Genomic DNA, 288,358 nt, shown 5'->3' on the forward strand with positions numbered 1-288,358 from the left:
TAAAAAGTAACTATGAAAGAATATTACTTGTAAAGACACTAATGATTTTAATGGTTTTATTCATCGAGAGACACGGCAAAATTAAGCAAAAAGAAAAATTAATGATAGCATATCTTAGAAAATTCTCGAGCACAGTCTTTCAAGAGTCCAATTAATTCTCCCTTTAATATAGTAATATAGTACCTTGAGATAGGAACTCAATTCTTGGGTTATACTGCATCATAAACTCAAATAAAGGAAATTTCTTTGAATCGGCTGCGTGGCGTATGCATGGAAATGGTGTTCAAACTAATTCGGTGGAAATTGGATCTGATGACGATTAACTACATTTTACACAAAGGTACGATGATAAACCAAAAGGAAGGCTCAATTTTCCAATTATCTACATTGATTGAAGGTGGGAGAGTACCTCTATATGGGCAGAGTGTGTTGGTAGGTCCCCAATCGATTGCTGTCACATTGGCAGCGAGAAAAATATATGGATATGAGAAGAGGAATACCAACGTGTACCGGGAAAGCAATGATGCAAATACATTCAGCTTTACGAAGAATAGTTCAACATTCCCAGCAAGTTTCACTGCTTTTTGTTTGCTTTAGCACGTTTTTTTTTTAATGGAGCTCCCATCAGAGGCGGCAAAATTCCCGAAGCGCATCGTAATTTTGGGCCAATAAAATCCCAAGTTCGCAGGAAATGGGATGGGACCGTGTTACAAAATAGATGGCATACGAAGTGGGCCTCTGGATTAAAGCAAAGTGATCACAGGAGAATAATACGAAAAAGAACAAAAATTTAATGATTCCCATGCCATAACATTCAAGTAATTTTTTGTATTGATCCCAGACCAACTCAAATCCTATCACTCTAACTGAGTGGTACTCCACCGGATCGTTTAAAAGCGGAAAAAGGGATATGGATTCCTTTGAGATAGCCAAATAAATTGGAAATTCATATTCATACTAGTAAAAAAATGCTTCCATCAATAAATCCCCAGAAAATACTTTGATAATTCTGTACCTTATTATGAATTCTTTAGTGACTAATAAAATAATGCTAAATATTGTTAATTTTTAACTTCAATATCACTCAATTTTTTCGTCCAAATATTGAGCAAGGAAGCTGCACTTTTATATTTTCAAAATGGTAACACGCTTGGCAACTGATTAAGTTACATGAGGCTTGCGATAACACCTCTCCAGTATCGCCTGAAAAATTAGCGCTTGAGGCAAGTTACCAATCACTCGTGGATAAAAAATAATTTTAGGTGCTTGCAAAAGCAAACGTCTAAAAACTACCTAATTATTCTAAGGCAGTGCCTGAAATAAGGGCCTTTTGCAATAAATGTAACCATTCTTCGTATCTGCATTCTTGCGCCTTTCTTCTTGACATCTTAAAAGTCTACTCTTACCTTTGCATTCCCAAAATTTTTCATTACAAAATTCAGCATCCCGTTCCCTCTCAGTAAAGTATATCTCTTCCACCAACTTTACTTGTCTTCTTCAAATTTTGGCCAACAACTTCCTCCCTTCCTCCCATCACGCCAAAACATTGAAGCGGAAGAGAGGAATTTTGTATGTATTCACCAACTTCTTCCTTTGTTTGTCTTCCTTCCTCTCTGTCCATCCTATTTCCTCCGCCTTTCTCCTCACCCCCGGCTCTAAAGCTTCTGCTAGCCATAATCCCTTGAAAAAATGGCTTTGGAAGCCTCACACAAAGCTACGTTTCATATCAATGTCTCCGCTTATTTTTTTCTTCAACTCTTAAAGAGTTACCGTCATCAATTCACCCCCTCTTTGTTCATTCTCCTTTCGTTAACCCAAATTTTCCTCTTAATGCCCTTCCTACTATGCCTATTCCAAAACTTCCCGAAGTGATTACCTTCTCTAATTTATTTCTTCCCCTATCGTTGTTAACTTAACCTTCCTCTTTCTTGAGAATTTTGTTACTTTCGTTTTATCAACATTTATCTTCATCTCAAACCTCTTACACTAATTCTACGATGCCCTCAACAGTTCATGCAATCAATTTAAAGGCCAACTAACTAAATCTTGATCATCCTCAAATCTTAATTAATCAAATCTTAGCCTGCTTTCAAGACTTACCTTAGCTTTACCACTTCCAGTATTTCAATTCCTCAGCATATACCTGATAAATCATTGGCAATGATGGAAAATTTGACATACAGTAATCCTCCTTTAAGGATTAACACAGAAGAAGGTAAATTTTAAGTTCAATTGATAGAAAAGTAATAAATCATCAGTAAATCCACGATAACTATATTAACGAAGTCACACAAATATTTATTAATTATCTGAGTGGATTAATACGAAAAATACTGTGAAAATGCTAAGTTATAGGTTCGGGATATTTTACAGGATATAGAGTTCATCTGGTATACTTCCATACCGCATAAAATGAGCTACAGTTTGAATTATATTAAATAAAGATATTTGATGAAACAATCTTAAACTGGAACAATAAAATAATAGTGTGGCTGAATGATTCAGAATAAAGCTCAAGGCATTAAAAGATCCTGTTATTTAATCATAAGGGTACTTATTTTCCATGATTTTACGAGTACTATTAAGCACATTTAACGCCTTAATAAATAAAAAAGAGATTTACTAAGAAAATTTCTTCACCTAACTATATTGATAACTATTCATCCGGCTAGAGTGACTCAACTTTATTTACCGATGAAACTAACTCATTTTAGTAAAGTCTGCATATTTTGAAATTTTATTCCTGCTCATATCAACGGGAGTTTTTACCTTAAATATAATTAATACAATATATAAATTATTCTTCGTGCATGTCTTGTCTTTTCTATTACAATTATACAGTGCATGTATATTCCCCTACTTTTGTCCAACGGATTAAATTTTAACATGTCAGATTCTGCGTTGTTTTTACTGATATAACAAAAACGTTAATTATTAAAGTTGCCGAAATAAAAATGAAAGGTTGCATTAAGAGACACTACAAGTTTATTTAACACAATAATTTAAAACGCACTAATACACAACACTGATCATAACAATACGAGAACAATTATTTAGACGGATTTCCACACGCAATACCGGAAATAATAGATAATAGAAAGATAATTGATGGCAAACTCACCGTTAGCAGCATTCTGATTTTGATACAAGACGAAGTATTACACTCCTTCCTTCGATGACAAGGAAATCCTGGGAAAATAAAAAAGTATCGTTGTTATGGGCGGATATCATTTGAGAGAAGGCGCGTGCGGTTGAGTGCACGCGAAAATTTATCACCGCTTCCGAATGTCGTTAAATAAAACTGGCCCATCTACGCGTTAACAAATACAATCAATCCCCTTTCTCTTATCAAAAGCAATTTTAGAGGCAAATTAATGCCTTCTCGTCGTTACGACTAATGCATTACGTGATCAAGCATCATCGAGGCACGAATTAATGGACGCTGGCTGATAGCTTTTGTCGCCGGAAACATGTTTACCTCGAACTTTGGGGTTATTCTCTAGAGTTTCCAGGCGAAGTAAAAAAAATTGTAATAGGTTGTAGTAAATTGTAATAGATTTGGAATAAATTGTAATAGTAATTGTTCAAAATTGTAATAGATTGTAGTAAATTGTAATACACTGTTTCGAAAGTCTGCAGTCATTTGTATCAAACGATCGAAATCACGGCGCCATTCATATTTAGCACGTTCCGTTGTGCCACCTGTGTTCATTCTAGGTGTACATACTATATATAGGAAGTCATCCGTTTTATCTTCAGAAAAGAGACAAACATTATTCTCCCGTAATGCTCTCAACGAGCCCGTCAAGGGGGGGGGGGAGGGGTTCTGTAGGGGAGCGAAAGAGGTGTGGTGGGTGTGCCGGAAACGGGAATGAGTGGTGATTATTCGATTTTAAGCGTCGTCCAATAAGCAAAGGCTCTTGAGCACACCCGGGCGTCATTCAAAAGTGGCGAGGGTCCAACAGCTCAACAGGTGCTGCCAACGTAAATATTTGAAAATAAATTAAGGGAAATCGAGATGTGAGCCGCAAACATCTTTTAAGTGTTCGCGGAACGGATATTTCCAAAGGTTCCGCGGCCACCCACGGATGTTGGGGGAGGATAACCTCGATCACGCCCACGCGGAAATAATCACCGCCGACGATGGGGTTTCCCCTTGGCTGCTAGCCAAAACCGAATAATTCTGGCTCGAGCGGTTAAAATGGTGGGGACAGCAAAACGGATGAATGCTCACTCCAAGCGTGCTGCGCCGGGTGAATTTAATTCGGGTAGCGGGACGATATCTTCGCTACTTTTGGTGTAATCGTGGGCAAAAACAGGGAAGTGAAAGGGTGTGAGTGAAACTGACCGCCTATGGAAGGAGTTATGCTGGTTCTTTTGGAGGGTCTAGCGAAAAATGAATAACCCACTTCTGTATGGTAGGGTTATTTCTTCATTCCGTTGCCGTCCGGGGAAAATTTGAATAGTCTGACTTCAGAAGCATTTTGAAGTGGTTTTTGCACGAACGAAGGAGTTAATAAAATTTTTACCAAAATAAAAACAGTTACATACAAGAGGCGTACATATAACTAAAGAGTATACAGTCTAAATTCTTTCCCAAAATTAACAGCTAATCCCACTCTATATTAAAAGGAGTTAGCTTAAATATCACTTATCACCACATATAAAGAAAAAATTCAACTTAAGCAGGTCTATTGAATACGAAGAAAGAAGGTGCCATTTTGAATATGAACTTCTCTTTTTAGCAAATATGCCTGAATAGATATGACTTAGCACTGATTACATTAGGAAATTAATGAATTTATCTCATTTTTGGTGCTCCTGGATCAAGTTCCCGTACTTTGTTAATAGAAGTATTAACATATCTACGAGTTGGACGCTTCAGGAGAAATTAATGAAGAACTACTTACGGCGCTAAGGTTTTTAACACATTTTCCTTATTCTGGTGATCATAATTTTGTGGTATTCATACCAACGTCTCCAATTTGCAAGGCATCTGGGTGAAATGGTTATCGCTTTAATAGCACAGGTACGCCGTGAAAACCCGGAATAGGATATCATCATTCTCATTAAAATGATACAATGAAAATTAATAATGAATTTATATAAATTTAACATGAAGCAACTTGTATTGAAGTAAAAAAGGATTACGACTGGGAATATAGATTGAGATAATATTTTTACCTACTTGATAACATCACCGAAATATAAAATACTACCTTGATCAAAATGTTCCCGGAATAACCACCGTGTGGCGCTCCCATCGTTCCGATTTGAGTTCTGTTTTTTTGTTAAATTGGTACATCTGTTGTTGATATTCCCTTTAAATCTTAGTGTCATAACTTGACATTTGCAAAAGTTACGGTCGGTTTTCGGTATGTCCATCAGTGCTTCCTGCGATTTTTCCATTACTTCCTCTCGGCTGCTAAAACGCGTTCCCCGTAATGGTTTTTTAACTCGATTGAACAGAAAGAAGTCACAGGGAGCCAAATCAGGTGAATTCGGTGGCTGTTGGATGGTATTTGTTGCATTTTTCGTCAACAAAATTACGAATAATGATAGCACTGTGCGACGGTGCGTTATCATGGTGCAAAATCCACGAGTTTTCTGCCCACATTTCTGGTCTCTTTCGGCGAATTGCTTCACGCAAACGTCTCATAACGCCCAAATAATACTCTTTGTTTACTGTCTGGCCTTCTGGCAAAAATTCATGATGCACTACACCGTTGTAATCCATGAAAACCGTCAGCATTGCCTTCTTTTTTGACTGAAAACGACGTGTTGTTTTTTTGGTCTCGGCTCATTTGGTGAACGCCATTCACTTGCCTGATGTCTGGATTGCGTGTCGTACTCATAAACCCACGTCTCGTCTCCAGTAATGATCCTTTTGATGAATGTGGGATCGGATTCAGCCTCGCAAATCATGTCTTTTGCGACGTCAACACGGTCTCTTTTTTGCATGAAATTGAGGTCTTTTGGCACCAACTTTGCTGCTAATCAAATCATTAACCACAATGTCTTGGGCGGATCCATAGGCAATGTTCAAGTCCTCCGCTATTTCTCTGATGGTTAATTTGCGGTTATTGACCAACATTTCTTTTACTTTATCAATTTTTTCACCGACTTTCGATGTCGATGGTCTGCCACTGCGTTCATCATCTTCGATTGACTCACGACCACTTCTGAACCGCTCGTGCCACTGGTAAACGACCGTTTTTTTTAGAGAATCGTTGCCGAAACACTTTTCCAAAATTTCCAACGTCCGTGCGCCACTAAATCCGTTTTTTACGCAAAATTTAATACAAGTTCGTTGTTGCAAATTTAAATCCATTTCTGAAATTGTAAAAAATCGCCAACACACACAGAGATAGATGTACTCTTGGCTACGTAACTTTTGCAAATGTCAAGTTATGACACTAAGATTTAAAGGGAATATCAACAACAGATGTACCAATTTAACAAAAAAACAGAACTCAAATCGGAACGATGGGAGCGCCACACGGTGGTTATTCCGGGAACTTTTTGTTCAAGGTAGTATGCTTGCACATTTCAGCTAAAAATGGTAAAGACCAATGGAATAGAAACTGAAATTCGTTATTCATCCGTCTCATAATTCATTTATTCAGGTTTTCTATCGATTTCACGAATTTAGCTTTTGGTCGGCCCTAAACGATTATTACGTGTCTCAAGAACCTCCTATTGATTGTTGTCTTACATTATTTACTTCTCCATTCCTTCCTTAGAGACATTTTAAGAGCCCCATTCTCTTCCTTTTCCTATACAGTATTCTTAATATTCTTATTTAGAAATATTTGGGACCGCGACTTTATGGAATTCCATTTATGATGATAGGAAAGTAACAAAATAGAGACTTGCGTTCCAGAGAAAATGTTTCTTATTAAATTAGCTTGATAATCTTCAGGGCTGATTCATTTTTTAACATTTAGATATTTTTCATGTAGAACATGACGTCTACGTTTATTATGTCATTCTTATATAATAATATCTTCGCAGTTATCATGAATCCTTCGACTTAATTCATAAATATTAGTTCACCATAGGACCTCATTTTAGGGAATGGCTCTGAAAAGGCATAATTAGAATACTTTATATATTTTGCGAATTTTTGTATGAAAAATTTATGAGATACACACTACTGCGAATCCCTGATTATTCAAACTGATGAGTAAATTTCACGCACGCTCTACCAAACGGTAAAGTTAGTTGTGTCTATATGTGTGCGTAAAATTTCAAACGTCCACGTTCCCTCGGTGCTTTTCCAGGGAATGATAAAATAATAGATATTAATAAAAAAAACAATAATGAGGAGAAGAAATTTCTCGACGGTTCCGAATAGCACGAACGGCTTAGTCCAAAATTTGAATAATTTATGCTCTGCCTTGCCCATTTTAAAAGTTTTAGCCCGCTAACCTTTTTGACGCGGACCGAAATGGACAGCCCCACAATCCTGAGAGCAATGATAATGGAATTAAAGAGGGATAGAGAGGAAGAGAGTGGGGAATCCGTGGGAGAAGGGACGCGAGGTTGGAGAGGGATCGAGTTGGGGGAGTAAGAAAGGGAGAAGGACGGGGGAAGTCGGCGACAGGATGGGGGAAGGGGGCGGCCCGGCGACCGGGAAATTTTATTTAACAGAGCCGGGGAAATGGATTGCGGTGGAGAGGAGAGGGTGCCTTGGGAGAACGAGGGTGGTTGTAGAGGGTTGCGAGGGGAAGGTTTGCCAAGGGGGGGGCGGGAGAGCGCATTGTACAGCAGAAGGTAACACGGAATGGGGGACGAGATTTGGATTTACCGTGCACGGGTTATTGGGTTGAGGAGGAACACGGGGTGTAGGGGGAGAGTGAGGAGGGGTCAGGAAGACCACATAGGCGGGAGGAGGGAAGACGAGGGGGACTTTGGATGTGAATAATCGGGCGAAGTGGAAGCCGTGTGACGGGGAGAAGAGTGGGGAAAGGGGGCAATTGGTGGAGAGGAAACGGAGAGGAGAGAGTGCTCCTCGGGAAGTGTGGGAGGTCTTGCCGGGGGAAATTTTTCCATGAACTGGAAAAAGAAAGAGCGACCGAGAGAGATAAAGGGGGGTGTGGGGGTAAGGGGTTGGTGAGGGTGAGGGGGGTGTCGGGAGAAAGTAAGACCACTGGGAGGTGGTTGGATAGGTTTGATGGGGCGGAGAGGGTGAAGTGAACGCCTTGTGGGAGGGGAGGAGGGGGAGATTGAGAGAGGCGTGTCAGAGGGATTGATAAAATAAAAGAGATACAATTCTCTCTCGGTCCAATAGCCGATAAAATTTTGTTACATCAACGTCACGAAGGCGCTAACCGATGCCATGAGTTTTATAAGATCAAAGTATGCTGGGCGTGTATAAAAATCCCAAAAAATGATTCTGAGGTATAATTAAGCATTATGGGAAGCTTATGGAAGAAGAAATAATTTCCAAAAACCCTCAAGCGAACATGCTCCTTTTAAATTTATTTTTAAACCAAAAATCTATCATTGGACTTCAGTTAACCGGAATTAATTTTCCCAAAAAATCGTGGAAACCCCTCAAAAGCCATTGAACATTTGCCATTTTTCAATTTATGGCTGCTTTCTGTTACAGAAATAATCAAGATAATTAAGTCACGTTATAGATTTAGCAAGTCACCTCAATAAATTTTGATAGGTTTGATTTATTGCTTAGCCTAAAGAATGCATCAAACAGTCCAAGGAAACAGTTCAATATCTTTTGAAAGGTTCCAGGATGTCGAAGGATTTTTAAAGAGATTCGACTGTGTTCCCTACGTTCCAGGGATGTAAAAGCTGTTCTCAAATAATGCAAGGTCACGCTTTATAAGAGGTGTTGCAAAAACTGCATGGGATGCGGGAACTTTATTAAATGGCTTGGAATAATTAATTGGCCAAATTTATTCATAGTCTTGAGAATTTGAATTTCAGCAGCCTTTAGTACCCAATGGAATCATAATGAGAATATTATAAACACGTAGTTCAATGCGAGGACTACGAATACCTCCCTTGATGCTTGAATGTTGCAAATCTCTAGCATTTTTTGGGATTAGCCCGGTGCTTAAAATAATCCCATCGAAACTAGCGTTCATGTTGAATTCTGTGGTGATGAGACACTTTTATCAGCTGGTTCTCTAATGGTCGATGGGGTTCTGAGCGAATCAATAGTAATTAGAAAGTAAGCATTAGTTATTTGAATAGTATCATTTTGCCTGACTAAAACTCCATCGTAACTTTTCCAAGAGTTAAAAAAAACGTCATGCTTATAAACCCTTGACTGTTTAACAGATACACACACGTTGAATGGGATAGGGAATAAGGGACAACTCTGCCTTACTTCTCTTCCAAACACCGCCCGTCCGGATCCTACGTCCTCCACTTGTCCCTGAGCAATCTGAGACATGTACAGGTTGCGGATTAATCTGCCATCCCTCCAATCTATTCGCATTTTCTTCAATGCATCCATTAATTCTTCCCCAATTCATTCTATCAAACGTCTTCGTGAAATCTATGAAACAGAAAAATACATCCTGATTGTATCCTATATTCATCACTATTTGCTACTGCTATGTCGTCACGTGTGATTCTACCCTTCTTGAGCTCAAACCCATCATCCACTAAGCAATCATTTGCCTTGCTCTCCACTCTCTTATTTATGATCCTGCGAACTACTTCAGCTGCGTGCAAAATCAAACTCTGGACTGCTTTTTAGTCCTTAGTACCCTTAATTTATTTCTTTTAATCTGAAGGTTTACTGACTATATTTCTACGTTCCTCTCTATTCAAAGGTAAGGCAAAGCTCTCCCACCCAGGGGCCCTTCTTTAACTGATTCCACCTCTTCATTTGGTGTACGATTCTACTCATGGATTCTCTCCGTTGAAACTTTCCATTATTTTCTTATACTGACAAAACCGTTGTACAGGATCAATTTAGTTTTTTTCTTTTTTATTCCACATGGCATTTTCTTCTTTTGCACATATTTATCATTCATCTCAGTCTCATTTTATTCAACGACCTGATAATCATCTGTCAGAATTATAGATGGTTTAAAAAATGAATGAATTATATATTCATATCGTTATCTCATTTACCTATCACCCGAAATGTATGGTTAAGTATAATTTAGGAGCACGAGACGAAAGTAAATATTCTCCTCTTACTTATTGTATTTAAAATCTTTGACATCCAAATTGAGGGGATGACATATATTGAGTAGGTAATCCTCGGTGTCGCGAGAGTCCTGAGAGTAGTTGGCTCAGCATTTAGTCTCTGTCAATTAGGCTCTTATTTTTAAATTGAGAATTCCCAACGCTCTATATCCACCAGTCAGGAGAGAGGATAAGGCATTTCGACAAGAAAATTCTCGTGGACCTTCCAAATTGGATTTAGAAAGCTGAACACTACATCCACGACCGGCCAAATTGGCGGGTGATTGACACACCACAGGAGGATCTAATATAAGCTGAAGGAAGAAATATTTCAATCTTTTGTGATATTTTTAAAACTAGAATGTCATGGAATGAAGTAAATACTCCAGCAATGTGCGTGGTTTCTACTTTCGTAAGTTTCGGATTGAGTGACAGAAAATCAAAGAAAAATTAATGCATTTTACGTATCGATAAAATAACTCGGTAAAATAATACAAAAAATATTTAAAGACAGGTGAGTTTGAAGTAATTTAATGGTGTGAGAACTCTACCGATTCTGAGGAAAAAGTCATTTGATTCATTCCATCCGTTAACATTCCCATTAAAATCAATTTCAAATATTCAACTCCAATAAATCTCCTAAATCTAATAGAATGAAGAAGAAAAGAGGGACAAAAGGATTTCTGAAACACTTTAAAAGAGCGATGCGTAAGAAGAACCGGGAGAAGTTACTAAAATTCTGAGGGAGGATAAGGAATCGCGCACAGTAAAAGAAAGATTAGAATATCTTAAACAACTATTGATTACCAAAGGTATGATTAGAGAGATGAATGAGAAAAGACAATGGAAAAACGCGAACACAGAATTTGAGCGAAGAACGTACAACAATTTATAAGAGAAACCGAGGGGAGTAAATAATTAGGCAAGAGAAACATGGAGGACAGAAGTGTCAAGATTGCGACCATATGGAGAGTTTGCAGAGACAAGGCGCAATGGGAAAACTACTCTAAAAGGTGAAGAAACGGATAGGATATAAAAAGAAAAAATCATCTACACTATTAAAGAAGGAACGGGTAAAATATTTATCAAAGCAGAAGAGGTTCTGAAAAAATGGAATGAATATATCAAGGGACTACTTGGTAAAGATAATAGGCTGGTGACTTTGGATATTGAAAGGGAATGCGATCCTGAGTGCGTGTGGTAATTAGTAGAAAGAAACATAGAATACAATCAGGATGTATTGATACGCTCTCTGGATATTAGGGAGACCTAACGAACCAACTGGAATGAATTAATGAACGTTTCATATAAGATGGGAGTTATTTGAACAGATGGGTAAACTAACTCAGAATCTGAACGCCCCAGACTGCCCAATTTTGGCCGGCAAATGAAGTTTCGGGTTGAGCAGTGCTAGGTAGGTTAGTAAGGTAGAGAAATCCATAGCACATGGTCTTTGCAATACTAATGTGGAGGAAATGGTAAAGGAAGTATGGGAAGAGCTGAAGGCTCGAGTGAGAGGAAGGGCTTATCAAATCAAATGTATTTGCGGAAGCGTTAGTCGAAGCGTTATCAAATGTATCTGCTCAGCTAAATGCTTACAGTCATTACTTAGAGCACTACAGAATCAATGTCATGCATGTGGGATGATTATTAGTATCACAAAAACAAAGTTAATGGTACTTTCAAAAAATTAGTTGGCTAATATTAAGATTAAAACTGGGGGTCATCGAATAAAACAGGTAGAAATATTTACCCACTTACAAGATGCTCTCGAGGTTGGGCAGAGTGTTCGGGGTATTGCATTAGGTAAAGGAGGTTTTACCAAAATGCGAGATTTGAAGTAGTGTACCTTGTGTAATCGTATAAAGAGAAGACCCGCGGCAACTCTGATGATGACCGCAGTTGTATCTGTTTCGGCAAAATTATTAGCGCAAAAAAATGGAGGCTTTTGGAATAAGTGTATAGAGAAAAGTGGGAAAAATAACAGAACGGGAAGGAAAACTAGCGACAAAGTTCTAGGCATGATAGAGGGTTGTTGGTAGAAACATGAAGAAGGCAGGTCGAGTAGCTACAGAAGATACTGAGAGACCAAATGGGACAACAAAGGCGATCATAGAAGGAAGAATGCTGGGGAAATAATAGCAGAGGTAGGAAAATAATAGTATATATATATATATATATATATATATATATATATATATATATATATATATATATATATATATATATATACTCATATATACAGAAACAGATATAAGGAAAAGGGATAGGAACACATATAAAGGACGAACACAATAGAGGTGGGGAAGGCGGAATCGAACGGATCACAAGAGTAAAAATATTTCCTCAACCGGGACTCGAACACCGGATCTTTCCACTTGCCGGGCGGATGCTCTTAACCACTTGAGCTATCGAGGATATGTAATTTACCCTGAGATCCGTGGGTCTTATATGTCGCCAAGCGCCCCGATTCTTTAGCCAAGAGATGGCGTCAGGGGGCTGTTTCACCCACCAAAGGAGAAATAGACAATACACAAGGAAAGGAAAGGACAGTGGGTTAGAATTCATACAACATCATACAGGAAAGGAACAGTGCGTTTCGTGGCACGCATAGCCAGAAGAAAGAGATGAGCCACATTGGCCAAATACACATTCAAACACGAAATCCCGCCAAACGGCGAATAAATACTCATATATACAGAAACAGATATAAGGAAAAGGGATAGGAACACATATAAAGGAAATGTGTTTATGTATATATATATATATATATACGTATATACGTTATATATATATACACGTATATATGTATATATATATATATATATGTATATATATATATATATACACACACAATTGAATTAAGGGAGGTAGAAATGGCATGGCAACGCAAGTGAATTAGAATCAATCCAAGGGTTAATTAAAACATTTATTTTACGTTCAGTACGATATAATGTGATCTCGCCTACTTGAGGTCGGAATCACCCTTTAGTACCCTTCTTAGAAGTCTTCTTAATCCATATTTTGAACGCGGATCCGTCTCTACCAGTTCCTGAGATACATGGGACACACGAAAAAACTGATTTTTTACGTACCTAAGAAACCAAAATCAATAATGCATGAAAAATAAATACTTTTAGATAGAATGCATAAAATTGCTGCCGACTGTTCTCATTAGGATAATTGTTTACTGTGTAACAATATTGTCACTTAAAATAAAAAATTCAAATGGAATCATAATTAGAATTTTATAAACGCGTAGTTCAATGCGAAGACTAGGAACACCTCCCTTGAATGTTACAAATCTCTATTAAGTTTTGAGATGAGCCCGGTGCTTAAAATAATTCCATCAAAACTAGCGTCTATGTTGAATTCTGAGGTGATCTCCTTAGGCAGATTTAACTAATGAACTTCTGCAGATATATTCCCTCCAACCTTTTGTCAGAGTTGTGAAATATTAATAACTATATTTCAGAGTGGATCCTTTATTCGTCATGTACCTTACCATACATCACCAGATCCGTGCTGTGAATTTAAACCCTAGACTGATTTCATTAGGATAATTGTCAATTTTGTAACAATATTGTTACAAAATAAACAAAAACAAGGGTTTAGTTTTTTTATTTTAGAAAATTACTTCAATTAACTATCGCTCGTGGGATGTTTTCGGATTTCTTATCCTAATATGAGTAATTGATTAATTAGTTTTTTTCGAGATGGAAGTTGACATTATTATTTAGTAAACAATCAGATTCATTCAAACTAATAAAAACAGACTTTCATAAGCACCTTTTGTAGACCGCCGCAGTCGCAGTCGGCTGGTCCACTTCTATTTTGTAAGCTTAGATCAGTAGGTTATCAATTCCGAGCCTGAGTCATTGACGCATTAAACAAGATCCATGGCCGAAGCAAAATTTCGGACCCCTTGAAATGGAGATCTAGAGAACTTGCAATGTCAGTTGATTGTGTTCGTAAGTATTATTTTCGCGTAGTTTAGAAAAGGGACTATACTACCTTGATCAAAAATTTCCCGGAATTTATTGTCCCCTTCAAAGTAATCCCCATCTACTGCAACACACTTATGCCAGCGCTTGATCCAATCCTCGAAACATTTTTTATATTCGGTTTTCGGTATGTCCATCAGTGCTTCCTGCGATTTTTCCATTACTTCCTCTCGGCTGCTAAAACGCGTTCCCCGTAATGGTTTTTTAACTCGATTGAACAGAAAGAAGTCACAGGGAGCCAAATCAGGTGAATTCGGTGGCTGTTGGATGGTATTTGTTGCATTTTTCGTCAAAAAATTACGAATAATGATAGCACTGAGCGACGGTGCGTTATCATGGTGCAAAATCCACGAGTTTTCTGCCCACATTTCTGGTCTCTTTCGGCGAATTGCTTCACGCAAACGTCTCATAACGCCCAAATAATACTCTTTGTTTACTGTCTGGCCTTCTGGCAAAAATTCATGATGCACTACACCGTTGTAATCCATGAAAACCGTCAGCATTGCCTTCTTTTTTGACTGAAAACGACGTGGTTTTTTTGGTCTCGGCTCATTTGGTGAACGCCATTCACTTGCCTAATGTCTGGATTGCGTGTCGTACTCATAAACCCACGTCTCGTCTCCAGTAATGATCCTTTTGATGAATGTGGGATCGGATTCAGCCTCGCAAATCATGCCTTTTGCGACGTCAACACGGTCTCTTTTTTGCATGAAATTGAGGTCTTTTGGCACCAACTTTGCTGCTACACGACGGGAACCCAAATCATTAACCACAATGTCTTGGGCGGATCCATAGGCAATGTTCAAGTCCTCCGCTATTTCTCTGATGGTTAATTTGCGGTTATTGACCAACATTTCTTTTACTTTATCAATTTTTTCACCGACTTTCGATGTCGATGGTCTGCCACTGCGTTCATCATCTTCGATTGACTCACGACCACTTCTGAACCGCTCGTGCCACTGGTAAACGACCGTTTTTTTTAGAGAATCGTTGCCGAAACACTTTTCCAAAATTTCCAACGTCCGTGCGCCACTAAATCCGTTTTTTACGCAAAATTTAATACAAGTTCGTTGTTGCAAATTTAAATCCATTTCTGCAATTGTAAAAAATCGCCAACACACACAGAGATAGATGTACTCTTGGCTACGTAACTTTTGCAAATGTCAAGTTATGACACTAAGATTTAAAGGGAATATCAACAACAGATGTACCAATTTAACAAAAAAAACAGAACTCAAATCGGAACGATGGGAGCGCCACACGGTGGTTATTCCGGGAACTTTTTGATCAAGGTAGTATTATTATGTTAAGAGGAATCCTCATTAAAAATCACAAAAATAAGCTTCATAAAGTAGTGAAAGTGAAATATTTGTTTTATTTGAGCGAACTTGTCCATGAAAGTTTTTTTTTTAATATTTGAGCTATTCTGTTAAAAGGTGTTTATGAAATTACGGTGTTTACACTGTAGGTTAGTGAAAATATCAAGAGTCATTAATTTCTCCGCCAAGGAATTTTACTCTTCTGAGATAAAGTGAAATGGACCGAAAATATCTTAATTCACCGGTGCTCATCATGCCCGTTTTTTTCAAGGCCCTTCTTTGTAGGAGAACTTTTTTAAGGGACCACCTGTTGTAGGCATCATCTTTGGCGATGACACAGTAATTAATTACTCGTAAAGTCCTCACAAAATATGCCATCTTGTGTATAAATATGAAAAAAAGGAGATTACAACCCCGACAGGGATATTGAAAATGATTTGTGAGTGATCCATCAAATTCCTTTATAAGGGATGAAACAAGGACGACGATGAAAAGCGTGAATACGGTAATACTCCAGCAAATAAAAATTGTGCACTGGATTACACATGTCAAAATTAATAAACAGATTAATTGTAAACTTTGAATATGCAGCGTTGTGTTTATTGATAGCACCGATCCTCACTGAAACTGAACAAAGCATTCATTGGACAATACAGAGATTAATACCGATAAAGAAAAATAAGATGAGAAATATAGCCACTACAATTCGAAAGCAAAATTTGCCACATTTATTAAAATAGTCTTACTTACATTATAAAAACTAGGGCAGGATACCACGATTATTAATATTAGTCACCATAGAAGCGAAATAATTCTTAGAATTGTGAAGTCATAGAGCACTCGAGTTTACTCCTGACGAGGGAATAAAGGTAAAAGAACAATGAAGCGAAGCTAAATAGTATTGTATACCAATTTTATGGAATCAGGCCTGATGTTGTGGATGGCGATCATGATCAATTCGCAGAAAATAATGAGCAAATACTTTGCTACAAATCAACTAAGCACTGTACTTTCATTAATGAATTTCCCTTTATTAACTTCACTAATTAACACTAAAACTTTCTTGACCATCTCAAATTTGAATGAGGGAGAGAAGGGATCGGAAAAATAGGAAAATTAATTCCACCATCAAGACTCACTTAAAAGCAGGTCGAGGAATACATACGACTAGCGAGCTGAAATCACTGGACATGCGTTTGGGACAGTGTTGCATGAAAATCGACAAGTGAAAAACTCATTAATCCCATCCCATCCCGTTCGCAGGGGTTTTGCAGTAATCAACATTATATCTTTTTAAATTGCGAAATCATTTTGCGGAAGGATGCCACTTGAGCTGCTGGATGGGTCAAAAGTAACACGAAAAATTCTCATCAAAGTAGTGGGAGCTCCGACCCTCATCCCTCCCGACTCCCCAGAGAATGCGGGCGGTTTTCCGAGGGCGAAAAAAACGTTAATGAGGTGTTTGTAAGAACGTGAAACGACGGTTATTATGCCTGCATGCCAGGGGTCGTCGAAACATTATTCAATCGGTGATAACGATTTACTAAGGGATTTACATGGGTAATTGTACCTGATCGAAAACACCCAATTAAGACAGAAGAAAATAAAGGCAAAACATTAAATACTCGAGGTCACAAACATCTGCGCTAATCGGTGATGACCAATTTGTTTAAAGAGGTCTTATATTATCAGTGTGTCCAAATGTATCCTTTAATCTGTACGTATTGTCTCGGGTATTCCAAGGCCTCTTACTCATGTTTTACAACGAGAATATATGGCTCCATCCAAGATAATTGAACGTAAATATTTTAATCTAAAATCCAAACAAGGTCGAGTGGCATGACTAGTGGGTTGAAAGATGTGTTTTTAGTTCACATTTACTACATATTGACAGATTATAAGGCCTAACTGGAAACTGCGGGAGAAACGGAACAATTTATGGCTCTCGCTCGTTTTCAGGAAGTTTATAACTATACATGATAACAACATGAGATAATTATCCCTGCTTTTTGTTTCATTGATACTATAGGAAATTCCATACATGCATTTGCGAAGCAGAAATACTATGTTCATTACATTGTACTTATTGCGCAGTACCAAGTCATCACTCTGATAATAAAACTCACCCATCCTTAAATATCATTAATTTTAATGGAGAGAATATGAAATTAACTTCATTTAGAAAGTTATCTATACTATGCGCCGAACCGTTAGGGATATATCTACGACAATGCTCACCTCGTTTACAGACCATGCATAAATGAAATAGGAATCGGGTAACAGTCATTTAGCATATTCATAAGTTCATCGAACACCTAATGAAACATGCAAGTTGTGCTCCCGGCTTCGTTCGCGATTTGAATTAAAATGTATCTAGAGACAGGTGGGGAAAATTTTATGCACAGCACCTGCTAGACTGGGTAAAAAATTGGTCGAGAAAAGTTTCGCAAAATAAGAGGCAAATGCACAATTCAGGTTTTTCTACGCACTTCAACCTTTCCACGATGCCCATCTCAATTTATGATCAAAATATTATTAAGTATTTATGTCATTATTTAAATGACCCCGATGGCGTCATCGTTCGTGATCTCTACATCAAACTCACAGTAAACATGCCACTGCTTATAATTTAACAACGCTCTTCTGAACATACCCTTTAATATGGTGAACAGCTTATTTAAGAAGAGCTTGGAGGAATATTTCATGAATTTGAACAAAATCACTACAGCAGTAAACGTAAACTTCACATCTTTTTACGTCATACCAAGATAATTGTTTTTTTTTCATATGAAAAATTTTTTATCATACGTCAAATGTTGCTCATATCGATGACCAAGAAATAATTCCATAGTTTTGATGACAATTTATCATAATAACCGCGAGAAAAGTGAGAATCCAGTGATAATAAGAATAATTTTTGTCTTCCACAGAAAATTTTCGTCCTATTACGACTAGTTTATAATTTGTTTGTTATTTCCTCCATATCGTATTTATTTTATAATCAGAACAATATGATCTTTCGATAAACATATTTTAAGATAAAAATAATGACCTATCTTTAACATAATGGGTAAGGCTCAATGAATTGTTTGATTTCCTTTATACCTATATATTTGCCTTCATGTACAGTATAATGGACTATTCAAATAGAAAAATTTTAAGTAGTAGTTTTGAGGGGAGGCGACCGACAGCTAAGGTCATTTGCGCCATAGGGGAAGGACAGGAAAGGATGAAGGGTGGAGAGAAACCCGGCGTCGGCATTAGCCTACTCTTTACGAAAGGCGCCAAGGGGTCCGCGGCTTAACGTCCCATCCGACGGACGGCGTACTCACTCAAAGTGCCCTCCACAAAGCACCTCAAGTAGGGATCGAGATACCTCTGAAAAATATTCAACACCGCCGGGATTTGAACCCGCGCCCTCGAAAAATTTTAAGTACCACGCTAAGGTATTTAAGAATTAAAATATCTCTTATTTCTACATAATTCAGTTAAATAATGTTTTCCTTGCATTCTCAGGGCATTTTTGTGAATATACAATCCAGTAAATTGATTAAATTGACTTAGGGTAATCTAACTTTCCAGATGCATTCAAATAGCTCACCGTTGTGTGATCACTGTAAGCGGGAAAGCAATACATTAATATATAAGTAAAATAATATCGTAGAAATATTAATGCATAGAATCTCTCACTCGACCTTTTATCTATTTGTAACATTGAAATCCCGAACTCTCTTCAGTGTCTACAAACCGGAATCCCATACACTGGTGCGTAATTTTCTACATTGGATTTTTACGTGTTAGATTGCAATTAAAATAAGTGAAGTTGCTGAAAAGAAATTAGGCCCTGGAAATTTAAAAAGAGGAGGAGAATTTTATTAAATACGTAAATTACTTCACCACCTACAATCCGCGAAACTTCCTTTCTGGATGGAGCATGCACTGGTTTTGTGGTAGGACCTACTACTTCTTTCGGTCTATATCACGTAGAGCAACAATTGCCAACCGGGATCCATCACTTTCAATGGTTTATTAAATCAACCTTGGATAGAGAATGAAAAAATATAGTTTGGGACTGTAGAATAGCAAATTTTCAGCATTCAACATTGTTCTTTGAAACACAAAATAATTGTTACCAATGGGTCATTCTTTTAGTCAATATTTTCGATTAAATGGAACGACATAAAAAAACAATAAGGGTAGGTATACCTCAAATAAACAAACTAACATTTCGGCTCAAAAGTAATCTAAGGAAAATTTAAAGTGTAAAGGAAGAGAGACGTTATAAGATATCCATTTGTGGAATAGGGCCGAATATTGCGTCTTTAACGTCACAACGAAGTAAAATCGTAATAATTTCAGTTATGTTGAAGGTGGTGAACAAATCTTGGAACTATCGGATAATAAACCATAGAATGAAGCACTATCAAACCGAAATTATATCAAAGTTGATACAATTGTTATATTTTGAAACTACGCCCACACCAACTAACAACCGAAGTGATCTCCAATTTAATTCCAGGGGTACGGGCAAGGGGAAATATAAACAAAAATCAAATTCAACTACTTCTCATACTGAAATGTCAAGGAGGTCTAGTATATATGAATGTCAATGAAACCTCAAATACTTTCAATACCTTCCATTAAATGTATTAGGGCTGCTCGTGATTTGACGGGTATAACATCAAATCAGCCAACATTGAGCCTCATTAAGAAAATATTAATAAATGTGTTTTATGAGTGAACTGAAATAACCGTTACGTATTTTTCAAGGAAGAGAATACTCCCGTCAAGTTAGACTTTCTATTTCCCCCTAAGCTCTCCACGACAAAATGAGAATTTACAATTCATCGATGTCTTGAAAATTCCTTTCTTGCAGCAGCAACATTTTTCATGGGAACCTGCGAGTCACAATTACTTCAACTATTTTTTCTCCATTCTATGAGCAAAAAAATAAAAATAAGCCTTCTTGCCTCAATTGAGTCTTAAACGCAAAGAATTTGGGTGTTCTTGTACTAACATTGCCATTTTTTTGTAGGCGTGAATGGAATTATCACTACCACGATCCGTCGAAAATTAGAGATAGACATTGCAAAATTACAATTTAGGCTGTCATCTAAGAAGATAATAAACTAAACGTATAGTTAAACTCAGCTGTGAAGATATTTGGAAAATAGTTGTAAGGTGTTTATTAATTTATTTCAGAGTTGGACGTCAGGTTCTGCTTTGATTGGAGAGGCAAATACATTAGTCGCTGTTGAGTCTATATCCATCCAAAACCTACTTCAGAGGTAGAACACCAATAATAAATTAATACTTAATAAAATAAAAATTTGCATCACTGAGGTAAGGAAAAAACACACCAAAAGAGGTAGCTGGGATTGCAGCTACATCCAAAACTTTCCTCCAAGATGGCAAAATACAAAAATCGTTGAACAAAAACATCCACCTCAATAAATGACCTCAAGTGCCACTCCATATTTCCCCTCGACTTGGCAACGCAGCGACGAGGAATAAAAAAGTACTCTTTCGACAGCAGAAATGGACCGCTGGCAAAGGGCTGCCAGAAATTCCGAGATAAACATTACTCGAAATGGAGACATATAGGAAATTCTTAAGTATGACAGACTCCTGAAGATAGTTTATTTCAGAAGGGATATTTTTCTGCCCTCCTGAAAACGACCGAAGGGAATAGAGGCTTCAGAAATGCTTGTGACTAATTTCTCTAACACAATCAGTGTTTATAGAATATCTCTTCTCTGCTTGATGAAAAAATATCAGCGACTCAATTCCAACGAACGAAATGTTTTAGAACTTCCACAGAAATGGTCATTTTCTACTGCCAATGAAAAATATTTAATCTCCATCTTCTCAAGTTTCTCTGCATAGCGAGATGACCTTCGTACAGCTGATAGCTGAAGGAGTTAAATGTATCTGCACAGTGCCGCGTCCTTAGAATCTGACTGAAATTTCATTCATTGTCGGCTCATTTGATTGCTCAAGATGGCAGATCTTTCGATGGACCGGCAGGGAGGGGACCGGAGGATTCATAAATCCCCGAGAGCGGTGCTTTCCTAACATCATGAAACTCTTTAAGCGGCCGTTCCCAGACAATATCGAACTTCCCGTATCCGAACTCTCGGAATGGCAATATGGGAAAGTTGGAACGCTATCGTTTAATCTCCCTCCAGTTATGGATGAGCACGGGGGCAGAATTTAATAAAATAACGTGCAGTCCAATGAGGTTTGAATATACAGGTCGAAGAGTACCCTTTAGCCCAAAATCTGAGCTAAAAAAATTGAATGTTCGAGCTCAGACGAAGGTAAAAAGAAATGCTGAGAGTTGGTTAAGTAATTTACCACGCCAGTGATTCAATGATGGTGCATGCAAAAACAGACAATTGGCTAAAGATAAAAATTAGTAAAGCTCACCAATATCCTCAGAGGTCAACCTGATCCTTTGTTTTTATACATAAGTATAGAGTCCATCCCGAACTGTGTCTTAAGGCGTGTGAGTTTCACACATTCAGAGTAAGGTGGCTAGTTCCTTTTGTATTTATCCAATTAGCTCACAATGTTTTAGGAACTATAAAATAGCCCAATTTTTTTAGCATGGGATTGTCAGAAAAGTATCACAAGGTATTTGAACCAAGGACCCTACGGAGAGAAGTGAAACCCGGTAGGCTAAGATACCATGCCCTCAGTCACGGAAAGCTTTGAATCTTTTAACAGATAAATGAAAATTTCCCAAAGAGAACTTATATTTAAATTTTAGTAATTGACAGAGATAAATGTCAAACTTAAATTAGGAATTTTACTGTTTTCCTGGTGTTTGTTTACTGCATATGATTTTTTAAATCATTAAATATTCTCTTACATTGAACTAAAAATCTCTATCCAGAAGCAACAGAGAGACATGTTGATTTATACGGTGAAGTGATATTGTTAGAAGAATTGCAAAGGTGAAATGGAAAAGGATGAAATATTGACCAGTAAGTCCCCAGCGCTTTGTTTCGACGCCATTGGCACGTCATTTACGCTTCGTCTCAAATTTAGCGAGATGATTTTGATTAGACCCTTGCAAATATATTTTTGAGTTTGAGAGAAGAAATAACCACTTCTGGAGAATTATGGATATCACGTTATAGAGCAACTTACTACAGGAATTTCTCCGACAATTTCTATCAAGACAAGGCCAAGGTACGTTGGAATTCTCTGGAAATTTATGTGAATCAATTATCCTATCCAAATGAAGATGCAGCATTATGAATTTGTGATGCATCCAAGGGTCCTAATTATCCAAACTTAGGTAATTCAGGACATGAAGGTAGAAATACTAACTTCATACACCAAAGCGTCTTTAAAAGTTAATATAGCATAGTAAAATGTGTAAAAGATGAAATAACGGCATTAGTAATGCCAAAAGCTTTGCTAAAAAACTTATCCCCTTCATCTGCTTGGTGATCTCCGTGCAATGACTTTTCAAAGAGCTGAGCAGATCTCAGAGAGGCATTGATAAACCGTTATATCCTATAAAATGCCACCAACACTGGCATTTTATTTTATATGATAACCAGGTTATTTTAAATGAATTATTTTCCTTCAGTCAATTTTTTCTAGAATGTGATGAAAACCTCGAGTGTTCATGTCGTTGAAGTTCACACATACGTTACAGTACGAACACTGAGTTATTCACTCGTTTGGTAAAGCACAGAGGATATTAAGATCAGTTCAAACGGGTTGCCATTGACATGAGATGGTATTTTTCTCTCTTTTTCCTGGAAATCAATCTTTTTAATGTTTAAAATTTAGAAACAACTGCAGGTAAGCTCCATTCGCTACGCCAATATCAAAAGTCTTTCCGCATTTTTACGTCGAGCGCGAAAGCAATGCATACCAATGGACGTCATTTAAATTTTATATCCCCAAAACACACGTACAAGAATTGAGGCCTTTATCCTTGACGTTCAAGCACAAAGGCGCTCTGCTTTTGACCAAAACAAGTTTTATTGTGGGTAACATAAGCTCTTCACATGGCCGAGTTGTTTTATAAAACTTAACGTGTAATTGAAAGGGAACGCTCGACAGAAATGCACGCCGAACGCACAAAATACGTAAACAATGCTTCGGCGATCCCCGAGAAGACATTCATAATCCCAAAATTGGAACGAAGCCCTAGAGAGTCGGGAGCCCCGAAAGGACCCTCCCTTTCCCACCTCCTTTTATGCGGAGTTACATACATAGGTTCGCAAGGGTGAGCGTACGTATATATATGCATATGGGTTATACATACATATATATATACATATACACACACACACACACACACATATATATATATATATATACACACACACACCACTTACACTTCTGCTTCTACGTCCCGCCAACGTCGAACGTAAAAGAATCAATCAAAAACCCTTCTACGCCCGACGAGTATGGGCTGACCGCGGAAACATAAATTATCATTGTGAGTGTCCTTTTTATTTTTACCATGTATTAATAGTCTTTAATGCGTACTACATATGTATGTGCGTGTATATATATGCTCGTGTTATATATGTATACACACACACATACATACATACATACATATATATATATATATATATATGTATATATATATATATATATATATATATATATATATGTATATATATATATATATATATATATATATATATATGTATATATATATATATATATATATATATATATATATATATATATATATATATATATATATATATATAATGATTTCGTCGTAGTAACACGGAATTGTTGAATAAAAAAAACTTTGACATCAACAAATAATATAAGAACATAAAAAGAACACTCACACGTTACTTCTTAATAGTTTCGGTGGATCTTAGCTCCGTCTTCAATATGTATATATACATATATAGCACGAGCAACTTATATAGTCATATTTACTGAAGACCAACCAAAACAAAAAACAGTGTGTGTATGGGCTGAAGAATAAAGACGGATATTAGGAGAGAAAATGAGGAATATTTGGCAAGAAAGAAAGAAGAAAAATCTGACACCTTGAGTTCAATGTGGCCCATTGTTGACTAACTTCAAGTTTAAAAAGTTCTATATATATATATATATATATATATATATATATATATATATATATATTTCTACATATACATGAAATATGTGTTTACACATACGCACACACAGAAGTATTCATGTATATACCATTTACACATAAATATGGGAATGTGCACCTTTGTATGGATGACTTCGAGCCAAAGTGTGAGGCCCGAACCCTCTTATAGAGTGAAACCTGAGCCAGGACAAACAAATCAAATGGAATGGTATCCTTGAGTTCCTTGGGAGGGTTGGGTGCGAGGCAATGGCGGTTAAGGGAGTGATTTACCATCTCGACGAAAATTGCCATTTCAGGTTCCACAGGGAACAACGCTGGAGTGCTGACGTTTAACCAAAGGCGTAGGCCGGATTGTAAATAAGAGCTGCTATGTGAAATACGACGGTAACACGAAAAATCCCAGGTTATCTTTTTCACTTCCAACAGCTTACATATGGACAGAAGAAAGACAAGGAGATAGTCCTGATCAGTATTCAAACGGAGAATAAGATTCAAAAGATATATCTGGAATATTTCTAGTCCTCGAAATAGGTCTTCATCGGATACATTATATTCCATAATGAGGCATGTTTTATTTAATATTTTTCATTGTTTCCGAAATTATGTTATTTACTCCAAAAAATTATTCCTCGCTCACATCATCGAACGCGGTTTTACGACCGACAAACAAAAGGTAATCATTGATCGACATAAAATATTTAAAAAAAATAATTTGCTACTTATTAGCTGCGACCATAAAAAGAAACGAAGTTGGAGAAAAGAAAAACTTGACCTTCTATATTTCAATTTGAAAAAAACATTTATAGATATAGTACTGATACCAAATTTCACTTCATCTTCTTTTTAATAGCTATATCGTGTTCTTTGACACCAGTAATAATTTGCCACTTACTTCCCTTTAACTATCACCATACCTCCTCTCAAAAACCATCAAGAGCAAAAAATCATATCTTAGAAATTTAAAAAACCTAACTCTTTAAAAAGTATTCAGAGTTCAAATTTCAAACTTGAAGAAATTCTCTCTCTTTTAATTTGCCTATTAGGGGACCAGTGTATAAGTGACTGGCATGTTAAAAAAATCTCATATTCCACTTTGAGTTTGAAATAGACTTTAACCTAGTAGCTACAAAAACTTCCGTTTTTAATGAAATCTTCAAGTCAAATCTGTAATTCAATTAGCATAACTTTAACTAGGCACTTGCAGGCGCAAAGAAACCAGAAGATTCACTTGTTAATCCATTACCTCGGGGTAAAGAAAGCGAATGTGGAAGCTCTAGCCATAAGATCCTTCAAATTGTAACATCTCGGGGTCATGCTTTATGCCTGGGAAATATTACCCACTACTGCGCAAAACTTAAGTGCTTCTTTACGTTTTCCTACACCCAATCCTTCAACATAATTCGCGAAACAAACTAGAAGCTCCAAACTCTGACTTTAAGTTTTAATATGTTACTGAGAATTACAAAATACCACGTCCTAAAATACAGTTCGGATAGCATCTAGTGTTGAAAGTTAAAAGTTGAAATTTTCAACTTTTAACCCTCGTTTCTTTTCCACCACCCACCCTCCAATGCAAACCTATGGTACAAAAAATCCCTACGCTTCACAAATCAAGAGTTGTGATAGTTGGTGCCGATAACTGCCTAGGCCAAAGTCGGCCTTTAAATTGATTTATTTTGATTTGTTTATTAGGGCAGCTAATAATGTATGAATGCTATAAAAATCCTCCTCAAAGTCCAATGGATTAGAATAAGCAAGTATTCTAAGTGTCACTATTTCATTTTTCATAATGAACGTCAGCTACGATCTCAAGATATTGTTAGCATACATGGACGTATTTCAGTGAATAGCGTAGAAATTAATATGAAGTTCACGAATGTTAATCGAATACGACCATTACGTTCATTGTTTATTGAGTAGACATAATCATAGTTGACGACAAAAACCTAAGAGGGGAAAGAAGGATCCCGTAGGAAATACACAAAAGCTATGTTTTATTGTTACCCACAAGGTTTAAGTAGGCAGTAAAGTGATGACATAATAATATCAATATAACTAACTGGATCATAAATATTAAAGTCAACCCTGCTGATTATGAATAAACTTTCTAAAAGGGAGGCATCATAAGGAATTTGATCATGATGCTAAATTACTCCCTAGTACCTTGCTCTTTGGAACATTGTCAGATAGGTTTTAAACTGGGAACCACATAAACTTGAAAAACAAGGTAAGATTAATTTTGGTTATTAGATTAAAGATGGGACACAAAATTGAGATCCTCAACAATTATTGAAATGAATTGAATAGATTAGTCAAACTTTGTGTCACTGATATTTCATGAATTTATTACCGTGAAAAATCCCATAAAAGTTAATGGTGATACGACATTTTTTCCAATTCCCTGTACATCGTTTGCATTTTATCACTTACACGAAGTGCCGCTTTGCTCGGAAATCAATGGAAGGAGGCTCACTTAATTTCGTTAAAACTTCCTTATACAAAATCCGGCTCGATGAACATAGAAAAATACCCAACCCCCGAATGGATGATTAAGACACCAAAAGAATCTTTGACAATGGTGGGGAATATGCAAAAGGAAAACAGGTAAGGAGACAAGGATTGAGAAACTTAGCATACTGATCCTCGGAGATGAACATGCACGGGTTCACGATCCAAACGAGGAGATTAATCAAAATGCAAAGCGGATGTGCGGGACCCGCATTCCCTTGTACAACGGAGGCCCACCCAAACCTCTGCGCTCCCGAAATCCACGCGTACCCCTAACCCCCGAACCTCCCCCGTTCCTCTCGATCCCTCTAACGTCGCCCAGGGGCCAAGCGGAGCAAAATCCCCTCTCCGAGCAGTGCTCGCTTACGCCCTATCATAGTGATCATACTCCTCCTCCCCCACGTCGACCTGGCCCTGAATTACCAGGGGACAGGTGTCGCCCGCCCCCGTGACACGGAATCCCTGGTGGTTCCCCTCTTCCCCCGGCAGAGGCCAACATTTTCGATCCCACCTACATCTCACACCCCCCATAGTGGTTGGGGAGAGGATAAAACGAACATATCTTTCCTTCGAAGAATGAGGATTCGCAGGGGCTTCCATATCTCTCTAAACCAACCCTACCTCGGAGTACACCACACCTCCGCTCAAATCTCCCCGAAGGGTTTCACTCCGCGCCCACCCCTAAACTCTCCCACATCGACCCATTTGCCCCCCCCCCTCCCCGTATCCTGGCCCACAACCTTTTCAACGAGGCTCCCCACACCACAACATCGTCTTAACGTTCAACCCCCTCCCACATCGGATACCCGGTTGCGTTCTGTTGGAGGTGAAACCTTATGACCTCAATATCGGCACTCCTCCCAAAAAGTTGCCCCCACCCCCACGCGTTCGTTTCTTCTCCAAACCCCTCCTTATCATCGTCCCCGTTCAAAAGTTTCGCTTTTACAAGGCGAGTGATCTGAGTGCAGGCAGGAAAGCGCGGTGCTGAAGGGGGACGCTCCTCTTTTGAGGCGGCACCGCAGCCCATCTTCTGGCGGCGTTCGCGACGGAGAACCGCAAGAGGTACAAAGTAGGAGTAGGGGAAGGGGCGAAAAGCCGTCCCCTTCAAGGCTGCGTAATCAAACTAAATAATAACCGCAGTCCGTCGATCGTCGCTTGCAACGTTTCACATGACGTCTCGTACACAGCATTAACGAAATAACTACCTTCACATTTTCCGGTGATTCGTTTTCAAACACCGTTATCCACAGCTACGTTCTAATTATTCTGGAAGCATTCGAAAGTTTAGACGTTTATATTTGCGTGCCTAGAAACGAGAATGATTCCTGTTCCACAAATATCACTACACTCACGCATACAGATGTTTTAGCATCTATCGTTGTGAATATTCATTTTTTGCCAGAGGTCCATCTACTATGGGCAAAAATATTATATTACGATGGAAATCCAAAAATGGGCCACTACATTTGCCGCTGATTATTTCAAGCCATTGCTCCTTTGAAAAATGAATGGCTAATGAAAACAATAATCTTCTGAATCGATGAGAAAACTTGTTTGGAACTGGAACATACGTGAATGTTCATTCTTCATCGTGGGGATAACTCAATAATTAAACAGAAAAATCAGTTCCATTAAAAAGCTATACTTTTCTAAAAAATTTCACCGTCAATGAAATTTACGGTATACCAATATACTCGAATGCCAATAATTATTTATTTCTTTAATAGTGCCACGAACAAAGTTCAACATCCCATGTACCGCAGCTCTCTTTTCCAAATTGAATGTATATGTATAACTCGGGCGAGATGGATGGCAATTGTTACACATACGGCAGCATCGAATACACCCAGATATCGCAACCTTATTTTTGGTGATCTGGGAGACAATTCCATTTGGTTTGGGGATTTAGAATAAAACTGCAAGACATAAAATTCATCTAACTAGGTTTATCTAGGTTAGGGGCAACCTTTCCTACATTCCAAGATGTAGTGTCTGCACACAATCCGATACTCACATATTTCTCCTATGATCTGGCGCATTGGATTACGTGGTTTAGTTACGGCGAAAACCGCAGCTAATTTGGAAATGTAAACAGTTTCACTCGGCCTGCGGGTCGGCGTTTCTACCCTCATCTCTTCACCCCTTCAAAGCACGGGCCTTCACTTGGAGAATGCTCCGAGTTTGGGCTTTTCCTTTCTTTGGGTTTACCGCACTTGTAATACTGGAATAGGGGAGGAGGAATTTAATTAGCTGATACAGAAATTTTATGGAGGCAAAGTAAATTTTTCACGTTTGACTGATGCGTGCGACATTGATTTGTTGGATAATTAAGCACTTTTTTAAAGGATAAAACCGTTAATTTTGAGATAAAAATACATTAAAGTTGACAAAATTCAGCCGACGAGGGAGGACAAAGTGAAAGACTCGCTGAATCCTGTTTAGTAAATGATGAGAGGGTTCCCGTTTCTACCTCAGCCATTGAAGTTAAAAAGGCGTACATTTTTTGGAGCAATTCGGACATCTACACGTCAGTAAGTACTTTAGCACTTTAATCTAATTAACCTCCACATCTGAGGGAATTCGGACATCAAGCCGAAGGAATGAATGCAATTAAACTGGATATTTCGGGGGTAAAAAAGTGAATCAAATAATAAGAACGCAATTAATATTATTGAGCAACCTGAAGGAGAAAACCAAAATGTCAATTTGCACAAAGAACATTTTTTAAAAAACTTTCATGACTTCATGCTATTGTGATAGTGTACAGTACTCAATGATGAAGTTTTTCTATTTTCCAATTCTGTGAAGGTTAGCGATTTCGTGAGATATGCGCGTCAACTAACATTACATATAATAATTATTTCTACTGGCAGTTTCAACCTTTTGGTGAAGCATAAGAATATTTGATTAAATGCATTAATTTATCCTTTGGCCCCTGTAGAGCTAGAATTATGAGATTTCTATTCCCAGATGTGCATTAACGTGATATTTTTTAAGACTGAGTCATGAGATTTCCCACCGCCACCTAGCACTTCTCGTTAATATTTTGAAAATCTCTTTGGAGACCCTAAAATTCCGTTTCATCTTATATTTCTATGAGTTGATTTGACTGAGACTCAGTCTTATCCATTTATCATAATCTTTCTTCCGACTTTAGGATTGCCTGTATTAATGAGTACAAAGAGAGAGCTTTTTGCATACTATCAACTGCTTTTTCAAAGGGTAAATTTTATATAAATATTTCCTTTACTCAAGAAATTATTCTGAAAAAGCCAAAAAGGCAAGTTTATGCACATTAAAATTTTATCCATCTATGTGAGAACATGCTTTTTCAGAAGTTTAGTTAAAAACAAAGACGGATTAAGGAAAGTATTCGTGTTGGGACTATGGGGAATCTATGGTGGGGAAATAGGTAATTATTGAAACGTAGGAATGAGATGCATTTATTCCTTCAAAAACTGGCGTTGTAAAAGTATAATGAAGATCAAAAAATATTTAAAATAGAAAAGGAAAAGAAGCACAGCCTTTAAGGGGAAGATATTAGATAAGGTACGTGTATTAGATGAGAACAAAACGCAATAAGGATTAGACACATCGAGACTAAAATAAAATATGAAGAACTAAGTGGAAGGGAAAGACGTACCAGTGACCCAAGGTCTATATACGTAAAAGAAATAATGAAGGATATGAAGCGAGATTATCGGACGAAAGGGTACAGATACAGGTATTGGTACAGATATACAGGGTTCGTCTGGAAAATAAGTGTACTGAGCTCAGGAAAAAAATGTATTACACTTTTACATATCTTAAGCTAATATTCCTCAAAATAGGACCCTTGTGAGTCGATACACTTGTTCCAGCGGCGTTCCCATTCCTGGAACGCTCCCGCGGAGTCATCATCGGGAACCTCTCGAAGACACGTCGTCACGGCCTCTTTGACGGCGTCCAAAGTCCCGTATCTCGTTCCTTTCAAACTCCTCTTTATCTTCAGGGACAGAAAAAAGTCCGGTGGTGCCAAGTCCGGGCTGTAGGGCGGGTGCGGCAGCGTTGCCACGTCGTGCTTGGCCAAGAAGTCCGACACGACAAGCGCGGTGTGAGACGGCGCATTGTCGTGATGCAGCCGCCAGATGTTTTTAATCGCTGGCCGGACGCGGGCGACTCGTTTTCGAAGCCTTGGCACATTACACTGCTCTGCTATCATCCGAACACTAAGACGACGATCAGAGTTCAGTACATCGCGAACTTTTCGCACATTTTCGTCGGTGAGTGTCGTTGATGGGCGTCCAGGCCGTGGTTCGTCGTCGACCTCTTCTCTGCCCTCCACGAACATCTTGTGCCACCGAAAGATCATGTTTCTGGACATGGCTGACTCCCCGTAAGCCTGGTTAATCATACCGACAGTTTCGGTAGACGATTTCCCAATCTTTACCGCAAATTTGATGGAATAACGCTGCTCCAAAAACTTCGGCATCGCGTTCCGTGACGTGGGTCGAGCGTGGAGGTTCGCGTTAACAGAGCTCCTCACTACACCACAGCTCAGAGCCGACTGCCTTTTTCAGCGTCGCTTGCCAACATACCCCCCTCCAATTGCAGCCCGTCAGAGCGGTGCTGGGCGCGCCTGGAGCGGCGGGAAAAAATCAGTACACTTATTTTCCGGACGAACCCTGTACACGAGTACTGTTTTCGAATGAGTAGAAAAGAATAAATATCTCTAACTAACTAACCTTTAAGCTATTCGACGAAAGAATTGGAATTAATCGCAATATAAGGAACTAAATAATTCAACTCTTTATTTTATTTAAAAAATAAAAAATAGAACGGTATATCTACGTAGCCTCTATCCAGATGTGGCAACATTCTGTTTTGACAAAATGCTTTTCAAAAAATCAGTTTTGGGTTTTCACGAAGACAAGAGAAAATATTCAACCGATATAAAAAATCCAAGTAACTGCTATTTAGTCATCTACTGTTCGTAATACTATTGTATTTGACCCATATTTTCCAATTATATACTCCATATATATGAATAATACATTTACTTTGTAGAGTAGGTGAGGAACTGTACATACGAGAATTAGGACTCTTTTCTACGGACAAAGGAATAACAGTTCCATTCATTCCGCAGTGGACGGACGTAGCAAAGTGAATTTTCGATCGATGACGATGCTATATTTTGACCAATCGTAAATGAGGCCCTATGGTGCTGGCACAATACATAATTCATTTCCCTCTTCCACGCCAAAGGTTCCCTCCTCAGATTGTGATGGCCGGTACACGTTATACCAACTTTTTTCACCATGGTGGATAAAACCTTCCCCTCTGATCAGCCAGCTACCAGGTGGCAGGCTTCCATCCAGCCTAGAGCCGATCGCTCCTGTTAAGTGAGCTGGAGTTCAAGCGATGGCGGATGCGCCCGGCTGCCGGTTCCCGGCTTGGCGAGAGATCGCCATGCGGCTCCCGTGTTGACACGAGTGGTCGGCCAAGCTCGTCGACCCTTAAAAACCAATAGGCTAATCATATGCTTCAGCGGTGAAGCTCGATGCTACAACTCCTGTTTGTGGGAGGAGAGGAAGGGGAGAGGGTGGTGTAATCTCCTCCCATAATTACCTGTGGGCACACGACTCACAGGTGCACTGCTGGCTGGCAAAGGAACGGCATATTGGGCTTCACACACGCAAACAAAGGGTTCTAACACATTGAACCTGGGAGAGTACGCCATGAATATTCGTGCAGGTCTACCACAGATACGAACAATGGACATATGTTCTGGTGGAGGTGGGGGGGGCATATTATAACGGAGAACAAAGTAATGATAAAGTCGCTTGGAGATTGGACTCATTCATGGAGACAAACAAGCGTTTGATGCTCTCTAGAATTTTGTTTGTGATGCTAAATCTATCGGGCGTGAAAATGCTAGCTTAATATTTAGAAATATATTCTGCTTACTTTTAACAATGCAATCGTGGCAAATTATTCGTCATCATAATCGTCAAATGTATCGAATGCTTATGAGATATCTGCGATGAAATAACGTTTGTTCATTTCCCTCTCACGGGATCAACAAGGTAACGTTATTTATTTGAAAAACATAGAAGCTTTCCTACTATGTAATTCATGCTGCAATAAATTAACCGAAAATGCAAATTGAAATGAATTAATGCACCAATTCACAAACTAGAGTCACTTTTGGTAGGTAAATAACTAGGCCGATTTTACATACGATTTAATTAATTCGTTACAAACGCTCAATTAATATTTAAAATTACAGATCATTAATTAGTTTCCCTCATATCAGCTGGTATTCAAAATGAGTTTATTTTTTATGGAAGCCGTCAAAACATTTTCATTACAAAATTGTTGGGGGAATTAAAGGGGCAATTTCTCTTCTTCATAACACAATTTATTTGTTGATTTAGAAGAGCATTGAAGTGGGACAGAATTTATGGAAGACATCACAGTTTTTTAAACCCACATACCAATAACTTGCTGTCCCAGTATGTAAAATGAATCTACTTAGTCGAAGGAATTCTGTCATATCAATTTATAAAGTTACTTTTACATGAAATTACGCCATTTGGATTCTACACGCACTAATTTCTGAACCCTTAACGATTCTTTCTTTGTAGTGCAATGTTTGAAATGTTAAAATGAGGAATAATGTGGTCGGAATGAATTTTAGTGGCTCAATGTAGTTAAGTAGTTCAAGGTCAAAATGGTTATAGGGTCTTCTTCATTTGATTTGATGCACTTTTTCTTTTCTTCAATCTTTTAAAAATAGTTAAAATTTATTTTATAATATTATTTTTCCTCAGTCCACAAAGAATATCGAGTGACTAATTAATTATTTATCTATTTCTGTCCTGAAAAAATGTGCATTGGCATTTTTATTGCTTGATTCCTTAATATTCAGGCGATCTTACCCAAAAGGCGTAAATCGATCAAGATATGATTGAAGCAGGGAGAAGTATGAATTTGAATTTTACGGCGCACCCTTATCGTACATTCCAATTCACAAATTGACTAAAGGAGAGTTCCACCGCGAAATAAATATTTTTTTCACAGTTTAAGATATTATATTTAACGATACCGTTTATTCACGTTTCGATGTTTTCGTCAGAGCACAGATCACCCATACGTTGGACGAAAGGTACATTTAGCCTAAGCAATATCATGGCATAGAATCGCTGGTTTAAATTACAATCGCAAAATTTGAGTTCGAAAAAAGGGCGAGGGGATTCAGAGCCATGGGAGAATAATGTCTACCTCAGCATGTGAAGATACGATCGGACGGGATCAGGGAAGACGAGATATACGAACGAATAATAGGATTAGGGAAATACGACGATTTTGGCTTCATTAATACGCCGACAAACCGATTAACAGGGCATTATAGCATTATGTACTACGTCAGATTGCAAGCAGTTCGCATTATTTCCCCCTTAAAACTACTAAGAGCTGAAAGTTCCAAGTGGGTCAGTAAGATCCGAAATCCATCCGTCACTAGTCTTATACACTTAGCATGAAATAGAGAGTAATATCACGAGTCAATTCAAAATTTAAGCACAGAAGGCTCGTCTCTAATTGTTTGAAAGAAAGGAAAAAAATCCACCAAATGATTAAATCCCGCAGTGAATCATTCATCACCAAAAATAATCTCATTTTTCAGCATCCTGTTTAAAACCATTTTGAACTCATTCTTTGCACATGCGAATCAAAAATTATTTATGAATATTTTTCCCTTGCAAACTTTCTTTTAATTCCACAAGGACTTCCTTTAGTTTCGCCTGATAAAAAAAAACGCAAACTAGTCCTTAATATTTTACAAAGTATTGTAAGTTGGGTCACTTGTCTCAAATCAAAAGAGACCATCTAAAGGAGTATATGCGATTTTATGAGAATATAGCCCCTTACCGCGGCATGTAAAATTCCAAAGTGTGATGGAACAAAATTAAGTTCAGTAATAGCCATTAAGTCCTCCATTTTAGTTATTCTAGCTATATCTTAAATGCCATATTCCTAGTTGAACCTAATACCATTTTATTCATCATATTTTTTTCCTGCATGGTAAAACTCTAAAGATATATTTATAGGATTAATTCATTATCGCTTCCATTCTGAAGTATCTTCTAGGAAACTATTCCTGTCTAAGTCTGACGAATATGAAAGACTATCATTCACATACTACCATTAAGCAGAAAACGTGAGTGAAAAATACTAAGAGATGATGAGATGTTGAAGATCGTTATAGAAGGAGAAAAATCGGGTAATCGGGGTAGAAGGAAGACGAAAATAGTCATTTCAGTCGGTATGAAATCAGATAGAAGGTACAAAAAATGAAGAATAAAATATATTAGGACAAACAAAGGAAGTGATCGTTACACGTGGACGATAATTGTCGTTATTGACAATCGGAGACCTACTTTTATCATGTAGATTACCTTGAACGGATATTAAACTCTAAGCATCAAAAGAAGAAATAATTTATGAAAATATACGGCAATATCTGAAACGGATAAACATTACATATATTCGTCGAAAAATAAAATTCGCCATGTTACCTCATTTTTGGCTTAACACGTCTATATTCATTTTTTAGGACATCGATTAAGTCCTCTACGGTTCAATTTTTCTTATCCAGAGCATCCAGAGACATCATTGGTTGGTGATGGCATTGGATTCGATAATACTTTTCGGCATCCACAACCTTATTTTTTTAGTGCGATAAGCGTCTTTCTATATACACAAATCAATTTCCGCGAGATAATAGATGAAATATTCTCTTCGGACTACAACAATAATATTTTCGGAGAAAAATGATAATTAAAATAATATTATTATATAAATGCGATTTCAACTATACTATTTTTTAGTCAATGATAGTACGAAATTAAAATATAGTATAGCGGAAATCGCAATAATTATGAATCATTTCTCTCCAATATGGAAAGTTTACACAAAATTAAGCCCGACTCTATACGATTTAATAATGTTTTTTACACACATGTATTTGTTAAAAATTTCCCTTCCCTTATATTTTTTCTATTTTACGTATCTAGAAACTCGTAATATGCACGTATACTACCTTGATCAAAAATTTCCCGGAATTTATTCAGAAAATTAAAAATACAAGTTTATTCATCTAAATCTATATTGTCCCCTTCAAAGTAATCCCCATCGACTGCAACACACTTATGCCAGCGCTTGATCCAATCCTCGAAACATTTTTTATATTCGGTTTTCGGTATGTCCATCAGTGCTTCCTGCGATTTTTCCATTACTTCCTCTCGGCTGCTAAAACGCGTTCCCCGTAATGGTTTTTTAACTCGATTGAACAGAAAGAAGTCACATGGAGCCAAATCAGGTGAATTCGGTGGCTGTTGGATGGTATTTGTTGCATTTTTCGTCAAAAAATTACGAATAATGATAGCACTGAGCGACGGTGCGTTATCATGGTGCAAAATCCACGAGTTTTCTGCCCACATTTCTGGTCTCTTTCGGCGAATTGCTTCACGCAAACGTCTCATAACGCCCAAATAATACTCTTTGTTTACTGTCTGGCCTTCTGGCAAAAATTCATGATGCACTACACCGTTGTAATCCATGAAAACCGTCAGCATTGCCTTCTTTTTTGACTGAAAACGACGTGGTTTTTTTGGTCTCGGCTCATTTGGTGAACGCCATTCACTTGCCTAATGTCTGGATTGCGTGTCGTACTCATAAACCCACGTCTCGTCTCCAGTAATGATCCTTTTGATGAATGTGGGATCGGATTCAGCCTCGCAAATCATGCCTTTTGCGACGTCAACACGGTCTCTTTTTTGCATGAAATTGAGGTCTTTTGGCACCAACTTTGCTGCTACACGACGGGAACCCAAATCATTAACCACAATGTCTTGGGCGGATCCATAGGCAATGTTCAAGTCCTCCGCTATTTCTCTGATGGTTAATTTGCGGTTATTGACCAACATTTCTTTTACTTTATCAATTTTTTCACCGACTTTCGATGTCGATGGTCTGCCACTGCGTTCATCATCTTCGATTGACTCACGACCACTTCTGAACCGCTCGTGCCACTGGTAAACGACCGTTTTTTTTAGAGAATCGTTGCCGAAACACTTTTCCAAAATTTCCAACGTCCGTGCGCCACTAAATCCGTTTTTTACGCAAAATTTAATACAAGTTCGTTGTTGCAAATTTAAATCCATTTCTGCAATTGTAAAAAATCGCCAACACACACAGAGATAGATGTACTCTTGGCTACGTAACTTTTGCAAATGTCAAGTTATGACACTAAGATTTAAAGGGAATATCAACAACAGATGTACCAATTTAACAAAAAAAAACAGAACTCAAATCGGAACGATGGGAGCGCCACACGGTGGTTATTCCGGGAACTTTTTGATCAAGGTAGTATTAATTGATGAATAAAGTGAGCTTATGGAAGTGAAAGGGAAATGTTTGCCCATTAAAATATTTTAATAGAAAGAAGATCCAATTTCATTCATAAAAATGTTATCAATTGCAGACTGTCGAGAAATAGAGTCGTTTGATGGCTATTAAAAAAACAAACAGCCCCTTCTGGTTATACAAAGCTGCTTAAAATATTCGTGGGTGATTATAATGATCTTTGAAAAATTCTTACATTAATAAAAAGTATCGATTCATGGTAACTACTATTGGTCGTAACTCATGGAACTCGATGAAAATTTTATGATGATGGCTTGTGAAACATAATTAGTTTTTAAAGGAGACTTGTACGTATAACATCCCAAAATTTCGCACAAAATTATTTTTCACTTCCAACCAAATATCATTTTTATACTTCAAATATTATTTTCTAAGCATGATAATGCCACAGGAAAAGCTAAAACGTGCATGCAGTATGGTGATAGCATTGCCAAAGAAAGCTCGAAAAAATTAGTTTTGATGACCTATCATAGATCTTTTAACTATTAAGAAAATAACAAAATGTATGGAACGTCGAAGAATCTCGATTCCAGTGATTTAATCTTTTTTGAAATTTTCTTTGTATCCTTTGATGCAAGGATTTTCACGAATCTATTGTTTCCATAACAATGACTATTTTCTTTGCTGGGATTACTCGGGATTTCTCTTTGAGATTACCCTTGCTCTTCTTCACTCGAATTGTTTGAGCGAGTTTACGGAAATAATGACGATGCTCGCAAAAAGAGTGCATTGGTAATGAGTCGGCAGAATAAATTTTGCAAACACTCCTTTTCCCACATTTATCTCCCTCGTTGAAAAATAAACAGGGAATCAGAGGCAAGCTGGGTTAGTCGAATATGTGACGCTCTTTCGAGTTCCGCCTCGGAAATGGGCTTTATGCCAAAAGCATGATGATTCGAGTCCTGCAAAACCTAATAACAAACCAAATCGGGGCCCAGAGGCACACGGATCATTATTGGTGTTCGGAGAGTAAAATAACTCACAACAAGAAGGTCGGTGAACAAAATCTATAAAAGAAATTTGAAAACCCTTATTCAGGCAGTTTATCGCACCAAAATATGAATTGCTATTTTCCGTTTTTTGCATCATATTTCTATGCATCTTGCTCCGTTTGAATTCATTGCATCCTCATTGTTAAAAGCCTGCAGTTGAACTTGCACATTTCACCTTTCGTATACGCATAAAGAGAAATTTTACTTTTAGCATACTTGCAACTTCTTTTCCTGACAAGAAACATGAGATTGTATTACTAACTGATAATAGCAGGTAAGCTGCCATTATCAGTTAGTGATAAAGGGTCTTAAATATATGCATAACACCACAATTCATGAAATATTTGTTTCACTGTACCTAGGTCATCACTCATTGAAAAAATCAATCAAGTCGGTCTTTCATGTAGTAACATGATTTATTCCCATATTCCCCTTTTGATTTTACTTCACACCATTAGTATACAATGGATTTTCAATCTTCATTGGTGGAGTGGCCTTCCAAAATTACAATTTCCCTGAGGGTTAGGATCAAAAACCCATTTCGGAAGCATTAACCCTTAGCCGCTAGCCACTTCACCCTTCTCCCTTCGTCCTGTTTCCGTCCCACATAATCGGTATCCCAAAGCTCCGAATCAACGACTTATCATTTTCCTTTCCGAAGCGAAAACATATGCGGAAGATCACCAACGCAAACCCCCTTCCAACACTAAAGCTAATTCAATTCCATTCACACGAATACCATGCATATTTCAAGAGGAAAATTCCAAAACGGCAGGCACCACGTCCTCAAAATTTATTCTACCCTTTCCCTTGCGTTCTCTTGTCAATATATCCGTACAACCCCCTCTCTCTTCCCCAAATTAAACTTCTCCACGAAACCACTCCGAGACATCTTTCACAGGGTGCGCTGAGGAAGTCGTCTTCCTGAGAGGAACTGAGGAAGTGGTACCGGAGTCGGCAGCGAAACGCTGCGTCGCACGACGAAGTACGAAGTGGTTTTCGCGAGTCGCACGCGACAAATGAGCTCACCCAACCTCCCCCCGCATACTCTCCCGTGAGGCCCGCGGGTGGGTGGGCACGTGGGGTGTTCGCGGGAGGCAGGTGGAAAGGCGTGGAGGTCGGCGAGAGGGAGGGTGGGTCACTCTCCCCGGATGCCATGTGTGGGAACACCGCTCTCTCCTCCTGCCGGACAGGTTGAGTGGGAATCCTTTGGAGCGATAAATCGTCCGAAATTTGTCTTCCGCTGCTGTCGTGTATTCACCGGGCATAGCGCGCGCGCTCTCTCTATTCCTTCGCCTCCGCCGCGGCCAAAGACTCCACTTCCTCTGCGCTCGTAAATAACACCCGCGCGTCCCGAGCACACCTCCGACGCCACTCAAGATCCCCTTTTATTGCCGTGACCTTCCTCGACCCAAAATCTATGCCCGCCCGCTGCAAAATTTTAGTCAGTAGCAAAATGAGGAGGCCTATTTGGAGCGTTTAAATTATACCGAGGAAGCACAAATATTTTATGCCTGGAGATTGAACCACGCCAGGGAAACATTGGCTCGTTTTTTTTCTTAAATCAAACAGAAAAAAAAATCACAAAGAGTTTAGACTGTACTTTTTAACAATAAACTTGTCCGTCTTCTCTTATAGGGTGCTTCGATTTTTTCTATTACCTCGAGGTCAAGGGTCAAAGAAAGTCGACTAGTAAAAAAGACAAGCTGTGAAACCAGTTCGAGCCCGTGACCTTAGCTTTCGCTATTGTCGAACCATCTTTCATCGTTTCCGCAATAAATTCTCTCAAGTGTCAACGCATATAATACCCACTACCTAAAATTGTGAATGATTATCTCAGGGTAATCTTTACTGACTCCAACCGGACGACTTTCCATATATTTTCTAGTTCGCACTTGGATAATCAAGAAGTTCAAGTGACTAATGTTCCCCATTTTAAATGTTTTACAATTGATTAAGTCTTCCTTCGAGTTAAAGTGAGTAATGGATATGACTATACTTTACCGTATTCTCACAGGATACCCAGACAATTCTACGGTGGCGAAGGTGGCCCAGGGAATGAGTGTTACCTTTTGCAGTGAATATTTAGTGATATCGCACTTCAAAAATTGATATTATGTTTAAATAGCTCACTGTGCTTTACTCTATTTATCTCTCGGGAAATACTGGCCTCCTCAATTGTTCATCCGCTTAATTCAGATCCAATATCCCCAAATTAAACAAATTCAGCATCCAGTTCAAACCTTTCCCTCACTCCATTCACGTGCGTGCCCAGCGTGGGGTCTTCAAGTATGGTGTTAGAGGAAAAAGAGTAAATTTTCATATTTTTAGATGATGGTGCAATGTGTATTGAACCGTTTTGTGAGCAATTCAAAGTAAACGAGAGAAAAATTACCATATGTTCATCATCGGCTAAATTCGGTCATTTACTTTGCCCTTGCGTATTTGATATGATATTGTTATGGACGTCGTTTAACATTCAATTCAACAGCATCACTCTCCCCCTTAGAAATAAAAACACATCGAATTGAATGTAATTCAAATTTCAGTGATTTAAAATTCAATGCCCAAAAATACGCAACAAGTTTACAGCAAACAGCGGAGGCTAATGATACTTATTATCACCACGAAAGGGCACTAGGCACGTCTTTTAGTCAATCCTTTCTTCCGTACCAGGACTTGGTGCACTCACGACGCGAAAAAAAACAATTTAGAAGAGTAATCATAAATTGCATTAGACCATCGTTCGCGTGAGCTATATACGAACGTCGCAATAATCTTCTCCAGCAAATAAATTGAAATGTCATTGTAATGATTGCTAAGGTGAATTAAAAAAAATTGATAATTAAAGGTTCGTTGAATCTTGTTAAGGAGGACATTAAGCTTACGCCGAAAAAAGAGAGTCATAGCTTTCGAATTATTAGTGTTTTTATCACTTTTAAGAAGGCATATAACACAAGAAATTCCGTCCATCAATATTTTGATAGATATTTTATCCAAAAAATGGCCCAACGAGAATGCTATATCGTTTAAGCGAGTATCGCAAGTGATATGAATGGTTGTATTACTGCAATTCACCATTATAATTAAATATCTTTGAATGTTTGATGCATATTTAATTGCAACATCTATTTTACCTTCTCATTTCTACCGAAATGATTGAAAATAACTTCTGAGTTTCAAAGGGAAACAGTTTAGTGGAAGACCTAAGACATTGGATGTTTATCTTCTCATTACGAACAACTCAAAACAAATTTGAGAGTTGAATTACCCCCCTCACGGCAATTCTCCCGTTGAAGTAACAATATTTATTCCCTTCCGAATGGAAGCTAAAACAGTTTTGCATCGGGGGAAAATTCAGACCCACGTCCAATTCTACGGTCTACTGCGAATATTGCTTCATAAAATTTCAGCATTACCGCGGGACCCACTCCGCTCAAAATCCTGGAGAATGGCCAATCCCAAGGTGTCAAATACTCTTTTGTAGCTGAGGCGTGGAATCACAGCGCCGCCTCTCGCGAGAGGCCATGGAACCTGAAAAAATAACATCCAGGGATATATATCCCCAGGGGTAAGTACGAAAAGCCAAAAAAAAAATAATAGCGCGAAGTGTTTCCGCGGAAGAGGGAATGGAGCCGGTAGAGTGGAAAATGAAAGGGGAACCCTACTGCTGCCAATAGGCGAGCGAACCGCGGAGAGATGTACGGGAAGGACTCAAGAGCGGGGTCAAGAGTTTTTAAGGGTCGTGAACAACGATAGGAGAAAGTAAAGGCTAAGATACAGATGGGTAAGGGAGGCAGAAGAGTGGTCTGGGGGTGGCAGGTTTTTGGTGTTGGCAGAGAGGAGACAACTGTCCAGGAACGGAGAGGTGGAGGAGATCAAGAGGCACAAAAGAGATTGGGAAAGAGGAGAAAGGGACGGAAATTGCACAGTATACTTTATTTTACTGAGATCAATTCTTGTGCGAAAAAGAGCTCGGTCCTATTACTGTTCTCCCATCGTGTTATTGAAGCTCATATAGAGGAGTGTGGGAAAACGGATGACTGAACCAGTGAACTATCAACGCTTGACGCATCAATACAGAGAGACATTACTTAAGCTCCACCATTAACCGATGGTGGCCGATGAAAATGGGATCCTTTTGGTCGGAACGAGGATAAAACAGACAGAAAACGCGAATAACAAAACAGCACTCTCTACGAATCCGTTTGAGCTAATAGAGATAGGTGGATAATTTGGAACGGGTTCATTTCAGGAATAGGAAAAAAGGTACAAGGAAACCGAGTGATGACAGTAAATTAATCTTAGAGAAGGCGACAAAGAAAATCATTTCTAACCGATTTCAAAATTTAAAACCCCAAGGTCGATTGGATGGTTGAGGCTTCAGTTCTTCTGTTTGCAAGGTCTCATAATTATTAGTGCTCTCTCAAACAAATACTAATGTTATGACGCAGTGATGGCTGTTGTTTCTTACGCCTCCTATTGCCCACGTAGTTTACCCACGGCTGTCTTTGAAGAGCCTTCCTTTTCGTCATATTTATAACAAATCCTAGTACGAAACGTACGTTCGTAATCTTAAGTTTCACCCAATAATTACGTTACGTTTCTTCACTTAGCAATAAAACAGGTGGAACGTGTAGAAAAAACCTGCAAAACCCATTCCGAATACGTATTAAAAAATATTCTAACATTAATCTATCTTATTATAACATGCAGCAATGGTCACGAAATATAACATCCCATAGGTGGTTTTACAAGGGACAATTGTACACTCAGTGAAGATGGTGAAAAAGCGAAGCCTGCGTCCTGTGTCTTCTATTGAGGATTGTATTTATCGAAAGACATTAGGAATTTCAGTACGACAACGTACTGAGTGCGCAGAGGGAGAGGGGGAAGATGAAACAATTTTTGAGAAAGAAGATGATGAATTAATTTAATTGAGTCAATAAATTATTTGGTTTTTTGAACAAACAAAAGGTACTAATCGCTTTCTTATTTCTATCAACCCGTTTTATTCTCAGCTCGATGAAAATCAATCCTCATTTTTTGGATAAATATAAGCAATCAACTTCTAAAGGCGGTAGTTACAAGAATGCATTTTGAATTACTTTATAAGTCAGATGAATTACTACTAAACCATTAGATAAGAATGCCGTTCCTAATGATTTTCGTCTTTCCATTTTCAATTATAATATAGCACGGTAGTCTTTGATGCCCAGCCATTAATACTTAACCGCATTAATGAAACCATTTGCTTTAACCTCTGGTACTATATCAAATATTCCGTATTTTATTTAAAATATAATTTCAATGAGAACAGATGCTAAAGGTTTTGAGGCAGAAAGTAAAGGTAAGGGCAAAGAAAAAGATCCCTGGTAAAATTATCCCCTTTAACACGGTTCTTTCAAAGGCTTTTCCATTCGAGAAAACAACGTTAGGGAAGGAATTTCAAATGAAGCGGTAAAATGGAGTGAAAATATATAATATGCGTGGGCTTCTTCCATTGAAAAAGATGGGGAGGGCATCCGGAAAAACGATACAAAAGGCCGTTTATTTCCGTACGAAATCTTCGACCAGAGAGAAGGGAACACATTTTATTATTCGATGGCCGGAGCGCCCCGATTTATGGATTCAACTCCGAAGACAGGACGGTTATCCAGGATCCAGGCGCGCTTATTATGTCTCTTCTCGGAAATTGTTTCAGCTTTTCCCTCTCCCTCTGCACCCTCAATGTCCCCTCGTACCGAAATTCCTCCTCCACCGCTGAGGTGGCCTGGGGGGGCGTATCTCACGACTCCCTCTTTCTCTATCTCCCCCGCCATCTTTCTCCTCCGCACTCCCTGCTAATGCAGGGGTGGAGAAGACAAAAAAAACACCCTCACGCGCTCACTAGTTCACCGCCCTTGATGTAGTTGCCGTCGCAAAAAAATCCCATTCAGGATTAGAGGGAGGCGGAACGGGAAAGGGGATATGGAGAGAGAGAGAGAGAGCGAGGGAGAGCGAAAGGCACAATGGCATAATGTGAGGATCGGGGAAACATTCGGCGATTAAAAATGAAGGGGAAGGAAAAAATAATAATCATAACAAAAGGAAGAGAATTAGTGAGGGGGGGAGAGTAAGGGTGGGACAAGGGAGAGGTGGGACCCTAGAATGGGGATAGTAGGATGTTTGAGAGGGAAAGACGGAGGAAGGGGTGACAAAACGGGGTGGGAAGAGAGACAAAGGGAATAACAAAGGCGAAGGGATGGAGGGCGGTATCGAAGAGGTGGGCGTAAGAAACGGGGAGACGACAGGCGGGCGGGCGGGTGGAGGACTCGAGACAAAGTGGCGGAAAAGCGGGCGTGAATGGGGAAGTGGGGGGGGGTCAGAGACGTGGGAGGGAGGGTCGCGGGGGGCTGCTGAAAGACCCCTCGCAGAGAGGAGGGAGAAGGAGGAGTGAAGGGATCTGGCGGGAGAAGAAATTTTCGTCCGCATGGAGTACTTTGAAGTGGTGATAAAAAAGAGAGGGGTAGAGAGGCGGGTGGTGGAGAGGGCGAGGGCTCGTAGAGAAGGGAGGGCGGTAGATGAAAGAAAGGAACGAGAATGGGGCGCGTGGGAGGCTAGGGATGGAGGGAGAGAGGAGGTGGGAGGCGAGGTGAGGTGGCACCACAAGTACGCGGCGCCCGTACGGACTCCTCTCCATAAACAAACAAACCATTCCATGTGAGAGCTTGCGGAGTCGAGTGGGGGAACGCAATATGTTTTAGCACGCTTACATATATGGTCCCTTTTAGTGCACTTTCCACATCCCTTCGCAGCTCGCAAGATATCTCAAATAAGCGACTCTCCACTTCTGCTTGTATGCTCTCAGGCGAATGATATCCAGTATGATGTCGTCGAATAAACTGGTCAGGTAAAATGAGAAACTAGGAAGTATAAAGATGAGGGAAGGCTCATGTAGAGTTGTATGCCTTACAGACAAACTGGATGGTTTGACATATCTAGAAACGCGATTTCTATGTTGGGAGCACATTAAAATAGAAGGATAGACGGAGAAAACTGAGGGACGAATACCTTTAGTAAATGAGGGAATCAAATGGTGTCATTAGTGCTAGATTTAAAGAACTATCAGAACTAGAGTTGGATGGGAAAGAACCGAGATGAAGTGAAGCCATTTTAATAATGAAACAATAACGATAGTGAGGATAATACGATAGATCAAATATTTCTTCAACAACGACTGAGTTAGATTTTGCGGATAACATGCTCGTCGGGTAACCTTCTTGTAACACAGTAATGGGTTCGGGAATAGACGTTATGTCATTGCAGATATATTCATGTCGGCTGATTTGCGTTTGAACATTACTGGTAGCAGTGGCAGTGCCTTAAAAATACTATAATATTACTACCACTGCACGATACTGAATTTCATAAATCCTGGTTGACTATCATTGGTGCTACCTTACCTAGGTGTCGACTGGTAATTTTTTCATTATTCCCTGATGTGTGTGGAGTCGTGAATCCCGGGTCACTAAAAAGTTGATACCAACGTCACCCGAGAAAGACATCTCATCTGATAATAGGAAAGAGGTAATCAAGGGAGAAACAATGAATGTATTTGGACCTAAGCTATCGGTTTGCTAGAGAAAAATCTATAGCTGAAAGAAAAGGGATAAAATAATGAACAGGCATTAAAGACTTAAAAGAATTTGGTTTTGAGGGGGCAGCAGTTGACCCCAAGGCTGAAAGAATAATGACAGCGAGCAGTTAACCGTAGATCGGCGACGGGTGCACCTCCATCTATGGGAGCATTCTCTCAGGTAGATGGCATCCGCAGTATTTCAGCAAAGATCACGCTTCGGATTGGCACTGGAGGAAAAAACAAGAAATCCAGGAGGAGAGTCGCTAGAGAGAACACTCGCAACCGAGCTCGCATCCAATTTCAGACTGGTTTGCTTATCGCGGAGAATTATTCATGCGGACACAAGGTGGCATGGGAACTCGGGATCCAAGATGGAAACTCTTATTTGGGCCCGAGATAAGGATATGAATAAGAGGATGGAGGGAATAAAGCGTAGTGGGCGGATGAGAGGATACGGGGGAAGGGGAGCGACGGTGGGCGGGGGGGAAAGGGGAGGAAAGGGTGGAGGGTGTGGAAATGGGGAAAACGAGAGGGGCGGATCGGATGGGATCGAGAGCTGGCCGAGACCGGTTGTGGTTGCGGGGATACGTTTTTATGGTGCAGTAAAATGGAGTGGGGGAGGAGGTGGGAAGGAGAGACTGGGAAAGGGTGCAGGGTCGGGGTAAAATTGGGGGAGGGAGGGATATGGGAGAGGGAGACGACGAGCGGCAAAAGGGGGAGTGCACGGAGGTGTGGCGGTGGGGGTTGGGGTGAGGGGGGTTCGAGTCCTCCTCCACAGGGGCGCCGCACTCGGAGAGCGGACGAGTTGCCTCTAAACTGTATTGAATCGGAAAGGGGGGGTGCAGCAAAAACAAACACACTCCGGGGTGGCGTCAATTATCGGCGCCGGGGACGGCACGAGAGAAATGACAGTTTCAATGCGCCTCGGAAACTAGTTTCCACCCGCCATTTCGCCCTCGCTCTTTCATTTATTTTCCTTTTCATCCCACCGGCAAAACAACAACTGGAAAAAAAGGAGAAACTCGCGATGAATCATTTAACGGGAATCGGTTGATTGGGAAAAATAGAATTGCCGTCACCGTTAATTTCCACTGGAAAATCTCGTAACGGAGAGTCCCATGACGGTTTTTCAGCCTTCATTTTACGTTTTGTTGCTCTTATTCGCCATCCTACTCCCAATACTACCCACCATGGAAATCTCCAGCGTTTCCACGTCGATCGAAAAAATTGAAAATCGGCCAAAAAGTGACTTAATTGGTGCCAAAAAGGATACTCCGGGGAACCAGAACTCGTGAACGAGAGTCAGTCGTTGAAGAAAGAATGACGTCTTGCACACTTACTGGCTTCCAAGAGATACGTGTAAAGACGAAGAAATGTTGTGTCTCCATTTAAAAACTCGCAATATGATCGTAAATTCGATGCAATTTACGAGAGGAGGCTAACTCGTACGGTGTAACAGAATTAACAAATGAGGGATCGGATCGTCGCGAACCCTGGTACATTCTCTTACTCCGAGTATTAGGGTTTGAGATATGTCGATGGCGTTTTTTTCGATGAAAATTTGACGTTTCAAAGTTCTGCATTTTTGCTTTAACATGAATTGCTGATTCCGAGGTCTGTCTCTCCGCGATGCGTTAAATGGACCGGTTGGCGGTTTTCTTTAATGTTAGTTCAGCGGTAGATATCGGGTTCCTCTCCACCCTTCTTCCTCTCAGTATCATTGGGACCCACCAATTTACCCATTAATGCCTGACTGCGCTGATAGCCTCCACATCTGAGCCTCTTTTACAGCTTAATATGCAAAAGGAACGCATCCAAGAAATATTAAAACCCATCGACGGTGTTAATACACTTTCCCTCGTGAGTAGCGCTGTGAAAAACAGAAAGTAACCAAAAAAACCAGCACTCGACTGTCTTATAGCTACACTTCCCAAGGTTCATGATGCTACAGTTGGGAAGTTGGGGTATCGCACGTGTATATTTTACGATAAAGCACATTCAAATTTAAAATGGCGTCATGCATAGGAGATGCCATTAGGAACTGAGCTCCGACTGCGGAACCTACCTTCCGGACTGAAGTGAATTTGGGCCCACAGCGTGCATGAAGCTTTCACATCTGTGCTACCAGCCGCGTGCCACTGCTCTCGCAATCCGAGCGTGGGTCCAGCCATTCGAGGTATGTGGTGAGCCCCTCCACCCCCATCGGATTAGAGGCGCCCATCTCAATGCCGTAGAAAAGACACTGCATCCCATTAAGGTCCTTCCTATCCTGTTCCCATTTGCTCGCGCGGCGCGACCAAACGTTGGCACTCGGGGCAGAGAAATCCTACCGCTTGCCTGGAATGGCCGGATGGAATAATCCCCGCGTTTCAACCCGAACGGATCGAGTGGCTGGACATTGCGAGTGCGTTTGCCCGACGGGAGGCCATCTGGCGGGGAAATGGTAGCAAAGTCGAAACTAGTAAAATGTGAATACCTTCTCTCCAGGGAGTGAAACGCAAATAGAGAAAATAGTGGGATAATATCTGACGAACTAAAATTAAGGGTGAAATCGAGAAAATAGATATTAATAAAATAAAATTACAAGAAAACTGTTATGCATGCGATATACTCGTAGGGCCATGTGACTCCTGTAAGTAAATTGTTTTTCGGGCACCACACGTCGGTTAGTAAATTAAGACAAGTGGATTTTTGTATTAAATTTACTACTACCTGTGTGTGCATTTTCTTATACGTAATAATATGTCACATTGAAAATGTTTAAAACAATCGATAAAGGAATAAAATTTCATCTATTAGCTACGGGCGAGGCAGCACGCGCGGCTTTACACCGTAATTGCTTATATAAACGGGTAAAAAATCTATTGGCTTGTTTCCCCAGCCCCATTGAATTTGAGGGTGAAGTTTAACAAATGTGATATGATTAGCGTTTCCGCTGCGGGAAGGATGCGCGTTGTCTCAAAATAATGGAGTCATTTCCGGCTTAAAGTCGTATGGAAGTCATTTCGCTTCAATTAATAACCCATGATATCTCAAAGTTTGATATAAATGGGTTAATAGGTCTCATCATGAACGAAAGCTAATTGTAGCCTATCCGCAGAATTCGAAACAATAATTAATGCATTTCATTATGTCGTTTCAAAATATGAAGAGTTTTCATAAACTAAAAATGGTCATGAACTAAAAATACTTCCCAATGTTGGGATAGTTATAACACTGCATTTAATTTTGTCAAGGGACGAAATAACACTCGGACCTAATTCAAACTAATTGATCACTTGAAGAGAAGTAGAAGTATAGAATTTCAAAAACAACACGACACATTTCCTCTATTGAGAAATAACTAGAGAAGATTCTTGATACCGAACTATCATTCGCGAGTTTCTCGAGAATTACTAACGCCGAGGGAACGTGAATGAGAACGAAAGGCAGAAGCCCGGAGAATTCACCAAAATCGGTCAAAAATTCAACGTGACATCACTCCCAACCCACCGCTCTCGGACTCTAGTCAAGCTTCCAAGAAGCACTCCAATTCGATAGCCATATCTCGTGCTCCTAGTCTCGAGAGTGATTCAACCACAACTCGAAAGGACTTACCGTCCAGCCACTTCCGCGTCGACCTGATCACTTATCCTTCACACGAAGTCTATCGAAGCCGAATTACTGACCCGAGGCACGAATCGATTCATTCAATGATTTGCAAACGTCGCTGTTCCGCAACGGAGTGTATAGGGAGGAGGCTTCCGGCAGCCCTACCTGAGCACTCCGGCGCACCCTCGGCGGTCAAAGTCACGCACCAACCGATGCGTGAATCGATGCAGTGGATGACGAAAAGGTCTCCGGCGGCGCTTCCTCCTGACCACATCCCATCCTTCAGCGGCGGCCCCAAGTGATTATCCACGAAGGGATTATCCGAAACAAATTCCGTGCCTCGGGGCGAAATGAGAGCTTACTACGGCCATCTGGCGGGGTCGTGCCGGCAGAATCCGAGAGACGTTGCCGAAACGTGGGTCTAAATCATTTGTGTTGCCTTTTCGTGCCACGGGCACCTTGCGGCTTATGACGTAACGAGCGACGAGGGATGGGTAGGGGGGATTACGGGATGAGGGATGGCTCCGGTGATGAAAGGGGCTTCTGGGAGAGAAAGAAAGAGCCGTTTTCATGGGGAAAAGGGAGCGGAGGGAGGTGAGTCGTCGGGAGAGGACCTTCTTCTCAAGGGGGAAAGGGTCCAGGGAAACGGCTTGCCTCGCTGCCCTGTACCCGCCTCTATCAAATTCCATTTCGGGCATATTTTTCCCCTTTCCCGTTCTGGTCATAAAAAATAATAATGATAATAAAAAAATCCCACGGGATATTTATGCCGAGGAAAACTTACAAAAATTACTCCCGCATAGCTTTCCCAATCATTACGAGCGGCTATTCCAACTACCCCGAAAGTTATCAATATTAGATACATATACAAATACGTTTTATACAAATAAATATATGTGTATATATGTGTGTATACATACATATATATATATATATATATATATATATATATATATATATATATATATATACATACATACATATATATATGTGTGTGTGCGTGTGTATGTATGTGTGTGTGTGTGTGTTTGTGTCTGCCTTTGTGACTAGTTTAATCCATATATATATATATATATATATATATATATATATATATATATATATATACTAGCTGAATACCCGGCTTTGCACGGGTTAGGGAGAAAAAATAATATAAATATACTACATAAATAAAAACAACAAATTATAAAGTACAATAATACACTACTTCATACAAATTTAAGAATCTTTTTTACTGAACACCTGTTTATAAACTACATTTTTTGTTTCATATCCTGGAGAAAGAATATATAAATTTTTAGGCGAACCTACTCTGGAGCAAGCAACATAAAGTTGCCCGTGGCTAAAACATGGCGATCTTAGATCAACACCACAAAACTTTACAGACTGTCCCTGTGATTTATTAATGGTAATTGAAAAAGCTAGCCGGACTGGAAACTGTAATCTTTTAAAGTTGAAGGGAAGATCAGTTGGGATTAGAGGTATCCGTGGAATTAAAATTATTTCACCTTTTCCTTTTCCAGTTAAAATGACTGCCTGGATTATATTTTTCATTAATTTTGTCACACACAATCGTGTCCCATTGCAGAGTTTTGGTGGATCTAAATTTTGCAATAAAATGATTGGAGATCCTACTTTAAGTATAAGGCGATGTTGTGGCAATCCAGCTGGATCAAGTGAATTTAGGAATTCCGTTGGATAATTGACGGCTTCGTCAGCATCCACTACGGTATCAACCGATTTATATTCAATCACGTCTCCTGGCAGCATGGCTAGTATCTCCTTGTTAATTTCATTAACATCATCGTTCTTAGGAGCAAGAATGGCTCTTTCTCGCAACCATTCTAAATTTTTATAATTTTGATTAACGTTAGGATGGACTGCTTGTATCATATCGCGGACAGTTTTCACCGATACACATAAATCTGATGACAATTTTATCATATCAGATGCTTCAATAACAAATCTATCTTCTCCAATCTCCAAAAGTTTATTTGCAAAATTTTGAGAATTCCCATCTCTTAAGAGGATTCGCATGTTTTTTTAAGGCTAATTTCTTGGACATGATTCCATAGAACAGAATGTTTTAAACAGGCATAAATTTCATCGGCTGGAGTCGATTTTGGAATGACAGGCAGAGTTTGACGGAAGTCTCCACACAGGAGTACCAGAGCTCCTCCCATTAAACTGCAGTTTCCTCTAAGATCTTGAAGTGTTGCGTTGAGGACCTCAAGACATTTTTTATGAGCCATCGTACACTCATCCCATACTATCAATTTACATTCTATAAGAACTTGTGCCTGGCCGCTTGTTTTATTTATATGACATGTGGGATTTTCTTGTCGGGAAATATTAAGTGGCAACTTAAGGGCAGAGTGGGCTGTTCTTCCTCCTTCCATTAATGTCGCTGCAATACCTGAAGATGAAACAGCTAGAGCAATTTCTCCATGAACCCTGATTTCAGCGAGAACTAAATTAATTAAAAATGTTTTTCCCGTGCCACCAGCAGCATCAAGAAAAATGATACCTCCTTCTTGTTTATCTACTTGATCCATTATTGTTTCGTACGCGAATTTCTGATCTTCGTTAAGAAGTGGCTTTTTATCCGCGATGTATGCTTCTAAGTCTAAGACATTGTAGCTAGTTTCACGTATATAATCTGGATAAAATACACCCTGTTGATCTTGTACAGGTGCAAAAAGACCGAGTTCCACTAAAGTCTGGTTAACCATGGTGATACACTTTTCCTCCAAAATAATCAAAGTTTTATTAAAAATGTCGGAGTTAAACGTAATATCCAATGTAGGATTTTCACTTCGAACTTTAGCAAGTATATCCTCACTCATTGATTCTTTATATTTTTCCCATATTGTTTTTGGGGGGGATCGAGATGGTGCGGGGGCTCACGTAATGGCTTCCCACCCTGAGGGCGCGGGTTCAAATCCCGGCGGTGTTGAATATTTTTCAGAGGTATCTCGATCCCTACTTGAGGTGCTTTGTGGAGGGCACTTTGGGTGAGTACGCCGTCCGTCGGATGGGACGTTAAGCCGCGGACCCCTTGGCGCCTTTCGTAAAGAGTAGGCTAATGCCGACGCCGGGTTTCTCTCCACCCTTCATCCTTTCCTGTCCATCCCCTATGGCGCAAATGACCTCAGCTGTCGGTCGCCTCCCCTCAAAACTACTACTACTGTTTTTGGGTTAGATGGATTACAGGAGGTTATTATGATGGCAAACAAAATTCGGATTTGTCCTGGAAGAGAAATCAAACTGGCCTCTCGCAATGAGTCATCCCAGTGTTGATCTCCTTCTGGCAACCCTAAATTCTGGCAAGCTTCTCTGAATGTCTCACATATTTCTCCGTTTACCGTTCTTAATTTGGCAAATGAGCGAGGTCCTCTAATGGTATGTAGAATCATTCTTAAAAAATAACATTCGGCGTTGTTAGGATGGACTGTGTAGACTCGGCCCAATGCGTCACATGAATAAATATTATTCTCAGGATCAAAGTTGCCCATTTTTCTTCTACAAAAGACTTTCCTTTATGTATTCCACGTATAATATCTCGGCAATTCTGAATACAATAGTGTTCTTGCAAAAGTATCCTGCTGGCATAGTTGGAAAAATGCTGTTTCTATGACAGCAAAAAAGTAAACAAATTACATACATACAAACAAACACTCTCCTTTATATATATACGACGATTTTCATTATCCTTATGGTGGTCTTACGGTTCTTCTAAAACTATTTTTCCCTGGCCTATGGATACAATGTAATGTGATAACTTCCCCTTCTGATGCGCCCAGACATACAAGAATAGATTAATACGGACATACGAGAATATAATTATCATTCCACTCCACTTTGGACGTAGTTTGACCCATAAAATCACATAAATTAACACTTAGCGTTTATGCTTACATTTTATACATGGATAGTAACTGTTTAAGTTGGATATTGTAGAAAAAGAAAGTAAAATGTACAGAAAAGCAAGAACATTAATAAATAACATCACACTCAATGTTATTAGGCAATGCCGGTCGAGGACTCTACCCTTAGTGTGCATATGTATAAATGCATACAGAAAATATTTTTTAGTGGCGACCTTCCCGTTAGCATGAACTGGGTGTCTGAAAGTAACGATGCTAGTTTCGCCGTTTACTGCACTCGTTATTTATCAGTCTTCTCTCGTCGCACCATCGCGATTGCATGTACGCAGTAGCAGCATGCATGTGCCCGCATAAACTCAGACTCGTACCCTTGAGGTATTATGGGATACGAAGTTGAGGATATGACAAGAAAGCCCTATTTTTCACGTTTTTTTTATTGACAGCTCATCCGTCGAACGATTTTGCTGGGGAGCCGCTGGCATCCAACGCGTGGCGTCGAAAGGGCGCTTGCTCTTTCAGAAATTCCCTCCACCTTCCACAGGGAGAGCGGTGCACTCTCCTGGGATTGCCTCAATTTTTAGAGTGACCCAAGGTGTCACTCCAGCGATAGCTAAAACAGAGCTAACCAATGTTGGTGCGGATTCGGGAAAAAGGCCGCTCCCTCATTGCGTTTAATTCGCTCCATGACGTTTGAACAGGTACATATTTTCTCTGACCATAATTATTTTCATAAATATTTGTCACCGATCGTTTTTTGAGTGGCGTTTTTATTGGTCTGAGAATATACATATATATATATATATATATATATATATATATATATATATATATATATATATATATATATATATTGTATACATTCAAACGCAAAAAAACCAGCCATATGGCGAAAAATTATTCATTCAAATGGATACAAACATAAAGAAAATGAATAGGAACACATATAAAGGGCAAACATAGGAGAGGTGGGGAAGGTGGAATCGAGCAGATCACAAGTGCAAAAATATTTCATTGACCGGGGCTTGAACCACGAATCTTCCGACTTGCCGACCCGATGCTCTAAAACACTCACACATGTAAATACAAAGGGGGGACCCAAAAATAATAGGAATGTTGTTATAATTCTTTACTTCTCAATATATTTACATTAAATTTTGTTCACCTTCAAAGTATTCTCCATTGACCACAATGCACTTCTCCAAACGATGCTTCCATTGTTCCAAATATTTCTGTAATTCATTCATCGGGATGTCCTTTAGGCCTTCTAGCGATGTTTGTTTGACCTCCTCCACAGTGTCAAAACGCTTTCCTTTCATGTCCCTTTTGAGTCTGGGGAACAAAAAGAAGTCACAGGGAGCTAACTCCGGTGTCTAGGGAGGGTGGAAAATCGATGTCATGCCGTTTTTTGTCAAAAACTGCATCACGGAGAGGGCGGTATGACCCGGCGCGTTGTCATCATGGAAGAACCAGTCGCCTGTGTCCCAAAGATCTGCTCTAGAATTGAACTCCATGACACTCTAGACATCTCACAGAGTTGATCAATGGTTCTGCGACGGTCTTCACGAATGAGGGCATTTATTCTGTCGACGTTTTCGTCAGTTCTTGATGTTGAAGTGCGGCTTGAACGGGGTTGGTCTTCAATTGACATTTCACCATTTTTAAAACGTGTAAACCACTCGTAGACTCTGGTTTTGCTAAGGGCAGCTTCCCCATTAGCAGTCTTGAGCATGACAATAGTTTCAGCGGCCGATTTCCCCAACAGGAAACAAAATTTCTCTGCAGCGCGTTGCTCTTGATAATAGGCATTCACGTTTTTCGCCGAAATGAAAAAAGCTGTTTCACTGAAATAGCTCTCAAGAACGGACCGATCCAGTCACAGCGATGGCGCTGCGCATACTGACGCAGGTGGCGTGAACCTGACGTACGACCGGCCGAACAAAGGCTTCCCCAACTCTCGCTCCCCACCGCAGCCCAATTTCCGTTACTTTTGGGTCCCCCCTCATACACACACACACGCATATATATATATATATATATATATATATATATATATATATATATATATATATATATATATATATATATATATATATACATATATATATATACTATACATATACATGTGAGCCCCTAGTGAGAACTCTACCCATCATTTCATTTAGACGCTCACTAACTGAAACACACAAACATATTCGTGAATCGCAGAAATTTTGGAGCAAGAAGACAGTCTCTTCATGTTCAGAGAAAGAATTTCTGAATTAATCAATGGTTTTTGCGCTACTTAAGAAGGCGCATCTTGGCCCCGAAACATCCGTGATTTTTACGAGAGTCTTTGAATATTTTATTTGGTGAGCGTAAATGATCGATCGTGATTTGAGAAGACTAATAGGTGAAGTTATCGCTAGTGTATGTGAGTGTAGCAGCACACTAATGATGCCGCAGCCATCGTATTCCCCATATCTAGCTTCCAGTGACTTTTTCTTCTTCCCGAAACTGAAGAGGCCCATGAAAGGACGACGCTACGCTACGATTGACGGGATAAAGACTGCATCGAAGGAGGAGCTGAATAAGATCACAAAAAATGATTTTTTGAAGTGCTTCGACGATTGGAAAAAACGTCGACACAAATGTACAGGTATATAATATAATGGGGATTACTTTGAAGGGGACAAAATAGAAATTCATGAATAAAGAAATAATTTTTGAAAAAACACAAAAGTCGCCATGCGTTTTGAACAGACCTTGTATACCTACGTGGTATTAACACATATTTCGTTTCTGGGTAACTTGAGGAGTCTATTGGGGCAAAATATGAGGAAAAAATGTCCACATTCCATAATACTATTCATTCGCATTTGGTCAGCATAGCAACCTATTAGATAGTAAAGGGGACAGTTTCATTACATCGCTGGGTCCTCCTCCCTAGGCGTAATCTGAAACCACTAACTGTGGGTGAGGAGTGATTCCCTCTCGCCCCACCCTCTAACAGGGCTCCCCATGCGACGGACGAGGGAGGAAAAAATCATTTTCCCAGAAATTTGAATTCAGAACATGGAGAAATCCAATTTTGTGTGTGGATGATGAAAGAAAGGAGGGATCTCTTTCCTAAGTGCCACAGTGTTCAGAGGACAGACGGTTCCCAATAAGCACTTGGCTTCTGGAAGGGAAATGTACACGGACCTGCATTTGGATGTTTTCCGCCAGGTGTTGCCTTCATCCGCAGCAGAAGAATATTAGGCTTCGCACCGTCACAAACGCTGAATCTACATGAATTTCCAGGAAGATAATTTTTTAAACAAAAATTCCTTTAAATCCACTCTGATATAAAATGCTGATATTAACAATCATATGCTGCTCTGAAAAAATTTTCAAATTGACAAATAACATGACGAACTGAGAGGGATACACTAGTTACGATAGGAACTTGTGATTTTTTTCCGGTTCAATTATCCACTAATGTTACTTGACCGGCTACACCAGGTTGATTGGCCAATAGTTGATTATACAGTCACATACAATTCAGGTAGATTTATTTTGCTGTTTTGCTTAATCGTAAGGATAACGAAATTAATTATACACCCGCAGCAACCATATTATGAAAAACACCGCCATGGGAAGCACTGTAGCCCATTAAAAAATCTTACTCGACTAAGTTCGGAGATCTCGACTACGGCTGCTCTCTCATACCTCTCCTTAGCTTGTGTGCTGAAGAAGTAATTTATTTATATCGATATAAAAGAAGATTCAAACAGAGGCATAGAATTTCCAAGCATGAAAGTATTTACCCTTCGATACGATTTAGGTTTGTTCAGGGAACGCATATATTTACGCGTGAAGCAAGTCTATTGCAAAAAGCCGCGGAGGAGGCGTCCACAGAGTTTCAAGTGAAGACAAATAAAGGAGAAGTAATTTTTCTCTTCCAAAATAGAAAATGTGAGAAAACGGATAGAAATATTGACAATAAATAACTAGGAGAATGTGAATAGAAAGTCTGGTGAGGGAATACACTATTCTCTTGTAATGTAAATCCCAAAATGAAAGCAATTTTTACTATCCTATATTGACAATATTTCCATGTCATTGAGTGATGGACCATGTAGACAAGATAGGAAAAGCGAGAGTAGCTTTCGAATTATTATTATATAAGAATAGATTGAGTACCCGATTGCGGCAAATGCCCAATGATAAGGCGTTAAGAAAACGGATATAGGTAATAAAACCGATCAATGAAAAAAAATAAAACACATTGACGAAAATGAATGAGGATATTCTGAGATACGGCTTTAAGATAAAATCTAACAGAAAAACTTAAACTCGGAAGAAAGGAACCCGCAAATACAATATATACGAGTACTCGTATCATACATAGATCCTAGGGTAACTCCTAAATACCATTGAATGTATCGCAGTTCTATAAGACATCTCGATCTAATGACCAATACAAGAATGGCGTAAAAACGTATATTAACGCAACGTAGAACGTAATGTAGAGTTACGTATCATTCACACCTCAATAAGACTAAATGACAGGAAAAATTGAATATGGAGGCTTGAATTTCAAGAAGTTTCATAAATATTTATTATGAGAATAATTATCTAATGCTTTCGCTATTGATGCATAGGAAATGACATCAGATACGTAACCCATTTATTTACCATCGAATCGTCTGCATATGAATACGAGAGAAGGTATTTCATTTTTACGAATGGAAAGTATTCGCCAAAATTATAATATGAACGCTAGTTAAATTCACTATAGTTATGACCAGGTTGTTCAGCTACGCGTATTCACGCTCTTGTTGCGTGCTCATATTGTTGAATTCATTACCAAAGCATTCTGTATGAAAATTGCATTGTCTAAACTGGCGAGGGTTAAAATACCATATAGCATGAGTAACGAACAATAATGCATGTCCGCTTAGAGTGCATTTATTTCCGAGGGCGAGATCGCTGGAATGAAACGATACTATCCGCGAATATCGTGGAAAGGCACAATATATATATATATATATTTCAATTAAGCACACTTGATATTTCAAATCGTGACGACCATTGGAGTTGCATTAATCTTATCTAATTACGCCGTAAAGTTTCTTTCTCATCATTGTGAAGATTTTGATGAAAAAAAATCCTAAAAGAATTTTTACAAAATAATTACCATTCTGGCTACTGGTGAGAGACAAGTCTATTCAAGTCCAACATGGGAATTATATCGTCCAAAATGTTGACTGAGATGAAAGAGCTTTGGAATAACGCGAAGTCTCCCAGGAAAGTCCAAAGGGATTTTAACGCTCCCCCGAAGACCACGGGATCAATCTCCTGTGAGGGTATGAGCCATTATACCTGATAAGGCTAGTAAAGAGGGATTTTCGTGATCATGACATTAGTGCACGGGAAATTGAAACTACTAATTACCAACTGGCATTGTGCTGGAATGAAGCGAAATTCACGAGTGGAAATGCGAGCACAAAGCACACAGGGATAGGGAGATATCAAGCACCGCTTCAAACCGCTTCAATGAGCCAAAGCGAGTGCAATTAAAAGTATTAGCATTCCCGTGCTGCGGAATAAGCCTGGACGGAACTTTGGCAGTCCGCTGTGTTATGATGAAAATAAAGCCAGCTAACTTGAGAGATGGAGGAGAAGGCATTTGATATCCCTAAAAAATGTCGACGTTTTTGACAAAGGTTGGCATGGCTTGAGGAGATTACAGATCGAAACTTCCAAGGATTCGAAGGTTATTGTGTCGAATATAAAAAAAAATTAGGACGAAAGTTTTACTAACACGAACATTTGAAACACATGGGAGTTGTTTACTCATGATTTACAGAAAGCATAGTCACAAAACATGCTTTAATGAGATTTCTTAAGCATCCACGAAATTTTGCAGGACATAATTGCTCCAAAGGGATCGCAATTAATGAATATTACGCGGACTTAAGCAGAAGGGAAAAACATTTAGCTTGAAAACTTGATGGCAATGACGTACGCATTCCACCAGAAATAAAAGAAAATTTCTGGAGATTAACATTAAAGTTGACTTCTCCCGTTACAATGGATTTAAAGACACGGTAATATCATATGCATTTTAGGTGACCGCATTTGATCTACAAATTTGAATATCTCTGAAAATATAGACCTTTTCTGCGATAAGTTGTATGAACAAACTTAAATATGGTCAATAGTTTGATATCTAAATTATTTTCCTCCTAAGCACCATTTGCGGTAGGAAAATAAAACAACAAATTATTTGCTTCGATATTTTTTTTTGAGTAACAAAACGAATTTAACAAATTATACGCCAACATATTGAGAAATTAATTAAACTATAAATATATGCCCGTTTCATTTAAACAAAATGCCTTAAAACCCATCCGTAGTTGGTCAAAGTGGTTTTTTTAATCTCGCAGTTTCGGATTGAAACTGACTCAATCTGGTTCCAGCAAAAAATGCCACCATCCCTCTCAACTGTCACTCCCAATTTCATCAGATAATCATTACGAAAACATTTCACAGCACCAGATTCATTTGAATCCAAAGGCAAATGTGAGGCATCAAAAGCTGACATCTACGAGCCTGATGATTGACAGTCTTTCAACGCCGAATATCAACATCGTTTAGGGGCCTGGAATAGTGCCGCTGCTTAATCAGTTCCAGTTGCTACGCGTTCGGGGGGAAATTTTGGCACTTGGCAGATCACTAAAGGACATTATACGAACTCGAGAATACCTTGATAGAATTTTTGCTAACCAACTTTGAGGGGTTGGATCTGGAAATGGACCAGATACAATTTTTACCCCTTTAGATGTCATTAATGTGAGACTTTGAAAGAATAAAAGCACTACCGAAGGTAGGAGATATCCTTGTTTTCACGGGTACTGAAAATTAATATATATATATATATATATATATATATTCTGATGAGACAAAGAGTATAACAATATCCTCATATTCAGCCGAACCATATGTATGTATCCCTTTCTTATAGCTGATTCGATGCTACCAATACAGACTTTTAAAAAATGGAGAATCAACTAGTCAAATAAAAATTTGGAAACAGTATTTGTATTTTAAAATCTTTATGGTGGTAGGTTTGCCCTCCATATGGTACGCCCTACTTTTTATCACATTCCAACTGTCTCCGAATTTGAGGCATGCGATGATTGACCAAATAAAACTAAATACAGCTTCGAATCATTCACGAAGTTTCTTTTTTTGACGAAAAATTCCCCGACCTAAGCTGATTTTATCTACTGTTTCCTCCCACACAAACTTAAATCGTCCGTGACTTTTTTATTTGCAATAAAAAATAACCGAACACTGATTTTTTACTATAATTTCAATTACTAGGCGGTGAATAGTCTCCCAGTCACCACATGGAAATATGATGGCTAATCAGAGTTAGTCCGCTTCAGACTGGATTGAGCGAAGGTGATGGTGACTGAGAAATACTTGGAATGAAAAATTAATGGGACGCCAAAAGGGGTAAGCCACCAGGGAGAGGTTTGGTCTCTATATTGCATTCCTTCGCCGGCAGTGCACATGTGGAAGCATTGAGGTTGTCTGAACTCGAGAGACAAAGCCCACCCGTATTCTATGGTATCTAGGCCCAGAGGGAATGAGGGGAGAGGAGAGATCACGAGATAACCGGGAAGCGACCTCGGGTCCGATGAAGAAGTTAAAGACGCGGCACAGAGCGAGTTTCCGCTCCGTGCTCGGCGAAACGGCTGGAATGGATTTAAGGGTTAGCACCTGCTAGGGAAGACTTCATATCGCTCCCTTAATTAGGTCGCTTGACACGGCCCCTTACACTCCGCCACCCAGCGGTGACTACCGAATTCATTTAAGTCTCGTGGATTGAACTCCCATCTGTGAAATCCATTTCTCTCCTCCACTACTCAACTGCACTGAAATACGATTTACGAATGGAAAAGAAATAGGATTAAGAGCATTTTCTTCCGAAATTCGTTTGCGCCGGGGCTTAAACGCGCGAAAGGAAAAGAGAATGTCGGGTAACTTCTTTTCTTGCTTGATTAAAATTACATTTTTACAAAATCCGAGAAAATTTGTGACCCGTGAGTGTATGACCTGCTATCGGGTTAACGGGTTTGCACCAATTGTAGAGGCCAAACTTTCTGTCGTTAAGGTGTCTAATTAAAGAAGTTGCGTCGAGATGTCATTTTGATAAAGCTTCCTCTATTCGTAGTCCTAAATGCACTATAAAAATGCTGATGATAATAGAACAGGGTCCTAACACGTCCGTTTTTATAGAAATTGACATTAATAAAAGATGTTATGTATACTGTTGTGGCAACGGTTGACTACATCAGAATAATTATGGATAAATAGCGTAAGCGTTACACATAATTCCCACAAAAACTAATGTTATGAGAATAATTTCAATAAAAATTGCACAGGTGTTAACATAACGACAGCTTTGTATTTATTTCAATGACATTAAATGATTTGTAGGACAAAACAGCCGAAATCGCATAATTTGTTAAATTGGGTTCTCAGAAAAATTCCAAAATAAATGCTAGAGCACGTTTCGCAAAATGAATAAGTCAGAGAGATTCAAAATTTTAGGCTCACTTCGTACGCATATGTTTACGGAGTACATGAGAATGGATGTTGCATTATTTTCCCCCACTCGTGTAAAACATGAACTAAGGTGACACATTGGCTCGTGCAGTCAAGATGAGAACTTCTTAACGGGCGATTCCTGGTGCCTCGCGCATTGGTCTAATGAGATCTCCTATGATGGGGTGCATCCGGACTCCCGCTGCCCTAGCCAACGTCTCCCAGAGCACTCTAATGAGATTTCCTTCTGGAAACGAGAGTGCCGTCTTGCGCAGTCATCAGCGTACTCAATTTTCACCATGAGTTGGCAGGGACACAATCAGAAACTCTCACTAAGGGGACGTTTCTTCAAGGGTTAATTACATTCCATTTATAATGAGAAATTTTCCAGCGAATACAATAATTGAATCTCCTTTGCAAAAAGCAGTACGATCATCGTCGGAATATTTAAAAGAACACCAGACTCATTTCATCTTTGGGGCATTCACTCTGAATCGCATTTTTCTTCTTGGTTCATTCACTGCACATAAAGCGATCAGCGTTCCGGAGATAGCATAGTTTTGGTTCTCTTTTAAAATAATATTACGATATCTAAAAAATAAATGATAGCTGAATTTATATACCCAAAAAGATGCGCGAGATAACGCAACAGTTACTGCAGCGGAGTCACCCGCTGTTGTGCATACAAAATGCGAGCTTTTCACAGCTCAAAAAACATTCGCCTCAATATTTAAATCACCGTGTGATAAAGCTGACAGATGCCTGAGTCGGCTCTCTAGGGATCTGGATTCAAGTATCCCGGTAGAGATAAATTATTTTTTTACACTGATATTCTCGCATTCTGGATTCGTATGGTTAAAGGTGCCTTTATTCTGTAAAAGAAATGTATATTTCTCTCAAACATTAAATTTTGCATTGCTCCACGGACTAAATTATGTATCAAATCGATATTTTTAAGCAATGAACAAGAGATTTGAAAGGAAGACGATCGGCTTGAAAGGTTTATCGCCCTGGAATCAACGAGAAATTACGCACGGGTGCACAATCGATCTTACTCGACAAGACATGGTAAGTTTCTGTCACTCCACGACCTCGAATATCGTTTGCCCCTTTGATTTTTGCGAGACTTACTCGCCTTAACCGCCAGGTGAGTTTAAGATGGGCGTTGCAGGGCGGATGAGAGCATTTGTGTACGAATGTAAGACTTGAAGGGCAAGAAGCTCTTCGCGAGAAACGACAAGATCGTAAGAGAAAAGGGAAATGACCACGGGTACCGACACCATAACCTCTCCTCTCTTTTAATATTTTCTCAAGGATACCTGATCATGACTTCTCTTACCTTACAGCAGCGTTATAAAGCCTACAAGGTTTAATGTCAGATTTTAAATACATTTTCAGGGGAACACAAATACGAGGGTCATCCGGAAAGTAGTACCCGTTCGTGCCGCATGAAGTGCTGACGACGCGAGTAGCCGCTGGACGAGGTCAGATAGCTTCAGTGGCTTGTCTGCCTTCTCTGAGCCAAGTTGCGTGACGCTAGCATTGCCTGTGTTGTTTCTGTGATTGTTTACAATGTTTAAAAAAATTGAGAACGCCGCCAGTTGTGAAGTGAGGGCAGTGATTAAATTCCTCAATGCAAGAAACGTTCGCCCATGTGATATTCATCGCCAATTAAAGGAGGTGTATGGAGACAATGTAATGGACGAGTCGTCTGTTCGGCGGTGGTGTCGCAACTTCAACATGGGGAGGGGGAACACACACGACGATGAGCGTTCGGGGAGACCGTCTGTCATTACAGACCAACTGGTGAGCTCAGTTGACGAATTCGTGAGGAACGATCGGCGCGTCACAATTGATGACATCTGTGAGCATTTTCCCAATGTTTCTCGAACAATTGTTCATGAAATTGTTAAACACCATCTGCATTATGCAAAAATTTGTGCAAGATGGGTCCCTCGCGTATCTCAATGAGCTGGCGGCGAAGGACTATGCAGCAGGAATACAGAAACTTGTCACACGTTATGACAAATGCCTTAATTTGCTTGGAGATTATGTTGAGAAGTAGTTTAAAGTATCCTCTTTCAAATAAAATTTTTTATGTTTGTTAATATTTACTTTTGTGTCTTTATTTCACGAACGGGTACTACTTTCCGGATGACCCTCGTATTAGCCAACCTTTTTGAGTTCATTCCGTTTTAACCTGAATTCATGAGAATATAAAGTTTGAGTTTGGCTTTAGAATATATCCATGGTAAGTTATGTGATTTATTCATGATTTTTTTTCATTTTATGCAAGGAATAAAGTTCAGAAATCGTCAAAACTCTATTTTCCGAATTTACCTTGGCCTTAGCCTTATGAATTACAATTTTTTCATCAATAAAGAAACGAAGTTAGAACTCGAAATTCCTCCTCTTTTATAAATTTTGGTTCCTCGAAGACAGTTATGACGAAACTGAAATAATATTTAATAACTAACTCTAATAATAGTCCCCCAATAAAGCTTTCGTCGTTTATATTCTGATATCTCGTAAAATAGTTATTGCTGGCCCTCTGCGATTCTCCTTAACCATTCCAATTGGAAATGGCATTCTAATACATAAAGTCACTCCACGTACACCTTAATAAGGAATTTAGGCGTGGAATACGAAGGATATTATTTTGTATACGTACTCAAAATATAGTGGTAGTCAAGGCATGTATTTGATTGCCATTTTTATTTACAAAATACATCCTAGAAAACTGAAACCTGTTTCAACGTTTCAGTGTTATCTTATTGTACCGTTTTGCGGATGAAGATGACACTTTTAAATGGAATCAATGCGTCAACGGTATTAATTGAATGCATTTAATTCAATTGAAAATGCTTTTTACCGCGTCTCCAGTCTTTCTCCCAATTCTATCTCTCTTTCTCTTCTGGATGCTTATAAATCCGTTTGACTCTTATTTCATGCAATAGACGTTCGAATTTTTTGTTACTAAATTTCGCGTGAATCATCTTAAACCAATATGATTATCTTTGCTAGAAACTACTTGAGAGAAATATTCATATCGTGCCATTCTTCCGTCTTCACTGGCTTTCAAAATGACTTTCTTATTTTGAATGTTTTCATTCAGTGGGATAGCGGGGAGGGAGGGAGATTGGCAAGCCGAACGGGATTTGGTCCCTGTGTGCGACGCAGGATGGTCGATGGTTTACACTGGCACTGTTGATTTGCCGAGGCTCGGGAGCGGCCAGATGGTGAATGGTGAGCGAGATTTATAATGCACGAGGATATTGTTCCCTGTGTCACTTGTTGAATCCCTACTCACTACAGGGGACCCGACTTTCCGTAGCGAAACCCGAGCCCTTGACCCCGGGAAACGGTTCGGCTCCGGACCGTGAGGTATCAACGTGGGAACATCACTGGCGGTTGAATTTATAACACGCGACGTTTCAGTTTAGTCCACATGTACGGCGGTTTAGCATTTAGAAAAGTCTCGCGGAACGATCGCGGACGTAAATATATAATTACAATTAATTATTCACCGCTTTATTGGAAGCAGATATGAATAATTCGGGGCCGACGGGTAAACTTTAATCCGGTCTACACTCTCCACTTTTCATCCGTTAAAACAGAGAAAGCCAAAATGTCTTAATTAATCATTTTCCCCTTCGTTTCCCCGTAAAACTCATAGGAACGGAAAATGGACTCATTATTCATCTCTCAGCACGAATACAAATTTCATCGCCTCGGGCGTAATAGATTAGCGTGGAAAGAACGGGTAATGCCCCGAGTTTAATATTTATCTAGCTCAACTTGTAACCGAAATATTGGAAGAGAAAGTTATTTTGCTATACAAATTTGACCTCGCTTGTCATCTTTTTTTGACCTTTTGCAAAGATAAACGTGGTCAGTATATTTTATGCTGTTGCCATTTGATCTGGCGATACTTCAAAAACCGTTTTCCAAGCCTTAATAAATGTTCCAGCAAAAATATAATAAGACTTTAAGAACTCACATTATTATATTTGAAACATTCAACACAATATTCTTCCCCTTACCTCAGCCTTCAGGTCAGAAGGTTACATTATAACTCATATGCCTGGATTTAGAAGGGACATTAGGTATATTTACACGTAATCAATATCGCTTCGAAAGACCTTGAGCCAGTCGCTATCATGCCCCAACTTAACGTCCCTACGGTCGGCCGTACATAAATGCTTTTCTCCTAGGAAAAGTTTCCTCCTAACATTTAAATATAATGTTCGAAGTGGCTACGTTCGACGTGGGTACGTCTCATACTTTGATATATACCTATGGATACAATCATTCAGAGTTATTAACATTTAAATAACTAAATGAATTTGACTCAGAAGCCACGGTGTACATCATTTACCTTCTTTGTCAAATATCCGACACCGGCAGGTATTATTCCGTCTCGAATGAGAATTGTGACGGTAATTAATACGTCTTTATTTTACCTTGCTTAAAATTCAGTGTTCACGAGAGATATTTCCAAGAAATAAATACATACCCAACAGTTGAATTTCAATTCTCTTTTAAACGAGCGAGAGGAAATTGAGTCGTTATCTCCAAATGCACCTCTCTACTCTACCTTATTCATTCATGTCATCGCGCAGAAGGAAAGCGACAAAGAGAGAGAGAGAGAGAGAGAGCGGGTAAGGAAGAGACGAATTTGAATTTATCATGGATTTTACGCGGGAAATACGACGGGCGGAGGCAGAGAGACGACTCCGGTAGGCGGTGATCAATCAATGACCCCGCCCTGACATAATTTACGCGACGTTTACGAGAATTCTTGAACAAATATGAGCGGCCGGGACGAGGGGGGAAACTGCCATCGTAAAAACCTGAGCGCTTCCGCCCTCGGGAAATTGAACGCAAGAGAAGGTAAAGGAAATGGAAGAAGAGTAGGAGAAGAGAGAGGAAAGGGAAAAGGAGGAGAGAATAAGAAGAACGGAAAAGAGGAAAACTTCGTATAAAATATGCAATTAAAAAGGAGGTTAGCGGAGCACAATTAAAGCTTAAAAGAGAAGCTAGGTAATCAAAATAATCCTCCATGAATTTACACACTGCTTCTCGCCTCGTAGAAACGCATAAGAGGGAGGGGAGATCGAGTGCAGGGCGGCGGGGAAGGGGTGGAAGCGTGGAGGAAGAATGCCTTTCGCGCGCACGGGGAACGAACGAACAATCTCGTGGGAGGACCGAGTAGGCGGGGGTAAGGGGTAGGTGCTGTGGGAGGGGGTCGCGCGGAGAAAGAAAAGGAGGGGGTTAAGTACCCCCCATTTCCCCACCTCTGTTTGTCGCCGCCACTGAAAAAGCACACGGTCGAAGAGGGTGGGTTCCCGAGGTGCCGTGTGGGGGTGTGCGCGCTTGTGTTCTTGACGTAGAGGAAAGAACGTAGAGATGGAGGAGAGAGAGATACGACGTTTCGGCAGGACCTGTTGCTTATTGCGACGACTTTTTATCGTGTCTTTCACAGCGATGACTGCAGACGGTGAACAAATGAGCGGGGAAGAGTTTTCGTATGTGTTTTTAGTCCATCCTCTGCGTAAATCAACACGTAAAGTGGGTCGCCATGCGAGATGGAGGCTTGGGGGCATGCGGGCCGTGTGTTTCACGTAGGGACGGTTAGGAAGGGATGAGGAGGTGGTGCGTTGGTAAGGGGGTGGTGGGGTAAGGGAAAATTCCGTCTTACAGCCGTGAGATGAGAGGAGGGGAGTCCGGGGGGGGGGGGTTGAGGAGGAGGTGGTCCCGAGAGTTGCTCAGGGTAAAGACGGCACGGAAACGTTGAGTGGGTGGGGGCGGACGAGGGCGAGATGGAAGCCGAGCGAAATGAACTGGGGAGGGAAATGAGTGGCGGCGAGAAAGAGAGGCGAATTGGTAGGGAGGGTATATTGACGGGAGTGGGGTTGCGGGAGGAATCCTGGGCGAAGACAGGGGCGCCTGGTTTGATGGAGTGAGGAGGAAGATAAGGAAAGGGAGGAAACGTTGAAGAGGTAAGGGAAATGAAAACCAAGAGCTTGGGTGAGATTGGGGTGGGTGCGGAGCGGGTGCAGGCGATATTCTGTACAAGGGAAACGAGAGGCGATGCGGGAAAACGGAAGACTTAAGCCGGTCGGAGATGTGAATGTAGGTGGATGGGGGGAAAGTAAGGATGGAGAGATTTGGGATGAGTGTTGAAGAGAAAAGGTTTTGAGGAGGAAGCAAGACCGAAGCGATAACCACAGGAACGCTCTCTGATCCTCTTTCTTTCTCTCTCTCCCTCTGCGAATTCAAGAACAACCCAAACTAACTGTAGTGGATGAGGGGAAAGACTACGCGCGAAGCGAGAAATGGAGAAGGCGATAGGAAGCATGGGGAGAGAGGGAGAGAAGAAAGACTATCGCGTTCGAGGATAGTAGATATTATCGGGGAGGGTAATAGGGTACGGGATGGAGAGGAGGTGGAGCGCGAAGAATGAGGGCGGCGAAATTGAAACTTGGGACGGGGGGAGGGGATGTGGGGGAAGGCAGCGGGATCGCGGGGGAGGAACAGGAGGTGAGAGGGTGGGGCAGGGAGGAGGTCTCGTTGCGGGATGCTATCGCGGCCCCACCCGCGCCTCGAAAAATCCACCCCATCTAATCCAGAGCACGGCAGCGGGAACGCCGAGCGCGCGCGACAGAGAAGGGAAATAAACGAGAGAGAGAGAGGGTGGGAGAGGAGGGAGTAGGGAGAGCATAAGAATGAGGCGGCCGTGGTTTATTATGCCCCCTCTCAGCACACGACAGGGGTGATGGCAGAAGGGGCTCGGGGAGGTCTCAAAGAATTCCGTAGGGTGGGAGGAAAAGGAGAGTTGAGGAGGCAAAGTGATACCAGAGAGTGGGGGGATTGAGCCCGGGAGTGCAAGAGAGGGGGGGGAACGAGGGGCGTAGAAACAGATAGTCCCGGTAATTGCGAGGTGTTTAATGGAGGCCGGGAGGGCAGCGGGGCGCTGGGAGCGACATTCGGAAAAGGAGGAAGAGCGGTGGGAGAAAGATTGAAAATGGGGAGTAGGGAGTGGGTGGTAAGGGGGTCGGAGGATCCCGAGGAGAATGAAATGGTGAGGAACTCTCCCCCATCCCCTAGAAAGGAAAGGGAGAGTGAAGGAAGAGCGGGAAGAGAAGAGGCGGGGACGAGGGAACGGGAAAATGCGCATCCCTGAGACAGAAGCGCCCGCCCGAGGCCCGCGGCCCCTCTCCCGCCCTCCGTTAGATGAAGGCACGCGTCATTTATTATTTCGCCCCGGGGAAAAGTGATTCGTTCCAAAAATGAAAGTGCAGGAAACGGGTTCATTTTTCAAATGAACGTTCGTCAGTGCCATCTAGGAGCTGGGGTTGGGAATGGAGAAATGAAGGGCGAGAAAGTTACGCGTTAACGTTCCTCCTAAACGAGTTCGATCATATCGGGTGTTTTTGCTCCCTATTTTTCGCACCTCAATGCTTCCGTTAAGTGGAAAACTGTCTAAGTAAACTTCACTAGAAATCCTATTAACCTTCCACTCCTTAAATTACGGAGAGAATGACAATGAATCTAATATCCCACAGCAAATATATCAACAAGAAATAAATTACATATAGCGTGAACAGGTAACGATATTTCATCTAAATTAAGTAATTAATGATACCCAGCCAGCAATTTTGCTTTAAAATGTCTAAACAGAGCTATGGGTATCTCATTCCATGTTGAAGCATATGTTAACGATACTTATCTATGATGAAATATTCGAAATGGTAGTTTTTTTATCGTCAATTTTGTACAGGGTTGAGAATAAAATACCAATTATTTTATGTTAATATGTTTTGAATTTATGAGGATATTCAAATTCGCCGATAAAAATATTGGGAATTTCTTTTAAGTCTCTGTATCCGAAAAAAGTAAGAGTGTGCTATATTTATTGGCATTTGCACTCGAAATATGCATAAGTAGCAACAATAATAGTAAATCCAAGAGTCAGATTATTTTAACTTTGAAGAAATTACATACATAAAACTTACATTCAACTATTTTGAAAATTGATACCAATGTACTGACAAAGTGATAACTAATAACTATCATGCATGAAGTAATTGCAATACCAATCAAAATGGTCAGCGTGGAAGATTTTCGCCTTCGGGCAATGCAATATCTCTAACTAATAACCAACCAGAGTAATTTAAACATAATAATGCCATAAACTCACATTTTTATCACGTGAAAACTATTGGCTTTTGAGCAACAACATATATTTATTATTCTTGTAGGCATTAACGAAAACATAAGTTTCCGATTCGCTATATAGGGCATCCAGACGACCTCAGACGATCATCAGGTAGTCCGAAATATTGGTTTAGGGATATTATGCTCCCCATAAAAACTTTACGTGCATATAGGAATAACCACTTTGGAGGTTACTAGTAAAATACAATGCGAATAAGCAGAGACTTCACTCATTTTTAATGGACGCTCTGGCCGTCAGCGGAGAAATAAAAGAAGTTTTGATGGCTCACATTTACGACACCTGTCTACTTGCGGGCGAAGTAATGGTCTCACCTCCTCGACCCGCAATTCCCATTCCTCCAAGCCTCATTTCGCGAGGAAAGGTGTGTGTGTGTGTGGAACGCCACGATCATCTGTATCGAATTTTCCACATTGGGGTGCAAAAGACCGTGGCCCCATCGGCGGCGGTCTCAGGGATGACCGAGAAGATGGTACCAATAATATTTCTAAAAAATAATAAAAGAATGAGCGAAGACAACGCTACGAATGACGCTCGTACTCGCCGAAATCCGGCGAGTACGAATGTTCCTATTGCTCACTGCATCACGCACACCCACACGAGTGCGGTGCAACTTAATGCATCCGCACTGGGTCGCCAAAGGTGAGGAGGGAAGCAACAGAGGGGTGAATAAGATTCCGTGGAGGCCGGCGGAATGGAGCGGCAGGGGGGATAGAGACGACGGATTTACTAGGAGAGGAGGAGGAGAGACGAGTGGACTCGGACGTGAAGAGGGGGAGCATGGGAGGGTGGATCAGAGGAAGGGAGAACTGGGTCTTGTATTAACGTTGGACGCTGGTTGATGGAGCCTAGGAGTGCTCAGAGCGTGAGTGCTGTTATGGTGTTATGAGTGGACGTCGGACGTCCATTTTGAAGGTCGCACTGGAATGGAAATGGACGAGGGGAGGAGGTAGGAATCGTCCATCCCCCCTCCCGGCTTTCTGGGCTGGAATTGGTACGTGAACCCAATAGACTTGGTGCGAGATGGGGAGGGGGGTGGGAAACAACGTTATGGTGGGGGAACGACGAGGGAGTCCGAGATGCCCCGGAGTACGGGGGATTCTGAGTCGTGTTATGAAATTTGTGCCGGGCCGTCATTCGCGACCGAGGTTGCGTACTTTATCGTGGGTGCGGCGATGGGGAGATTGCAATTTCCGCAGAACGAGGGAGTCGGGGTGAGATGGAAAGAGGGAGACAAGGAAAAGACTGAGGAAACGGAGGAAAGGGAAGAGAATAGAGTTTTTGAACAGCGTCTTCCGACTGAGTGGAAATTGCATGCCTAACAAAAACTCTTGTTGCACTTTAAGGGATTATCCCTCAGTTTTGAGATCATCCGTGAAGTCGGTGGGACAGGGAGTGGAGATGGCAATTTCGGTGCGGGGCTCAATATAGCAGCCTCCGCCGTATTTTCTATGTCTATGTAGTTCTTTAGCGTAGGCTCTATAAGGCAGCAATAGAGAGATACGCCACTTCTTCTTTCAGGCAAGCGTTTGTTGGCGTAATCGATTTTTCGACTTTGGACTGGAAGAGTACCTACCTGTAATTCAGTTTTGAACAACCTTCCAAAAAGGAAGCGGAGGGAATATAATTTGAACAAACTTAACGCGAAGGAAACTCTTCTCTGGTATATTTCTCCTTCCTCTTAAGAACGTCAGAAAGTTAAGATTAAATTTTAATGGTCCTTTATTTTTTTTCTACTAGCAAAACTGTTTTTTTTTCGGACGCCGCTTTCGCTAAACGTGCAGTTGTAATCTTAAACATACGACTGAAATTAGCTGTTCTTCGGTCAAAGATGAGCATACTTTTATATTTAATTTCATGAAGATGTAAAGTTTTGCAATTTTAACGCTAAGTTTTAGAATGTATTTGTTCTCTTTTCCCGTTGTTTAAAACTTATTTTTCCCAATTTTTTCTAAAGAATAAATGTAAAACGTAATAGCAAAGGTATGCGGTCCATGCAACGTCAGCCCAAAGGAAAACCATTGAAGAAAAAATAATTCACATCTACAATCCTTTTTCATTAAAAGGCTAGTCACCGACACGGGTTTAATTTCAAAATTCTATTAAGTTCGTTCTCTTTCCTCGAATTATAATTTCCTGGTTGCCTACTCCTCTATCTTTTTCCTTCGAAAAAATTTACGAAGCACTTCTTAATTATTTATAAAACCTTTGCGTAGGGGTTTTGCTGCGTAACCAACGTAATAAATATCTAACAAGGTAACAATTGATATGAAAAATCTCATGAATAAGTGAGATAAACAGAATAAGTATCCTTTCTCCTTAGTGTTTCTTTCATATTTACGTAAATCATAACATTTTGCGCTTGATAATTTACCATCAAATCATTAGGATTCCTGAATAGACTTGGTAATTATGGCAGTCTGTGAAAGCCGTGTTGGATATCTAAACTCACCCACCTTATTAAGAAGTTATATTTTAATTTAATTAAACTTATCTCTTTGTCAAAAAAAAGATATAGGTACTCTTAAAGAATCCATTAACTTCCATGAAATCATTATTCTGACACAACTTTTCTAAATTGCTAGGATAGACCGACAGTCTCTAAGTCAAGCGAGGAGAGAATGAAGAAAATTGCAGGAAAAAGTCATTGAAATAAAATGTATTGAAACTTCTCACGTCGAGCCCCAGTTCTATGAATAAATGGCAGCTTTCACCATCAAGGTGTAACCGTATTTGCTCTACTATATTATAATGGGAATCGCCAAATTTCGCAAATGTTAATCTCTCCTTCTCAAGGTTCCTCGCAAAAAGATTTTTTAATATTTGCAAGGTCCATTTCAGCCGGTGATTGAGACTTCAATGCCATCTTTTAGTTCATTGTTACTTCGTTAGGTCTGAGATTGTCTCGTATTCCGTAATTGTTTTCCTGTCTCTTAGTGTGCATTCAGTAAATGAACCAAAATATATCATTATATCATGTCTGCCGACTAAATCCTTCTTTTTGGAGCCTTAATTACAGCTCAATATTTGATTCCCAATAGGTAGTATCATTAAATACTATAATACTTCCATTATTTCTACTATACGTAGTTCGTAACGACTGTACAAACTTGGATAAATTTTTTACGGAGGTACCTGTACACACACATCTGTTTTAGATATATCACATATGTTTCACAGTCTGTTTGTATGAATGTATATGTATATATATATATATATATATATATATATATATATATATATATATATATAAACATATATATATATATATATATATATATATAAACATATATATATATATATATAAACATATATACATACATGTATATATGTTTTTATGAATACATACATATTTGTATATATTTATTTATTTTTTACATTATTTTTATTTGTTTATACTTAAAGTAAAATTTATTGCTAAGAAAATGTTGATCCTATAGGACACATTTCCATGCAAAACTTCTCCTTAGAAGTTCGTGGTTTGCATACTCCTGAGGATACAGACTTTTAAGATATGGAAAAATTGAAAAATGGAGGAATAAAGTTGCCAAAAAAAACTAAACCAAAAAGACCTAGGTATTTTCAGGAAATACTCAGGATAAATTCGAATAATTCAGAAGAAGGATATGTGGGAGACACTAAGAGATAAAAGGTTAGTGAAAACCGTGTTATATGCCATATTGCAGGAAAAGAGAGGAAAATATTAGTCTTGATTAGCCTTATTGGATGGAATTGTGAAAGGAAAACATTTTTTGATCCGATTATTGATTCAAGGCAACGTACGTGCATGGGTTTTATGCTTAATTTTGGTTTGAAATGTTAATTAAGTTCCTAAGAAGAACATGACATTCTGTACAGATTTTCGATCTTTATCTAAGTTTGAATGCGAGAGCCTATTTATGATCATTAGAGTCTTAACATTAATAATAAAAATTGAGCAAAAATTTAATCAGTTAGATATCAATGCGAATGTAGGGTTTTCTTAGCCAGTTAACCGACTTACGGCTGGGGATTGATTGCGGAAATGGCGGACTCATCGGTAAGCCATATCGGTTCCCACTTCCTACATTAAGACGACGAGTATACTATCATGAACATAGCAGGACAAATGCAATAGAACTTTTCAAAAAAAGAGCTATGAACGCGCCAGTTCCGAAGTTTGGACGAGTTCCAACTGTGGGGTCACTCTCGTCATTCCCAGTGCTCCATCTACCCCTTACTCCTATCCCTTTACTCCTATCCCCTCGTATTTCCCTAGATAGAACGCGTTGCAAATCCCTACTGAACGGGCAATATGATTCGTTATTTGGGGTATTTCAATACAAATAATTACTCAAGTGGATAATTACTTGCACTCATAGAAAAACTTTTCCAATTTCATTATAATGACAATTTTGCATGAACATGAGTTAATGAGTAGCGAAGTAGAAATTTTTAAAATAATTTTCATGACCCCAAATTTACATAACCCCAAATAAATCAAACCGTCTATCGCTGAAAAGTGAATTCGTTCGTAAATATATCTCCGCCCACGTGTCTGGCGTAATAAACCCTACGACAACTTGTGAAACGACACCTAAAATGCAGAATAAAGATAAATTCATCCGTATGGTTCGAGGAATTTCAGAAAAAGAGGATCAAAAATATTTTTACCACAAAAAACGTCGTTCTCACAGTGAAGTGGAATTTGAATTTCGTGGATGGTTATTTTCTCTTGGGGGAAGGCTCAGGAAAGGTGTATTGCGAGGCGAAATCAAAATGAGACCATTAAACAATCTTGTCCGCTCGCCGCGTAACATTAATGGTGGTAATCATTTTTTCGGTGTGGAGGAAATTTGAAAAAGGAAAACGGACGGAAAGGACAAAAAACTAAGAGGAATTAGGCATGTTTGGGAAGGAGAGAGTGTTGTTCGGGTAAAATCAATGGAGGCAAGAGAATTTAATGCGGGGCATTTTTATTGGCGATGGAATGTTGAAGACTGTCATAAAAGGGAGAACGCTAGACAAGTGAGGAAGGGGAAGGAAAATAATCGTTGGGCTGGACGAAATAAAAGAAGGCAAAAGTCTGGGGAATTGATGGTTGTAGTGTATCATTTTATATGGTGATAGGTGAGGCATAGAAATATAGCGGAAGTTAGCCTTAGTATCAATCCAAAATCTACCTTAAACGGTATATTATCATAAAAAATTATAATAATCGTTTATATTTATGAATGCCTCCAAGGTGTCTTAAGTTTCAAGCGCTGAGAGAAACATTGTTTAAAGACTGCGCTCACCTCCATCTTGGGCTAAAACGTACGGAATGGGTATCAGCAGAAGCGTGCCACTTATTCTGGGGCTGTTAACGCTAAAAGGGACGTTATCTCAACTGACGTCATCGTGCTATTTTCACCCCTTTTTACCTCTCCCCCCCCCCCCCCACCGCGACGCGAAGCCTTTCCTGAAATTCTCAATTTTGAATGCGGAGATGAAACATTATTCGGGAGATTCAATGTGCCGTGATAATCTCTAAAAAGCCGGGATTCGTCTACAAAGTTAACACCGACTTCCCTTCCAGCCGGGCTCCTTCCTCCCCCTTAGCCCCTCCACTCACGTCAGAGTGCAACCGATGGCTGTGACGCCCGTATGCCAAGAAGATGAACTTTCGGAAAGGGCGGGGGGGGGGGGTTCGCTCCTCCTTCATGTTCCTCGGAGTCGATCTCCATGGAGGGATGCCTTTGCGAGGACCGGGATTTTGCATCGACGCGCGAGGTATTGGGGTGGTACGAATGCGGGTCCTCGCGTCACGGAGTGAGAAAACGCCCAAAAACCCCCGTCCCCCGCCCATCCGAAGGGGGAGGGATTCGGATAAAGCCTAAGACCCAGACGGTCGAGGAAGAAAGACCCCCTACCCCCACTCTTGAACGCGGACTCGGGCGCTTCCCTTTTCAAAGAGGAGGCGGAAGGAGTGTCGGAGACTCGATAATTTCCTCATTCCTTCCCCACCCACATTCAGGAGACGTTGAATCCAGGGCTGTCGACGTATACCATGGCAATGTATCGACTTTTTCATAACGATTGGGTCGATATGGTCAAATAACTAGATAAAAGTACTCCGAAAGTCGATAATTATCGTCAACTTAATTTTATCCGACGACATGGAAGGCAAAGGAGTTATTTGAGTTTAATTTAAAATGACTATTTCACATGAGGCATATACTTTGTAGAAATCATTTTTATTCAATTAATACATTATTTATCCGTACTCTGGTTCCTCCCGTGATTACTTAACCGATCGTTCTAAGTTTGATTCAATTAATATAAATAGCTGATATAATATTAAAAACATAGCTATTGTAATATTAATATAAATACCTAATAGCACAAAATTGACTATTTAAACTCATTATTATTCAAAGTAATCTACCTGCCTCGGTAGAGTAAATTACTCGAAATATTAAATTCCTTAGAAGACCATGGCGTTCTGAACAATTTTCTGAGAATATACGCGTCAGGGACTAACTTTGGATGTCAGCGCCTATTTATGACAATCAGACTCTTAACACTAATAATGGAAATCGGGTAATAATTCGATAAGTGGGACTAATATATACAAGAGCAATACTCCACCTACATAAACGGTTATACTTATTGCCATTTTTATTTTGTGAGAGGGAAAATATTATTATTACATCTATGATATGCGATAAGCTCCCATCCGATTGGTAAACGCTGATTTTGTACTGTCCTTCTAAGATGATACCAGACACAAGAGCAATCTACAATAAAATATTCTTCAACTCGTATTTTCTATCTACCTTCATTCCGCACGTCATGCCCATTCCTTTCATCACTCTGCTACTCCAAACCACAGTCACTACCATCTTATTTCCATTCAATAAGCCATTCACCCACTTTTCATGCCTCCAAATTTTTTCCAATAACCATATCCCTTCTTCTTCTATGACTAAAAATTCTTTTTCCGTTATCCATTTTTTTACATTTATTGTTTCCATTCAAATTCACACCGACACCTCAAAAACCACAAATCCGCTCGGTTAATGCTCTGGATATTCACCTAGAAGAGAGTGATAGGAAAACTTTAAATATGACGAACACCGGAAAAGTTATTGATGTAGCAAACATCCATATCTTCTATGACTTACGAAATGGTCGACGTCGTCGATATTACTCGATGTATCCGATATTATCGGCGTTTATCGAAGCCATTACCTTCCAGGCCAGTATACTGTACTCACTTCGACACTTCTTTTATGTCGACGGTACGCGTTGGAAATAATATCACCAAGCCATAGGCAAAACTTGGCGGTGGTAGTCCTTACGGGGCACGTTCGAGCGAATGACCCTGGCTTAGCGCGCGGTCCCTGCCGTCATGACGGATCCAAATGAGTGGCACTATCGCAAGGCGGTGCGCGGGTGCTCGGTGAAATATATCCTCCCGTCAACGCTCACCAAAATGGAACGAATAAGATTTGGAAGACAGACGGGGATCAATCGAGGAGAGAGAGAGCTTCCTTGTGGTGATATCAGAAAGGGGCTCTGGCAGGGTTTTTTACGAGACAATAACCTGAGACTGAATTATATGACAAACATTCGAAAGTGGCAAAACCAAGTCTGCCAAGCGTATTTCTGTGCTTTAAGCAGAGGTAATAGAAACTCGTTTGCTTATTCCGTGTAAATGGCCGAAATTCTGCTTATTTGTCAATTGTATATTCCGAAAAAGTCAAATTGGAAGTTGAACATTTTCGCGCGACAGCTTATACTGACAGTCATTAAATATTCCATCACCCAACTTTCTTTGTTTAAAAAAAATGAAGGAATTTCGACGCTAAATCAGAAGGTAATGAAAATTTTAATATTTTATCAGTGCTCCCCAGATGAGGAGGGAAGCACTGATTGGCGTCACATGGAAACCACCGCTTCATTCCAATTTCAGTGATGTAGATACATGTGCCTACGTACACACAATACAACATATGAACCCAATATCCTCAATTTATCCGTATAATACAAGGCTGGATTGATTCCATGGTTGAGAAAATTTTTCATTTGTCCGAGATTATGAGCATTGGGGGCATTATTATTCAAACTCGTAATTTGCGCAGATCGTTTGATGAGAAAGTATAAATAGCAACAGTTAACCTAAATAAACGATCATACTTATGACTATTTTTATTTTGTGTGAGGGAAATCATTATTATATCTATGATACTATAAGAGCATATCGGATGCGTAATCAATCATCATTAACTACATCATGATAACATTGTAAACTGTCTTTAATTAAGGGAAAGGAGAGCAAACAATTACGGGATACTTATTTCTACATACAATTGAAGCTGTTACGAGCCATGCCCTTTCTGTGTCTGTGACTCTCTCATTATTTACAATAAGTCTTACAGGAAGGAAGTAATATTTTGTTATATTTTAACTCTCCAATATCAGATTTTAATTTTCTCCATTTTTAACAACCAAAACATTTGAGAAACTACAATTTTTACACACCTTCAGGTATATTTAAAACAACAGAATTTACAGCAAGTTTTCTTATTTTTACTTTGACGTGGTTGTGTACAAAACATATGCAATTTTATATAAATTTTCTCCAGTTCCGAGTTTTTTTTACATATTTAAATTCTCCAATCACTTAGTAAAATCTATAAACGATCTTAAAGAAAATTCAGCTCTTCATTTTTACATGAAAAGGCTTACCAATTCCATTTATGAAGTATATATATATTAGATTCCATTGTGCAGAAATATAATATAATAAGTATATATATACATATATATATATATATAATTTCCCTCCCAGTATTCCCTCTACACCTCCCCTCCCCGCCCATACCCCTTTCCCCTCTCCAGCATATTTTCAGGCTCACTTGAAGAAGGCCTCTGAGAGGTCCGAGAGCTCGAATAATTTACCGTGTGTTCTTTTAAATGTTGCTATTCTTTTCTATTTGGGTTATATTGTGTCAGCCCATTATTGTGCCACTCGTGTGAGTTTTTCCGTACAATCGTTATATATATATATATATATATATATATATATATATATATATATATATATATATATAATGAGAACACTATTACGATATACAGAATGAGCGGTAAATATCTGTACTTAAAGCTAAAGATTTCCGGCCGAGACAAAATGTGAGCCTCACATTATTATTTTCTTTCTATTTGCACTCCAAATCCCTTAGTTGGGGGAATGAAAAGTTCACGTCATTTTAGGTTTCCAAGACTTGGAGTAAGCTAAGACTTGTCGTAATGTGCTGACAACTTCGTTTTGCAAGAGGAAGTCAGTCTTAAAATAGAATATCAATTATTCGATTTTGCCATTCGTTTTAAATACTGGTATCACGCCATAACGACTTACTGCTGATATGTACGGGATGTGACTTAGTGCTAATATATTATAGGAATGATATTCAAATGGTCCAATCCAATCATATGGTCAATTTGAATCATAGTTTCAATCAGTAGCTTCTATTAGACTTAATTCTTTTTAATTTTAGTCACTAGTTTGAAAGAAATTAATCCAAATTATGGAAAGGATCTTGCACAGTATTTAAAGTCACCGACAATCAAAAATACCTTCATGATTACATACGAAATGTTAACTCCTAGGAAATTCACATAGCTGGATATTTTGTAGGAGCAGAAAACATTTTTAAAATTTTACCTTCAAATTTTGCTACATACGAGCAGAATCCATAAAGCAACTTACGTTTTGACCTAGCGTGGCGGTGGGTAGGGCTAGAGCCACCATCTTGCTGTCTTAACACCCTACACTTAGTACGCATCCTTCTGTGGAAATGTGCAGACTGTGGCTCTTCCACTTCACTCACTGAGAACTGTTTAAAATGTGCATTGCAATTGAAAATTCCGCGAGTTGTGAAGTACCACTTGTGATTAGGTTTTCACTGACAAAAAACCACAGGCTAATTGAAATTCACAGGCAACTTTGTGAAGCGTACGGAGACAGATTAATGAGTGAAGGCAGAGTGAGACAGCTGTGCATGCAGAGTAAAAATATCCGCAATAATATTCACGATGAGGTGCAGTGGTCGGACTAGACTCGTGACAGATGTACTGACGGTGAAAATGAACGAAAAAATATGTGAAAATCGCCTCATTGCCATTAATGGTCTTTCCCTTTATTTCCCCAAATTTCACAATGTCTACTACATGCAATTGTAGCGGGGAAGCTTGGCTTTCACAACTTTTGTGCCGGATGGATGCCGAAAACCTTGACGGAAGACCACAAGAACAGCGTCTTGCTCTACCGCTGACTTTCCTCGAAGCCTTTAGCAAAGATGGTAACGCACCTTTAGAACGCGTCTTTACTGGGGATGAGACATAGCCACCTTTTCCCAGCGAAGAAGACGTAGCTTGCGACATAACGCTTTGACAGTGATGCTGAATTGCATTTTGGTGTAAACAAGTGGTGAAAATGTAACGTTGCAGGTTTCTTCAGAGACGAAATTGAAAAGCTTGTGTACCGTTATGATTAGTTCCTCAATATTAATGGCGACTATGTAGAAAAATAGCATAAAAATGTGCCTTTCAAATCTATATATAATAAAACGTTTGTCTTGTGACTAGGTTCATATTTTATTTGAAAACGTAAGTCACTTTCTGGACGGGCCTCGTTTATTCGCCGCAACACTTTTGGTAAACATTTGAAACCACCTTGGCATGTGAACGTGCCAAAGAAATAACGAATAATGCTGTTGAGCACTAAAGGTAAGCCATAAGTGGCCCTTATAAACAACATAATGTGCTATCTTACTTAGCATTTTCCTTATCGAAGATGTAACAAAGAAGAATAAATTAGCATATATCCCTATTATTTAATGGATTAGTTGAACTGAACTCAATTTTCCCGCTTGCGCACACCTCAGGTCCAATTCTGGTTAATTTTCGCTCTCAAAGTCAAATTTTTTACAGGACTTTACCGACAATAATTTAATTGCTCTGGCCATGGCCACTAAACAACGATACCACCGACTCCAAAAAGCGAATGTACGTAATATTTGAAAAGGGTAGTGAGTTGTTGTCAGATGTGCATTAAGGAAGAAGCACAGAGTAGAGGATGAATAATTTTAAAGACTGATCATGTAAGCAGATAGTTAATGGAACAGAAAACAACCGTAACTTGGAAATAAATTGATTTTGTGAATATATTCATAGGACGGACGACGTGGTGCTTCCTCGGAGTAACACGCGAGTGAAATCTTATCGGGAGCTACGTGAGCTTAGGTTTTAGAGGAATCTACCTGCTTTGTAACTGCAAAATCATCCATTCAGGCCTTAGCGGCGCTTTACCTCGGAGGGCGTAACATAACTACGAGAGAACCTGGTATTCACGTTATTGTGAACTTCAATATTTTAAAGACTTGAATTCACCACTTCAGTCAGTGCCGTATGCCAGGAATCGCACAAAATTTTGCAAATGCAGATATTGGGATAAACGATAATATGGGATTCGGATGGATCCGGAAATGTAGGAATTCGAGAACTGACTTAGTCGGGATTTCTTCCTTGATCATACTCACTTGTGGAAAGATAAATTCATCGCGTAGTGAATCGCCTCACGTGGATCGGTATGGGGTCGCAAGTACGCCGACGGAATGCGAGATTTCTCTCAGACAAAGGCACTAGGGAGTAGAGGAGGGGGAAGAAATGAGCTGAATCGGAGCGAACGGGCATTTTTATTCCATGTCCCCCTCTCTTGCCATTCCTGTTGACCAGAGGTACACATATAGTATGTTTCCACGTTTGCGTGGAACGGCGCCAGTTTGAATTTTTGACTGAAGCTCAAGCGCCCAAAATTTTCCAAGAGCGAATTGCACAAGCCCTCCACCCCATCTTCTCACCCGCCCAACGATGCTCTTAGAGCCCGATGGCGTCGTCGCCGTCGACCGACCGTTTGAACGAGACGTGACATCGGCATCCAATTCTAGTAGGTGAGTTTTGGAGGGATAGAAGTTTAGGGAGGTTGAGCAAGCGAGGGTGAAGGTTAGGAGGGGGGGAAGAAAACTGCGTTCCGTAAGGGTCCTCTTTTTCTCGTTCACCTGTCCGACCACTCCTCGGTTGCAAACCCCTCCCCTACTTCTCTCATGCCTCCCATGAAACACACGAAACAGCGCCTAGTACAATTTTGCGAAAGCCTTTTTCACCCGGAGAGACTTTGGAGCGCGGCTATCGAAAAAGTGGGGACTTGCGTGGGAGGTCAGGGATGTAGGAAGGGTGTGAATGGGGTGGAGAGGGTTTCAAAACGGAAAGGAGGGAGGAGGAGGAGAGATATAGCCACGGTGTTGTGAGATGGGCGGGTGGGGTGAGAGGGACGGGCCGCGTGCTCGGATTCCCCGAATGTGGAGGGGAGAAGGGGGAGGCTGGAGTCGGGAGGAGCCTTGCGGTCGACGGGCGGGAGTCCCGCAATTGAATATGCAGAGAGGGAGACAGGGAGAGACGGAGAGAGAGAGAGGAGCACAAGGGCATTCAAAGGGAATGCCAAATCAGGAATGCGACGGACTGAGGAGTGAGGACCGGGAGAGGAAGAGCAGGGAACGAGGAGAGAGGGAGGGAGGGTTGGGCAGGGTATGGGCCGGGGGTAAGGATGGGGTTTACGCGGCTTGAAAGGCCGGGGGCAGGAGGGATGGATACTCGGAGCGTAAGCGGACGGGAGGGGGGTAGGAGTGAGAGGGAGGATAAGAGAGAAAGAGAGCAAGTGGGTTCGGGCCAGAAGCAGACATTTAAAGAAGTCTCCATTCACTCGTAGGAAATGAAAGGATTGTGCTATTGTTCCCCTAATGCATTCCACACCGCGGGTAAACAAAATACAAACGTCGAAGAGGGATAAAAGGGAGGTCAATCGGTCGAAATCCATCCCAGAACTGCATGAACGGAGGAGGAGTTGGAAGGAGCGGGCGTGGGGAGGGATGTGTCCGGCACGATTGGAGTTCAATGGTGAACTGAAAAGAGCGCTTCGATATTTCCGGCACTCGCAGTGGCCGAAGGTGGATGAAGTATGCATGTATTCCCATTGCTTTCTTTCTTCGAGTGGCACCTTCGAGGTTGGGCCCACCACGGTCCGTGCCTTGTTGAAGGAAAGGATGTGGGACCCAAACTGCGACGCGGCGAGTGAATTGAATAGTTTTCCTCGCTACGCCGAATCTAATCGCGATGGGACGACGTTTCGTAGTTGGGGAAGCGGACAACTGGCACGGGGAATTTTCTTTGGGGACGGTCAGCTGACCTGTGTCGTGCGCCCCGGTGTCCCCGATACCCCGCGTATTGCCCCTCCGTTTCATTTCCGGGATATGGATGTGTGTATTCGGGCAAAGTACGCTCCGGTGTCCAATGCCGTTCGGATTTCGCGTCCGTCTCGTTTCCGCGGGGATGGAGCCACTCCAATCGCCCTCTCCGTTTCATTTCATCGTTGCCCTCCCTCTCTCCCTACCAACTCGCCCCCTGGAAACCGGTGGCTCGCTCGCACACTGCCCTCGGGGAAGTTTATGATAGGAGAAGGCAGGAGGAACCACCCCATTTATCGACAGATTCACAAGCCATACTTCCATGAAAAGTGTGGATGTGTTTGGAGTAGTCATTCTTACTCCTCAAATCAGTCGCAACGAATTCCTTTTCGAGAATTTTGATCAATCAACGATAATTTTCTCAGGAGATTAAATATAAATTCAGCTGGATAAAGTTGCTGAGTCACTATTGACGCTGAAATATTTTCAATCACACCAGAAATTGTGATGACTAGTACGTAATTCTAATAATAGGAAGTACACGAGACACAATGTGAAGAAAAACACAAAATACCTGGGAAAATACAGAAACATATATTCTTGAACGCACATGTTAACTTTAATTCATCCACAGTGATGCACATGGCATTTCATATAAACATTTTATAGCCTAGTTTATCGACAATCATATTTCGACGCATAGACAAAACCTTCATACATGAACAACATTCCATGGAATCATCGGATAGGTCATATTTCATAAAATCAATTTTTCACATAAACAAAAGATAATTTGATAGAAATCAATACGTTTTTGAGATCGTGTGCGCACGCGTTATAAACACATTTATACGGAATTGAAATTTTGCAGAATAAAAGGGGTCGCCACTTCGCCGTGCAATGCTCATGTGCGTGCGGCAGATGATGCGATTAAAAAAATATTTTCTGAATGAAAGAAAGGGGAAAAATATAAAAAAGTGGGAAGGAGGGAGCAAAAATAATGAAAGAGAAATATGACGGTGCCATAATTATTTGGCGGCGTAGGGACGGAGGGGAGAGGGGATTTCGGTTGGAAGATGCGGGCAGACGGCTGCCAGGGATAGTGGAGGAGAGCCGAGGGGTGTCCCGTGGGGAAAGAGGAGAGGGGGGGGGCGAATGAGCAGCTTGAAAAGGGTTTGCATGCTGAGGGAGGGAGAGGATGGAGGTTAGAGAGAAATCCCCTCGAATGTGGATCGGGGGAAAGCGGGTTTCGGGGGGTGCCACGGTAGGACGTCTCGGGGCCGGACACGGGCTTTGACGCCGCTGCCCTTGAATGCGAGTAGAGCCATCCGCCGGTCGCAACCGACCAAAAGGCTAGGCGCACCATTTCGCTCGCCGAGTAATGCGAAACAACAAAGGCCCGAAATGCAGATGAGTATGAGGTAGAGGGTGTGGGAATGAGTAGGGTTGGAAAGGGTAAGATTAGGGGATGTATCCATATTTAAGCGGGATGTTCCCGCACCCACCCAGCCGGCGGCGAGGCTAGAAATTCCTTGAAATGCGCCGTCGTGGGCGTCCGAAAGGTTCTGCTTTGCTAAGACCTTTTGGACGCCCTCTCTCCGAATGGCAGGGGAAGAGTTAAGGGGGAAGGGCTTAATAATGCTCCATAATACGTGCATAACGGTGGAGGAGATAGAATGGAGGGATCCAGAAGCCTCGCATTTGGTCGTCCTCGTCGTTTGTCCGTTTCTCGGATTTTTTAAATATCCAGACGGTGGTTCGTGAGGGCAATCCGATGAGCTTGGTGAGAAATAATTGGCTGACATTAATAGCCTTGGAAGCTGTAAAAAAGGGCAAAAAAACTACTCCGCGAAGGGTCACCCAAAAGAAACGACGCAGGGTAATGGAAGAATGCTATCCAAAATTAAATGCGGACACAAAAACCCGGAACAAGATGACAACCATCAGCAAGTAACACCCGAATACAATTCTGAATATTTTAAGCCCCTGAATCATGCCACATGACCAATTTCGTTCTTAATATACCAACTCGCTAATTAAGACGGTACAGCGAAAATGGATTAGGACTGTCATATTGCCTAATTAAGAATTAAAAATGCAAGCAAAATTCAGATGTTTCAATCGCGAAAAAGACAAGAACTGTTAAACTAACGATTTTTAAGGTTTATTTTTAAAAAAATAACCGATAAAGTCTGGATTTGTATGGGGCAAAAATAATTTACAAGTATATTTCTTGAAAAAAATTGAAATTATTATTTGAGATTTTCATGAAACAAAAATAGATTTAATGCTGCTTATGCTTTGATCCAAAATACAAGGAAAGTTACGTTTATTATGGTGAAGCCTAACCTGGTTTCTCTTAAAAATGCAATTACTTGCACTAAATAAGAGCTTTCTATATGCATAAAATTTTGATAAAAGTATATAGACGAATGCTGTCGGGCAATTTTAAACTCGTAGCTGACCTCTCGAGGACTTTTTTATGTGTGAGTGTATACGATAAACATATATACATAGATTTGGTTTTCCTCTATGTTGCCTAATTTTGTAGAAATAATCGTTGATAAATGTCAATTAGAATGAACAAGTTGTTGCTTTATCCAAAGTATAATATCACCAAGTAACAAAACACAAAATTGTTTCGAAAATTTAAATAACATATATATATATATATATATATATATATATATATATATATATATATATATATATATATATATATATATATACAAAAGCGACAGGTTAAGATAAGGTCGATAAAGATACAATTTGAAGCCATTTCCTGCTCAAACAGAAGATACATGCAGATTATACGTCCACTACAAATATTATTTGCCTACGTTATATAAATGCAATTAAGGGAAAACTGAGATTAATCAAATGTTTCGATCCCTATTCTTTCACGTGAAAATATTAATATACGCAATTTTAAGAGACTCAGATGCTATTAATTCAAGTATTTAAATAAAATCAACTGTCTCGACATCTTAGTTAATAATGGCTATCAAATAAATAAACATGAGCGTCTGGAATAATATTATAATATTGGCAAATATATACCACTCAAACGCAGGAAAAATTAATGCTAAAGTCAAGTTGATGACTATTATTCAACGTGTCACCTTTTGCTGTGGGTTTGGGCTTAATAAACGAAATATTTGATTTTTTTAAGCTGTACATACATATTCAATAACCAACTCCCCTGATGACTGACTCATTAATCTTCATTATATTCAAGCATCATCGAACTCATACCACCCTCTAAATCATTTCTGTATATAGTATACTGATAGATTAATTTTTTTATCAAATTCGGACGTAATCAAATAAAAGAGGATTGGGATTATTTAATAGTTTTTGATACGATCAATCCATTGATATTAAATGACAATGTAAAAATCAAGAATTGAAACCCATAACTTCTGTACTTTATGTGTCAAAATTATTTATTTCAACGGGAAAATCCTTATGTTTAATGGAATTAGTGAGGAAAAAAATATATTTTCAATTGGATGGATGAAATCTTCAACGTAGCGCGAAAATATTTACATAAATGCAACAAAAATCTCTCCACTGGTGCAGGAGGGAGCGGAACCGTGAATGTAGACAACGGGGGAAACTGCGGAATCGTATTCCAACACAAGTACGAGGACAAAGAGCGCGAGGTAATTAAAAAGTTGGGCAAACATTTGAATGGCAAAGAGGCCAGCGGCGTGGCAGCGTGGAAGAGCTAGAATTTGGAGAACCGTAAGCTGCCGTACAAATCTCCCCCACCCATCTTTCTTTACAAAAACTTTCTTTGTCATGAATAGAGCCTTTTTTTCTGTCTAATAAACCATAAAAACTCAAGAGCTAACTTTAAAAGACCTTAGCACTAATAAAATAATTGTCAGGACTTCATTTATAAATTCATCCGATTCGAAAAATTGAAATGAACGGATGCGGTAAAGTATTTCGCCTCATCACAACGAGAGAATGGCCGGCTAACTTCAAACTACGCCAGAAGGAAACCGGGGTCCGACAAATTTTCTCTTTGGAATCCGTATCACTAAAAACTCTCCCTGAGTGTCGACGCAAATTAATTTCATTGAACGGTCCACGCTGGTACCCCGATGAAATTTTACCCGATAAAACTCATCACTGTGACCTTTAACTGTAATTTTGAAGTCGGAATCTGGAATGGTGGTCCCGTCGACTTCCGCCGAAGCATTTCACACGAACAGAGAGACAGATGGAAGAGTTGGTGAATGGGGATTGATAGTTTTTTTGGTGCATATGAATGAAAAAAATTGCGATAGCGAAATCTCACTTGCAGGATGTATGTAAAACACCACACGGTGAACCGCATTCATAATGGTCGCACACTACTACACTCACTACCAAGGCAACGCTGGAGAGGGTTAAAAAATAAATGAATGGTGAAATATGCAAAAAAAAAAGTCCTCTCACCCGCGTCGATCCAATCCATTTTCCGAATATATCACCGAGCATATTTCGACTCATCAATACTGGAAGGTATATTATCGAACGAGGAGAATAAACCTGATCGCTTTGTCTTTATCTCCCTCTCTTGCTTCCTTCTCCCCTCCTCTCACCATCCATTCCTGCAAGGATCCAATCCATCCCCCGGACCCTCGCCTCCCCTTCGTCACTTCCAAATCTCTTTTCTCCACTTCATGCACACATGAATGTTGGGAGACGGGGCCGTGGAGGGGCGGGAAGGAGGGCAGAGTAGAAGGGCGTGGGAGAGGAGAAGGATCGAGAGTCGAGGGATGAAGCGGAGGGCCAAGGAGTGGGCTTGACGGTTGGCAGTGGAGGGGGGATGCTCGGGAGGGGGCAGGGAGGAGGGGTGAGAATGCGGATGGGCGATATTGATAAAAAAATACATCGATATCTTTAGGCAATTCCGCGGGAGCAACCGCATGGTTTGAAGGAGTCATTTGATCATCATGCGGCTTGCGTTCGAAAGGAAATGAAGCACGGAAAGTGTTACTTTTCCTAGATTACGAAAGAATAAATGTTACCTGGGATCTCATCTGGATTTTTCACTGACGAAAGGGCCGCCTTCGAGCCTCGATACGGCCATGAGTTATTTTTTTAATCATTGATCTCTCCTTCTTCACGGTTTATCCTGGGACAGTCGGCCGTATTGGAATTTTTTAACTCATGAGAATATAAATAAAAACTGCATGTATTTGTGTCATAATAAATGCTCAAATTTATCTTTAGGTATATATAGGTGTAATCGAAAATTTAACAGTTTGAGAAGTAAACTCTAGGAATACAACAAAATGAATTACACACATTGCGAAATCTCTTTTGAATATGCCTCACGTCTACAGAATATATTTTTGTTAAGATTTTTATTCGCCACGGAAAAAAGAATGTAATGTCACCATTAAATTTATATGAGTAATGAGAGCAGTGATGTGGAGTAAAACGCTTAGGTGGTGGTAAATGACAAATTTTAAATGAAACAAAGCCCGATTATGGAAAGAAATACATGGTATGATAAATATTCATGAATTTCAAATTGTTGCTCTCGAGATAGCATGATGAGAATACACATTTGTTAATGTCTATTATGCCTCTTGATATGACAGCTTCACTTAATTCTATATTTATGGATTTCCAGGGCTTTTCTGGGGTTCCAATCGAGAAAAAATTGTTTTTATAGAATTGAGAATGAATCTTTCAAATGGAAACTTGTAACTCCAAATTAGAGTGCTAGATCTCAATAGCATAGTGGCAGCGAGGTATGTCTGTACCAAAATTAATCATGGGCTCTGTGAGCACATCCTCATTTCTCATACTCGTTCTCATTGTGTAATTAACAGGTATTGAACTATCAAACCAATGGCAGTTCTATAATATGTCGGAATTTCAAGATTTCTCTACGAAATTTTCTTTCCTTTCACTTTTTCAGGATTAATATTGAATTCCCCTTTATCTTCCATAATTAAAAACTAAGAATCCACCTCTTATTTTTTTAGAAATAAGAATATTTATTATGCACCATGATACTAACTCTTAAGATATAAAATAATATCAATCGCCAATACAACACCGTGGAATCCCTCGGTCTATCATCCCTCGTGCATTCGACTATTTCCCTGAAAATATATATTTTTATATGAGTTTATCTACAAAAAAACTATTTTGACAAATGCAATTAATCGATATATAGTTGAGCCTTTCAGGTATGAGAATCTTTCTTCTTCCCTTCAAGCATAAGAGCCTTTCTTCTTCCGATTTAAAAATCTCTCCACTTGGATGATGCTGATCGAATTGTTTCATTCGTTAAACCCAAAGTGTCACACTAGCGCTTTGAAAAATGACTAGTCTTGAAAACCTTGCGTTATATTCTCCAACTAATAAGCACCCTTGCCGTTAAATTGTTCCGAAATGAACAACACTTATCGCTACTAAGAATTTGCTACCTTTACTTTTGAATAGTTATTTGTTATCAGCTCTCGCATCCGAGTAATTGCCAAAGTTCTGGGATAATTATTTTTCAATAAATATAGACAGTATAAAACAAAGATCGAGGAGGCAACTATATATCGACATGACCGTAATTTTAAGATGTATACAGTGACTATAGCTACACCGGGAATATTGAGTTACTTCAATCAAAGCGAGAATATTCTATACCGCCTATAACTACGATATCTTCTTTATCAGCTATCCACCGTCACCCCGACCTCAAGTATTAACTTATTTTTATCAGCCACTATAAAGGATTCAAATGGACGTGTTAGTAGAAAAAATATCTCAATGATGTGGTAACATCTTATTATCGTCTCAAGGCCCTATTCATTAACTTGGATGAACGAAAATTACTATAGTTTCAAAGTCAACGTTTGTTTAAAGAAACGCGCAGAAGCTCGTTGCAATCGAAACTTATGAAGTATATAACCATTTGTTCCTCGGTAATGAATAAGACAACATTTATCAACGGCATATAACAGAGTAAGAAAAGAATTGAGACCCGGGCAAAAGGAAAGTTGCGTCGGGAGATGAGGGTGCGAATGGGTGTGAACGTCAGGAGGGGCGAGATGGAGGGGAGGAAGACGGCTGACTACCGAGCCCTGGGAGAAAGGATAGACAGACTCGTTTGGCCGAAAAGGGAACGAAAAAATAACAGACGCCTCCGGTGTTCAAACCGTCGAAATAAAAACTCACACGGGTAGCTTACGCCTACGCCAGCTCTGAGCACAAAGGAGGAACAAAGGATCACGCGGAAAGAAATCGACTACGTATTTCTCGTTATCTTTATTCATCAACGTATAAATGCTGTACCTATATTTCTTGCCGAGAAGAAAAATTTTTGGTCGTATCTCTCGTAATATTTCTTTCACAAATCGACTAGGTACCTAATACCAAAATGGGAATCTCATCAAATCCTGAGGGTAATATTGCGTAATAAAACCTCTACGTGGTTTCTCGTAATGAGCTCTTCAGAAAAAGATCAACAATGAAACGTTCATTTCAATCTAAAATTTAACTTACTACATTAGTAATTGATATATGGACATACACTTATAGTAACGGTAGTATTGAGAACTGGATAATTTTTAAGGAACTCACAAATGAAAGTTAACTAAGGCAAAATTGCCAATATCCTGGTAGCGTAGCGCTTTAGGTGAGGATTTATGAAGCAGAAGGCAGGATTGTTACCCAGTGGCATCAAATGTCTTCCCCCTGCTGCTGAAGTTAAAACGAATTTTTTCGATCGAATGAGTAAACATTTTTACGACGAACTTCGCTCGCTGATGAACACCATCTTGGATGAAACTTCATACGTTTCAATAATTTTTTTAGCAACAGCGAGTACTCGTATCATATTCTACACGTGTTTCAGCACTCCACTTTTTAAACATAAAATATTTATCAGCTATCATGAAACGCAAGCAGTACCTTCCACCCATAGATTCGAGCCTCGAGAAGTTAAATCCTACATACTATATAACCCGTCCCTGAGAAAAGGGAAAAAATAGATATTGCGCAACTCAAGACGCAAACGAAAATCAGAAGTATTCTTGGATCCTATCGGAAAGAAGAAAAAGGCAGAAAATAGGTGCTGTAGGAATAAAAAAAACAATGACGAAGCTGGCTGCCAGGCTACAAAAGTGGATAATTTTTTTCTTCCTTGCGAGAAAATTCTAGAGAAAGAGAGGGAGCGCAAGAGCTCGGTCAAAGTAGGCAAAGCCTCGCCAAAGAAAACATCCAAGGAGAGAATGGACGGAGTGAGATAGGACGGGAAATGGAGGACGGGGAGTGAAGATGAAGTTTTGGGAGGGAAAAAAAGTATGAACGTGCGAGAATAAGATAGAGACAGAAGGGAAAGAAGAGATAGATAGATGGATAGAAAGAGAGAGAGAGTGAGAGAGATGGGTGGAATCGAGTGAAAGAGATTGCGGAGGCGGTGAAGAAGTGGATTGCCGTATTCTGTACGGGCGGGGGGGAGAGGAGGGAAGCTGGAGGAGGACTGAGGAAAGGGATTGGGTGGAAGAGAGACCAACGTCGTGCACAAAAGCAGTGAGAGATGCCTGCAAAAAGAATACGCATTCAAAGAACGTACGGCTGAAGCACTCCGCGCACCACCACCAACACCGCTACGTCGATGGGGAAAGGGGCGAGGAGCACTCTGAGCCCTTCGCACCAACGGGGCCCCGCTAAGCTCGCAAACAGAGGCGCCGCCTCTTCCCTCGATCCAGTTTCGATTTGGAATCATCGAGGTGATTGTACGCAAGTCGATCCCTTGATAGCATTTTCCACCCGGAGGACGGGCGAGAGAACGGAGAGAAGGAAGAGGCAGTAAGAAAGGAGATAAAAAACATAACGCCTTACGGCAGAGAGGAAACGGCGTCCGTGGACTCGCGCGGGCGTGGTGTTCTTCTGTGCGTGCGTGTGGGTGGCCACGTGAAAATTCGCTCCGGTTCCCGGAATGAGAGGTGGTGCTCATTACATCCGAGGGAGGCGTGAGAGAGGGATTAGGGTGGCGGTGGTGGTGAGAGGGAAGAAGAAGGGATCGGGAGCGGAAATGCCTGCTGCCATTCGGCAAATGGCTCGGGGGCTTCCGTAGGCCCTGCACCCCAATCGCTGCAGGAAGTGACGTAAAGGCGCTGGAGCAGGCGGTGTGCGTGCGTGTGAGATGCTCGAGGAAGGCATGGATGGGACGGCTGAGTAGAAAACGGTTGGGAGGGACGGAGTGGGAGGAAGGAGAGGTCGAGGGGGGGCGGGGAAGAGGGTGCGGTGTGGGGGTGGGACAGAAAAGTAGCGGGAAAGTGAGATTAATGGGAAGGAGCAGTCCTGGACGACTTGGAGGGAAGCACCCAAACACAGACACACGAAAACACACGCACACACACAGAAACTTCACCTTGCCCCATGTGAGTGTGTTATTTTTTATTAACTTTTCTCACTTCCGAGTATCCTATCGAAACTGTTTGGATGCCTGATGTTTTCTCGAGAGGATTTGCCCTGAGCTGATGGCGGGGTGGGGGGGAGAGGAGGAGGGAGGGAATACGACGACGGGTGTAAAAATGGAAGTGAAATATACAACTGTAAGCCGAAAATAGTCGACGCTGCTTTTTTTTATACATCGCCTCCCAGACTCTTCTTCCTGCCTGCGCCCGCCTCCCCACGCGCCCCCTGGACACGTCGTCTTACACACTTAAGGAAGGTTAAAAGTGACGGAGTGAGCGGAGATTACGAAGCTACTGGATGGAGCTGGGAGGGAAGGGAACGGAGGAAGACAGGGGACGGGCAAGGGCGTGGTGACTGGAAGGACCGAAGAGGAGGATAGGTGAGCAGGAAGGAAGGAGAAGAGTGCGGGGAAGAATGGAAAAAGTAACGAGACAGGGCTCTGGGACGGAAAAGGGGGAATGGGAATGCGAGAGGGAGAGAGAGAGAGAGAGAGAGGTTGCATTCTTGGGAGAAATGAAAAGGACGGGATAGTGCGAAGGAAAAGGGGAGGATTCGGAGGAGAGAACAGGAAACGAGAGGACGGAATCGGAGGAAACGGGACCAGGAGGAGGTTTTGCGAAAAAAAAAACTCATTACTCTTGAACTTAATGGCCCTCCGGAGCACACTGAATGTATTTTTAAGGAGCGAGGGACGAGAGGGAAAGGACTAGGATATTAGGAGGGAAGAGAGCGCACAAAAGACTCTATTAAAGCAAAGGGGTTCAGACCGACTCGGGGCTCCTCGTCATGTTTACGCCACGCCAACGAGAAACACGTGCATTAATGGTAATTTAAATGCTCCGCCGAATGTACGCGCGTAAGCAAAACGGTGTCGTGGTGGGGGAGTGTCCCGAGGATGTGGTGGGGACTCGTGTAAAAAAATACACACTCACTCACACACATAAACAACCAGTGGGAATCCTGCGGATCCTACTTCTCCTGCGGCAGGAGGGGGTGTGGAAACTTAAACGACGCCGTGGCATGATTCACCCATTGAAACGCATGGGGGGATGAACCGCAGGCTGTTCGAGACAGTGAAAACGACGGGAGGCAAAAAAAAAAGACCGCCGTACAAGATTACAGCTTAAATTCGGGAGTGAAGAGCTGAATTTGTTCCTTGAAGGCAAACATATGAGCGTACACGGAACCAGGGGCGATTCAAAAAGGAGGGCAATTGAGGCCATACTCCCATCCTCCCGCCCCCCTTGGAGATTTTTTTCCGCTTTAATCCAATTGAAAATGAATATTACTAAATCTCCCGATACTAATTTGGAATTCTTGCTTTCCCCAGCATCCAGTTATCCACCACAAGGTTCGATTCAGTCACTACTCTATTTTAAAGTTTAAAATGATCTTCAACTTTCAGATTACAAAATATCCCACCACACTTGGAAGATTTCTAAACCCGAAACTTCCCGGTACGCAGCATTGCGGAGCAAACGAGAATGGTGGGCAGGAATGGGTGGCGAAGGTGGAGGGGGGTAGGGTGGAGGAGGGAAGTGAGCGGATGAGGGTGTGAGTGCCACTCACACACAGTGGTGGAAGAAGTCGGCCACTCAAAGACTCTCAGCACAACTTGGGAACCTATTTATCATTCCCCGACTGCAGTGGATGTCGTGATGCATGAGGGATGGCTGTGGAAGGGAGAGAAGAAAGGTGGAGAGGGAGATACGAAACGGTAGAGGGGAAGGAAGAGAGGGAGAAGGAGAGGAGTCCCGTGGGGGACGCGGAAAGAATATGGAGCGACTCCGGGAGAAGAGAGTTAGGAGAGACAGAGAGCGAGAGAGACAGCGCAATTCAACCAATGGCGTCCTCCCCTTCCCCTGCGCCTAAAAACAATTATATCGCCCCGCGTAAAAGACACACACGCCTCGTTAACTCGTGAGTGACACAGTCTCAAAGCCACCTTTAACGAAGCAATGAGTGCAGCGAGGGAAAACGCTTGGTTATTATTGCAAAAACTGGCAATGGGAATCCATCAGCTAAAAAATAATATCAACTGCCTTCGTGATTGTGTTTGCATTAAGAGAGATGGAACTATAAATAGAAGGAATGGGAACACGTAGGGAAAAAGTGTAAGGCCGGCGGAAGAGGAGAGTGGGAAAAACCTACTTTAGTCCGTGGCTAGGAAACGGAATATATATGCTTTGCATATTGACGACTAAAAAATAGTTCCACGGTGGATTGGTTGAGAAAGGGTGAGCGAAAAATTACAAAAAATCACGGGTCGTCCTGTCCGAACGGTCTCCACCAGTGTTTTCAGCGGAAAACGTTATTCGCTCCGAGACGGATCCTACGGTCCCCTTCACCTATAATGTACAGACTTAAAGTCAAACGACGTAATTAAAGCCCCAGGGTAAGATAACACAAACTCGTTGATATATTTATAAACACGTGACATCAACACAGTAAAAAAACACTGAAATGCTCCTTTAAAGAACGTTTTTTTACTGTTTTTAAAAATTATTTTCAGTGTTCCCAGTCATCTACATCATTGTGGGAATACGGTATCCTCACAGTGATTAAGGTGGCTGAGATCACTGAAAATTAAAAACACATTGTGTGCTGTTCTTTTGCTGCGTGTCTATGGTGTATGTGGTGCACTTTTATCACGAACACTTAGTCTTCTTCTGCCGATGAGGGAGCTTCCGCCGGGACTCAAAACGTTCGTGAGCTTCACGCTTGTCTTTTACACAGACTCCATTTTACATTAAGAGTGGTTTTGGCCTTATTTGCAAATAATTTCACAAATTAAAAATATATATTACTTGCGAGTGTATATTTATATACATACATATTTATATAATATATACGAGCGTATGTACATAATGTAGAATTTACGTATTTTTCAAAATTAGTTGACATGAAAGAGGAAATACAAAACTGAAACTCACGACTGTTCTGGGCCAGCAGACGGTACATTCTTCATCAGAAGACTAATGCGGGACTTTAATGGTGAATGTTCATATTTATTTTGTAATGTATGCGTGTGTATATGTATATGTATATGTATATATATATATATATATATATATATATATATATATATATATATATATATATATATATATATATATATATATATATTATAATTTATGTATATATATATTTTTTTTATAATTTATATATATATATATATTTATTTTTTATAATTTATGTATATATATATATATATATATATAAATTATAAATTGATAGATAGTTTTAAACATAGACACACAAAATAGATATAACACACGCTGTACAGGTATCTTACATTTTTATTGGATGCACAAACGCCTTCTGATGAACCACCACTACACAAATAAATATCAATTGATGGGACTATTTTTATATTTTTTTACGTACATATCCACTCACCGATAAGAACATAAGACCCAGGCGACTAAAAGAAAAATATTTCCTTGAAGCATAATTCCGAAGGTTTTTATTGCGCAGAAATCTTGACATTTAAGAAGCTCATGAGAAATATAAAATTGACCTTTCTCTTTCGTTTCCTTCAAGCTTCACTTCTTCGTACTAAAGTGTTGTTTACTCCCTAAACTTGCGTTCAAGCTACTACCTCGTGATCCAAACTTACACTCAATCTCTTTTCCTTTCCCCCTATATCTGCCCTCGTCCATTCGAACCCGCTATTTCACACAACAATAGCCTGACATGCAAACACTCCTGTTCCTCCCGAACGCCGGTGGAAAACACCAGAAATACTCCGATGAGGAATATAGTATGCCGGAGAAATGGCATCAATCATGTAGACATGGAGTGGATCCCAACCAACTGTATATTGCAAGGCGCTCATATTTAATATTTTATGGATTCCGTTATTCTTAATGCGAGTATTTAAGCAAAAAAAAATTCCAAGATTCATAAGATCATTGGTACCCTGCAGGAAAATTCTGTGCTAAGTCCTGAAAAAAATATAAAATTCATTATGGAATCTCCTAAAATACGTGACATTTTCACTTTAAAATACCCATGGAGTTTATTATTAAGCTGTGTAGAATCTCCTGCTCTTGCTATGAGTAAATATTTTAAGGTTTCATATTTTTTAAATTTAAAAATATACCTATGTGCGATAAATGCTCTTTTGGCTCAGCTAATCACGAAAAAAAATGTTTTCGTTATACACTTCATCATTATGGAATCCTTAGGAAGACTTTGTTGATAGGCCACTCTGTAAACTCTTTGGAGCAAGACTTTTTTAAAGAATGCTGGGGGCATTTCCGTAGGAAACTTGTGACTTCCCTGCTTTCTAAAGAATCACGGTGACTAGTTATATACACTTCACTTTTAAATTCGAGACAAAGTTGGTATGAAAACTCCTGCTGTAGCTTTTCGCAGATTTTACTTACCTACTATTGCTACCAAATTTATTTCATTCTTAAGCTGGCGTGGGTACGGAAAGCTTTCAAATTTTCGTAGAAGTTTTTAGAATTGCTTACGTTTTACGAAACAGTGAGAAGGAATTTTTAGTAGGTCGTGCTGCTACAATATCCGTTTGGAACACATTCCTGTGTCCCAAGGTGGCTATCTTCCTCGGTTTTACGAGTTTCCTTCTTTTTTTCACGGGATGTGCTGTGATTTGTTGGTTCTCATTCATTTTGCATGTTATACTCAAGATTGAAACTTTAAGACCCAGTTTAGTAAGCTGCTGTTGGCTGAAATGATTATGTTTAAGAGTTTCCATAAATGAACAATACTTACATATCAAATGAACCAAATTTTTCAGAACGGATTATGATAACTGAAGTGAGAGAATGCAATATCAAGAATGACTACCGAAACTGGTGATGATGACCAATTGTTATGCTAGGAGTGATCAATATGCTGTGAAATTGTCGTCCGCAAGAGATTTTTTGATTTATTAATTTCTCTCTCGGAATAGGTATGTTATGTGTGTATGTATGCGTGTATGTATATATGTGTGCATGTATGTATGTCTATATATATATATATATATATATATATATATATATATTTATTTATTTATTTATTTATTTATACATGTGTGTGTGTAAGTATATGCATATATATTTTTATACTTAGCCTGTCAAACTTTTTTTAACAGTTTGATCTGTGCCCACTCAAAGCTTTGGTGCTATTATCACCACTGCTACGTTAAATCAAGACTACCTGCGCATTGAATTGTACTCTTGTTAGGATAAAGCTATTTGTAGTATTAATAAGGGATTTGTAGTTGCCAAGGTCTTGTTTAAATTAAAACAAAACCGAATAATGGGCCAAGACTCTGATATATAATTTACGGCCTTCGGAGCCTTAGCCTAATATTGGATATTGTATTAATCACTAGCAATAGGCTACCAGTTTTAGGGTAGTCATAGTGGAAATAAACTTTTCGAACATGTTATACAATCGACAAAAACCTGCTTAGTAGCCAACCAGAATATACATGGTGAGGTGAAAGAAAGAGAAAAAACAACTTTGCACTTCCACACACTTTTTTAATATAACACGACCATGGTTTCGATGCTGCGCATCATCTTCAGGTCTGCGCATCATCTTCATCACCTGAAGATGATGCGCAGCATCGAAACCATGGTCGTGTTATATTAAAAAAGTGTGTGGAAGTGCAAAGTTGTTTTTTCTCTTTCTTTCACCTCACCATGAAAGAATTCCACCAAGTTAAGCCTGAAACTGTTAGATTCAGAATATACATGCCAGAGTAGTCTGATGCCGGGCTGCTCTCTATCATTCCTTCCATTCCTTAAACTTCCTATCCTTACCAGATTACTCACCTATCCAACTAGGAGCGTATATTACCACAGCTGTTTTCACCTCACCCAATAACTACCGATATAACTTTTATGATGGCGCGAAAATTAAAATGTGGCCTAGGTAAAATTGTGTCATAAGTTCTATTAATGTAGGATTCTATCACTCGCCATTAAATGAAAATATCTTTCTTCGAATAAAACCCCATTGCCGTAACGTAGTAAAAATATATTTGAAAAGATGAAGATATGACAATGTTTTTAAGAAGAGGAAATTTAAACAGAAAAGATATTATTATAAAAATGGAAATGACACTGCTGAAGTTAAGAGTTGAAGGCGTTTCCGACGCCGGGCATTTTAGTTTTTTCAATTACAAATCATCACGTTGCTATGCATGAGAAAGGCTAAGAGAGGGGTTAGCGTTTAACTGGACCCCGGGGACTCTACCACCACCACCATCACAAAAGCTGAGTCCGCACGTAGCCCTTCCAGTTCAGAGTTTGTATTCTAATACTATAACATCCTTTTTTTCCGTGGTAATGGGCGTCCACTGTTGTCGAGGTTCAAATACCTGATACTTCGCTCGATAATTACAACCAAGTTCAAAGAGCAATGTGACAAAAATAGAAGGAACTTCACGATGTTCCTGCCGACTTCTGCACCTACATTTGGCAAACGTAGTTTCAAAATTGTGTGCAATTTACCTAAAACAAAAGTTCTCAGGTATAATAAATATGAAAGCATTACAACGAACATCAACATCTATACAATATTTGATGGTACGATAGACAGCCACCAAACTGAGACAGGTCAGGCAGAGCTGGAATGCAGAGGGAGGAAAAACCATATTAAGTTACGCCCATGCAACTTACTTACGCTAGAGAAGTTCAGGGAAATAAGTCAACTGTCAATTCACTCAAAGATGATTAGGGCGAAAGAGTGACCAGCACTTTGGAAAAGGCTATTTATTAACTTTCTTCTTTCAAAGCGTCTTCACTGATGTCTCACGGAATACCCGCGATAGCTTACCAAATTGTGCCAGTCTACTGATGCCCTGTATTGAAATCTCATGTAATGGAATAGAACGTTTGCTGGAAAATATTAAGCATAATGAGTCCTACAGGTCCAATGAAATACTCGCTCATATATTTATGGATCTAGCTTCGGAAATCGCGCCGTAACTAGAACTTATATTTAAGAAGTCGCTGGTAGATCACTAGGTTCCCAGAGATTGGGAAACGGCTAACGTAACACTAATATTTAAAAACGGAGAGCAGGAGGAACCGAGTAATTACAGACCTATTTCCTTCATATCAATTTTGTGCAAGGTTATGGAACATGCACTTGCTAGTTCGATCGTGCAACACCTCGATAAGCATAAGTTCTTAATGAAAAATCATCACACTTTCCGAAATGGTATATCCTGCGAGAGTCAATTCCTGCTTTTTGTTCATGATATACTTATTTCTGCAGAGAGCAATGTTTCAAAGGACGCGATTTTTCTAAATTTTAAGAAAACCTTCGACAAAGTTCCTCATAGTAAACTACTCGCAAAGCTTAAAGCATATGGCATAGATAAAAATATCCGCGATTGGATTGAAGAATTTTGGAATGGTCGGGTGCAAAGAGTAGTGATTGATGGAGTTAGCTCAAATGCAGTAGAAGTTACTTAAGGTGTCCCCAGGGCAGTGTCATCGGACCTCTTTTATTCTAACTTTACGTTAACGAGATTGGCTCCGAAGTCACTAGTAAGATACGTTTATTTTCCGACGATGTAGTGGTTTACAGAGATATCCGTGTTCCTGAGGACACAGCAGCTTCGTCAGATGACCTTAATACTACATATACAACGCTGGTGCCACACTTGGTTAATAGAACTAAACTTAAAAAAAAGCATATTCATACATTTTTGGAAAAAGAGCAATTCCCACTCGAACGCCTACTGAATTAGGAACACCGAAATAGAATGTGTAGACTCTATTAAATACCTAGACGTTACCCTCACTCACGATCTCTCCTGGGTGAAACACATACGGCGAATATGTGGGCAAGGTAACAAAAAATGACGATTAATTTACATTATATGTACTCTTATTATGTATTCGCCAAATATGATCAAAAGATCAAAGTGAAATGCTATCTTTCTTTGGTTAGGCCTCATAGAATATGCTACAAGTACATGCGATCCTCACGAAGTTGGATTAATCGCCGTATTGGATCGCGTGCAGCGTAGAGGAACTATATTTGTAAAACGCTATTATGATAAACTTAGTAGCTTATCCAAAATAATGGAGCAGCTAGGCTGGGAATCACTCATGGAACGAAGGTTAAATTTCACATTGAAGCTCTTGCATAAATTGAAAGAAGGTCTCTTTAGCAGAGACGTTGAAAAGGTATTATTAGCCCTATCGTACTACGGTAGGAGAGATCATGTCAATAAAATTAGAGAGGTTAAGTCTAGAACAGATAGATTTAAGATGTCATTTTTTTCACGAACGATAAGGGATCAGAATAACTTCGTCCGACCGTGATAGGGTCATTTTCGGGTAATATTATTCTGGTGTGTATTAATCCTCTGCCTCACACCCTAGCAGTGGCTTGCAGGGTATATATAAATAAATAAATGAAAAGAGAATTACATCCTGGGGTGTCAATCGTTGACTTGGAAAAGTAGTATGTCTAGGAGCGGGGAGTGGACGGGATACAGAATTTATCAATTATATGCAAATTATACTTAAAACAGACGCAAAATTTCAAATTTTCAATCTGCCCCAAGGTTTACCCAATTGGGAAAACAGGATGAATATTTAAAGAAAGAATAAAAGAACACAAAATGTGTGTAAAGAATAAGAGCATAACATCCCTCTTTTCGAAACACCTCATAGAGAATGACTACAAAAGTGACATTGTGACTAAAATTCTTTATTTTGAAAATAAAGGTCAAAGGCTCGATGCTTTGGAGTAGCTGGAAATTTCGGAATGCCTCTGTATCAAGGATGAACTAGCCAACGAAATTTTGTAACCCTCTCATTCCCCACTCCTAGACATACCACTCTTCTAAGTCAACGATAGCCACCGAAATACGTAATTGTGTTTTCCTTCCAACTACACTTTAACCTTTTTACCCGTCCACCCACTGTTACCAACCTACCCTCCCCCGATCAGAAGCATACGAGGTTATCTCGTATATAGCAAGTTTGCTTCGATGAGGACCACCTGATGATGACGTTCAATGTCGGAACCTGGGTCGTGTTTTTAAATAAAAAGTTATGAAATAACAAGTCAATAACTTCATGTTATGCAAATTCCATAAAGTTTGTGCGGAGATAAAAAAAGTAATAATTACGTTCGGTTTTAACTAAGCACCGGTTTTAAAGTTAGCCATTTCTTGTTGATAGTAATTTCTAGACATGGTTGCTACTTTTCCCTACAGCAAATTATCACGCATAAAAATTTCACATCCTGTATAGTTAAATTTACAGCATGAGAATATATATATAATATATATATATATATATATATATATATATATATATATATATATATATATATATATATATATATATATATATTATGCAACCTTATGGGTATTATTTTTATTGCTGTTGGGTCTTTCATAATACCACGTTTTGATTACTGCAAGAAAATGACAATGAATTAAATTTTTCTAATGTTTATCGTCTTAGAGGAAAAACCAATGGCGTCACAGGAAATTTATAATATTGTAGCCTTAATTTATTCTTGCAAATAATTAATAAAATTAAATTACAATTGTTCTTATTTAAATTGTTGGTGTGAATATTCCCTTTGGTGTGCGTCATTAAACTGTACCAATGAGCTGAAAAGACTGGAATAATAAATATGTCGTTAATACATTTCTCTCCGATTTTTATATAGACGATGGTTCGTTCTTTTCTGTTCCACTCAATGTTTAAATTACATTTACGGATAATTCACATCCGGGAGTGATTTTGCTTAAGAAAAGCATTCCGCTATTCAAATTTCCTCAAAGGGGACCATTTCCGGGATTTCCTTCCCAACCCTCATTATGCCCGACAAATATTTGATTAATTTGTTATCACTCGTAATTGGATGTTTTCCTTAATTAGCCCGGAAAACTTTCTCTTTCCTCTGCTGGATAGCGCAGGCAGTCATTTACGCTCCGCCAGACAACTCTCCGTTCAATTTTCGATTTAACTCCGGAGAATGAACGGTGGGTACCTACCTGCCTATTTCCCAATCTGCGGTTCGCAAAATACCCGGAGGGGATTCGCGAGGGAAGTCTGGAGTTTTCTCGGGAAATAAATCCGTAGCAGCGAACATTTATTTGCGGCCGTACACTTGAGCCACTCTTAAAAGAGAATCGTTCCGTTCGGTCGTTCCGGGATTTCGTTTGTTTCGGCAAACTTTCCTGCCATGGTCATATTGTTTCGTGTATTTTGTCCGTTCTCGTCAAACAGTCATGGATTTGGAGGGAGGGGGCAGATCCGCGGAGAGTACAAGTGCTTCGATGCCGATACTCCAAATCCCGAAACACAAAGGAGATATAGGACATTGCAGCATAATCAAACCTCTTTGCAAGTCACCAAATGGCAATCTGATCCACACTTCCCATTTCCGGAATATCAACCTCATCTTTCGAAATCCCATTTCATGAGTAAAGGGGAACGCGATGTTCCTTCGAAACCTTGGACTTGGACCGAACGCGCTATTCGGTAGATCAAGATGTTATTTTTATTCGTGGCAGTAAAATATATTTCCCTCTCTAAGTATCGAGGATCGATGCTTAGGATTGGAACTAGGAGCCACGGAGTAGTTTATAAAGTCCCTCATATTCACAGAAGCGGAATCGTAGCTCAATAGACCTGAATCGATACGGACGCCAAAATCGATTCACCTTTGAATAATAAACTTTTCAAATAGTATCAAAAATTTCCTGAAGGTGACTACCTAGGCTTTTAACCTCATCTCTCGTCGATACATTTTTGTTGTGCTACAGTTCCGTCTGAACTTCTAATCCAAAAACAGACAATTTAAATAGGTTTTACTTAATAATTGTTGTGTGCCATATTAGCAGAAGGAACAGCATATTTTTAGACGGTTTTTTACCATTTTTTGCGCTGCTTTGAGCTCCTCTAATATTTTGGATACGCTATTAAGTTTATTATAACGTTTTCAAAATGTAGATCCTCTGCGCTGCACGTGATCCAATTCTGCAATCAATCCAACTTCGCGAGGATCGCATGTACTTGAAACATATTCTAAATGAGGCCTAACGAACGAAAGATAGCATTTCTCTCAATTACTCTTCTAATAAATCATAATTTTTTGCTACCTTGCCCACATATTCCCCGTATGTGATTCACCCAGGAGAGATAGTGAGTGAAGGTAACGCCTAGGTATTTAATTGAGTCTACACATTCTATTTCGGTGTTCCCAATGTAGTAGGCGTTCGGGTGGGAATTGCTCTTTTGCCAAAAATGTATGAATACGCACTATTTTAAGTTTAGTTCTAATTGCAAAGTGTCGCACCATCGTTGTATATGTAGTATTAAGGTCATCTGATAAAGCTGCTGTGTCCTCAGGATCACGGATATCTCTGTAAACCACTACATCGTCGGCAAATAAACGTATCTTACTAGTGACTACAGAGTCAATGTCGTTCACGCAAAGTTGGAATAAAAGAGGTCCGATGACACGTCCCTGGAGAACACCCGAATTGACATTTACTGCATTTGAGCTAACTCCATCTATCACTACTCTTTGTGCCCGACCATTCAAAAAGTCATTAATCCAAACCTGGATATTTTTGTGTATGCCATTTTGCTTCTAGCTTTGTAAATTATTTACTATTAGGTACTTAGTCGAAGGCTTTCTTAAAATCTAAAAAAATTGCTTCATTGTCCTCTCCCGAATAAGAATATCAGGAACAAAAAGTGCAAGTTTTGTCTCGCAGGATCTACCTTATCAGAAACCGTGCTGATTCCTCTGTTCCTCCTTGTATCCGTTTTAAAATATTGGTGTTACATTAGCCGTTTTCCAATCTCTGGGGATCTGGTGATCTACCAGTGACTTTTTAAATATTATTTCTAGGTACGGCGCAATATTTGAAGCTAGATTCCTAAATATACGAGTGGGTATTTCATCGGGCCCGGAGGCTTTATTAGGCTTAATATTTTTCAACAAACCTTCAATTCCATTACATGGATTTCAATTTTGAGCATCATTTGACCGGCACGATTTGATGAACTAACGGGGTATTCTGTGATATATTAGTGAAGACGCTTGGATAGAAGGAAGTTAATTAGTTAGCCTTTTCCAAACTGCTGGTTGCTCTTTCGCCTTTATCATTTTTGAGTGAATTGACAGTTGACTTATTTCCCTGAACTTCTCTAGCGTATGACCAAAATGGTTTTGCATTCTCTTTCAAATTTTCCTCAAATCTTTTCCTTTTGAATTCTCTTAACGCTTTCCGAAATTCATTCTTGGCATTCACCCTAGATATCTAATAATCATAAGTGATCTCTTTATTTTTGTCGCTAGAGATATAATTACTGATATTTATCATCTTGGCGTGACATAGCCTTTGACGTCGTAAAGCGTTTGTGGCATCCGCGTTGTACTATCTAGGTCCTGGTGTTATCTTTCATGAGTTTACTGGGAATGAACTTGTTGACTGCTGAGCGAGTGATCTCATGAAAGTGATTCCATGTACCCTCAGTATTTCGGTGATTACTAACTTTCCTAAAACTAGCAAATTGAGTCTGGAGCGCGCACTTTAGGCAATTGTTGTTCTCTTCTTTAAAAAAGTAACTTTTCCTTATAGGCTTCTTATTTCAGACTATGAGGCGAAAACGTAGCACTTACTGGCCTGTGGTCAGTAATTACTTTTATGGTTTCTATAGTCAAAGACTTTTTCGGGAATATTTGTTGGTAACAAATCAAGTATATTATCGCCCCTAGTTTGCTAAGTGACAAGTTGATTCAATGAGTTCAACGTAAAAGAATTCAATAGTGATTCGCAGATGTCTTTGTCTTTACCACTCGTTTTAAAACTCTATGTGCTCCAATCAATTGATGGGACAATTAAATTTACACCGATTGTAACGTCGCGATCATTGTGTTTGGATAAAAAACCTGGGATTTCCTGATTAAAGTCTTTAATTTAATTGTCTCTGTCGACTGGCGGTCTGTAGAATGCGCATACATACATAGATTGAGGACTTTTAATTGAGTACCAAACGCTTTCCAAACCATTACTCGGAATCATCTCAACCCTGCCGACACAAAAATGTTTAACTGTAATAAAAACACCGCCCCCGATTCTTTTTGTTCTGTCATTTCTGTAAACGAAAAAGGACTCTTGGAAAATTTCACTCTCGGCGATATCAGTGGACAACAAACTTTTTCTCCCAATAACTTGCACTTGGGATTTAAATAAGGTGAAGCTATTCTGCGACTTTTTATTTTTCCTTGACATTATGTTATCTAACGAGGATCGTTTTCTTATTAACATTGAATCCCTCATAAAATTTCCGGCCGATGCTATCTGACTGGTGTTAAATGAACTATTGCTAGTACTGAACCTCACTTCATTTAAAGTTATATAATTTGGCAAAGAAGATTTTAGAGATCCACTAATTGACCTACATGCTGACCTACACTTTCATCGAAAAAATCCCTGCAATGCTCGAATATCTTATCCGCTACACATCTGGCAACCTCAGACGTGTGGTGAAAGCCAGAATGGTTCCGGGGGTTCCTGCACGATTGGATCGCCGGATAAAGGTCAACGAAGGACCCGATATCCCTGCAGCAAACACGCAACCTCTACTTGATTCCTTCCAGTCGGCTCTAAACTAGTGGTCCACTCTCAATCCTCGGGACAAGGTTTTTTCTCTCAGCTACATTTTAAAATTTTTATCTCTCTCTGACCAACCCCCCTTCCCCTAATCAGAAGGTATATATATCAAGTTTGTTTTCGTGAGGAACACCTGATGACGTGCAACGTCGAAACCTGAGTCGTGTTTTTAAATTAAATGTGTGAAATTACAAAGTCAATCATTAATTTCATTTCAATATGTAATTAAAACATGTTTAAGGAGTCCCGGCGGCACCATCTACCTAAAGCGCAACAGAAAAATATGTGCCCCTTTAAAAAATATTCCTAGTTGAATCTAAAATTCCAATGAAAATATTACGACGAAAGTTCTCAGGCGCCCTAATACTCTTGAGGCGAATTTTCTGGAAGAACCATCACCTTGAGCGTGGGACCATGTATATCAAAGCTCCAACTCGCGGCCGGGAAAAATAAATACAGGAGGTTCCTGGATCCAGAAAGCCCCCTCTTCCTTAAAACTATGAATAACTCATACGCACGTCCCGGCTGGGGCGATAAAAAAATTTCGCATCACCGGTACGAAAAGGTCGGGAAGAACCAAAAGGTTTGCTGAGAAGCCGTCAACATTATCTTATCCCGGGAGAAATTTGTTTTTATTCTCCTTGACCAGCGACACTTTCATCACCCTCAAATTAGCCAAGGGAGGAAGGATTCGCGCGCATTTTATAAACTTCGGGAAGGAGGCGGTCTACCGAGAGTCCCGCACCTCCGCCCACCCTTCAGCGACGGAGACCTCAAAAACCTCATCGCGAGCGGTCTTCCCACTGCCACTCACGTTCCCGCTTTTATTCTCCCAGGTGCCCTCCTCTCCTTCCTACACCCCACCGTGACTGTGTTTCAATTCCTCGACCATCCTCCCTCTCTCTTCCTTCGAGCAGAAAGACGAGAACGAGAGAAGAAGGGGGAAGGGATATCTCGCTGAAGAGCACGCCCTGTAAATGTGTTCCTACACGAAAGAGGAGAGAGAGTCGACAGAGATCCAACTAAGAAAAAGGGTGGAAGATTAAAGTGAGGCAGAGAGGAAGGAGGAATAAATGGAGAGAGAGAGAGAATGAGAGTGTGGTGGAAGTGAAAGTGAGAGAAATTGGACGAACGCGTGAATGGAAGCGATGGGAATAGGGAGTGGATGGCGGGAGGGTACAGTCGGCATCCGAGGATGTGGAAAGACGGGAATAGGGCTGCCTAAGGTGTCGGGGGTAAGGCACCGTAAGCAGGGGTGGGGAGGAGGGGCGAGAAGAGGGAGTGGGGGAATAGAATGTGTGCGTGGAGGAGGCAAGCGGCGGAGCCGGGAATGTGAGAAGGTTTATTCTCGACGAGAGGAGTGTGCTCAGGAGTGTGAAAAGGATATAGGAATAACAAAAATGGGACTTTTGAGCTCCCTTCTCTCTGTGGCTGTTTATACGTGAGCGTAACGGTATCCTTGTTGAGTCTCACAGTTCTTTCTCTCCCTCCCTTTTCCAACCTCCTCTCCCTAGTTTATTAAAATTGGGTGTACCGCGCAGGCAGTGCCCGGGAGCGCTTCTCGGGCGCATTCAGAGAATTTTCTTCGTTTTCGCTCAAGTTACTTGGATTTGGAATTTTTAGCCACTAATTCACATGCATTACGGAAACATTTCGACAATCTCTGGCTCAAAGAAAACCTTAAAACTGATGAAAGCCGAAAGAATGTACGGCTCGGAAAACGATTTAGTAATCATTTCCTAAAATCTCTCTTTTTCCAATAAAAGCAATTTTCTCGAATAAAAGCAAGTCTGAAAAAAATTCAGCTTTGTATTAAATTTTCTAAACCTAAAAATATTTACCTAAAGTCTCTTCTAAAATCACAATCAATATTTATTACGTATTTCCCGACTTAATTCCCACATTTGCATGTATTTTTGCAATTACTCTTTCCTTAAAGTTTCCAGTGCTTTCTTCATATTTTTGGTGTACTTCTTAACAAGTAGTGTAACATCTCTCAGTTCTCCATTCAACTCTAACATAAGCCTTAAAGTTCAATATCGATAGAGTTACAGTAGATCGATGTTGAAAGTGCTCCCGAGGAGCTTTGCCTACTTTCAGCAAAGGAAACTTTCAAGTTAATATTCCGAAGAAACTGTACCAAGGCCTTCCACAATAAGTTATCTCCATGTACTTCAGAAACTAAAGTGCTTCTTCAACTCTTATCCGTTATATGCTCTGTGTCTTCCAACGTGTAGCAATCCAAAAAGTAATCCTCGAAAACTATTTATCTCAAGCGCTTTCAATTAGAATATTAAAAAGAAATATAGTTCGTTTTATTGAAGTTAACCACATCCCACTTCGGCCTCTTATACTCGCATAACCATTTTAATCACAAAAAATCTTGATAGGATCGCTAATTGCCTGATTTTTGAGGTCATCAGATTTTGTCTTTTTTCTTTGCTTGGAGATAAGTGAATAGTTTGACCTACCAGGTCAAGATCAAAGAACAAGAGCAGTTAAAAGTGTACATATGACACTAAATGAGTAAGGTACCATTCAAAATGTCTTCAATTGTTTGAAGTTAGTTCAAGACAATATATCTACCGAGTTGCAGAGGCTACTCATAATGAGCTACCAATTTTAACTGGTTTTTCTCTATTAAAATGGCAAATACAGTTATCTCCTTCCTTCCGCAGAAGTTGGTCACACCACCGAAAAAGGCAATTCTGGTATCAGTTTCTTTTTATGTTTTACATGTCAAAGATTTGTCACTTGTAAAAAAAGGCTAGGAAACATATATGGGCAAAGACAAAGGAAATTCTATACCCACGAAAAAAATATGGCACTTCTTGGATATGAACCATTGCCTTGCGATTGGTACATTAAGACAATCGTTAAAGCATTGCCCCTGCAAGGTCCTGGGATACTTGATATACTATATTTTTCCGTGGTACTTAATTTCTACTTTCTGTTCTTTCATATTTGTTTCCCAACTTGTTTTCCTATACCCTTTACCAATATGATTTTAATTTAACGAATGTGTCCTTGCATTATTTTTGGATAATAGTGGCAGTCTAATTATTATACGCCAGCCTGAACTATTAGTGATGTTATTCCAATAAACTCGTAGAGAAAATTATACCACAATAGTTAATAATTCATATAACATTTATCATCTACTAAATGCGACATGTACTACTATTGCTACCGCTCACAGTGTTCTATCGATGAGTTCCGATTTGCCATCGGTGTTCGTTACCTCTCTAAAGTTTTTTAGCTAGAGGCAAAGATACCACAAGTGGAGCTATTTCCTCGTGGCTATATTGAATTTTTGCCAAAATTACATCAAAGCACCGTGTCTTCATTCAAGTGCGGTTGAGTGACGACCTTTTGAGGTCCGAACTTGAGTCATAGAAAGACAGGGAACCATGCTCCAATTTGGACTACATGGTCTATTTGAATGTTCACCAAACCGTTAAGGCAGAAATTAAATGTATTAATGTTGATGGTACTTGCACGTTTGATGGGAAACCACCAACTATGACTTTTTCTTCGTGTTGGAGCACGATGAATCTGATCGTTAGATTTGGTTCCTGATTGATGAATTTTCCCTATCATTCGCACTTTCAATTATTAAGATTTATCACAGGTCACTACTCTTTACAACATTCTCTCTTCATCTCAAGGAAGTGAAATAAGTATCTTTAACCTGTACAACCGTTTTGAGAAAGTAACATTCAGTACATAAGTTTTTCAATACGAAATGCCGTTCCTGATCCACGTCATCTTGGACATTCGATTTCTCACTGCTACTGATATTTTTGCTTGAGTAAAATGATATGCGGGGAGAAAACATACTTGCTATGACCTCTACTTAAGTTGAAAATAATACCACATTTTCCCCCTTAACTAGAAAATACGTTCACCATCACTAATTTCCCGCTCAGTGATAACGAAAATACTTTTCTGCTTTTTGAATAAATGAAAAAGCCCAGGATATTTTAATGTGAGCATTAATTTATTTCATTAATAAAATGCACATCAATGGGTAAAACGGAGTTTTATGGGTAACCAAATGAATCTTCTAGTTATTAATTATTAGGGGAGAAGACCGATAGCAAACAACATTTGCACCATTTGGAACAGATAGGTTATTCGGCAGGGGTGGAATGTCCAGGAAATAAAAGAAGGATGGAGAGAAACCCGGCTTCCGCATTAGCCATACTTGACGAAAGGCACCAATTGACCTTTTAAAGTTTAACATTCCATCCGACAGACGGGGTATTCGAAGTGTTCTCCACATAGAACCAAAAGTAGGAATACTTCTGCATTATTCCTCCACTCCCGGAATACAAACCCAGGCACATTGGGTGAAAAACCTGTTATCTATCCACCGCAACAATCCTTAACAAGAGGTGTATGATAAACCTGTAGAATTCCATCTGGTTACTTAATATTACCCGTAGTAATATTAGTATTATATATCTATTATTATGTTTTGTTTTCACGGAAATGAAACTACCTTTGTGATCTCCGCAGTGAATATATATTTCAAAATACATAGGTTTCGGCACAATATGTTAACGCCAGATTAAGGTGAAACCTTATCCTGATGATGACACAACATGTCGAAACGAAGGTCGTTCCAATAAATATTCACTTCGGAGTTCGCAAAGCTAGTTTCATTTCCACAATGAATAAATTCTACCATATCACGCCAGAAAGCATTTCCTCCTATATGAATTATTTGTTTTCGACGGATAAAGTCACTTTTGGATTTGAGGGAAAAATATAATTTTACTGCAAAGATATAGTAGTCGAATGCAAATCAAAGACCTAAAAATTAACCGACAACATAATCCCACTTCATGAGGGAGAGTTACAGAAAATGTAAGTATAACTTATGAATGTTCCCATTTCACATTTCCAGCAAAAATATTTTAACAATTATTGCACACCTATAAAACAACCAAGAATACACATATTCCAATTAAATGCGGGAGAGGCCGCGACAGTAACTTAATTAGTTATCCGCTAATATGTATTTCAATGCAAAAATTTAAGAGCGAGGTGCCCCCTTAAACTCAAAAATTTTGGGGGCTCTAACGGAACAAGATGTGACGTAATACCGTACATGCAATACCCCGGGCATACGTAGTCGTGCGCGGCGCGCCACCGTCCATGAGGTTAAAGTCAACTTTAAACACTTAGGTTGTTTTTCCCTTTGACAAATTCCAAGAACCTGCGGGAGATACCGCGACAGTAACTTTTAACGGAGTTACCCGCTAATATGCATTTCAATGCAACAACTTCACAGTGTCAAAATCATTCGCCTTGACTGGGATTCGAACCCAGATCCCTCGATTTCCGGTCGAGTCCTTTGGCCAGTTTGGGATCCGGATTCGAATTCCGGTCAAGGCGCATGATTTTTACATTCTTAAATTATTGCAGACTAGACATACTTGGGCCATGTGACCGGCCATCGAGTTTAACCAGTTAGTACAAGCACTCTAATAGTTAGGAAGACAATATAATGGCGTTGTTGAATAAGAGTTGCCTAATGCCTCGAAATGAAAACCTTAAAAGAATACAATTATATCGATGAATTTTTATATGGATCTCTTATCACCAGAAAATGCTGTGAGATTAAAATTTACTTTGTTGTTGCAGCAGTACATTGAGAGAAACCCACCTTTCACGAGAAGTAATCCGTTTCCATGGTGACTTAAAGTTACAAAAGATAGTTTGTTTTCCAGCCTGAGAAAATAGATCCGCTACGCATGCAAATGAAGATTTTAAGTCTCCGATACTTTGAAGCAGGGAATAAATAAGCGAAGAAATGTTTCGACCACTCGTTGAACCGTCGAATGGAACGAGGTTAAGAATATTCGAGCACTTGTATTCCGGCTCTACAGACGAGCGGGAAGCAGAAATCTGCCATTTTATCTTGCCTATCCCATCCGTTCGGGCAAAACCCACTCCCTCGCCTGTGTTTTTATGCGGAATTTCCAATGACGGAGCGGCGTAGGGTGCTCAGCTAAGAGCCTTCGCGCTCCATCGGCGCGATCCCTCCTCCTCCCGCTCTCTCTCTACCCCGTTCCCCCGCCGTATAATGCCGCCGCCGGCTCTTCAAAGTGCCGCATCGGACGAAACGTGCCCATCCCCGATGCGCCCTTCTTTATCCTGCCCTACACTGGAATCCCTTTGCATTTTCTCTCCCGCCTTCGCCAACTTTTTTTGTTCACTGCCTCACTTACCCCATCCCTTCCCCACCGTCCTCCAGCTCCCCGCTCCGGATCCCAGAAAATGAATCTCTCGGCGGGAGAAAAAGTGAGAGGGGTGCGGCGGCGGGGGAGGAAGAATATTAATGGCGATGATATATAAGTAAGGAAGAGGAAGGAAGATAAAGCTTCGAGAGAGGGAACTGAACAGGGGCAGTGATACTTCCACGGAAGAAGAGAGAGGGGGAGGTGGGCGTTTGCCAGGGTTGGGTGTGGTGGTGGCGCGTGTTGCGAGGGGGGAGGGGAGAGAAGTTGAAGTGGGACAAGGAGGGCGAGTTTCGGTGAGGGTTGGAGGAAGGAGGGCCGCCGAAAAGGCGGGGAGAGGAGGGCCAGAGGGAAATAATGCGGCGAGGTGGACGACGCAACCTCTGCCGCCACTGCTGGGAGGGGAGGCGGAGGTTGGCAATAAATTCTTCTCTTCCGCCCTCTCCCCCGCATGAACATCACGAGCCCCACTCCGACCCGCACCCTTGCACCATCTCCTCTGGCCAATGGTGAAATTTTCCAATACACCCGGATCTACCACGTTTAGCATGTTTCCGCGCTCCAACGAGCCTCACCCTGCCGCCGAAATCCCCATGAAAATATTCGGACGAACGGGAGCCTCCCGCCGCAGCGGCGATGTTCCTTTGCACCCACGGGCCGCGTTTCCGGGTGGTAGGACGCCTAGAATCCCGTTCCGTGGAGCCATTCACTCCCGCCACCACAGCCGGTGGGGTCTGTCCCCTTTGGGCTAAAAGGCAATTTCCACCTACTATTCGTGCCCGCGTACGTTTTCCGTGAGGTTTACATTGCCATTTCTACTTCTTTTACGTTTCTCAGTTTATTTTCACTTAATTCTGATATTTTTGTAATCTTTATTGCTCCATATAATATTCCTCTGTCAACTTCGGGTTGCCGGCTTGCCTGCTCGTCTCTTGGGAGAAAAATTCCGGGCTTTTCCCTAGTCGGGTCGGGATGTCGGGTGAGATGTCCTAGATAGGCTGAACCTTCTTGTTGATTTGCAATTGTTTTTCATTTAACACATCTTGGAAGATACAGGATATATGGTGACATGATATAACTTTAGGACTTGTGATTTCAAAAATTTAAGGGTAAAGGAATGTGCCAAATTATGTTTTGTCGTTTATCAAGCGGGTCGCGTCGGTAGGATGGAGAAAGAGGAAGAGGAGCAGGGTTAAATTCGCTTCCGACATTAGCCTATTCTACAAAGAGCTTGACAGGTTCCATACGACCGACGGCGTTCACATAACATCACAGAGAAACCGGAAGTCTTTGTGAAGTCCCTCTGTCTAATGAATAACCCAGACTCCTAGTATCAAAACCTAGTGTCCCTTTCCTACCGTATTGGCCTCATCCCGTATGGAGACTTTGGCCTAGTTTTGGAATTTAATCGGGAATCTTATGCTCTTATGAGTACTAATGAGGCATTCGAAAAATTCATTTCTATTTTTATGCATTCGAAGTGTTCATGCACCTTCCAGTTACGATCTCCGGCCTCTGGACCATTCGATGTTTTTGCAGCCACGTTTGGTGCTGTTTTCTTAGAAACGTTTTGTTATTCAAATCACATGTAATATTCTCCAAAATGCCTGGCTCTTGCTTAATCTTTAACCTCGATCTTGCTCAAACTTCTGTTTTCTGGAACGAGCGCACACGTTGTGAATTATATCGTCCCCGCACAGCTTTATTCCTTGCACTTTTCTCAAGAAATGTTTCAACATTTACTTAGGAAATTTCATCCTAAACCATAACAAATTAAGACAGGTATCGACATTTTACGTAAATTGATTCGCCCTAAAGGTCCAATTACAAAGGTATTCAGCTATTAAACATCATGTATTTAGTATTGACGGTAACACCTTTATAATAAAACCAATCTAAATGGTATTTAATGTCTGATATACGGGATAACACTATATAATACCGGTATAAAAATTTCTATAACTTCAATTATACTCCTATCAGAGTAAGATCACATTGTTGACCCGAGTCACATTACCATCAAGTACATATTATAATTGGGATATACTATTTTAACAAAATTATCTTTTACCATTCATGTAAAATATGCGATGTATTTTATTAATTACTTGAGACAAGATCGATTGTTCTTGACCGCAATACCATTTAATAACATGCTCATTACTCTATATTGTCCCATATTTGGAATACCTGTTTGGGAGACTTGAAATTTCCATCCAAATATTGCGAAATACGTTTTACTCAATAGATGGACATTCATTTTGATCGCACATTGAAACCTTCTCTTCTCACTTTTAACTTCAGAGTTTATTTTGCAGTAAGTTGACCGTTACATTTTTTCCACTTAAATCAGCTTAAGGAAGAACGGATACTTTCTTTCCCTCCGCACATTCTATGAAAAGAGCTGGGCAATCAGACTCGTATCATTCTTTAGCCAGGCTTCGTTTCTACGAAGGAATCGAGTTCTATATCAATAAGCAGCTGGTCATTTCAATCCAAGGTGAAGCACTTCTTCAATTCCACTACGAGTAAAACAGGAAAGTTAGATCTCATTTCTGTACGCAACGGTGGAAAACGATATTCTATGAAGTTTTCCCACATAATTGGTACTGAAAATGATAATTATATCCTCAATCGCTGCGAAAACTGTACTGTTTTTCGGCTGAGTAAAAAGTATAAAAGAGCATATAGATGAATACACGTAAAGCATATAGATCATTGCTTAAATGTGCTTGAACGAAAATCGCGTTTTACCGACATTCTATTCACATTTAAGTAAGAATTTATCTATTGCCAAGTTTTATAAAACGCAAATGATTGTAGCTAATAACTGCAGGAAAAGCGTTCTTTACAATATATGTCTATAGTTTTAAAATCTTGTGAACCTCTAACTCTCATAGGGATATATGCATCATTATACATTTCACCGGAAGCAATATGTTGTCATATGCACACACACACACATTTAAATTGCTTTCTCAGGGAGAACAAGTGCTTCAGATGATAATAATACAAAGCAGAGAATACTATAAACTGGAACGAATCAAAAGATAATTACAGTAACTAAACAAATAGCATGACATAGCATGCAATCAACTCTATTCACAAATTCAGTGAGGATTTTCCAACTGTCACCCTGTAATATTGAGGTTCTGCTCAAGCATCCTTTAAATTTTCCTAAGTTCTGCTAAAAGATTAATCCTTTGAATTTTAACAGTTAAAGAGCTTATATTTACTAAAATCACACTTATACTAGGATTCCTATTTTGGCTGTGCCCTTTGCCACCAAGAGTAATTTTTGCATCTTTGAAATACGAATGCATTTCAAGCTCTTGTTTTAATTAAGTGTTACATTTGGTTCCAAAGAATCCACAGTTTCGTGCTAAAATCCCTTTTCACTCACCCACTACAGGTGAATTTTTTTTCCAAACGGTAAAATTCTCTCTCTAGTTCCTGTCTCAAACCTCACGGCTTCTTGTTTGAGTTGCCTATTTCCTCTACGAGTGAGATCTATTTGCTTCGTCTTTGAGTTCTAATTACCGTCAAGGGTCGCGTCTTTATTCTTCCTCATTAACTCAAAAAAGAATCTAAGTTATTTTGTCTCACATAAAGTTACATGGAAACTTAAAAATAAAACAATTAGGTTCAAGTAAAAATATTACGCGATTAGAATCTAATTTTTCTTTGCATCATTGCTAACATCAATCTCTATCGAAGTCACAGATACTTTTCTGGTCGATGATGAATCTCTTAATCAACTCTGTCGAGAGTTCCGGGATGGATCAATCACTCTTTTCTCGTGGCTACATTTTGCTGTTTTTCATAAAATTAATATTATGATTTCAAATCTTAGATAATTATTTCATTAAACCTATCCATGAATTTCTCTATAACACTCATACTTAATAAAAAACATGGATATAAAAGCTTTATCTAGATTTCATGGTGCGATTAGTCTCTCACAAGAGACGTCTACATACCCTTTTTAGCTTTAATCCCTCATATTATGATTCACCAGCACTGTACATATTTGAACGCAGGTTCAATATAATTTTGTGTTTCCCCGCACGATGATTTATTACATTTTTTGATCACGTAATAGGAGTGATTACTCAGGGTGATCGTGGAATAATGTAAATCGTATTAAAAATGATCACGTATATTTATTTTGATCCGAAAACATTGCTCGGGGAATGGAAAAGAATTGATATTGCGGTCGCGAGCAACCAAAATTAATGGATTTTTGCGCGCTGAGAAATAAAATCTGTTAACGGATTGACGCGAAAGAGGAGAGGACTCTTTATCAAAACCCTTTTCCTCCCAAGACTTTTGGCGGCGTCCAGATCCCTTCGTGCGATAGGGAGCCGCCCGCCGTATTTTCGCTCGACACGAACCCGGCGCCCATCCCCGACACTTTCCAACTTACGTCTCCAGAAACAGGTGGGACAGAATTAATACCCAGGCCCATGAATCACCACTCCACGGTGTTTGCCTTATCGCGAATGCATAGCTGAAAAAGCCCTCTCATTTTATTTCAAGGCGTCTCTAAATAAAAAACACCTAATCTGTTGAGACTCCCTCGCATCACCGGAAATAAATTCAATTAAAAAAAAGGCGGTCCGAACTGGGAGGCAATTTTCAATTTGGCCTCATGGAGCCTAGAAACGTGCATCAACCTGTCTCCCGTTCGGCAAGGAAAGACGGTGGTCGCCGAATGAAACGAAGAGGTTCCCGTACCACTGAAAATTACTGTGCATGTGGACCTAGTAATTTTTCAAACAAGTATTACCAGGGAAACTCACAGAAAACACTGTCGGTACTATTCTATAGTTTGGAACAATCAAGCAAAACGATTGAGGCTCAAAGTCGCGTTAGTTTGATTTCAAATCGACGCACAGTATGGAATTTGGAACCTTGAGCCGTAGGATATAATTTTTTAAATAAGCTAGAAAGAGAGATGATGAATTCCTTTCACGTTAACAATATTTATGGGGGAACAGAGAAAGGGTAATATTGTTGGAAAGTCAGGAATGGGTGCCGCTGTGAGGACGAAGGTTACAGGAGGACATAACCTGCACCATTAATATTATCCGTATAGTTTTTTAGAAGCTGAAACTGAGGAAATAATTCCACCCCCCTTTAATCTGGTAAGCGAGAATACAATGAGGAATTAAACTTGGATTGCACGTGTAAGTAATCATTTTTCTCACAAATATTTTATGGTCATAGGTATAGAAATTAACACCCATGGACCATGGAAACTAAAATAGAATAAAATGTGTTGCATGACACACCTGCATGATTTAATAAGTAATTATTGTAGTTTGTGATTAACCTAATAATCTCTATCGCACCCTGCATGGATAATAACACGCAATAAATAGCTCTATGCAAATAACTCAAGTTTAATCAGGAATAAATGGAAATCATCATAAAAATCATTTTAATGAACTAAGATAATGATTAAGATCTCTTTGCCATAATTTTTACCTTGAATTGAGAACCTTCAATTGGCAAAAAAAATCTCATCCATTAATTCCGGCATCCGAGTTTGATTCCATCTCAGCAGCAATCACGTACTTTCCTCTGAAATTTCACTCACATAATACGTAACCAATCACTCAACTTTTCGACATTGATATTGAGAGTGAATAGAGAAAAGAAACTAATTACAAACGAGGCAAGATTAAAAAAAAAGGAGAAGATGAAAGAAGAAAATAAGACAGCGACACTGAGAGAAAGGAAATCAACCAACCAGTAAACGTTGACGGAATTGGGTGAATTGGAAATAAGAAGAGAGCAAAGAAACCTAATATCATTGAATTAAAAATTCTTGTTAAGGTACTCCTGTAGAAAACAGTGGAAAGCATTTTCTGGAAGGTAAATGATTACTATTCTTCATTTTAGGAGAGAGTTTCACTAAGAATTCTACCACTGTGACTTAAAATACATTTTATTGACTCTCATGAGTGCCTCTACTTCTTAATTTAATCAATTATTAAGAGCAATTAGAACTTGTGTTTAAAATTCTAAATGTAACTATGCGGAGAATCTAAGGAGAATTAAAAATGATTTTTAAATAAAATTTATTTGTAAATTATGGATAAATAGATCGGTTCCTTGATCCAAGTGAATGGTGAGTTCATATACTGGCCTCTTATTTAATATAAAACGAACAGTAGAAGATCGTGGATACGTTAAGATCGGGGTGTATATCTGATAAAATAAAAAGATGTCGGTTTGAAAAACAGAAACATCAGAATCAATTTGGTCTCTATTAACTTTTAAACTATTGTTATAGCCATGTATTCCTATAGTTATAGTAGAACTTGGATAAATTTATTACATTTTTTCTGGATTAAAAAATAAAATTGATCACGAATAATTTTGATAATTAAATTAAACAAGCCAAAAGATTAACAAAAATAGAATCTTTTTAATAAGATATAAAAAAAATTGTCCTTTTGGTTTTAATAATGCATATAAATGTTAGCCAACTTAAACTCGCTTCAATTACGCTATTATTAAATTCATTATAGCTAGAGACAAGTTAATGGGTATTATTACAAATTTCACAAAGAAGTAAAAAAAACAATATTCATTCAATTTTCAAACCGAGATGTTTAGTTAACTAATGCGACGTGCTCTGGAATGAGGTCGCGGTAAAACAGTTTGGTAGGCCAAAGACGAGGGTGGCGCCAGCGGAGTTGCTCCTAAACCAATTACCATCCGATTATGTGGCGCCATAAACATGCCACCACATGTGTTCCCCGGCAAGATGACGGGGAAACAAAGGTGTCGACATTCTCATGCGCCTTCGTAATCGCATGGTAATTGGCTTGCGGCCAGCCCGGTTACTTCGTTTGCTCCTGCCTCATCCTACCATTGCAGGTTGGGACGAAGAGGTTGAGGAAAATGGAAAGGGGCCCGTTGAAGAGGGTAGGTTTCACCACGGCCCCAAAGTGTAGGCCGAAAATTGACGGAGCGTCCGAGAAGTGTACACAAACTAAATATTACCTAAAAGTACATATCTCTTCGTCACAGGCGTGATGGAAGAATAACAATAGCGCACTCACAATCTCGCAATTATACAATTTTGCTGTGTGGATAACTCTATGACATAACCACTCTTTTCACGAGACAAAGTTGATCATACTTATAATATATATTCACTTCAATGAATATTGAAAGCACGTAGAAGGACACACACTGCAAATACGAGGTCTGTTCAAAAAGTATCACGATTTTTGTGATTCCTCAAATATTATTTATTCATTCATGAATATCTATTTTATGCCCTTAAAATTAATTCCCATTAGATATAATACACTTGTGCCAACGTTTTTCCCAATCTTCGAAGCGCTTCAAAAAATAATTTTTTTAAATCTTGTTCAGCTCCTTCTTCGATGTAATCTTTATCTCGTCAATCGTAGCGTAGCGTCATCCTTTCATAGCCACTTCAGTTTCAGAAACAAAAAAAAGTCACTGAGGCCCAGGTCTGGGGAATTCGGTTGCTGCGGCATCATTAGTGTGTTGTTTTTGGTCAAATATTCGCGCAGAAGTAACGATGTGTGAGCAGGGGCGTTGTCATGATGCAAAAGCCAAATTTTCTCCTTCCACAAATCCGGGCGTTTGTGGAGAATTGCTTTGCGCAAATTGCGCATAATTTGTAGGTAATATTACTTATTTACCGTTCTACCCCGTGGCAAGAGCTCATGATGCACTACGCCCCTGCAATCGAAGAAAACTGTAAGGAAAACTTTCACATTTGACCGACACTTTTTTCGGTCTTGGCTCGTGCTGCAGCTTCCATTGAGATGATTAAGCTTTAGTTTCCACGTCATAACCATAAACCCATGATTCGTCACCAGTTATGACCCTCTGAATCAAATTAAGGTCGTCGCGGACAGAATCCAACACCTCATTAGCAATGCTAATGCGTAGCTGTTTTTGGTCGAAATTGAGTAATTTTGGTACGAATTTCGCGGCGACCCGTGTCTTGTCCAAATCATTGGTAAAATTCGAATGTTACGGGCCAACATATATTTTTAGGTCCTCAGCATCTTCTCTAACGGTAATTCGACGATTGGCCAATACTATTTTCTTCACTTCATCGATGTTTTCGTCTGTTGTTGACGTGCTCGGGCGTCCGGCAAGCTCTTCGTCGTTCACATTTTCTCGGCCCTCTGAAAACAATCATACCACCGATAAACGTTGCTTCAGCTCAAAGTAGCTTCTTCATATGCCACAGTGAACATTCGAAATGAGTCCGCGTACTTAATTTCATTTATCACACAAAATTTGATACATGTCCATTTTTTGGAACAGGCAAAAATCGGAGACAAGCCAAAACACGTCCAAGCAAAACAGCTGTCAAAAATTAACTGAACATTCAAAATGGCTCCACTGCGGCATAAGTGAAAGACATAAGTACCAACATAATGCCACAAAAAATCTAAAATCAAATATTCGCAACCCGCGGAAATTCAAAATTCGCGATACTTTTTGAACAGACCTCGTAGCTAGCGGTCTTTCTCTTAAGACCTTTTTCGGGTTAGACTGCTGACCTGGAAAACTCTTAAAAGATAAAGAACCTAAGAGGAAGTTCGAAAGCTCAAACTATGTACAGTGTTAGAGTCCTTTTATATGTTTTCTATTTATATTTTTTGTATCCTGTAGTGGAGTCCGTGGAATAAATCTCCCGTGAGTTGTTCTACGTCATGGATATGTGTATTTGTGAATGTGTGTGCGTGCGTGTGCGCTTGTGCGCGCGCGCGTGTGTGTATATATATATATATATATATATATATATATATATATATATATATATATATATATATATATATATATTTATTTATTTATTTATAATCATAAGAGTAAAAAACAGGATTAACACAAAACGTACAAATGACTCACATCGATATTTTAGTGGCCCCAGCCACCTTCATCGGGGTATTAGAAGTCACCGACGGAAAAGTAATGAAGCAAAGGAATACTGGGGCGGGGGTTTGAATAGAAGAGTGTATATAATCGGTGATTGGTTGTTAAGAGGAGGTGTCAGCTAATGGGAACAATTTAGTCTTGGGGGATTAGTAGGATTTAAAAAGATCGATGCAAGCTAACTCTAGAGCCGTTAATTGTATTATTCTGGCTGTTAGCGGATGGGAGGCAATGACGGATTGTCGAAAGTTTTTATGTGGGTAGCTGTGTGCCTGGGGACTGGGAGAAAGACGGATGGGGAGGATGGGGCTCTGTGGTTGTTGATTCTGATATTTAGGGGCGTGGTGCATTGGCAAATGTAGAAATCTGGGAAAAGAGTGACTTGTGGGAGGCACATGATTTGACATTTTTAGAAATGCAGGAAGACGTCGGGAGAGACGGGAGATATTTCAGAAGATGTTGTCGCGGAAGGGAGTTTGTTACAAGGATGGAGCAAGTTTTGTATACAGCACAACTGCATGTAGTTGGAGGTGTTTTGGAATTTGGAATGGATTTAGGAAAAGGTCTAGTGGATATCAGAATATTAGAAAGTTTTGTCGGGCGTTTAAATGTTACAGTTAGGGTATGATAGGAAACGATATGATATATTTTTAAAGGTTTAAGTTTGGGTCAGTCAGCGTGATTGTGAACATGCGTAAGGTGTCATTAAACTGTCTCTTGGCCTCATTCATTTATTCTGTGGCGCCAAGTTCTACAACTGTGAAGCCTATATCTGCCGAAATTAGAACGATTTTAGGGTTGTACATGAGTTTTTTTATAGTAGATGACTCAGAAGTGGAAAGATCGTTCTCGGGTTTTAACGACTTTAGAAAGGATAGACTTGATATTTTGGATAGGAAGAAGTTGATGAAAATCTCTACTGAATGATTGGGGTGGAAAAGGTTTCGGTTCGCGGCGTGATTGGTATCTACATTGTAATAAGGCGATGTGTATATTACTGGTGCCTTGTTGGCGTATAGGTTTGAGTATTTCCAAAAGCTTATTTTAATTTAAAATCCAAAATAAAAGCCCCTCTTGATATCAATCTATCATTTTTCAATGCGAAGGCAAACCTCATCCCCATCTCCAACAGCTATTAGGTGCTACTGAAGGATAGCCGAGCGGTATCTGCGGCCCCTACCTCTGTCCCTGTCAGAGAACCACCCATAAGGAACCGTCAGCGTTATATAGCAATTAGGTCAAGGTGACCTTAATGCTATACAACGCTGGTGTTACTCTTGGCAATTATAATTAAACTTAAAAAAGTGCGCTGCCATACAATTTTGGAAAAAGAACAATTCCCACCCGAACTCGTACTGCATCGGGAACACCGAAGTGGAATGTGTAGACTCAATTAAATACGTAGGCGTTACCCTCACTCACGACCTCTTCTGTGCGACAAAAAATGAGGATTTATAGAAGAATGATGGGTAAATGTGATAAAAAGGTCAATGAGAAGTGTTATTTGCTGTTGGTTAGGCCTAATTAAGAATATCTCGTATTCACCTCCTGCCACAGACCCTAGCAGTAGCTCGCAGGGCACTGAAAGAATACAAAGAAATTTTAAATTCTTACAGCCCACCCGGATTAAATTGTTCCCAGTAGCTGAGACATTCCTGACAACAACCAATCACCGATTACATGTGCCCTTCTATTTACCCCCCCCCCCAGTATTCCTTCGCCTCCTTACTTTCCCGTTAGTGACTTCTTATACCCCGATGAAGGTGGCTGGGACCGCCGAAATATCGAAATGAGTAATGTTTACGTTTGTGTCACTCCTTTTTTTACTAATATTAACCCGTATTGCGCATTAATAATATATATATATAAATAATATATATATATATATATATATATAAATTATATATATATAAATAATATATATATATAAATAATATATATATAATATATATAAATAATGTATATATATATTATATATATATACATACATACATACATAAATACACACCTACAGAATGAGTTCACTTCTTGAACCGCTAACCTCTAGGCCATTCTCAATATGCGTAGCAATTCCCCCAGTTCCCCGCGCAATGAGTTATTTCAAAAGTTTTTTCCCCTTCCGTACGAGATATAAGGGAAATGAACCGGGGAAAAAATTGAAACTGCCTCCGCCGCGGGGGGCAGTCTCAACTTACTGAAATAAGATAACAACTTAAGATGGGGTTCTCGTATACTTAAAACGGAAAATCTGATAAAAACTGGAATGTATTTAGTACAGCGTTGGCAGAAGTGATTTAAAGGTTATGGAACGATGCGATCTTGCCCTTGATGAAACCATTCAGAAACCCCGAATATGAAAATCCCAACGAGAAATATTCTATCTGATTTATTGATTAGTTTCAAAATGAGGCGGTTTATTAGTTTAAAACAAACCGTATTGACTGTGTGAAAATCATAACTGATAAACGTATAGACTTTAAAGATTGAGAAGAATTAACGGGAAGATAGGATTCCATTGTAAACTCGTCAAAAAAAACCCCCCTTGGCGCCTTTCGTAAAGAGTAGGCTAATGCCGACACCGGGTTTCTCTCCACCCTTCATCCTTTCCTGTCCATCCCCTATGGCGCAAATGACCTCAGCTGTCGGTCGCCTCCCCCAAATACTACTACTACTACTCGACAAAAAAATCAGAAACACTTGAAATCGCAATTAATGTAAGGATCCTCTGCAGCCCGAATCATATCCGGAACGAGAAAAGAAAATCAGATAGATTCAAAAACAGATGGATTTCAAGACAATTTTTTACAATAGAATTAATTGATAGTGTCACCAAAAGAGGTAATTTATTTGACTGGTTTACCTCCAAAATCTCCACACGCCTCCTAAACAATTTAGTAGAAAAATGTGAATCTACATTTTATATCAGCGACTGTTACTCTTTCGGAGGCACACTCATTTCAGGGCCTTTATTTATTATTTAAAGCAATGAATATACTATATTTCCCTGAGAGAATATAACATGTAAAAAGGAAAGTTATGAACAAGTTAAAATGGGCATCAATGATAAAGTTAGAAATAAACCTTTTGGTTGCTCGGGGTCACGCCCCCTACTGTTTTTTGAAAAAATATCAAGGCATAATTTGTCCCAAAAATGTAAAAAAAAACTTTCCAACGAGAGATTAAACAGAAAATGTTATGCCTGAATACCATGCTCTCATTAAACTTTACTTATTTTATACTAACTCTTTCTGATCGATGTGGCGTCACAAGCTCAGATTACGCTTGAATTGTTAATATTATTAAGAACGGGGTGTTTTTTTTGACTGAATTGAGCTCTATCCTGGAATACAGTATGGCCCTTCTGGATTCAAGGAAATAAATTAATATGATTACGTGTATAACGTTTGATAAATTTATCAGTCAGTATTTAACACAATAGAATGGAAATGTGAGCACTTACAGGCAATTAAACAAGAAAGCAGGCGGGAATATATCCTTCTAATAAGAAAAGAAAAGCAAATAATAGTTGAAATATAAGAAAATTGTTCAAGCACATTTGATACCATCGTAACAACAATATATGAACGATTTACACCCGCTTGAGTGTTGAGGTGAAAGCAAAATAATCAGTCAAACAAGGTTTGGTAGTGATTGTCGAGCTCATATCACACATTGACCTCGTGAGCATTTAACATCAGGGTGGGGGGATCATACCCTTTCCTTCTGCCCCCTATAGCTTCCCGGGATAATTTAACACCCGAAAAGCACACAGCTTCGGTGGAGTTATGGACATCTAGACCCACTTGGAATCTATTCGAGCCCTTCGATCAAAAGCAGTAGGCTAGAACAAACTTACAAATCTTATTTTTTATGCAAATACCTTAGGATAATATGCCCTACTTAAGTATTAAATCTTGAGAGATATTTGAAAGAAAGTATCCTTTTTTCATTATAATCAAATTTAAACCACCTATGTACTTTATTCTGAACATTGCTCAAAAAATTATGTATATCAAAATTTTTAGCAATGCCTAAAAAGATGTGCTGATCACGCCGATAGTAGAATTCTAACTTTGTACAGCTTTATACTGCAATTTTTTAGAAACAAACTCATTTTCATAAAATCTCATGTGAAATGACTATGAGCAGCTGGGTTAATAGTTTTGCTAGATCTTCATTTATTATTCTTGGCATGCAATGGTACGGAATTGAGAGGTTGACGCCGTAAATGGAAGTTTGAATGTTCAAATGTTCTGTGAGTGAATATAAGAATACGATGCTAAACATAGATGTCAAGCGCTGCCGTTGAAGGACCTTGGAATTCCATCTCCGAAATCTACAATTCTTAACTCAAAACTTTCCGTTCTGCTCCACCACTCCATTCCAACCATGTGACCGACTATCAATGGTTCTCCCAACCGTACCCGAAATTTTATTGCTCCCTCAGAGGTCTTTTACGAAGTTCTTCGTAAGATGTTCTTTAGGGAACAGTTAGTCGGAATTTCTAAGTCAGATCCTCATTTTGTTTCTTCGGAGGCAGGCCCTTTTCAACTTCCGCACGAATTTCGTGGTTAATTTGACCGCCAGCCATAATACCTCCGCGTGCCAATTATTTCGGTACACATGCTGGCGGAGGACTCCCTTCACCCCTTCCAATAAACATCCACCCCACCCGACCGACACCACGTCCTCTTGTTACCTCAGCTTCGTGGACTCGCCCTGAAAAATTCACTTCCGAGGGGATTTCCAACCCCCTCCCTCAACCCGTTAAGGGGGACCGCTTCGGTTGTGTCCACAGATTACCCAGTCGCAGAGGCGAGCGGTGGCTGCGACGTGGTGGAGAATAAGTGGTGAAGAAGTTCCGAGGGTGGTCACGGAGGGTAAAGACTATATAGGAGATGGGAGAGGACGAAGGGAAGAGGGGCTAGTGAACCGAATTGGAGTGAGAGAGGTGTGTAAGAAAAGAGGGGGGCTTAATAAGAAAGTTAATAGTCGAGGGTCCTTTGGCGGACGGTGAGGGGAAAGGGGGGGAGAGAGAGAGAGAGAGAGCGCGCGTAGAGTGTACACTCCAAGCAGACGCACAAGTTGGAGCAAGCCGAAGAGATTTGCCGCAGTGTTTCGGTACGAGGGGGGGAGGAGGGTTCTACACGCGTGGGATCCCCTCTCCCCGGAGACCGGAAGAATCCTTTCCTTACCTCTCCCCCAACCCCGATTTCGAACCTCCCCTTCCTCTCCTTTTGCCCGTCCTTCTCCCTAAGCTCCTTATTTCCCAGCGCTTTTCTCCAAACGCTAATGTAATGAGGGAGGAACACGAGAAAAGGAGGAGGAGATGAGAAGTGGGAGCTGAATTTAGGGGGAATGCCCCAAATCCACTTGTGTGCAAAATGGAAACAAAGTGTTCACTCGGAGCCGACGGCGACAGGCATCCGGGGAACGCTCCCGCATGCAGGCGGTGGACGCTGTCAGAGGCGCTTGTGCGCGTCCTCCTTGTGCTTTAACCGTATTCACGACCGCCCTACGATAACCACAGCGAGGAATGCATTTTGTGCGCTTATTTACAACCTGGGAAATTTAGCGAAAGCCTTTGTGACGTCCAGGAGAATATACGTCTGGCCGATAAGGCCGATGTTCTTTGGTGGATTTGTCAGCCGACGACATAAAAGTGGCATCACGTAATTATGTGTGCGATAATGCTCCAATTACATCACAGAACGGATTTGGTAGATCTATGAGTTCTTTGTCTCTTCCTGAGACTCTGCTTCCGGGCTTCCGCCAGAAATTCGCCGGGGAGTTGTACCACCGTGAAATTTAATTGTAAAACCAGGCCTTCCCATAACGACTGATTATTATGAATTCAATGGGACGTCGACTTCAGTTGGCACACGTATTTCCGTGTTTATCTAAATAATCTCGCCAAACACCACCAGGACATATTTTAAGAAAATTAGAACAAGAGAGTAGCTCTGCCGGCTCAGTCCAGTAATCAACCAATGGGATTTAATTGAATAAATATTAACAATGTATGCACCTATTACAACAGAAATTAGACAAAATAAAACTGGCGAATAATGTAATTAAGGTAACAAACAACTATGAGTTTAATTTAGGAATACCTAAAAAATTTTAAGAAAGATGTTTGCGGAGAGATAATAAAAAATTACTTCAACTAAAATATTATCTAATAAAAGGATAGAGTGTTTCTAAAACCTCGTATCAGCATTGGCTAATTTTTGAGGGAATTTTTGAAAGTTCAACACAGTCGATTCACATTGTTTCTCAGGGTGTGTCATAGTTATCATTCAAACTGTACGGATAAAGTGGACCGTGAAAGAAAGATGGGAAAAAACGGATAGCTAGGCTGAATAATTTCGAGGGTCATTTATTTTAGAAGGGAAACGTGGTTGGAATAAGTATGCACGCTTCGTCCTTACGAGCACTGCTATCCAAAGCTTTCAAGGGGCAATAAGATTTCGCGGAGGCACGCGACTGTTTTCATAAATGACATTCATGGCATTAAAGACATAAGCACGATGTTGAAGGAACATGTCAAGAGCGACAATAAAATATCAACTGATGTTTGCGATAACTATAAAGAATTTGAAACGTTTTACTTCCATTTCCTTTGAGAATTAATAAAAGATAATTTCCACGCCGATCGCTTTTTTCACTTGTGTCTATTTCCTTGTGATTCATTGATTTTAAGGATTCAAATTTTAATTAACTAGGATAATAACTTTTGAGCGCACTATTCAAGCGGGATATTTTAAAGTTTTATTTTCAACGAATACACGTAGGTACAAACCGAAAAAATACTGGTATTTACACAAAACCGAAGCACTGTGAAAAGATGCAAAGGCAAAACAAAATATGAAATATTATACGTGACTTCAACTCTTCTGACAAATATTAATGAATCATTTCGCAAATTAGGTCAAACATGTCGTTGGATCAAATCAAACATGTCGTTGGATTAGTATATTTAATAAATCCAATAATTAGGGGGACTTATGTTAACCCCACAGTAAAATTACGGTGAAAATGTTGTTGTTAAATTAAACATTAGCATAAAATATGAAATATCTATTTTCTATATTTCGCCATCGGAATTTATGTGCAATTTAAATATATTAATTATTTACTAAAGTTTTCCCTGAAGTAAGGCCATCGTCTAAATTTTACTAACTGATAAAAACATGCAAAATTGCACCTATTGGGGAAGAGGATGTAATGCAAGAATCAAGTAACATAACTGTTATGAATTGCTTTCGCATCATTGGTAAGCATACAAGTATCCTGCACCGAATGCGCAGAATTTATTATTTTCCTGTAGCATAGAGAATGTAAAACTATATTCTTCTATTCGCAATCTCAAACGCTTTTTACGGAGTTTCTATCTATCTATCACCAAATATATTTTGAACAATTTTATATTAAAAAAACTAGGATTATTTTAAAATGAGTTGCATAATTTTGGGAAGAGAGAGATTAATTTTCAGGATTGTTTAATATTGATCGTTAATCCACATTACTGAATTGTCATGACGACAGGTGACAATCAAGATTGACTGCTTAGTACCCGGAAATCAGCAATAAATAATTCAACCGCCAATCACATGATGGTTTCATTCAAGTAACAAAATTGAACTAAGGGAAAATAAAAATGCATAGTAACAATAGCCCAGTTCCCTTTTTTTGAACCAAAGTAACGGGAAATAATATTTACTTTGATCTCCATTCACTGATTTGGGAAAGGATTTTAAGATATATGATTACTAAAATGGCATACTGGATCAGACACAAACGAAATATCCAAATTTCAATATGATTGGGGATCAAATAATATATATTAGCTTTCATTGGGTGACACTATGTATCATAATAATTATCTTCCATTGGAGGCAAGGATTTAAAAAACACTTTCAAATTACTTGGGAGGTTATATTACATTCGCAGATATTAAGTAGATTAAATATTAACAAAAAATGGGTAAATAAGACACTGCCTTTTGGGGATATTACCGTCAGAAAGGAGTTATTTTCATTTCTTTCACTCTTTTAGAATTTTAAGAAATGGAAAAAAAATCTACATATGAACATTTCAGAACACCGAAACTTCATGTTGAAAGTAATTTCACCCGTCAATATACGAAAATTTTTAAATCGCGGTCAGGTTCTATTAGCAATTACTTACGAGTGACAAAACGCAAATCATTTGGACTCTTTATGTATATTTTACCAGCAATAAATTCAGCCAATTTATTTTCCGAAAGAAGTCATGAGACATTTACGATGAGTTTACTAATGAGAAAACATTTAGGAGACAATTTTGACCTCCTTCATTTGAGAGCATTTAATGGGAAATAGTTTCAAAAAGAAAAGGTTCAATCCAAATTGATAGAATCCTTCTTCAAAAAATACATTAATTCTACGCTCACACTTACGGCGACGACCACCCACAGTATTCGGTTCATTGTCCCTCCCCCTCCATGAACCTCGGAAGAAGAGGAACCGCCGATTTAAGTTGGGCCTCTGTATTACCATAATGCCTAACCCAGTCTCAAACAAACGCCAGCCCTCAGCGAGTTACGCACGCCCGTTGAGGATTTCCGCACCCCCGAAGAAGAAAGCTCTGGCGAGGCGATGCGACACACGCGCCCCTCCACAACCCACCCATCCGTCCCCCCTACTTATGCCCCCGGGCGCAGACGTACTCTCGCAACGGAATAAACCATTCTGCTCACTCGTTCCCTACCCATCCCCACTCCCCAACCCCCAGCGTTCGGGAGCGAGACAGTGAGGGGGTGGATGGAAAAAGAAGGACCATCGAGGCAGTGAGGGTGGGAGGAGTCATGGGAAGAAGCCGCGGGGAAGAAAGAGAAAAAGAGGGTCCGCCGGGGAGGAGAATGATGCTCGATCCGGCCGAGAAAGATGAGACAAGTGGACGAGAGAGAATAAGAAAGAAGGAAATGGAGGAGTAGAGGTGAAGGGGGTAGAAGAGGGAGGGAGTCAGCTTGCGCACGTGCGGCCAATGTGCTCACCGTCGGCAGATACGTAAGGGTGGCCCGCCTTCTCCGCCTACTCGCCTGCAAAAGCCGGGGAATCCAATCGATCCCCGATCGGCGCCTCCTCCACCTCCACCTCCTACTCCGCACACTCCGGTGACGCCGACGCTGCTGGTGCCTCGGAGTCTGCAGTCTGCCACCTCTGGAGGCAGCCAAAGACAGAAAGGGGGGTAGGGAAGGAGATAGAGCGACAGGGACGATAATAGAAAGGGGGAGGAAAGAACAGAGACAGAAAGACATGCCAGGGTGGGACAGAAAGAGAGGGAAGGAGGGTAATGGGGAAGTCCGTGGGTGGCGATGGCTCCGTTGGTCCGTTTGACCCATCGGTGCGTAGCGGTTTTGTCTCCCTCTTCCCCCGCTCTCCCTCAACAAACTCTCCCCGCTTTATCCCCCGTTGGGCACGCACGCACACACGCTCCCAACACCCGACCTCAGTGGAGTGTGCCCCTTCCTCGCCCCTCCGGACCCCCTCTCGGACTGTTCCTTGAGTATCCTCTCCACCCCGACCGATGCGGAAATCCAACGAAACCCCACCAAAACTACCCTTTTTCCAAATCTCAACCGATGACCCCTTCCACCAACCCCTTATTAGCTTTCCGTGCCCCGAACTTCAACAAAAATGTGAGCGTCTGTGGTGAGGAAGGGATGGAGAGATCAAAAAGAGGAGACATAGATAGAATTGGAAGGAGAAAGAGAGAGATTTCTCTGATCGGTCACCCTCTTCCTTCCACTCCGTCGTTCATATGCTCCCAACGTCTCCGCCGCTTGAGTTCCCGATGTCTCCGATTACATGTATGGACGTTGTGTATGTGAGCACGACCGTATGGACAGCGGGGCATCGGAGTTTGCCCAAGGATGCGATATACATCGTGGAGGGGGGATGCCGTCCAATGGAAGGCGGGAGATGCGCCGGTCCCACTTCTTGTAATGCTCGTCCGAGGACGCCGCATTGGAAAAAGTCTTCTTTTATTCCGTGTCTCTCCGGATCGGTTGATATCCTCCTCCCGCAATGATGGGCCGCATCGCGTACTGGAAGGAACCCCTTAGACTTCCCGAATGCCTCCCTTCTTCCTCTTCACGTGGACTACGCGAAAAAAGAGAACAGCGTCCTACCTCATTCCCATTGAGTCCAGCCCTCAAGTGAACGCAGCCTTCAAGCAAAAAACTAAACAGAAATACTTCCTCTGGAGTTATCTCTATAATTTCTACCATACTCTGTAATTACTTTATTCCTTCCCCTTCTATATAAGTACACAAATTGTACTCTTAGAATGGTCTCCTCTGAGGAATTTGCTCGTAAGTTGACGAAACTTCGGTTAAAATATTTTTTGCATAGGGTTTTCTCTTGTATGTTTATGTTTTGTCATTGGTGGAGTTGTACCCTTTCGTTTCATGAGCCGAAATCACCCTATGTATAATTTTCTTGAGGACCCATCATACGACACTAAACACTTAAAAAAGGAATTTATTTATCCCGATGCTTACATGATCTTAGCACACGCGCCTAAAAAATATGTTATTCCTTGAAGCCTATGCCTAAATAAAAATTTAATTTAATATACTAGAAGACTGAATTACAACTTTTTATCAGCATTAAAAAGGTGGCTCTTCAACTACTTAGCATGAGCGGTTATAAAATCACATGTTAAGATTACAATTTCAGAGTTTGAATATATTATATACATATATATATATATATATATATATATATATATATATATACATATATATATATACATATATATATATACATATATATATATACATATATATATATACATATATATATATATACATATATATATACATATATATATATATACACACACATAGAAACTTCAAGAGTTAACTCTTTTATTCACTTATTCTAAAAATCAGCGAACTCATTATTCGTATCCCTAGAAAGGTGCTTCCATTTTATCCCGAGGAATAGAAACTCTGTTATAATTGACAGTGGTAGTTGGTGAGTAGCAGCTGATGCAGCCCTATTTTTTATTTGTCCTGTTGGAAATACATAAGGCTCAAGGAAAACAACGGGGGAGATCCGATACAGCTTCCGCCACAGCAATGCCAGTTGGGGCCCATCACATTTTTCGGGTGGTCAAGCCGACCGCTGGTCGACCCGAAGATCGGTAGGGGAGTAGACAAGGTGGCCCAGGGGACGGCTCGGCTTCCCTATGCGAAAGGGAGGGCTCCAAAGGGGAGAGGGAGAGAGATTGGAAGAAAACCTAACGTTGGGAGATGAGTAGAAGTCGGGTCAGAGAGATGTATTTGCTGCGAAGTTTTGAATCGGATAGATGGATGACCGAAGCTCAGAAAGGAAAAAGTAAACCAGAATTGTGAGGAAGAGACTGAGAGAAAAAAGCATTTATGTCTAGAAAAAAGCATTAAGTACGTGAGTCGGTGGCGGGGGTTTGGAGGAAGTGTTTCAAAGGGTTGTAAGAGTTTTAACGGGAGGTGGAGCCGGCGGACGCGGTGGTGGTGGAAGCTGTAGGTGGCTCAGAAGATGGAGGGGGTAGGGGGTTGGGAGGCAGGCGTTATTGCAGGTCGATGACGAGGTCACGTGCTCGTACGTACTTCTCTATGCAACAGGCGGACGGCCGCCGAGGGGCGTTTAGCACGGTTCCGAAACCCTCACCCACCCCCCTTCGCCATCCCACGACCCTTCCCGCCCACGCCACTCCAATATCCCCACCTTTCCCCCCCCTGGCTTCCCTCCCCTCGAGGTGAACTAACTCTCCCCCACCCACCCTTGACCCCTGGAAACCCTTCTCGGAGACCCCTCTTTGCCTAAGGAACGAAGCGGACGGCGGATAATGATGGCATTTCGGGGAAAAGGTGGGGGACGGAGGGCACGGAGAGAGATGTGTGTGGGGGCGGGGGTGTGTACGGTGTAACTCGGGTCGGGAGGCCAGAGGTCCGAGCGGTCCCGCCCGTGATTATACCCTCACACCCTTCCTCCTCTCCCTGCCCCTCAAGCGGTCTTCTGCAGCATCTCTCAGAGCTCGACGGCTAATAAGGCCCATTCCCTTCTTTCCGCAAACATGCGCTCCTGGAGCCCAGCACCGTTCGAAAACGGGGGTCACGGTAACGAGAGACGGCTCTCCCTCAACTCCCGAACGAAGGACTTGAGCGGTCAGCGGACCGGCGGCCCCGACCGACCGTTACCGAAGGGGGCCGCCTGTCGTCCGCTGCGGGATTTTTCCACCGCGTTGAGGTGGCAAAGCAGAAAGACCTCTCCACCGAAACAGTCAAATGGAATAAACCTCCCGCCCCTACTCATTTTGTGACGGAGTGAATATTACATGGTGCACAGTACGGAAAGTAGAAAAAAATTTCTTTTCCTTCCTATATGTTCAGTTTTGCGTGGAAACAAACGAAGAAAGCCAGATGCATCATACCTCCCAGTTCGTTTTTCGTTCATGTACCGGTGGGATTCTTCGCGTGCTCACCGCGAGAAGTGACAAATATGAATATTTTCTCCAACAGGAAAAAATACCCCACTCCCAAGCGTTTTTGGAACGTGATTCAAACTCACACTTTGGTGGCTAATGGAAATGCGGAAAACATAAATAACAGCAAAGATATAACTTGGACTCGCGAAAAGCAGTTTTCGGTTTGTATTCTTCACGGAAAATAAAAGGCAAATTTGTCGTCAACGATTTTCATCCTTCTTCCTCCGTGATCATGGTAGTAGCAGTATAAGTTACAAGTGGAGAAAACCGATAACTAAGGTCACCTACGTCATTAGTTATAGGTGGATAATTTAGTAAGGGTAGGACATTCATGAAAAGGAGAGAATTGAGAGAACGCGGTGGCGTAATTAACCTTCTCATGACGAAAAAGGCGCACAATTTAATATCCCATCCGACGGACTCTAGTTGAAGTGCTCCCCACAGAGCACCTCAAGTAGGGATCTGGGCACTCATGAAAAAATTCCGTCACCACCGGGATTCAAACCCGGGATATCTGTGCGAGAAGCCAGCACACATGCCACCGCACCAACCCAATCCTCCATTCTCTCCGTCTCTCACTATTTCGACTCTCTGATTGCCAATGGCAATTTAGCCAATGCATGCCTCCCGCCACCTCCAAGCTTACATTGTTTAAATTAGTATGCATATACATAAGCATAAATCAATGGAAAAAATCCTTTCTGACCTACCGTCAAGCACTCCCGCTTCTCTCTCTTTCGATACTCAGTCGAGGTAAGTGGCCGACGGCGTCATTTTGACACGTGAAGTCTCTCTCTCTCCCCCTCTCTCCGTCGTTTTCGCGGGATCGCCGAAGGCGGGGGGAACTGCCGTGGGGCGGCGGATGGCCGGCTGAATGCTGGGGGCCGCGTCCGACTCCCGGCGAGAGGTAAACAAAGGCTCCTTTCTCCTCCTGCTCTTCCCCGGACGGCGGAGGGTCCTCGAGAGCGGCGGGAGTTCGGATGGGAAGGAAGAGGAGGAAGGGAGAGAGAGACTCCTCTCCGTCGAGAGAAAGGCCGCCTCGGGACGATCGGTCAAGTGTTCTCCAGCTGCCTCTTCCAACGGTAAAACTCCGCGTCTCCGCCGCTCTTCCCAGGGCTCACATGTCTCATCACCAAAACACCTGTTCGACTCCCAGGGGATATTCACCAACCTCTTCGAGCCCCGGAAGGAGACTGCGTGGTCGTCCGGTTGATAGTGACATGTCGCCGGAGAGTCGGCGTGGTGGACGCAGAGCTTTGCTAGTTTGTCGGTCGGACCGGTCCGATGCGGATCGCGATATATGTGTGTATATATATAGAGAGATAGAGAGACAGAAAACCAGACTGGGGTCACACGAGGTCAGAAATGTTCTCTCGCACGACACTCACACTACCCCTACCCTGTGTACAAAAGGGTCAACCGGCGAGAAATGGGAGCCGTACATCAGCAGAATCAAACGACTTACCGGCGAGAGAGAAAAAAGTCACACTGGCCCGGCTCGTGTTTCTTCCTTCCACCTTGGCCTTTCATTCACTCTCTCCATTTACTCTTTCTCTCCCTTTTCTTCTTCCTCAAAAGAGGATCAAATCGGAGTCTTTTGCAGACCTAGGCCCTACTCTACATTCGAGGTGTAACCATGGCCAAAATATTAGATAACTAACAATTCCCCCTCCTCGAATCTCTTATGAGCATTTACGTACTTTTTAATATATTCAAAATTCTCCCTCTTTCTGCTACGACGTACATCCCCTTTCTCCGGACATGTATCGGGTAACAGCGAGGGACTCGAGGAGGTGACCCGGGCACCGTTGGATAACCAGAGGCTTTTTCGACCGGCTCGTTCTACCTCACCCCCTTCCGCCTCTCCCTTGCGGTCCCGATGTTGTGGACGCGTTGCACGGAAGCTCGAACTTTTTCTTTCTTTTATCCCCCCCCCCCAACGATAACCTCTTCCAAACTTACTCGGGAAGAAGGCAATATACAGGAGCGCAGTCACACGCACACAACACGACACTCCTCCCACTCCCTCCGTTATCCCCGTCTACCACCTAATCTCCCTCTATCCGGCGACTGCCTCCACCATCAAAAGACCAAGGGCCCACCCCTCGCCCGCCGTTACTCTCCCGCTCCGGCTCTTCGCTCTGTCGCCCGAGTCGTCCGTACGACTTCTTCTCCCGCCGTCTCCCACGCGAGCGTCGCACAGTCTCGCAATCGCCCGCCAAGTTCCGCAGCCTCGCAGACCGAACGCGAAACTGAACGCTCCGTCCCGTTTCCTCTCCCTCCCTCTCTCGGGCTAACGCCGAGAGGGCCTGTGGGTTGCGGAGGGGCGAGCGGGGCGGGGAGAAGGAGAGGGTTAGAGACAGTGAGAGAGAGAGAGGGGGGGGGGTGTTAGATGGCCGAAAGGAGGAAGGGGAGGGCGTCGCTTAGGGAAAGAGAGGGGAACTCCGAGGAAGGGAGGAGGCGGTGGAGGCAGACGGTGAGAAAAGAGAACGAAGATGATATAAAGAGAGACAGAGACATGGGTGGCGGGGGAGGGAAGGTTTGACGAGAGGGGGGTTGAAATTGGAGGGGGGTTCGGAGGGGACCGGAGTGAGTCTCAGGGGGGCTCGAGGAATGGGGACGGAACCCCCGACGGGGGAGGGGGGAGAAGGGACCACCCCCACCCCATTTTACACCAATGCGTGCGCGCGCTTCCCCCGTTCGCCCCTCTCCCGCTTCTCCTGTCCCCCTCCCTCCCCCCTAGCGCTCCCTCATCCCATACTCCCGAAGAACCAACATTACCCCTCCTCCGGCCCCTCGCCCACCTCCTCTCCCACCACTTTTATTCCCCCATTCAGGCTTTTTTCAACCAGTCCTCCCACCACCTCGACCTCCCCCTCCTCCTCTATCCCAACCCGGACCCCTCTCCCTCTCCACCCATTCTCTTCCGTCCCTCTCCTCTTAAACCCTCCCCAAGAACCTATCCTCTCTCAGAAATCTTCCTCCTACGAAACCCTTCTATCCCCAGCCCTTCCTCTCTCTGTCTCTATCTCGCTCAACCTATCCGGGAGAGAGATAGAGAGAGGAAAGTTCGTACAGACGACACCTGTAGGCTAGGCTCCTCCCTTCCCACCGACCATATCCCGCTGGTGAGAGAGAGACGGAAGCACGCAGATAGAGAGTTGGGGGTTGATGGCGCCGGATAGGTGGAAGGAGAGTGGGAGGGACTGGCCTAGGCGACGTTGTGAGGGAGTCGATGGGGGTGTTCACGAGGGGTTGAGCTGGTGGCATCGCCCGGGGTTAGAGGAGGAGGAAGAAGATTTGCGCGGCGTGGGGGAGGCTTCTGGTGGGGAGGAATCCTGTGATTGGGGTTGAGGAAGCGAAGAGGAGGATGGGTGATCCAGCAAGATGTCCTATAGCCCTCCAGGGTACCGGGGTGTGTTGGGTGATGTGGCTGGAGGTGAAGAGGAGGAGTTGCGGGAGATGGGAGGCTGAAGAGACAAACCCCTTCTCCCTCCAAAAGCTCACGCACCAACCCTCCCAAGCTCGCCCATGTGTTTAAGGGTGTGTTTGCATGTGTGATTGTGTGGGAGTGTTCGCACGTCTGCGAGCGTGTGTTTTCGCGAAAATGGGCGCGAGTAACCAATCCGCCTCCTTGATGTCGGCAGCGGATATAGAGAGGAGGAGGACCCTGCCGACCAGGGAGTCCGACGAGGACTTCCGTAAATACGGCTATTTTTATTAATGAGAGGGTCGGACGACACTTCAGTGGGTGTGCTCACGAGCGCATGACCTTCTCCGCCTCTATTTCCTCTCCCTGTAGCCTCACGTACACGAAGAGAGAAACGTTGTGGGTAGTCTCGATTCGCTCTTCGGCGGATTACCGCCATCTCCTGATTTCCGACGGGCCGAGGGTCGTTATCCAGGCACCAACTGCGCCAAGGGCCGAGAGTCGCCAAATAAACACGCGCGGATAATTGGCACGCCGGGTAGAATGAGCTCAAGCTGATTGCAAGTAAGATTGTATCCGCCAGTAGAAGGCGGAGAAGTAGAACGCCTGACCTGTAAGTCTCGATAAATTTCAACCGTTAAACGTATTCGAGGGGAACTTCTTTCTTTCCCACACCTTTTCTTTCACCCTATCTCTAAAACGATGCACGACTGCAAACATGAACCTATCTAACTATATGATAGGAAGAAAAATATATATATATACTTATATATTTTTACTTATATATATATATATATAAATCGATTCCGCCTTCCCCACCTCTACTGTGTTCGTCCTTTATACGTGTTCCTATCCCTTTTCCTTATATATGTTTCTGTATATATGAGTATTTATTCGCCGTTTGGCGGGATTTCGTGTTTGAATGTGTATTTGGCCAATGTGGCTCATCTCTTTCTTCTGGCTATGCGTGCCACGAAACGCACTGTTCTTTTCCTGTATGATGTTGTATGAATTCTGTCCAATGTCCTTTCCTCTTGTGTATTGTCTATTTCTCCTTTGGTGGGTGAAACAGCCCCCTGACGCCATCTCTTGGCTAAAGAATCGGGGCGCTTGGCGACATATAAGACCCACGGATCTCAGGGTAAATTACATATCCTCGATAGCTCAAGTGGTTAAGAGCATCCGCCCGGCAAGTGGAAAGATCCGGTGTTCGAGTCCCGGTTGAGGAAATATTTTTACTCTTGTGATCCGTTCGATTCCGCCTTCCCCACCTCTATTGTGTTCGTCCTTTATACGTGTTCCTATCCCTTTTCCTTATATATGTTTCTGTATATATGAGTATATATATATATATATATATATACTTATATATAGTTTACCCATGGGAAATGAATGAGATAAGTAGGAAAATAACGACGAAGAACATTAGTTTGATGGAAATGATGAAATAAAGCGGATTTCATGGATGTACGTTAAACCATTGCACTAGCGTGTACTTCTTATAACAATTAAATATAACTTAACTCATACCTAAACCCATATTAATTAAACCCTCATTATCTTCTTTCAAAGGTATGTATTTTCCTTTTGTCCTTATCAGATTATATTGACTTTAATCTTACTTAATATGTTGCAAAAAGTTGTTTTAAGGAGAGCGGATTTTTTTACTCTTTGCATGAACTCTCTAATAAATTTTATGACCATTATGCAACAAATTTGGCACGTTAAATATTTCCGTTGAGTAAAATATGTATTTTTTGTCAACATCGGCTACGAGACGTTATCGCAACTCATCACTCACTGTGAATGGCAAGCGTGGATTTACCCCCGGTCACACACCATTCCGGTGTCTTATAGGGCACCATATAGATGTATATAATTAGAGGGCGTGAAATCAAGTCACGGGACTTGAAATTACCACCAATAAAACACGGGACTTCCTGAGTTGATATATTTCAAGATTTTGAATTCTAATGCATATTTCTGGTAATCTTCCTTCTGATGGTACCCGTTTCCTTTCATCATCTCCACAAGTTCGCGCCTTTCATTCTTGTTCCCTCTATCCTCTTCCTAACCGAAAGCATGAGTTAATTTTTTTACCGTATGTTTCATGCTTGGTGAAATATCGCATACGTCAAATCCGAGCGCATGTATACAATATTTTTCTACACACTTCAAACGAGACGTGAATGCCACGGCGTGCGTGAAATGTACTCGGGTAATTAAAACAAAAAATTCAGGCTCATTTTAGCTGAAACTGCATATTTATCGACATTTCCATCCACGTGAGCTTTTCTTTTGCCATAAAAGGATCGCTTGTATCATAATCCACTAAGATATCTCTCTCTCTCACTCCTTTCTCCTCTGAACCTCGAGGAAGCAGACAAATGAGACCTTTCAAACAAGAACATTAAATATGCATCAGTACCAAGGCTATAAGGTTCCACCCGGTGGATCCCAATTCACGGAACTTGCGTCACTAATCACTTGGCGTGCCCTCGCTGTCACGCGGAGAAGGCGGCCGCCCGAAATATTGCTCACGAGTCACGCGATGGGACTTATGGTTTGACCTGCAACGCACTAAACCTGTGCCAGTACTAATCCACGTCACATGATTCGGACCAAATAACAAGATGCTACCGGGGTGAGCAAATTCAAAGCAAGCCGAAGTAACAAAAGGAAGTGGTTCGGAAGATTCCACAAACATGTAACAATCTAAATGACGAGTCTCTTGTCGGATCATAGAGTTGGCTCCAGAAAAAATGTTCGTCCTCGTCGTAAAAGAAATGCCTTGAGGCTACAACGAAACATTCGGTTTTTCATTGAAGTTTAATTTTTTTCCAGCGCCAACTCGGAAATTGGCAATCTTTGCCAACTATGAGGAATTCAATGAAAAGTATAATTTTTCACGTTCAAGGGAAAGAAAATGCTTTCCGTCCGAATGAAATTTTGTTATTCCTCACAATTTAAATGCATGCATTTCAAAAGTTACAAAGCATCAATGAGGTATTTCCCTGCAGCGATGACTTACGTGATTGCATCTACATCCATATCTGCACAATACCTCGCAAGGGAGGGAGGCAGGGGTAATAGGGTTGCTGGGGCATAACCATGCATTCAAAGCTGATAGTTCTTTTATGAATTTGAATATAGTTTACCTCATATGCAAAACCCATTCTCACCCACACACACTTTCATTCATGCATACGTAAAGCAATAATGGAATGATCAGTAAGTATTTTCTTTAAGTAAACATATTCTGGGGCTTGGGTTCAATTTTTTATAATTGCGTATTGCACGGCTTCGTTCATTCCCCTTCGCATTATTTATTAAGTGGGTTGACGAAATCACATTTAAATTAATGGAATGCAATTTTCTATAACAACTGCAAGTCAAAACTTTTAATTTATCCATATTTAATTCATCGTTTTTATTCATAGTTTGATAAGGAATAGTATAATTTACCTATATAAAATAGATTATCCACAGCCTACCAATGAAATAGCAAAGAGACACAGCCATTTTACTCTGAATGGTAATCCTGCGGTATCGATATCCCGATTACAATACGTTCCTCATAATTCCGCAAATATAATTTCTGGGAAAATATACTTCTACATGTTTAATGTCTTCTAATGGCCCATTAAAGTCACATCTTCCGATTGCGATGCCATTTCTAATGCATCTAATTGACCTCCACTGAAACGAAGGTTAAATATGTGTTAAAGAATGGCTGCAGCTCTTCCGTTTATATGTCTAAATAAAATTGAACGCGACCAGTTGTTCAAAAATTAGGTTAAATGACTCAACCAGGAAAACAAATTCAAATGATGTCCGTCCTATTGTATATAATTTAGAAAATATGGGCATGAAAACAGCAATGTAGAGACGATTCATAAAATGAATTAACTTTTTATATTAATTAACAAGGCGGGAGGTTTGTTACTCATTTCCATGATTTTAGACAGGGAAAAAGTGGCATGTGACACCAAACGATAATGAGTAAACGCCTCTCTCATCCGTTTTAACAAAGAGCACATGGTATTCAGCGACCGTCGTGATTCCCTGTAAAAGAGAAGGCCCATATCTCCACCAGCCCGTGAAAATCTTCCGCTTAGTAATTTTAGCACGATAAATTAAAACTGCTCACCGGGAAGTGCATAAAACACGGATTGGCCAATCTCCAGCACTCGCCGCATGAGCAGAAGGGTGGTTGGTGTGTTGAGGGGTCGGGAAGGGGGTTGCGGATGGGAGGCAGAGGAGGGTGGCACGAATAAATTCGCGCCTCCCACCTACACCTCCACAGCCGCGACCTACTCAAAGTGGAAGAAAAGACTGGGAGGGAGGGAGCTTTTTAAAGAGGCGGGAGTGCCTCTTTTGTCTGATCCTCGTCTTTGCGTGGGTTTGCGCCTTCGTGTGACGGTTTAGGTGTGTCTGGGATGAATTCATTGTAGCGTACAGCGAGGGCTACAAGGGCGGAAATAAAACACTCCCGACTGGTGTGTCTGGGAGGGGCGGTTGGGGGGGGGAGTGGCGGTTGGGGGGAGCGAGAGGGAACCCAAACGTGGGACGTAGAAAGTGCTGCGCGTACCAAGGACACTTCGTCACACTTCGCCAGCCACACAGCATTTGCACAGCAATCACCTAAGTGCCTTCCACATGCAATTCTTCCTCCATCAGAGCGGCGGCGTCGTAACTGGGGTGGAAGTGACATAAAGTGGACGGCTTTGAAAAAGAAAACAGACGGAGGCTTCCACCCTTCTTCGGTTGATGGGTAGGGGATGCGGGAGAGGGAGAGGCGGATGAGAGGGACAAAAGAGGAGGGGAATGGCACAAACAAATCCGCGCTCGACGATATTATGCATTTACCGCTTTTCATTTCCTCCCTCGTATCGCCCCCTAGAGACTCCGACGAGTTTTACCGAGTAGGCCGATCTCGGTCCCCGGATCACACTTCTACCACGCCCTTCTCCTTCCCCCCACCCTGACCTCCTGAAACCGCGCCCTTCCCTCTACCGCTCACTATCTTTCCTCCCCTTCTCGCCAGACAACCACTACTGCTACCACCCCGTTCTCCCGTGAGTCCGTGTTTCGAGTCGATCCCGCCCTGCCACCATGGCGGTGAATCACGCGGAAATCCTGAATACCCGCCAGCCTGCACAAAAGGCTTCATGACGTCCGGGGGAGAGAGATGGTTGCTCCGTCACCGACGAGTTAAGGGGACTCCAGCACGATTGCGAAACATTACGCCTCTAATCCACCCCCGGACAATGTCCCAGGCCCCCCTCCCCCTTTAGCCATCTTTCAGATTGTCCTAAGCCTCCCGCTCCCTCGCCCACGACTTCTCTTTTTCTCTTAAGATAATCGTATTTTGGAAAGGGGTAAATGACCCAAAGCCGACCCCAAATGCATCAGCTGTCGATATCCTAAGGCAAAACTCTCCCTTCCAAAAGTCCAACTACCATATACCCTTTTATTCCTTCGAAAGTCACTTCGAACGCAGGTCGAGGCGGTCAAACGTCGCCTCGGTGCTCCCTAATGATTTTTATTCATTCGATTTCAAAAGATAGAAGCCGCTCAACCCTTTTTTATCAAGGGTTAATATGCTCAGCCTACACTTTTACCCGTGTCTTTAGGCACCCATTCCTTAGGTCAATATTAAACCTCTTCGCTTTTGTGAGAGGTGATTCTCCGGGAGAACTGACTTGGAGACGATATTTTTGCCTCTAACTTTAGACTACGGAGCGATATTCCTTCATTAAACTGAGTGTTAATTGACCGCTTTAACCCTGGAAAGGAGCCAATGCCTTTTGTGTACTCGAGTAACCACAGGGAATATTATCGTGTGTATCAAAAGAATTTAAAAATACAGCAATATGATGTCTCTACTGCGAGTTTTCTTTAAACCTACCTACAGAACGTAAATTTGGTTCAATCTATTCACCGCACAGTGTTAATCACTGGGTAATCAAGAACAAAATAGGTAAGAAATGCCTTTTTATCCTCCGCTATTTTTAGATCTTTAATACGGATTAAGTAAAATGAAATATGAAGATATGGAAGAAAACTGAATCACCCAGAAAATTATTGAACTGATACATACTTTTGCGCTTTTCTTGGTAGGTAACATAAAATATGAATAATAATGGACTGAAATAAGAATACTGATGACTTAATTACCGGATGAAATTCGTACTATTCGGTAATTTACTATTTTGACTAACTAGTCATTATGTCATATGCTTGAGGGGGTTGTTGCTTAAGAATGTTTGGTAAAATCTACTGATATTCCCCGCTGACAAATTTTATTATTATTAGCTCATAAAAAATTAAAGTTTAAAATTATTTCAATCAGGTTTAATTAATTATTTAAAGAAACCTTATACGAAGTGTTTAACTCCACTATATACAATGTACCTTAACAGATGAGATACTAAATTTTCCGAACTTGAATCCGAAGATATTACAGAGGTTCGCATTACGCCTCGCTGACCCACTTTCAGTTAATGGCCAGTAATAGAGGATGCAATTTTTCTAAATGCTATTAAAGCAAGACTTCCCCCCGAAAACAACATCCAGACTATCCAAATTACCCTAAATCCAGGTGAAAATCATCATCCCGGAAATACTGAGGAATAAGTAGAATTTTTACAAGTTCATTAATACAACTGAGGTGGGGGGTGTAGATGTGACCAGTGTAGGGGCTGTGATGCTCCCAGCACCGTTTTCATGTCATTAAAAATTTTGAATCATTCCGGAAAACATTACTCCAGAGAGGTTTGCCGCACATTTCTCTCGGGATTTGTAAACGACGCCGGCTGGAAACGCATTACTCCCCGAAGTGATATCATTACCCACAGGTTTTTAATCCATTGGACAAAATGATTTCTTTAAACCCATCTGACGCTTCCCAATGCTCATTCAAATCGATTCGCCGCCAACTGGAAATGGCATTTTGCAAGCGGATAATATATTAAAAAAGAAGTAATTAGATAACTAATGATTATCGATTTTAATATCAATACGAGTTACGCGCCAACCATCTCTACGCGGCAGTAGTGATTAAAACATCCACACATCTCCTCCTCCCAAACGACGATTCACCTCTGGACCAAAAGGGGTGTAACACTTGCAAAATCCGAAGAAATTATTTCAATTGTCCCCATTACGAAGCGATGGAAGCGCTCGTCTGGTGACAGTGGGCGCGGCCAGAAAACCGGAGATGGAAGCGGAATCCGAGGAGGAAACGGTGAGGAGGATTTAAAAGATGCTATCGGAGTCGGCCGAGAATCGGAGTTTTTAATAAGGGGTCTCCCTGCTCGCTACCCCCTCCCCTTCTGAAGGAAGAAGGAGCTCATAACAAGGGGATGCGAGCTTTTTTTGAGGTGGGTGGTCTCCGAACGGCGGCGGAATTATTGCTTGTCACAAAAAAGCGCGCGGATACGGAAGAAATTGGTGGGGGCCACTTAAGGCGAAAGGCAGGGGGGGGGGGTGAGTCTAAAGGCTATTTCATTTCACCCATCGTGCATCTCCTACTCAGGGTACCCCCTCTCCACCCCTCAACGATCCCATTTTCTAATTTCAGGGTCTCATTTTTATTTCTCCCTTGGAGTACGAAGGGAGCTCGCTAGTAAGACCTGGGTTGGCTCCGAGCTCATTTTGACGGAATGCCTCCCCCACTCCCGTCGGTCGACACACGGCTCGAAGACCATTTCCTTTAATCGGAGCGTCCCGCTCCCCGGCAAATCCCCGAGACAAGAGGCGCCCTAATTGCACGGGATGAAAACGTAGGGCAAGGTTGATGAATGCGACGAAAGGGGACGTCTGACTTGCAACTTCCGTTGGTGCTGCGACGCGCGGCTCCCCCCCCCCCCAAAGGCCATCACTCCGCATTGGACCGAAGAAAACTTGAGCAGCGTCAGCTGATTCTGTCGAAAATATAGCATGCCAATCCTCACGAGAGGTAAACACTGAATCAGGGTTAATAAATTTAGATAGCATCTCACTTGCAGATGGACCAGTTTTCGATCAGTAGAATTCCCTAGACGGAACCACAAATCGCGGTGTCGAATACCTACTCCGATTCTGTCGATTTTTTGTCATTTCATGGAGCACCTAAGGATATCTACCATAGAATTTCACGGTGAAAGGAGTCCTTCACTACTGATAGCAGATTGGGTGTTTATTCTTCAAGGTGTCAATAGCTGAATGGTCTTCAGACGAATAATCACAGGCAACTTTAGGGTTCAAATATTAAAAAAATATCTACCTCACCTTAAAATTAGACCATTTTTATGATTTTCACGACTCCTTTTAATGTTTATTCATATGCAACAACTCATTTTTCTTCACCAAAGTGGAAGTAGTATTCTTAGCGTAAAACTATTTTGGTCGTTCCTTTGGCCGTATTATTTTCCAGGGCTTTTTTTCGAAGTTAACTCCGCCCAATACCAAGCCCCGTTCATTTGCTTTATATTTAATACCAATGTAGATATACCTCTCAACAAATACATTACTTTTTCACAGTTCAATGCACATTATCCTACTCGAAGAAAAACTGGCACATTTTATACCGCTATTGGAATTAATTTTTGGTCCCAGATTTTTCTTTAATCTACGGTTTCCTTATAATTGAGCGTTTTCTAACTTATATAAATCTATCACAAATCGAAAAATAAAGACAAATTTCTTTCGAAAAGAAAATAAAGACACATTGCGAATATGTTTACCAGAATTTTTCTATATTAAAAGGCTTTTAGTGTAAAATTTTTAATTGTTGCAAAACTTCAGAGACTTGGTCGAAGCTAATGGTTTGACGTTATGCGTATTTCCAAAGAATCTAATTAAATGACAGTAAATTCCATATTGCAGTGCGAATTAAGTAATAAATTCTTACTTCGTATTGTAGAATGAAATAAGCTTTCGAAAGACTTGCGTTGCCTTGTGGTATTAAATAATCCCGAAGAAAGTATTAAATACTTACTTCTTATTGCAGTATTAAATCAACCTCACAGCCATGTTTTTACGATTCAAAAAGGTTAACTATGACTTATTAAACTAATTTTACTTTGCTATTTTCTTTTTATCCAACGTGTCCGGTGCAGCATGTATGCCAACTGCACTTTCGAAGGAGAAAAAAATATCAATGTACCCTCTCAAAAGTACAGTAATTTAAAATAAATGACCAAGAATAACACAATGCCGTGAAGTACCAGACTAAGTTTCCAAAGCCTTTAAATTGAATTTTAAACCATGCAATTGTAATCAAAGTATATTATACTAAAAATCTGACAGTTCGGTGTCTCCAAGTGAAGTGACCGGAATTCTATTACTCTTGTGACCGCAGGACTGACACAAATAGAAAGGATTTAATTACAGGAAGGATATAAGTGACTGAATAAATTGGTGTTACGGTGTTGACATACCTTAAACGCAGTGGTCACACAGTTTAACTTTCCCCATTAAACACGATGCCCGGTACTTGGAAAGCTCTCTCCGTCACTAAACATTCCGAGTCCCGCAACAGAGAAAACACGTCACGCCTGGATACTGGTCTGCTGAACATTCCTAGAGGTCAGTACTGGAAGGGCATGTGTTTCGGTCCTTAAGAGTTTGTCTTTAACCTAGAAAAGAGGCACAGTTGCAAATTGAGATCTCCACTTAGTGATGGCCGCCTTTTGTTTACGAGGACTGGATATTGGACCTAAAATTCAGTGAAATCCTCAGAAAAAAATCTTCATGAATGCAGTTTTACAAATGAATACAAGTAGATACTTTGCTATGAAAGATATGCACACTATTATTTAAAAAAACAGTACATCAATGTATATGCCATTTGCTGAATAATCGTCACTATTAAATAGGCTCCTATGGAGGTAAACAGATTTTGAATTTTACTTAGAAGCGAGTAGTTTCTCAGTCTTAGTCGGTTATATCGTCTTTGGTGGCACCAGTACAGTTGATTGCGCCTTCTGTGCGATATTTCTGGTGGCAAATATAAAAAAAAAAATATTGGATAGCTTATTCTAAAAAAATAAATGAAAATAACGAAGGGAATAAAAAATTCTATTGCTCTTCTCCACTTTAGAGGACTACAAAAATCCGATGCCAAAATTGATGAAAGTTTTTTCAAGTAAAGGTTATCCCATTTCAGGTGAGCGAAAGGGAGACCACGGGTCTAAGGAATCAGAATATAACTCTTCCATACCAAAAAACGTCGCAGGAACGCAAAAGCGCAAATGTCACGCGGCTTAATTATGCATTTATGCGCGCATACCTTAAACAGAACAACCCCCCCACCCGACTTGACAACGCTGAGGTAATACAGGACCGTTTTCCCCCTCCTGGGGAGTTACCAGACTTCAATCTCTGAGGTGGATGGGCGCGTGGGAGGAGGGGGGGTTTACGACGGAACTGAAAAGAGGCTTGGAGTTAGGGATTTTTGGGGGGAGGAATGGAGAGAGGGCACGGCGCCATCTGCGAGTTAGTCCCCCTTATGCATGGAGATGTGGGGCAATATTTTAAGCGGGAGAGAATTTACAGGCCATATAATAGAAAACATCAATCGAGGGCCTGAGTGCGCGAGAGTGGAGTGAGGTTAGCCGCAGGGACGAGCACCGAAGCGTCCGTTGTGTTTTCGCGTGAAAATACTCTCTTCCTCGCCGCCACCTGATCCGCCACCTCGCAAATGCAGAAATTTTCGTCCGCGTGGTCAGGGAGACCACCGCATTATGCTGCCCCAGGCTCAACCGTTCGAAAAGTTTTATGTTCCTCTTTTCCTTTCTCTCTCTCTCTCATGACCATTTCACACCCAATTTCAGTACAGATCACCGCCGGAAATTCGATCCAGGTCCATTGGGAGTACATCGTTCGGAGTCTATTGAAATTGAGTGTCAGAAAAAAAAACAGTAAAACTATTCACAAACGAATTTTCTGTATCCACTAAAATAGGGCGCACTTAGGCAATAATTTAGTTGATAATATCCGGGTACCACAAAAATTTGTACGGTATGAATGTTGAACTGACCTACTTGGGCCTGTTGTATTTTCTATCTTTAATCTAGCGGCGTCCATGAGGCGATCGCGACGAGATACCGTTTCCTCCCTCGGAAAATAATTGCGCAAATAACTTTAAAATGTACAATATACAGCATTTTGGGTCATGTATGTACTAGAAAAAGCGCTGAAATATCCTCTTAATGGTGTGGCTATATTTTGTGTGCTGTGGGAATTCCGAGTTCAACATGTTGACTCGCGGTGCGGATTTTGAGCGGAAATAATATTGCTTTTCGTATGGCATAGTGATTTTGGTTCATTACTCCTGCTATCTACAAAAATAAAAAGCTAAACATAACAAATATATGCAACAGTAGAACAGGTTTTGATCAAACAATAAACCGTAGAACTGTGTTAAAACCCGTGTTTAATCAATCATATAAAGTAAAAAGAAATAAAAAATCACTATAAAAACGTCATACATATTGAATTAAATACACATTAGGCGCCAAAGTACTAAAGCTGACCCATTAAATCTACTCGGAAGTCTTCCATTTTACGAGCCTCCATTTCTGCCACATAAAAATGTGCCTGGGTTGCGACATCGGATCGATTTCCAGGCGTTGCCGCTGCTCTCATCGATTTGAGGAGGGCAGCATGTGTGCATCCAAACAGCAAAGAAACACATAACGCGTGATTGGCTCGCATGGAGCTTAAGGGTTTCGAGTGGTTTCCTTGGTTACCAAAGCTTATTACTTTCCAAAATGGAGGCCTGGTAAGTTATCGCCAACTGTTGCGCCGCGCACAGATTCCCGAACAGGAGAAGAAGAAGGGGGACGGAGCAAAAGGTGTGATATACTGCGGAGAGTCTACAACCTCCGTATATCTTCTCCGGTGAATATTTCTCCCTTCCTCACAAAAGCGAAAACTTTAATGTCTCTTAAGCCTCTGCCACGCCAGCACCTCCCCAACATTTGTTAAGGTGACGTCAAAAATTTTGCTTATGGGTTTATGTCATTAAAGCACTTCCACTTGCTTGCGCGAGCATAAATATGTGTAATTATCGTAATGGTAGGCGAAAAAGTTTCGTATTTCGCCGAAGGAAGCTGCCTAATTATCCGTCAACTATAAATCACGAATATATATTGCGAGCCCTTTCGAGAGAGGAGACTAATTTTTCTAACTCCATTTAATTCCTTATGAATAGCGAAAACCGCGGTTATTTTAATTAACGTGGAAGAATTATGATAAACCTGAAGGATGAAAGGCAATCGTAAAATCATCTGCATACCCTTTTCGGGCCAGATTAAAAAAATGAAATATCTTTCATAACACAAATAAAAATTAAGTGCACATAAAGTCATAAGGACTTGGAATTTTAGAAAATTTGGTGCGATGATTATGACTTCTCATTTGTTACATGAATTGACAATCATATGCAACAGGTATTTAAATAATAAATCATCCACTACTGGTTTATTGAAAACTCAGGAGAAATAATAACAAAGTATAGCTTATATTTCTTTTGCATACCCTTCAAACTCTCGGTAATGCGGTCGTATCGAGTAGAAACATGACGCAAATCCATATAAATTATTCGTTCATCATTCCCTCAACCGTGGATTGAGATTCAGAATCAGTGACCTATGATCGTATCTGTCCAGTGAAAATCATTTAGGCAAGTGATGGGGAGAAGGAGAGGTGGGAATAAAATATGCGCCTAAAAAAAAGAAAGAAGCGCATGTGGAAATTGAAATCTCGAGAGTTCATGGAGGCATTTACATTTTTACAAAAAATATTCCTAGGATTATTCGCTCTTGAAACTTTGGATGCATTGGACGCTAAATACATTCGTAGACAGGTTAGGTTTTTTTTTTAAATTTGAAAAATATTGACCGCGTTTTCCCATATTTCTGGGCATTGCTACAACTTTCACAAGAGTAGATCCATTTGTAAGTCACACGTCGGAACCATTTCCGAAGTCTCATCGTTACCATTCGGCCGTAAATTCCAGTCCGTCTGCATTCACATTCGGCTTCCGTCAACCTTACAGCACACACGTCCGCGCACGGAAAGCTTTTACGCTGCGAAGCTCGCACGAAAAAACATCAGCAGCGTCTATGCATATAAAGTCTCAAAAACCGGTTTACGAGGCACATGTTAAAGTTCTGTCTATCGGTGCCAAAAAAATAATGAGAGTGAGGAATCAATTCTACGGAGAACCATGTTGAATTCAGTTAATTATCCAAAAGAATCATAAGAGCTGAGAAAAAATAACGATTTTATTTACCGCCAAGGAATATCGCAAACTACCATATTTATTATGACAAATAGCCTGGTTCTTAAAGTAATAAACAAATGTATCAAATATGTTTTAAGATATACACTTTTCTTGTTGCACCTTGGACTTTTAACATCCTCTAAACTGAATAACTAACTTGACGTCCATAAGAAGTCACATAGATGTAAAAATAAAAATAAAATATTACCAACGCCCTTATTATAATATATCATCATCAAACAATCTACGCATTAACAACATTGACTAAACAACTTCCTCTAGAATCTGAAATTAGATTATTCTAGATGCAAGATGCATTTACGTATCTATCGAACTTCCGTATTGATTTCAAAAAATCATCAGAAAATCTAACCACAAGTGCCTGTATAATGGATTTATATTAACAAAGGCTGTAAGCATTTACCCGAATGAAGTACATACAGTACTCTATATAAGTGGTTCAGGTACAAACTTAAATTTTTAAATAGTAACGTAGGAAAATATTGAAATTTGAGTTATATCTCAAGGCCAAAAATCAAGGAAGCCATGAATATATAAGTTTTTCATAGATTTACAATAATCATTTTGTAACGGCTTAGTACTTTGTACTTTGAATTCTTACGGTAATTTGTTAATATTTCATTTCACTACATAAATAGAAAATAGTAGACATTTGAAGGTTATGTAAGAAAATAAATCCATTCGATTTTGTTTTGTTATAACAAACGTAGGTGCTATGGGATTGCATATTGGTAGACGTTGAATTGCATTTCAAATGAGGAAACTTAAACGAGATTTTGCCAGAACTAATTCTCAGTCAAGATATATTATCCTGCATTCTCTTCACCGAAAGCATTCCATGACAATGATACGTATCCGTGTAAATTAGCGTTATTTGAAAAGCATATTTTTTGCGAGGACAAAAACCAATGTTTCAATAGGTGCAATTTAATTAGAAGTACTTTGAAATTTGCTGCTCATCCTGAGCCATTGATATGCATTAAAAAGCCACATATCTCAAAATTATTTAAGGGGATGTTCAATCTCCATTTTTTAATAGGCACACATTTAGTTAATTTGTCTTTTTCGAAAGAGAGATTCATCTCAACTAATTACGTGTATGCGCGCCGCGTTTAAAAGACTAAACTGGGTAGTTTTACGTTCTGATTTAAAGAAAACAATAATCACCCATTTGCCACGACGTCGTTTTCTTCGGAGAATATCTTTGTTCTTAAAACTGAGACATATTAACTAGTGTCTGAATTACAAAAGGATTTCGCAGCCTACCTTTGCTGATCAAGTAACTAAACATGAATAGAAACATCAGCTAAGGATATCAAGGGCCATGTAAGCTCATGAAAGAGGATACCTTCCGGTTCCCCAACACAAGTATGGAAGGCTTAGTGGAGAATTTATTGTCTTGTAAGCTCACAAATATACAATCAAAATTACAACATAGGAAGATATTATGCACCTATAAAGCAATGACGGAAAATAAGTGGTGGAGACGGTTATGCTAATATTACCCCGTGAGTGCTGAAATACAGTTACATAGCAACAGGATTTTAGACTGGCCCATTCATAAATAAATAAGTGGGATCGAGATGATGCGGTGGCTATCGTACTGGCTTCCCACCCAGAGGGCCCGGGCTCAAATACCGGCGGTGTTGAATATTTTTCAGAGATATCTCAATCCCTACTTGAGGTGCTTTGTGGAGGGCACTTAGTGAGTACGCCGTCCGTCGGATGGAACGTCAAGCTGCGGACCCCTTGGCGCCTTTCGTAAAGAGTAGTCTAATGCCGACTTCGGGTTTCTCTCCACCCTTCATCCTTTCCCATCCATGTGTATGTATATGTATGCATGTGTGTGTGTGTGTGTGTGTATATATATATATATATATATATATATATATATATGTATATATATATATATAAATATATATATTTATTTATATAAATATATGTATATATAAAAAAATAATATGTATGAATGTATGTATGTATGTAAATATGTCTGTATGTATGTTTGTATGTGTGTGTATATATATATGCACACATATAAAAATATTAAACAAAACAACAATACCCTCTGTTTCCAAAACCGCAAGTATCTCTCATCCGACGAGATTATCCGAACTCCCTTCTGCGCAAAAAAAGTCCTTAAACAAACATACACCCCTAAGTTATCCTGTAAGAATAAACATAAACACTATGTCAATTTGCACAACGGACTTCCCTGGAGTTCAGTCTCTGCAAATACTTATAGATCTTTTACCCATCTTCTTGGACAACAATATATATATATATATATATATATATATATATATACACATAAATATATATATATACATACATATATAAATTATACATATATAAATAATATATATATATACATATATATATAATAAATATATATACATATATATAATTCCTCTTCCACTGAAGGAGTTTTTGTGTGGGCTGTGGTCCGCTTCCGATTCTTTAAGCACAGGATTTTAATAGGCAATCCTTGCATTATATACCCTCCTGAATTTGGGGATTCTGTAACTACAAAATTTTGACCTGCATAAAAATATTTTCTACTGAATTTTAAACTGATTTCAAGTTGTAAATTCTTGTTTTCAAAAACGTATTGGACGGTCGTGTAAAACTGTGGAATTTGATTAATTATTCATTAAAATCTTTTCCTAACTTTTAATCATACACGTCAACAGAATAAAGGTGCCAAGGTAATTTATGTGGAATATTTTTGTAAACGCTGTGAACTTGTAATTCGATAAATTAATATGTCAAACCAAGCTCTCCTATTAATAAAAGAAGAATGAAGTTAAATGCAATAACAGAATGGTGCGCGTACACGATAACGAGTAAAAAAGTAGAGCTCAATATACAGTCAAAACCAATTAACCCGTCCGTGACAATAAACGCGAAGGAAATCCAATAAGCTTTTAGGATATATGTGTAGAGAGAAACAGGCCAAGTTAAAACGGATTTGGTCCCCATGAATTTTTTATGTTAAGAAAAAAACACTTTTAAGACAGAGGCTTGCAATAACGACATTTCTCGAAACCTGTATTTTATCTTTCCTACACATTTCATAGTTCAGGATTTAATGTCAGCGTCCCAGACATATAAAGGGAAGGACTACGTTGACCTTAATAGGGGCCTTAATGCGGAGTGGAATTATCATGATCAATTACTTAGAAATACCATCAGATGACGACGAACGAAATTCCTTCCCGGCTAGATTTTTCTCCAAAACGCGACCGGCGTCAGTGGTTGGCACGGCGCCGCTCTTAAGGTGATCCGTTAACACTAATCGCATTAAATCGCAAAATTCATTTCGGCTTTCGCAAGACGTTTTATTACGACGGAACCCTTCGTACAAAATTTATGCCTTCCCTCCCAGGGCCCGGGGTCGCGTGCAGCCGCACGAAAAAGGCTAGCTGGCAGCGAGCGGTACCTTCCGCCACGAAAATCCTCACATCTCGCCCGGCGTCCCTTAGAGGCGGGAAACCACCCACCCACCACCCCTCCTCTCCCCTTCTCTCTGCCGCCTCTTATCGTGCCCGAACACGCAGCCTGGCCCACAAAGAGACCCTCGAGATAAGCGATGCGATCTAAAGGGGCGCTCATTTTTCACCTCCCTGGATTCGGTGATGTTCACCTTCTTCCCGTTCCCGGTTGTCTTCCGCCGGGCGAAAGAGTCCCAGCAAGAAAGGCGCTCTCGGTCGGAAGATTCCTAATGCCTCCCCACCCAAAGCTACGCGCCTGGCGCCGAGATTTTGTCTTCCACGATGAGAAAGGGTATTCATTCTTAAGAAGGGGTGATGAGTCGCCGACGACATTTCAGGTTGTCAGCTCAGATGACTAAATTTGTTAAGTTCCTTCGGGGGTCGAGTTTCTCTGAAATATTGATTAGAGTTAGTAGCATCTTCTCAAACTTGACGTTTGATACGGCCGATGAAGATGATATGAATGATTATTTTGGGCTCAAAATATTGGCTAAGCTCAAAAATAAGTGACTGAATGAGACTTCCTCACATAGCAGGAACACGCTGAGTAGGAAGGATTAATAATGCATTCAGCAATAAGAGTATTATTTAACAGCTAAAAGAAATCCGGAAGTGATGAAGTAGTTCATTGCAACGTAATTACTCTTTCCTGTTGCAGTGAGGAACAGAAGGTATCAATGGACATTAGAAGAAATTTAAATGATAAAAGAGAATGGCAATGGAGGGGATGTAAACGTAGCGATTTTGGTATAGGCTAATGTAGGCATAGGCGTACATATACATCGTATAAGCATACATAAGGATAGGTAAATTAAAAAAACTTCTTACATTATTTAGAATGATCATTTGGCATTCTATAATGCCTATAAGCTTCTCAAAATTCTTCTCAAATGGATGGAAACATTTTCATAGGATGGCATAGAATGGAATAAATAATGAAAAACTTAAGGGATTCAAGGATAGTGATTTATGAATAAACCAAGAGGTTAATGGAAAGAGAATAGATTGGGGTCCTGAAAGAATCCAATCTTCGGATTGATGACTGAGGAAGGGGATCGATATAGTGCAGGAGTGGCAAATGTATTGTACGTTTCCACTCTCGACACAGATTTTATCTGTGGAAAAGTACCAAGTCCTTTTAATATGGATATGAAATACCTCAACTAAGTGAAGCCTGAAACAGTAGAATAAACTTTAAGGGATGTTAAGTTTTTCAAAAACCATAATATAACTTAATGTGCAATCCTTGCCCAACTAAGTCTTCACTCTTGCATGATTTTCGGAACTTTTTGATGTCGAAGGGCGTCCTGAACATTCAGCGTCTTCAACATCATCTCTATCTTCCGTAAACAATTTGTGCCACTCAAAAACACCCCAAAATCCCATGGCGTTATCATTTTAAGCTGTCTTAAACATGCCATTAGTTTCTTTTCCGGTTTTTTTCAGTTTCACGCAAAGTTTGATGGCGTAGCGTTATTCTAATAGCGCGGTTCATGACGGAGCGCAACGAGATCACGTTATAGAGTTCTCCCAAATGAACGATCCGCACTCCGCTTAGGCTGGGAGCCAACTGTCACCGACCTTCAGCCTTTCATGTGGCTCCCCTCCCTCAAACCCAGCCGGCTGATTCGTACAATACTATTCTCCATATTTGTCTCCGAAAGTTTTTTTCTAACAGCTTTAAGGTCCCTGTCAAAAACTCCCTCCTTTACGTAAAAGCTCCTTTACCTAAACTAATTCTTCATCTAATGTCCTTACTACCTTCACCACCTTCGTCTAAAACGCATTAGATATAGGTGAAGTTTACTACTCGCTCTAGCTCCTACCTCCCGTTTTTAGAATTTATATTACTTTCCTCTTTTTGGAGAACATCATTACCTTTGTTTTCGTTTCGTCGATACTCATAATATTCATAGCACACTGATTATTTAGTATTCTTAGTAATTATTGTAATTCATTTGCTGACTGGCAAACTACAACTTGATCATCAGAAAAATGTTATGATCGGTTATATACCTACTTTCCTTCCTTTTTGCATGCCCTGTCAATCCACCCTTTTGTTTCCTTCACGTATGCTTTGTAAATCATGGACTATAATTGATTGATTTTAAATGAAAAATTTTAAGAGAACAAGGAAAATAACACTTTGCTATTGGGTATCTTTTTGCAAAGACAAAAACATTCTCTGATATAGAGTCGTGCGTGGGCGCTTTGGAGCTGAATGCCTCGGGGGACCACTTCCGGGAAATAAAAAAATAGAAACCGCCCCTACCGTGCGGAGGGCCACGACCCACTCGGCCTTAGAAAGAAAGGTTTGAGCCTGACGTCACGGACAGGGAGGGTTTGGGGAGGAGGAGGCGAGAACATCTGACTACGGCTCCGCAGGTGTGCGGGGAAAATGACTGGCAGGGGGTTCCAGGGTGAAAGGGAAATGGACTCTCCCCTTTCGTGTCACGTACCCTACTCGTGCGACCTGGTTTTGTCCGGGAGAGTGCGATGCAAGCGGGGGGTCGGAGTGGGTGGCGAGGGGGCACGGAGGGAGGGCAACGCAAAGAACGAGAGTGGCCACTCCTGCCAACTCTCCGGGTGGAGGTTTACGACCAGAGGGCGAGGAGGTATAGGACGGCGGTTCGCTCGGCGTGAGGATGACCCTGAGGATTAAGCGTGCCCTGTCCCAAAGGTGGTTGAGTACTCGCCGAATAATGAACCTCAAAAATCACTTCACAAACTCTATACGAAGACCCAAACCGAATAGGAACAGACCTCACTAATACTTGAGTTAGTATAATGATTAGTGTTAGATTTTTTCACAAATTCTACTTACCTTAATGTGTTTTGTCCGCCTTTAACTTATCCTCTACTTAAAATTATTTCTTTTATAATTACTTATACTTTTATCTCTGAATTTTTCCCCAAATCAACATTTCTGCATTCTTTGATTTCAACTAGCAAGTTAAATCTCTTCTTCTATCATTTTTAAAATGTCATTTCTTAGCATTACTGCCGACGAATCCCATTTTCTGGCGAAGAAATTCTTATTTTTTATTCAATGCTATTGTAATTATCAATTAAAATACTACACAAGTATATTGGCTGATTTATTGGCACGAATTTATTCCAACTTACTACTTCGGGCAATCAAAAGGAAACCGAACACCCGCAATACCACATAGTCCGCATGAAATATGGCAACACTTTTTCTACATATCGATACTTTGATAGGAGTGCTGCATATTTACAACTCACAGGTGACCACAGTTGTTGGGTTATGCCCTTGTTGATGCGCGGACTGGTCTAGTGTGTTCGTCCGTTAGATTTTCATTTGACTGCCCCTTAATATTATTAGCTACCTTTTGCATCTCCGATACCACTGCGCAATATTTACCTCTACAATATTTCATGTTTTAAGTTTCCCATACCGTACTTGCCTGGATTTAATTCTAAAACACTTATTCAATTCCTTCTTCTTCCACGCTAGCCTAATATTTACTATTCTATCGCATCTTAAACTTCTATTTACATTAAATTACCCTCGATCCCTTTTTTTTGCTGTCAGCTAATTGAACAGTTAATTTTTCACTATTTCACTATCGCCGAACACGTCTTTCCTCTCCGACGAACGTATTTATGTCTTCCTACTTCATAGCCACAGCTAATATGCCTTCAATCCACTCTCGTTTATTACCTTAAAAACCTGATTTCGGGGCCATAGAAGCCTATAATCAGCATCCACATAATTTTAAAACTAAACAAATGTTTTGTATTAAATTTCGAGTTCCTGAAAAATCAAATATTTCGTACGGCAATTGAGTAAATAAAAATTAATATTATGTGGCCTACGGCGCATTACAGGACGCATGAATTAACCGAGATTGAAAGCGGGTCACTTAAAACAGGGTCACGAAGTTTATTACTGCTTGAAAATATTTCTTATAGGGCTCCTCTCTGTAAAAGCTGGAATGTCTTGATTTGCAAACATTCTGGGCCAAAAGGATTAATTTACAGGAGATGTATGTGAGACAATCTGACGGAATTCCTAAAGACTAATGATAGAAGCATCCTGCAGTGTATGCAATACACATGACATATGTGTTAAATAACATTGCATTGATTCTGGATACTCTTCCATTTAAGCGTCAAGTTGTAAATGAGTGTTGAATCATCATTCCATTGGTCTTTCGAGTAATTTGAAATGATGGCGATCGTTACTTGGTGTGATAATACAGGGTGCGTTCCGGAAGTAATGCAATTGAATTTCCCACGCCGCTCCCATTGGTCGGAGTCGGATTGAACCACTTGGAGTTGGTGGAAGGGACGCAAAGTTTTGCCACGAAACCAGTCTCAGTGCTCTCCAAGCTCTGAAAGCGGCAGGACGTCAATTATTGTAATCCTCTGGGCGCTAACCGTGTCAAGAAAAAATGGAATCAACGATCGAACAACGTTACGCGAATACTGAAAAATTCTCTTGCGGAGACTAACAAAATAATTCTCGAGACTTACGGGGACTACTCTGCACACAAGGTACGAGGTGTTTAAATGCCTGTAAGGAGGGCCGGGAAGAGATTCACGACGAAAAACGCTCTGGGCGGCCGTCAATCAGCAAAAACGACAACAATTTGGCTCGTGTTCGACAATTTTTGGACCCTGACCTTCGATTGAAGATGGTTGGCAATGAACTGAACTTGTTGTCTACTGTTTTATTTCGCATTGTTACTGAAGATTTAACGACCAGGAAAGTGTGCACCAAGCTGGTGCCCAAGGTGTTGTCAGACGACCAAAAAACCAACCGAGCGGAAATTTTAAGTGAAATTTTGCAACGTATTGAAAATGAACCGGATTATATGGACAAAAGCATCACTGATAATGAAACCTGAGTTTTGAATACGACCCAGAAAGAAAACGCCAAAGCTCTAGAGTGGCACACCGACCAGTCACCCAAGCCCATAAAGGCAATCATGAGCAAATAAAAAGTGAAACCAATGCTCGTTGTCTTTTTCGCAAGTAAAGGAGTGCTCTATAAGGAGTTTTCTTCTCAAAAACAGACAGTTAACTGCCTACTACAGGGATGTGCTGGAAAGGCTCCGAAAAAGGGTCATCAGGACGGGAAAAGACATCTCCGCGACCTGACAACTACATCACAACAACGTGCCTTGCCACAACGCCCCACGAGTCTGTGAGTTACTGGCCAAACACCAGATGCCAATACTGCCCCATTCCCTATAGTCTGACGTTACCCTAGCAGACTTCTTTCTGTTCCTTTGGATTAAGGCAGCCCTGAAAGGAACTCGTTTTTTGCACATAGAAGAGATCCAATCAGCCGTGACGAAGACCTTGCAAGAGGTCCCCGAAGACACTTTCCAAGGCGTGTATCGGTCATGGCAGAGTTACTGAAAAAATGTGTAGAGGGCCAGGGACAGTTATTTGAAGAATTTTAAGGGTTTATACAAATCCGTTCAATAAATTACTCTAAAAAAATAAAAGCATTACTTTTGGAACACAATCTGTAAGCAGGAAATAAAACAATAATTCCGAAGCCTATTGATTAATTGTTAAGGAATGAGTCCAAATTACGCCATTTATATTTAGAAAAAGGTATAGCTTTATTAAATTGATTCCATTGAATTGATTCCTTTTATGCGAGACAAAAATTATAGTGTTAATTAACTTAAAAATTATTTCATCTATATATGTATACTATTTCGCTTGTTTTTAACCTATTTAAACGGGTAGTGTGAATTTTGAAGTGATAATTCACAAACAATTATTGCATGCACAGAAGAGTTAATGGGAGAAAGGAAAAGTGAATGGGAAAAAATATATGAATTTGGCTATCACTGAAGTAAAACAAAGCCGACATTTTTAATTAAAGAAATAATCTGTAACATCTTTTATCCTTGTATTCTTACCGCATTAATTCTATTTTTCAAAAACACTCAATTAATCATCTTCCGTGTCGTTTCCTAATATAAGAAATCCTTCAAGTGGAGAATTTCGTAAAATGATCCAGAAAATAGAAAATATTGATCTTTCGGAAAGTTCAAGAGTTCACCCGTACAAAACGTTATTTCCTATGAGAATACAAGTTTTTACATTTTGTTTAGGTACTTCCATAAAAATTCTTAGGGGCTACAATGGTTGGTTTGATAACCCTCATTACACGAAAGGTTAATGAGTATCACCGCACAAAATCAAAAACACGAATATTTGAATATTTCATATATCACATTCAGCGTGTTCAAATCTTTAGAAAAACTTATATTTTACAAATAAATAATAAAAAATTAAATCAATACAAATAAAATCATGAAGAATCGCATGTTAATCGCATTAGAGGAAAAACTTAGTATTTCAAATTGATAAAAATGATAGTGCATGGGATCGACATTAATGGCAAGAGTGTAATTATAACAAAATATCATGCGGAACGCTACGCGTTATTATGATAAAATTGATATCTTTTTCGGAGATGCAAGCAAAAGAAATCTTAAAGTTATAGCTTTTTCTTTCCTCCAAATGACAAAGCTGAGTGGATGAAAGTTCCCGATAGCCGTCGGAAACCGCGACTTTAAGCCTCTAACTCCCTACTTTAGGTGTGAGTACCCATTCATAGGAGCGCCAGCCTTCGAGAAACGGGGCCAGTCCTGGAACACACAGAAAATATGAGGATAAGCTTTCTTCAGGAGGATAAGAGGATAAGGGAGAAGGTGAGGGAGATAGAATTTTGACTGGAAGAAGAAAAAATTCAGCCTACGTGTGGGTGAGGGAGAGGTACGAAATTGAGGTGAAAATAGAGAAAATTGGTAGACGCTGCACAGTAAAAAATGGTGCTTAAAAACTTTCTAAAAATATTTCCGAAAATGAAAGCCAGGAATTGAATTTTTTAAATTCACCTTTGATTTAAAGTAAATGTAAAAAGTTTCAAGGATATCAAAGTGGCACCATTTCGATTACTTTAGTATTTTTAAGGCAGCTCATTTTATGGCGACAAAGGGTAAAAATCTTTGAAGGACTAATTTCTGTCAATGTAAAAACGTCAAATTATGCAATTTTGTATGGTGAATATTCTCTCATTGACAAGAGGGTAAGCTTAGCTTAATTATCTGATAAGTTACATGTTTGAAATATCTCACATTCGATTGCAGAGAAATCGCACTACATTTTTCTATGCAGAATACGTTTTCTGTGAACAGTTGTATAGATCCCATAAATTTAATCCCGGCTGAGGTCAGTTCACTAAATCATTGATTTTCTTACAAAATAATTTTTCTTGCAGATTAAAGTTTAACCTTTACTACGGTTGGGGATTGTACAGAAAGCCAAAGGGGAAGGTAATCATTGACTAGTCAAGTTTGCGATACACTTTAAGGCAAAAATGACACAAAGGATAGTTAGATAGATAAATTTTTTTTTCGTTTTGCAACCACCTTCAACTTCCAACGTGAACCGTAAAAATAATTAAAATGCGGTTGATTTTTGAGAGTAAATAACAAACCTGTGCACAATACATGTTTCAGAGTATGTACTATAACAAAATATAAAAGTGCATAAGGACACATGTGCATAAAAACATAAAATTAGAGAAGAGTGGAACTCTATGCATCAGAGACGTGATATTTTCGCAAAACAGACCGAAGAAGAATGAAAATGTGGATTACAATAATGATTCTAGATAGAAATTATGAAACTATTATGGACGAAATTTGTGGATATTTTTCCGCATTGGTTTGTTTTGTCATACATTTAGTGAGAAGTCCATCCTGCTATTTCATCTCGATTAGAGTACAGTAGTAGCAGTATTTAGGGGAGGCGACCGAGAGCTGAGGTTATTTGCGCCAGAGTAGATGGATGGGAAAGGATGAAGGGTGGAGAGAAACCCGGCGTCGGCATTAGTCTACTCTTTACGAAAGGCAACAAGGGATCTGCAATTTAACGTACCATCCGACGAACGGCGCAATTACTCAAAGTGCCCTCCACAAAGTACCTCGGGTCGGTAAGTAGGGATCGGGATACCACAGAAAAATATTCAAAACCGCCGTTAGTCGAACCCGGGCTCCATGGGTGGGAAGCCGGTACGATAACCGCCGCACCATCTCGATCCCCTATTAGAGTACACACACGCACTCACAAACACACACAAACAGACGCACAAAAAAACTATGGCGAGTGTTTCGAGTTTGAATGTGTATTTGGCCGATGTGGCTCGTCTCCTTCTTCTGCTATGCAAGCCACGAAATGCACTGTTCCTATCCTATATTACGTTGTATGATTGCTTTACGTACTATCCTTTCGTCTTCTGACATCTATTTTTCCTTTGGTGGGTGAAACAGCTCCCTAACACCATCTCCTGGCCAAAGAATCAGGGTACTTGGTTGCGTAAACCACTCTAGATTTTAGTGTAAATTACAATTCCTCGATAGCTCAAGTGGCTAGAGCTTTGGCCCTACAAGTCGAAAGATGCGGTGTTCAAGGGAATATCTTCGAACCTGTGATATGCTGGAATCCGCCTTCCTTACCTCTCCTATGTTCGTCTTTTATGTGTGTTCCTATCCCTTTTTCTTATATCTATTTCCATGTGAATGAGTACGTACATATATAATAAAGTATGGATAAATAAAGAGGTATTTCTGATCTGAGTGCTCTTGCGGGAATACCTGCGTAACTGACATAAGAGAGTATGAAAAAATGCGACCATACCTAGAAAATGTCTGCTACGTAAAAGGTTCGGAAGCATAATAACTGCATAAAGAAACACAAGGAAAATGATAACAGCTTAAATAAAAAAATGTAGACAAGAGGGAGATTGTTAAACACGTAAAAGAAAGAAAAATAGAAGGTACGGTCCTGCGTATCTGAAGAAAGAATAAATAAAATGACCACGTAGAAGGTGATGAAAGAAAGAAAAGGAAGGCATAAGACAATTGAAAAAAGAGGAAGAGTCAAACTCATTTGCTTATTAAATTAAGGGACTAATTCTTTTCATAGCTTTGTAAAATATCATTTTTTAGATATCATACTGCCAGAGCGTATCAAAGAATTCAAATGTTCAACGCAGGGCTTTGATAAAAGTGGAAGATTGAAAACTGAGTTTCATAATACAGGACGATTTTTTGCGGTACACTTTTCTTTGAAGTAAAATTTACTCATGCAATACGAATCAATGGCGCACACATGCGGTAGATTATACATTTTTTTAAACTATATTTCAAACCTATCATTTATTTGCTCATATGCAAGATGAAAGAAATTTCTCGACTCCACTCATCCGTTCATATTATTACAGCAAAAAAACGGAAACGGTCATCTAATCGATACAAACGGGAGAGCACTCGATTTAAGTATCTAAATACATCACAATAATAACACGAAAAATACACCTCCAGGGGTTTACTGGCTAAATAAAACGCATTTTTCGTAGAGGAGAAATTATCGAATAAAAGGTATAAATCAATAAGTTTTACAAATACATCACGATGGAAAAACAAAATCGTTGAATCAATTGCGGGAACTGGTGTAAAGCAACACCAGACTTTTTGATCAACTGAATAATATCATTTAGTCGACATTTTTGTGAATCTAGTTCTATTCTTCTTTTTTTACATTTAGGCTTGGTGAACTTAAATGAAATCGACGCTTCATGCTTTCATTTGTCAATTTTACTGTTATTCATTTCAATGCAACCAACGGTCTTCAAAATAAGCTCTGTTCTCCTATTTTCACAATGCTAGGACATCCATTTATAAGCAGCCTTTAAGCATTCAAGAGTTGAAGTCTATTACCACCAATACAATAAAAAATTGATAGTTCAATTATAGCAATATTGCAAAACACAATTAAGAAAAGTCCAGATCAAAGATTTTTCCGGCTCTTGATATATTTTTAGTATAACTACTCTTAGAATAAAACTGCATTGCACAATATGAATGAAGCCAATGAAAATCTTGGTACATATTGAAAATAAGTAAATTTAGAATTTTTACCATATTGTACTACAAGCACAGCTTTTTGACGCCTTTATAAGGGTCCATTAAGGCTAAAAAGGCAATAGTTAAATAAAAAATTTTTAACGCACGAAGAAAGAATCAAATACTTTGCGTTTCCACAGGAAATAATTTATTGTGTCGACTAGTTTCGCTACACTGTAGCATCAGAACTGATTACAAAAGGTATGCCCTCGTATATGTATGTATTGTCAATGGATGGGGTTGGTTGGGGGCTGGCTAGGAGGGGAAGGGAGGAGGAAACCGGGCTGGTTTGTGATATGAGCGGAGAAAAGGTGACCGGGATGGGGTCGGGGGAAGTGTTGGTGTACAGTACCTGTATGGTAGCCAGTCACTGAGTTCGGGAAAGGGGGTAGAGGTCATTAGTTGTTCTTAGGTAATATTTGTGGAATGTCAAGGAGGGGGATATGGAAAGGGAACAGTAGTCGTTTTTCATGCTTTATTTTCTTCGTCCACTGGTCAGAATGGCAAATTGTTCTTGCATTTGCAGTCCACACTGTTGTTCTGTGGGGTGAGAATTATAAGTTTTTCTATTTGCTAATTTTTTCTGTTTTCTGGTCAGTAGATCCTCTATTATTTGTTCTGTGTAACCGTTGGCCACTGCTATTTTTTATGGTGGCTGGTATTTTATCAAGCACTATGTGTGTTAAGGTTATAGTCAAAGACCAGGGAATCATGCTGTAGAAAGCTCTTGTATTTTTGTTTATGGCATGTTTAGTGGCGTGAATGACCTGGTTCTTCGGGTCAATATATAAAAACAAGATCTTATTAAAGTATACGTTTCACTTATTCGACACCTTTAAATTTAAAAGGAGAACAAAAATCTCCTGTTTCTTGAGAATCTCAGGGGTTCCTCCTGCATGAATTTTTATTGAATCGTTCATGAAAGCCGTGAATTTTAGAAAAATTTCAATCCAACTCCAGAACGCAAATCATTATTTTGCACCAGGAAGAATCCAATCATGTAAAACAGTATGCAGGTTTAAGAGAAGATCAGAAGCGACAGTTGACGAAACCTCAAGAGAGAGAGACACGATAATGTCATTCTGGGATTTGCGTATTTGGATCACAGCAAGAACGTACAGATGAAAAAGAAAAAAGATTCGCCGCGGAGTGGGAGGCCGAGAATTGTTTTTACGGGATTATATTAATCCCTTTCCTCCTCCCACCCATCCCATCTACAAAATCCTCGGGAAAAGGTCACGCTTTTTGTTCTTCCCCTCCTTCTCAATGCTCAATTATAAGAGGCTGCGCCCCGTGCGAGGGGAAGGGATTCGGAAGAAGTAGACGGAGTGAACGATGGAGCGGGGGGAGTGACGGAAGTAAGGGGGATGAAAGGGGAGTGCGCTCTCTTAAAGACTCCGACTGGATCCGCATCGCCGTCGCGAACCCCGATTCGTTACCCCTACGCAGCCTCCCCACCGTCCGTCTCCACACCCTACCCCTCTCGTCCCATCACCGTCCCCGCACCCTGTCCACCACGCCGCGTCCCCCCGGCACGCTTCCTTGCTTCGTTCGCTTTCCAGGGCACCCGCAACCACCCTCTCTTTCGCCCCCGCCACTTCGCCTTCCTCCTGCCGCTCTTATGTCAGTCAGCCGCTCTCTCCGAGGGATCGTCCGTGAAACAATCCTCGCATTCCGGATGAAGGGGGAAGAGGGAGGGTCGGGCAGAGAGGCCGCCGCGGCCGGGTGTCCGGGTAAGGGGACAGGTGGTAGCGGTGCGGAAGAGGGAGGTTGGTTTATAAGTCTGGGAAGGGGGGAACGGAAGGCAGCAGAAGGGCGCAAGGTGCGGGAGGAGCAGAGGGCCTCAGCATTTGAGGGCTCATCGATCGCACCACCTCCTTCCCTTTTCTCTCTCTCCTTCCCTCTCCCCCTCTTTCCCTCCCCATTCCCGCCTCCTGCCCCCACCGACCCATTCAAACCCTTCCCCGTCCCCGGCACGTGAACCTTTTCCCTCCCCGGACCCAAAAACTCCCCCCTTTTCTCCATGAAGCGCCACCCATCACAACCCCCCGTAACACACTTCCCGATACCCCGTTCTCACCCTCCACTCCTTCCCTCTCACCTTCCAACCCACTCAACCTAACCTCCAAACGCTCTCCTCTCCCTCCAACCATTATTCCCTTCTCACCGTCCGACCCCTGGTTCCTTTTTCTCCCCTTCCATTTTACATCCGTCTCTTTTCCATTCCCACTTCTCTCATCTAATCCTATACAGTTCGTTTTCTACTTCTATTCTCTCATCCTTGCCTCGAGCAGTGACTGTTGCACCACGAGGGTTTTTTTACAGATTTACCGCTCTAGGATGCTCCTTACCATGGTCGACGGCTGACTTCCACCCGACTTCATTTCCCCTCCTGACGGAAAAGAGAAGGAGCGAGGGATGGTTTACTATATATTGAAATAAATACGGATATAGCATAGTAAGCATAGAACAGGTACATGCAAGTGTCATAATATTAGAAGAATTAAAAGCTGAACATGCGACCTCGGTCATTATTCAGGCCTAATTAACCATAGGTTGTATGATCAATAAGAGAAAATAATTGAGTGTACTCCTGGGAAGAAATACGTCGTAGTTATTGGAATGCGGTAGTGGACGAGGGGGGAGAATGGATGAGGTAGTTAACTACATATACATCTATTTCATACCCCTCAAGCCACCGCAAGGGCGTGTGGCGGGGAGTGTCAGAGCACCGTCCGTAATTAAGAAAGAAAAAAAACCACAAATTTATACCATCCACAAACAAAACATGGTATACATTCTTGCAAGAACACTTATACCCGACACATGAGAAAACAGTCAAACTACCATCTAACATACACAACACCTACAAATATACCTGATACCTTTGCAGAGTTTAATTGGGTTCCGACTCGTAAACTCAATTTTTTTAATGTTTATAAAGCGACTTTGGTTTTTTACGGTTAAGATATCTGATTTTCTGGGAAGTAATGAGTATTTGAATCTACTTATACTTGAATCTATCTCCCTAATTTTATATTTGTGGTCTGATCTACCTAAGTAGTGTGGGGTCATTATAATTCCTTTAGTGTCATCGTTAAACTCATTTGTTCTGAACTTTTCTAAAAGTCTCGCTTGTTCTCTTCGTATTTTAAGTGGCTCACAGAATAAATCCCCTAAGAGCCTTGTCCAACTTGTGTTCTTATTATAACATGTTTTAACGAATCTGGCGGATTTTCTCTAAACTTTATCTATCTAATTCTTTTTGCCAAATTTTCTCCCGAGGATACCAAATACTTGTGGCATATTCCAAATGAGGTCAACTAGAGCAAAATAACACCTCTCTTTTACTCTCTTATTATATTTCCCCACCAACCGCTTAATGAAGTCGAGTTTTTCTAAAGCGGATTCGCATATTGTCCTGGTATGTGCTTCCAATAAAAAGCGTGCTGTTAGAACTACCCCCAAATATTTAACTTGATTGGCCGTAGTTAGTACTGAACCCTCTATTTCGTAGTTTATGCCCTGTTCGCCACTTCCTTTGTTTCGAAGTTTAAAACTTCGCATTTGTCTATGTTAAGCATTAATCCCCATTACTTGCACCAATCCGAGATTGTGTCTAAGTCTCTAGAGAGTAGCTCGCGATCTAGTTGGCTCCTTATTTCCCTGTGTACCACTGTGTCGTCAGCAAATAACCTGAGATTGCTACTAACGTGTGCGCTTAAGCCATTAATGTATATTAAGAACAGAAGCCCTATTACACTTCCTGTGGGGACGCCCGAAATACATATCTATCCGTTGAGGACAACCCATCACTGACTACTATTTATTTACGATTTGACAAGAAGTCTCTTATGCAACTAATAATGATTTCATTGAGTCCATAGCATTTAAGTTTATGTAACAATTTCTTGCGTGAGACTTTATCGTTTAAAGTTTTTTTTATCATCGGGGAGTACTGCATCGACTTGTGCGTTGTTTTATCCCGATCTAAGTATATAGTAAATGAAAAGACCTTATAGTGATTCGGAAGATCTGTTCTTCCTAAATCCATGCTGGTTGTGGGTTAGTATTTTCCTACTATCAAGAAATCTCATAATGTTAGTGACAATAATGTGTTCCAATAGTTTACAAGAGATCGATGTTCAGGAAATGAGTCGGTAATTGGTTGATTTATGCCTATCGCCGCCTTTATAGATCGGATTTATATGGGCTAGCTTCCAGTCGCGAGGTACTGGGCCCTCTTCTAACGATTTTAGAAAAACAATTTTTGAAAACGGGGCAATGTCTTCAGCTAATTCCTTTACTATTCTAGCATTTATTTCTTCCGGACCAGGTGCTTTGTTTGCTTTGATACTACGGAGCATATGTTCTATTCCCTCCTTCGTCAGTGTTACTATATAGCTCATGTGTTCCCCAGGTGGGTTCGAAGGATCGTTGGGTGCGTTTTTGTCGTTCTTGTAGACGCTATGGAAAATTAAAAAAAAAAATATTTGCCCATTTCACGCTATCTGTAATAATTTCTCCATTTTCCGTCTTCGAAGAATGTACAGCGGACGTTTACCCTATATTTCCCTAACATTGCACCAGAATGGATTTCCCTAACATAGCACCTTTGGATTTACCTCAAGATATTCGCTTAGCATTTTAGATTTAAAAGAGTATAGTACTGTGCGCAAGATACTTTTTGTTTTACTACGACAATCTTTAAGTTTCTGTTTGAATGTATTCACATTAACTCTATCGTCACTTTTTACACTCTTTTTAAATTTTGACTGTTATTTTCTTTGCCTTCTTAATGCCGATCTGACTTCCCCGTTGTACCATCTAGGTATCTGTACTGCAGTTTAGGAACAAGGAATGCCCGTGGATTTCTGCAGGAGACAGGGTTTAATCTACGAAATAAACACCTGGTTAATGCACCACAATAGACAGACCTAGGTATGTTTGGAGAACTCCCGGTGTTTCAGAGATACATCGGACTATACTTAAGTTGTAATTAAGGGACATTTGATATGAGGCTGTGGAAAAGCACGGGAAAGATAAAATAGAAGGAAATAAAATTAACGAAGAAGTACTACGTATGGTGGGGTAGAAGATGGTGCTGCTGGGAGACGTCCAAACGAAGCAGGGAAGATGGATTCAGAGAATTTTGATTGGCTATAGAATTCAAAACTGTTATAAAAGGTAGGATGTTAGGCCAGCGAAGCGAGGAAGAGGAAAACGATAGGGATATTGGATGCAAGAAATGAAGATAAAATGCATTGAAGAAGAGTTTATCTTTGTTGGGTTGATTAATAGGCTTTGTGTTGTCCGGCGAAACTAAGAAATGTAAAGTCGGCGTCAATCCAAAAGCTTCTTTAAGCGGTAGAATACCAAATAAAAGTAATAGTTACTTTGAATGTCCGGGTTAAAAAATATTTTATCGGAATATACTCCCGGATGTAAATAAATTTCTGCTTATAACTTGTGAAAATTATGAATTTAAGAATGGTTGGCATTGTTTCGCACTTATTGCTAATTATTAATCATGTGGAATTGTAATTACTGGCTATTTAGCTTAGACACTCCTAAGAAATGAAGGATCTCAGGTTTTCCCGGCGTATGGTATTCAAGAAGTTCTCTCGGGTTTCCCACCGGGTCAGGTTTCAGTACACCGACGTTTCGAAGGCTGACTCTGCCATCGTCTTCAGGGTGAAGTGACCCTGAAGACGATGGCAGAGTCAACCTTCGAAACGTCGGTGTACTGCAACCTGACCCGGTGGGAAACCCGAGAGAACTTCTTGAATGCTTCTAAGAAAGTTTCTTGGCACACTTAGGCCTTGTAATGATGGTGGGTGCATTTTTCAATAATTTTTTACAGTCTTCCGGCAATTCATACTTTTAAATCTTTCCTTCCCTGTTCTTCTCTCTTTGATTTTTCAGGAAAGAGGCAAAAAATGCCCATCCTACCTTGAGGGATGGGAGGGGAGATTTGAGAATTTGATTGGATGGGGGGAGTGCCTCCCTCCATTCCACCCACTATGGGTCCTCGAGCATCCATATTACCGAGCCTTCTGTGGTAAATTTACGGATCCAACAGAGGGTGACTGAGGATTAATTGAAGGTTGTGAAGACATTGAATGATATAATTCAATATGAAATTATAATGAGCGAGAGCATGCGTAATTTTGCGGTAGGTGATTATTCGGACAATAACGTGTAAAGATTTGAACAAAAGTGGAATAGCGTATATGCTATCGTAAATGAACGATCTCTGGTGCAAATAGAGATGAAAATAAGTGATTTAATTTAAGATTTTTTTAAATGTCACTCTCACAAACTAGTTATAATTAAGTGAGGTGACTTCAGAAAATATTTCCATGGGTTTTAAATTTCTCAGCATCATATAAATCGTTTTCATTCTTTATTGTAGTGAGACATAAGAAAAGGAACATATCTCGTCGTTACCACAAAAACGTGTACATACTCGTACTTTGTACGCGGAGGACAATGTTAGGCAAGTTAACGTTTCGCTGAACAAATTAATATAGGTATCATATATGGATACCTCGAGGAATATTTCATGTTAAAATAAGCTATTTTATCCAGTAGTGGGACAAAATTCTCTATTGATTGCATAAATAATGATGTCAGACAGCAATGGGCAGGCTTGGATAAATAGACGATTGAAAGTAATAAAAATAAATATTAATCAGATTTCCACCATTTCCCTTCACGAAAATATGCAAGAGAAAACATGCGAACCCCTCTAAGGGAATATGAAATTATCTTCTCCTCTGTTTAGGTCTTTACCATTCGTTTTCGAGTAAATTTAATCAAAGTAAATTAAAAAAAACTAGGCAACAGAAATATTTTACTCAATTTGGCAAAATTATGACGCTGCATGGAAATTATCTCATTCCCGACCGGGGTGGTCATATCCCAGGGGCCATGGATTATTTATGACCGTAAGAAGGGTCCTAACGGGAGGGTATTCATACATTAAAGTTCCTGAAATTTCACCATTTAATATTTTTTTCCTCCAAAACAAGCCTAAGGGCAAACGTTAAATGTGGTGCACTATACTCTCCCTCGACCTCTATACCGCTTGGTTAAACCCTGACTGGCACCCCCATTCCAATTCTCAAAATCCCCTACCACGCCAAGCTCTCACCCACAACCTTCGTGTCGTACGTTCCAAACTTTCGCCATTCCTCTCTTGCCTCTCCTCTACTGCCCCTTAATCTTTCTCTGAATCTCTCGTTCTCCTCCCCAGTTCTCCTCTCTTCTCCATTCCCTCCCTCCTTCCTGTCCCTCATTGCCCCCTTCATCCAACGCGCCGCGCGTCGCCCGGGGGCTTTCATTGAGGGAAGGGAAACCGAGGTCGGCCGTGGTAAGGGGCGGGGAAATAAAAACGTAACGGACTCAACGCGGATCGAATCCACCGAAGGTCGCAAAATCCCGACGACGAATACGACGAGGCCACGATGCGAATTTCCACGGCGGGTCTGGTGGATTTGGGGCGGGTCGTAATCCGGGGGCAATTGGAGTAGGACGGTAGGCTCTCCCCTCGCCCTCTGTCTCTCTGTCTTTCCTGCGAGAGTGTAAATAGGTGGTACGTATTTGTGCGTGTGTGTGGGCGCGCTCGATGGCCTTATTCGGTCTCTCCACGGGTCGCGCAGTGGCAATTATGTGAATTCGAGGGTTAGGGCACTCATTTTGGGAGGTAGACTCGAAGACGGGGATGATTACGTTCGGATGCATTACGCGGAGCCCGTCCATTCCTCCCTAACTCGTTTCCTCCCTCCTCGCCCGCCAAAAACCCCGACATCCCCACGACAGACTCCCTTACTTACGCCGCTGGTTACGGCAGACATAGATTTCAGAGATCTTTCGTTCGGAATGCTGAAAAAAATAAAAATTTGAAGGTAGGAGAATCGAAATAAAAAAAGAGACGAAGCGTGGAGCGGGAGAAAAGACCGAGTGGTCCGTGAAGTACAAGCGAAGGGGAGGATAGGGGGAGTCGATTCGTGAGAGAATAAAAGTTGAAATTTTATGACGGCGGAAGCTTGTATGAACCACGCCCCCCTTCTCTCCCTGCTCCCCCCTGCGAACGTACGAACGGAGACTTTTTGGGGAAGAGGGGGAAAGGGGTGAGAGAGAATGAGGGAATAGGGCCAAACGGACAAAGCGCTCGGTCTGGCTACGGTCCATGGGGTGAAGCGTTTCGGAGTGCCAGGAAGCTACTTCGAAGAGGCGTGCACAGGTTTCCTCTGGAGATCCCACCCCCTGCGATTATGTTATAACCGCTACACACAACAGTCGCACACGTAGGCAGAGGTCATCGTGCGTGGAGCTCACTTCAGTCAGGCTGAGATGAAGCTGTGAATGAAATCGCTGACGAGATGGAGCTTCGGCTCGGTCAACGGTGTGCCGTGACAGTCGAATTGTTTGTCGACGCAGTCAGTTACGACAACCCAGCAGCAAAGTTTTCTGCTACATTTTGAAAGACTCGATGCAACCCACCGCACTGCTGCTCTCTCTTCCCGGTGCGGCGAAGGATCGAAGAAAGAAGAGAATAGGCGGGAAGGCCGCCAAATAAATGCCGCCAAAGGCCTCTCACAACACATTAAAGCACATCAAAACCCCCTTGACGTCCACACTGCACTATTATACTGACTGGAGTGTAGATGTAGATAATGGAGGTCACAAGCAATGGGCCATACATTGATGCGCTGTAAACATTCTCTTGGTAAATTTGTTACAATATATCGGTTTTCATTGAATTATTTCTCAAAAAAATAATCGAAGATGCCTAATCGACGTTGATACATTTTTATCTTATATTTTGAATGGTATTACAAGTTTTCCCCGGATCCTTAAGGCTACAACAGCTACGCAGGTGATTTTTCCGATTGCATTGGAAAAATTTACGCGTATGACAAATTCGACCCGTAATATACAGAACAAAAATACTACAATCAATTTTATCTATCGATAGATACCTATATATATATATATATATATATATATATACATATATATATATACATAATATTAATATAAACAATACATATATAGAAACAAATATATATAAATTTATATATATATAAATGTATATATATTTGTTTCTATATATGTATTGTTTATAACAAGCTTTGACAACAACAAACAATATAAGAACACATAAAAAGATCACTCACATGTTATTTCTTGATCATTTCAATGGAATTCAACTCCGTCTTTATCGCAAGAGATAGAAGTAATGACTGAATCATTACTTCTATCTCTTCCGATGAAAACAGAGCTCCCTCTGAGTTCTGTCCCTCTCTTCCTTGATAAAGGTGGTCACGACCACCGAAAATTCGAAAAATAGTGAGTCTCTTTTTTGTGTGTTTCTGTGTTTTTGTCTGTGTCCCCTAGTGCTAAGTGTTATACATTATTATTCACGTCCGTGAGACTTTCAAAAAGTGATATATATATATATATATATATATATATATGTATGTTTATACATATATATATATATATGTGTATATATAATATATAAATATGTATATGTATACATACATACATATATATATATACGTATATATATATATATATACCTATATATATATATATATTTATATATATAGTTGTTTTCAAAAGCAGTACTGTGGGAGTAATCAACAATTTCTTTCTAAGCGCTTAGAAAGAAATTGTTGGTTATTACTACGGTAATGATTTTGGAAACGGCTCTTAAAGGATATTAAGCCTTTATCCTGCTAAAATTCAGATGCTCAAATAAGAGGTATTCAAGGTAGAAAATGAAAGATGAGAAGTGTGATTCAATGGAGCTGTCTGTTCTGTCTGTGTCCTCTTGTTGCGATTTAACAATGCCATAGCTGTCATCTACATAATCATTTTAAATATTATCTAAATTTTGAAATTACAGAATTAAAAGCATCCACCCATCCACTCTCTATGTGTATACTCTTATTAAATGAACTGATAGCAAAACAATCGTATATTTCTGAACAGTTAAGCCATTCAAAAGCAAGAAGTAAACATTATTTACATTTTTAAATGTTAAATCGTCTAAATACGAACTAGAGCAATACAAACGTTCAGGGGACGTTGGGTTCTTAATTTTAATCATAGTTGGACTATTACTGTAGACCGGTGATCTTACTCTAAAAATAATAGTCACAAAGGTTGATTTAGGAAAGAAATAAAAATATCAATGCAAGTGTTTCTACAATCAACTTCCGCTCGGCTTTTTAGAGATGTTTTCTGATAAAATAAACCGGCCACGGCCAAAGGAAATCGAAATCAAACTCAATATAAAGCCTTTTGAAATGAAATTAAAATTTTTTAAAGGAATAATAATACATCCACGGCTTATCCCTACGGGACCATTTTTAGTTAGTTCGCAGCACTCTCTCTAAGGAAAAAAAAATTAAAAAAGCGTCCAATTGCAAAAAAATGAGCATCCGATGGCAAAATAAAATCTCCACGTCCATTTATATACCACTTATATATGTAGTATATTCATTTCTCCCAAAAGAGACGTATCGACACTTTCAACATCGCTGCATCAAAACTCGGGTGGGCTTTGGTATAAATCCATAGTTATGGCAACGCTGCATCCGAAAATCCCAGACAATTCGCCTCCGGGAACAATTCAGCCTGGGCAAATCCTTTAATGCGGTGGGCATACGAGGCGAATGGGATGCGGCGCCGCTAACAGAGGATATATGATCCCTGCGACAGCTTAAGCGCCTTGAATTGCTCATCGACATTATTGCGTCACGATCTCGTTAATTAAATCCTCGGACGACGAAGGCGTCGACTGCTCGCCGAGAAAAGTTGAAGCTTCCCTCAAGTGCGTCCTCTCCTCAGATGGTAGCAATTTGGAAATCCTCAAACCAAAAAATTGACGGAGGGGGGGAGGGGGAGAGGGCAGGGGTAGCGATACTTCTGGAGGGATGCGGGCGAGAAGAAGCGGGGGAAAAGGGGAATTGGGGTGGAAGCCATTCCAGTAGTCGAAGGAGTGCCCGGGGGGAGACGGGGAGGGATGAGTGAATGGGAGAGGGAGATGTAAAGGAAGGAGAATCAAAATTAAGGGGGAGGGAAATAAGGTGAAGGAGGCCAATGAATGAGAGGGTAGTAAAGGAAGTGGAGAAGAAGTGAAGGAAGTTTAGGAGAGTAGTTATTGTGAGGGAGGTAAGCTGACGATTGGGATCGTGGGGTGGGTGTGTTGGTTAGCCGTGGTGGTGGGATATTTTGGAGAGGAAGGGAGGTGGAGAGAAATCTGAGCATCCAATACGGGCCTTTTCGTTCAAAAATAATCGAATGAAATGATTTACGCTTTAGTCAAATTTCTTCGGCACTGATATGATATTAGAATCGAAGACAAATAGACTTGGGACTTCGAAACAATGAACGTCTTTACACTCGAAACACATTAAGTCGTGTTCTGTGAGTCACTCTGACGTCACCTTTGGATAGGTTTTAAGGAAAGGCGCCAATAAAGTCACGCAGTTTAACGCCCTGTTCACAGAAGAGAATACTGCATCTATTAAACGGTCTTAACAAGGCAAATGTGAAGTATAGTGAACGGATCTAAATATCGCTCAAAACCGCACGAAGTTGAATTCAGGATAAGAGTGAGAGAACCAGCGTTAAAGTTGACAGTGGAATAAAGGATAAGCTTAATATAATAACTATGTGGCCTCAGAGATGAGTGAAAGTAAAAGTGCATGTGGAGGAAGGCATGTGGAGGAAGTATTTAAATATAATTACCGCCATATGGTCATATTTCTACCGTCAATGCCATTTTACGCATGCTACCTACGAGTTCAGATGGCTGCAAAAGACTTGAGGCGTTATTCGAAACCTTTGTCCACCTTAAATGTTGAAGGTTGTTAAAGGTTGATTCCGACGCGTTTGGTCTTGGTTAATGTACATATTTTAAGATAAATGGACAGTTTATTTGTGTTCTATTTATCGAGGATAAGTTATTTGTAATCATTGCGGTATTACACGCACTGAACGGCATTGTAGCACATTGTTCCCAAACTTCGATCCTACACTTAGGAAATGAATTTGACGCCATTCTGAACACTAAAATTTTAGGTCATGATCATGCCTCGCATGTTCCTCAAGTAGCAAATATTTCAGCGACAGCACAAACTCCGCGAGCTGCCATGGATTCCATACGTATCCTTGATCTTTGACCTATGAGGAGAGCTAAAAGCTGGCACTGTCGTCCGTGGTGTCAGCTAAATTTGTCTGATGAGAGGAGAGCCCACGCACGCACTGATGGAGAGTGATATTTAATGAATTGAAACTCCCCCAAAAGTATTTTGAGCCCCTGTAGAATCTCCGTGGCTGCCATTCTTTACCTTTCATCCCGAGCACCGAATCGAACTCTCTTAATTTGAAACGGAAGATGACATTCACCTCCCTCGACGTTCTTCCCAAGATTCTCGACAGGCGATCAGGCGAGTTCATCCGCCATCTTAAAGCGAGGAGGGAAAGTGAGGGCGAGAGATGAGGGTTCACCGATTTGGAGAGAAAAACAAAAGAAGATCTGAAATGGGAAAGTTTGGATGGAGAGGTTTGAGGACTCTGGAGCCGCTCGTCACGACCTCTCCCACCCCCCCCCCCCCCAACCCCCCCCCCCTCCCTCCCTCCTTCTTCCTCGGTAGAAAGGTAAATCCATGAACTCCGAACACTACCACGGTGCACGCACTCCAACTCTGGCGCGTGAAGAGATGATGTGGGGACTAATTAAATTTTGATTCCATTAGCCTCCGAAATTAAATTAAATTTTAGTCTTTTGGTCGAGCTGCGAGTTTAATCGAATCTTTTTTTTATTTTTAAGGGGTTTTCTTATTCATCCAACCATACTACGCCTTGATAAAAACGACGAGACTTAAAATACATAAATTAAATCAGTAGGAATGGGAATTCATCAAGCTCGGTAGGTGGCCTCACTCACGTATAAAATTTGGACCAGTAGTGCGCCTAAGACGCTCAAATGCTCGAAAAGGTGAGAGAATATCCCTGATTGGTACTACAGAATGGGTCGATAGAGAACTTTGGCCTAGGTATTTTTTTTTCAAAATATTGCGGGTTTTCGGCTTCGGACAGGAGGGATGAAATATGATCGAGCGGAGGCAGAAACTTCATCATATGGAACAGTGAAGTGGGTGCTCTACGAGATAAGATGCAATTTAAAAGGAGGCATCTACTTGGAGCTAAATAGTTAGATCGTGAACGGAATAAATAGAACGTGAAATGGGAGTTTAAGAGCAGAGGCTCCAAGGTACTCGTATGTGTTAGCAAGCATACAAAGTGGATCCCATCGAAAACCAATCTCCGAAAAAAACTAATTATTTACTGAGATCACTCGGGGCCGTACAGACAAGGATGGTAATTTAGGACTATGCAAATTAGCACCCTCATACTTCTAGGATATATTATGAGGAATTTAGTGACGTGTTTATGACTTTAAGCTGGGTACTAGATCGTTGAGGTAGTTTGCGTACAGGAATTTCGATCAATCATGTCTCCACGTTTTGTGTGAAGACCAGTGTGCCGAGTGTCAAAGATAACATTCGATTGAAAATATTTATGAACCCCTCATCAATGGTAATCTTATTCATTCGCTTAGCTTTTCTCCTTCCTTCATTTCCACTCAGTAGTGACCAAGATTTCAAATGAGTAGAGAATTCCTTTCATCTTTTCAGCATCTCCTCAAGTCAATACTTCTGCACCAACTGTGAAGTACAGGAATTTCCAAGATAATAAAAAGTTTTTATCGAGTAGTCTTGTAAATTTTTTAGCTGAGATACCTGCGGTGAGTCTTGTTGTTTCTAACGCTTATTATTGGATCCAATAAAAATGGCTAGCGAAGTCTCAGTGAGTCCTATATTAAAGGTGATAAAAAACTTTTCTGTCAATTCAAAACTCGGTACTGCGTTCTCGTTGAAAACAACGAAGCCATTTAGTTGGTACTAGGAAGGGAAGTGAATACTAATGTTTCATGTCGAGTGAAAAAAGCCAATGTTTTAAATGAAAAGGTCCACTTGAATTAAAGATACGACGATAAAGAATTATTTTTTCTCAATCGACTTTGAAGTGAACGAAATAAAATGTTTTGATTTTAATATCTTACGCAAAAGCACAGTTTGACACTGATTACGCAGAGACGTATACGAACTAAAGTGACATGAATAATTCTCTCCCGTTTATGATTCTAATGATAATTACGCATTTTACACTTAAATAGAACCGTAAACTGACTCTTAATATAGTTTCCTCTACGCTTGAGGCAGCGATTTTGAAAACCCCTGAAAATCCCTTCGGCAGTGAAAAGGACGGTGACACGGCAGCACAAAACTTCACACGCTTCAGCCGAGCTCGAGGCAAACATTTGTATTCCGGTAACCCAATGCCCGGAGATCGGATTGGTCGGGAGGTTGGCATAATGACAGCGCCCCGAAGGAGATGAAGCAGGGGAGAAGGGGGATTCGAATTTCGAAGGGCCATACATAACCATCCATCCAGCCGGATGTAGGAGAGCGAGTCAGAAATACACAGCCGAGCAGCCAACCATTCAGGCACACAGAACTGAGCGGAGTTGATAGGCAGTCGGACGGACGTAAGGCGACCAACCGACTGAAGTTCGCGTAGAAGTCGTCCCTTGTCTTTCCTCTTTTTTTTATAAAGGCTCCTTGGGCTACGGGGGAGACGATGACCCCGGAACGAGAGGAGAAAGGTGGAGGGAGGGGGAAGGATAGCGCTAGAGAGGGAGGGAAGGGTGAAGGAGGGCAGAAGAATGGACGGGAAATGGACGGGATGAGGGAAGATCCGAAGACAAAGAGGGAGAGGAGTGTGTGCCGGGGGAAGAGAAGATGATGGAAGAGGCGTGTCGGGACTGAGGAAGGATTTTGGGAGGGAGGGACGTGGCGCACGTAGATTGAGGGTGGAAGGCCGAATGGAGACGGGCTCCTGCAGGCTGTTTACGGGAGGGGCGAGCGTGTGAGATTGGATTGTAAATGGGCGAATCGAGAGACCCCTTTTGGGTTCTTGGAACACTTGGGGCCGTTGCATTCGAGAGATGAACGAAGGTAGGAGAAGTATATGAAGAGAGAAACATGGAAGTCGGGAATATAAGAATGTCAAAGCAGGGAGGAGGAATGGATGAAACCTGGCGCTGGGATTCGAGTGATGACTCGGGGGAGGACTCCAATGGACCACATCTCTCCCCTGAAGCGCCCCGGTCTTGAGTGCAGATTGGCCCATTTCCCGAATTGGGAAAGCCCCGTCGGGAGCCGAGGTTAGGACGACTACGAGTCGACCTCCGACTGAAGAGCGTCCTGGAACACCCAGAAAGGCGATGGATGGGGAGATAAATAGGAGAGATGCGGAGCGCGAAACACCTGCCAAAAGAGCGAGATAGAAAGCATGGTACGGACTGGCGGCGATCACTCTACGTATCAACCCCACCTGGGCAAAAGAGGCGTATGGATTCCTTCCAGCTCAAATAGGGTTATTTTACCACATTCTTCTCTCCTGCTCTCTCCCCCCCATTTAAGACCCTCTTCATGAAAGTTTCCCCAAAACTGAAAAGCGGAGATAAATGAAATAAAAAAAATCACTCCAAGGAAATAGTTTTCTCTCGACCCGGAGAAGTTGAAGGGGCTTCTGAGGGTAGAATGGAAGTGGGTGGGGGACTGCTAGGGCTCCCAAAGGTGGGGGGCATCGAGACGAGGGGATTGGGCGGCAGACGAACGAGGTAATAAGGGGGAAGAGGAGGATAATGGGACGGTGCGGTGAGGGGAATAATGATGATAACACCCTTTTCCCATCCTCAGCGGAGGAGTTTGAGGGGGGTTGGAAGAGGGATGGCGGCGGAGGACGCGGTCCGGTTAGGTGGGCGGGGAGAGAGGAACGTGGATCGAGGTTTCATCGAGGGAATGAGGTGAAGGATGAAGGTGAGACCGAGGGAAGAAAAGATAGAGAGGGGGAGCTGAAAAAATTGGGAGGCGAGAGCCGGGAAGCGACGAGGAAAAAGGAGGTAAAAAGTGCGTTGCAATCCTCGGGAGGAATAGTGGTCGGAGCCGTGACAAAAAAAAAGCTTTTCCCCGTTAGTCGAACGTCCAATATGCAGCGGGCATTTGGGACCAGTCTCGAAAAACATTGATTCGAAAATGGAACAGAGACTGTCCGATTCGTTAAAAAAATAATATGAAAGAACACAAAGCGCCGTTCAATTGGTACATAATCTGGAACGGTAGCCCTTGATGGCTATAAAACACAATGAACAGGGTATTTCAAATATATTAACACAATTTATCTTGCGGAATTACAGAAATAGTCCAAATACCGCACTACATGAGAATCTTAGATAAATTAATTAACAATTAGAAAAATTAATTCAACTGTCAATCCGATAGATCCAAGGATGAGGAGTGTCTTTCTCTCAATAAATTCAAAAATACAAGGGTGAGAAGGAGGGAACCCTTCCTTTACTCCCTTAAGAAAGATTGCTTGACCACCGATAATTCGGACACTTGAGTTTCTTTTCTTTTTTGTGTGCTTCTGTGTTTGTTTTCGCTAGTTATATACTATCTTCATATACATTTTACATATATCATTTCGTTTATACATCCAAACTGGCGCTAATATTCGTCAACCGGGTCTTGACATCCTTCGAAGTAGTCCCCATTAGATTGAACCACACGCTCTCAGCAGTGCTTCCACATTTTAAAGCAGTCCTCGAACGCATATTTTGGAATTGCCTTCAGCTGGCGCGTCGCATTACTCTGAATCGTCTCGATGACGTCGAACCGCTTTCCTTTGAGCACCATTTTCATTCCAAAGTCACAGCAGGCTTTGTTGGAGGCTGGAAAAGCTGTACCATCTTGTGTTCCGCCAAATATTGCTGCACAAGGTTCGATGAATGCGCTGGCGCATTATCGTGGTGAAGAAGCCGGTCACCGCTTGACCAGAGACGCGGTCGTTTTCTTATCACGGCATCAAGCAATCTTTTCAGAACTTCAACGTAATATTTTTTGTTTATCATCTGACCTCTTGGAGCAAATTTGCTGGCACAAACCGCACAATGAAAAAATAATAACAAACGCATGTCGGATAATTTTCGGACACACCTCATGCATAGAAGAAGTTACAGAAGAAAATCTTCTGTACCTTCCGTGGTTTCTAAATAGCTTATGACTTAGTTACCCGTTTTTTCTACATCAAAATTATAAATGCAAAATCTTGCACTTATTAGATTAGACCCACCGCAAAATCAGGTGCCAAATTCAAAGGGAAAAATTCTGGAACCCTACAAAATAATACAGTATGGAAAGGGGATGGACTCTTCACATTACTGCTCAGTTACACCCTAAAATAACGCAATCCGAGAATGGCGCTATTAAATCTGAAAATTGATTAACCAATCCAATTTGGAATTAATTTTTAGTAAGAATGTATGGAATGTGTTAATAATCTGGCAATCCTGGCTCAAGATTGATAGCAAATAAGAAATAGACAATAATTGTTAGATAAACCGTGGAATAAATGGGTTCTGGAATGTCATACGAAAAAACTGAGTACCTAAATCACCTACAATAAACTGATACCCAAATCTTCACAGATGTTAAAGGCAGAATTAAAAGAAAGAGTTCCAAAAGTGAACAATGTGAAACAACACAAGAATGTAGACCAGAGAAGGTTCCAAAATCAATTCTTTGCCAAAAAATGGAAGATAATCTAATATTCTTAAAAAAGACCTAAAACAAAAACTGCATTTCTAAATACGCAAAACCAAGTCACTTCTGAATAGTCATAAAACCAGATTATGGAGCCAAAACACTATTTTTGAAAAAAAAGGAAAGGCATTTGGGAAAAAGTAACCAGAATAAAAGTACTAATTGTGGAGTTTTTATGACAACCGAAGTAGGTAAGACGGTGAAATATATCACTAGGATTGAGGATGATCTGAGAGAAGCAGGTTCAACTGAAATTTTTCTTGATAAAGAAAAACTTTCATCAGAAAATTGGGAATTGGAAATATATAGGCACGAGAAAAAAACTTAATAAAGTACTAATTTGGTCAGTTGAAGGTCCATTCATTAAGAAGGAAGGAGAATTGTTCGCAAAAAAAGCAGAAAATAAAAACACCGAGAAATTTTCACTTTTCTTAGTCCAACAGGTATCTCAAAAGAATAATAGTGATACATGTATATTGGTCTCTCTTATGTCTCTGTGGATTTAATAAAATCAGTTAGGTTTGCGGATGATCAAACATTATTTTCCAGGAAACCACGGAGTCGCTAGCATTGCTTACGGCATCGTAGAGACAGTGTAATTATTATGTCAGTATATATTAATGTGTTTATTATGTTTATATAAAGTAGTAGATTTTACTTATTAATTTGTGGTTTACGCGGCGCTAGATATAAATATTTTCCATTTTAATTGAAATTTAATGTATTAAAGTGCGAAGAACAAAAAACAAAATTGACAGATGTGCATTTAGGGCGACGGCAGTGTAGAGAAGTCTTCTTTCGACGAAATTGGAAATCCGAGTGCTATTCCCGGTCAGGTAATTTGATTTTTGTCCGTGGGGATTATTCGTGCATTGTTGCATCGACTAATCAACAGTAATCGAAATTTCAGTCTTTTTTTTCGAGACCCTAATGTTGCTTACTTTCATCCTCGAGGGTGAAAACAAATTTCTGAGCGATAATTCGTTTCCTTCCGTCTCCCCGACCTTGTTTCCGGCTCCCCTCCACCAATTCGGACCGAGGGATAAACGCGTGGCACCCAGGGAATCAGAAACCCTTCCTCAGGCATCTTCCCCCTTTTCGTATCCTCCTCGGGAGCGCGTCTGTATTCCCGTTCGCCATGGCCTCCGTCACACACACACACACGAGAAGCACCAACCCGATAGGTCGTGTGCGCTGTGACCTCCTCCACCTCTCAAACTAGACGTGATTTATTCGAAAACCGTTACACGTATTTATCGTCCTTTATCGCGGCTTTAATCGCCACTCAATCGCCACCTCTCTTCCATCCCCCTTCGCTCCCTCTACCGACGTCCTCCTCCACCGAGCCAGGTCCCCTCTCGCCCCGAAAGGATTAATGCCATTCGGAAACATGCCGCTTTGGGGGGGAGGGTGTTTGCCCAACCCCCCCCCCACTTAATCCCTCCCCCTCCCCAACCCTCTCCCCCTTGGATACCGATTACCTCTCTTCCTCCTTCCGTCGTCCTCAAATGGCCTCTGTCTGCAATGTGTTCCCCTCCGAGCGCGAAGAGAGGTGCTCCGACTCAATTAACAATTCTCACGCGGAGCATTACTCAACGTTTCCGATTCATACTTTGAAAAACAAAGATCCGTTTTCCTTTCAAGTTTCGACTGATTCTACTTAATGAGAATGTCCCATAAGTCACCGCAGGAAAGTGTAGCAGGAGATATAGGGAGGATACAAGTGGGACTCTTAATTTGAAATATGCCAACAGAGAAGGCATAGAAGAATTTCTTATTATATACCTTTTGATGTCTAATATTTAATTTTAGATTAAGAATTAGTTGCAAGCATCACACAAAGAATACAAATGACAAATATCATCGCCGGAATCGGAGATATCATTACTGGAATTATTAATGAAAGAATATTATAATATAGAAAATATACTTTTGATGCAACCGGCTAATACGAGGCATATTCATAAAGTAAAGGGCGTTTGCTTATATTTAAATATGGGCGCTTCAAAACACAGTTTTACTCCTGCAGCGCCATCTACTGATTCATTCAGGAGCTACAGCAGCTTTTGTTTTGCTTCAGAAGTCGTTTGCTTGTCCGTACATGCAAACAACAATGTCCGCGATATTCGTTCATCCCACCAGCTGTGAAGTGCGTTCTGTTATACGATTCTTGTATGCAAAAGGATTGTCGGCTGCTGAAATTCATCGGGAGTTATGCCTATTTTATGGACCTACAGTTATGAGTGAAGGAAAGGTTGGACAATGGTGCCGTGATTTTAAAAATGGACGAACAAATCTCCATGACGAAGAGCGAAGTGGCAGGCCCAGTATTTTTACAGATGAAATTGTTTCGCAAGGGTAACAAAAACTGCGATGTGATCGTCGATTGACGATTAATGACCTGGCTGAACAATTTTCTCAACTTGGACGCACTACTGTCTACAATATTGTCACGGAAAACCTCGGGTACCACACATTGTGTGCAAGGTGGGTACCGAAAAGGCTCAACGACCACCACAAAGAGCAAAGAATGTCCAGTGGACGAGAGTTTTTGGGCCCCCAGCCCCTACCGTACAGTTCCGACCTGCCACCTAGCGACTACTTCCTCTTCTTGCACTTGAAACAGTGGCTCGGTGGACAACGTTTCGAAACCGAAGAGGATCTCAAGAACGGCGTTGTCAATTGGTTCAACCCTTAGGCGGCGAGCTTCTATGCATAGGGGTTGAAGAAGTTGGTGCGGCGGTACGAAAAATGCTTAGAAGTGAACGGCGATTATGTAGAGAAGTGAAGTAGGTTTGTAGCTAACTAAAAGTGCCAATAAAATGTTTTTTATATGAGTACATTTTTTCCTGTGACCAAACGGCCCTTACTTTATGAACACGCCTCGTATTATTAAAAGTAAAAAATGATACGATTGTCTCGAAAATTGTTTTTGAAAACTTATATTCTCTTAAATTTGGATAAAATGTTTGCCTTCCCAAAAAAATCGGAAGAAAAGATGTAAAAATAAAACTAATAATATATTTCCCTGTGTTTCAAGTAATGCGTAGCGTCTGCGTAGTGTAGGCCACCACAAAGTGTGTAGTAAAAGCAGAAAAAATAGACATATCGTTTGACTAAATGAACCGAGGAATTTTAGAAATGATGAAGACTGAGTAAGCTTTCTAAAGGGAGAATTTTTACGAATTATCAAACCTGAAGCGCGAAATTATAACCGGATCTCTTTCCGCTGCCGCAGCCACCCAAGCGAGGCTCTCTTTTTTATTTGGATGAAAAGGTAAACGCGCCTGTGCAAGCCGACAGTTGAGATTGCGTCAACACGCACGCACTCCTGCTTGCACACAGAAAATACGTACATTTGAGTACAAAAGAGACTGTTTTCCAAGTCGGAACATTCAGCCACCGAAACCTAGCGCTTTAAGAAATTTGGCACTCAGTGGTACCCGGTACATGCGGTAAAAGAAACATTCTCTAAATTCATGTTGAGTGCGAGAAAAAGGCATCCAAGCAATGCAAATACAACTCAACTACAGGTGGGAATATCCCCCGTTTCAACTTATTTCCCAGAAGCAAAACAGTAATACGGCTTTCCCACGGGGTAAATAGACAGAGGTTTCAAGACAAAGAAGTGTGGAAGTGTGGATAAAAGGTGGAACAGAACGTGGCAAAAATAGTTTGGTGATGCATAAGTAATGCAACTTTAACAACTGCTTACTCAACGAATACCTTTAACGTGAGTTTTATATTAACCGTAAAAAGAAATTTCACCAACATAGCTAGCAACCTTATGATATTTTATTAACATTACTGCTTTATAATAAGCTCTAAGAGTATCAATGGTAATTTAATTTTTAAAAAGCTTAAAATTAATATTTTCATAACATGCATATTTATTGAATCATTATAATTTCTTTGTACATATAGCGTATTATTTTATTTGATACTGTGAAGTGAAGCAAAAATTCAGACCAATTACCCATAAAAGCGTAATAAATAATTCTTGGTTAAAGAAAACATTTCCTCTTCATTAGGTGCTAAATAATAAGCAGAACTATTATTATTATTATAATTTTTTTCAAAACGTTGTTCTTGCATTTGTAAATTAACATTTGAAACAACGTACTAAGGCTCCTGGTAAAGCCAAAAAAATGAGACCTCTAGGAAGCAGATGGCCACGTCTGAATGCCTAATATATATACTCGGGGGCCAAATTGTTATTATGAGCTCATCTCGAATTCCAGCAAAAACAAAAAACGTACGCTAGGAACATTATTTTTCAAGCGTCAAGAACTTGTGAGTTTAGGCAATCTAGGAAAAAAGAAAAACGCATATAAATAAATTAAATAAATGATCATAAAAGAAAATAATGCTAAACAGAAACCGAACATAAATTAAACATACGACCAATAGTAATGCTTCATTTACAAAATTAAATGTCCCAAAAGCACATGGAAAATAAAATATAATGTGCTCAGGTCATTTGGCAATAACTCACCCCTGGAGGGTGCGGTGTAAGCGTCTGCACCATTTATCCGTAAGATAATATATCTTTTGTTATCTTCCGCAGCGAAGGTAACCATGAGGGCGGTGAAATATCCTCTGAACACACATTCCGGATTGCCCGCAAGCCCTTCTCGATCCCGCAGTGCTTTTCCCGGCCTGGGGAAGAGGGGTGGGAAAGTCACTACCCAGTAAACGAAGCGCTGCGAGGTGAGCGTCAAACTTTTCCACGGCACAACTAAGATCCGAATCCGTGGATGGAGCTTTTGGGGGTGTTTCTGATTCTAGTGAGGTTCAGATGTTATTTCCCACCAGATCCTCACCCGCGCGCGAGGCTAAACCGGCATTTGGCGAGGCATCGTTCCCATGGAGTTCGTTTCGAATAATTCTTCCGTATCTTTGGAAAATATGTTCCAAGATGAAAAAAAACACGAATCCGGGGTAAAATGTGAATTAGATTTCAAATATTGCTTCTCTCTTTTCTATTATTCCCGTTTCGTAGTTTAAAGTGAAATAGTAGAAATAAGGTTCTTCAGGTCCCGAATACGAATTTTTATAGTTTTTGTTGACATTTTGTTCAGTTACATTGAAGATATTACAGTTATAGTTAGGTAAATGTAAAAATTCTGTTCGATTTCCCAAAATTATTTCTCTTCTCGATCTTAGAAATTTGCAAAACGTTAAAAATGAATGTTAAAACATTTGAACGTGTCAAATACATTTAAAGATTATCTTTGGCAGTAGGAACAATGTGTGTAGTTGGGCAGGTTTTGGAGAACGGATTTGGAGAGGAAAGAGCAAAAACCTGCGATTGGTTGAAGATAAATACTATAAAGTGACAGCTTTTATCTGATGAAACCATTATTAAACCTATACTAATTAATGAACATGATTCGAGGCCTAGTTTTTAAACGGAAAAATAGAAATTGAGGTTGTAAAATTAGAGGGTAGGCAACATACAAGGGCCAGACTAAGTTGAATAAATGAGCATGGCAAAAATAAAATCAGCAAGACTTGAAGAAAATCGAAATCTTCCAATCGTAAATTGGAAGGTTCATATTTCGGATTTCTTCACTGGCGTAATTTTTTTTCATGTGAAGCTTTATGCACTCACTCTAGCCCTTCAGTTTCCCTGTTGAATCCCAACCAATGTCAACAATCCCTGCGACTCCGTGCAGTCGCGTGAGATACAAAACCGGCTCGTACATACGTGACGCATTCTCTTCGCGTGGAACACCATCTCAAATTCAACCCGTCCTTCCCAACTCCTGGTCTGCAACTCAAGCACCGTCATATATCATCGTTAATGCAAACTTCTCTACCTCACTAATATCTGTGAATACACACGCGCACGCCAACAAACGCACACACACACACACACACACACACACACACACACACACACACACACACATATATATATATATATATATATATATATATATATATATATATATATATATATATATATATACACATATATATTAAAGGGGCATAATCATAAAGTAAAAGTCGTTTGTTAATATTTAAATATTGGCGCTTTAGAACACAGTTTTACTCCTGCAGTGCCATCTGCCATCTACTGATTCATTGAGAAGCTATAGCAGCATTTGTTTTGTTTCAGAAGTCGTTTGCTTGTCCGTGCATGCAAACAACAATGTCCGTGACACTCGTTCATCCCGCCAGCTGTGAAGTGCGTTCTGTCATACGATTCTTGTATGCAAAAGGATTATCGGCTGCTGAAATTCATCGGGAGTGATGCCCAGTTTATGGACCTACAGTTATGACTGAAAGAAATGTTAAAGAGTGGTGCCGTGATTTTAAAAAATGGACGAACAAATGTTCATGTCGAAGACCGGAGTAGCAGGCCCAAGTATTCTGACCGATGAAATTGTTTCGCAAGTGGAATAAAAACTGCGATGTTATCGTCGATTGACCTGGCTGAAAAATTTCCTCAACTTGGACGCACTACTGTCTACAATATTGTCACATAAAACCTCGGGTACCACAAATTGTGCAAGGTTGGTACCGAAACACTTATGCCAAAACTAATAAGAATATTCAAGATTTTCGTTGATAACTCTTTGAACACCCACCTTACAGTCCTGGCCTTGCACCTAGCGATTACTTCCTCTTCTTGCACTTGAAACAGTAGCTGGGTGGACAACGTTTCGAAACCGAAGAGGAACTCAAGAACGGCGTTGTCAATTGGTTCAACTCTCAGGCGGCGAGCTTCTATGCATAGGGGTTAAAGAAGCTGGTGCAGCGGTATGAAAAATGCTTAGAAGTGAAAGGCGATTATGTAGAGAAGTGAAGTAATAAATGTGTTTCATGCGAGTATATTTTTTCCTGTGACCAAACGGCCCTTACATTATGAACATGCCTCATGTGTGTGTGTATATATATATATATATATATATATATATATATATATATATATATATATATATGTATATATATATATATATGTCCTTCATGTCCTTTTCCCCTTCTGTGGCTACACTATATATATATATATATATATATATATATATATATAACGATTGTACGGAAAAACTCACACGAGCGGCACAATAATGGGCTGACACAATATAACACAAATAGAAAAGAATAGACACATTTAAAAGAACACTCATACGGTAAATTGTTCGAGCTTTCGGCCCTCTCAGAGGCCTTCTTCAAGAGAGACTGAAAATATCTTCAGTCTCTCTTGAAGAAGGCCTCTGAGAGGGCCGAAAGCTCGAACAATTTACCGTGTGAGTGTTCTTTTAAATGTGTCTATTCTTTTCTATTTGTGTTATATTGTGTCAGCCCATTATATATATATATATATATATATATATATATATATATATATATATATATATATATATATATAGTTTATATATACATAAACACAGTAATCAACCCAAAGGTCGGTTTAAAAGGTGATGGTAGAGATCACCCAGTACTAAGCCCTATACGGCGTGTGAAAATTCACACATCAGGGCAGGGGGGCCAGTTCCTTTCCCTGTGCCGGTTATGGTTTCCCAGGAAGACCTGGTACCCGAAAAATCACATAGCTTGGGTGGAGCTGCAGGTGCCCAGAGTGCCTTGCCCTGGAATCGAACCCGGGACCCTCCGGTCAGTAGTCCAACGCTCTACCCACTGGGCTACCGCGACCCATATATATATACATATATATATATATATATATATATATATATATATATATATATATATATATATATATATATATATATATATATATACATATATCAAAGTTGATAACATCGAGCTACCTGTTACAATGCATGCTTCATATCGTTTTCCCCTTCTGTAGTTAAACTAATTCAATTATAAACGTTATAGGTATACTTTCAAATTCTTTCAAACTCCTGGTTTAAATATTTCACATTACCACTTCCCTACCATTTTCTCATTAACCATTTTAACTTAGTACCCTATTTTCCCTTTCTATATCCTTCCCATAATTCCCCAATCCGCTCCTTCATCCTCCTATCCTAAAAATCTTCTATCCCCTCCTCACCCCCCAATTCATGCCCTAAGTCGTGTTCTCCCGCACAGCAGGAAATACTAAAAGTTTGTTCGTTTACTGTTTTTCTGTGTTGTCTATGGTGCATCACGCCCGGCTTTTCAAAAATTTAACTTCATTGAATTTTTATTTAATATCAAAAAGTTTTCAATATACCAATGGTCTATGCACTGCTGCGTTTGTAAGCCCCACTTGACACAACGCTAAACACTCTACAAGTTGATGATAATATAGATCATTATAGCGCTAAAAATACACACGTAAACACGTATGTGTATATATATATACACCAAATAACTATGTAAATTTGTTTTCAAAGCACGCCACACGGGAGATTGTGAATATGTTACAATGTCACGTTAATGTGTTTTCGCTCACCAACAGCGTATATACGTATACACAAAACAAATGAACTCGTCCTCCAATTCGTACTCACTCTCACCGCAGAAATTTCACTCGAGTGATGATGAGCGTACCTGGCAACGGAACCAAAGGGCTCTCCTTTGTTTCCCCGTCCCTCTTCCCACGGAGGAAAAAAATCTCAAAACGCGATAGCGACCTCCTCTCCAATGGTGGAAGCGACGCTGCGCGAACGTCATCCACTCGGCCGCACGGAACGAACGCGGTGCGGGACCAGGCGTGGGGGATGGATTGGGAAGGGGAGAAGCTGGAGGAGACGACCGTGCACCGCAGCCACAGTAGCGAGAGGGAATTTCCGGCACGCGGACTAAACAAGAGGGGCGTTGCGACCGGGTCCGAAGGCTGAACCACGCGGGCACGCTCCATCCATCCGCCAACTCGCCTCCCCCTCCTCGAACCCCGACTGCCGATCCCCCGCTCTCAAGGGAAGGAGGAGGATGGGACTGAGGCCCGATACATCAACGGAGCCGCGCCAAGAGCGACAGACAGATATACATCCACGTTTTATTTCACCCGGGTCAGGAAGAACGGAGTCACCCTCTCCCCCGAGTCTCAGGAATATTCTTCACGAGGACACGTATCGCGGTCGTTAAAGAAATACGGATCGGTATTACACATGCCGGCATCTCAGAATAAGCCAAATTAATAAATTTGATAAAAAAATGGTTTGAGCGGTGATGGTAATGGTCACCTGACACAGAGGAATCAATCCTCCTCTCAATCTCTCCTCATCTCTCTCTTTACACCGCCCCTCTCTGTTCCACTCCACTCTCCAATTCTCCAACTGCGATTTTAATTTCGATTCGGCCGCGGGAAAAACTTCTATGTTCGAGTGGGCAGGGACAGTAAGCTCCTTCTACTGTTCCGCCGGCGATCGCTCAGGAAATTTCAGTTTGGCATTGAACGTAATGTGTACACAGGGATTATGAACTAAAAGGACAATATATATTATGATATATTCAGAATCAGTCGGAAAAAGCTATTGCAGCTAAAAGAACAAGAATGCGCCGAATAATCCAATCATAAATACTCAATCATGGTAAACTTGAGCACGCAGAAAGACAATTCGAATGAATTATTTAGCATGTTAATTTTCTAGTCAGAACTGGTAATGAGCATGTTACCAATTTATCATCTACCCACAAAAATTACACGGCTTGGTCTTTCAGAGGAGACAACTAGATTTGAACCCGGAATCCTTCAACCAATAGCTGTTCTCTCTACCCACTAAACTCTGACATCAACCTATTAAATTTGCGCATGATATCACGGTAAGTAATAAACTCGAAGGTGAATATCATAGGAGAATATCATAGGTGAATATCATAGGTGAATATCATAGGTGAATATCATAGGTGAATATCATAGGTGAATATCATAGGTGAATATCATAGGTGAATATCATAGGTGAATATCATGGGTGAATATCATAGGTGAATATCATAGGTGAATATCATAGATGAATATCATAGGTTAATATCATAGGTGAAGGTAAGGATCACCCCTCACTAAGACCTATTGCGAACGAAATTCACGCTTTTAGGGTGTTGGGAGCTTGAGCGGTGCTCTTTTTCGTTGCCACCTGCTGTTTCCCAGGAAGATCCCGTACCCGAAAAATCACGCAGCTTAGGTGAAGCTGAGAGTACTCAGATGCTTCACCCTGAACCCACATCCTCTTCTGAGCCTCCTAACACTCTTACTACTATTCTATCCCTACCCTGAATAATTTTACAGGCATAATACATGAGTGCATGGATATTAGTACGCTGAAAAATATGTGGACGGTTATCACGACGATGAAATGAGTCATTTTTATTATAAATACTACAGTTTAGACGGTGACAACCGGATAAGTGACAACCGTCAGTATTGATGGAATTTATTATTCCTCCTCACTGTCCCACTAGGCGTTTATAAAAGCGTTTTCAATATAGCTAGGGACTTCACTGTCGCCATTGACGAGAGAGTTAAATAAACGCATGAATGTCAATGCGAATGATGCAGTCATCCTTCGTGTTCTGTGACGAGATATCGAGGGGGCATAGAGGGAGAGAAGAAAGGAGAGAGGAGTGTGAGAGGAGGATGTGGGGGGAGGGAAGGAAATAGGGGGAATGGGAATGTGGGCCATGCTCCGACCCAGAGTGTGGCTCGTCAGAAAAAAAATTCGCACACACACACATTCGCACAAACACACACACATTGACACATGTACATATACATACACACATATATACACGTGCGAATGTGTGTGTCAACAAAACGAAAATTCTCGGGAAAATCCACATGCTCAATCCCTTCCAAACTCAAGCCGGTAAGCCGTGACACAAACTCACACGTTTCATTCCATTTCCATCGAAGGTAAGCGAGAGAGGGATCCATTCCCCCCCCTCACTTTTTCTTCTCTCCCCCTCTCTCTCTCTTTACATCGCCCGTCTACATTCTCCTCGTTCACTCTCCGATTCTCCCACTCGGATTTTAATTTCAATTTTAATTCGGCCGCCGATTCGTTGTCTCGAATTCAGAATAAAAAATATGCCACAGACAATCCGAGCTCAACGGTTTAAAAGAGGTCGAAATGGCAACCCCAAGAAACCGAATATAATAATATTTTATCAATCAGTACATAAAAATCCCCTCTTTAAATTTTTTATTGGATTAAGCTGAACTTTTTTTCATCAAAAAAGTTGCAAGTATCAAAGTTATGCCGCGCTGTGGTGCTTAAAAATGTTAATAACAAAAACCTACGCAAAATCCTTCACTGTGAAATGTCATCTGAGAATAATTAACGGCTATCACCTAATTATTATGAAAAAAATCCATGGTTATTCCTTGAATGCTTATTAATGCAGGGAGGTACTCTTTAGATACAAGACGGATGCCTATGACTTTTCTCTTCACCAAAGAGTTAAGGGCTTATTGCGCTTGTATCACGATATTCTCGTAACATCTGCACACTATTGTGTGGTTTGTTTACTGCTACAGTCTCATCAATTACCACTCGTTTTGCTCACCATGTGCTATGATTCTGGTCTAATGTAGCATTCAAGAATGAGGTCGAGTGCGGGTAACCCTCCCGATGATGCTGCCAGCTGAAATATCGCTGGTTAGCCAAAGGAGGCCAAGGGGAGATGTATTGCTCCTTAAAAAATGGGAGTGAATACTCCAAGTTCAAAACGACCGTAGTAACTGAGCTCTTCTAAAAGTAACCGAACACATGTAACCGCACGTGATCTATTGGTGGAATGGGTTATTATCACTTCAGCGGTTGTTTTCAAGAGATTCGACTCTTCAAAATCTTCCCGGAAAACATGCATACATCGAATAACGGCTGCTATAAAATTCATCTCGGTGATACTAATGCCACTTTTAATCGAAGAATTGAAAACTAAGTGGAAATGAAAGATTTTTGTTACGGTTAGATGTGAGGTTATGAAGATATAAGTAGACAAAGCGCGAATTGGAAATGTGAATCGGGGAAATCGGCTATGAGGGAAGACATGGAAACTTTCCAGACGTACTATCCAGGACATCATCTTTTGGCTAGTGGTTAAAATTCAAAAGCTGCACCTTCCTGAATAAATTATTAATGATCAACAGTAAAAAAAAGAACTCCCTCGAACCTGATACGAATTCCTTCACTTAAGGCAATTCTAACACGCTCGTTCACGGTAAACATACATTCGCTCATATTTTCACACGAATAAACTTCTGAGACTTGTGTTTCGATCCCTGTTGAGCATTCGACATTATCACCTTTCGAGATTTCGCATCCATCGCAGGTCGCATTATTAGGAACAATAATTATTCTCCCTATTCGCAAGGAATATATATTATAAAAAAGTCCCCGGCCCCTCTCCCTCAGTGCTTGTTCATTATGGGAAATATACTCAACCTCCGTCGTTCGTTGGAAGTTTGTAAGCGGGAAGTGCTAATGCTCCTGGAAGCCTCTAAGACGTCGTCTCCCTTCTCTCTCGACGTAAGTTGGTCGTTTAACTCCCACTGACGGAAGAATGTAATAAGTGAGTGTGTTAACTGTTGCCTTCTCGTATTTCTCCTTCGTTGACGGGATCTGAACTCCTCTTCCATGCGGCTCTTGGTCTAATGCCGTCGACTCGGTTTAAGTACTTAGGCATATTCTCGACTACTACTGGCGTTCCTCGGCTAGCTATAAAACGTTGAAAATTTAGGTTTTCTTTTTCTAACACCCGACTCCTCTCGTTTAAATCTTTCTTTCAAGATTCATATAAAAGAAGGAGGTCAAATACCGCGACAACATTAATTTCACGCGAGCAAATAAGTGAACCGAGCTGTTTAGATCTCTTTACCCACTTGGCGTCCTGCACGTGTGGGGTTCTCCACAAGATATTCAAGTCTGGATAGGAAATACCTTCCTCTACGATTAGAGGTCACCGATGATTGAATATACGTCTTTCCACAAGGAGGTCACCATCAGCCTTGTTCACGACCTCGTTACTCAGGGTAGGTAATAAAACGCTATTTTCTCACTATGTGGTTAATATAATGTGGTGCTGAGTAAGGTTAGACACCGAAAGATGTTTGCGTGATGCTCTGCCCTGGATCCAATTTCCGCCACAAAAGTAATGCTTTTTCAATTTGACAGAGCGGAGAGTCACGCCCTCTCTCCCTTCTTCCCTTAACGCTCAACGCCCCCGTGATCCCTCCTCTCCAAAATATTTTTGCCATCACGTCTCACTCATTTTTTATCTAGCCTCACGAAAATCCTTCCAAGGGTGGGTTCCCGGGAAATGGTTTTAATTAAGTCAAGCCTAATGGGTGCACCGAGGAAGATGAGGATGGCTGGACCGGCATCTCGGCGGTGGTGCGGGCGGAGGAGAAGGTTGAGGAGGGAAGAGAAAGAGAGCTTGGTGGACGAGCGTAGATTGGAGGACGACATGAGTGTCGGAGGGTGGAAGGGGGGAGAAAGAAAGTGGTGGGAATGCGACGAGAGGTCACGGGAGGGGGAGAAGTAGTCGAGAGGAGGAGGAGCGAGGCGAGCGTCGGAAGAGGGAAGGGAAGAAAAAGGCGTCGAACGCGGCAGAGTGTGGAGGAGCGACGGGAGGGCACTCTGAGGAGGATGAAGAGGGAGCAGCAGCATCAGCGGTTGAAAGAAGAGAGCGTGAAGAAAGCGGTGGCGCCTTTTATTGACTCCTGCTCCCCTCCCGTACACCCCTCCCGCTCCCCCACCCACCCATTAGGGATGGTTTATGCCGGGATGTAAGGGTGCGGCTTCTATGGAGAAGGAAGAGGAAGCATAATTTATTCACCACACTGCAAACACCAGCCGTGCAACACAAACCGTAAGTGATATTTGAGGATTGATTGTCCCCTTTCGAATGAGCACTCGCGGAGTTTCTTGGGAAGACTATCCTTTGAATGTCAAGGTGGGAAGGGGTCCATCCTTTCACCCCAAGACCTACTCCTCCCTATCTCTCTCTCTCTCTCTATCGCCGTCTCTCTCGCCCTCTCGTTTGACTTGAGCCTATCAGCATCAGAATGATGAATAAATTATGGGATGGGCCGCCACACCCACGCCTACTCGCTCTTCCTATCCCTCTCGCTCTCATTCCCTCCCTCCGAACGCGCATCCTCGCGAATTAGATTTATAAGTCGATTACGCAGTCAACAAAAGCAATTGGAAAATTCTCTCCGAATCATCGACGAATTTCTATTTTGACGAGGTGGCGTGAGGGGAGTCGTTTCAATCAAGCGGGCTCGAAAATCCTCCCACCCAATCCGCACCCCGTAGTTGCTCCTTTAGCCGATAACCATATTTCGACGCCCCATGAGTTCGCGTCCCCAAAATTAGTCGCCCGCTTCGAAAACGAAAACAGAATGTGACTCCCCACCGCAGCGTTCTCCATTCACCCCCCATCGCGGTGACTTGAGAGAAACCCACGCGTCAAGCAATAAGGTACTACCGAGGCTCGCAAGAATATGAAGGAAAAATATGAACCTGATGCGAAACCATAAAATTGAAACAGAGATCTCCTCGCTGTCAAATCGACTTTTCAATTGATGTGACGCTTGCTTATGATACCATACGTCTATGTCAAGTCGTCGTCCCCACTTCGAAAAACAAAATATGATTTTTTTACCCTGTTTCGTTCGATTGGATCCTCAAAATAATGATTTTTATTTCCCCGAAAAACGAATGTGAACATGGTGGGGCCTCGAATCAAATCGATCCTGGCGGCCACGGGTTTTCACACCTCAAGGGACTCAACCAACCGGCAAAATATATAAATGGAAGGGAGAGAAAGAGAGAGTGAGAGAGAACTACAGCGGAAAAAAATTGAGTGGGTACGTTGAATGGCGACACACACACTAAAAAAAACACGACCGTGCTTCCCATCCGAAGAGCTAGCCTAAAACTAATGCTCAGGCGCCAAGTCATTGAGCAGACGCGGTCGAAATTAATCGAATTCCATCGGGTATCAACGAGCACACCACAGGGAGGTGGGAGGTTTGCGGCCATGCGTTCGACAAATTCAGTGAGTCTTGAATTCCGTGAATTCGGAGCATGACGAGCGTGGTCGGAAACCCTCATGTTGCGCTCACCAAAGGGTGGGCGAAAACAATCCCCTTTGTGGCGGAGACTTCTGGTTTCGGGGAAACAAAAAAGGCGGATCAGAAGATTCACGCGGAAAAAAGTTGGATCCCAATCCTCTGCGGGAAAAGTAATTTCGTCGATGGCCGCGGTGGAGTGGAGCACTGAGGCGGGATAGAAAACGAGCGAGCGGTATGGTATGGGCGAAAATAATAATAGGAGTTTGTGGGCAAAGAATGGGTGAACTCATCGATGGACTCAATAAACCAACTTTTAATCACACACACACACACACACACGTATAGCAAAACAAATAAACGCACCAAAACAAAAACATTGCCACATAAGAGAATACACACGCAGGTTCTTCACACAGAGAGAACACACGGTCAGGGAGCGCCCGATGAAACACTTATTTGGACAGAGTCGAGCCATTTTTTTCTATTACGCCGTTGCGCTCCGGTGAAGAGCGGAATTTTAATTACACCGGTCAATCGAGACTGGCTTCACAAATGGCGGACAAAATGAGATTCCCGACGTAACCCATTAAATATTTACCACCGCGTCGAAGTTCATTCGTCTCGCGGTCATGAAGCTAAACAGGATGGAGTGAGTAGGGTTGGTGAGGATGGGATAGTGGCGGGGGATGCGGTGGCAGTGTTGGAGGCGGGAGAAGTGCGCGAGATGAGAAAGGGAGGAGGAGGGTGGCATTGGGGTGCAACCGGGGGGGAATTGGGAGACGGAAACATCCAGAGTAGTTAGAGAGTGGTCAAGCGAAGAGGAAGAGAAGGAAGAAAGGACGCGAAATGGAGTGGGGAGAGAGAGCATGGGTGAGGTGCGTGGGGAAAGGGAGCGTTGGAGCGTGGGAGAATGGCCTTGAGTGGGTCGGGAACCGTTTGGCATTCATGGGGTAATACCCTGCCTATGCGGAATCTCGACTGGAGATGGAGAGTTATTGCAATACGTCCGCTTCCGTACATACATCAGTCAAAATATGGACTTAACGTTCATTAGTTAATGAATAGTCACCTCAATAGCTGATTCTACATTGGGTCGACAATGAATAATCTAGTCCATGAATAATCTTGTGCGTATCCAAAGAGGGCAATCAAGTTGATTAACTCCTGTCAAAATAAATTCCTAAATACCCTAAAATAACCCTTCACTTTTCGTCTCTTTATTTCAAATTGTTGAATCTATAATATAAGAAATATTTAACTGGATGATTAAATGTTTCGTTATCATTACTTGGCAATACATACATGACGGTTCCTCACATAGTCCAGAAATTTCACCTTAAATCATTTACAAGAACACCTGCGCTATAGTTCTGCTCTAAAGCTAACCACAATACCCCTTTCTATAATTGCAGTTATATTTTATCGCAATTCAGACACTCTTGGCAGTAATGTAAGTACTTGACAGTTCCTTTATCTGAATTGTTTCTCATCAGTTAAATACCTGTTACACATGCTGATAATATATTCAACAAAGTGTCGAATACTTTATATTTCACTCTTAAATTACCTTTTCGCTTTTTCGATGAAACATTGAACCGTCCATCGTGCTTAAAAAGTACTGATGTGAAATTTAATGTTCTGTGCATAAGTTGTGCAAGCCTAATCTAACGCAGACGTAATGCGATGGCAGAGAAATGAAGTTAATCATATAATGATCACAGATTAGTTCGTAAATGAAGGAACAACGTTTTAAAATCATTATGTCAGCATTGAGACGAAAAAAGTTCAGTAAAATGTTGGTTTTGAACAGGATTAATCAATAAATTATCGATGAAGAGAGTTCTTTTCTAACATTGAGATGCTTGGATTCACTCTTTGGAGGGAAGGGCTCTAGTGTGACTTGATGGGTGAAAGCCGATCGTGTGGGATGGAATTAGTTTTGATACGAAACATTCTGTGGTCAGTTAAAGATTTAACGAGCTCGTGGACCAATATCTATCGCGGGTGGAATCTATAAAAAAATTAAACCTATCAAAGGCGGAAATATTTTAGCCGTAATATATATTGGTCGCGTATTATCCAGCAAGGCCCTTGACTCTACGGCATCTGAGTTTCCACTGTAAAAAGCATTTTGGGGTGATTTCCAGCATGCATAAGAAGCGTTTGAAGATAAGTGAGCTATTGACTGTGAATGTGAAGTTACGTTAATTCCTATTGACCAGTAATAAGAAACTTAGAAGGCTCCAATGACGTTATTTTGGTCGGTTGGTGACCATCAATGGGGAGAGTAAAGGGCTTGACAGCCAGAATACGTTAGTACCGAAGTACTGATCGATATCAAGTGTGTGCAGTTTAAGTGGGAAGTTTTCTTTTAAGTTTCTCATTACTGGCTATGGGAATTAAACTAAATTCAAGTCTTGTTTAGATAAATGACAGGTGGAAATAAACTTTCAGACAGAAACGTTGTAGGCGTCCCGATTCGGGCTTGGGCGGTTCGACGTTAGCACACCCATTTTCTCTTTAATAAAAATCTCAAAAATTAAAAAAATATTAGAAATTTAATTTTTTTGTCTGCTCTTTAAGAAATATATATTATTCACCGCAAATCTATGTCCTACCTACTTATTTTTCTATGATTTTCCCAGTGATATCCGCGTCCATTGTGATATCCTGATTAAGACGGAAAACTTGCTAACACCGTAAATATAAGGCGGGTCCTTACTTTCCTGCCTTTAAGAGGATAAACTGTGATCATTAAACATGCTTTAAATTGGAACGCACGAAGTTTCAAGAGGGAATAATAGTGGCATTGGGAGATGAACCAAAGGGGAATGTAAAGGAGCGATAGAGTGAAGTAGAGGGAAAAGAGGAGTGGATGGAGGGTGAGATTATGTGCGGAGGGCAGAGGTGCGGCGATACGAAGGGAGGAGATAAGAGTGTCAATGGGGCGACCGAACCGCCATTGGGAAACGTGGAAGTGGAATAGCACACGGAGTTAACGGGAGGCCAGGAAAAATACACACGCATAAAAGAAAAGTGAGCATGCATTTCTTCCTTCCAAGAGACGTTACTACGTTGATCTCATTTCAAAACTCGCTGGGTATCACATAATAGCATCATTGGATAAGGTAGGGGGAATAAAAACTCTTATTGCTCAAAATGACGATTCGCAGTCTAATCTAATCTACTGGCTGAATTTCCCTCGGGGATTTATGTCCGCCTATCTAATGGCCGGGAGATGCGATGGAAGCGGGGACGGAACCAAAGATCGGAGCGAAAGAACAATGCGATGCTCATACTGAGGTGTCAACCGAGGTGATTTGGAGGTGGAAATCAACCACCACCGGAGAGGCAAAATTACTTACTGTGCGACAGCCTCATTCTACGGGAGAGAGTTCACAAAAGAGTCTGTCAGAAGGAGAAGAGGAATAGAAGCAGGGACCGGAAGAGGAGGACACTACACGAGCAGGATGACGTGGAATGGCGAGGAACGACGGGATATGTAGCGAGCAGAGCGTTGCCCAGTGGCTCTACAAGCAGACCTAAGGGTTTGCACGGTATAAACGGTAAAATTGAAGGTGAGGGCTTAAATAACCTCTAGGTGAACTGTAGAAACGTCCTCAACAAAACTAGGGAATTTGAGATCGTAATATATGCGTATAATCCCAGCATCATAATTGGCAAAGAATCTTGGCTTAACGATAGCATTACAACGGCCAAAATTTTTCCGTCAAATACAATATAAAGAGATTCCATATTCCTCCAGGAAATTGAACTCGGAAGTAAAACGGGTGGGTCGCGTCGAGGGTGTTGATGTGACAATCTATAAATTCAGCCTTGTCCCGAGGATTGATCGTGGAACTCTGGTTTTGAGCTGAATGAAAGGAATCAACCAGAGTTTGCGTGTTTTCTGCAGGGATATCGGGGCGTCCTTTGTCGACCTTCAGCCGGCGATCCAATCGTGTAGGAACCCCCTGAACCGTTCTGGTGTTCACTACACGTTTGAGGCCGCTAGGTGTGTAGCGGGTAGGATATTCGAGCACTGCATGGATTTTTAGATAAAAGTGTAGGTCAGCGTGTAGGTCTATTAGTGGGTCTCTAAAGTCTACTTTGCCAAATTATTTAGCTATAAATGTAGTGAGGTTCAATGTTAGATAAAGTTCATCTAATACGAATCAGATAGATCGGATGAAAATTTTTTTAAGGGATTCAATATTAATAAGAAGACGATCCACGTTAAAAATTTAAAAAATCTTAATGTCAAGGAAACATCTGTATTAGTAGTAAATTGCCCGAAGTTTAAGAAACAAAGTCGCAAAATATCATAACCTTACTTAAAGCACAGTTATTCACTAATATTGCTGACGGTGAAATTTTCCCAAAATACTTTTCCATTTACAGAAATGACAGAACAAATAGAATCGGAGGCGGTGTGTTTATTGTAGTTCAAAATTATTGCGTCACCAGGGCTGAGGTAATTTTGGGTAATCGTTTGGAAAGAGCTTGGTGCTCAGTTAAAAGTCCTCAATCCAAAAGAATTTATGTATGCGCTTTTGCCATACCGCCAATCGACAGAGACAATTCAATACTAGATTTATATCAGCTAATCAAAGGTTTTTTATCCCAACACAATGATCGCGACCTTATGGTCGATGGAGATTCCAATGTCCCGTCTATTGACTGGAGCACATATAGTTTTAAAACGGGCGGTAAAGACAAAGACATCTGCGAATCGCCATTGAATACTTTTACGTTGAACTCATTGAATCAACTTGTCACTTCATCCTTTAGGGGCGATAATATTCTTAATTTGTTAGCAACAAATATTCGCGAACAAGTCTCGACTATAGAAACTATAAAAGGAATTAATGACCATAGGGTAGTAAATGCTAAGTTTTCGCTTCATGGGGTCCGAAATAAGAGGCCTACAAGGAAAATTTACTTCTTTGAAGAATGAGACTACAATTGCCTAAACTACAGACTCAATTTGCTAGTTTTAAGAAAGGTAGTAATCACCGAAATACTTAGGATACGTGGAATCACTTTCATGAGATGACGCGCTCAGCAATCAAGTTCATTTCCGGTAAATTTATGAAAGATAACACGGGACCTCGATGGTACAACGCGGATGTTACAAAGACATTACGACGTCAATCGCTATATCACGCCAAGATGAAAAATATTAGGGCTTATATCTCAAGAGACAACAAGAATGAGATCATATATGATCATAAGATATTGAGAGCGCCTGCCAAGAATGAATTTCAGAAAACGTTAAGCGAATTCAGAAGGAAAGGCTTAGCGGAAAATTTGAAAGAGAATTCGAAAGCATTTTTGTCATGCGTCAGAGAAGTTCAGGGAAATAAGTCAACTGTCAATTCACCCAAAAATAATAAAGGCCAGATAAAAGATAAAGAGTTACCAGCATTTTGTAAAAGGCTAACCTAATAACTTCCTTCTTTCAAAGGAACTAAACTTTCACTAATATTTCACTTTTCACTATTATTTCATTTTTCACTAATATCTCATTAAATATCCCCGATAGCTCACGAAATCGTGCAGGTCACCCGATGCCCAAAATTGAAATCTCAAATATCTCATATCTCTAATCGCAAATAGAATTTTGCTGAAAAAATATAAAGCCTAATAAATTCTCCGGACCCCTATAAAATACCCGCTCGTATATTTAAGGATCTAGCTTCGGATATTGCGCCGTATCTAGAAATAATATTAAAGAAGTCGCTGATAGAGCACAAGGTTCCCAGAGATTAGAAAACGGCTAACGTAACACCAATATATAGAAACGGAGATTAGGAGGAACCGAGTAATTACAGACCCATTTTCCTCACATCTATTTTGTGCAAGGTTATGGCACATATAGTTGCTAGTTCGATCGAAAGATACCTCAACTAACAGAAGTTATTAATAAAAATCAGCACAGTTTCCGAAAAGGTAGATCCTGCGATACACAACTAGCACTTTTTGTTCGTGATATTCTTATTTCGGGAGAGAACAATGTTCCAGAGGAAGCCATTTTCTAGATTTTAAGAAAACCTTCAACAAAGTACCTCCTAGTAGTAAAATCTACAAAGCTAGAAGCAAAATGGCATATACCAAAAATCCGGGGTTGGATGAAAGACTTCTTGAATGGTCGGGTGTAAAGATTAGTGATAGGTGGAGGTAGCTCAAATGCAGTAGAAGGTACTTCAGATGCTCCTCGTACGTTACCATGTAGGGCGTCTCTTTAGCAGTGATGTATAAAATGTAATATTACCCCCATCGTACTACGGTAGAAGAGATCATGTTAATAAAATTAGAGAGATTAAGTGTAGAACAGATAGATTCAAGACGCCATTTTTTCCACGAACGATAGGAGATCATAATAACTTTTTCGACTGCGGTAAGGTCATGCTCGCGTAAAATTATTCTGGTGTGTACTCACCGCCTGCCACACACCCTAGCGGTGGCTTTCAGTGTATACAAATAAATAAATAACTATGAAATTGAAGAGTGCGTGATTATGGACGGAGTGCGGCGATGGACGTTACATTGTAGGTATGGTGTGAACCCAGCCCAAGTATGATGGTAAAGGTGCGGTTGGTAATCTTAAAATGCAATGAGAGCATTTTGTCTCATTCCTATATATGCTCTCGTTGTTTATGTATGTACGTGCATTGCAAGAGTGACGGTTGACCAGACTTGACCTTTGCCATCAGGACAATTGCCTAATTACAATGAGATTTATATAATAATTACATCCTTTTCGAAAAATAATAATGACACCCTTTTCTACGACAGCTTGAAAATCGCAAGCCGTACAGTAAACGAGATGTGATAGACTGGATATGGTACATACTCAGTACTTCATGTGGAGGGTTCATGATGGTGCGTCGAGCCTTATCTCACTTATTGTAGCTTCCATCCCCATTTCCGCGATCTAAAAGACCTATTCTCTCCCGTACTCTTCACCGCTCGCCCAACTTCTATTAAGATCTTTAACATCCCGCTGCCTCTCGATATCTCTCCACACAATTTTCTGTCTCCTTCGAATTCCCTGAACGTTCCCACCACCCACTCCTCTCCCTTCCATCTCGAACGCTTCCTCCCCAACCTTCCTTTATGCCCGACTTATTTCCTTCATCCCTTTCCACACTCACGTCCTCCGATACACGCTCAATCCCCTTTCTCTAAGATCTACTTTCTGAACCATCCACCATGACGTTCTATATTTGGACGTGAAAAATCCTTTTTTGTGTCTCTACCGATTCATAATTTCCATCTTCTTTGTCAACACGTCTTTTCTTATTTTTCTAAATAATGATCTAATATTGTGCCCATTTTCATCCAAAATATCAATTTAAATACATAAAAAAATGCTATTGCTCCAATACATTACTTCAGAGTTCAGTATTTAGTTTAGCCTTCCTCTTTTAGAAAATACTTCCCTTCGTTTTGTTCTATAAATATAAATACCGAAATTATGCGTGCATCGTACTTAATATGGTACTGAAACGACACATTACAAGTAGAATGGTCCAGATAAGTATCACAGATTGGTGTAAAATGTGCCTTGCTTCGAATGAGATCAAGAACTTCTTTCTCGTTTCCATCGAACATCCATTTAACATAAATCCTCTTTTCCTATTTACGTCCATAAGTCTGCCTCCAAAGCTCGACAGTTATTACATTAATATAACTAGCATCATTCATCTTAGCCCCTTTGCGTGTTTCCATGCCAGCGTGTGTTATATTGTACATTCAAAAATGAGTTAACAGTGTAGACAAATGTCTTTATACCAAAAGGACCCGGAGCAGTCTTTGGACCAATCTATTGGGGGTAGGTATGCTACTCTGCAGGGTTCAGTATTAGTTAGGTTCGACTAATAATAGTCTAATGCTATTGACAGAATTTTACGACGCCGATGAAACGCATTTCTATTCAATCGAACAAAGACGACAATTAAATCGCATGAACTACTATACTATGCAATTCAATGGTGTGTATTCTTTAAAATGGGACTAGGCATAAAAAAGTATGTGTGGAATACGAAATGGGTATTTATCACAAAGTTTCATTTCACAATCAAGTTCCTATTCCAACGATAATGGATTTTTGTTTCTTAAAACCAAATTACGTCTACATTCTATGAATTTTATATGAATAACTTGAAAATGTCTCATTTTGTTACTGATAGTTCAATATAAAGCATTTAATACTTTTGAACATTTAATAAAAAGTTATTACCGGGGGAAATAATATTTTTTTAAATATGATAAAAATTATTTTGATCTCCTTATTGAATTTTTTTACAGACTTCAGCATTTTAGTTTCAGTTAAAACGACGATAGTTTTTTAAAGTAAAGTGTAATAACAATAGTTGCACACTTTCCAGTTTAATCAGAACCCAGACGGTTGTAGCCGAATGACCACTCCATTGGTCGAGATAAAAAAAATATAGCTCCAAAAAACGACCTCGGAAGAGAAGGGGAAAATGGCGATCGTTAAAAAAGAAAGCCACCCAATGTTAGAAAAATTACAATCTCTGGCGGGCTTGGAACCGAGAAGCAGGGAAGAGAAGGGTGAATGGAGAGAAGAGGGTGCCGGGGAACTGGTGGGAAATAACCATTGGCTGGGGAAGCGAATGCAGGAGGGCGAGAATTCTTTTCTACCAGTTTTACCAAGTCTCTCCAAAGAGCTGTGGATTGAGAAAAGGACCAAAAACGAGGAAAGGGAACGAGGTGGCCGCGTGGGGATTGAGAAGGAAAAGGGAAGGGTAGAGAAATATCAAGTAGGAAGAGAATGATGAGGGGATAAGACATGTGAGTGCAAGGGGACACGGGGCTCGGAAGGGGTAATTGGGTTGGCCGAAAGAGAGGGTGTGCTATTCGCGTGTGTGAGAGATGGAACTGGGATTTTAGGTTCGGGAGGAGGACAGGCGGTAGGAGGAGATGGGGCAAGCAGAGAGTGTGAAAATGAGGGAGACGAATCGCCCTGCAAGTTAGGTGACGCGGAGAACGGGGAATGAGAAGGGGAAACTGCAGGGGAAGAGGAGCTGAAGTCACATTTTGGCGACAGAGGCGGTGGAGAGGGTCGGGAGAGGGGTAGTTTAGGCACCCGAGGGAGGGAGAGAGGGGTGCAAGGAGACGAAGGGGAAGGTTGGGTGCACTTGAAGAGGGGGAGGCGCGGAAGATGGTGAGGAAAGGGGGGGGGTGCGATGGGGAAAAGGTAGCGGGACAAGGAGGAACAGCGGGTTGGTGCGTGGACCGCTCCTTCTCCCAATCGATGCTGCCTGCAACTCACCGTGTTTTCATGGTTCTAATTGAAGTCCGACCGTGAGCGCTTTACGGCCTGCGGGGGCTCCGAAGATAATGGACTTTTGAAAGAATGCTCTCTTTTTTTTCTCTCCTTCCCTCCCTCAAAATCCCCTCGTGCTCGTTTCACGCAGGACGTAGACGAAAACATTACAGTTTTTCGAGTCCCATCGTCCAAGGCTAATGCTTCGAAAATTCAGAATTAATAACGGGGCGCAAGAACGGTTAACTCGATAATGTAACTTTTTTCGCAGTCTCGGTTTGACGCGTCTCGTCGATGATTCAAATTTTTATGCCGTCTTGCAATGATTCTTTATTTTTTCTCCTCGCTCCCAACATTCGTGATAAAAAAGTGTAGGTAATCTCATGAGTTTATGCTCATTTCTTTTTCATTGGGGTTCGTCCAACGGGTGTGTTAATTGAGAAAAAAACTAGTCGTCAAGGGATAACTCTCGTCTTTGGCAAAAAATGACACACCATAAAAATTTATGGATTCATTAATTTTCGCGCCGGGTATTTGCACCATGGCAAAAGACTCAAGAAGGAATTGGAGGTACCAGGCTAATGATACTTTTTTAATGAATCACTCATCGGGAAAGTTCTACTTTCTGGTTCACCACCCAGTCCTTTCAATCACATTTTCGGAATAATTAATACTATGCCTAGATGCTCATGATATAAATGGTTAGGAGTGGTTATTGTAAACTTTAAGATGGTCGGAACCGTCGAGGCAGCCAAAACACGTATATATAAAATAGTTGAAGGTATTAAAGACTAATTTTCTGAACTCACCTTCCTAGTGTATCAAAATCTCACATTCAGATAACATCCTCTCAATGATTTTTCTGTACATATATAAAGATATTAAAGGCTAATGCCTCGTGGTTGTACCCTCCAGTCGAATAATACAATGCATTCATTTATTCTTTAAATGTCACCAAAACATTTATCAATAGGATTTTGTCGACAGGAAATTTTTATATCTGTGCCATTCTTGCCAGTTTCCTCGTAATTTTTTTCTCGGAAAGAGTCCGCCCAGCATGGGTTTTTCGGTTAATGATGATACATTCCACAAATAACATTATATATAAATGGAAGCAATAACACAGTTATTCAAAGGTCATATTCAACAGATTAATTGAATGTTTTCGTTTAAGTGAAATAATGCATATGCTATCTCGAGTTACACAGGAGGTTTACAGTGCTCAAAATAGTATCTTCCAATTTCTTGTCATTTAAAAGGGAAATTTCTTGAATTTGGAGTATTTTTCATTTCATGATGTTTCTGTGTTTAAAATAATTGTTTCTGTGGTAATTGAATTCCGTCAAGAATTTATTATCACCTGTTTATTTGTAATATATCAGCGTGACATTTAAGAATGCCAATCGGAATTAAATGAAATATTAAATCACTTTTTGGCGAAAATTGTTTATATTTAGAATGCCATCATCACAAGGCCTCATATACAGTTTTAAATCTTAAGCATTCAATAATGATTTCAGGAATCTATTATTACAAACGCCGTTTCCTTTAGAAGATTATACAGGGTTCGTCCGGAAAATAAGTGTACTGAGCTCGGGAAAAAAATTTATTACACTTTTGCATATCTTAAGCTAATATTCCTCAAAATAGGACCCTTGTGAGTCGATACACTTGTTCCAGCGGCGTTCCCATTCCTGGAACGCTCCCGCCAAGGCATCATCGGGAACCTCTCGAAGACTCGTCGTCGACCTCTTCTCTGCCCTCCACGAACATCTTGTGCCACCGAAAGATCATGTTTCTGGACATGGCTGACTCCCCGTAAGCCTGGTTAATCATACCGACAGTTTCGGTAGACGATTTCCCAAGCTTTACCGCAAATTTGATGGAATAACGCTGCTCCAAAAACTTCGGCATCGCGTTCCGTAACGTGGGTCGAGCGTGGAGGTTTGCGTTAACAGAGCTCCTCACTACACCACAGCTCAGAGCCGACTGCCTTTTTCAGCGTCGCTTGCCAACATACCCCCCTCCAATCGCAGCCCGTCAGAGCGGTGCTGGGCGCGCCGCTCCAGGCGCGCCCAGCCCAGGAGTCAGTACACTTATTTTCCGGACGAACCCTGTATATCACGATAATTCACGGACGGATCGTTTCGTGAAGATGTGAATATCCTCGGGTATTTTCAATGCTCTTTGCGTAGTTTAATACGGTTCACATTCGGTGTTGTACTTCACACTAATAGAGACACGTTAGGGCTCACACAAAAGGGGTTCTTCCCTAAGGCAATTTGTGAATGAGTATAGTGTTATTTAACATATTGGTTAAAGCTTTAAGATCAAAAGCAATCTCTTACTCCCAAAGAGCTATGTGCAATTTTTATGATTAACCATGGTAAAAGATACGTGATCGACTGACTCATGTCAACTTATTTTTTAAATAAAGCAGTTACGTTTGCTAATGATGAACATTTATTTTTCCAAACACGTAAAAAAACATCCTTAAAAATTAAATACTTCAACAATATGATTGAATTTTATGGTCACCGTTCAAGGATATAAGTAAATAATTAACAAATTAACATATTTTTGTAACATTTACCTTTGATGAGTCATTTTGGAGTTCATATCTACACAAATTATCCAATCAAACTGAGAACTCATACTACTACCATCAAACTAAAATCAAGCTCGCGTGGTCAAATAAAAGTCGAATCCGCAGTTGCCTGAAATTTGGATATAAACGACTCTCAAATCTCCTGTACTCTTTAAATCACTTTACAGAGCTCGGCAGCGAACATGAACGGAAATTTGATAATAACGATGTTCTCTGTCATTTATTTCTACACATTTTCTCGTTCCCTTTTCTTGCCTAAAAATAGTGCAATGTATGAGCACAATAGAGTTATCGGCTGCTCAATTTTCACCCAGAATCACTTTTAAAATAACATTATTTTGGTCGCAAGCGGTGTATTTGAAACAAGGCCTTCGGATTTAGCAGGGGATTCTACCCAACGTAATAGTCGAGTCAGACTCTGATGCAAATATCGGAAACGAGAAACTGGGAGCAAAGCTGCATGAAAGTAAATTACAATATTTCAGGAGCTTGCGAGGAATTGTTTCTCCAGAATAATTCGGAAAACCAGATTTCGTTTCGAAAAATTAATGCTTTACAAGCTGGGCAGTCTGCGTTACTTAGAAGATTTACAATTTTTACCATTTGTCCTGCACTGCTCCAAATGAAAATATCCTAAAAATTACAGGAACAACAATAAAAAGTATTTTTCTAAGAAAAAGACATTTTTGTAGAAATATTAGTGAAAAGAAATGTTTTACTCGTATATGGATTTCGACATTTTCAAGAATCCTCATAAATCACGCCCCTGCCCTCTAATTTCTATTAAAAATGAATTACATCTATCAATGTCAAACATTTAAATTTTAAGGATTACAATATCCCACATATTGATAAAAATATAGTGAAGTGGATTAATAGGAGTAAATTAGCATGTACTGAAACGTTTTTAACCATCTGTTACGTCTTAAATATGCATTCAATGCAAGTGTTGTGTCCCCTTTTTCAAATGAGAAATTTGTTAATTGATCAATTTTGGACACACGTTCATTTAGAATTCATAATTCTAATAAATGTCTACTAAAAATGCATTGAACTTTTTCCTAATTATGGATTCAATAAATGTAAATGATTATCAACATTATAATCCAAATTCTATCAATAAAAGTGGCACATAAATTTATTTTAGGTTTATTGTGAATTACATATAGAGTTGAATTAAATTATTTAAGATATGAAACACTTACTGAGAAAATCAGTCAATAAGGTGAATTTTCAGACTAAAGAGCTCTTTAGGGCTAACTGTATGTTTATAAATAACTTCATCACAATCAGATAATTCTAAAGACATATTTCCTTTGGAGGAGTAAATATGCGTTCGACCTCTGACATTCAACTAAATATAAAAACGTGATTCAACCTTCTCTACAACTTTAAACATGTGTTCTCAGAGAGAGAAACAAGTTTATTGGAAATATCATAAACTATTACAAGAAATAACTGTTATTACGGTAGCTATTATGGCGGCATGGTTCAGCGCAAGCCTTCATTAATCTCTGCTTTTCCTATCCAGAACCCGTGAATGCTTTTACCTCACTATTCACCTCATGAAACTCGGCTATTCATCTCTTGACTATTACAAACCCCGTGGGTGTTTCTCGGAAGCGTAAATACACGCCAAGGCACCGTGCACAACTTTGATAAAGTAACAAAACATCTACCAAAACGCCACCAATAACCGCGGCCTCATGAGAAATGTGACAATATGGTAATTTAGCAAAAAAATATACGCTGAACTGGATCAACAAACTTGAATGCCTTTTAAAACACGTACAAGGTTTTAACATTTTAACTTATAATCAGACCTTTCAACAGAATCGCTTGTTTCATATGTTTTCCGGAGCATGAAATTTGGAATGGAAAGCGAGACAGAGCTTAGAATCTTTTTAAGATCTCTTCATTTCACTTCGCTGGAAACTGGCTTTAAAAAATATGTTTTCAATTGTTTAGATTCCCAATATAATTAAACAAACACATTTAAATAGATTTACCTAAATATTTCAGGTTAAACTTTAAGTCTAAATAATGCACCATTCAATAAAATAAGAAACACCATTTCTGTATGAAGTGTAAGATATAAACAGATAGTGAAAACATGCGCGTTTTCAACAACAAAGGTTTCGTAGAACTCCCAATCATAATCCACGAAAATGAAAAAATAAATTCCAGCAACATGAAAATATAAGCATTATTCATGCTAATACATGTAGATTAACATTGTAATAAACTTAATTTAAATCTTTTAACGGAACTTTCAACTGCCTGAATATCATTAAAGTGAAAACTATCAACTGCTATGTCAAAAATGTTATTAAATCATTCCCAATTCGGTGCCAATGTCAGGTTTTATTATTATGTCTCAATCTTATTATTGTACCGCACAATCTATTATTTAGTGAGATGATGAACAAAATAAATTCAGGTATCCTATATTTTAATAATGTATGCTTCATTTTTAAAACTCCATCATCTAACATGAAAACAATACCTTTAATTTTTCCACAAGTTTTATTGAATATTTACACAAAAGACTTCAAAACTTATATTATACATTATACGAAAAGAAGAGTTTTAAATGAATGGGACTGAATCACAGTCTTGTCATTAAACATGTATCATATAGATTAAAAATAATGCAGAGATTCCTAATTAATTAGAGGTCTAAGAATTTTAGTCCTTGCGATCTTACATCCCTCTTTGAGCAACGCCAAAACGCTATCTATCTATATAATCAATTTGTTTACTAAGTTATGACATATTACCAGTATATTGTCATGTTTTTATATTTCAAATCGAAGTTGAAGTATCATTCGAATATCACTATCAATGCATCAAGTTGTAAATTCGAAGTTTTGAATTATGAAGCCGCAAAAGTAAGTACGCGAGAATAAATTATGCATTTAAACAGACCCTGGAGGACATGGCACAAATTTAATAGGCTATAAAACTTGATTTTCCGCCAGAATCCTTTCTTTAAAGAGAGGGCAAAAAGAATTCGTTCCAAATTTTCTTAGAATGAAAAGTGAATAATGAGACATGGCTCCTCACAACATGCTCGTAAAGGATTGGGAAACCATAGCGTTCCACTGATAGCAAGAGAAAAGGCGAAGAGAAGACACGAAGGAGCTTTGGGATATATTGTTTTATTCACTTGAAATTGAGGGCATAAGGAAAGAGATTTTGGGGTTTTCCTCTTCTCCCGAAACGTATTTCCCAACCTGTTTCCAGGCCTCGGTCGCTTATTTATCTGCATTTAGATTGCTTGTCGCTTTCTTGGTATGGAGTCAAGTATTTCCACTTTGCCACTCCAAGTAAAAGTTTATGGTTGTTGAATTAAATGCTCTAAAATGACCAGTCTGTGGGGCCATAATATCAGTAAATTAATGAATATTTCAGTAAATAGGAATAGTCCTCTATTAACTAATGGCTACGGAAACTCATAATGGACTGACATTTGAGCAACGAAAAAATATTTCCTTCAGTGAAAATGTCAATGATTCCATTGAAATAAAAGTATTAGTATTCATATGTTAATATTTATACTTATAAACTCAATGGATTCAGGTTTCACTTAGTGGAACCTGTGCATAGCATAATAACAGAAAGAACAACGTACTTTTTCGCATAATTTTATTATTTAGCAAAACATTACCTTCTATTATTATGGAACTATCTATGCATGATTATCTGATAATGTGTTTAGCTAACCATGGAGGGGCAGAACACCAATTGCAATGCCCACATATTTATTGAATAGCTACTTTCAAATGTGCCTCTGAGCGTCTTCTTCCGATAAATTAAATTTTTACGTACCTGAGGATAACGTACAGGACTCGAAATGAGCTGAATTTCAAACAAAGTAGCGAGTGTTAGAGTCATTGATCTATAATTTATCAAGCTGTCTAACACGTTTCACCTAACACTGCTGAATTAACATGTGCCCATTTTTCTCTCATAATGAATGACACGCTGACGTGCCTTCCGATTTATCATTCCCACCGTCGCACATAAATTTACGTCTTGCAGACGTTCATTAGCGGTAACAAGTTGTATAAGAGCACCGGTGATTCAAATGATGCAATTATACGTGGATCGGATTTACTTCATAATATTTATTTAAAGAAACGAAAAACAAACGTAATTTAACATCACACAGAAACTAGTGATGCAAAATTTAGTTTATATGGTAAATTTTGATGTGGATAGTAGATGCGTTAATTCTTTCAAAATTAGCCCAGAACTCCGGAGACCAATTCATCTAAAAGAAAGCAAGGACTTCCGAATGGCACCAGTTTAAATACCATGAGACTTCGTAGAACCTAGTTGGGGGAAAATATGGACGCTGGCCTTTTCCCACCGACCGTCCCAAATTCTTTCGACACTTGGGCCAAGTATTCAGAAAACGTCATTTTCACCGAAGTCCGAATGAAGCCGTCCGTCGTCGTTTGAAAAGTTCTCGCAGTCGAATGCTCTGGAAAAGTCAATCAAATGTTCTTTTAATTAAGGGGAATCGGGACAGCGGGATATCCAAGAGTGAGAATTCGAGTTCCCAGACGAATTTTTTTCGCCGCGATCGAGGGAAAGATGGATCGTAAGCAGGACGGAGGGAAAGAGGAAGGTAGGCCAGGCGAGGTAAGAGATATCTCATATGCATTCATCAAATGCCCTGTGGTTGAATATCTTCTTCCAAGCAAGTGATCCGCGTTTGCTACCGCCGCTTGCAAAACTTCAAGCCCGCGGCGGTGTGTGTAAACTTACGAGCTTTCGGCGTGATATGAATGTATTGGGGAAACGACGAGATAAAAAAAATAAAACTATAGAGATATGCATGCATTCTCTCGTCCAACTCCAGATGGAAGTGGGAATCTCTCTTTACGTTTATCTCCATCCTCCTTGCCCTCCATCTGGAACCGAGGGGATCCTGCATCTCACTTTGCATAATTTGGAAGACAAAAGAACCACGAGGGAAGATGGAAACGGCACAGACCGACAGAACGTTCCCAGCTCCCCCTTTCCCTCATCTGCCCTGCGGTGTTACGGTGACGGGTCACTGGAAGCGGTTCGCAATATATACGCCACATATCTACTTTCCCATCCCTTTGTCTCGCCAGGTACTGAAGACAATGAGCGAGCTCTTTGACGGGGCTCAATTGTGCAGAATCCACCAATAACCAAGGAGGCTGGAGAATTTTAAAACTAAGGTGCTCTTGTTTCTCTCTCTTCCCATCAAGTACGTAGGCAGTGAGGCTTTGCATTGGAAGCTAGCTTTACCCTTTTGAAATGTATTCCTTCGCAGACACATCTGGAAGCTCGTTGAATCCCCGAGATTCCGATAAGCCTCTCTGAGCTATTCATCTGGTTTCCCGGGGGCCGAAATACATGATAGTTAATCCTCCTTGCGTTTAAAAACTTGATTAAAATGAATGCAATGATTTTTCTTAGCAAAAATTTATTAATTTTTTTATGATAAAAAGTGACCCATTGTATTTAACTTAAAGTAACAGCTATAAGAAACCCGTAAAAAACTATATAGTATAATAATGGTAAAAAGAGTTTTGGTTAGGGCATGAAGATTTACTGGCAACGAAAATTTACAAATTGGTTAGATTCTAGTAAAACTATGATTTCATAAATATTCGTTAAGGACAATTTTTCAACCTACCTTAAAATAAACATAATTCCATAAATAAAATGAAGAAACGATTAAGATCTCAGGATACTTGAAGTAAATAGTCGTTAGACAACGTCCAGAACCTACTTTGAAATAAGTATAATACCTTGAATGAATATATTTTATATAAAATTGGAAGAAAATAATTGCTCAGGTGCGGCTGTTGACAGTAATCGCTATTTGATGAGGATGAAATTTTAACTTGCGTTCAAAAAACTGAAACGGGCAAAGATGAATCAATGACAGTCGGAAGAAATCAGAGAAACATAACATAAATTGGGTTTTCTAAGAATACCAGATGGAGCTTTATAAAATGAAAATCATAAAAAATAGCAGGTTTTTCAAAATTTATGCTGTAAGCCATCTGAAGTGAAATAAAAACCACTAAGAGAAGGTGGAAAAAAGAATCTATGAATGAAATTATGAAACACTGAGAAAATATTACCTACAATAGAGAAATGAATAAATTACGAAGGATACAGTAACTGAAGAATGACTATATAGTATATGCAATTTGTCCAAAAGAAAGAATATCCAGACATAAATAACTGACAATTTTACCAAAATAAAGCGCATTCATTATATTTGCCACATTGAAGGAAACGTTAATGCGCCCCAGATAGCTGTGTACAAAAGTAAAAGATTTTTTTATAAATTCAATTATATTCGAAATACTACGAAAAGACGCAGATGAAAAGCATTAAAGAGAAAAACATAGGGATGGAATCTATCGAGAAAATCTACAATGAGAAAGTATTGATGGTGAAAAAGTAAATAACAACGATTTCATTGAGACGAAAAAGGTGATCAAATAATTAATAAAATTCAGCATGTGATGCTGCCGTGACGGCTTTAATGAACGAGGGGCCGCAGGAATCAAAATACCCTAAGTTATTCGAAATGTTCTGAAATGAAAAACTGCACAGATTAGTTTTACAACTTCAATTATAAAACTGAAAAAATACCAAGGGACCTCCAGTTAAACTTGACTGCCCCTAACATCAAGACACAAGATGAAAACAAATTTTTTTATAAGAAATAGCCATATTACGTACGTTCGAAGATTGGCACAAGATTTTTTTACAGAAGAATGGAAAGAAAGGCATAAACATTGAACGGAGGAAATTTGTTTGACTTGAGGAAAAATTGAGGCAAAAGAGAAATAATTTTGGCTATGACGATTTTTACAGAGAAGAGAATAAAAAAGACTGGTTAACTTTCCTTGCCTCTGTATATTTTCAAAAAACGTTTTGTGGCGTTGAGATATAAATTTTAGCTTTTTCTAATGAAAATAGGAGTCATAGACAACGACAGAAGTACGGCCTTTAGGCTGCAGGAAAAACAGATAAAATCACTCAAAATCGATTCCTGAGGAAGCAGCAATAAAAAAATATAATTGATGTACTAACGACGGAAACAAAGCAATAGTCATTTCCTCTAAGCATATCCAACTGTTTTTTAAATTATACGTGAATCAGAAGGAACAATATAATTTTGAATTCAAATAAGAGGAGATATAAGCAAATTACTTTGCTTTCTTCGTGGCGTAAAAATATTAGCCAGGAGGAAATACCTAAACAAAAACATCATTCATAAAAAAGATGAGGAAATATAACTTTTGTGTAAACATGAAGAAAGACAAAAAGTTGGATGGTGAAATATTGCCCGAAAACAGCAATGAAAAAGGCAAAATAATAAATGTATAGTTAAAAAATAATCTTATTGGCATACTTAAGACGACTTTATTCTGAAGACGATTAAGAGGAAACAATGTGAGAAGTACTACCGATGGAAATTAACAACAGAAAACATCGACTAGATAATGAATGAATTATCCAGTTGAGTTTTTGAAAGTTATGAATTTAAGGAGTTACAAACCAATGGAGAGGTTAATTGAAAATAAAACGAAAAAATATGCAAAAGCCAGTCAATTTTCCCATTGATAATTGCTAACAATGAAATAAAACTAAATCCGCGGATCTGAACAGGGGCACACGCTGCTTTGACGACATTGTATTCGGAGTAATCAAGACTGTAAGGCGAGGGAAACGAACAAATTAATTTACCTGAGCATTCGACTGATAAAATTCTGAAACTCCTTTCTGCGAGCCATTCGTCTAGGCAATATTAAAGATCCCTTAAACTTCAAGCGTAAAGTTTCTGCCTTAGCTTCTGGGTCAAGCAAATAGTTATCTTGAACGGACGCCTCTGATTGTACATTCAAATTTCTGAAAAAAATATTGCACTCTCTTCCCGAACCCAAATAATGAAGAAAGAAAGAAAGAAAGCTGCAAGGGAGGGAGGGAACAAGCGGAATGGATTTTCAATATCCTTCTTTCGAGGCGGCGATAAATCGAAAGATAAAAGATCCTGTAATCGAGCCCCGCCGGGTAATGGAAAGTGACGGAACGTGGCCGAAGGGAGTGAATTGCGTCCGGACGAAGAAAAGGAGAGGTTAAAGAAGGAGCATGGTGGAGTGGGGAATCGAAGGAGGGAGAGAAAAATAGGGATGGATAGATGGATGGAGATTGGGAACAAGAGCCAAAAGAATGGTAAGGGAGCGGAAGCTAGTAAAGCGGGATTGGGGCGAGAAAATGAAAAATAGGGCACGAGAAGAGGTGGAGATGTGAAGGGTGGGGGGAGGGGGAGAGGGAGAGCGGGAGACTTCTGCCGGAATGAACATTTTCGTTAGGCGTCATTGGCGAGCGGATCGAAGATATATAAGGACGGAGTCTCTGGCGGAAGGGAGCGGAAATATTGGAATCAAATGCTGAAAAATCGAGCGGGTGACGAAGATGAAGAGGGGTGGGATGGGGTCGTGAGGGGCAGAACAGAGAAAAAACGCAATGAGAAGGGACGAATGGGATGGAATCGAACGGCTTTTTTTATTATCCCGTAAATGTTAGCCAGAGGTGGATAAATATTCCATTAAGTGTGGTGGCGTAGTGGTTCTTATTTGAATGAAATATGCGCATTATTTCTGTCTTGAAATTAAACTATGCCAACGTTAGTGAAAATAAATCTAACTCGGCCAGAGGCAATTTTTATGGTTTTCTAAAAACGGTTAATCTCTATAACAATTAGTCCATCGGTCGCAAGGCTACAGTCGATGCAAACGAATGGATTTACGGTGCAGACTGGTAAATATAAATGACGTTTTCTGTGGAAGAAAACTTAGTTAAAAAAAGTTTTCAAGGTGGATACTTATGAAACCCTACTTTTTTCTATAGAGAGAGTGCAGAATTTAAGAAGAAAATTCAATATGCCTAAGGATATAAAAATATAAGAAAATTCTGCAGAGGAAACTTAAAAAAAACTAGTGTTATTCTATACATTAGTTATTACAAAACATCACCTATTTTGTTCATAAATACATGGTATGGATAAAAAGTATCGGGAACAATTTTTTCCTTATGTGACTGTATGCTGCACCACGCAGGCTCGGTGAGGGGGGTCAGACTTTCAACACGCGCCAAGCGCCAATAGCCTACGAGCATTCGTTCAAGCTAGATCGTGTTTTAGTGGACCCCTATCAAATAACTTGGTGCAAGCGTATAATGCAGCGAACGATTGAACAGAGGTACGCCATCAAATTTTGTTTTGGACTGGAGAACTCGGGTACGGAGACGTTGGGAATGATGTGATATATGTTAAAGGATAAAAGCATGTCACAAAGTGCAGTTTTCAAGTTGAACAAGCTCTTCAAAGATGGCAGAGAGAGAGTGTGGAGGACAAGCCCCGCGAAGGACGGCCGCCGACGTCAAGAACCGACGACAATGTGCAACGTCTGCAAGTGCTGAATTCAGACCGTCGGTCAAGTTTTCACATGATTTCAAAGAGTATTGACATTGATAATAGAATAGTGCATATCATTATTACTGAAAATTTGGCGTTGCGAATATCTGCGCCAAACTCCTTCCAAAGGTCATGACGGACGACCAAGAGCGTAGTCAAGACTGCTTGCTAAGACCTTCTGCAACGACATCACGACGATTCCCCAACCCCCTACAGTCCCAAATTGGCCCCAGCAGATTATTTCCTAATCCCAAAATTAAAATCATCCCTCAGAGGACACCGCCATGGAACTCTAAGCGCCGTCAAAGTAGCTTGCACGGACCTTCCAGAATTCGCCTACTAGGGAGCCTTCGAGTCGTAAAAAAACCTCTGGCAAGTGTGTCGACGCTCAAGGGATATACTTTGAAGAACTTTAAACAATTATCTGAAATAAATCTATATTATCAGCAATATCTGAAGTAAATCTATTTTTCCGAAATGTTTCCCAATGTTTTCATACAAAACTTGCATAAACACGAATTTCCTCCTCTTTCTAATACAGTATATTTATGGGATTTTAGCCAAGTTAGGATGAGTCAATATTTCATTTCTTTGGGAAAACATTTTTGAGAACGTCTATTGTGCGCTGTATTTCATTTCATTATTTTGTAATCAATGAAGCGAAATTAAGTGGTCAACGTCCAGCTCGAATTCTTCATTATTTCCTTCGTATAGAGTTCAGCAATACCTACATCCGGACCAAAATTCGGTAAAATTATAATGATATTCATTTTCGATTAACCAACATTATTTTATACTGAAACTTTTGTTCACACTGCTAATGATTGACAAACTTTTGAAAGAATTAATTCTCGTAAATCCCTACCCCTTTCGTGGTTCCAAATACAGGTTATTATTTTTTATGACTTAATAAAATAATATAGAAATACTTGTAAGTTATTTGTCATTTTTCTGTTTTCAAACGATGCAATAAGTTGTTCATCTAAGTTGTATCGGTTGAAAATTAACCTGAAAGATCTATAAAGCCCTTAATGGCTAAAACGGTTATCTGTTATTTCACTGGAAAGGAATTATAGTCTCGCCTGAGGGAACGGATTTTCTCTTTCAACGTAATGTTTTCCTACTTGAGGAACGTTATGATTTGCTACGAACTCAGGAGAGAGAGAGAGAGGATCGGCTAATGTATCAGACTAGAATAGAAAACAGATAAAGGGATACATTTCATGAACTTCCATGGTGTGATTTCAGCCGCACGATTATGGGTACTAGATTTCATTATTTCCGGAAACGCCTGGACCTGCTAGAGGATTCTTTCCGAAACGCGAGGAACGAGAAAAACACAGCTATGGATTTGGAATATAAATTCGATTTTGCATGAGGTCAACCACGTCGACCCGACATAATATATTCGAAGTGCGTACCAACTCGCGTCTATTCAATTTTATGTGCAAACTCTGTGGCCATTCCTTTGGTGGGGCGGGCCCCTCTTTGCTTATGGGAAAGATTCGCATTGTGTAATGAAAGGGGGGTCGTAAGCACGCTTTTGGAATGGCCCCGAGCCACTTTTGCCTCGCCTTCCCCAACGAGCATCTCTCCTCATTCTCCTTCTCTGGAGACTATTACGGTGAAACAAATTGTTATAACGGAGAAGAATGTTAATGGTGCTTGTGGAAGCAAAGAGCTTTTAAGTGTAACAGATGAGTAAGATTAGTGGATTGTAGGACTAAATCATTGCCTACTTCACTATTAACAAAATGCCTTGGCTCTTTCCTTTTGCCACGGTGATATTTCAGAAGTCATAATTTTCATTACGGCAGACTTGTGGTCAAAAAGTGTACAAGTTTTCTAAAAGCACTCCCGTTAAAATTCGTAGGTTCGATGGGTATGAGAAAACACGTGTATTGGCGAAAGTCTATTATCATTACATTCAGAATTATTATTATATGCGCACATTCCATAATCATTTTCGCTTCATATTCACATTTATAACTGGATTGGAGTAGATACTCATGATAAATTCCATATAGAAAGCCTTCATATTTATTTTTTATTTGCGCGAAATAAACTAGACAGAATATTTATAGTATGCATGAAATAAAATTTCATATATTTGTTGCTAGATAAGTTCCAAAGAACTCTTTTTCATGTGACATATAGGATACGTTGAAATTTAATTTGAAAATTAATTTTCCAATTTTTTCCGATCGTCATATTTTACATTAAGTTAATTAGCCAACGATGACCTGTACTAGATTTAAAAAAAAATGAAAATAATATTCATTCTATTAATTCCATTTAATATGTGGAAAGGTTAATTCATTCTATGAAATGTTCATAAATAAATATTAATACTTAAATAAAATAACTTAATGTTAAAACAAAAAATACTAAGTTTTAATGCGCCGCAAATTTCAGACAAAATCGATAAGCTACAATGTTTTTCTATAAATCAAACCTAAAATAGAAAAGTTTCGTAAAGCCACAAAAGTGATGATTATAATAACATCCACGACTCAATCACCGTTTAACATCTAATTCACTGCCAAAAATGAGATGGTGCACCTCCAATAAGTACTAAATCAATCGTCCCTGTACCTGTCTAAGATAACGTGCGAGTTTTGATGACGATGCAACATAACACAAATGGAAAGAGTTTATTGGTCCACATACCTTCACCTGTAGAACGATGAAATCTTTTCGTTGTGATCATTAACCGATTCCACCAAGTAACGCCAAATATTATCATTTTTGTAAATTATCGGTCCTTGAATTTTCTGCAGTAATGTAATTTACAAGAAATTTTTATGGTATATGTTTTCATATGGGTTGATTTATTTATTGCCTACCGATGGCCCCAGCAATTTCATGCGTTACCAATATTTTTAGAATGAAGCTAATTTTAAATGAAAAAACATCACATATATTTCAATTTACTTAATGGAGAAAGATCAATTCATTTGGACTAATTTTTGATGGGTTCGCGAAAAACATGCAGAAGCGATATTTATTTTTGTAACTCGAAAATTGATTCTTAGAATATTACATGGATAAAAAATGCAACAGAAACACCCTCCGAAGACCCACTATGATGGAACAACCTGCCCGCGTCCCCATTTTATTCAGTCGTCCATGGGACTGGCGACCGAAGCGATTGGTTTCCTCCACCAACCATATAAACCACAATTTTTCTCCCAAGAATTCCATCAGCGTGCAATTTAAACGAAGACCATTCGATTCTCGAGAAATAATAAGTCAGTCCAAACAAAAAAACTCACCCAAGCCAAAAGTTAAATTATCGAGAGACGCATATAAGCCCGGAAAAAATTGAGCTCGGGGCCGCGGCGGCGGCGTATTTACACGGAGAAATCACGAGGACGCCATATCTTTCTCCCGAACCCTATCTAATTTCTAGATCGCTCGAGCCAATTGGGGATCGAGGGAGCGTGGAACGGGTGGTCCAATGGAAGAAGGGAGGGGAGAGAGAGAGATGGAGAAGGGGGAGGGCCTGCGCCCAGCCCGTGCAGATGCATACCGGCAAATCCAATTCGCGTAATGAATAGTTTCGAGGGCCGGCTTGGCTCGGCTGGAGACGGAGCCCGCGTAAGGTAACGTAAAGGGGAGACGGGAGAGGATTTATTCCGTTGGAAAGTGACGCCTCTCTTTACCTTCGGGGCTGGAAAGGGAAACAGAAGGGAAGAAGATCCCGGGACTAGCAATGCCGACGCGCGACTTTCTTGCAAGGAGCCTGCAGTCGAACGGTGTGGGGAGAGGAGGCCGGGACTTGCAACGCCTTCCCCGGCAATTGAGCCATGAGGCGTCCGGGCACCACCACCACCACTCCGCTTTCCTCCCTCTTGCTCCTCCCGCCGCGCCCACGGTTCCCATGCCGTTAGGGTAAAGAAAACAGCAGGAGCCGCTGGCCGAGGGAGAGGGGAAGAGGGAATGGTACGGGGCGTATGGAGAATGGCTGGGGGGCCGTGATGAGAGGTGAACGCGGAGGGAGAACATGGACCGCTTCGATGGGACCGAGGAGAAACCGACGGAGGTGGTTGGCTGCGGGAGCATCTGATATTTGTTCAAGAGTCACTCGGGGTTCACGCTTTCGGATGGGATGACTAAGTAATGAATATGAAAATTCGCCCATTTGAGAAGATTCGCGATGGGACGGCGGCCAATGGGACGAAGTGTGAAGTGCGAACTTGCCTTCAAGAGGAAGACACACACCCTGTAAAAGAGAAAAGTACTCGACCCATACTTGGCGCTCAGTCTCAAATTTACTCCGACGTAATCCTCGACGTCAGTTATTTATCTCTCGCCAAGTTAGATTAGACAGTTAGGTCACGATAATTTGCGTGGAAAATGTGACGCTGGTGTATTTTGAATTTTTTAAAAATTGATAAGGATTCTCGTAAATGAAATTTTAGATATTAAGATGTTATACATATATATATATATATATATATATATATATATATATATATATATATTTATTTATTTATTTATTTATTTATTTATTTATTTATTTATTTATCTATTTATTTATTTACTTATTTATTTATTTATTTGAATAAATATATGCGTATATATACACGAGGCATATTCATACAGTAAAGGCCGTTTTCTTATATTTAAATATTGGCGCTTCAGGCCACAGTTTTACTCCTGCAGCGCCATCTACTGATTCAATGAGGAGCTACAGCAGCATTTGTTTTTTGTCAAAAGTCGTTTGCTTGTCTATGTTTGCAAACAACAATGTCCGCGACAATCGTTCATCTTGCCAGCTGTAAAGTGCGTTCTGTTATACGATTCTTGTATGCAAAAGGATTGTCGGCTGCTGAAATTCATCGGGAGTTATGCCTAGTTTATGGACCTACAGTTATGAGTGAAAGAAAGGTTAGACAATGGTGTCGTGATTTTAAAAATGGACGAACAATTTCCCATGATGAAGAGAGAAGTGGCAGGCCCAGTATTTTGACAGATGAAATTGTTTCGCAAGTGGAACAAAAACTGCCATGTTATCGTCGATTGACCTAGCTGAAAGATTTCCTCAACTTGGACGTACTACTGTCTACAATATTGTCACGGAAAACCTCGGGTACCACACATTGTGTGCAAGGTGGGTACCGAAAAGGCTCAACGACCCCACAAAGAACAAAGAATGCCCACTGGACGAGAATTTTTGGGCCCCCAGCCCCTACCGTACAGTTCCGACCTGCCACCTAGCGACTACTTCCTCTTCTTGCACTTGAAACAGTGGCTCGGTGGACAACGTTTTGAAACCGAAGAGGATCTCAAGAACGGCGTTGTAAATTGGTTCAACTCTCAGGCGGCGTGCTTCTATACATAGGGGTTAAAGAAGTTTGTGCAGCGGTACGAAAAATGCTTAGAAGTGAACGGCGATTATGTAGATAAGTGAAGTAGGTTTGTAGCTAACTAAAAGTACCAATAAAATGTTTTTCATATGAGTATATTTTTTCCTGTGACCAAACGGCCCTTACTTTATGAACATGCCTCGTGTGTGTGTGTATATGTGTATGTCTGTGTGTGTGTGTGTATATACATATATATATATATATATATATATATATATATATATATATATATATATATATATATATATAATTATTATTATTATGCAGTAATCTACCGCTTAAGGTAGGTTTTTGGAAGGACACGACTACCAAATAAATATTTTTTGACTCTTAACAAAACACAATCCAGCAACCATCTCTACATCAAGTCCCTCTTCATCTCTGAGTACTTCCTTCCTCCCTTCATCCCAGCAAACATGTATCCACGCCGTACATAGCTACGCTCCATATCAAAGGTTTTCTTAATTCGTTATTCGTAATTCGTATTCGTTATTCAGAATAAAATCGTCGGTGCTCTGTATTATTCAAATCTATTGACTGTGTAACAAAGGAAGACGAAGTCACCAACTATCCATCTGACTTTTTAGACTCCTTGGATGTGCCTGGCTTACCACCGCACAATTTACAGCTAGTGGTTGGCTCGGTGGTCATGATGCTTCGAAACCTAAACCAACCAGAACTATGCAATGCCTTTGTTGATAAAAAATTGATGATCAATGTGATTCACTCGGCTATTCTTAAAGAATAATTCAAAGATGAGGAAGTTCTAACTCCGAAGATCCCCATGATCCCAACTAATATGCCCTTTGAGATTAAACGAATTCAATTTCCAATTCGTGTATCGTTCACGATGACGTTTAACAAATCACAAGGCCAATCGTCGAGTGTTTGTGGTCTGAATCTAGCAAAGCCATAATTATCTGATGGTTAAGTGTATGTGGCATGTTCACTTGTAGGTAATACATCCGCTTTATTTGTTCCTGCGCCTGATAACAAAGCAAAAAATGTTGTTGAAGTTGAAAAACATAAAAAGTTGAAGACTTAAAGATGCCTCTCAGCTTTCACTGCCTTTCGTAATCTGCACCTGAAAATTATTTTTCTTTTAGAGCAGTTAATAAAAATGTTGTGTAGGGTTCTCATTTGTTGTTAACTTGAAGTCGAAAGCAAGAAACCTAACGAAGCACAAATTTACAGAGAGTAATGGAAACCTGTGAGAATGAAACCAGTAGGTAAATATAAAATATCGGAATAGCTAAAAAAGATAAAAGGATATAGATGCGAATAGTATGTAATAAGAGGTTGAAAAGTATGTGATTCCCGTTTTTAAACGGATGGTGTTAAAGAAACGTTTATCCTGCGGCGAAATGACCGCGTAAAAGGTAAATAATGTTTTGGCAAAGAGCGCTGATGTAGCCATGAATTATTTTCAGGCCTTGAATTTCACCATACAAAGGCATTCATAATGTTTTATTGGACGAGACAATACTCAGAAGTGATTTAATGCCCGTTATTAGTGCATATATTATCCCTATATTGTCTACTCTCACTTGCTTAAACGTGAAAATTTGACTTTAGACGAGGGTAACTCGAGGAATAATTTATAAAATGCCGCCTAAATACAACATTTTGCGTCATTTAGACTTTAAGTGCGGCCTCAAAACCTCGGATGGAGAGATTTACAGTTCCATGCGATGCGTTATGGAAGTGAGAGGATTTTGGTGGATAAAATATTTTTTTAGATTTATTTTATGATCATAGCACGCAAATATGCTGCGACTGCACAGATAAGCGAGTCCGTAGCGATTAAATTTATGAGCACCTTTCTTAAAAGAAGCTTCTTAAAAGCCATTACATCAGCGGTTTCCAAATTTTTATGTTAATGACATCGTAAACTCCTTGCCAAAACTAATGCCTCATATTTTCATTCTCTTACATTCCAACCGCATAAATCATACAGAATTTCATGCTGATGGAGATGTTCCAACTTTATTAACTCGGGATATACTTGGATGTCTGATGTTTTTAAATTGATATAAAAATGTTAATTTCGGAATTGAGCGTAGAGGCCTATAAATACTCGTACATATATATGTAAACCATGAGCGCAGTAATCAACCCTTAGGTCGTTTTGGTAGGTAATGATAGAATTCACCCAGTACTAAGCCCGACGGCGTGTGAAATTCGCACATCAAGCTAGGGCCAGTTCCTTATCCTGTGCCGGTTATGTTTTCCCAGGAAAACCTGGTACCTGAAAAATCACACAGCTTGGGGGGAGCTGCAGATGCCTATGGAGGATTATCCAGGAATCGAACCCGGGCCCTTCGGTTGGTAGTCCAACGCTCTACCCCTGATCTACCGCGACCCACATTTATCTGTATATATATATATATATATACACACACATATATATATATATATACATATATATATACATATATATATATATATATATATATATATATATATATATATATGGGTCGCGGTAGATCAGGGATAGAGCGTTGGACTACCAACCGAAGGGCCCGGGTTCGATTCCTTAGGCATCACAGCCGTGCTGATACTTATTCTTTGTCAATCTGAACAAAGGCCAAGTTAGTCAGTTCTGCTTTCATTTTATCCTGTAATTTACATTGAAATGATCTGCTTGCTTCCACCTTCCCAACCTCTCCTGTGTTTCTCCTTTACATGTGTTCCTATGCATTCTTCTATGTCTGTATATAGCATCTGTTTCAAAAAGGTAAGGCAGGGGCGGAGGGTAAGGAATTGGAATGTAGAAGCATTAAATGGATTGACAAGGAAGGAGTACTAGCAGGCTGTAGAGGAAATTATGGAGGACGGTAAAGGGCTAAGTACTATAGAAGAAAAATGGGAAAGTATCAAGAAAGGGTTATCTAAAGCCGCAAAAGACACTATTGGAACCGTTAACGCGAAAAGGACTAGGAAACCATGCATCACGGATAACTTGATTTCAAAGATGGATGAGAGGAGAAAATGGAAGAATGTAAATACAGAGATAGGCAAAACGAAGTACAAAGAGTTAAGCCATAAATTGAGGCGGGCAACAAATAAAGCAAAAGAAGCATGGTGGAAGACCCAGTGCGAGGATATGGAAAGTCTGCAGAGGAAGGGTGAAATCGGTGCGCTATACAGCAAAGTTAAATCGTTATCGGGAAGTAAGAAAGGAAGAGCTATGCTAACAGTTAGAGATAAGGCGGGTAAGGTAATAGTTGACGCAGGAAAGATCCAAGAAAGATGGAAGGAGTATATAGAAGAACTTTATAGTAAAGAACTCAGACCAACAAAGTTAGACATTGAAAAACAAAATGACGTAGAGGAAGACAGCTTAGGTCCAGGCATACTCGACGATGAGATAGGAAGGGCATTAAGGGAGATGAAACTAAATAAGGCCGTGGGGGAGGATAACATTCCCGCGGAACTTCTAAAATGCTCAGGAAAATGTGGGAGGAAGAGGCTATATGGGCTGATCCGTAGTATTTATGAGGAGGGAATCTGGCCGGAAGACTTTGTGAAATCAGTTTTACTTCCTATTCCGAAAAAGGTAAAGGCCACGTCATGTGAGGACCACAGGACGATAAGTTTGATATTCCACGCAGCTAAAGTTGTTCTCAGGATCATAAACAACAGGATTGAGAGTAGGGCAAATGACTACTTAGGGGATGATCAGTTTGGGTTTAGAAAGGGAAGAGGTACGCGTGATGCAATTTCAGTAATGAGATTAATAATCGAGAGGAATATAGAACACAACCAGGAGGTATTTGCCTGTTTCGTAGATTTCGAAAAAGCGTTTGATAGAGTGAATTGGGAAAAACTAATGAGTTTTATGCAGAATATAGGAATAGATTGGAGGGAAAGGAGGCTAATCCGCAACATGTACATGTCTCAGACTGCTCAGGTGCGGGTGGGGAACGGGGAGTCCGGATGGGCAGTGTTAGGAAGAGGTGTAAGGCAGGGATGCCCATTATCACCGTTGCTGTTCAACCTGTATGCAGAGGAAATGATAAACGAGGTATGGGAAAAACTGGAGGTAGGTATGAAAGTGGGCGGGGAATTCGCAAAATCAGTTAGGTTCGCGGATGACCAAGCTTTAGTTTGTCAGTCAGACAAGGGTTTGCAAGCATTGCTGAGTGAATTGGAAATTCAGTGCGACAGGTATGGGATGAGAATCAATATTAATAAAACAAAGGTAATGCGATTCTCTAGAAATAAAAAGGCCAAGCTTAACATTAAAATAGGAGGGCAAAAACTAGAGCTGGTAGAACAGTTTACGTATCTCGGTAGTGTTTTGGGCCAACACGGTCAAAGTAGTAGGGACGTAAGGAGAAAAATTACGCTAGGCAAAGAGGCTTTCACAAGGACGAGGGAGTTAATGACGGGGATGTTGAGTAAGGATGTTAAGAAAAGACTCGTAAAAACTTTGATTTGGAGCGTAGCTATGTACGGCGCGGAAACGTGGTGATTCAAGCAGGAGGATAGACGTAGACTGGAGGCTTTTGAAATGTGGGTGTGGAGAAGAATGGAGAAGGTGAAATGGACAGAGAAGAAAACAAACGAGGAAGTACTTGGTATGGTGGGCGAAGAGAAGGGTTTGTTGGGAGAAATCCTATGGAGGCAGGAAAAGTGGATAAAGGGGGTGTTGACCGGCAGTTGGATGTTGAAGACTGTGATAGAGGGTAGAATGTTGGGCAAACGAGGAAAGGGAAGGAACAGGATAGGGATGTTGGACAGGATGAAATGAGAAAGAAAGTTCTCAGAGCTGAAGAGGGACTTGATGAAGAGTGGGATGTTGTGTTTTGCTGGGGGTCAAAAATTGTTTAATTAGTAATTATGTCAATCCAAAAACCAACCTTAACCGGTAGATTACCTAATAAACATATATATTTCTATTTTCTCCATATGTATGAATAAATTTATAAAAATAGTCTCGGACGCTCTCTCTGCCTCATAATCACTTTAGCTAAATTTTAAACTGAATCATGCAAATATAACCGTCGTGTATCATTTATAACATCATATTGTACCTCCTTTCATTTATCTGTGATATAAATTTGCCAAACATAGTCGAAAAGATATTCTCTGCTCATCACCCAAATTCCAAAAGAATTTACGAAAAAGTTTTTCTTTAAATTCTTGCTCATTGATATTTATAACACGTGTCATTCTCTCAAATTCCGTCACCATCAAAGCCACAGTACAAAATACAAAGACGCACCCATTGGGACATTTTTATGAGTATGTTAGCCGGTTGGTACACGCGGAAAAAATGGCTAAGGAAAAACCTAGGTAATGAAAGAGGTTAACGCAATTAGAGGATATGAAAAAAGAACCGAATGAGAGAACATGATGCCCTTCCAGGAAATGAGTGGGCTATTAAGAATTAGACCAGAGCATTTAGGCTTTACGACGCTCCCCTCCCCTTCCCAGAGGATACAGCAAAGGGTCAAATTACGGCTCTGAGGGTCGAATCTGAGTATTGGGGTGGAGCTTACGTGGGACCTGTCATTTGGGATAAACGGAGGCTTTTTAGGAAACTGGGGTAAAATTAAAAACGGTAACGAAGTCTGGTTTATCAAGGTGACGAGGAACAGACTGGGGTGGGGATCCAGGCGGGGAGAGTTTAGGGACCAAATTAAGATCAATTTTCCAGAGGGGGGACACATGTTTGGAGGAAGTCTCCGACCCCGTGACTGACTGTCAAGCTTAAGGGCCACAGAGGTTTTGACACATAATGAACAACCAAGCGGATTTGCTCGATTGGGTGACTAATACAATGCGATTGCCATAATTTATGCATTTGAAAAAGTCGCGGCGGCAGCGAGTGGAATAGAAATGGTTTCCTAACCGTGTGTACAGTGGAATGATTTGTAAAAAAATAGTACAGAAGGATGAGACTCAACTAGAACGGAGTAGAAAACAATGCACTCAAATGCAGACGGTCTCCAATTATCACATTTTGTAAGATAGGGCAAAGATAACTATCTCGTGAGTGCAAGCATCCTGTGAGAATAATGAATTTTACAACTTGCAGAACTACCCTCGTATAACAGGAGGTTTTCATTTTTATAAACGTATTTCCAAGATATAAACCTAAGAAGGGATGAATCTGTGTGTATGGGATCATAGAATAATGGGTTAGCTAAATAATGTATTCAATTCCGATAGCCGCGATTGTTTAGCCCGATTTAATTGCTCGTCTAAGAGAAATCATCTTTGCAAACTACGGATCACGTATCACTTGAGGAGACCCTCCCGGCGAACAGGAGGGTCTGAAAGTTATTGGGAAATCGATTGTTTACAATCATTTTAAAAGTAGGATAAATAGGCAGTTGGTTAAACTGTTTGAAGAGAGTTGAAAAATATACTACCGTCCATTTTTTTGCATCACCAAATCGATACTGAAAAGTATTGCCATTATTCTAAAAAAATAAATTAATTTCTTTCTCTATCAGTGCCATATAATACATAGCTAAGTCAATCAAAATGGACGACACATTTACTTCAAATCCTTGTAGTGCTGTAAGTGGAGGCCCTTGCGCTTAGTTCAATGGTATTTTAATGCAATTAAACTGAATAACGAAACTGAATAAAATAGAAGGGGTGTAAATCACAGAAAACCTTGACATTTGTATCGTGCTCTGTTTTACATATATTAATGTAATTTCCCTTATTTCGTCGAATTATTATTAAATTATACAAATTAATTAATTTGGAAGATGCAGAAAAAGGAATAAACGATCCCTTTAAGATTTATATATTAAATTTCACTAAGCAAAAATAAAAGTAACCTATTAAGAAAAATAGGATGCTCTCCGGTCGCATAATTCTCCGTACCGTAAATTCTTGCTTTTTGACAACTAATATTGTTGCGGGGATTGAAACTTATTTTGAAACATACTATTTCGTACGAGTATATTATGAAAGTAAAAATAATTATGAAACTTGTTTTCCTTCTTGTTAAATAAATCTTATTTAACCTCCCATTTAACTTCAATTTTATAATAATCCCAATGTGTGCCACGCACTACATTAATTAGTTAATCATTGAATCTATTTTATTAAAAAATTCTTTATTACTCTAGTACGACCAGGGCTCTTCATTTCCGAATAACCACAAGTTCCTCAATCAGCGAAATACGCCTCAGTCACGGATGTTTACCCATGCATGGCATAGATATATTCCGTGCTGTCAGCTGAGGTAATATCCGTGAAAATTATTTTTCGACCCACGCACTGCTGCCGGAACTCCGTAGGCATCAGTGCGCTGCCAAGCAAAATTAAGACACTCGTGAGCCTGGGGATGTAAACACCGTGATAAAAGATGGACGTCGAATCACCATTCTGAAATGCGCCACTCACCGCAACTTTGCACAGAGGGAATAACTTAGATTTTAATGGAGCGGCAGGGCGACGGAGTGGGTGCCGGTCGTCAAGGGTTTGCACGCCCTACATTCGCCTACAGTCCTACCGTGTGACTGTAGTGAGGGAGCTGGGTGTGGAAGGGGAGCCCGACCCCGACGCCAAACGGCTCTGTCGCCCCAGAAACTCATTTGAAAATAAAAACCAACCTGCACTTCGGGAGAGCTCCACTCGATCGGGCGAAAGATATATAGGAAGGGCCCACTGACGGGAGAACACCCACGCCCTGGATCAGAAAATGGGGTCGGCGGTGGAGGAGGGAACAAAGGGGAACAGAAGGGAGTCATACGCATTAAAATGATTAATTTTAATGAGCCCGCCGCCCTACCAACTTCGTCCTTCTCCCACCGCTGCAGGACGCTACCGTCGGAGGGCCCGAGTGAAAAAGAATTTCACTGCTCCACACAAAAATCCTCGCGTCCGGAGTTGAACTAAAAATTGAAAGTGGAGCGATCGGAGAGAGAATAAAAAAGAAAGAAAGAGAGAATACTATACGTGGCAGTAGGAGAAATGGAATGCAAGACTTATACAATATGATGAGGCAACTTCAGCATCAGACGAGAATTAAATTAGCAAAAACATGGTCGACCGGACGGAAATTTGTGTTCATGTAAATATTAGAGCGCGAAACAAGGTGAATGGAAAGCATAGTGAGAATTTAATCCACAACTCTAGAGGAAAGAGAGGGAGGGAGGGAGAGAGAAAGAGTGAAAAAAATGGAAGAAAAACATAATTTTTAAATAAAGGATACCGATTTCAATTCGTGCATGAATTTTTTTAACCGAACGGAAAAACGCGAGAGATATGAGGGAAAGTGAGGTAGAGATAATGGGAGAGAAAAGAGGTTCCCATGCCCCGAGCCCTCCGACAAACGCCCAGCCGTGTTACAGTTCCTGGAACCGTGAGCCGCGTGCCTGCTGGCAAAGCGACGACATGATCACGCGTCCCCGCGAGCGACGACGGTTGAAAAGGGAACAAAAATCGAAACCCCTCGACATGAGCACAAATGAGCGCACACACGCACGCGATACACACACACACGTACACGTTCGGCTGCACCCGCGAAACGAGAGGAAAGAACCAACCGTCCACACGTTTCGTTCTATTACACGGAAGGAGTGTGTGGGATAGAGTAGAGGACTCTGCCCATGCTCGGGGAAAAAAATCTCACCTCTCGTTTTGGAAACACCGCAAATGGAGCGTCTCTAAAAATACCACGGCCATAATGTCGAAACATTCTCCGAGATGATAAAGAGAGAATGGATTAGGGAGGCAGGGATTGTAATGGGGGTTTGAGAGGGAGAGAAAGAGAGAGATGGGGGAAATTTGAGATAAGCCGAGAGAGTGAACGAGATAAGGAGGAGAGGAAGGTGGAGCAGCCACGAGAGGGCGGACGGAAGAATAAGAGGAGATAATAGACAGTGGGTGGATCGAGAGGCTAAGAGTGTGGGAAGATTTCGAGAGGGTGCAGGGGGATGGGAATGCGTGGGAGGGTTTCCGGCATCTTGAGAAAGGCTTTTACTTTCGGGAGCGATGGCAGACGCAGGTATCTCTCCGAGCACTCGAACCACGTCAGCGTTAAAAAAAAAGTATAACCGAATGAAGAAGATATTCGAGAGGAAGGGCACAAGAGAGCCATTTTCAAAAGACCCAGCGCTAATTTTGGCCTTTGTCTAAGGTTCCAAGCCTCTCGGGCGTCTCTCCGCCTTGTCCCTTCGACCGTCACACTCCGTCGAATTCGCATCGAAAAATGTCGCAGTTATGACTCCGCATTCCGTCTACATAATTCCGCGAGCCCGCCCCGCCCCATCGGATTCCTCGGAATCAGATGTCCGTAATATAGTATATAAAATCGCCGGCAGAAACAATTCGCGTTCTCCATCTCGAGTAGTGAATTCAATATTTTTTACACTAAATAAGTGTTATTCGGTATTTTCCGGAAAGGTACGACACTTGTTTACTTCACTTTCGCTTTTAGGGGATTGAGATGGTGCGGGGGCTAACTTACTGGCTTCCCAACCAGAGGGCCCGGGTTCGAATCCCGGCAGTGTTCGAATATTTTTCAGAGGTATCTCGATCCCTACTTGAGGTGCTTTGTGAAGGGCACTTTGAGTGAGTACGCCGTCCGTCGGATGGGACGTTAAGCTGCGGACCCCTTGGCGCCTTTCGTAAAGAGTAGGCTAATGCCGACGCCAGGTTTCTCTCCACCCTTGATCCTTTCCTATCCATTCCCTATGGCGCAAATGACCTCAGCTGTCGGTCGCCTCCCCTCAAAACTACTACTACTTTTATCGCTGCTACCGTCAATAGCGTTGAGATGCGTTTCCAAGTGAGAGCAAATGCTATCGGCAGTGCTGTTGAGGGTGAAATTTGCGAGATGGCACACGGCTGTCGAGAGCGAGCCGCGCTCAGCCGATTATTGGAAAACAGACCTGTCGTAACCTTCCGGCAAGTGAAAGCGTCGTAGTTTCTCCCATAAGCAGTATCATCAACTATACGAGCCAATTTCCTTCGAAACGGCGAGGCTATTGGCACAGTTTTCCTATTGCAATGGCAATGGAGCAACTGCATTTATATCCTAAGCAGCAATGTTATCGCGTGATTTTATAGTAGAAAAATTTTGAATATTCGTTGCTCTATTTACGCGAACCACTCCCCTGCTCACACTGTTTTCACCAGTTTTAGCATACACAAATCCAGCTCAAAGAACTAAATGCTAATCATGTGATTTTGTTTAAAGTTGAATTCTCAGTCCCAAAAATAGGTATGGGAAAAGTAACCCGGGAATGTTCACGGAAGCGTATAACCTTGGAGTAGAACCCCATAACTCTGGTGCCGGTCCCTCGGTCCAGATGGTATCTCACGATTAATGGGCGTTCTCATTGAGATAATGAAAGGCAGACACATAGCCGATTTAACACACTGGATTATAGGAATGTCTTTGTTGAGGTAGCTTTTAAAAAAAATGGCCAACATCAATTGATAGCATAAACCAACATCGACCTTCAACGAACCAAACAATATCTGATTGTTGGGAATCTCATGTTGATCTGTTTGGGAGGAATAAATCGCGTGACGCCATTTTAGCCACACTAAAAGACCAGAAGAGGTAACAAAATGATCGGTATCGATAACCGGTGTCATATAAGTCAACGATTATGATTAAAGTTATGATAATAATTACTTTTTATAATATTAATTTCATTCAATGTATTTTGCCTATTTGAGGGTAGGTTTTGAACGATTCCTAATGACTGTTTAATCCTAAGTACAGAATAACGAGAATTTACTTGTCCTTTGCTGTACAATATTTATTTCTTTACTTATTATTTACTTCTGTCTACCTTCATACTGACTGAAAACATGCCTACTTTCCTCCTTCCCCTAGCATGTTTAACCAACGTTCTCTCTTCTATCACGGCCTTTCATATCTCAGCACCTTTCAACATTTCCTCCATCCACTTTCTCTGCCTTTTTCGGATTTCCCTCAATAACTTCCTCCCTTCTCCCAGCATGCTTATTTTAAACCTCAGAGTTTGCCTTCTTCTCTGCCCACATTATTTTCTCCATTCTTCTCCATACTCACATATCAGAAACTTACAATGTACGCTCAATCTCTTTTCTCGAAGGCCGGGTCTAACATCAATCAAATTACTCGGCGATTAATCCCCCATAAAACACATTAGGTGCTATACTCCTTGTCATACTAGCGTCTCAACCCCAGAGTGCTTCATTAAGTTCCCAGAAAGTTTTCCACAACGCTTTTCTATCGGTATTTCAGTAAATTACCATCCAATGGATAAAAACTCCCATGGTTTCTCAAAATATCGAAACGCGATCACTAATTAAGATGGTGGTTTTGAGTGTCAAGTAAATCAAAATTATAGAACGGGATGTATCTAAATTAAGAGTTTTATACGCGAAGCAAAAATAGTCAAAGTAAACGAATTAACCTAGAAATTTCAATCCCTGTGATACAAATCATATTTTCATCTGCATGTTCCATGATTAGTAAATTTTTACTGTAGATGATCGGTTTTCTCAATTTTTATTTTATTTCAGATAACTATCATGCTAATTGAGAACACAGCTGTAAATTATTCTAAATTCAACGTTTTTTCCGCGGCGTGTTTTCATATAACTGTCGTAAATAATTGATTCATGAAATCCCCCAATAACTGAATTATGTACATTGAGGTAGGAAGTTCACATAAAAATATTACTAACGCTATATCTACTACTATATTTTATTAATGCTCTCACATAAAGCTACCAACAAAATATTAATTAATACCAATAGCAAGCTATTTCCAACCCATTTGGAACAAATATTTGAAGGTAAATAGAATCATCAGGCAGTTTATGAATATCAATTTTGCACATCAGTTTGCGGTAGCGTTCATAAAAACCAGAATTTTCAATCAAGACATAAAAGTAGAGGATTAAAAAAGTATCTGCATTTTGAATTGGCACTTCAATGACGCTGCATTGACGTCTAAGTTTGTGCTCTATCATCGAAGATTTTGGAAATCTATCTAAATGTTACGAATAAATATTTCCCAATCCTTTACATCTCAATTCAATTTGTCTGAAAAAGTTTTTTTTTCATTTTTTCTCATATGACCCGGGTTTCGTCGCGTCGCGGCATCCTCAGGTCGCCGGAGAATGTCGCGACGCGACATAACCCGGGTCGAATTAATAATTCATTAAGTGGATTAAACTAAGTTTTTTCATTATATTCGTAATTAATAACTTTCACAAAATAAAGCTTGCAACAGTTTCCTTCGTTAATGGATGTTTTGTTGCTACGAATAAATCAAAGTTTTTTGGAACTGCAATTCGTTTCAAAATGCAATTAACAATATGTCATGCATCTTCTCTCAGAACCAAGGATTAAGCTAGCTCTTTTTTTGCACGCATACTGTGAAAATACACGTGATTACACGTTCCTTAGAGCTCCAGGTAAGTACAAATGTCCAGAGTTTTAAACTAGTGGAAATGATTTCGAACGAATAATCCTCAACTCGTGCTATCGGACAGCAGCTCGCGTTATTTACTCTCAAGTAGGCTCACCTATTTTGTCTAATCCCGATAAAAGATCGCTATTGAATACCTTTCAGCTGGCTGATCCAGAGCAACGCACGTCCTCATTGAAATTGCAGGACTTACATTTTGGCTACTGACCTGTGCACTTTACAGTCGACCCTAAATGTTCGCAATCGGCTTTGAAATCCGGATTCAAGTACTGAAATTTCACGACTGCTTCACCTCTCTTTTAAATACTTCCGACGCGTGGCTGGGTGCTGTCATCGGCGTAACTCGGTTAACTTGACACTGCCGTCCATTCCGGACTCGAAACTTCGTCTCTGATACCTTATCATTGCTCTAATATACTTGATTCCACGCCATTACTTTAAACGAAATTTTCTTTTTTTTCTCTTTTTTACCTAAACCAATCTATCCTATCCTCGTATAGAGTCAGACCCTCATTTCGCCGTTGAGATTCATAAGGTTTATTTCCCTTGTTTCGTCGGAATAGGCGGATACACTGAAAAGACTACTTTCCAAATATTCATATAAACTTATGGATCACTGTAAATAAGTTGTCATACAGGTATCCGATTATGTATTGCATTAACTTTTACATATATTTCCATGGCTCCATTTCCTAAAAGCCTACTCTGATTTCCACAATCGTGAGCGCAATTTGATGCAAGAGGCAAGTTTTTCTGTGATCAGGGTGTGATGGTGAGTCGACTGAATCCGCATAAGGCCGACTTCGTCTGTTCACCTAACTACTTGATTTTTATGTTGTATTTTCTCGAAGTATTTTAAAAACTTCTCTCTCTGCACCATGATTCGTACCTCATTGCGACCATTTAGCGGAACAGAAATATAATAAATATTTCATCTTTAGAGTGTCTAGTACGTTTTCTGTTACGTTTAACTTGAAACGTGCCCGCTTTTGTCGAATAGTGGGGAATGATAATCCTATTTGGTCTTGCAAAGGGCGCATTACTCATTAAAATCAGACAAAAGGCAAAGGCAATTGGATTTCCATGGGGACTTACATCATGAGAACGGATACATGACTAAAAAATTGTGTTTTTGAGCGCATTCTTTGCAAATATTGAGAAAGTGGCGATGAAAAAATGGAATAATAATAGCATTTAAATGACCTGCATTTTAACCCAAGTTAAAAATATTAGAAGGGATTTATTTGCTTTATTTGTGAAATAAAATGCCTCACATTGGTATCAGGTCAGGTTAGAATGGAGGTATATCTCACAAAAATGTAATATGTTAAAAAAGTTCGTCATTTCCTACAAAATACTTACGAGCGGAGAATTTAATAAGTAGAATTTTTTATGAGAGACGATTGACAGCTAAGGTCATTTGCGCCATTAAGAATGAATGGAAAAGGAAGGGTGGCGAGAAACCCAGCGTCGGGATTAGCCTACTTTTGTCGAAAGGCACCAAGGGGAGTTTAACGCCCCAAGGTCAACGTTATTTAACTTCCCAAGGGGCAGTTTAACGTCCCATCCGACGGACGTTGTACACACTCAAAGTACTGTCCACAAAGTACCTCAAGTAGGGATCTGGATACTGCTGAAAAATATTTGTTGTCTCAAGGATTTGAACCTGGACCGTCTCGGTGGGAAGCCTGTACGTTAGCCACCGCACCATCCTGGTCCACGCGGAGCATTTAATATTAAGATACAACTTAGTAATCGAATTTCATCCCTCGAAGCGTATAATTAGGGTATTCGGTACAAGTATGAGAACAATACGAATCAATTAACTTGAAAATTTACATTCAAAATAATTATGAAATTTCAATTCCAAATGGAAAAGAGATGTTAAAAATTATATAAACAATATTAGTTAAATGCCGAATATCAGTTCACGATGTCAAACATTTTGCAGTTCCATTTCTATGTAGGAAATATTCAAACCTAAATCACATAGGCATGAACAAAATGATCGCACTGCAATTTCCACACCTGAAAACGTATAAAAACGTGAGTAAACCTGTCCTCACGGCTACCAAATAAAATCTCCTCTTGTTAACAAGTTTGTGTTTACCTGACGACAGCCATTTCAAACCGCTTGTAGGGAGTCGGCCTCATGCGGCGCCGCGCACCTCCGCTGGTGGTTTAACGTGCCTTTGCCTGCGCCGACATGAATCCATCCGGCCTAGGAGGCCAAGCATCGGAGGCATCCGAACTATGTGAATGGACGCCGGTCGACGATGGAATCGCCCACCACGGTCGTCCGACAACGATCTCGCGGGCACCGTCTCAGCCGTGACCGGTGCCTGAGTCACGGTACGGGCAATGTGAGACATTTCCACGGTCGACTCGGGAATCTCGCGACGCATACCGAAGAGGGAAGCTTTGCGAAATCGCGCATGGAGGGACACTAGAGGGCAAAGGTCGGCCTTCCATATATTTTTCCTGCCGATATACTGAATGATTTGAACGATTAAATAATACAACTAAATGTTCCAGGATTTTTCTCAATAGGAGCGTTTTGGCCGATCGTTCTCGCAATAAGAGGATAGCCTCATTTTATCGCCGTAAACAGAATTTTGAAAGCACAATTCTCAAAAATAACTTTGAAAGTATCAACTATTTGAACGCCCCGTTGATAAACGAAATTCTGTTATTCATGTGTTGATTCTAGGAGATTCAAGCAGGGACCGAAAGAAAATAGAAGATAAAATTAGATGTCACCACGGTCTGTCACCTCAGATCCTGGACCAATAATGGCAGCACGGTGACCGATTCCGACCCAACTAAAAAAAAAAGCCGGGATATTTTCGATCAAGTTTTCATTTGAGAAATAGAGGGCCAAGTGAGAATTAATGGGCGCATCGAAATGGAGAGTCATTCAAATACTGGATGGCGCCGCGTTTTCCTCAGCTCCCGATCTTTAATTTCGATCCCAAAATGTTTACCATCTTCGATGATGGCATATGCAATAACGACGGGGAAACTGCGGTATTGCTGCCGACGTGTACGTGCGATCGTTTCGACTGCGCGTGTCAATATATTTTCCTTGCGTATCGAGCTGACCGCGCGCGCCGTGTGTGTTTGCCATCTCCGACACTGAGGGCGAGCGACCAACTGAGCGAAACACCCCTCCCAACGTCCACACCGCGCCCGAGGGAAAATGACGTTTCCCCGGGAGAGGGGGATGGTCTGAGGCTGGAGAATGGCCGAAAAAAATGAGAAACCTTCACGCACCGTGAGTAATAAATGGAGGGAAAGGAAGAAGGGAGAGGGAAATGGAAGGGAGGTAGTTTGAAGGGGTGGGCCGAGGGAAGGGTTTGGAATTGAGGGGAGCAGGAGGAACAGAGAGAGGGAAGGGAAGAAATGGGCACAAGTGAGACAAAATTGAGGTAAACTAAGATATCTCTAAAAAGTGTGCTTTTTCTAATGGAAAGCCGCGTCTTGGAAAAATACGCATCGGTGCATCCAATGCGTAATAATAATCCCGAATTGCCCATGCCGGCATTTTACTCTTATGGTGGAACTAAACCTAGCCTTGATTCCAGCGATGCATTAAAATGAAATTTTCACATTAAGGATGCCAGCTTAACTGTCCGCATTAACTGCGGTGTTTCAAATATGCCAATAAATTCACCGCTCGGGTTCTTCAATCTGATTTGAACGCAGGGTGGTCAGATCGGCCACTGTACATCCACAGTGAGCCCAACTGATCCATGGTTATTTAAATTTGAAAACCCTAATCCAACCCATGAAAGGTGATAGGCGTACGCGGGATTTCATTCCTCATTGTTCGAGTGATATTTAAAGTTAATCAGATCGATAAATCAACAACCAAAATAGATGGAAAGACAATAAAATATAACAATATTTTAAGAAGCTTGGTTGTGAGCATAGCGTTTTGTAGTCCTAAATAACGGTGGTGGAGGAGATAGAGAAGATAAAAATGTATTGTAGGTTTATGAAATTGGGGTATGGAGAAGAATGGAGGAAGTTAAATGAACGGAAAAGAAGACAGACAAAGGACTAGGCATGGCGAAGGAAAAGAGGTCGTTAAGGAAAAATCGAAGAAGGCTGGTAAATTGGATGGAGGAGATGAAAGGCAAAATGGGGTTGACGACTGTGATAGAGGGAAATAGGCTGGGAAAGAGAGGAAGACAAAGATTTAACATTTTGAACTCCATGAAGGAAAGCCGGGGCTCGTATTATTATTTTAGTGTGATAAATATTGTATTCATGTTACACAGTATTTAAAAGATCTCTGTTCCGTAAGCCACAGAATTTTTTCATAGTTTTAATGATCCTGTAACATATATACAACCGATAATATCTACGTAAAATATTTATTACCAAAGTAATCAACTCAAAGTTTGGTTTGAAGGGAGATTGCAAAGCTCACCTTATACTAAGCACAATCGTGTGTGAAGTTTATAGATCAGGGTGGAGGAAACACCCACCTATCACTAAAAAATAATTTCTATCAACCATTCTCCATCCACCTTTTACTGAAAATAATTTCTATCATTCATATTTTATAACTTTTCCATTAAAACAGAACATTTTATAACATAAATTTGATGCTATATTATTTGAAAGGGCCCCATACTACAAAGCCTGGTGGTGGTTTGTAAATGTAGGATATCTTTACTGTTATCCTTAACTTCTATCTGTAGTCTGTCAATGTCATGTGAGGCTCGAGTTACTTTTTCCTCTCTAGAGGCACGATTTTTACATATTCTTAAGGTTAGGTTAGGATTCTTGAATATAATCTTGGTGCATCGTGTGGCACCCATCCTGGGCTTTCTCTCAACTACGTGACGTTTTCTGATAATTTTTAAAGAATATATAATTCACACCGTCATTTGTCAACTCAAAAGCTATAAAATTCAGCACCGTTTGACCAAAATGTTCGATGCGCATACAAGATAAAGTTTTGATGATGCAAAATAAATCCTCAACGCTATCACTCGAATATCCCCCACCATCATTTTAATGACAGGTCGTTACTTTAATGGATATCGGGAGAATTTTGAGGGCATAACAACACGCACGCACGAGGAAAACCATTAATGTAGGCACACACACACACACATTCACATGGATATCCCCCTCCAAATAAAAAAATTCAAATCTGGACCTGAGAAAATACGGGCTGCGTGATCATGACGACAGGAAAATAGAGAAGTTTTTCCACTCCTCGCTTATGCATGAACATTGACCGTTCCCAACGGGAGGACGAGGAAGCGGAGACGATGGGAAATGAATCGGGTGTAGGAGGGACGAAGAAATGGATGTTCGATGGAAAAAAAATCATTGGCGATCTATTTATAGATGGAAGAAGCAGAAACGAAAGAGGAAAAGGATGAAAGGAGATTGGGAGGAAAAGGAAATGGGAACGGAGGGTTTGGAGGGAAGGGATGAGAGGAGAGAAGTGGAGGAATCGAACAGCAGCGGAAGAGACGGGAGAGAGGAGAGGGGTAGGAGTAGAAGGTCAACGAGGAAGGAAGTGTAAGTGGAAGCCAGCAGCTCTCCTCGTCTGGGGAATGGAGGGGGGAGCCGAAAACTCCGGGGCGAATGTACGACTGTCGCCCGTGATGTACGGACTTTCAGCCGGAGGGCGCGTGGGTGCAAAGGGGCCGACCGAATTCCTTCTCCCAGGACCGCCGAGAGAGAGGGAGGGTGTGGAAAAGGCCACGGGAGGCGCACATGCTTTCACGAGGGACGATAAATAAAATCCTTCCTCCTTCTCCCCCTCCCCTCCAAAAGGTAAACTTCTGACGTTTATTAATAAAGACGGGATCGTAAGAATATGGCCCGTGTAGTGGGGCCATTATTGCTTATCGACTCTCCTCGCCATCTGCGCAGTATACTGCAAGGGCCTTAGCATGCCCGGAGGGAGGCTGAGCCACAAACGCGGAGCAAAACTCTCCTCGCACACTTTTCCACCCCTTCTCCTACCCCTCCCTCATCTCTGATGCATTTTACTCCCCATATGTATATGTTGCTATTCTCGGATTCCTCAGCTCACAATATTTTTGTTATTCCATTCCATTCCGTTCCATTGTTGCAGGAACATTCATTCACGCGGCGCGCGTCGGCCGTGACAGGTAGCTTCGTAAGGTCCACCACACCCTCTATTCTCTGAAACTCGGCGTCGGCAGGGAGGAGAATTTGGGTGATTGATATGCAGAAAGATGGATCGAGAACGGTGGCAGCGCAAAGAAAACGGGTGCGAACGGGAAAGAGCTTCTGAGGGAACGGGAGACTCACGGTGGGAAATATTTCGCTGCAAGAATAAAAAGAGGGTGTGGATGCTGGAAGAACATGGATCCGACGACTAACAGCAAGCAAGATACCCTGCTTGCTCCTTTAATGTTGCCCTAAAAGCTTCTTTGCCGTATCCTGGATCCGTATGGGTGAGTATCGATGACTCATGTAATGAAAAGGTAAGAGAGAGAGGTGTTACCTCGCCTCTGTTAGGCCACATTTGGAATAGGCGAAAAGTATTTTGAATCCGTTAGAGAAAATGCTAATCAAGAAATTGTAAAATATTCAGAGAACATTAGTAAATTTTTTTTAAATTTTTCTATGAGAAGAGATTAGGTGTGACTTGTGTGTTGAAGAAATTAGGTTGGGAACCCCTTGATTCACGAAGAGAGTAGGTAAGACTTGAAGAAAGAGTTTTCTTACGATACATACGGCCATAATTATAAAATGGCACCAAATGTATTGGTAGATTAGACCACCGATATAAAATAACAGAGATAATATTTTAGTGGACGTTGAGAGATCGACATGTACTAATCTAATCTAAGTTCTCGCTCTTCCCTCGCACATTATGCATTCATAATAAAATCGAACCCAAGCATTTAAATATATTTGCTGAAAGACAAGCACTAAATAATTTAGTCAATTAATGCATGACGTATATAATCACGCCTGCTTATATGTTTACGAGTGTTTTTGTACGCATATATGCTAATACATATTAAATTGACAGGGACGTTGAGTAAGGATGCTAAAAAAAGACTTGTTAAAACTTTGATATGAAGCATAGCTATGTACGGCACAGAAACGTGGTCATTGAAGCAGGAAGATAGATGTAGATTGGAGGCTTTTGAAAGGTGGGTGTGGAGAAGAATGGAGAAGGTGAAGTGGACCAAAAGGAAAACAAATGAGGAAGTACTTGGTATGGTGGGCGAAGAGCGGGGATTGTTGGGAGAAATCCTAAGGAGGCAGGAAAAATGGATAAAGGGCATATTGATCGGCAGTGGGATTTTGAAGACTGTAATAGAGGGGAGAATGTTAGGCAAACAAGGAAATGGCAGGAACAGGATATGGATGTTGGACGGGATGAAGGGAGGAAGAAAGTACTCAGAGATGAAGAGGGACTTAATTTAGAGTAGGTTGCTGGATTGTGTTTTATTATCAGTCACAGAATATTTATTCCATAGTTGTGTCCATCAAAAACCTACCTTAAGCGGTAGAATACTTAATAATGATAAAATACACTTTATTCTTATCCAAATCCAGGATAGGGATGTTGGACGGGATGAAGGGAGGAAGAAGGTACTCAGAGCTGAAGAGGGACCTGATATAGAGTAGGGTGTTGTGTTTTGCTAGGGGCCACAAATTATTTAATTAGAAATTATGTCCATCCAAAAACCTACCTTAACCGGTAGATTACCTAATAAAAAAAATATTAAATTGAGTAGCTTAAGGCGTAATGTGGTGGAAGTCGAACATAATGAATAACAGATCGTAGCATTTTCATACTTGATGCTATCAATTGGAAAAAGGCTATGATCAGTTATTCATTAGTTTTACTTTTTTAATTCCAATTGTATTACCCCTAATATTCCTAATAGTGGTCTATGTGTCAATGTACATTTGGCTGGGCACACTGAATAACCACTGTCATAGAGCTGAACCCCACCTAAACACAACACAACGTGACACCCTACACTACAACAAACCCTTCAACTCAGCATACCTTTTACATCTCTTCACTCCGTCCAACATGCCTACTCTAACAATTTTAAAATTAATTTGAAGCAAAAAAATTGAGGAAACCTTTAAGCTGACAGTAGAAGGCGTGAACTTCCAGAAGATCTTGAAAACCTCAATGAAAAATAATAATAGTTACCCACGAATATTCACTGTGGATAACGGAGTCTCAATCTCTGCAAATTTTATCTCCAAGGCTGAGTGTCAGCGAGCGGTACGTAATAAAGTTGGTCAATGAACCGCCTGGCAGCGAAAAAAAAAGATCACGCCAAAAAGTTCAGCTTCGGATTTTTAATCGCTTAGCGGCCGAAATGAATTCGTGCTCGTGCTTTAAATGACCTCTGCTATTGATCCAACGCTCTCAAATCAAAGGCGCTCCCTGCAAATGACAAGCGGTTTATTAGATCAGCCGTGCTCGGCCTTGTCAAGCCCAGCGTTCGGTCAGTAGTGGTGGCATTTACGAGAGTCGACTGACGGCAATGGAGGGTTAATTTGCACAGTTAGGGGTAGGTTAGTAATTAGGTGTAGGTAGGATTTTAGATAGTGAAGTAAGAATGGAGAGAGATATATACTACAGGTATATGTGTATACGACGTCGGTTTCGGCCTTCTCTTAAAAAACAGCACGAAGAGGGACACTATCCGATAGGACGGGAACAGTTCACTTGAAGTGCTCCCTCTCTCTCTCCACAGAGCGGCGCTCAAATGGAGATCGTGATTTCGCTGTCCAAATCGTTAACGCCGGTTTTCGAGCCCTATTTCTTAGTACGAGGAGCCATGGACACAACAGTACTAGCACCGCTATCTGAACGCTACTCGAAATTTCAGAAAGTTATTCGAAGTGAAAAAATTTATGTGGAATATCAAAACTACCAGAAAATAAGTAATCATTCTCGTTTAATATAACGTATAACGTAGTAACGTAGGCCGGACATTTAGCCCCAAGGTATTTTGTTATAAGAGTTCACGATTCCTAGTTAAGAGAAATAGCATACAACATCAAAGTAGTCATAGAATTTCTTTCATCTACTATTCATGATCACAACAAAATGGTCAAAACTATGTGTTCCTAAAAATAAATTTTTTTTGGAGTTCCACTTAATCATATTAAAATTTATCTTCTTACGCAGTTACCTATGCTCTCCAATTTTTTCTGACAAGACCGATTTTTTTGTTGAGTGTAGCTCATAAAACTCGTATTTTACTACTATGCAGAGTTTCAAGCTCATCATTGAAAGCGTTTTCTTTCATTAGATGGAGTTTTCCGCATGTAGGTCCTCAGAAGGGATACAAAAACACAGTTGTGAAAACTTGAGCGTCGCAATGGCGACTCGCATTGTTAGAGCTATACATCAATTTTTTTCTTTGTAATAATCTACCTTCTTTCTGCTAAGGCCATTTTACGCCGTTAACGCCATTTAAAAAAAATCCAATGCGCCATCATACGACACTATATAGTGTATATACTTGGTCTAATGGTTGTTTAAACATCTGGCTAGATACTGAGCACATCACACACTGGGCTATTCATAACCGAGGCATGATTTTTTTAATTTTTTATTGGTCGTGATGTACAAATACTCTAAGCCTAATAAAAATTTACTCTGTGGGTACTTAAGTAAACACGACTCGATGCTGGATACTTTTCCCTTTCTTCCGATGAAATAAATAGTTTTTAAATGAGTAAGGTGGGGATTTCCCCCATCACCGGTTCTTTTCATAATCTATGCGGAATAAAGAATAAGAGTAACAATGGGTGAACTGAAGACTTGACTGAAGTGTGCAGCAAGCGGGTGTAATGTTCAAAGGAATCAGCCATATTTGCGGTCGATTAAGCGTTTCTCAATCAGTCACCCAAAGGGCAAAACACATTACTGAGCTCGTTGCTGAATCAGTTAAATAGGTATAGAATGAGAATCAAGCATAGGGAAAAGATTTTTTCAAGAAGTAGGAAGGCTAAGCTAAACATTAAGATTGGAGATTAACATAAAATAAAAAAGTTTCCCTACTTGTGAAGTGTCTTGGTTAAGTGAGAGCATCAAAGGAAGAAAAGCAATAGACGAAGAAATATTTTCAAATAGGTTGTAGGTAGTGAGTGAAGTAAAGAATAGACTAGCGAAAACTTTATCATGGAACGTCGGTTTATATGGCTCGGAAACTTCGTTGTTGAGGCATAACGATTCGCTTAGATAATAGAGGCATTTGCGATGTGGGTGTGTAGAAGAATGGGGAAAATAAAATGGGGGGAAAAAGAAAGCAAAGATGTTCGAGGGGTTCATTGTAGGGGAAGAGAGAAGGTTATTGGGAGAAATTTGAAGAGGACAGGGCAAGTGGATGCAAAAGATACTGAGAGACAATAGGATGCTGAAAACGATAATATAGGGTAGAATCCTGGGAAAGCGAGGTACAAGGAGAAAAATCATAGGCACTTTGGATGAAATTAAGGGAGGTAGAAAGTATGCAGAGATAAAGCATGAGTAATTGTACATTGTAGTATGGGGTCTAAGGATAGTCAGTGTCATGTTTATCACGGCTTAAGAGTAGAGTATTAAGGAGTCCAAGAATGCATCAAAAGTATACCATAAGCAAGTGCACAACTACTAATAATAATAATTATTGCTATCAAAATTTATTTTATACGATAAAATTAACAGAATCCTTACATGATTTCAAAAAATAAACTATAGAGACTCGCTTTACCGTCTCGAAAAATCATATCTTACTCTATATTGTATAAATGAAAGGTGACTAAGTAAAACATGTGTGATAATTCGCTTTCAAACTTAGATAAGCAAGTTTTTTCATTCCACAAAGTAAAATAAAATTTTACTGTCATGGAATAGACTTTCCCAAATTGATAAATATGGAATCGGGCACAACATTTATAAACGCAAAGACATAAGTGCGTATTCTCATAAAGACATCAAATTTCCGAAGCGGGGTTTTCATACCTACCTCCACACCGAGAAGATGAGTCACCCTGCCATAAAAAGTTGCGTCCTAAACTCCGAGTGACACGGCCTTGCCCTTGGTGGGAAAACACTCTGAACTTTACGCAAACGGTTTTTCCTTGCGAAAATAATTCCTGAAAATTTGAAATGATGGCGGAGGAGAGAAAAGAAGAGAGATAGATACAAGAAAATATACGCGGCGAGCGTCGTAACAAGAAATCCGGACGGAGGATGCGCCACTCCCAGTGCAAAAGGAGGAGTAGGTGGGTCGAGGTGAGCGAGGCGAGGGGAAGGGGAGGTGTGCGCGCGGAGAAAAGAACACCGGGGACCAAGGGGTGGCGATTAAGCGAGGGCACGCACCAGTGCACGCGCGGGACCAGGGAACGGCTTTATAAAAGGGATAGACCACATTTGTTCCCATCCACCGCAAAACCCCCGAACACATATTGCGCCTCCAAGTGAAGTTCATGGCCCGTAAGCGGTTAAACAACGTCCCCCTAAAAATTAATGAAAACCTATTTCATTACGTTTTTAACTAATTACTATTTTTTAAGCGTTAGCCACAGTGGTGCCCTTTACACCGAGATCTTAAATACTTGACAGAACAGTTTAAATCTTGAAAAAAGTTAAAAATGAACTCATGCACGAATTAGTAAAATCCCTAAGAGAGATGGATGAAGAACTGAAACATCCCGCGGATATAATTCGGGGACAATTTTACTTCGTAGGAAGTAGAGGAAGGGCCAGAAAAAGCGAGCGTGATTTAACGGGAGGCCCTTTAAAATGCAAAAAAAAATGCCGAGGGAAAGAAGGAATTCCAAGAGTGGAATACGTGGAAGTGAGTGTCGAATCGTACAACAAAAATCTCAAGACGGCGAAGGCAGCGGGAGGGAGAGAGCAAGCAGGGATAGAATGAGGTGGAGAGGGAAACTGGACTGAGGGCAGGGAAAGAGAAATGGAAGGAAGGAGGAAGAAAGAAATGGTGAGTTAGAGAGAGCAAGGGCAGATCCCCAATGGGTCACGTGCACTGGTCAACGACGACAAAGCGAGGGTGGTCGGAGAATGAATGAGAGAGAGAGAGGATCGGGCAGAGAGGGAGAGAGAAAGAAGTGAGCTCGTATTGCTAGATACGCCGGGATCGTCTAGAGGAGTCCTTCTCCAGATATCCACCCCCCCCCCCCACTCTCTCTTCCGTTAAACGAGGGCCATTTGGAAGGGAAAGAGAGCAGTTATTGTCAAGGCGGAGCGAGCATTAAGGGAGGAGGATGGAGGGCGTAAAAGGGCGAAGGAATGGGTGCGTATACAAAAGGAATGGGCACATAAGTTGAGGGGGTGGAGGAGGAAGGAGGAGGGAAGGGAGCTCCTTTTCCTGGATGCCGGGATACAAGGAGGGGGTGGGGAGGAGTTTGGGTGGGTCGAGAGGAGGAGGGTGTAGAAGGGGGCGCGGAAAGGAAATAGGGCGCGGGGGTACGGACTGGCGAGGGCGGTAGGGGGGGAAGGAAATGCGTCGGATGGTATTAGGAGTAAAGGGGGCCGAGGGAGCGCCTGGAGGGGCAAGAAAGGAGTGGGAAGGAGAAGTGTGAGGGAAAGACGTTGTAGTGGCAAAGGCATTTAAGAGACACCGGAGCAAAAAGGTACGAGTAGATAATGACGCAATACTCGTAAAGAATAACGTGTTATATTTTAATCCACGGGGCTCGGTAACAATTCGATGCGATGGGGAGAATTAAAACAGGTTTGTTCTAAAAAGAATTGAGAAAGGAGACCTTAAGAAACTCCACCCTGAAGCTGTGTGATACCTCTCTCAGATATTAATTAGGGATGACCTGGAAGTCACGACGTTACATTTGAAGGAAAATGGGCCCGAGCTCAATTGTTGAAATGTTAAAAAAAAAGGACTTTAAAACAGCGCTTTATTTTTGCATTAACTTTGACATTCTACTAATGTGAGAGCAGTTAAGTGCTAACCTTTCCTTAAAAGGTTTTCCCTATACCATTTTATTCCCAAGGGGATGGAGGAGATGAAAAATTCAACGAAACTCATTCGACTGAGTGAAAATTGTCCCAATGGGAAAATGACAATCCCTAAGAGGAACTATCATTAGACCTTTTCTTGCATGTGTCTTTTTTAAACATTATTCCTATCTTAAATTGAATACTTTTTCACAATTTTCGATTAAGCACGTGACCCTTGCACACAAATTTTAGGAATAAAGCTATGGAATGAAAAGAGTCTAATCGGATGAGAGAGAAAGAGTAGTGTAAATTAAATGAGAAATCATGGACGCAAGGCCCTAGAGCGAGAGGATGGATGGAGAAATTCACGCCCGGACGGCTGAGCGCGCGGAGCACTACAATTATCTTTCCCCTTCCTAACTTTGACAAATGGATGGACCATCTTTAAATATTAAGACGCCCTTTAAATCAAGTTGTAGCTCGCTTAATTTGAACGCCGTATTTCCGCGCCACAACATTGCGTTGTCGCGTTCGCCTAAACATTCAAAATGTGCTGAGTTCGTGGAGGCGGCAGTGCACTTGATTTCACTGTTGCACGCAAAGAAACCCGGGAGGTCAGGGGGGGGGGGGGGGAGGGTTAAGGCCAAGTGGCGCAGGATGCATTGCGGGAGTACCGTCAGCCGAAAGAAAAACTGATCAGAGTGGGCTGGGGGGTGACGGCGGAGGTGCGTTTACGCTCAAAAGAGCCCGGAGAAGGCCAAACGCGTCCAATTATGGGATTTAATCTTGCATAAGACGAGGAATGGAGCCGGAAGAATGCTGAAACTGATTGATAGGAAGGCGCCATGAAAGTACCATTTCGTTTCTTTGGAAAAAAGGCTTATTCTAAGGGCATTGCTCAATTGCTTTGCATCCATGTCTGCGTACAAAGTAACCAATTATCCGATGTTCTAACAAACTGAATTATTGCTCCAGGAGACGAACTGAGGGACAGATTATACCACAAAATTTGAAAGCAATTTTTGTAATTGAGTAAAAGGTGCAGTGAACATTTTAAAGTACTCGAAAGCTTAAATTCCTCTCAAAGGCATTCAAAGAAATTTATAGCCATTGACGCACTACAAATATAAATATTCTGAGGCAGAATTAGCAAAGAAGGTTTATTCAAATCTATTGCTGACCCCTTTATTCCAAGACGATGATTTCAATGCATAGAATTACAAATATATATTGGTACCGTAACCACAGAATAAATCAGAAAGGGTTTTTCCAAGTAATGTTAATGATTTTACTATGGATAAATTCAATTGGTTTCCCCCAATTACTGTTTTAATTATTAATATATCGTTTATCGTACTGTTATTTGTACTAAAAAATCTTGGCAAAAAATATGCTTTATATGGCGACATAAGAAAAATAATTTAGATATTAACATTTGAGGAATAAAAGGTAGATGTTATGAAACAATTTGTGAATTTACCAAAGAGTTCTCTAGTATCACAAAAAGCACACTTGATCACTCATAAATATCAGCTCAACAAGATTTGTCACTTCTTGAACATATATGTTCTATTCGTTTCTTTGAGCATATCAAAATGATACAAGACATTTCACTAAGAATTTCTTTGCACACAATAATCGATCAATGCAAACACTATGTTCTCACTCATTAAATTTTTCAAGGCGTGGTAGGTATTGTGGCTTTTTAGCTTAATTTTTCAATTCCACAGCGAAATCAGCCGAGTAAATCATAGTGTTTTTATTACTAGGAGTAGCTGATGTCACTGATCATTTTGCTTCATAGCATGAACATTTTGGTTCGCATGGAAAAAAGCGTTTGAGAGTCTCAATTTCATCTTAACGGAAATGCTTAACTATCTAGCACAGGCCCGTGAGATTGAATTAGATTTTTGGTCCCTGGTTCCCGAAACACTAAGGTTATATCACGCCATCTCTCTTAGCTATTAAGCCTAGGGCTAACATGGCCCGGAGCAGGATTTGAATCCGTGAGCTTTGGGTCACCCGGATGGGAATCCACCAAGAAGACTGGTGTGGTTAGCAAAAGGGCTGAATACGCAGTAGCTATCCGGCGGGGATGATTTCCCACCATTTTTATGTTACAAACATCCTACACATTATAGGATCACCCCGGTGATCACGGTATCAGATTCGCTGTGTATGTGCTTAGCACTTTTGCAGTGATCAGCAACTACATCAACTGAATAATTTTCAAGATAATTTATATTCTTAAAGGTTACAAAAATAATCTTGAAAAACCTTTAAAATCTCCCAAGTCACAGTCATGTGAAAATCATCTACGATTTTTCACCATGTACGTAAAACATCTAATGTCTCGTGACCTACTCAACCTAAACTAAAGAACGAATACTCTTTAGGAAGCTATGACGATTCTTAGCAAAAAATTTAAGAAATAAAATTTGTTAAAAACATAAAGGATAGCAAATTTGCAAAAAATATTCAGAAAAATGTCATCTCATGGGCTTAAGCTGCCGAAACTAACTGCCTCATGAGAGCAGGAAAAAATTACCAAAAATGGAAGAGGGAGGCAGGGTAGGGTTCTAACTAAAAGTCAGAAAAAAAATCGGAAAACCACAGCGGAGATCCGAGAGTATCAGCTGGAGAGCGGAGCATTCAACTTGTCGACGGGACGCTTTCTGTAAAATTTGTGGTTCAGCTGTTATTGAGCTCTTGTCCCTCGAGCCTTTCCACTTTTTCTTCTAACCCCAATTTATCCCTCACTAAGGCCCGCACTTCAACTTTATTTTGAATTTTTTGCAAGCAGCGATAAAATTTCATGCATGCACTTTACCTTCTCTAGCGTCTCGATGTAGCCAGCTTAAATATTTTGGCAAGAGGACATAAAAAAGAGTACTGTGTGCCGGTGTCATATTACGTTCCACTACCAATTACTCAGGGGAACTCGAGACCATTCATTGATGAGGTCACTCGTAATCCGCCAGCATGATGAACCCACCACGATCCTTCATTATTTAATTCCGATGAAGTTTTGCACGACGCTTTGTGGCAACACAACGGCAACTTGTAAAATCCCCGAAGAGAGCCTGGAGAGATAGGCTGAGGGCTGGAAGAGGCCGAAATAGGACGGAGAAGCGAAGGAGGGCGGAAGGCGAACCGGAAGTTACCGCGAATGGCGCTCGCATGGGAACGCTTGCCGATCGATAGAGCACGTGCGAGTTATTGCGGATGTTTAGGTGATTGGAACTGCCTCCCTCGTGAACGCAATCTGCGCCTACAGGTTAAGCCTTCCGCCCAGGAAATGGCGAACTGATCGATGAATGTAAATATACTGAACGAGCCACACTCCCAACTGTATTAATCGGCTTTCGTGCATTATAGCAAAAAAAAATGTTTTTAGAGGATTTTCATGGTTGGAGTAAATAAAGGTGCATCGAACTTGCATGGGGGTTTACGACATTTTTTACCTTTGAATGCTGCTCGAGAAATAACCGCGGTCGCTAAAAGTGCGGTCGATTTGACCTGGGATTATCAGCAAACACGAGTACACCTTAAAAGTTGTATTTATTTCGCCAACGAAATATTTAAATCCTGACTCAGTGCTCATTTAAATTCACCATTCCAATTCACGCCGGTACTCGTGAATCCACCGCTTTCAGTTGCCACCCTGACTTAATCGCACATTAAAAATATTGACATAGCGTTTAACGGGATAAAATGTTGAAGAAAAAGCAATCAATTGGGAATGAAACGTAATCCAAAATACTGAGGATAATGATGTTTCTTTCCCACAAGTTAATCTGTTAGTTCAGAGGCACCTATGTCTTGTGAAATACATTGTAGGAACACTAAATGAAATAATTATACTCAGTCCATGTCAGAAAAATAAAGTTAAAAACCTTAAATACATGTGAATATTTGTTACGATCTTCCTGAACACAAATTATGGTGATTTAGAGAGAAAACATTTGTTCAAATTTAGATTCCCAAGCGAATAAAATGAAAAATATTTCGATAAAGAAGGTTGAAGAAGAGCACGTTGCAAAATCCACAGACTTTAATGCCCACACGGGATATAGCTGGAGCGTTACGCGTTACGACGGATCAAATTTTCAAGCTAGGGAGGGCATAACCGGGTCCCTGTACAAACAAATGCTGCAGTCTCACTACATATCAGAGGGAGGGAGGGAAATCATAACGACTGTGCCGAGATGAGGAGCCTGTTGCTTTAATCCGAGTCTCGTGGATGGCCTGCTACGTGTACACAACTGCGGCCACCCGGACGGATCTCCACTTCAATTACAACTCATGACATGGAGAGAGCTATCGTGTCAGTGGGTGTACGAGAGAGAGATGCCGGAGCTCCGGGGTGGACTGAAAGCCACCCGGGCGTAGAGAAGAGCCTTCACGAGATTAGCCACCGAGGCACCCCAAGTGATATCGACGTCGTAAAGAAAGGCGGCGACGGCGGAATGGACACGAGTGGAGAGGCGTCCGCCGCGACGGGGATCCTTCGTTGAAAATAAAAAGGCGACGCCGCCGGGAGGAAGCGAGTGTCCGGCGTGGTGTGTTGGGGTGCGGGGGGGGGGAAGAAAGTGGGAGGAGAGGAGAAGAGGACGGATACACGCGGAGTGGACCCGTGTCGCGCTTCCGCATTGCAGATGGAGATGTGGCTGTTACCAAAAAAATGGAAACCCCTCCGCAGGCCCCTCCTCGCACTCCAAGTGTGCACATGCACATATATAGATGAAAGTGCTCGGGCCTTTCCAGTGATCCATTAATGGTAAGGGAGTGAACCAGTGGGGGTGAGGGAGGAGAGAGATGCAATCTGTAGAGGGGAGAGGGTGAGGACGCAATCTTCAAAGTTCTGATTGCCGCACAATGCGAGTTTTCCCTCAAAGTTTGGACCATCAACGCTCGATTTATTGGATTTCATTGACGCGCTGAGGAGAGAGCCATCACTTTGGGATATAGTGAACAGGGAACGTTTCCTGGTCTACGGATAGGCTCCTGACAGATTCCGGTAAAGAACACCCATATGGATAATTCTTTTCTTAAATTATGGGCGAGTTAGTTATGGCAAGGTCGGGGGGCCCTAACCCGTGGTCTTATTTGATTTTTTTAATCCTAGAGTTTTAAGTGATAATTTTTTCCCACTGTAGCCACGGTTCTTATATAAGAAAAATAAGAAATCACAAAATAGCAGATAAATTAAATCCTAAGTAATATTGAACATTCAGAGCTAACTGTAAACTTAATGTATTCACCTAAATCTTAAATGAATTTATTGAGAGAATCCATTGTTTTTTCCAATATCCTAAATCGTAATGCAACCCTTGTCCCTCTTCTCTGAAAACCATCCAAAGGAATTTAAGATCCCTTAGGCTCGTACACCATACGTATACAAGGTATGACCAAAAAGTAGTAGGACTTATTTTTTTACGGATAGACGGACGGACAGGCGGCGGTTTCTCTGGCTGCGTTCGAGGGAGAGGAGTTTCAAGAAAGGCTGGAGACTGGTAACAGTTGGCTCCCAGCCTTTGCGGAGTTCGGATCGTTCGTTAGCGAAACCTCTATAACGTGACCTCGTTACGCTCTGCCATAAACCGGTTACTGAAACAGCGCTACGCCTTCAAATTTTGCGTGAAACTGGGAAAAATCGGGAAAGAGACTCATTATATGCTCAAGGCATCTTACGGTGATAGCACCACGGGTAGATCGGGTGTTTTTGAGTGACATCTTTTGTTTCGGGAGGGTAGAGAAGATGATGAAGGCGCCGAAAGTTCAGGACGCCCTTCGACTTCAAAAAGAGACAAAAATTATGCAAGAGTAAAAATCTTGTCGGATAGGAATCGCAGATTGAGTATTGAGCTTTCGCATGGATTCTGATAGTCTTGGCACCCCTAAAAGTGATTTGTATGTACTTTTTACCGAAAACATGGGCATGAGAAAGATGTGTGCAAAGTTGGTGCCGCGAATACTCTCGGAAGAATTAAAGGAAACTCGCAAGAAAGCGTTAACTTTCTGAGTAATGAGTGTAATTTGACGTTATATATATATATGTTAAAACACAGATTTAGATTTTTAGAATATAGAAACACAAAGAAAGGACACTCACAATTTGTTATTTGACGTTTCGACAGCACGGCTGTCGTCTTCAGAATTGTGAGTGTCCTTTCTTTGTGTTTCTATATTCTAAAAATCTAAATCTGTGTTTTTACATATTTGTGCGTCGCCGAAGAGCGTTCCATTTCGAAGATATTTTACATATATAAATATATATATATATATATATATATATATATATTTATTTATATACATATATTTATTTATTTATATATATATATATATATAATATATGTATATGTATATACATGTGTGTGTGTTTGTGTATGCGTGGGTGTGTAATAGATAATCCTATAACCTTCAGCATGAGTTAGTTAAAACCTATAAACCTATCATAATATTTCTAATAGTGGTTATGTTCAAATCCATTGAGTTTATGTCTAAACTTTCTCAGCAGTCGTCCTCGATACCTTTTTGATTCAGAAAACATAACTATCTACAAGAAAAAAACGATAGACGATGAGTGACTGGCAAAGGAGAGCTAAATTGAATTAATATTGCTAATGTTTACGCGCACGCTACTGGCATTTATGGCGTTAGTAAAGGTACGTTCAGATACGTTTGTCTACATACCCGTCGTAAGACCTAACCTAGTTTGCACGTTGAAGCGATAACTATCGCCACGATTTTGCGTAACGACCACGGCGAGAATAAACCCTAAGGACGGGGGAGTAGGTATTACAAGGAGAAAGAAAGAATCTTTACCCTTAGAGTATTGGTTACAATTTTCAGTCAGTTGAAATAACCCGATTCCGAGCATAGATTTAGTGCAAAATAATCACCAAAGTTAATACCTAGCACATCGCCTTAAGTTAGAAATTGTGGAAACCGGAGGCAGTTTCCTACCCTGGTGCATCTGTTTCACTCCCATCATTTCTGTCATACTATCGGGGGTACAACTTCATCGCGTTAGGCCGTCGAGCTTTAAAAAAATTAGCTATCTCATCGAGGATTATGCACGGTAGGAAGGCACTGCGAACTCCAGGTGCGTTTCCATCCCGTAAACATGTCAACGTCCATTTCGCCGGGATAAATTGAAATTGTCAGATGGACGGCTACGGCAGCCAAAGCTTTCCTGCCCTCACGGCAACCGCGTAGGGAATGCGACATTTGAGGGAGATGCGATAAAACGCCGGTGTCAACGAAAATGTCCCATTATAAATTTGGATCCTCTCTTTCGACCTCAAATCCCTACTTTCCGTTCAGTCTTTAAGTGTTAATAATACGATTTTCCATTCGCTGTCACAAGATGTCACAAATTTTAATCTCAGTTTGGAACTGCGTATCTTTAAAGCCAACGTCCGGCGGCGCCATTCAGTCGCAGAATTAGCACTGATGGATTTATGGGCACTAAATGTAAGATATTGGCTATTATACTGAAATCGTGAGTTTTCCAGGAGGATTTGCATTTACGGTGCAGGCGCTAAGCTTTTATTCGTGTAATGCGTTCCGATTTGTGTTCGGAGTATCGTGAAAAGCCAGATTTTATGTTTTATGTTAAGTTTTTATGCTTTGAAAGAGCAAGTCGGTGAATGACGAAGTATTTTATTTCTCCCCAAAGCATTTGAATTGTTCAACCTCTGTTCCGAACTTATTGTAGACTCAGAACGAAGTTCGAAGCAATAATTGCACGCCTGAAGTAGTTAAAAACTCATTAGGATCGCAATAAGGATTTTATTGATTTTTTTATTATTACAACTCGTACCTTGAAATAAGACCATATGGTAGGAAAGCAAATTAAGTTCGACGCAGTATGGTGTTGATTTTGTTAATGACCACGGTTTCCTGGGCAAATTTGTGATTCATCCCAAAAGTAAGGGCTACACGGTCGCCTAAAAATAAGAAGAGGGGGGAAACACGCATCACAATCACTCATTAAAACATCCATGAAAATCGAAACCTTGGCCAGCCTTTCGAAGTACTCAAATCAATAAAGAGGTAAATCATACTAGAAATGAATCATACTAGCAATGAAACCAATGGTACACCCGTGATAGCATCTGTTTTTCTCAGTCCCGTTGGTAGCTGCGTACAGGATGGATGGAAATTGAATTGATATTTTCTTGAAGGATCAATTTCTAGGCACATCTACCGCGAAAAAGATCCCACCTAAGCGAACGATCCCTAGTGATTTCGATAGAAACCCAGATAAACCACGCTGCTGAATGAATCCATCCACCTCTTTAACTTCCGGTTCGGATTCCTCGAGAAGGCTGCTTGGATTCAAACTTGTGTATTATTCTATGCAGTGCCGTCTTACGCGAAAGCACTATCTTTCAAACTCTGTCAGATATCTCATTAAGTGGACAACACTTTTCATTCATGAAAATAGATCAGAGCAAATTTCGGAAAACACTGGACAAACTTTCGCAGGATTTTGACATTTAAACTTCATCGGGGTAAGTGACAGCTTGACGTGGTTTCTCCAAGTTCCTTATCCGTTTTTTGGGTATTCACTTAAGTAATACGTGTCTAAAAACAGATTTGTAACCTGAATTAGCTACTTATAACCCCCGAAATCAAACATTTCTCCTGTGAGCCCTTTTAATCCCAGATATACAGAAAATTATACCAGAGCATCTACAAGGAGAGGTTAATTCATTGAGGGTGAATGTACTTTAAAATTAATGCATTTAAACTATAATGGGTGATGATGATTAGAATTATAAAATTAAATTTTGCAGTGTACGGCAAAACCCATTTTTTCGTACAATACTCCCTAGTTTAAAGGTAAATAATATTATTTTCCTTGAGTAATAAAATAAAGCATGTCCTATCATACTTACTTGTAAGATAATCTATTCCTTCTATTATCAATGTGTTTTCGATAAAGTTACATACTCTAACGCCATGAAACAAATGAACACGTGAAAGCTGTACTATTGATCGACTCGTCACTTCCAGTAATGTCTTTGCTAATCATTCCAAAATGCAACAGAAGACCTCGGGAAAAAAAGTGCCAAGCCCAATTTAGATTTGAATATCAAGTCTTTGTGTTTAAAACGAGATAAAAATTAACCCGTATTACTAGGGTTACGAAGTAGATTAAGAATAAACTTCCATCCAATTAAGTTAATGTAATACAATACTTATATCTCATCCGTGATTACCCCTTTTTAGTTTCTGAGAGGAAGCGCTTTTTTATCGTCTGTAAAATTTAACTCTTTGTGCCAGATAGTTTTTATACTGTTGGATATTCAATTATTTTGCGTGCACATGCTCTTACTAAAGCCTGCGTTGATGAAAAATTTTAATTTTCTAAAGAACGAAGAACTTCCCTTGCCTGGTTAACGCACTTGCAATAAATAATTACCCAACTTTTTCAATGTGATCTGCCGAGGAACAATGTAAACAGCGATGTATGTTTTATAGAAATATTAACCTTTCGCGCTATCAATGGATGCCTAATGCCTACAATTTATTTATGCGTGTTACAAAAGAAAATCAATACAGCCCAGGGTTCACGTTTAATCAATAAATACAATATTAATTAGCTAATATTTTTGTATTGAACAAATAATTACTTGTTCAATAAAACCTAAAACCGAAAGCTAAAATAGCAACTTTACTTATGGGGAAACTTTCAACCACACCGGATCCAAATATTTGACTGAATTACTGAATGCGTCTGTCATTTTTAAGGGGAGAATTAAATACCATTAATATAAAATCATTTTTCGTCCGTGCATTGCATATGCTTCTTTGATTCTGCTCTTGAAGAAACCTGGCATTTAATTCAAACACATAATACATAGCGTTGAGATGTAAATTTATATACCAATATTTTTCACTTGAGAACACGAATATTTGGTTTACAACCACAAAGCTAATAGTGGTTGCCTTCTCATTCACCCCTAAGGCTATTATCACGAGACCATGAAGCTATAGAGTAAGCTAATAAGGAAGGACTTCATATCTGAAGAAGTGCACTTAACAGCAACTATTATTTACGACAAAATAGGAAAACCAGAAGTAGTTTATGTTCCAACTGTGCATTATGAGTACATTTTAATATGTATAAACGCAAGGAGTACGAGTAAACAGCTGTCGAGCCTCCTAAGCAAAGTGTGCATTCTGGGAAGTCTATAAGCAGCTAGGAAAAAAGCCTTGAACGCAAGGAAATACTCATTAGATCACGTATCTTGAGGATGCTTCTCCATGTCATTGCGCGATTGGCAGTAACATGAATAGAAAAAAGAAGATTGAAAGCCCTGTAAATGTTGTACTTTAGGACAATGATGAAGATCAAAAGATCGATTGAATAACTAACAAAGAATCCTACGAAAAGTAGGAGAATAAATTTCAAGTTAGAATATTAAATAGGTAGAGAAAACGTCATCAAGCATAAATTGAAACACGATTGGTAGATTAAAATATTTGACAAAAATGTCAGCGGTCAGAGAGATGAAATAAATGCGTAGACATGGAGAGGTTTGCCAAGAATAATTTATCGGAGAGCTTCTTCAACTCAACGCTGGAATTAATGACGATTGGCGATGACGAAAGTTAAGTATTATATATCATAATTCATAAATATTTTAGTATTTTGATGTTCATTGTAATTTATAAAAAGTGTAAAAGGTATAAAAAGTAACGTCGAAATATTTACCTAAAACAAGTCAAGTTTCATTCCTCACCATTACTATAACTGCATGCTATAATTTAATTCTCATCAAATTAAGTTGCTTTGTCCATATTCAGTAACATTGAATATTATTTTAATATTTAGTCATGATAAAAAATCTAATTTCACGGAAGACCAATCGGGTAAGCGTGGGAGTTCGGAATTAGAAAATAAAGAGTGAGAGGCAGCAAGAAATCAATCTTCTGATTGAAATACTAATGATACCCCCTGATCTGGTTCTTTCCTCCCACTGCAAGAAGCATATTCCTCGTCCTTCGGTTTTTTGTAGCTAACCCTCATTAGTATCTTTCAGGCATTATAACTTTCTCTTCCCACTTGAAGTGAAACTAATGAATCCCAACATATCAAAAATTATATCGGGATGATAACTATTCATCATCTTCCGCGTAAAGCGAATGTTTGGAAGGAGGTGCACGTATTCATGGGGTCTGTTGATGACTCAACTCATTCTATTTATTCGAAAGTTGATTACGCGGGAGCCATTCCCTCTTCTCCTTCCATTCTCGACGCCACGAACAGCCGCGGAAGTATTTTCTATCATATCTATAACACATGACTAAGTTGCCTCCGGAACACGGGATTGTATTAATGAGAAAAGGAGGGCAGTGGATTTTTCTCGCGTTGTCCCAATTGGTTAAAGTGCTCTTGAATCGTCTTTCAGTCGTTTACATACATTTGAGAAAACTCAGCTTTCTCCTGTGCCCTCAAATGTGGGCGAACTATCTTTTCCCCAAATTTATCGGATATGAAGAGAGAGAAAAGCAACCCAGTTCGTAATAACCACCAGTAAAGAGCGTTAAGTATTACTCCCCCCATCGAGGAATAAGGACGACAGTAGAAAAGTACACATATGCTGTGATGCAGCGATTAAATTTTCCCTCACACAATTCACGATAGCAACTGTAATAGTAACACGATATAGATACGCTACGTGACAAAGAGGCAAATATCCCCTCTTTAAGGAATTTGTCCTTCATATTTTCATTCTTAGTGTCCTCCCAAACGCTCTCGCGGCAAATCGCTGGTAAAGGGTTGATCTAGACGTAGATGAAAATTCCGTCCTAAGTTCATCCAACCCGAACTGTATTTTCAAAGAGCCTATCGCCTTTTCGTAAACTCTGCAGTTCGAAGAGAACTTTTTTCTACAATGTCTCTGGCTCTTGCACACGCTCTCCGTAGATTGAGTGAGGGACTGGAATTTACCCCCTGGCACGACCTCGTCCTCGTCACGAATACCCTTGAATCCAAAAATCCGGTCATTCGGAAATCTCTCAGAAAATTTCTTTGACTCATATCTTTTAGGAGCTTTGACCTTTTCATTTCCTTGGTAGATGTCATCGACTTCCCGAGATAATTGCGATCACCAATTCCCATCGCGTCGCCGTCAACCGACTGTTCACGATTAAATTATTTTCCCCTCTGGGTCTTGAGATGCCCAACTTTGCCTCGATGTTCTTCAGCGATTTCCTATTTCACTCTCTTGGTTATACACTGAGAAATTATCATCTCATTAATATTAATTTGGCAATCTCACTCTCGAAAATTTACCATTCCTTGAAGTCTCAACAATCGCAATTAAAAAAATAATAATTTCTTCATCCGATTTTTCTGACTACAAATTACTTACCAGTGAACTAACCGTTCTCTTTAAAGATTTAATGGGTCGTTTCCTTTTTCATTCGTGTTACGATCCATTTTATTCTTAAAGTTCATGTATCTCGCCAATAATATCCGCATCGGAGCCATCAAAAATGCTGGGAGACTTATTTTCAACTCTGTAGTAATTCGATGCATACATTTCTTCAGGGCATTCAGCCCGAAGTATGATTTGTAATATGCGGGGTTAGAGTCCCTCATGAGGTAATATAGAAGACGTGAAGAGTACACATATGAGGTATGGAGCCAGCTCCTTTTCTTGTGCCACCATTCGATATGACAAGAATTTCTAGCAAGGAGAAAATTACTTTGCTTGTCGTCCAAAGACATACTTTGAACCGTGTACCTTCAGGACGAGTGCCAATCAACTAAGGAGCTATGTCACTTTTTGCATTGGAATTGCTGTTTATTTTTATCCCAATAATCTTCGAGAAACATGAATTATAATTTCAACGTAAATTTAAAGAGCCGTAGTGGCGACAGAAAAGCATAGTGAGCATTAAACAAAGAGAGGCCCCTTTGACCCGAGGCTTCAGGGCAGCGTAACGCAGGCTGTACCAATAAGCTTCAGAGATTACTCATTACCCGTAGCTGTAATCGTCTCCATATAACAAACACCAATTCACACTCCACCGCCTAATGAAAACGGGGCGCATGAGGCCCTGCTGAAGGGTGGTTGTGTGATCATCACCAGTTACCGCCACGTCAACAACAAAGGAATTTTGGTGCCGAAGGGTTGATATAACGCCGCCTCCGTTTTTTTAATTTTCACAGTCATACGCCTGAAACATTAATGTTCAACAATTAGCGCACCTTCTGACATTGTCAGGCATAATAGTAGCCCGGAGAGTAGACCGGAGGAACTGGCTTCAAATACGGGTGATGCCGGCTTTACCCGAAGCCGAGTGATTCTCCAGGTGCCAAATCTTCCTGGGAAACCGCAGATGGGATAGGGAAAGGAACTGCCCACCAATCCCTCTACCCTGACATGTGAATTTCGCACGCCGTAGAGCTTAGAAAGGGGTGAGCTCTAATCTTACCTATCAAAGCCAATGGCCTTCAGCTTGACATCTCTGTTGTCAGCTGATGCATACCATTGTTCAGTAGAATGCGAGGGGGAAACAGTCTTGTAATAACAATGCAACGAAGTACACATTTCCTCCCACGCGTAGCAAAGTGACAATTTCATTCATACGCGAATTATTTCCTCGAATAACTTTCCAGTCCTCAAATAGGTATGTAAATATCAATTAATACTGCAACTTTAATGTCGCTTCCAATTATGAATAGCTTTTTTATTTAATAATTTTTTATGTAGCCTAGGTTTTAGAGGTAGGTTTTGTACTCTGAAAAATCATTATGTATGCTTATGGAGAACTGAAAAACTTCTGCGAATAACAAAAAATTGTTTTTTCTCCAGATAATTGAGTTTTTTTAGGATATTACAGTCTTCATCCTCCTCCATGCTATCTAAAATACCCATTCTCAAACACCTTATCCCAATTACGTAACGTTCTTTCTTCAACGCTCACTTTCAATATATTAACTTTCACTACATTCCTGGAATTTCCTCCAACAACTTTCTCTTTCTCATGCTTTATCCTCATTTCCTGTAGTTCCATTTTATCCCCCTTCTTTTTATAGAAAATTTTAATTTACCAATTATAAGACATAAATAAAAATATATATGTGTATAATATACGAGGGTCATCCGGAAAGTAGTACCCGTTCGTGCCGCATGAAGTGCTGACGACGCGAGTAGCCGCTGGACGAGGTCAGATAGCTTCAGTGGCTTGTCTGCCTTCTCTGAGCCAAGTTGCGTGACGCTAGCATTGCCTGTGTTGTTTCTGTGATTGTTTACAATGTTTAAAAAAATTGAGAACGCCGCCAGTTGTGAAGTGAGGGCAGTGATTAAATTCCTCAATGCAAGAAACGTTCGCCCATGTGATATTCATCGCCAATTAAAGGAGGTGTATGGAGACAATGTAATGGACGAGTCGTCTGTTCGGCGGTGGTGTCGCAACTTCAACATGGGGAGGGGGAACACACACGACGATGAGCGTTCGGGGAGACCGTCTGTCATTACAGACCAACTGGTGAGCTCAGTTGACGAATTCGTGAGGAACGATCGGCGCGTCACAATTGATGACATCTGTGAGCATTTTCCCAATGTTTCTCGAACAATTGTTCATGAAATTGTTAAACACCATCTGCATTATGCAAAAATTTGTGCAAGATGGGTCCCTCGCGTATCTCAATGAGCTGGCGGCGAAGGACTATGCAGCAGGAATACAGAAACTTGTCACACGTTATGACAAATGCCTTAATTTGCTTGGAGATTATGTTGAGAAGTAGTTTAAAGTATCCTCTTTCAAATAAAATTTTTTATGTTTGTTAATATTTACTTTTGTGTCTTTATTTCACGAACGGGTACTACTTTCCGGATGACCCTCGTATATAAAAACACAGATGTAGATTTTTAGAATATAGTATAGAGACAAAAAGAAAGGACACTCACAATATGTTATTTGACGTTTCGACAGCTCGGCTGCCGTCTTTAGAATCAAAGATCTGCCTGGGAAATCATAGATAGTACACGAAAAGGTCCTAGTTTCTCTACCCTGATGTGTGAATAATACACACGTGGGGCTTAGCACTAAGTGAGCTCTCTGTCCTTACCTATCAGACCGACCTTCGGGTTGATAACTCTAGCTGGTAATATATACCTTTACTGCAATCAAGGATCTATAGTACAAGCTTCAATAAATATCCAGATACCAAAAATCAGCAACCATCTTTTTCATTCCTACATCATGAATAGCCCAAGGGACTTCCACAACCTCAAATAAAAATACATGCAAAGTATAAGCTTTGGTGTGGCCCCTAGGTAGACGAAAGAGCATCACAAAAATTCGAAGCATTTGTAGCAAGGAGTTTAGCAAATAAAACTGAGTTTGAGAGGTGGAATGATAGTGGCCGGGCCACTGTGCAAAATGTAACACCCTTACATGCTGCAACAACGGCCGAATAAGAAAATGAAATATGTCCCGCGTCATATAGAATTTGCTTCAAACCAAACATTTCAAGAATATATCTCAATATTCCTTCATTATCACTCATTAGAGGAGGAATGAAATCCATAGCATCAGGCACACATGCAAAGGGATCATAGGGGAAAATAAAGCCCACCGACCCAACCCCTCCTCCATATGCTAATAAATTTTCCAATGTACACTGTGACGCCGCACTAGAGGTTTAGCGAAACTACATATCGTTTCGCGTTTCCTCTAACAAGCAAAATAAATATTCCGTCTCGTAGCACGTGAATTTCTGGCTTTCACATCTTCCGTTCCGTTCTCGCGGAGATACCAAGGATGATCTGGATGCGCTCCAACACCGACTTAATAGAAAAGGGATCTTATAACCTCCATTAAACGTTACTGCTTCCTTATGTTCTAAGAGGCTTAAAGGATACACAATAACAAAAACACCCAGACAGCATCGCAATGCGCAAAGTGGAATCCTTTCACATTTACAATCATTGGGAGTGAAGTGAGGTCTCTTCTTCCCTGAGTATTCCATTCGCTTACGGAGTGAGCAAGCAAGGAGATTGCGACAAAGGAACTACTGCGGGTGTCGGTTCTGTTTTGACTCAATCTCTCTCAATTCTGCTAAGTCAATAATATGCAAATGCTCAGAGGATCGGGGCGCGGATCCTGAGCTTTATCACTTTCTCACATATGGTAAAGCGATCCTTTTCACGTATACGAGGGAACTAAACGAAAGATTTCGCGAACAGTTTTTGCACCCACCTTACACGTTTAATATACCTAACGGGACATATAATAGAAAAATAGGGAGAAATAGTGTCAATATTTTTGGATCAATGAAAAAAGATTCATGTGAAGTCATGGAAAAAAATGGCTTTCCAATTTTCCCTTGAAATTTAGGGATAAAATAGCGGTAGCTGAATTTGCACCAAAAAAACAAGTGTATACCTGTACATAATAGATTAAAAAAGACCCAAAGCTGACAGGTGGGCGCTGATAAGGTTCATTACATTAGTATATTCTTAGTTCCTTAAGAGGCGAAATATATTGGATGAGTTTTTTCAAGAAAATCTCTTTTAATATGGTAGTTTGAATGAATTCCATTACATACGAAAATTTGTAATCTTGATCTGAAATATTGTATGTGATCAATACTAAAAAGCAAAAATATCTTACACATATCCTATTTGTTAGAGATGTTTCTTATTTTAATAAAATTCAAGTTTATCTTATCTAAGGCATGACAGTAGGATGCATGTAGTCATGTTTTGAATACTGTAACAATCTTGAACTATCCACACCGTCTGACTACAGTCATCAACCCGAAATTTGGTTTGCTAGGTGAGGACAGAGTGGAGCTCACCTTACGCTAAGCTCAATGGTGCGTGAAATACACACATCAGGGTAGGGTAGGAGAGCCAGTTCATTTCCCTGTGCCGCTAACAGTTTCCAGGATGATCCGATACCCGAAAAATCACACATCTTGAGTGAACCTGAGGGTGTTAAGGGGCTTCATTTTAATAGAACCCGAGTCCATCGGTTAGTAGTTCAACGCTCTACCCATTAGATTATCACATCTTCCTTAACTATAACTCACTGAATTCTTCTTTTAAGCAATGCAATAAATAATTAGCTTTCGTAGGGGGTAGACAAATTCGACAAATAGCTTACGATTGCATAGCAACACACCGCTCCAAAGAGATATACAATGTTGGCATATTTTCTATCACGCTCATTTATGTATTAACCTAATCTAAAATTTCACTGACTAAGTTGTGAAATACCTCATGCAGTAATTACGAGGGCGATTCGAAAAGTAAGGTCTCCTATTTTTATTCATGAAAAATCAAATTTATTCTCAACTTTGTGTGCATCGTAGGAAAGACTGGCCATTTAGCTATTTTTTTACATAGTCAGCTTGACGATCAATCACTTTTTGCATCCTTGTAAGCAGCTTTTTAATAACAGCATACTAACTTTCTCCCGCCGCGTCACGAAGCCAACTGACGACTGCTTCTTGCACTTCCTCGTCTGACTTGAATTTCCGTCTTCCAAGGTGTTTTTTGAGAGCGGGAAACAACTGTTAGTCGTTGGGGGCAACGTCAGGGCTGTAAGGAGGGTGGTCGATGATATCCCAGCCGAATTCATTGAGTAGGGTGGTCGTTTGATGTGACACATGTGGACGTGCATTTTCATGGTGCAAACCCTTTCTTTTGGTAAGACACCTTGTTGTAACCGAGGACCTCCGACATAATATTCTGCACGGAGAAGTAGCCACTCTCTTCATTAAGGACTTCCTTTATCTCATGAAGGGTAATTCTCCGGTTATTGCGCACCATCTTGTCAATTGGAGCCACCGTTGATTCCGGCAAACTCGGCCGCCCAGACCGCTGCTCATCGTGGACGTTTTCCCGGTCATCAAAAAACTTCTTGCACCACTTTCGAAGGTTTTTATGTCCATACACTTCTCACTGTACACTTCCACTAAATGGCGATGAATTTATATCAGAGAAGCAGTCGTCTGTTGGCTTCGCGACGCGGCGGGAGAAAGGTACGACGCCGGTATTAAAAAGCTGCTTACAAGAATGCAAAAAGTGATTGATCGCCAAGGCAACTATGTAGAAAAATAGCTAAATCCTCAACCTTTCCAACTACGTATGCAAAGTTGAGAATAAATTTGATTTTCCATGTAAAAAATAGGAGACCTTACTTTTCGAATCGCCAATATATTATCCATGTATTAGCTTGCCCAATAATTTTTTTGTGAGTAAAAATGGTAATAATTATTTGCTGAAACCTGAAAATTGTCTTCGAGATTGTTTTTCATTTGCCAGCAAAATACTTGAGATTATTTTTCTGCCAAACACCTTCAATTTATTTAACACAGCTGGAAAAATAATATATACGCAAACTTTGAGCTTCATATATATTACCAAATTTACTTCTGGCTCTTACACACCTTAAGTAAGATGCAATCAGAGCCGCTAAAGTGACTATTAAATGATCTCACTCAATCTGCCGTTGCAAACAGAAAATAATTTCTTGCAGTTTGTCTACATCTTTACCAGACTTCGTAAAAGAGTCGACAAAAATTAGATTATGTCACACCAGATTGGATTATCACAATATTAATCTTGATAAATTATGCTTGACGCGAACAGTTAAGAAACATAACTTTAAGATTTACTAATTAACTATCATGGCAAACACAACAAAGAAAGAGTTTCGAAAAGCTCTCTTTAAAGGTTGACCTTTAAAGAAAATTCATCCTTAGCGCCCGTATGGTATGAATCTTTCGACATGAATCTTGCGAATGACACAGTTTCAGGCGTAACATGTTGTAAATCCTTCATGATGAAAGAAGGCACTTCGCTTTTCCACATAGAATTTTTTTTATTGCGACCTAGGTATCGTTACAGCGTAACATCTTCAGGTAAGTTCCCGGAATTTACTTCAAGATGCTATGCTGTAACGAAACCTAGGTGGTAATAAAAAAACTCTATGTGCAAAAGCAACCTGTCTTCTTTCATCATGAATCTTTCGACATGAATCATTTTGAAAAAATGCATTTATTTTAAACAATCACCGCCTAAATTAAGCGAATGGTTGTTTTAATCATCTAAGATATTTTAAGTTACGAATCAATTATAGCATTACGTGTGGATAAACGCCCGGCTCTTGAAAGCGGCCAATCCAGAACGAGTTTATCCCGCTGTCGGTGAACTTTAAGTAATTTTACTGGCACTATGAATTCGTTCCCCATACAAGTAATCCTCTCGGGACTAATAAGCCAAAATCCGAAAGGTAAATGGAAATTTATCGCAGGTAACATTATTCCACAAACACTCAAGATTGCATTCCAGATGATATCCCGAAGTATCAGCTTAAAGGACTAAGGAGACACACAAGTCAACAGGAGGCTGCTGCGGGGGACCGCATTTCAAATTTCAAGAGAATCTTCGTATTTCTACTCGAGATGAAAGCTATTTGAGGGCAATCCTGAGGCAATCGGAAAGAAAAAAATTTCGTTTTCTCGCAATTCCTCCTGTGTTCACGAAATCGAAGCAAATTCAGTTTTGCTCGTCCCCGTCACCGAGAACGAATGACAGAGCTCTTCTCTCGCGCTCTCCCATTGGTTCCAGTTCGAATGATAGCGAAATCAAACTCGATAGTCTTCGAATTACCGGGCAAAAAAAATCGAAAATTGATCTCCTACGGCAAGAAAGGGCGGGGGAGTGGGGGGCACAGTAGGATTTGAAGATTTGGGTCGCATTAACGTCTCTGAAAGGCGGCTAACGTGAAAATTAAAATTAATCGCTTCGTCTCCGAGCGCGAGACTAATTCGTCCCAAACGAAGGCGACTTCTTTTATTTCTCTGAATCTCGGCGCGCCATCACGGGCGGAAATCTTTCCTCTCTCTCTCTCTCCCTTCATCTCTTTGCCTCGCCCTCTTCCTCTCGTGCCACTGTTTGTTTGACGCCCTTCTTTGCAGTAACCGGACGCCCCGGCCAGCCCACGCTCACGAACACTAGTTCCTGCCGTCTCGTCTCCCCTCCCCGCCCAGGACATCCCTCCACCTCCGCATCCTCTTCCTCCTCCGTTGCCTCCCACGCCACCACCAGATCCTTCCCCACCCCTCCACTCACAGCTTCAACCCACACATACCCCTAGCTTCCCCTCCGGGGATCCTACCCCTACGGCGTCCCCACCCGCCCCCGTCACCCCCACAGCCTCCTCAACTCCCGTCCTCCCCTCCCTCGCGATTCGGAGCCGCCAATAGGTTCTGTCGGGGAGCCCTTTCGAGGATGTCTGAGAGCTGTTTACGCCTCTAGCATAGTGAGGGGAAGTGGGAGAGGAAGGGTAGCGGGAGAGAGAGAGAGAGAGACAGGGGTGGCAGGGGGTGGAGACAGAGGGAAAGATAGAGGGAGGGAACCGGGGTGGGGAAGAGGTGAGTGATGAGGGGGTGCTGGGGGAGTGGTGAGAGACCCTCGGAGAAGGCGTGCGGGGTGGAGAAAGGTAGGGATCGTGGGCGGGAGGCGCGGGACTAGTGAGGGGCGGAAGGAAGGTAAGGAAGAGGAGAGGAGGAGGAGGAAGGAGCAAAGCGTTATTAGTGTAGGGATGGGGGAAGGGAAATGATGGAGGGGGATAGGAGACAGACGGACAGTCAACAGGTTTCTTCTTAAGGAACAAGTTGCCACTCGAGCCAGAATAAATTACCAGCACCGGAAAAACGCTATTGCGTCAAAGGAGGAAAGCGATCGTTTCCTTATCTTTCCTTTTCAGCCAACGTTAGCCCAAAGGGCAAATTTGACAAGAGTGGTATCGATCGGGAGGGAAGGGGAGGAGGTAAAAAAAAACACGAGGATGAGAAATGAAGTGTCGATAGGATTTTTTCTGAGCGGTGCTCGCCAAAGGTTGAGAATGAATGGACACGATAAAGCCACAAGAACAACGGAGGAACGTATCCTTTCCTTCCGTCACCCTTTGTGTTGTAAACGAGCGAAGTCCCTGGACGTCACGCGGTCGCGATTGTGCTGATCCGTGTAGGCATCATCAATTGTACTTCAAATCCCTACGGACGGACGGACGAAGGCTCCCTCCGCCTACAAAATGTGTGGCTGAATAAACTAAACTCTAATATTAATTCGGCTTGAACCGGTGTACCCAAGCCCTGGGAGATCTCAAGAAAATCGCTACAAGTCACGATGACGCTGCGGGTCTGTTCCAATTTTCACGCAATACTCAAACTGCAGTGAATCTTCAACGATTGGCGGAAGACTTTATCCGTGTAATCTACGGACAGATATCCAGATGCAAGGGGATTTGATTCAGGCAATCGCCGACAGAATTTACTCCTATTTTCCAAATACCCAATTCAACAATGAATAATGATTTCTCATCTGGCTCGAGTACGCGCTATTCCTTTTGGTCCTATTTACTGCTGCGGATGAAACTAGACTGATCTTTATTGCTTCGGTGCACAAATTTCCAAGAATAATGGCGTATTTATACGCAATCGACGCTTATCATTGGCTAGCGAGGGAAAAATGAAAAATTAGTATAATCATATTATTCATCCTTGGGTGTTTCGGAATAAGTGAATTAAAAGTCAACAAAAGTAAGAATGTAATTAGCATAATTATAATTTTTACAAAGAGTTGAGAGGAGATAATAGAAAACGAAGCAATAAGTATATAGATTAGGGATGAGAAGGTTACTAACTAAATCAAGCCTTTGATGGAAAATATGCAAGTTTTTAAAATGTTTCAGCATCAAATATAAAAAATATAAAAAGATTTTCGTTACGTTTAATCTTCAAATTGATTTTCTTAGCTAGAAGTTTATCAAATAGACGATGATATATTCCATAGACTGAAGGAGAGGAAATAGTATGTGAGTGTGTGGTCGAGAGTAGGTGTGGGTGGCGGGGTAGGCGAGAGCGGAGAGAAATCTTCCCGCTGTCTTTACATTCGCGGAGATTATGTGGGAACCTCGACATTCCCTGGAGATTTTTGAGGTTTTCGACGTAATTTAATTCTGGCATGAGGTGGGAGGAGAAAGAGAGTGAAGACGATAAGGATTAATAATGCAAATGGCTCGAAACGGGAGGGGAGGTTGGGGGGCGAGGAGAATAGCGGGGAAAGGGATGATGAGGACAGGAAAAATAGGTTGAGGGAGAGGCGTGTAGGGGATGAGGGGGGATTCTGGAGGAGGCCAGGATGAGATTGGAGCTCCAAATGGAGCAAGCTGCGAGTGTAGTCGCTGCACACTCCCAACCACCCTCTCTCTTCTCCCCCCCCCCCGCCTTACACCCCTTCTCGCCATCATATCCCCACGGTCGGGTCTAGCCGAACCCTTCCTCTCATCCAGGCCTCCCTTGTCCCCGTTTTCTTTCTTCCACCCTCTCCCTCCCGCGCCCACGCCTGCCTTTTCACCCACTCTCCCTCCCTCAAATCCCCTCGGCGAATCCCTTTAAAGCTCCCCTTACGCTTTGCATCTCCGTAGGAACCGAGAGAGAGAGGGAGGGAGGTTTTAAAGGCCCGATGAATGCGCATCGCAGTCCCCCTATACGCAGTCCTCGTCTCAGCCATCCGCCGAGCGAGGTTCCCCCCGTCAGTTCCACTCCCTCTTCCCCCTTCCTACTGCACAGGTGGTGCATCGTACTCGTGTCCCTCCGCCCTCCAACCCTCCTGACCCCTCCACATCCCTCGCGGCATTACAGACCTTTCGCTGAGGGCCCCCCGGGGGGTCTTGATGGTTGGGTCGTCGCCTCGGGGAAGAGAGGAGGTAGGGACCGGGGGAACGGGGTGGCGGCGGAGGGGAGACTGGGGAGCGGAGCGCGACGGACCCGGCCGCCGATTCTGCTATTTCCAATCAATTACCCTTGTCGATATCCTGATCCCAGAATCATTGCAACCCGCGGGCGAGTGTGTGGGATTCGAGGTGGGTGAAGATCGGAATCTCATGGGGTCCAAAACCAATCAAACTCTTTTCGCTCCCACGTCTGATTTGGAGCGGTCAGCTCGGCTTGCCCGTCCTCAACCCTTTCCTCCATAAGTCCATCCCTGTGCAAACATGAGTGACTTACGTCACTCATGTTTGCAGTTCGTGTCGTGGGAGTATTATTGGAGGTGATTGGGGGGCTAGGTCCGGAGGCTGAGATCACTCACTTTGTTTCGTGAGCACGGCTCGAGATTTTGGACATTGCCCCGCAGCATTATGTAAGGGGTGGGATGGAAACCCGCGAATGATTGTAGAATTTCGAACAATCACCTTTATTCGTTATTTCATCCGAATAACCGAGGCAACATATTTTCATTTGCCGATAATAACCATAGTTTAATTTAACGAGAAGATAATTCGAGCAATTTTGCACGTTGCTGTAAGTTGAATGTTTGAAATCACAACGATAGTTTTAGGCTTGATAATTACTCCGAAGATAGGGAATTTGAATTTAATATCGGCTTATTATATCGGTGTAATATGGCAAGTGCAATCGCCAATAACCAAGCTCGAGCTCGATAAAAGATTCTTAGGCGAGAGACGAACCCGTGATCTCTAAATGAGAAAGGCGAGAACGTTATTTCGCCACCACTGGGACCGACGAAATTCATTATATGACGCATAATTAATGCATGCATTTTTTTTAATTGGCCCTAATAGTTTGGATATATTACTTATGATAAGTGTAAAATATTTGACAGCTTTAACTACGGGGTAACACTACGAATCAAAATTCACTCCAGCAGTTATAAATTCCAGACCTTTAACGTCAACAAACCGAAGCTCGTACTTGAATAATTAAAATAAAGTAACCACTATGTGCATGGAGATTTCATATTTACCCTCATTTCAATGAACTTAAAGTGATAAGCACATCCCGCATATGCTTTCACCCTAATTAATCCGCTTTTAGACAGCAATTAAGGCGTATGGGGAATCTATTCCAGTTTATCTACTTGAAAATTTTCCATTGCGCACCCAAGGAAGCAAAATCAGATCTACTACACCGGCTAGACTGGAGATAATTATATGCCTCGCTTCAATTTTTACATCTTTTTCCGCATCCACAAAAGTTTTAAAATTAACGTATGGTAGAAAAAATAAAATTAAATCCGACGAACTCAAAAAAAGAGCTAGTGAAAACTTCCATGCAATCAAAGTAAGTAAAATTGTGTTTATGCAGCCGAAAATACAAGCACAAATTCATGAAGCAACTATTTTAGATTGATGAGTTAGGGAGGGAGGTAGGGCATATTTCAAAATTTTATTGCGTTCATTAATTTAAGAACTCTATAAAAGGTAGGTTTTTGAATTATCCCAAATGATAATTCTATCTACATATTGCCAAAACTTCATTTTTTTTGCCCTATATTAATACCGTCTTCATTTCTTCGTAACTTCTACCTGTCTTCATGCGGTCTAAAAAGCCTATTCTCTTCCTTTCCCATCCGCGCTTACCAAACATTTTTTTTCAATGATGACCTTCAACCTCACACTACTTTCAATATTTCCTGTATCCAATTTCTCTGCATTTTTCGGTTTTCCTCCAGAAACTTCATTTCTTCACCCACCATGTTCATAACTTCATCGTTATCCTTCTTCTCTATCAAACTTTTTTTCTCCACACCCATTTCTCTAAATCCTATACCCGACGCTCAGCCCCTTGCATTTAATTGGATACGTACCTTACGCCAAGTTACTTTAAATATGAGTCTCTATCATCAAGGGCAGCTCACCGAGAAGCCTAAGCAAGATATCAGCATAAGAAATACGAACCATGGAGTTTAAACATTGATCTGAAAACACCAACTGACCATGCGTGCTTCTCAATATTATCTATTCTTCATCCGATGCCCACCATTCTTAATGACATACGTTGACATATTTGTGCCAATGTTTTGAAAAAATGCATCTACATCCTTTTTCCCTCTTTCCTTCCTGATCCTTCCAAAATTTCTTCACATCCAAGCGGATGTGAAGAAAAATTCTTCCTTGAAAATTGGCGTGCTTTTTACAACGTATCGAGTTTTTGGGGTGGACGAGGAAACGAATTCAGATGATTTGACGGATTTACGATAAACTCACAATAAAACGGGAGCGGAAAGCCAGCTCTGGGTCCATTCAGAGAATCCCATACGACCCTATCCCGATGCCACGGCCCACCATCCCTAGTTTTAAAAACACATGCCCGGACCCGGAGGGAAGTGTAAGTTCCGTCTGAGCGCTGGTTATTGAAGGGGCGACCCGTAAACTCTTCTCTCTCGGCCCTCCGCATGAAGCTATATAGCAGAATGCACGTCTCGTAAATGGAAACAAACGGTTTAAAGCACGGGAACTTTGATGCTGATACGAATATATGACCGCAACCTTCGACAAAATTAAATAAATCGAAAGAATAATGAAGAAATAAGTGTTCACTACCAACGGAAGAAGCTCCTCCCTCCCTTATGAATTTTCTGCGTATGAACTCGTGTGCCCCACAGAAAAATAAACGTCACATTCTAAAAGTTTCATTATCTTCGCCCTTCATTGATCGCGCCCACTCCACGAAATTTGTCCGCTTAGTCATGTCAGGAGATTCAGGGAGAGAGAGAGAGAGAGAGAGGAAGATTGTTTACGGCGACTTCGAATGGGAACTCAAAATGGAACGAATGAAATGAATTTCATTTCAGGATTTATGGTTTTGATGGCGAATACGTACGCAATTCTTCCTCCCAAGTGATATCGATTATCGGCCCGACATTTTAACTGTCGGGCACGGAATAAATTCATTTAATATCGCGCCTTTCACAATGCTCCCGGGCGTTTCACCTTACCACCTCTCCACCCATCAAAACCTCCCCCTTCGCTCACTCAATCCGACCACCTTCCTTTCCCCGCCCGACAACCGCCTCCCCCCATTACCTTCCCTCATTGGGACCACACATATTCTCCTCCCCTTTCGCTCAACCCTTCCAATAGTGCGCGTTTCACCCCAAAACCTCTTTCTCTAACACCCCCCCACCCAGACTTCTCCTTCCGTTATCCTGTTTCTCCTCCATTTTCCTCCTCCTCCCCCCATCCCTACCCCCCACACCCTTATATCTTCCCCTCCTCCCTCCTCTCGTCCTCCCCCACGCCTCCTTTCTGGCATACCCCATCATACACCTCTCTTCCCTCCGCTTATGCCTAACCTCCTTACCCGTCCCCTTCGCCGTTACCTCCAGAGGCTTACAAGATAATCCTGCCCCTCTGAAAACAGTTTTCGTTTCTAAGCTGCGTGGTCTTCCATTCTTTCTCTCTTCCTCGCTCTCTCACTCACTCCCTATTTTTACCCGTCTCGCTCACTCTCGATGTTGCTCCTGAAATTAAAAATTCAATGTTCTGTCGTGACTAAAGTCCCGTTGTTTCAAGCTCGAGACGGAGACACGCAAAAGGGGGGGTTGAGAGGGGAGGCGGCGGGAAGCTGAGACGCCGACGAGGAAGGGAATTGTTTCTTATGGCCGCTTTGCCTCCGGACGGAAAACATCAAATTAGGGGGGGAGGGGTGATGTGGAAAACGTAATTTCGCGTGAATCTTTTATTATATTTTTAAAATGGTGAAAAAAAATTACGAAACACAGATTTGGTCTGAGTAAGCGGAACTTCAGGTATGCCTACGCGGGGATTAAAAAGCTATACATTTATTTTTATCGTTGGAAATTATAAAAGGCGCGTTATTTATCTCATTTTATGGTAACGGTGTGGATTTTATCTGGGACTCACCACATGACATATTTTCACAACCGCTAATTAAATTTCATTAAAGGGTTTCATTGAAAACCGATTAAAAGTGTCACCTGGGTAATGGTAATTTCAGAGTAATGGCACTATTTCAGGATTTAAAATCCATTCGGATAATTGAAATAATGGTCCAATGATGATAATGATGCATTTATCACAGCGAATTGCAAGTTACTTCATATGCTTCGAGCGTCATTTATTGACCAATCACGCATTGAAGGTAATTGCATCTCAAATCCTGAATCCATTCTTTACTATGTCGTAAAACTCATGATAACGGTCATCAAAGTGTTTATGCATTTTCATAAAGGTAAAATTACTCTGAGCGACTATCATTCATAAAAATTTCTTCGCGCATGGTAAGAAAATTGCCGCGGGGATCAATAAAAATTTTATATCCTCCGCCATCTTTCGAGTACTCGGTCAAAGAGTATAAAATTTTAGATTTTCCTGGAGTATCATCTAAATATGGCACTGGATGTCTCAATCACACAAATGGACAGGGACGGAATGTGGTTGACGTCATATAAGCGGAATTTCACTTAAAAGCATTCGCTGGCATTTTATTTGAAATGCTGACTCGACGCAATCCCTCTCGAGACGCACACGGTCTCAGTTGTAACTTCTTGAACTACGGGATTCCCAGCATTTTGGATAAAACGAGTGGAAGTCTAAAATTCCTCGAATTTATTCAGGACCCTGCTTAGTGCTTCAGAAGGAGAAAAACAATAATATCGTCCAAATACAAGCTAGACGCATGGACTGGCTGGTCCGATATTTCCGGGGGATATCGTGGACCGAGGTACTCGTCCAAACCCCCGTCTCTCAAGAGACGAAATCACGGTGTCTCCCCGAGTCGAGGGAAGGGGTCTGCTCCGGACATCCTCCACCCGCACTCTTCCTAGAGGCAAATTTGAGCTCCGGTGACTCCCGTGAAAAAGGCTTCCCTCGCCTCCGGACCGGTCATTTGCGAGTAATTTCTCGTATTTTTCTCATCTTCCCCCCCCCCTTCCCAACCATCCTCGATTGACTGATCCCGCTCTGGCTACAGCCCGATCTCTCCCTCGAAAACCATCATTCAAGAACTCTCATTGTGTCCCTATGTCAATGGATGCTCTTACCTGCATCCGTCACAACATTCATCATGCATCAACAATACACCCCCCCTCTACCGAGGTACATTCTCTTTTTTTTAGCGCCACCTCAAAGTATATGCGCTTAAATTTGCGATGATTTGCATTTTTACGAGGCATCCCCGAAGTCACGTCCTTTATCCCCGACTCGACTGCGCCCGAGTGTTCCCACGATCAAGTTAAGCCTATTAATGATCCTCGCAAACTTTCTCGAAAACAAATTAACTTCGTCCTTCGACCATCAACCTCAGTCAATTTCTTCCCGGAAAAAAATATCCACTTACTCACTTCGGAGAAATAATTAATGATTCGCTCATGAAGATCGCGTCAAAGAGCCATCACGTATCAATCGATGTCTCCTCTCATACGCACATATAATGTCATTATATACTCCCCACGAAAGCAAATTTTACCCCAGGCGATTACGGAGGAAAGCTGATTAATAATTCGATTCTGTTCATCACCAGCTAAGTGTGAGAGATACGATATTTTTTTCTACAAAGACGTCGGCAGATGATTTATTTTTAAAGTCCTTAATGTTCTTAAAGCACGCACTAATTGCTCTTAAGAAAGTAACTGCCAGAAAGATATCCTTCGACTCCTAGAATCCAGCATCCCAGTATTAGTATTTCGAAAACAAAGACGATTGCCGGATTAAGTCGTTCAATATTCATATAACCTCCTAAGTACGTAGATGAAATTTCCGGAATTTAATTCCCTTTTAATACCATTTATATGGCTTTAGCTAGGTGGATTTGAATGGTGAATAACATCTGCGAAAATTGAAAAAGAAGTTTCCAATTGAGAGCCTTGGTAAGGATCTGAACCTTGGTAAGGAAGGGCATGAACGGGATAGGGTCATTAGAATATTTTGTAAGCATGAATGCCACTTATATAGTGTTATCAGCCATCTAAGTACTCATTGTCGCGGAAAGGTCTTTAAAACTGCGCCTAATCGCATCAATAAGATATACTGGATTATTATGCAAAGGACTGGCATTTCTGTACCGTGGAATGAAACTTGGAGAGAAATAACATGCAGAGGAATCTGGAAACTGCACTACCCTTCTCTATTACATATTAACAAGCATAAAAGCTTAACCACCTAGAATGTACAATGAAGGAAGCATATTTTTAAATACCGGCGTATCTAATGAATTAATACATGTACGTACGCTGAAGTCAAAGAAATAGGTAATTTAGAGAGTCCCGTTATCATTAAAGTAATTACTAGGGACCAACCAAATAGAAAAAAACAAGGTACAGCAGGAAAACTGCACGAAAATTATATTCCTTCCCTAACCACTGGTTTATGTAAATCTGATTACATGGACATTATTATGAAAGTACGTATATACACTTGATGGCCAATATATAGGTATTTCTTTACAATGCCATTCCTGCAAAAACTGGAAACTCATTCTTGGGACCTGCGTAAAATGGGTTATTATAAATAAATGGATTATTGTAAATTATGCGCTATAATTAATTATCCGTGCCCGTCATGGCTTAAAATCTGTTCCGCTAACTCTGAAATTTTAAACAAGGCAGAAGTATGTACGTAGGTAATAATGAACGGCACTAAGATGAATGACACAAAATTGTGAATGAGAAGTGAGCGGAGAAGAAGGCGGAAGATGATTGGCATGTTGGGTGGCATGAAGGGGACTGGAAAGTGTGACAAGCTAAAGAAGGAAATTATATGAGGCACAAGATGTTTACCATCTGCAGAAACGATTCATAAATCAGTTATGATGACTCATGTTTCCAGAATGGTCCAAAACTTACCTCTAATCATAACACTAAGTATAAGTAACAAGGTCTGGGCTCTATTACATTTCTACCATATACCAACAGCCTTTAGCATGCTCTAATTTTTACCATTTAACATGCTCTAAATTTTAAATGAAACAGCCACAGAGATATAATATGATGTCTAACTTAATGCGATATTTATTAGGGTTAGGGATACGTACCTTAAGTAAAACTTGAAATAAATCTGTCTTCAGGCGTCCAGTTGCATATTTCAACAACCATTTTTTAGAGAGATACTCATGATATTTGAAATTAATACCGATATAATGTTATTATTTTTTCTAATATTAATGTTAATATTTTTCATTTTCTATCGTTTAGGGTAAGGTTTTAATGGACACAGACTATGCAGTCGTATAAAAATTAATATGTTTGACTCTCCTAACAAAAGACAACCTAGCATCTGACACTGCAATAAACCCCATCAATTTCGCATATAGTCCCTCCCTTCATTCTGTTTAACATGCCCACCCTATCCCTACCCCTTTCTCGCTTGTCTATTGTTCTCACTTCTATCAAAGTCTTTAAATCCTATCGCCAATAAAAACACTCTCTACCCATCCTTCCTGCCCCCTTTGGATTGCTCCAAATATTCTCCTCTACTCCACCACTATTTCTATCACAACTTCGTTTGTTTTCCTTTCTGTTAATCGCGCCTTTACCTTAGTTCTCCAAACCCACATTTCAAGAATGTCTAATCCAATTCATAATGTTTTAATAATCTTAATAGTAACGATTATATTTCTCCTCCACCCCGGGATGTATATTAAAACACAGAAAATAAATAAGCATAGCAAATAGAAAATTAGACCAAATACGTTCACAATATAAGAAATCCACACGTTTAAAAAGTAAATAAAACAACCTATAAGTTTAAATGATAATGAGTAACTATTGAGCAATAAAAAAATTTAATATATCTATAACTCCTGGGTTTATCTTTGAAATTACTCAGAAATAACATAAAATGCGTGAATAAACATACGAATCGTTAATAGATATATGTAAAGTATGAGGAATAAACTAAACAACGAATCGAAATAAGTCTATAGCTCATTTAATTAAATAAGAGATTCCTATTTAAAACAAAGCATGGCTTTTCTTTGCGTATGGAGATCTAAATCTTCCTCTCCTTTATTTAACTTGATAATGAGAAGTCTTGGAAAAGGCAATAACCCGTTGGTTTGGTTAGTCATGGTTCCATAAGATAAACTATTGACCTACGTACAGATATGCGAGAATGTAGGTGTAGTAAATTTCCTCCTAATAGGTAGGATAGTTACTCATAATCATCCGAACAGGTTGTGTCCTAGTAGGCAAATTCGAACTCACCATCATGATTGCTAGTGCAGCACACCTTACTCCGCTGCGCTCAATTCTCGGTTCATCATGATGAACCTGATACTCAAGGTTAGCGAATAATTGGCAAACCTAATACCTTAGCATTGAGCCCAACAGCAACGTTCAAATTTACCCAGAACACTAACTGGAGGTCGTAATACAAAGTTCGGTTAACAAGAGCACGATTACCCACCGACAACACGGTAAGATCATTTTAACTGCAATGTTGTTCCCTCTCGCAATGACGAAATAATTCCACCGTCCACTCTAACGGTCGCCTTCCATGTGCGCCCTCCGTCGCGGCACCCGACTCTCTGTTCCTGCGCCGATCTAACCCCGTCTTCCTTGTCCAGTCCCTCTCTCATTCTTCCCGTCCTCCCCGCTTTCTTCTTCTTTCGCTCTTCCCCTCCCCCCTTGTCTTTTCCAACATTTTACACTGGCCATCATCTGCGGGGACGTCGCTCGAGTGGTAATACGGCTGAGTGACACCGCGGAGGTCCTTTCCAGTCCGCAACAGCCGCCGCTACGCCAACCCAACCACCAAGTGGTTCTCCCTCCATTCCACCCCCTTTACCGACTCCCCCTCTCCCCTCCCCTCCCTCTCGGACCATCGTTCAACGCACCATCAACCCCCGAGCTCTTGAAGTTGATGACGAAATCCACCACCCACTCCGTCAGTCGCCTCGCGAGAGAGAATTGCATTTCTCCGCTCAAGCGCGACGCGTTGGTGGGGAAATGGAGGAGGGAGAGGTGAGAGTACTTCCAGGGTCTCGGGAAGCGGTCAAATGCACCTCTCTTCCGGGAATTAATCAAGGACGGAGCCGTGTACCCGCCGACTTTTTCCAGTCTCGGGCCGAAACGGTCGTTGTAGAGCGTGGTTTTCTTATGGAGCTTTTTTTTATGACGGTGTGCCAGCTTACGTACTCCGCCGCCTTCCTCCGCAATTTGAAGCAGAAAGTTGTGGAGCCGCAAATGAGAGTGCTGGGTGAGTGGGGAGCTCAGAAAGGCACATTAGGGGACTAGGCCCGAAAGTATTTTATGCATAAGCGTCTCGTAACCCAGGAGGACGGAAGAGCAGATGAGGGCGATTCGGAGAAATTCACACAAGTTGACGCCCGATGGATTAAACGCTCCAGGTCGGTTCAAATCGCCGGAAAAACACCAGGATTTTTTTCCATTTTTTTTATTAAACTCCAAATCAGGTACGCACGGTGAAAATTTATTTCCTAAAGTCCATCCGAGCACAGAGTATGAATGATAAGTATACATACTCTTAATTTAAATGTCTAAGTATCCGCGTGGTCACAGAAATGTTATCTATGTAATTTTCGGAAAGACATTACATACAGGGGTGTTTTATGTATCACCCGTCAGATTTCTAACAAAATCAGAGATAATATATCAATCTATATTATCTAAATCTTTCTGTCAGAGCGAGTCTTTTGCTACACGCCCACAGCAATTCTAACCTTGTATTTCGGACCTAGCTAAGACTAGATTCGTTCTTCAGACAGCGTACATCTGAATCTATGAACACAGTACTCCGTAAGATCCGTAAGGGCGTGTGGCAAGGGGTTTAGTAAACCAGCCATCCATGAGCAAATGAAAGTTAATGCGTCCACATTAATATATATTTGCTCATAAACATATACACACATATATAGTATGTCCATCACAAAACAATTGGTGATTTTGGCTAAATCATTATAATTTGGTTTTTAACTGCTAATATTCGAGTGTCCGGGTTCGATTTTGTTAAGATGGTTTCTCGGGAGAGGGAAGAACGAGTACTTGTACTTGAAACTGCCGGTGATGGAATAATTTCTCTTATTTTAACTCGGTGGTCGAACCAACCAATACAGACATGTTTCCCTCGGTTTCTTCAGCAAATTTGAATGCCCTGTACCTTTCTAAATGTCAAAGAAGTCCCTCTGCTCATTATGAATAAAGAAGCTTCCAACCTAACTACTCCAGCATACCTGTTACGTACACTTTCTCCTCGTGGGAATTTTTAACAGTTTTAAAGAATTCTTTTTGAAAATACTCACCTCGTACGTATTCCAAATTTGTTATAACTAAAGGGTGCTAATACACCTTTCCTAACTTTTCTTTACATTTTCCTACAACCCGTCTTTGAAGCCTTATCTTACTTACTCTTCTTACATGTTTGCCAATTCCATAAAAGATTTTATATCAGAGTAACACCCTAGTATTTGACCTCTTACGAGTTTCTTAATTCAACCCCATCTATTTTATGATTTACGTCTTGTTTTTGCTATTCAAAACCACTGAAGTGAGAACAATTTATTTAAAAAAAACACTCGTCAGATTTCATTGAATCGCTCTCCCGTTCACCATTTCTGTTTCATTATCAATGAGTGATCAATACGGATAAAATTATCTCGCTGTTGGCAGTTTAAACTTTCTCTACTGCCTAAAATAAATAAAATTCTACGGCCCAGCTTTAAACATCAAATTACTGCGCGACGACCAACCCCAAAGAAGTAATCGTAACCATATATTATCCGATAAAACCCTGCTAGGTCAACTAGGCCAACATGAAATTGCAATTTGTCATCATTAGGATGATTTTCTTAACCCCAAAAAAAACGCTATTACAATTGGATGACTGGGCCAACCAGCTATAAATAACCGCCCGAAGGGATTGGTGGATTTTCAAGCATTTACAGCGGTAGGGCAAATTTAACGGAGACACTGTTGAAAGCTAAGAAGAGGCCTTTTTGGTGATGAATTGCGTAAATTTTTCATTCAAGTTGCGTAAATATTCACAAGCTGTTTATTCATATTCAAAGTCACAAGAGTTTTAGGACGAAAACAAGACGAAAGAATGGTGTTTACGTCATTAGATTTACAAATTACAGTTTATGTACAATGAAAAATATGAAAAACGTTATCAAACCTCAACAAAGATTGTTTCGAAACATTACAATATTAAACTTACAAATCAAGAATTTGAAATAAAATTTTCAAAATGGCTAAAATATCATATGCTCTGCAGGAAAAAAAATACCAAATCAGTAATATATTTCTTTTACAAAAACAGAATAAGTCAAATCGCAGTTGATTCTGACAAGAGAGCATTAATGTGAAAAATTCTTCCATTAATTGATGCTTTGGTATGGTATTTTCTTTCCTGTGATTCTTTTTTTATTTTAAGAGAAGATACCGAAAATACTCAGAAAATAATGAACGCGGTCGTTCAATAAGTCTTACTTACTTAAGAAAAACAAGAAACACATTACTTTGGGTATCTTTTTTTATTTTTCAACGTAATCTACTTTTAGCTCGATACACGTTTCCCAGTGTTTCTCCAACTTTTTTAAGCCCCTCTAAAAGTAGGATTTCGGAGCACCTCAAAATAGGCAACTGTGTTAACGATGACCTCCTCGTTCAACCTGAATCGTTTTCCGCCGAGCCAATTTTTCAATTGTGGAAACATAAAAAGTTACTGGTGTCCAAAGGTGGTGTATACGGTGGGTTTTGAAATAATTCGAACTTTAATTCCATAATTTTCATCATCGAAACTATGCCGGTGTGCACCCGTGCATTGTCTTGATAGAAGAAGAATCTTTTTTTCTTTGCCAAATGCGGACGTTTTTCTTTATTTCTTTGCTCAACCGGTGTAATAACAACGCCCAATAGTCTCCATTTATCGTTTGTCCTTTTTACAAGTAATTGATTAAGATGATTTTGCGAGCATCCCAAAAATCCGTGGTCATAACCTTGTCGGCTGATTTCATCGTCTTTGGCTTCTTCGGAGCTGGATCGTCTTTAAATACCCATTTTTTCGACTATCCTTTTGTCTCTGAAGAGTAGTAGTTTATCTATGTTTCGTCCATACTTAGGTATCGACTCAGAATTTCTGCGGACAAGTGCCACACTCGCCTCCAAATTGACCACACTATTGCGTTTATTCTCCACAAAGAGCAAATGTAGCCCAATTTCACGTGCAAAATTGAGAACACTGTACCTTGTGATATGCCTGTGGCCTCAACTATTTCGTTTGAGTCGTCGACCGCGCAAAACCATATCGTTGATTTTGTGACTCATTTCGTAGAGAGTCACTTCCACTGGACGTCCCAAACGATGTTCATCATTTGTGGGTTTATCTGATCCCATTTACCCAATTGTAAACAGTCGCGAACACGAGAACAGATATGCCGTGAGCTATATCCAACTCAGCTTTGATCTCTTCTCGGTATTAAGCCTTTCAAATAGAAGTGCTTAATAGCTGCATTAAACTATTTTCCCCCTTTTTCTATATAAACAAAAGTTTGTTGTTTTAATCAGCTATGAAAATGGAACCAAGCATTTTACACAAATGAACACATCTAATAGCAACAATGTTGAATAACTATACGTCTGATCGACAAATAAGGTTTAATATCTACATATTTTTACAGTAAATTGAACATAAATAAGATACAAGTAGAGTTATTTTATAGAAACATGAAATGCTCGGCTTAGGAAAGGCTCCCAATTGATTGCCATAAGAAGTCTTTCTGCCGTGAGTTCTCAAGGATATCCTGAAAAGAAAACTTACCCTAACTAATGTCAAAGTGCTCAGGTACACACCGATACTGCAACACTTTGGAATAAAATTATTAGTAGAATGAAGAGGGAGGAAATATGCTCAAATCCTCCTAGACATAGAAAGGACCTGCACTCACGCCGATAACATTTTCGAAGGCAACAACACGCCAAGAATCACAAAAAGGTCATCGCCCATGATTTTCGGATGGAGGCGAGCAGGAGGAGAACGAGGAGTGATGTGAACGGAGGAATATGATGAAGGGAGAGGGTCCTCGTTGGTCGAAGGGAAGGCATTACTAACGACTCGGGTTCCCCTCGAATAAAAAAGCAGGACGGGGAGCGCTTCCGCGGTACTTGAGCCAGTCAGCGCCGCATTGGAAGAATTGACCGGAGATGAAGTGCAAAGGGTGCGGGAGAGAGTGCGCCGACCCGACTCATGCGGAAGTCGCCGCTTCGTCGTGGTGCGGGTGGAAAACACTAATGAGAGGAGGGGCGCCTGACAAGGAAAGCTGGCGGCAACACCCGGGGAATAGGGGGACGGGAGCGAGATATAACGGCGGGGCTCAAAGGCACACAGAACCCAACTGCGACGCGCGGCGACCACCTTCCCTCCTCTCCTTGCCCACATTTCCTCAAAATTAAGCAGTCCTCCGCCCAGCCTTCCTTTTTTAGCGTTAATATTTTCGCGACGCCGAGAGAACAAGGGTGCGGGATTGGAGAGCCCGGATGTACCCGGGGAGTTCTTCGGGGATGAACAAGGGTGGAAGAAGACGGCTAAAAAGCGGGAATGCGTGGGAAGGCGGACTGGTGTGGTCACGGAAGGCGAGGTTTAACGTGTGACAAATGTCCCCTCTGGGGAGACGACGAAACCCTATAAATCTTTTATCAGCTCCCATGCCTCACGACATGGTTTAGTAGAATCTTTCGAAACGAAAAGGATGAATGGAAGTTGTGTGCGTTCGGCGGGGATTTCTACACTTTGAGCGACATGTGAGAGCAGTGGATACCGATTGCGGAGAAAGGCAAGGAGGACATGTGAGCAACCGTTTTAATTTAAATTCAATTCAATTGTGTGTGGCAACGAAACAGTGAAAGCAAAGAGTCTCTTATTACGGTTACATGTATGATTCAGAGAGAAAAACGGTTGATGGAGTGGCAAGCACGAGTAGGGAACTCAGATTGTTACTGAATTGCGTGGTTAAAAGAGGTGAATGCGAGAAATGAAAAATCATGTCGAGTAAGGAAGAAGACTCCTACGACATCATTTGCGTGGTTCGTTAAGATGAAAACCGACTTCAATAGCTCAGAAGATATGATAAGATTAATTGTTAACAGCTTAGTGGCGCATTACACCGAAAATAAACTCTCCGGCTAGATGTATATAAATGTAAATATTTAATTACACAATTCAAGATAATTACGAATATTTGCACTTAAACTCTAACGCTGAAATGGGCACTTAATATAATATACAAATTTGTAAGATTTTTTAGACAAAGAAAAGTACATTATAAGTTGAAATAGGGAGGTTACACAAAATATTATAGACACTAATTAAAGGAGAGGTTTTGCAACATTTCTTAACTTTACACGTGCTTTTCTTTTTTCAGCCTAATGATTTTTTAAGTAGGGATACGTTTATATAACCGTGGATAGAGAACTTTAAATTAAAACAACTAAAATTGTAAGCAAACATGCCGCACAGAAGAAAAATAACCATTAAAATAATGGAATGAGATTAGCGAAGAAAATGATTCCTTAAGAGTAGAACTTAAACAAAAAAGAGAATCAAATGATCCAATATACAGACTACTTTCATTTAAAATTAATTATAAGAAACAAGACACGATAATTCTTGCATTAATATCACAAATATATTAAAATACGAGCATTATTATAATATATTATATGCATGAGCATAATATTTTGCAGTCAAAACATTGGTAACTAAAAAATTATATTCTAGGATAAAATTTAAGTACTAACACACTAACTTTATGGAACTCCGTCACAGTAATTTTTATTCTTATTTCGTGTAAAAACACTATTTGTAGGCATTAAAATTGTCCAAGGGAATTACGATAATCCTTGAAACCAGCCAAGTTCTGTACACACGTTACACCATTAAAAGCACAACGTTGTTACAAAAAAATAATGTATATTCCTTTCTATTTGACGCCCCAATTAAAAGCCTTACAGCTCACTTCTCTCATTTTTTAATTTCAGCATATTCATTCTTACATTTTCTCTCTGTTACAATTTTTCCTTCCTTTAATTAACAAAAATCCACAAAAGCATTCAGAAGATAGCAAGTCTCCAAAGTAAATAACAGTCATAAGCGAGCCAATTCTCATTTAACGAAGATGATCGCAGTTTTTAACACGAAACCAGCAAACATGCAGCGAAAGGTTAAGGCATTTAATTGTCAATACGCGAAATCTGGAGAAGATCGGAGGACACGTATGAACACACGAGACCAACTGCATTAATTCCGTCGATTATAGCCGTGCGCGAATAACCCGACAGACAATTGGAAGACCAGAACCAAGTTAGAAATTCAATCATGCAGAGACTGCTTCGCAGCTCGACTGACGCAATTCCATCTCCTCACAGATGTCACCCCATACGTGTAGAGCGATTCTCACACCCACCCACCCAAAGGGTGGAACCCTATGCCGTTTCTCGAATGAGGAAGCCGGTGGCGCTGGTCTGAGAGAGCCGCTCGGCGCTCTCGATAGACACCACGCCGGGCGTCACCCGCGAACCCCCGCTCGCTCGGCGCGTTAACCGTGGGCCCAAGACACGTCATTAACAATTCGGCCAAGCGGGTAGACGTCAACAAAGCGCGAAATTAGGAGCGTAAACAAGTGAGGAGGGGTGGTAGCGTGGGGCGTGAATATGTTCGCCTGATAACGATCTCGCCCCCATTTCAACCCGATGGGGGGGCGAAGAGGAACCAGGGCCGGGGCTCGGAGGCGGAGAGGGATTTCCGCGCGCGCCACCAGCCCCCGCCCATTCACCTTAAGCCCTCGGTGGAGAGAGAGAGAGAGAGGTAGTTTCCCAGACACCGCGGGGTCGTTTGAAATATGAGCCGGGCAAGATCTTGAGAAAGGGAATTAAAAAAATGAAGGAGAAAAAAAACAAAGACCGAGCGAGTTGAGCTTTCCCTGCGACCGTTTCCTAATTTCACGAATTTCCGTACCCGCGAGCAGGAG

The sequence above is a fragment of the Hetaerina americana genome, unplaced genomic scaffold (genome assembly GCF_022747635.1).
Source record: "Hetaerina americana unplaced genomic scaffold, ioHetAmer1.1.p SCAF_80, whole genome shotgun sequence".
NCBI classification, from domain to species: domain Eukaryota; kingdom Metazoa; phylum Arthropoda; class Insecta; order Odonata; family Calopterygidae; genus Hetaerina; species Hetaerina americana.